Source organism: Microcebus murinus, chromosome 2 (genome assembly GCF_040939455.1).
Source record: "Microcebus murinus isolate Inina chromosome 2, M.murinus_Inina_mat1.0, whole genome shotgun sequence".
Classification (NCBI taxonomy): domain Eukaryota; kingdom Metazoa; phylum Chordata; class Mammalia; order Primates; family Cheirogaleidae; genus Microcebus; species Microcebus murinus.
In genome coordinates this window covers 73,539,368-73,779,166 of record NC_134105.1, presented here as the reverse complement: position 1 = coordinate 73,779,166, position 239,799 = coordinate 73,539,368, and the positions used below count along the sequence as shown (strand labels likewise).

Sequence of the window (239,799 nt, the reverse complement as noted above, 5' to 3'; positions counted from 1 at the left end):
TGACTTGAAAAAATATGTTGGTAGGCAGCTCAACAGTTTTAGTTCAGGTAAATTACAATCATGTAATTATGTTTCTGGTGTTGTTTTCTTCTACTGAATTCAAGAAACAAAATTAATAGATTCAGTAAATATCGATACAAATTGTATAAATTGAAGGGATTGGTTGGAAGTTTCCAAAAATATTTACAAGGTTCATTTCATTGAGTTTACCTTAATACCAGGAGCATAAATGTTAAAAATGATTTTTCCTATGGCCGCTAGGTGGCAGAATATGCACACATACTTCACCATCAGAGGCGTTCCCCTCAGTTTCACTTTTTGGGAGCAATGATACTAATTCCTTGTATTTGAAGAGTACTTTATAGTAGACAAAATATTTTCAAGAACAATATCCCATGATGCCCCTGTCAAGTAGGAAAGACAATGTTTTTATCTGTTTAATTGTTTAAACAGGGAACAGGCTCAGAATTTATGATCTGTGTCAGCAGACAGTTCCAGGGGGTAGCAGGACACCTAGTCATGTGGCAGCATGTACCTGGAAGTTCCTGGAAGTTTCTGCCTCTGAGATGTTTGAGCACTGTTGGGTGTGTTTTCTGTGAAGAACTGGGGTTTGCAATTCACATGAGCATTCGTGAGAACTGCACATGCACTGGATCTAGAAGAACACCAAGGTGGAATAGCAGAAAATCACCTACGTATAAAAACTATGGCTTAAATTCATAAAATATTGCTGTTAGGTTTTCTAAGTTTACCATAAACAACTGACTGATGGTCTTTTTAGCACAGGTTTCTATTGGCAGAACTGTGATTAACAAAGTTCACTTCATTAGTCGTACTTTGCTAGAGGGCCATGCGGCATATGAGAAAAAATATAGGCTTCAGAGGCTAAATTCTTGAGCGTGGTCCTACTTCAGCTACTTACTGGTTGTGTGACCTTTAGTAAGTGATTCAGCCCCTCTGAGCCTCACTTTCCTCATGTGTGAGTGAGTGTAATAATCCCTACTTCATGGAGTTGGTATGAAGATACGGTGAGGTAATGATTATGATAGAGGCTTGGAAATAGAAATCCCTGCATGTGTGGTGGCTGCTGTGAGCACACAGGCAGGGAAAGCATGGAGTTTTTAAGCTGGAGGACCGTGGTTATCATTACTGCCTGTTGACACTGGTTGCTTTATTCATACTGCTGAAGCTCAGTTTGCTTCAGGGGTTGGGGGCAGGAGAGAGGAACAATGAGGAATTGGCAAGTCTTTTATTGAGTTCTTTCTAAGTGCCACTTTTCTAAGTTCCTTATATAATAATTAACTTAATCTTGACACCCATTTCTGAAGTGGATTTGTTGAAATTGATTGATCATTAAAATCTTGGCATTCGAGAGCTAGAAGAGGCTTAAAATGATACGCTCTAATGCCCATTTATTTTACACATGAAGGAAATAACCACGAGAGGTGAGGAGAAAGTGCTTGAGATCACATGGCTAGTCGTGGGCAGACCTGAGATTCTAAAATAGCCAGTGGCCCGTTTCCAGGGCATGTCATTGTCTCAGCTCCTGGGCTGGTCAGTTCAAAGACTTGTAAGACAGAGAGTTACTCTGATGCCTTTTAGCCAGTTGGAGAATAAGTGAGAATCACCTAATCTGTGAATTTGCAGTACACAGCAGCTGAGGGGAGTAGAGAGGTGGAGATGATGACAGACAGCTTCATGGAGGAGGGGGGATTTGAAGTGGCTGCAGAAAAGCAATAAGATGTGCGGGCCCTCCAGCTTCACATTAAGAAGTGGCCAGCGAGACAGGATGGGTGGTAGGCTGGGGCGAGAGGCCGGGCACCCTGAGTGCCTGGTGAGGTTTGTTCTTCATTCTATAATCAATGGGAGCCGTCAATAAATTAACTCAATCACTGCTTGACAACTGCTTGTTGGACAGCTGCCACGTGCTGTGCTCAGCTGGGCACTGACATTATAGTGCTGAGCAAAAGAGGTTTGGTTCCTTCACTCTGGCATGGTTGGGGCTGGGGCTCAATCTAGTGTGGGAAGACGGATAATAAACTGAATAAACTGGTAAATTACACATTGAGACGTGCTATGGAGGTCATGGACAGGGTGCTGTGTTGGGGAGTAGCAGGGAACACCTTTTTACACAGGGCAGCCAGAGACAGCCTCTCTAAGCAATCGGTAGGAGGCATGGGAGGCTAGAGAAAGGGCTGGGAAAATGAGCCAAGGGTGGAGACTGCTGGATTTTGTTTGAAGTCCAAAAGAAGTTCTAAGTGCACTTGAGGTTTCTAATCAGGGAAGTGATATGGTCTGATATACATGAGTGTGTGTGTGTGTGTGTGTGTGTGTGTGTGTGTGTGTGTGTGCATTTTAAAAAAGCCACTCTTGGCTGCTGTATAGAGAATGAATTGCAAGAGTGGTAGTAGGGAGATATTGCTGCTAGGGGCCATGGCAGAAATTCTCAAGAGTGACAGAGGTCCCTTCTCTTGGGTCATAGTGATGAAGAAAGGAGGCATCGCCTTTTCATAGCAATGAAGATCGGTGGACCTGATGGATGTTATGATTTGAAGGTAAGTTCCCCACAACTTATGGGTGAACTGCTTGTGAGGGGCAATAGGGAGAGTGTGGAGGGTTGAATGGTAGCCCCCAAAAAGATATGTCCACATCCTAATCCCTGGAGCCTGTAAATGTGACCTTATTTGGAAAAAAGGGCCTTTGTAGATGTAATTAAGATTTTCTAAATTAGATCTCCCTGGATTATACAGGCCTTAAATCCAATGACAAATGTCTTTTTTTTTTTTGAGACAAGGTCTCACTCTGTCACCCAGGCTAGAGTACAGTAGCCTCATCACAGATCACTACAACCTCAAACTCCTGGGCTCAAGACTCCTGCCTCAGCCTCCTGAGTAGCTGGGACTACAGGCACACACAACCATGCCCAGCTATTTTTTTCTATTCTTTTGTAGAAACAAAGTCTCATTCTTTCTCACGCTGGTCTTGAACTCCTGGCCTCAAGTGATCCTCCTGCCTCGGCCTCCCAGAGTGCTAGGATTACAGGCGACAAGTGTCCTTTTATGAGCCACAGAGAGGAGAGACCTAGACAAAAATTGAGAAGGCCGTGTGAAGATGGAGGCAGAAATTGAGCGATGCAGCCACAAGGATTGCCTGGAGCCTCCAGAAGGCTGGAAGAGACAAGGAAGGGGTCTCCCCCACAGCCTCCAGAGGAAGTGCCACCCTGCTCACACCTTGTTTTCAGACTCCTGGCCTCTAGGACTGTGAGAAAAGAAATTTCTGTAGTTTTAAGCCACCAAGTTTGTGGCAATTTGTTAAGACAGCCACAGGAAGCTAATCCAGAAAGGGAGGTGTCCAGCACGACCCCCAGGTTTCTGGGTGTTTGGTGTCAGTGGTTAGGGGAGTCTGGATTTCTTGGTGAGGGGGTCAGGAGTTCTAGTTTGGACAGATCCAGTTTGAAACGCTGTGAGATGTTTGCACAGAGAAGGTCAGTTGATCGCTGGTTGGAGGAGTCTGGGGTTCAGAGGAGGCACCAGCAGGAAGGTATACACTGGGCGTTGTCAGCGCACAGCTCACAGTCAAACCACAGAAATCGACGAGCTCTCTTTCAAGGAGAACCACAGAAGATTTGTGAACAGCGATATGCACTATTTCAGTCCCTCCATGGGAAACTGGTCAATTTTCTTCCTTTTTTTTTTTTTAACTTTCTCACCTCTGATGTCTGTGTGTTGTAAGAGACCCAAATTATAGGAAGAACATGCCCAACAGGGAGGGTAGTATAATTTCAAGGCAAAACAGTGCCACTCTGCCTTCCCAATAGAAGCCTGGCCTTCCATAATTAGAGACTTATGCCTTGAGATATTAAAGCATAATTATTCTTCGGGAGAAGTCATTCATAACCCTTTTCTTTACATCTTAGTGAGAAGTTGCTTATCAGATACTCTCCTTAGAGCAGGTTATGATGCAGTGGGTGATAGGAGTGTGAGAGAATAAAAGCACGAAGTTTGGGAGGAGAGTTGGGCAGGCCGAGTGGAAAGGGGCCCGTCTCTGCTTTACAGCTTTGCATGGAGAAAAGACATGCCCAGGAGAAGGATTCCTCACCACTCTGCCACAGCCTGAAACTCACTTGTCAAACTTCCTTCCCTCCCCCCTTGGTGTACCACGGACTGAATCTCAGCTGACACACCCTTCTCCGGAACGAGAAGAAAAGTGAAAGAAATGCTGGTGACACACACAGTTGGCTCTGCAATTTTATGAGAGGAAATCTTTTGCAAGGACTTACAGTGTTTTGTTAAGGGCTCTTCTGAAGTTTTTACATTCTCCGAGGTGATGGTTACTTTCTTGCTGGCCTGTCCCTGTTCCCTCCTCTGGACTGCATCACTGACGTCATCAGCCTAGCACCAGCCCCCAGTGACTCTCCTGAGCTACTGCAGCAGACCCCACACCTAGCCAGACCCCCTCCCTCCCCTGCACCTGCCCCCAACCTTTCCAGAGCTCTGCTGTCAGAGACAGGGTTTCAAAATGCAAACCCGCTTCTCAGCCATCTGCATCCCCCTGTTGCTCCTGGGGGCTGGAGGAATTATAAAGCTTTGATCTAACCGTTTGCCTTGTATTTCTGGCTTCATCTCATCCCCTCCTCCCTTTGCACTTTGCTGTCTGAGATCCAGCTGCACTGATGTTCATTCAGTCGCTCCAGCTCCACAAGCCCTCTCTTGGTCTGGAATGTGCTCCCCCTTTTTTAGGGAGCTGCCCTGACCTCTTTCCGTCCCTGCTACATCAAATTCCCCTATTTTCAGCTTTATGATACTGTATAACTTTTCTGTTGCCCAGGCTAGAGTGAGTGCTGTGGCATCAGCCTAGCTCACAGCAACCTCAATCTCCTGGGCTCAAGCAATCCTACTGCCTCAGCCTCCCGAGTAGCTGGGACTACAGGCCTGCGCCACCATGCCTGGCTGATTTTTTGTATATATATTTTTAATTGGTCAATTAATTTCTTTCTATTTTTAGTGGAGACAGGGTCTCGCTCAGGCTGGTTTCGAACTCCTGACCTTGAGCAATCTGCCCACCTCTGCCTCCCAGGGTGCTAGGATTACAGGTGTGAGCCACCACGCCCGGCCATAGTGGGATTATTTGAGTCATGTTTCTCCCCTACCAGATTTCAATTTTCAGGAGGGCAGGTATCTGGTTTATGGCGGCATCCTTAGCATCTAGCTGCCCTTGGAGTGTTACAGGGTTTCATTGGATGAAATAAATGAACATATATTGCCACTAATTATTGAGTTGCCAGATGAATTCTAAGAATGCTCAGGATGGGTCATTTCTATATGAATTTTTAGGGTTAGAAAGTGATTAGTAATAATATTGAGTCTGATTCTCCCCCTCTGGGGAGATTTGAACACCAAGTAAAGGGAGAAAAATTCTTGCAGGCCCCAGGAGGAATGGTGTCTTTTTTGTAATAGCAACCAGTGGGAAGAATTTGTCTGTGACTGTGGTTTATGAATGAAAAGTCAATGAAGGGTGATGTCGACCGCAACAGAGAGAGCTCCCCTCACCCCCAGTTACACACCTTAATGATGTGCACTGGTTATTTGAAAATGTGTTTAGTCTCCCTGTAAGAAGAAGGAACATGATCATTAAACTCAATCACTTTAAATAAAAAGGAAGACTCCGCAGGGCGCGGTAGCTCACGCCTGTAATCCTAGCACTCTGGGAGGCGGAGGCTGGAGGATCACTCAAGGTCAGGAGTTCAAAACCAGCCTGAGCAAGAGTGAGACCCCAGCTCTACTAAAAATAGAAAGAAATTAATTGGCCAACTAAAGATATATGGAAAAAATTAGCTGGGCATGGTGGTGCGTGCCTATAGTCCCAGCTATTCAGGAGGTTGAGGCAGGAGGATCGCTTGAGCCCAGGAGTTTGAGGTTGCTGTGAGCTAGGCTGACGCCACGGCACTCTAGCCCAGGCAACAGAGTGAGAAGACTCTGTCTCAAAAAAAGGAAGACTCAGGACTAAGCTTGGTAAACTTATCCAAAAACATTAATTTAGGAAAAAAGTCAGTAATACACTTCAAATGTAGTTCAAATATTTCTTTCAAATATTAAGTCTCCAATACATGGTTCTAGTCCTCAGAGTGATGAAAATATGGTATACGTCTGCACATTTGTTTTCTCATGGCTTGTGTTTAATTATCCACAAAGAAAAAAAAATCACAAAATGTTTCATGTTCTTCTCTTTTAACTGCCAAAGCAGGAACTTCTGAGGCTTTCACAGAATTGGTTGCAATCCCTTTGAAAGTTTTTATTAACATAGGCAGAGTATGTTTTTAATCTTTTGTATTTTGATCACCCACATTTATGTTCTGTGATTTGTTCATGCTTGATTTTATCATATTTTAAGTAAACAAAGAGTCAGCAGTTTTTATTTCACAAAATATACTAGGCTTTTTTTTTTTAATGCAGTGCAATGATTAATGAACAAACTAAGAGTTAAATCAGAGGATTCTTCTTTCTCTCAGACAGAAAGGAAGTCTTGAGACCCTGTGAGAGATAAGTATCTCCACTGATTTTAATGTAAACATCAGACACATTCCACTGTGAACACAGTTCTTTCCTCTAAAGAAATTCTGTACATGGATCATGTATTTTCTATGTATTTTGAATGTAGAAATATAAATAAATGAAAGTGCTTACTTTTTTATATCAATTGATATTTTGTGTCAGCAGCTGAAACTTAAAATAAGAAGTTTTTTAGTAATCAGAGTACTTTTAAAAATAAAAGTGTGCATGAGAAAACATTCAATGCTTACTACAGCTAATCTATTATAATTGTCTTTGTTATTCATATTTTTTTCAAAGCTTCATTCCAGTTTCACAGATCTCATTGTTTGAGTTCTGTTTAAAGTGTTTGGGTCATAAATAATTGGCTACTTAGTAGTTGCCTGACCTGAAAAGAAAAACATGTCTTGTGCTCTATATGAATATATAAGAAAGGTACATCTCAAATAATAAAATTCTTAACAGTCTCAAACTGGATATAATTAAGATAATTTTCATGTAATGCCCAAATAGGAAGGTACTTCAGTAACAATAAAAGTCAAAGCATTTGATTGAAATAGAAAATACCATTGTTTTTAACTAAAAGTTTATTTTTTAATTAGTTATTTTGACCTTGTAGAGTCCAAACTTCAGATCCTTGTTTCTTTTTATTGTTAAAATTGTACTGTAAGCTATACATAAATAAGTTTATAAAACAAAACCAGTACTTAAACAGATCTCAACTGTGTTTATCAGGTTTTACGGAGATGTAGACTCTAGCCTAACAGATGTTTAGGGATTGAAGAGAATGCCTAGAAATGGAGGGTTAACCAACAACTTGTAGGCATTAGGGGATCTGAAATAAGAGCCCTGATGGTACATCATAATGAACCATTTCTATCAGTCTTTTTCTTCTTCTTCGTTTTTTTTGTTTTTTTTTTTTTTAAGGCAGAGTCTTGCTCTGTTGCCCAGACTGAAGTGTAGTGGTGCAGTCATAGTTCACTGCAACCTCAAGCTCCTGGGCTCTAACAATCTTCCCTCCTTAGCCTCCTGAGTAGCTATGAGTATTGCTCTGTTGCCCAGGCTGGTTTTGAACTCCTGGTTTCAAGTGATCCTCCTACCTCCACCTCCCCAAGTGCGGAAATTACAGGCATGGACCACCATGCCAGGCTCTTCCATCATGCTTTTATTCAGTAATCGAACGTGTGTTTAAGTGCCTGCCATGTACCAGGCACTGTTGAGAACACAGAAGTAAACTAGAAATCACAGTCTCAGCCTCAGGGAGCTTCTATTCTGGAAGGTGGAAGTGCAATGCTTAACATTTAATCACATCTTTTCTTATTCTAAGGGTGACTCGTATGCCATTAAAATAATCTCTAGACCTTATAGCCAGGTATGGTGGCACATGCCTATAGTTGGCCTACTCTGGAGGGTGAGGTGGGAGATGAGTCCAGCCTGGGCAACCTGTCTTGGAACAAAAAGTCTCTAGATCTGCATCACAGATTGAATTCAAGAACACTTATGGAATAAATATTATACCATAATGCATTATTTTTCTGGATTTCAGAAAGTGTGAAAGCTCATTTAATGTTTATCACGTGTATACTTTCTCTGTGATTAAATTTGTATAAATCTCCTTAGAAAATTATGTGTTTCTTTATATTTTACAAAGGAGATCCATGGAGTTTAAGGATACCCTACTAGTTAGTGGTAGAGCTGGTAATCTACACTTTGATCTTATTAGTCACTTTATTTTAAATTTAATTGAGTAGCAGCACAGGCATCATAAGAAAGCACTTAATACAAAGGCAGAACCTTGTTAGAGTGGTCTGTTCTGAATAGAAAAGAAGAAACTGACATTTATTAAATACCTATTATGAGCCAGGTACTTGACATATGTGGACAGCCAGGTATGATCAGACCAAATGCACACTTAAGGAGACTTTTCTGAATGCAAATAGATCATAGGTGACAGGGCTGAAGTTCAGATCTTGGTCTTCAGCTTTCTCCTGCGCCAATCTACAGCTAAGTGAAAACAGTCTGTTTAAATTTAGATTGCCTTTTGAATCCCCAGTAGTAGATTATTATCTAATAATCAAGATTTAAATGAATATCCAACAGCCTCTAATGATAGCTAACATTTATTTTAGTTTATTTTTTTAAATAATCCCCATGTGGAACCAGAAGAATAACTAATATTTAATGAATAGTTACTGTGCCAGGTGCTTTATATGGATTTTATCATTTTATCTTCACAACAACAATTATTAAACCCTATTTTATGAATGAGGAAACTGAGGTTTAGAGAGCTTAAGTGGCCCTTGGTTGCACAGTCTGTTATTAGAATCAGAATTCATACTTGAGATTGTTGCATGCTAGATCCCAGATTTCTAACCCATTTCTTCAAGAAATGTCACCAGGAGGAAACAGTGAGGGGAGCCAACTGCAGGGACACTGCTACTTCTGGGATACAATCACTGATGTTGTAACCTCTTCCCTAGGACATCCTAACACCTGCAGTGGGCTCCCACAGGATGCTGCTCCTCACTTTACAACCCTTGGATTTACTGATCTGATTCAAAGGGACCTAAGGAAAGAAACTTCAACTGGAGGCTTGCTGTTGTCAACTGAGAAGAGTAGGGCGAGGATCTACATTGGGTTTGCACTGAAGGTGACAGAAAGGAGTAGTTCTCTGCTTATATCATGAGCATTTCCTAAATGTTCCAGTGAAAGAACAAAAAATGGTTTCCCTACATCCCCACAGCAAAATGGGGGTTGGCAACAGTATAAATTCTGACTAAAAGTAAAATCTCTTCCTTTTTGCAACTTTTCAGGACTTTTAGTATTCATTTAAGAAACACTTTCTAAACACCGTGTGTGTGTGTGTGTGTGTGTGTGTGTGTGTGTGTGTGTGTGTGTGTGTGTGTGTGTGTTTTGAGACAGATTCTTACTCTGCCACCCTGGGTAGAGTAGCAGCGGCATTATTATAGCTCATGGCAGCCTCAAACCCCTGGGCTCCAGTGATCCTTCTGCCTCAGCCTCCCAAGTAGCTGGGACTACAGGTGAACACTACCATGCCTGCTAATTTTTTTCTATTTTTTTTTGTAGCGATGGGGTCTCACTTTTGCTCAGGCTGGTCTCAAACTCCTGAGCTCAAGCGATCCTTCCGCTTTGGCCTCCCAGAATACTAGGATTATAGGCATGAGCCACCGTGCCCAGCCAACACTTTAGTGTATAATGGCTATGCTAGGCAAAGTAGGGAACATGAAGGCATACTTTGTAGCAAATTGGAAGCAAAAAGAGAAGGCTGCAACATATTGCATCTTAATCCAAATCTAAACAACGAAAGTGAAAGAGGGAGTTTACAATGAAATTAGAATGTTTAGGAAAAAACTTGATCAAGCACAGCTCTGATATTCAATTATCTAGATAGAATAAATAGCTATCTTAATTATATTGACTAAATTTCCTGGTTTGCCTTTCATCTTTGGTTACATAGATATCATCCATAAAAGACACCTTATAAATGGGATGCTACGTTTATATTTTATTTTTATTATTATTATTATTATTATTTTTTGATACAGTGTCTAGCTCTGTTGCCCAGGCGAAAGTGCTGTGGTGTCATCACAGCTCACTGCACCTCAAACTCCTGGGCTCAAGCAATCTTCCTGCCTCAATCTTCCAAGTAGCTGGGGCTACAGGCTCACACCACCATGTCCAGATAATTTTTTTTTTTTTTTGTAGAGATGCAGTCTCCCTCTAGCTCCAGCTGGCCTCGAACTACTGGCCTCAAGCAATCCTCCCACCTCAGCCTCCTAAAGTGCTATGATTACAGGCATGAGCCACCGCGCATAGCCCCTAATACTTTATTTAGTTAAATTGGGACGGTATGGGTAAGATCCTGAAGTTCTTATGATAGAATTTCATAAATATTTTGAGAATATTAGAGAAAAGTTAGATTCTTGTAAAGTGATTTTACTTAATTATCATGCACAGTAGGCATACAAAGTCCATTCTCCTTCAAAAGGACTCTGGAAATACACCAGAAGATGTTTAACTCACTATTTGCAAAACCTGGCAATATTTCATTTGTAGGAATGTCTGTTATATATTAATTGATAAGTTAATATTTGAATCTGATGCCTTCCAGATGAGATGTTTATGCAATATCCTGGTGATTTAGGAAGACACCCTAGTGTTTATTAGCAATAAGGTTTCAAATTTTGGGTGTGTCACTCTTGGGAAGATATCTTAAGATAGTTTATGTCATTTTTTTGTGTGTTTCCATTGCAAAGGGTGAATTCCGTCCCTCAAACGATCCTTCTACCTTGAGTTCTCAAAGTGCTGGGATTATATGTATGAACCACTGCTCCCAGTCTTATTTTTGGTTTTAAAAAAAGTTGTATTATGGAGCTTATGTAAATATTTTCCTTTTTCCTCCCTGATCAGACACTATCCCTCACTCCTGGATTTGGAACATAACCAAGCTGAAAGATGAGATCATGTTTGCAGAGCACAGTGAGGTCTCAGCAAGAAACTTCTAATTTGTGAGGCATCAGTATTCTATGCACTCATATGCCAAAATGCTGAACAATGAAACCAGGAGTTTAAAAGTAATTTTCAGTATTGGGACTAAAGAAAAGGGATAGGATTTCACTTTTTGTGTTTCTTTAATATTCAAAATAACTTACTTTTCTTTGCAAATATGCTTCTGTTTCACTTAGAAAAATTGACTGAACCAACAATAGGCATTTGATAATGCAAATAATACTAATGTCTTCCCTTTTATTTTATTTTTTTACTATTATGGAAATTGGTTCTAGAATGTTAACTCTTTTGTTCTTATTTTGATATTGGTAAAATTTTATGAAGAACTCTTAGAATATTATTTATTAATTGCCCAATTTGCTTTTTTAATATGGAGAGAATTTTTCCTTTGTTATATTTTTATGTAATTGTACATGATCATTATTTATTAATAGCCTGGTGATTTTTCTATGTGGAAAGATAATTTTCCTTTTTTCATATAATTATGTACACACTATACTATTCTGCTTAGGATGCAGAACATATGAGGATAACTTTTTATTTTGGCAGATGTTCACCACATGTGGAGCTTAGTCAGTATGGAGAATAAGCATGAGTCAAGAATGGCCCACCCCAATGCCCCTTTGAAACATTTTTATGTGGTTTCATGAAATAGTTGTATATTTTAATAGATGTCATGATGGCCATGCTGAGATCTTTGTTTTCAGGCAATCCAACCCAAACTATCTGCTGTGGGCATGTATTGTTTTTACCTGCTTACTCTGCCATTCCTCTTTATCTGAAATTAGATCTTGATTTTCTTTTGAGCAATCACCCCTCCTCTAGCCATGGGGTTCTAGTGAGATGATCACAGTGTACCATCTATTCTGAACTAGTAAGAATCTTCTTTAAGGGGCTGGGTGCGGTGGCTCACACCTATAATCCTAGCACTCTGGGACACCTAAGTGGGAGGATCACTTAAGGTCAGAAGTTCGAAACCAGCCTGAGCAAGAGCAAGACCCCAGTCTCTACCAAAAATAGAAAGAAATTAATTGACCAACTAAAAATATATAGAAAAAATTAGCTGGGCATGGTGGCACGTGACTGTAGGCCCAGCTACTTGGGAGGCTGAGGCAGAAGGATTGCTTGAGCCGGGGAATTTGAGGTTGCTGTGAGCTAGGCTGATGCCATGGCACTCTAGCCCGGGCAACAGAGCCAGACTCTGTCTCAAAAACAAACAAAAAAAGAATCTTTTTAAGATTTATTTCTCTAAGATTTCTAGCTTCTTGGAATGAAAGGAGCTCTTTTCCTTTGTGTCCTCAAGCTGAAAGAATGGCATGAGCCTAAAGTTGCCCATGGTCCTAACACCAGGTTTCGTGGAAGAAGCTATTTGCAGAATGGCCAACACACAGAGGGAGCCAGAACTCTGGCAACATTTGCTTCCTTCTGAAGCTACATCAACCCTTAATGTTCCCAGTTACTGGAGCCAATAGATTCCCTTTTGCTTAAGCTAATTTAAGTTGGATTTCTATCACTGGCAACCAAAAGAGCTTTGATATTGCTTTCCATCTAGAGGTGAGAATGATCAAATTGGTGCAAATAAAAGTAAATGATCAACAGTTCTAATTTTGGATCTCTTTTGAATAAGCAGTAAGTTTTTATTGGTTTGGAATCCTAAATTCAGAAAGCTCAAATAACTAATACTTTTCTGTACCCTAGAGACAAGTGTTAAATAAACAAACTGATCTCAAAGATTATTCAAGGATGTAATTCCAGGTTATGTCAGAGTGTCAGTGTAGATTCAACTTAATCACCTACAATTCCAACATTAATGGGATTATTCTTTACAAACTGATGCCAAAAGAAATGTGATCCCAAAGCTCTGCACTAGTAATAGCTATAACATATTGGCATATTCTTTGTGCCAAGAAATGTGCTAAGCCTGTCATTATTTTATATTTAATTCTCACAGAAATCCTAAAAGATGGGTATCGTTTTCCTTTTACAGATAAAGAATCTTAGAGAGGTTCAGCAATGTGCTCAAACATGGCCTTTGAAATTAGAAAGACACACAGCTGACAAGTAGTGGAACCAAAATCCAAACCCAAGTCTTTCTAATTTCAAAGCCCATGCTTTTAACCACTGTGCTCTCTGTAAATCTCCAAAGTGTGTTTCTGAGTTATCATGCCTTTACTATAGTTTCATATGTTAGATTGATTCTTTAAATTTGCTAACCATCTATAACGATTATATCATAAGACTTTACTGCATTATCAATTTTTCAACATATAAGGGTTGCTCAAAAAGTATCCATGTAATATGGAAAATTATGAAAATTATGGCTGGATACTTTCTAGACAGCCCTGGTATATGTATATGCCTATACCTACCTACTATGAGCCAGGTATAAGAATTTCTAATTCACATGGAGATCTTATTTCAAAACTCTTATAGTTAAGTGCTTAAATGTCTTAAGCAAAAAAAACCCAACCGGCCAAACAAAAAGAACCCTAAAACTCTTATGGAAAAATCAGAATTAGGCATCAAAAATTCATTATCTGAATTATAAAACTTTCTCTTATGGGAGAGAAAGAGGCCCAGGTTGGCATTAAAAAAAAAAAAAAGTGAGGGGCTAGCAGACTACAAGGAGGACCTGAGGTTGCTGCTTTTTCAAAAAATGCGCAAACTCTCAGTGGTTTTGTAAGACTTGGAGGGCATCTCTGCCCATCTAATGAGATCCTCAGCATGGCAGGCAGGAAGAAGGGGTGGAGAGCCTGACACTGGCCCCATCCACAACCTTCTCCTTTCTAAGCCAAGTCTCTGGCGTGGACCTGGAGTCCTGACTCCCACCATCTACGCCTGTGACTACGCCTTGTTTTCCTGTTGACTCTTCACAGCTGGGAGCTGTATTGGTACTGCATGTTTGTTTTAATCTCTCACACAGGGACCAAGTCCAGAATGTAATTAATTGAATCCACATTTGAAAAAGATGTGTTTTGTGTGTTTAAAGACCCTAAAAAGATATGAAAAAAATTTTTGAAAACTGCACTAATTCAAATAGACTATGTTCTCTAGGGGAGGAGTGAAAAGTGGCAGTGATTTAGAGAGAGAACACCTAGCTTTGAATTTCAGCTAACCATTTATTAAATATATTATATGCCTTTGGGCAGATTATTTGCATTTCATCTTTATAAAAATAATACTTAACTCATACAGAAAATTAAATCAAATTATGTGCATACTAGTACTTTGTAAGTTTTAAAGGACTAAAGTTATTATAAATGACTAGAGCCTACTAATATTGATAGGAAGATCCTTTAAAAATTCTTTGAGTATCATTGAATACACCATGCATTCTATTTATTTATATAAAATCTCAAGAATAGTTGAAAAAGTGAGCTTAATATCTTTAAACACGCTATAATGTAGTACACAACATTTGTAGTATTCAAATGTACAATGCTGTTATTTAAACAAATAGCTGGGTAAAAACAGATATAAATCCTTGTTATTTAAATCACATTAAGTGATCAGATAATTGCAAAAACAATTGTCCTTTTTCATTCTGAGTTGTGGATGTAGTTTCCCTTAGTTGCGTATTTGTAGATATTAGTTCTTACTGTGCTTTCCTTCTGTTAGAGAACCTACTTATTTTTCTTTGGACATTGCTTATGTGTTCCAGGTAATCAAATATTTGAATTAATGAAGAGTTGCTATATATTTTTCCATGACTGAAAACCAATAAAAATATACCTAATAAAAACTGTATATGACTATTGAAAAATATAGAAAATAAAGTGTTAGCCAGCATGTGGAGAAATTGGAACCCTTGTGCACTGTTGGTAGGAATGTAAAATGGTGCAACTGCTACAGCAAACAGCATACAGATTCCTCAAAAAATTAAAAATAGGCCAGGCTCAGTGGCTCACGCCTGTAATCCTAGCACTCTGGGAGGCTGAGGTGGTCGGATCGTTTGAGCTCAGGAGTTCGAGACCAGCCTGAGCAAGAGTGAGACTCCCATCTCTACCAAAAATAGAAAACATTAGCTGGGCATGGTGGTACATGCCTGTAGTCCCAGCTACTCAGGAGGCTGAGGCAAAAGGATTGCTTGAGCCCAGGAGTTTGAGGTTGCTGTAAGCTAGGTTGATGCCACGGACTTTAGCCGGGGCAACAGAGTGAGACTCTGTCTCAAAAAAAAAAAAATTAAAAATAGAATTACCATATGATACAGCAATCCCACTTCTGGATATGTATTCAAAATAATGGAAAGCAGGATCCCGAAGAGATATTTGCACACCCTTGTTCATTGCAGCATTATTCACAATAGCAAGAAGGTAGAAGTGACTCAAATGTCCATCGATGAATAAATGAATAATCAGTCAACTGTAGTACACACACACACACACACACACACACACTAGGATATTATTCATTCCTTTAAAAAAGGAAATCCTTTCACATGCTACAATGTAGATGCACTTGAGGACATTATGCCAAGAAATAAGTCAGTCACAAAAAGGTAAATACTACACAATTTCATTTATCCAAGGTAGCTTAAAGCAGTCAAAGTCATAGAAACAGAAAATAAGATGGTTTCTAGGGATTAGGGTGTGGAGGGAAAATAGGGAGTTGTTTAATGGGTGTAGAGTTTCAGTTTTGTAAGATGAAAAAGTTCTAGAGATCTGTTGCACAACAGATCTGTGAATATAAATGTGAATATACTTAACTCTTTTAAAGTACATAGCTCAGTAGTGTTATGGTGATAAATTCTATGTTATGTGTGTTGTTCTTTTTTTTTAACCACAGTTAAAAAAAATAACCATGTGTAAACACATTTTAATTTTTTTGTGATGACCCAGAAAGCTCTTTTATTATCTTTTAAGGCTTGGTGGTAATTCATCTTCACACTGGAGCTCAGAAGAAGCCATTCAAATATTTGACTCGGATTACAAGAGACAAATACAGTTTCCTGCAAACCCAGTGCTTAAATCAATGTTTAGGTGCGCGGGGTGGGGTCTCAGGTCAGAGAGTTCCTTTTCAGTTTTAAGGACTAAATCCAAAGTTGTTTGTGAGGGGCAGGGGACAAACAGGGGGAGGATAGGGCCTGAATTTTCCTCCATAATTGTTTTCCTGAAGTCTGTGAGCCAGAGGCAGGATTCTGTAACTTTGTTTTAGTAGGTGTCAGTCACCAGTAAAGGAAATATTTTTGTGGATGAAATGCACTCGTGAATTGTTTAAATCAAATAATAAATCATGTTTGTTATCTTTTATCAGCATTGCCTAAACTGTGTTCTATAGAACATTAGTTCATTTTTAAAAAGTGTTCCAGGGTCAAAAACTTTGGAAATTGTAGGGTTAAAGAGTCAAATGGGGTTTTTACTCCAGAATTTCTCAAAGGCTTTACTATAGTCGGGTAATATTAATGTTATAAATGTTATAGTAGCCTGATATTAAGCATTAGGCATTCATATTTAATATTAACAGTTAATGTTCAATATGTTGATATTAATGTTAATGTATTAACATTCATATTAACATGTTATATATATATATATATATATATATATATATATATTCTATATATGTTTTTCCTAATTCCATTTGACCAAGGAACCAGTCTCCAAAACACCAGTCTGAGAATGGTGCCTTATGTCATAAGAGGCATGATATCTTTGTTTAGTGCTTTCCTTAAGACAGTAACTTGCTTTCTTTTTCTGAGTTTGCTCTTTCACCATGGGCACCACTGGGAAAATATCTAGAGATTGGGGCAGTAGCAGTTTTGGGATTTGTTGTTATGAGACTCTGTAAAGCTATATATATGATGATTCAGCTTTGCTGTCACCTCAACTATTTTCCAAACAGAGAGTATTAATGTTGGACCACCTTTTGGATTATGCAAGGGTGTCAATGGTGCCTTTGGCACTAACAGAAGAGAGTAAGCCAAGAATACATATCAAAAAGTAGAAATCATCACGGTGTAGAATTTCATGTATGTGATACTTTTCTGTGTTGTTTTACTAAAAAAAAAATAGCTATGGCATTAGGAAATTATAGTTTGCATATTTTAGATTCTCATTAATAGAGACTTTCTTTTCCTTCTTTTTTTTTGAGACAGAATCTGCACTGTGTTGCCCTGGGCCAGAGTGCAGTGGTGTGATCATACCTCCCTGCAGCCTCAAACTCCTGGGCTCTAGTGATTCTCCTGCCTTAGCCTCCTGAGTAGCTGAGACTACAGGCATGTGCCATGACACTCAGCTGATTTTTCTATTTTCAGTAGAGATGGTGTCTCGTTCTTACTCAGGCTGCTTTCAAACTCCTGACCTCAAATGATCCTCCTACCTTGGCCTCGAAGAGTACTAGGATTACAGGCCTGAGCCACTTCACCTGGCCTAGAGATTTTTAATATTACTATTATTAAAATGATAAGGCTGGGTGCAGTGACTGATGCCTGTAATCCCAGCATTTGGGAAGTCCAGGTGGGAGGATTGCTTGAGGCCAGGAGTTTTTTGAGACTAGCCTGAGCAACACAGCCAGGTCCCATCTCTACAAAAATAAAAATAAAAAAATTAGCTAGGCGTGATGGCAGCTGCAATCTTAGCTAACAGAGAGGCTGAGACAAGAGGATTGCTTCAGCCCAGGAGTTCAAGTTTACAGTCAGCTATGTTGGCACCACTGAACTTCAGTCTGGGCAACAGAGTAAGACCTTGTCTCTAAAAATATATATGTGTATTTTTAAAATGATAGGCCAGGCACAGTGGCTCACACCTGTAATCCCAGCACCTTGGGAGGCAGAGACAGGAGGATCACTTGAGGCCAGGAGTTCCAGACCAGCCTGAGCAACATAGTAAGACGCTGTTTCTAAAAGAAATAAAAAATCAGCCAGCATGGTGGCACATGACTGTAGTCCCAGCTACCTGTAGGCTGAGACCGGAGAATCGCTTGAGCCCAGGAGTTTGAGGTTGCAGTGAGCAATGATGATGCCACTGCACTCTAACCTGAGCACCAGAGTGATATGTGTCTCAAAAGAAAAAAAAAAAGACAAAGAATTTGTCAAAATGTTAATAATGATCAATTTTGGGTGTTGACCTATGGGTGTTTGTTAACATTCTTTGCATTTGTCTATATTTTGAAGATTTTTTTTATAAGTAAGATCTGTTTTGTCTTTCGAAGATCCACATTCTGCTTTCTGCCTATGATTGGTAAGACCTGCACTTTTCAGTCCTCACAGTAGTAATAAATGAGTCTTGGAACAAAACATGCATAATTCTCTGTTCGCTGCCTGCCACATTCTCACCAAGCCGGACTAAAAATAACTGAAGAGTAAAAGTATTATTGAACAGAGAGCCCCTGGATTGACCTTCAGGCCATTTGGATTGTCCATTCAGTTAATCTTGTCACAATTGTGTGTAACTATGGGGTTGGTTTGCTCTTAAGGAACCGATGTATACAAGGAAAATATGCGCCACCAGAACTGTGCCACATCAGAGCCCTTGGGATATGAAGCTTTTCCAGTGTTTCTACAAGAGATTTCCTAAAGAAACACAACCTTTGGACAAAGTATGCTTTTCAGGCCTAGCATCCCTTCCATCTAATATACCTCTTCCCCAGGTCCAGTTGGCATTCCCAAATGTGTTGATGTCATAACTCTGCCCACATATTAATAAATACCCAAAAGCTGTGTGGTACCACAGCAAGCTACAGGTTAACGGTAAAACACCTACAAAAGCAGTGGAGCTGCGGAGTTCTATGAAAAGAACCTGGGCCCTTTTTGTTGCAACAGAGGGGTCTGTTTGCTGTCTGTGGCGAATGTATCTTGCTCTTGCTCTGTAAACCTATCTTGTCCTTCCTTAATAAATTTCATTTCACACTTGCAAAACAAAAGAAACCATTACATCCTCCTCTGAAAGAGAGTCTCATGAGCTGAAATACCAGTTACTAAAAAATATAGGAAAGAAAAGAGCAAATAGGCAAGTATATAAGTGCACTCAAGCAGCACTCAAAATTCCAGCTGAATGGAACCTAGAGTTATTTAAGAAAAGTCAAATGTCTGAAGAACCAGTTTGGGAGCCTCAGCCTGTCTGTCTTTTTTTATTAAAAACATTTTTTTAAAGATACATACACTTCACTCCCTGAAAAAAAAAAGTTGAAAGGGACCAACAGAATGAAATCTGAGACTATCCCAGGTCAAATGCAGAGGTCAGCATTTCCAGTGAAGTTTTATCCCACCCCAAACTTTGGATTTTGAAAAATGTCAGGCCTAGAGAAAAGTTGAAAGAATACTCAGTGAAGTTTTCAAGACATTTGGTACAAGGAAAGACTGGAAAATATTAATAATTCATAGGAGGGAAAACAATAGCCCAAAGCTGCAATCAACACAGATGTCCCTCAACAGGTAAAATGCCAAACAAACCAAGTACATTTATAACATGCAACACCACTTAGCAATAAAAAAGAGTAGACAGCTGATATATATGGTATCTTGAAAAATATCCAGGGAATTATGCTGGATGAAAAAAGCAATGCCAAGAGAGTATATAATTTATATAACATTTTTGAAATAACAAAATTTAGAAATATCAAATAAATTAGTGCTTTCCTAGGATTAGGAATGGAAGTGAGGGCAGGAGGGAAGAGTATGTCATTATAAAACAGCACTTGGGAGAGTGCGTTGACAAAACTTTTGGTATCTTGACTGCAGTGGTAAACACATAAATTTGCAAATGTGATAAAATTGTGCATAACTAAACACACACACACAAATTAATTAGTACAAGTAAAACTGGGGAAACCTGAATAAGATTAGACTGATAGTTTGTATCAATGTCAATATCCTAGTTGTTATATTGTACTGTAGTTTTGTAAAATGTTATCACTGGGAGAAAATGACTAAAAATACATAGAATTTCTCTTTATTTTTTCCCAATTTTTTACTGTGGTAAATTACATATAAAATTAACCATCTTCACTATTTTTAAGCTACAGTTTAGTGGTATTAAATACTTTATGTTCATTTTTACAAATGTGTATGAGCTCTACAAATACCGTGTTTCCCCGAAAATAAGACCTACCCATAAAATAAGCCCTAGTAGGATTTCTAAGGATTTGTGCAGTATAAGCCCTACCCCAAAAATAAGACCTACTCATAAAATAAGCCCTAGTAGGATTTCTAAGCATTTGTGCAGTATAAGCCCTACCCCGAAAATAAGACCCAGTGATGGGCGTGGCTACGCAGCATATCTGCACAACCCATGCATTTCGTTGCAGAGCGGTAAAGAAGATGAGCAGCCCTTCTCATCTGCCCATGAGAGCTCTATTGCTCCACATGAGAGATTGGGGCCAATGGTTCTAAAGGAAATATAGTCGCAAGAAATTCAGGATGGAATTCAGGGTTTGGAGAGTTATGATGATGTTCCAGAAAAAGATGACTTAACTATATTTGAATACATGTAGACTGTTGTACCGCACTTAAAAAAAAAAATAGCATATCCCTTGAAAATAAACCCTAGGATGTCTTCTTGAGGAAAAATAAATATAAGACCCTGTCTTATTTTCGGGGAAGCACAGTATATATGCTCTGCTTACACATTTAAATTTAACAAACTTACATTTAAGGAAAAACAAGTTGTTATGGACTGAATGTGTGTGTTCCCGTAACATTCATATGTTGAAATCCTAATCTCTAATCTGATGGTATTGGGAGGCGGGGCCTTGGGCGGGTACTTTTGGTCTTGAGGGTGGAGCCCTTATGAATGGGATTAGTGTCCCTATGAAAGAGGCCCCAGAGAGCTCCCTCACCCCTTCGCGATGTGAGGACACAATGAGAAGGTGGCCATCTATGAATTAGGAAGCAGGACCTCAACAAATCTGGCATCTTGACCTTGGACTTCCCGGCCTCCAGAAATGTGCGAAATAAATGTTTTGCTGTTTGAGCCACCCGGTCTATGGTATTTTTGTTACAGTAGCCCAAACTAAGACACAAGAGAAAATTTGGCCAGAGAAAAGAGAAGAAAAAAAAAAGCTTAAGGAGCAAAAAGCCATACACAATGCATAACACCCTATGAAGCTTTCGAAAAAACAATTTTTATTTTTAACACAGGGCCTGAACAGTTAGTTTGCATGATGTTTTAAAACAGAGTTAAAGGTGTGTTAACATTCTGTGGATGAAACTTAAGGCAGGCAGTGCTAATAGGGCTAGTAGTGAAGGGGAGGGCCAGAGGCAAAGGAAGGACACTGTCCTGGTCAAAGGGAAGAGGTAAGTGGGAAGGAAGGGGATGTGTAAGTTAAAGATGCTTCTTTCCTTTCTCCCACTTGGGGAGTAGCCCAACGCCCTGTAGACCTATTGCTTTCTCCTTCGCTAGAGAGAGAGAGCCGGCATGTTCCAGTAATGATAATAGCAGTGTGGATATGATTTCTTAATCTCTACCAATATAGTATTATAAGATAAAATAAGAGCGCTATGGTAAGTCACTACTCATTATTTCCACTCTTAGTGGTACTTGATCCTTTCTCTCGTTTCCGCTAACTTTAGTCGGCAGGCTTATTTGCTCCAGCCTGGGCTTGGTTTATCTCTGCTATGTTAACAGGTTTGACCATGGTTTGAAGCCCCTTCCTCATGACAGAACATCTGACTTCCAACTCAAGCTTTATTCAAGCTGTTTATACTATGTACTTACTTCCTGCCTGGACAATTTAGTCTCAATACCTTCATGTCAGATGTATTCTGCTGCCTCCCAAATCCTGGCCTGCATAACAGTCAAGGCCCTCACATCAGTCTCTTGTGAGCTCTCGGAAGTGCATTTCTCTTCATAGTTGTTGCAAAACTTCACTAATCTCCTCAATCTCTCAACTGTGTGGAACTATCTCTAGAATGAAGCCATCCTTAATTTTATAAAGTTTACTGGATACCTGTCAGATGCTAACATTCTACTAGGGGCTGGGAATATACTGCTGATTAAGACAGCCACATCCCCTGCCCTCACAGTGCTTATAGTATAACTCGGAGCTTACACAGGAGACCTGCTTCAAGGAGGGATCAGGTTTTCTTCACTAACATGACCTGTACACAGAAGGTACTGAAGAAGAATGTGTTTTGGTGGGTGGAAAGCAAGACTGAAAGCAAGGAGAGCAGCACTACCAAACTTGTTCAGGTTGGAGATGATGATATTTTGACTGGGTGGTAGTAGCAGTGGAAATGGTGAGAGGTAGAGCAAAGGTAGAGCAAAGAGGACTAACTGATGGACTGGCTATGGGTGTGAGAGACACAGATGAGTCAGTGACTATATATATATATATATATATATATATTTTTTTTTTTTTTTTTTTTTTTTTTTTTTCCGAGACAGAGTCTCACTCTTTTGCCCGGGCTAGAGTGCCATGGCATCAGCCTGGCTCACAGCAACTTCAAACTCCTGGGCTCAACTGATCCTTCTGCCTCAGCCTCCTGGGTAGCTGGGACTACAGGCACATACCACTGTGCCTGGCTAATTTTTTTCTATTTTTAGTTGTTTGGCTAATTTCTTTCTATTTATATTAGAGATTGGGTCTCGCTCTTGCTCAGGCTGGTCTCAAACTCATGAGCTCAAGCAATCCTCCTGCCTCAGCTTCCCAGAGTGCTAAGATTACAGGTGTGAGCCACTGAGCCCGGCCAACCTATATATTTTTTACCTGAGCCACTGGTTGGAGAGTAGGGCTATTTACTGAGATGAGGAAAAAGGGGATGTGTGTGTGCAGGAATCAGGAGTTCAGTTTTTCCATTGTTACATTTGATTTTCCTATTGAACAAACCAAGTGGAGGTACTGAGAAAGAAACTAAATACATGACACTGAAGTTTGAGGGAGAGGTTCAGGCTAGAGATAAAATTTTGAGAATCATCAATGTATGTTCCATTTAAAGAGATGGGTCTGGATGATAACACCTTGAGAGAGAATCTCAACAGAGAAAAGGACCAAGGACACTGTGCTGGGACAAGCCAACATGTAGATCCTGTATGCAGGAAGAAAAGCCAGCATAGGTGAACAGCCAGTGAGGTAAGAGGGAAACCATTGATGCTTCTTATCCCTGAAGCCAAATGCAATGTCTCAAGGAGGAGGGACTGATCTCCTGGGCCATAAGCTATTGGAAAGTTAAGATGAAAACTGAAACTTGGCTACTGGTCTGGTCACACGGTGACCTTGACAAATCTAGTCTGATTGGATCTGGTTAAGGAGGAAATGGTGGGTGAAGAAGCATGGGCAACAAATGTAGCATCTCTTTTGAAGAGTTTTACTATAAAGGGAGTAGAGAAATGGGGATTAGATGGGTAGGTGTGGTCAAATAAGATTTTTAAAAATTGGAAATATTACAGTATGTTTGTAAGTTGATGAGGATGATCCAAGGAAGAGAGAAATTGGAAGATGCAGTTGAAGGAGGGAATTACTACAGGGTGAAAGTCCTTGAGTAGATAAAGGAATGGAATTCAGTGCGCAGATGGAGGCAGGAGGGCCAGCTCATCCTGGGTAACAAGACAGAGCAAAGAAGAGACACAGATGAACTGTCAGATGTAATGGTGGGAAGAGGAGGATATTTTCATCTGAGGGCTTCACTATTCTCAGTAAAATAAGAAGCAAAGTCATCAGCTGAGTTTGAAGAGAGAGAAAAAGGTATTGAAGATTTGAGGAGAAGTATTATAAAATAAACCTACTGAAACTTGTTGGAGTGAGCGAATAAGGAAAATATAGTAGAATTGCTGTGCAGCACTAAGAGCCCTGTGAGGATTGTGGTCATAAATTTAAAGGGAGATTAGCCATGGTTGTAGATGGTGACAAAGTGGTAGGATCAATGGACTGGAGATCCTGGTGGGTCAAGCTATTGTTGGAACCAAGACACTAGAGGCAACGAGTCGGAAATACAGAGATCAGTGGTCAGAGAGGAATGCTTGAAACTGAGATTAGGGAAGTGGAGCAGTTATTACTAATGAACATGATCTGGACATGGTTGTGCTACTAAGTGGCTGAAATAGGGTGATGAACAGTGTTGGAAGCTAAGACCCTCAACACCCCTATGACTTGTCCTACGCACGGGCTTCGCCCTGGAAAATTCCCAGGACAAAAATAGCACCCCACCCTCCAGCTATAGCTCCAAGAAGAATACGTTCCATGGCGCGATGACCGAGGAATGCTCCAGGGTGTGCTAACTGCAATTGTTCCCGACCACCTGCCAGGTTGGGGTTGAGTAATCAGTCACAAACAGCTTCGATACTGATAAGATGCTGGTTGGGGCTGATTGCCCCAAACCCAAGCCTCATCGTCACCCCACTCTATTTTTCTGTTTCTACTTCCTTGTTTCTGTATGCTTATAAAACCTATAAAGAATCCAAGTAAAGTAGACCTTGACAACCATTTGCTTGGTCTCGTTCCTTTCTCTCGCCCATCTCTTTCAGGCACGGTCCCCCTTGACCCCCATGAGTAACAGAAGGCCCCGAGGGACGGGACAAGTGGCGCCCAACGTGGGGCCCGAGGTACGGACCTTTGTCGGATGACGCCGTGGTGCGCTCTTCTTTTTTTTTTTTTTTTTTTTCCCCACATTACTGCCATGGTGATGTGGTGCGCTCTTCGGCCGAAGAAAACCCTACAGAGACCCTCCTTCTGCCGCTCACAGAATCGACGATCTGGTGAGTAAATTTTTTACATTGTCATCCCATCGAGATGGGCCATTCTTTGTCTAAAGAGGCCGTTTTTATCAAGGATCTCAAGGCCTCACTCAGAGAGAGAGGAATTAGAGTTAAGAAAAAGGACCTAGTAAACTTTTTTGTGTTCATTGACCGTGCTTGTCCCTGGTTTATTGTTGGTGGACCTGAAATTCACCCACGCAAGTGGCAAAAAGTAGGCAGAGATCTAAACAATATACTTCTGAATCAGGGCCCAGATGCCATCCCTGTATCCGATTTCTCGTACTGGGGACTAATTAGAGATATTGTTGAAGGAGCAGATTCAGACCCCAATAAAAAGCAGCTGCTCTCAGTAGCAGAATTCTGCCTCTGACCCGTGTCGCGGTCTGCTTCGAGAATGTCTTTAGAGGCGGCCGAAGGGCCAGCTTCCCCTAATGATCCTGAGGGACCAACATGCCCTTCCCCTTGCCCCTCAGTTTGCATTAATATGCCCCCTCAGGACCTCTCGGCTGAGCTCCAGACATCTAGGGTTGAGCCCCCGATTAGTAAGCCAGACACCAAGACCCTCTACCCTCCCTTACCCGAGGGTACAGCCCCTCATGCATTTAATTACCCGGTATTCAAGAAACAACCCCTCCGAGAGTCCCTCGACCCGCAGAAGAGGCAACCCTCGGAGAGGAAGCGGCCCAATATCACGATCCCGAATGGCCGCCTCCTACTGCAGCCCCCCATAGACCTCCTCCTTACGCACCTCAGATTTGCGCACCTTCCTTAATGCCTCCCCTTACAATGCCCTTGCTTTTGCGTGCCAAAAAAGACTTAAGTCAAAGAGTCACGCAATTAAAGGATGTCTTACAACTTCAAAAAGAATTTGCCCAGCTTTCCAAAGACTTGTCCTCCCTCCAAGAAACGCTTAAAGATTCTGTCTTCATTAGCCACCCACGTCATGAGACCGCCCAATCATACGCCACCTTAAATAAAAAATCCTTAAAGTCCTCCCATAAAGCCCTAGCATTCCCGGTAGTTACCCGGTCTAATAGGCGAGGAGACCTTGCCGCCCCTTCTTCGAGCCAGTCCCCGCCCCAAGATTCAGATAATGAGGATAAGGAAGGGAGGGAAAGAGAAAGCGAAAGTGATGACCTCCTGGAAGAAACAGAATCAGAGCCCACTGAATTTCGCAAACTAAAGTTTAAAACCTTAAAAGAACTGAATTCTGCTGTTAGGACGTATGGGCCCAATGCACCCTTCACCTATTCCCTCCTAGAGGCAGCCTCAGGGAGCGCCTACCTGCTCCCCGGAGAATGGATCAAACTAGTACAGGCGGTCCTTTCTCACGGGCAGTTCCTCTCTTGGAAGGCCGACTTTCTCGACCGCTGTCAGACCACGGCTGCTAATAATTTTAAAAACCCCAATTCTGCATCTTGGACCCTTGAAAAGCTTAGCGGACAGGGGAGATTTGCCACTGAACAGCGCCAAAGGAGACTCCCAATTGGACTTTTTTCTCAGACCGCCGCAGCCGCCTTCGGCACTTGGCGTACACTTCCCTCTAAGGGATCTTTTCTTACTCCCCTGACAAAAATCACCCAGGGAGCTCAAGAGGGTTTTAGTGAATTTGTGGGCAGGCTTTTAGAGTCTGCTGAACGAACCCTCGGACAGGAAGATGAGGATAATAGGCTTATTAAACAGTTAGCTTATGAAAATGCCAACAGCACCTGTAGGGCCATCCTCAGGCGCAAACTCAAAAATAAAGACCTTAATGACATGATTGGAATGTGTAATGATGTTGACCCCTTTGCCCATAAGGTATCGTAGGCCATCCAGCTTGCGGTTGGGTCCGCCATCCAAGGGACCGCGGCACAGAGGGACTGCTTTAAATGCGGTCAACCAGGGCACTTTGCGAGGCAGTGCCCCTTAGCCGCCTCCTTTGCTACCCCTAACCTCAGTGAGCCGCCAGGCAGGCCAGCCCAGCCCCCCTCCCTCTGTCCTCGCTGTAAGAGGGGAAAGCATTGGGCCAATCAATGCCGCTCCAAGACTGATGTCTTTGGAAACCCCTTGCCCCCACTTTCGGGAAATGGCCTGAGGGGCCAGCCCCAGGGCCCCCGTCCTATTCAATTCCAGTCGGCCTCGGGGAACAGCCGACAAGAGAGCCCCCAAACTTTAGACTCCTCCGAGCAACCACAGGGAGCGCAGGAATGGACTTGTGTGCCTCCTCTGACACAATATTAAGACCTGAGGATGGTGTTCAAATTTTGCCCACTGGCTCCTTTTGACACCCCCCCCCCCCGCTAACATGTTCTTTTTTATTCTGGGCCGAGCCTCCTCCACTCTTGCAGGGCTCATAGTCCACCCCTCCATAGTAAGATAATGACTTTACCGGGGAAATTAACATCTTAGCCAGTGCGCTTATCGGCCCTGTGTATGTCTCTAAGGGACAGCGCTTAGCTCAGGCATTACCCTTGCCCCTTAATACATCCTTCCCAGCCATCGCCTCTAACCGAGATCTGATCTCTATAGGGTCCAAGCTATCACCAAAGAATGGCCAACCCTGCGGCTAAAATTAGATGGTAAACTTTTTGAGGGCCTTCTTGATTCAGGCACCGATTCCACGGTTATTGCCCAAGACGCCTGGCCTGATTCATGGCCACCGCAGCCCTCCCTTACGCAGTTACAAGGTATAGGACAGTCTAGAGATACTCTCCAGAGCTCAAAAATTTTAACATGGGAAGACCCTAAGGGAAACAGGGGTACCACTCAACCCTTTGTAGTCCCGAGCCTACCTGTTAACTTATGGGGGCGTGATATCCTTGCACAAATGAATGTCATTATGTGCAGCCCCAATGAAGTTGTAACCAGCCAAATGCTTAAACAGGGATTCCTCCCAGGACAGGGTTTAGGCAAAGAGGGTCAGGGACTAAAAGCACCCTTGACCACCCTCCCTAAGTCAGACAGATCAGGACTAGGGTTCAAAGATCATTTTTCGTAAGGGCCATTGATCCCCCTGCACTTCAGGCAGATAAAATCACTTGGAAAAGTGACTCCCCTGTCTGGATCGATCAGTGGCCCCTCCCGTCTAACAAACTAGCCGCAGCTACGGCGTTAGTGCAGGAACAATTAGCTGCCGGACACATAGAGCCCTCTACTTCACCATGGAACACCCCCATTTTCGTCATCCAAAAAAGGACTGGCAAAGGGCGGCTGCTACAAGATTTACGGGCTGTTAACCAAACAATGGTTCCCATGGGGGCACTCCAGCCTGGTTTGCCTTCGCCTGTAGCTATCCCCAAAGGCTACTATAAAATAGTCATTGACCTAAAAGACTGCTTTTTCTCCATACCATTACACCCCGATGACTGCAAACGCTTCACGTTCAGTCTCCGGTAGTAAACTGTATAGGACCCTCCCTGCGCTTCCAATGGCGAGTATTGCCTCAAAGCATGGCCAACAGCCCTACCCTTTGCCAAAAATATGTGGCCCAGACAATTGATTCCTTTAGAATTCAACATCCTCAGCTATATAAAAATCATTATATGGATGACATTCTTTTCGCCGGAGCCGACGAGGCAACCTTGCATCAAGTTACCATGCAGGTTGTCTCGGCCTTACAAGCTCGTGGCCTCTGCTTGTCCCCTGAAAAGATTCAGGTCTGCCCCCCTCACCTGTTCCTAGGCTTTGAATTGTTCCCCAATAAGGTCCTCTCTCAAAAGGTACAGATCAGAAAAGACTCTCTTCAATGCCTTAATGATTTTCAGCGCCTTCTGGGCGACATTAATTGGCTTCACCCATATTTGAGATTCACCACAGGACAGTTAAAACCCCTATTTGACATCCTGCAGGGAGATGCCGATCCAACCTCTCCACGCTCCCTAACTAAAGAAGGGCAGCAAGCGCTTAATTTAGTCGAGCAGGTCATAAATGCCCAGGCCATTGGCTACTTCTCCCCCGACTCCCCCTTGTACTTTATTATCCTCCCTACCCCCTTTTCGCCCACGGGACTCTTTTGGCAGGACAAGCCTCTCTTTTGGGTTCACCTGTCGGTTTCCCCCTAAAGTCCTTCCCACCTATCCTTACTTAGTAGCTAAGATTATTCGCTTGGGGCGAGAAAACTCCCTTAAGCTCTTTGGAAAGGATCCAGATATTATAATACTCCCTTACAATGCTTCTCAAATTCGGTGGCTAATACAAAATGATGATGACTGGGCAGTTAACTGTACGTCTTTCCAGGGCAAACTAGATAATCATTACTAATTCAGTTCCTCTATCGGACACCAGCGAACTCAGATGGGGCCTAGAGACACATGATGGCCTGACACTCAGCCAGGTCACAGGCCTAGGCCTTTGCCTTCTTGGCCCAAGAATGCTCCCTCCCGCACCCTTAGAGAAAATATGCAATCAGTCAATTACTGTCAACTCCACTTTTCAGTATATTCAGGCATCTAACACCTCTTATTTTGCTTGTTCTTCCGGCCTTACCCCATATATAGTCACTGCAATGTTCCTTGAGCATAGAGAATATTGTGTGTTAGTCATGCTCTTCCCCAGACTCACTATACATCCAGCTGACGAATTGCTCAAATTTTGGGAGCGTGGCACCACAATGCCCCGGGAAAAAAGGGAGCCCATCACGGCCATAACACTCGCAGTTGTTCTAGGCCTTGGTGCCACAGGGGCTGGAACAGGCATAGCCTCTCTAGTCACCTCCAACCAGCAATACCTGCAGCTCTCTGCTGCCATCGATAACGATCTCCGAGAGCTACAGCAGGGCCTAAAATATCTCAAAGAATCCCTTGCTTCGCTTTCTGAGGTAGTGTTACAAAATAGAAGAGGCCTAGACTTAGTGTTCCTCCAAGAGGGAAGTTTGTGTGCAGCACTTAAAGAAGAATGTTGCTTTTATGCAGACAAAACAAGTCTGGTAGAAGATAGCATTGAGAGAGTTAGACAGAGCCTAGAAGATAGAAAAAAACGGAGAGAACAAAGTGAGGCATGGTATCAAAATTGGTTTTCTACATCCCCCTGGCTATCCACATTGCTTCTCAGTGTCTTAGGGCCGCTTGTATGCTTTCTGTTGCTCCTCACCTTTGAGCCTTGGGCATTCAAGAAACTAACTGATTTTGTCAAGTCACAGGTAGACGCAGCCACACAAAAATCAGTCTCCGTGTTTTACCAACGGCTAGAACTAAGAGGCTCCAGAGAAGACCTCCATGAAGAGTCTCCCAACACACCCGCTGAAGGTCTAAATTTCTCAGACCTTGCCGCAGACATGGAACGCAGTTGGTTTCAAAACCTGTGGAGACGCCCATGATGAGATTATCGCGATGCCGTGTACTAGATGCACACCCCGCCAACGGTGAGGTGACTCCATGACGGGAATATTGTAGGTCCATGCCCGGGGGCACACTTCATAATCAGAAGTGCCGGAGCTGGATGCCACCTACATAGCCTAAGACAGAGGCCTCACCTTCACATTAATCGCCCAATCTTATATTTGGGGTGCTGGTTGCGGAAGCCCATCGTGTAGCCTAAGACAGGCTCTCCACCAACCTGTGTAAATCTCCCTCATATTAATAAAGAGAGGGGGAGATGTTAGAAGCTGGGACCCTCAACACCCCTATGACTTGTCCTACGCACGGGCTTTGCCCTGGAAAATTCCTAGGACAAAAACAGCACTCCACCCTCCAGCTGTAGCTCCGAAAAGAATGCGTTCCATGACGTGCTGACCGCGGAATGCTCCAGGGTGTGCTAACTGCAATTGTTCCCGACCACCTGCCAGGTTGAGGTTGGATAGTCAGTCACAAACAACCTCCATACCGATAAGATACTGATTGGGGCTGATTAGCCCAAACCCAAGACTCACCGTCACCCCACTGCATTTTTTGTTTCTACTTCTTTGTTTCTGTATGCTTATAAAACCTACAAAGAATCCAAGTAAAGTAGACCTTGACAACCAAAAATAAAAAACAACCCTGCTTAATCAGGCCCTGTTCATTTTAAATTTTCTCACCTTTGACACTGCCGGTAAAACAGCCGCCGACCGCCTTTGGCACCCATCCACCAGAGATACTTATGCACAGGCCTTGTGGAAAGAGCCGCTTACCGGCAAATGGCTGGGGCCAGACCCCGTCCTCATATGGTGAAAGGGACATGCCTGTATCTATGATACCTAGGCAGGAAACGCCAGATGGCTACCAGAGAGGACAATTAAGTTATATAATCCACCCAGGGAACCCCCTGAGAAGAATTCTTAATTCTGTTCTCTTCCAGAAATACAATGACTCCCCAGAAAAGGGCACTGCCCCTCCTGTGCCTGGTTCTAGTCATGATCAAGAGCACCATCACAACCAACATCCATCAAATTTACAACTATACATGGCAGGTAATTAATGAGGCAGGAGACGCTGTTAATTCCTCCTCACGTCTCTCCGCCGTTATACCAGGGGATCCATTAGAAGTCGACCTATGCGTATTAGCTCTCGGGGCTAAAGACCCTGCGTGGGGCCTTCCCCCACTTTTCGCCCCTCAGCCAGCTCCTCCAACGGCTGACTCCTCCCCAGGCCTTTGCTCCTCGGGAGCTGGACGCTCTACGACGAGATATAAAGACTTTTATGTTTGCCCGGGGCCCATCGACCTCGCGCCAACAACTACCAATGTGGTTACGCCCCTGACTTCTTTTGTGCCTCCTGGGGCTGTAAGACCACCGGTGATGCCTACTGGAACCCCTCCTCTTCCTGGGATTATGTCACTGTCAAAAAGCGGTTTCCCCGCCAAGCTCCTTCGTCCCCTTACGCACCACAAACCCCCACCGACCCTTAGTGTAACAACCAGTGGTGCAACCCCCTGTTAATTTCATTCACTGAAGCCGGAAAAAAGATTTCTTGGGATCAGTCCAGGGGATTTAAATGGGGACTTAGACTTTACATGCCTGGAAGAGACATTGGTCTCACATTTAAAATCAAATTAATTAAAAGCCTCCCCAGAGGTCCTACAGTCGCAATAGGTCCTAACCACAACCTACACCCACCACGACCTCGTGGTCCCTCCAGGGGCCTACCCTCCTCCCCAGCTGTGTCCCCTTCTCCACTTAGCACCTCCCTATACCAACCTACCCTGCCCGAGGGCCCCCTTCCTCTGCAGAACTAATTCTCACCTTAGTCAACGCCTCTGTCAGGACCATCCGAGAGGCCAACAATTTAGAATATCAGGAGTGTTGGGTATACTACTCCCCCCCCCCGCCTCCCTTCTATGAGGGTGTCACTACATTTGGTAAACCATTATTTACTAACAACACCAGCAAACTCAGATGGGGCCTAGAGACCCATGATGGCCTGAAACTTAGCCAAGTCACAGGCCTAGGCCTTTGCCTTCTTGGCCCAAAGATGCTCCCCCCCCCCCCCCCCCGCACCCTTAGAGAAAATATGCAATCAGTCAATTACTGTCAATTCTACCTTTCAGTATATTCAGGCATCTAATACCTCTTATTTTGTTTGTTCTTCCGGCCTTACCCCATATGTAGTCACTGCAACGTTTCTTGAGCATAGAGAATATTGTGTGTTAGTCACGCTCTTCCCCAGACTCACTATACATTCAGCTGACGAATTGCTCAAATTTTGGGAGCGTGGCACCACAATGCCCCGGGAAAAAAGGGAGCCCATCACAGCCATAACACTCGCAGTTGTTCTAGGCCTTGGTGCCACAGGGGCTGGAACAGGCATAGCCTCTCTAGTCACCTCCAACCAGCAATACCTGCAGCTCTCTGCTGCCATCGATAATGATCTCCAAGAGCTACAGCAGGGCCTAAAATATCTCAAAGAATCCCTTGCTTCGCTTTCTGAGGTAGTGTTACAAAATAGAAGAGGCCTAGACTTAGTGTTCCTCCAAGAGGGAAGTTTGTGCGCAGCACTTAAAGAAGAATGTTGCTTCTACGCAGATAAAACAGGCCTAGTAGAAGATAGCATTAAAAGAGTTAGACAAAGTCTAGAAAATAGAAAAAAATGGAGAGAACAGAGTGAAGCATGGTATCAAAATTGGTTTTCTACATCCCCCTGGCTATCCACATTGCTTCTCAGTGTCTTAGGGCCGCTTGTAGGTTTTCTGTTGCTCCTCACCTTTGGGCCTTGGGCATTCAAGAAACTAACTGATTTTGTCAAGTCACAGGTAGACGTAGCCACACAAAAATCAGTCTCCGTGTTTTACCAACGGCTAGAACTAAGAGGCTCCAGAGAAGACCTCCATGAAGAGTCTCCCAACACATCCGCTGAAGGTCTAAATTTCTCAGACCTTGCCGCAGACATGGAACGCAGTTGGTTCCAAAAGCTGTGGAGACGCCCATGACGAGATTATCGCGATGCCGTGTACCAGATGCACACCCCCCCAACGGTGAGGTGACTCCATGACGGGAATATTGTAGGTCCATGCCCGGGGGCACACTTCATAATCAGAAGTGCCGGAGCTGGATGCCACCTACATAGCCTAAGACAGAGGCCTCACCTTCACATTAATCGCCCAATCTTATATTTGGGGTGCTGGTTGCGGAAGCCCATCGTGTAGCCTAAGACAGGCTCTCCACCAACCTGTGTAAATCTCCCTCATATTAATAAAGAGAGGGGGAGATGTTGGAAGCCAGGACCCTCAACACCCCTATGACCTGTCCTACGCACGGGCTTCGCCCTGGAAAATTCCCAGGACAAAAATAGCACCCCACCCTCCAGCTATAGCTCCAAGAAGAATACGTTCCATGGCGTGCTGACTGCGGAATGCTCCAGGGTGTGCTAACTGCAATTGTTCCCGACCACCTGCCAGGTTGGGGTTGAGTAATCAGTCACAAACAGCTTCGATACTGGTAAGATGCTGGTTGGGGCTGATTGCCCCAAACCCAAGCCTCATCATCACCCCACTCTATTTTTCTGTTTCTACTTCCTTGTTTCTGTATGCTTACAAAACCTACAAAGAATCCAAGTAAAGTAGACCTTGACAACCATTTGCTTGGTCTCGTTCTTTTCTCTCACCCATCTCTTTCAGGCACGGTCCCCCTTGACCCCCATGAGTAACAGAAGGTCCCGCGGGATGGGACAGAACAGGGCACTGGAGGTGAGAAGGTCAAGGAACTGAGAGGCCAGGTTTTCCAGAGGTGGAAAGATAAAGACATTTTATCACTGATTTGCCATAAATTTGCCATAAATTCCATAAATTGCCATAAATTGAATGAAGTTAGGGGATGTTCGGAGCCATGTGGCGATAAGAATCCAGGTGATGAGGAATGACTTGGTATGCTTGGGTTCTTCTTTTCCTTCTTCTTGTCTTGCTCTGTTGCCCAGGCTACACTGCTGTGGCATCATCATAGCTCATTGAAACCTCAAACTCCTGGGCTCAAGCAATCTTCCTGCCTTCGCCTCTCCAGTAGCTGGGACTATAGGCAGGCACCACCACACCCAGCTAATTTTTTCTATTTTTGGTAGAAACGGGGTCTCATTCTTGCTCAGGCTGGTCTGTAACTCCTAACCTCAAGTGATCCCCACCCCCTTGGCCTCCCAGAGTGCTAGGATTACAGGTGTGAGCCTCCACGCCCAGCAAGGCTTGGATTTCCTATGGAGACTGGTGTAAACAGGCTTGTGAGGGCCTCCTGGTCTCTTAGGGAGTGGTGAATGATCCATCTATTCTAGCTTCCTTCCTGGGACCAGTCCCTCAGGCACTCCTGCTTTACAGCCATAACATCCTTTTGGGATTGTTCAGAATGTTCTTTTCATTCTCTGCATCCAGTGAATCTTCAGCTCACTTCTTACCTTGCTCTGATAATTTCAAACCAAGGATCATCTCAATTCCTCTAGCACTTATAGCCTCATTTGGTAGTTACTAGTTAATCTTTTTTATTTCTTAGTTATCTTTTTATTATATTTCCTGTTACCCCCACATGTATCTTTCATCATATTTCCTGTTACCCCCACATGTATCTTTCATGTATCTTTCCTGTTACTTCCACATGTATCTTTGCTAACACAGCTTAGCAAATTTCAATGAATACTGGTTGGTGTTTGGAACATGGAATAAGCCAGTATCTTCCAGAAAGCAGCATAAATTATAGGAGTAAACTGGGGAAATTTTATTAAAAAATTTATAACATTTTCCTCAAATGTTAACAACGTATCAACTCCTTTTTTTTTTCTTTTTTTCTTTTTTTTTTGAGACAGAGTCTCGCTTTGTTGCACAGGCTAGAGTGAGTGCCGTAGCATCAGCCTAGCTCACAGCAACCTCAAACTCCTGGGCTCAAGCAATCCTCCTGCCTCAGCCTCCCGAGTAGCTGGGACTACAGGCATGCGCCACCATGCCCAGCTAATTTTCTTCTATATATATTATTTGGCCAATTAATTTCTTTCTATATTTATAGTAGAGACGGGGTCTCACTCTTGCTCAGGCTGGTTTTGAACTCCTGACCTCGAGCAATCCGCCTGCCTCGGCCTCCCAGAGTGCTAGGATTACAGGCGTGAGCCACCGCGCCTGGCCTATATGGAGAAAAATTCTTAAGGGACCTCTAGGAAAATTTTTCCTAATTTTAAAAAACATTGACTTTAAGCAAATAATGTCTTTTATTATGAGAAAGAATGTTTGTTGATTCTTATAATAATTATTCTTGTCAAGAAAACCCAAGGTAAAATATTGCTTTTTAAGGTTATCATTAAAAGAAAAATACATCTTAAGCCAAACCTTTACATAGAAAAAAAAGAAAACAAAAATACAAAATGAAAACAAATTTCTTATTTAACACATTCCTGAATCTTAAAGAATGTGTTACAAGTTGAGAAACTTTCCTTTTCCTCAGATTATGTGTTAGAAGAATTACGGGCGACTTAAAGAAATGTTATAGCAGGTAATTTTATAACAAATACATGGAAATAATCATTTTCAAAATATGTTAGGAAATAAATTTTATAAAGCCAAACTTACCACCAGAGCCTTGCATAGAATAGGTGCTTAATGAAAGGGTAACAGTAGTACTAGTAATAATAGTAATAACAGAGGGCCGATAATAATTTTAAAATTTGGATATTTTTAGAAGTAGGGTTTTGGCATTTCCTGTACTTGTTCAAATGAAGGCAATGAGGTTGTTTTCTTTAGGGGGTTGACTGAGCACCAAGGTTGAAAGGAAGGAAAGGATCAACTAATTGGTTTTTGAAATAAAGCATTTCCCTGAAGCTGCCTTGGTTTACACTTGCAAGTATTGTAAACTATCTGAATGAAAGCTAGCACACAGATGCAACTCAGAATGAATAGTAATACACATTCATAGTTCTTTCAGTTATAAACTGGCATTACTTTCAAGTTATTACTGAAATCAAGGGAATAACCATCTCATGACTTTAGTAAAAATGATACATGTTCATTAAGATAAAATGATAATCCTGGGTTACAAGATGGTCCCCTCCCTCATGTCCGCTCTCTGTGAGCCTTCTTGAATTTAAGTACAATCCTGAACAGACACGGTGCATGGGGATCCTCAGTTGACTAAGGGGCCCTAGAAAATAAAGAAACTTATATTTCTGGCACACTTGAGTTATGTGCTGAGATTTGTAACATTTACAGATATTAATATATGTCCTAGAGAAGGTGTCCCTTCTCTCTTGTGGTCCCCTGAGCACAAATCACCTTTCACAATTCATGATTCTTTTTTTTCTTCTCCAGGCCAAAACCCAATAAACAAAACCCAGAAAAACAAAAGGGGTGGGGCTAGCTCTCTGCAGGGTGCTGTGGAGGTGGAGCAGGGGACAGAGCTCGCCCTCTGGAATCTCAGCTCCTGCTGCTGAGAGTCAAGGCTCCGCCATGTCCCCTGTGGAGCTATGACCACAGCAGTCTAAGGGGGTTTTGCCATCACTTTGAAATGGTGTGAAGTTTCTTGCTTTGTCAGAACCCTAGCTGAGGGGAAATTGAAGGTGTATTGTGGAAACTTCCATTGGAGGCTCTGTGTGGTCACAGGAAATGACAAGTTTGCAGGGACTCTGTGGTTACTTTAAGGAAATTTGCTTTGGATTTTTATTTCTAAATTCTCTGTAGAATTCACCAGGTCTAAAGCAGGTGCCTGTTTTGGACTCTGCTCTGCATACAGGTTCATCTGACAGGATATTTTCCTCATTAATTTGAAATTTGCCAGCTGCAAATTTTATCAGTGAAAACTCAATTCTAATCTTGGATATAGATATAGAAAACGTGGCTTTAAATTATGGCCTTAGATTATGATGACATATAAAATACTAGCGAGTATGAATCAGAATCTTTAAGAGCAAATTTTAGAAATGAAGCAGTAAATCTGTCTGTAATAATAAGTTAACCAACCAGAAAATAAAAGCACATGCTGTAGTTTGTAGACCAGTGTCCTGTCACAACAATTTTGGAACAACATTTGGTTCATGTTCTGTCACATTCTTAAGAGTAGTTGTGCAATTGCCTCCAAGCTGTTGGCTGTATTAGACAAACTTTAAGTTAGTGTCCTTTACTGGGTTAAAGGAATCTATTTTTATGTGGTGGTGGTTGGTGATGAGGTAATATTTTTTCTAAACAAACTTTTGTTTTTGTCTTTTGAAGGTTTTAAAGAATTAAGCTTTAAAACTATGCGACTCTCTCTGAGTGGAAGGGGGCTCACTTTCACCTGTAGCACAAAGTGGAGGTTCAGAGCACAGACTCGGAGCCAGGCTGCCGGGCTCTGCCTCCTGGCTCTGTCACTTGCTGGTTGTGTGATGCTGGCCAAGTTACCTGCCCTCTCTGTGCATCATTTTCTAATCTGTAAAATGAGAATAATAGAGCTGTTCTAAGGATTTAATGAGTTAACATTTTATAAAGTGCGAAGCATGTGCTAAGTACTATATTAGGATTTGTTTAAAAAGAGAAACAAAACAAAATGAGTTTTCTAATGATGTGGTCTTCCAGAAAATTGAGGTGTTTGGTTCTATAAGGAACCCGGGTAAAGTCGGTATATGGCATTAGTGACATAAATGAGTTATTATGAATTTGTTCAGTTTTCTGCTAATCAGCAGAATCTGGAGACATGCCACTAAAATATGAGTCATTGTAAACATGTGGGTCCACACCTATAGGAGGGGCGGTTCCTTTTGAGAAACACAGCCTCACTAAATCACTGAGACTCTCTGCTGTCAAAGGCTTTTTTTTTTTTTTTTTTTTTTTTTTTGAGACAAGGTCGCCCAGGATGGAGTGCAGTGGTGCAACCATAACTCACTGCAGCCTCGAATTCTTGGGCTTAAGTGATGCTCCTGCCTCAGCCTCCCAAAGTGCTAGGATTACAGACACGAGCCACCTTGCCCAGACTGCTGTCAATCATTTTTTATGCAAGTGAGATAAAACACAACTCTTTATTTCACCTTCCTGCTTACAATTCTCTTTGAAAAAATTCAGAAATGTCTAAGACATCACCAAAAGAAAGCTGGTTTCTTACGGTAACAGATACTGTAACTTGAAAGCAGTCCTAGATCATAAGAAACCAATGAAAGGAGAGGATCCATCCCCCTTAGAAATCAGTTAATATTGCTGTTAATATAAGGCAGGGGAACCCGTTTTTAGAGCTTTGCTTGGGAACCAAGAATTTAAGTTTATTTTAAATTCTTGCTCTGGGCTTTGGGTATCTGGGTTTCTGCTAATACTATGACATTGAATAATAGCATGAAGATTTAAAGAAGAGCTGGGTGCCGTGACTCATGCCTGTAATCTTAGAGACTTGGGAAGCTGAGGCAGGAGGATCACTTGAGGCCTGGAGTTGGAGATCAGCCAGGGCAACATAGTGAGACCCTGTCCCCTGTCACTAAAAAAATGTAAAAAATTGTCTGGGCATGGTGGCATTTGTCTATAGTCCTGGTTATGTGAGAGGCTGAGTCAGGAGGATGGCTTGAGCCAAGGAGTTGGAGGTTGCAATGAGCTATGGTCACACCACTGCACTCCAGTCTGAGAGACAGAATGAGACCTTATCTTTAAAAAATAAAAAAAGATTTTAAAGAGGAGATACTTCTATAGACATTGTTATTGTTAGTTTTGTAAAAACTGAATTTGTAAAACTAAATTTGTAAAAACTAAAATTTCGTGTGTTTTTCCAAATCAACTACCAAAACTAAATAGCTCTAAATTAAAACCCCAAAACCCCAAAACCAAACACCCTTTAATCTTGCCTAAAGCTTTTGGGTGACAGATGGTAGAGCCTGGTAGTTGAGGACTTGGGCTTCAAGCTAGGTGGAAAGGTTTGAATCCTGGCCACCTTATTTGCTAGCTATACTAGGTTGGCAAGTTATAAGGCCTCAATTTGTGAATAGGCTTGTATATAGGAATCATTTGTATATGGCCTTAGAGGGCTATGAGAAGTGCTCATATGTGTAGAGTGTTTAGTCCCCTGCCTGGCATGGAGAAATTTTTCAACAGATGTTGATGAACTATTGTGAATCTGGTTCCATGGAGAACAGTTGCTTCATCATCATCATTATTATTTTTTTGAGACAGAGTCTTTCTTTGTCGCCTGGGCTAGAGTGATCATCTTAGCTCACTGCAACCTCAAACTCCTGGGCTCAAGCGATCCTCCTGCCTCAGCCTCCAGGTAGCTGGGATTACAGGTGAGGGCCACCATGCCTGGCTAATTTTTCTATTTTCTGTAGAGTTGGGGTCTCATTTGTGCTCAGGCTGGTCTCAAACTCCTGGGTTCAAGTGATCCTCCAGCCTTGGCCTCCCCAAATGCTAGGATTATAGGCGTGAGCCACCACACCCAACCTTTCATCACTCTTTAAAGACAAGATACTGTCAAACTGGGCATGGTGATGTGTGTCCGTAGTTCTAGTTACTCTAGAGGTTGAGGTGGGGGGACAGGGAATCCCTTGAGCCCAGGAGTTTGAGGCCAGCTAGGACAAAATAGCAAGGCCTCTTCTCAAAAAAAAAAAGACACTCCTAAATTATTTGGTTCCTCTCTTTTTTTCTACCATTCCATTTTATTTAGAAAACTTCCATATGATTGATGCATTTAAATGTGGGATTAAATATTCACACCTAGTTCAAGTGTTCATGTCTGCACTTGAAACTAAAACTTGATAACTCGAGGCATGAGTACTATGTAATTTGAGTCTAGAAGAAATCTTAAGGTCCTAAACTAAGAGACACTGTATAAATGTTGAGGCTAACTCCACCAGACTGTTTATTCCTTCAAAGTATTATGCCTATTTGTATTCTGAATGCCCTGCTCAAGTCTCTCATTCAGTTGGTGGTTAATAAATACTGGGGAAAAAAGGAATGATTCATTAGGTTTTTGCAGTAATTCAAGTGATCAATGACATTTGACCTTTGTGAACAAATCTCCCATTGGATGGATTCTCTATGCATGGGTATAAGAGAAAGGATAAGAAATAGTCCCTGTTCTGTCAAAGTAGGGAACGCTAATAACTTCCCAAATAATAATATAAGTCATACTATAAGAATTCTCCCCATTCTACTCGCCAACATACGAAAAGGCCCAGACTTTTAGAACTGGAAGGCCAACCCCTTCATTTTAAAGAGAAAACCGAGCCTTGAAGAGTTTAAGCAGTTTGTGCAAGATCCCACAGTTAGGTCTGGAAGTCTGGAGTCTGAAACCCCAGTCAGTTCACGGTCATTTCACCTGCCTGCCTGTGAGACAGTGCCCTACTATTTAAGTATATCTTTTAATAGAAAAACGGGATGTAAAGAGGAGTATCAAAGTCATCTGATTTCTGCATTCAACTCTTGCAGGGGACAGTTGGCAGGCACGTGTGCGCAGGACGTTGCACTGCCAACACTGTCATTATATCGCGCCAACCTCCGGGTAACGCCAGTAATGCTGACCTAGCTCCATTACTTGTGTTAATTTATTTAGCTAGCAGGGGAAACGCCTGGGTAATGCACTCTCAGCCGCTAGAAAGGAAGAGGCAAGACTGCCGGCGGCGCCCACCATCAGAGCGTGATAACAAGCGGGCTTGGAGGCTGGGAAAAAAACTAACAGGGACAGAATGAGAGTGCGCGCGGGGGGCTGTGCCGGGGAGTGGGCAAGAAGGTGCGATCGGATTATTTGAGGTTTCAGAATTTTTACAGCGAGACAGAGGACCCAGATAAAAACCCAACCTTGCCAGAGAGCCTTGGAAAGTTTGAAGGACCCACTTTGAAGGAGAGAGTCCCTGCAGCTCGCGCTTCCCCTGGGACAGGGGCCCCCACCCGCCACCCCAACCTGGGCGCGCTGAGCCCGGGCGCGCCCCTTCTCCCCTTGCCTCCTCGGCCCGAAGGGAAACGCAGGCGGGAGCCGCGCTCGGGGCTCATCCATCAGCGGGGGAGGCCGAGGGGGAGGAGAGAGGAGGCGGGAGCGGGAGGAGGAGTTTCTGGGCGGCCGAGAGCCCCCCGGTGGGGACGGCCGAGGAGCGCGCCCTTCCCCCCGCGCGCTGATTGCTGTGGCGCCCTGCCCGACCCCGCCCGCGCGTGTGCGAGCTGGGGCCAGCGCGCCGGGTCGGCCCGATGGGGTAATCGAGGGTTTCGGGGACGCCGAGCGGCACTTTCCTCCTCCCAGCGAGTGAGGGAGGGACGTCTGCGCTCTCCGCCCGGCCGCTTTCTCCGCGCGATCCCCCGAGCTCCCTGCAGGAGGTGAAAGTCCCCGGCGGGTCCGGATGGCGTAGTTGCGCCGCGGCGCAGCAGCTGCCGAGCTCGCGGCCGCCGAGCGCTGGGCGGGGAAACTTTGCTCTGCCGTCCTCCAGCTTGCCGCGAGTGGGTCTCCGCTTGACACGCCGCCTCCGAGGTACGTGCTGGCCGGCCCCGCGGCGCTGCAGCCCGCGCCCGGCCGCTCCGCCCGCTCCGCGCCCGCTCAGCGCCCGCGCGGGCCGCGGGGCTCGTGCAGGCTTCGCGGCGCCCGCAGTGCCGCGCGCTGTCCGCGCCTGCTTCCCGGCCGGGACCGCTCCGGCCGCGCGGCCCTCCGGGCGTGGGAGGGCGGCGCCGGCCGGGCGGTGTTTACGCACGGAGGAGCGGGGACCTGTGGCAGGAGGTGCGCGGGGCGCGGCCGCCCGGGATGGCCAGTGCTCTGGGCGATGCTCTGCGCCCGGGGGGACTTCTCCACGCCCGCCCTTGCTCTTCCTCTCCGCGGTTCCTTCTGACCCCCGCGGGGCGCGCCGGCCACTTCCCTCCGGGCGCGTGACAGCGTCGGTGGGAAAGGTTTGTTGTGGGTTTGCGCCCAATTCCCGCGGCCGAGGCTGCGGCTTCGGGACTGGCGCACCGACGCGAGCCGCGCTCCCCACCGGCCGCGCCCTCGGGTGCGTTGCGGGCGGCGCCGCACGCTGCAGCCCCGAGCCCCCGCGGAGAACGCACCCCCTTTATTTTGAAGGCTCTCTTAGTGTGTTAATTTGATTAAGGCAAATTTAGAAATCTTGGGCTGTTGCTAGAAGAATCTGCTTGCAGGCTTGTTCTTATTGGGGCATTTGCCCCACTTTCCAGAATCGCATAGTGCACGGAGCCAGGTGTCAAGCGTGAGTTACCTTGGCAGGACAGAACTTGATGGATTTGGTGTCCACGCAAAAAAGCTGGGAGAAGAAATGCGCTCCATTTCCCTAGCTGTGAAATGGGGATAAGAGTACTGGCCTCATAAAGTTGCTGTGAGGACTGAATGATTTAATATGTGTGAGGTGCTAGCACAGTGCCTGGCGCCCAGTCGGTACCGCACGGGTGTTAGCGCTGCGTGGCGGGAGAAGAGCGACTGGGGTAGGGGGTAGTAGGAGTGACAGATTGAGATGGGGCACCGGGCGTTTCTGAGTTCCATCTCCTTTCCAAGAAATGAGCGTTTGGGGAGGAGACAAGTCTCCACACGCAGTAAAAACACATGTCAAGACCTTTTAATCTTCCCGAATTGGTACTCAGACTGCAATTACTTTCGTGTGCAGTTGTTCCCTTTGGGTAATAATAATAATGCTTGTTGAGTCTGTAGTTTGTGCCCTTACTCTTCATACTAATTCTGCGGTAAAAACACCATTAATAAATAGCCCTATTTTACTGATAAGACACTAGAGGTCAAGTTACTTGTCCAAGATCTCACACAACTTTGTTAGTTCTGACGCCAGCAGAGAGCAGCAAGTGCAGTCGGATGTGTGTGCACATAGATTTGTGTGCAGTCAGTCCATGCGTCTTCTCCCATCATTTAGATTTGTGTTTGAGTGGAGCACTATCTCTTGAAACACAAGTATCTGTGATTAATTTAGGTGATTATATGTACTTATGAAGGTGCCGAATTACAGCTCCTTTGAAACTGGCCCCAAATAATTATAAATAGAACTCGGACTTGTATTAATATGGATCTTTATTAATTTCTTTTATTAATTTTCCAGACATTGTTGATCACCGTTACTTGGCTTCCTTAGGAAACAGCTTGGGGTTGACAAAGGAGGCAGGGAAATAATTCTTACCCCCTTAAGGGCTATTAAAATGAAATTGATTTCATGCCATTGTGTCAAAGGATGTTGCTATATTTCTTGGTGTTCTCTGCTTTTGGCTTTAATTCTGCATTGTTTAGTGTTTCAAGGCTTCAGCATATTTTTTTTTTGTCCTTTAGTTTGTCTTTGTCAACTTTAATTTTTCCTGTTTTGATGGAATCCGACCATTACATGATGATAGCTTTGCCTAACAACTGTTGATTCAGCTCATGTTTTTAAATACAAAAATCACCAACATGCTTTTGAACCCCAGTACTTCAAAGGCAATCACTGGGGAATTTGTTGTTATTTTGAATATTAGTCAATAGGGGGCGCACAACACACTATTGATATCTATAAGGCCCATGAACCAGTCTAGAGTATTAAACATGCTTTTTGGAAGTGGAAAGTGCTGTGGCTTTATCTAGCAAAATAACCAGGTTGTTTTCTGAGTTGAACTTGATTTAATTTCAACTGATTAAAATAAGAATGACCTCAAGGATAGGGCCTAAAGGTTGGCTGGCTATATGTCAAGAATGCTATGGTGGCTGGACAGCTATTAAATACACACACATGTCGTTTTTTCAATTTGTTTTCCTTAAGAGGTATGTATGTAAAATAATTGAATGTAGTTTGAATAATATTTCAAGTTATCTAGGAGAACTGGCAACCCAGAGAAATCCATTGTGAATCCTTTTGTAATGATCCTCATTTGTCTTTTGTAGAAAACTGGATATAATGACTTTGTTCTCAGGGAGGTTGGTGTGTTCACAATCCTGTCATTTTCATCTTTCATTAACATCTTCCAAGTCTAAGACAATGAGGGATTGTTAATCCTAAATAATAGCTGTTTTATTATTGTGCATTCCTCAGAGGCTTATATTTTATTATAGTAATAGTTCAGAAGTATCATATTTATACTAGGATACAAGTGTCTGTGGACACTCATACTTACAAATATAAACAATATTTAAAAAGTAACATGCTTGGAAAAATCAAACTGATTTTTAAAAAAGGTTTTCAATTTTTATCTTTAGTTTTGAGGCCAGTTTCCTTTCTTATTTCTTATGTATCATGTAGTATTGATTAACTTTATTTCATTTACCAAGTCAGGGTCCAATGGATCCTATTTTGAAATAACTTTCAAACTTAGTTACTTCTTTCTATTTTTTTTTTTTTTTTTTTTTGAGACAAAGTCTCACTCTGTTGCCCGGGCTAGAGTGCCGTGGCATCAACCTAGCGCACGGCAATCTCAAACTCCTGGGCTCAAGCAATCCTCCTGCCTCAGGCTCCAGAGTAGCTGGGACTACTAGTATGTGCCACCACGTCCAGTTAATTTTTTCTGTTTTCAGTAGAGACAAGTCTTGCTCTTGCTTAGGCTGGTCTCCAACTCTTGAGCTCAAGCCATCCTCCCTCCTCAGCCTCCCACAGTGCTAGGATTGCAGGCTTCTTTATAAATCTTAGCATTTCACTCACACTACACAATAGCGTTTTAGGATCTCATTTAATCTTCCATGCTCTGATCTAGTTTACTGATTCAGCAGACATTTATCAATGCCTGCCTCCCTAATAGGTTTACAGTTCCTGGTCTTAAAATTCAGCAAATTAGCTGTCCTCATTTAGTCCTCTGATAGCGGAGAGGCTTAAAGTATCCTAGGGTTTTCTCTTGGAAAGCCTTTAAGGATTGACAACATTGGTTCACTAGAAGGAAACTATTGTCCCATTCTTTTTTAAACTCCAAGGAATTACTCTTTCTCTTTTGCATGCAAACTTGGTTGTAACTTGTAAAAGTCAGGTGACTGCTTGTTTTTCTGAGGGCAGAATCTGAGCCTAAGAGCCCAGGGAACTCAACTGTCCTTTGAGTTCTAAGATGATCACTACTGACTTCTTTGGTGTATAAGTCATGACCAATTTCCTGGGATTATAAATCTGTGAAAGGTTTTGACTTTACATTTTAAGTTTAACAGACAGAACAGTTAGACATTAGAAAACAGCAGTGTAAGTCGTAACATTGCTTTAATATTTTTCCTGGGTAATTCTGCTCTGGTCATTTTGTATAACCCTGCTCTTGATAATTCATTTTGAAATATATTTTTTTCTGTTTTTTCATTGATATTGGATGAAAAATTATAATTGTCAGACTTCTTACTAGAGGACAGTCTTGTTTTTTACTCTTAACAGTTTTTTTAAAGTGATTTTATTGCCGTTTTAGTCAGTCCATTCGAACATTTTTCTTAACTTTTCAAACTTACTTAAGACTTTTTTTTTAATTTAAAAAATGCTAACTACTTTTTGAAATTTGCTTAACCTGAGTAAGATAAATGTTTGTAGGAGTCTTTAACTTGAAAGCAATCTTGCATTGCCATGGGGAATATAGACAATTGGAATATAAGAGTGACTCTAGGTTATATGAAAAGCTAGAGTTTGACAAATAACAGTGAGCCTTTAACATATTGAATGAAGGTGTTTGTGTCATGGAAGAAAATTAAGTGCACCAAGATCCATAGCAGTAATTTCTCTGGTTCCACATCTTCAGAGTAACACTTGGAATGATAGCATTGTTTCTTTTGTGCCATTTCATAAAATACAAGCTGTTGCTAATTTGTTCAATTTCTAGTCAAGCTGAAATAAATCAACACAGCTTGGAAGGGCCTTACACAAAGGATCTAGGTCCATTTCCTGGGCTCTGTCCATTTCTAGATTTCTTGTTTTATATCTTTTGAAATAGCACATTTGTTTGCTGACATTGAGCTTTATTTTCTCTGCTTGCAAAGTTCTAACTTAAGATTTAGCACAGATTTCTAAGCATGCTTCTTCCCCACCTTGGAGAGTAATGATTTTGATCTCTTGCTCTCAACCAAGACGTGTGTTTGAAGCAACAATAATATAAATTCTTCATGAAGCTACTTTCATTTGGACTTTATTCATTTTTTTATTCTTCAATTTTCTAGGCCCAAGATCAAAGCCTAATAGGCTGACAACTACTTATGAGGGGTGGAGACCATATTTAAAAGGGAAGGCCTGGAACTAGAGCCCCAGAACCGTTCCTTCAGGCTATCCTAACATATCCTACTGAAGATAATCATGGGGGTGTTGGGAAGGTTAATGTCTGGGCTTTGTGCTGGTGATTCCTTTATGTTGAAATCTTCTTCCAGGCTGGGAAGAGGACTCAGTGATATGTAGAGCCTGGTAAAGTTCATTTTTAGCATTTACTATTAAATAGTTGCGGGATAATAATTTAGAATTAAGTCTGGAATGTACCTCTATCTCCACTTTAAGAAAAAGGATTATACAAGAAGCGTGTACTCTTCCCACTTCCTGGAGACTGGACTGCAGGTGAAAGGGACTTTTGGAGTTGGGTGCTGTTTGCAGGAGGATGAAACACCTGCTTTTCTGTCCTTCCAAGCACATAATTCATGTCTCTGGCATATACTGAAGGTCAGTTTTTGTGTGTGAAATGGCCGATGGATCATTTCTAAAAACACATTTAAGTTGATTAGTCCCTGAAAAAATGACCTTTAGAAAACAGTCATTACAGATACAGTCCTTGAGCTTCCCTGTTTATCTGATTGCCTTGGGAGCAGGTCTGTAGTTTCGGAGGCCTGATGACTAACCACCACTGGTGGGTGAGAACGCCAAATAGGCCAGGTGCAGGGTCTAGCAGAACTTTGTATTTCTTTTTTAATTTTTATCATACTATTTTGTTAATGGAAACTTGACGAATACTTAATTCCATTTGGTGAGTGAAAAGAGTCCCTTTTGGGAGTATCATTTTGTTAGCATTTTTAGTGATTTATGTGTTTTGACAGTATGCTATTGGTCTTTGGATGCAAAAATACACTGGTGGCTATTTGCAATTTTCATTTTATAATTAGCTAACTGTATGATAATTGCTGGTGTAGAATGTGGCTTTTCTCTTCATACTCAGAAGGTTATTTGAGGTGAAATGCTTAGATTCTAATCACAAAGCCCTTTGTTCATGTGGCACCCTAAGTGCTTTTGTGTGATTCTCACTCACTGTTGAGTGAGAATCCTCTTTTATGGTTTTTTTCTTTAAAACAAAATATACTCAAAGACAAGACTCTTGAGTGTCCATAAAGAATAAATGTCTCATTTTGTTATATTAGACTTTGTGCAGTTGGCTGGCAAATTAAATTCAGCGTTAAGGGAAAGCACCATTGACTCATTATGTATTTTGCATCATTGCAGTGTAAGGTCTTCCCTATGTGTGTGGGAGAAGTTTCTGATCTTCTAAATGGGCATGTTTACTATTGCTGGTCCCTCTCTTTTTGCCAAAGACTTCCTGAGCAGACAATTCCTATTAGTTTTCTAATATTAGAATTAGAATTAGTTTTCTAATTTTAGAATTAGTTTTCTTATATTTGAGATTTAGAGAGATCATTACTTGTCATGTATTTGTAATATACCATATGAAGCATGAAAAAATACTTAGGCTAGCAACCTATTTTGTAAAGCCACCTGTCTTTTTGTTTTTAATCCATCATACTCATTATTCATTACAGTTGCCGCACAGCCATTGGTTGTATCATGTTTTTGACACAGGAGCCAGGGAAAGGATGATCTACTTGTTACAGTTAACATTTTTCCATATTTATGCCTTTTTCAGTTTGTGGCATCTTTATTTCATTTTTAGGGTGGTTGCTTTCTAAGATGTTCTAAGGTTTTAATTTCATTCAGTGTGTAGGCTAAATAGGGAGGTTTCCTGTAGAACCAGTTCTACTAAATTCTTGAAAATATCTCCAGAAAGTATCCCATGTAAATACCATGCTGGGTAGGGCTTTTAGTAATGTTTGAATGGGAGATAGCTGAACACAAAGCAGGATTCCACTTTGTTTAAATGGGTAGGGAGGCAAAGAAAGGGAGGGGAATATTTAATTTGTTAGGAGAAAATCCACTTTTGCATAATAATAAGGGATTTAAATGTTTTCTTTGGAGTTAATATATATTTCAAGTAGGTGTAGAGGTAAGAGGTTTGCAAAAGAAATTTTGCTAGGGTTGAGGTTCTGTAGTTGGCAACTCTTGTAACCCTGAAGATCCTGTTCTTTAAAGCCAGGAAAAAACAGTCTGTTTCCAATTATGTATCACAAAAAATAGTGAAATTAAGCCAAGAAAAATGATCATTTGGGAGTTGGGTTGCTTTTTTGCAGAGGGTAAAGGAGAAAGACTGTAGACACACATTTTAAAGAATCTGCTATTTTTTCTGTTGACTTTCAGACTTTTTTCTTAAGCACTGTGTATTGGAAAATAAGAATAATTTTAGGATTAAAAACTTTCTCCTCCTTTGGCTCTTTTTTATTTCTCAGAGAGCTAATGGAAGAGCATTTAGGCAGCATGTGCTGACTCTGAGGGGTTTGGGCCCAGTGTTCTGGTACCCAGCTGGTGTTTTTGGTGGTGTCTGGTCCTGTCTGAACAGTGCCAGGTTATGGGCTTATGGCATCATATTTGGTAGTAGGTGCTATGGTTTTTTTTGTTACATTTTTAACCATGCTTTGACCTGAAATGTAGTCCCTGCTGTTCAGCATTATTCTGCTGGGGGAGAAAAACTAGGGATGCTAGTGTGAGAAGGGTATGGAGGTGAGAAGTCTAAGTAGTTGGACGATGTGTGGGTGAATATATTGTCCTCAGCACTTGTCAGAAGCGACTAGCCTTTCTGAATGCCTGCTGCTAGTTTCAGGATTAGTGGTCCCGTGAGACCTAGGTGTTAACTAAGAAATCTCCTTTCCACCACCAAAAGATCACCCCCAGCAGGTCTTAGTTCCTGTTTCTCACACCTTACACCTCCACAGAGTGTTGAATAAGACTTTCCTGATGGCACAGAAGCTTTGATAACATGTAGCCTCTTCAGGGCTAGTTTTAGCCATTGCTTCTTTTCTCCTCACCTCCCATTTACTCCCCGGCCTGCTGCAGGCGGGCTCCCACACCCACGGCACCCAGACACAGGCCGTGCTAGAAGAGGTGCTAAGTGCAAAGTTCCCTGCTTGCTTTCGGTCAGCATCTTCATTGTCCTCTCCCTCATGCATTTGCTGCTTTACTTTCCTCTTTTCCCCACATTTTATTTTCTTGGATTTCCTGGAACTAGTTCTCCAGGTTTTCCCCTTATGTTCTTGATCTCTCTTCAATCTTCTTTTTCCATGCTTGATCCCTTTGTGTTGGCACTCTCCAGGGTTCCATTTTCCCTTTCCTTTCTCTCCTCTCTTCTCTTCTCTTCTCTTCTCTTCTCTTCTCTTCTCTTCTCTTCTCTTCTCTTCTCTTCTCTTCTCTTCTCTTCTCTTCTCTTCTCTTCTCTTCTCTTCTCTTCTCTTCTCTTCTCTTCTCTTCTCTTCTCTTCTCCTCTCCTCTCCTCTCCTCTCCTCTCCTCTCCTCTCCCCTCCCCTCCCCTCCCCTCCCCTCCCCTCCCCTCCCCTCCTCTCCTCTCCTCTCCTCAGTTGCTCATATTTCTGTGCTTCATGGCAGTAACTCCCAGTCATATTTCATACCCATATTCCTAGCAGCCACCTGGTTGTTCTGTAGGTCTTTCTGTTAAAATTGAGTCCAAAACACAACATACTATTATTTCTGTGGTATACAGTGCCACCACCCTTACTTTCCACGTCCCTCCATTCCCTTCTCTGTGGGCGTCCCCGATTGTTCTTCCAGGCTCTCTATGTTGTCAGCTCCTCTGGTGACAGCTTCACATGCTCCTCCTGGCAGGTGCTTCTCTTGCTAGCTCATGAGAACGTGCTTTCTTCCTCTGGAAGACTGTGGACTTTCCCAGAGCAGGAGCAAGTTGTACCATCTTTGTATGCTGGGTTGTAGCATGGGCCTGGTTTATAGTATGTGTTTGTCAAACTGACTTCTTCAACTCAGTTCCACTTCAGTTAAAGCTTTGAGGAAAGGTCAGGGTTACAGGCTATATAAATTATAGCTATACAAAAGTGACAGCAAATCAACTCAGAATCACCAAGTTTAGGGTTAGAGTGGGGCTTAGAATAATTGTCTTTAAGCCTTCTAAAGATGAGAACAACCAGAGAGGTTTGGTGGCCTACTCAAGATCACACAGCTAGGGAGTGTGTTTCCCTCCTTGCTCCTCTGCAATTTAGTCTCCACCCAATAGCCGGAATGATTATTCTTATAAACCTAAGTCAAATCACATTATTCCTTTGCTTACAGACTTTTATTCTTGTTTTTCTCAGAGTAAAAGCCAAAATTCTTACAGTGATCTGTAAAGCCCTGCACCAGCAGCCCACCACTCCCTTGCCCATTACCTCTTTGACCTCCCTCCTGTGCTCTCTGGCTGGCTCACTCTGCTCCAGCTGCCTGGCCTGCTTTCTGTCCCCTGAGCATGCCAGACGCACTCTGTTTCAGGGCCTTTGCATGTGCTGTTTCCTTCGTTTGGAGTGTTTTTCTTCCAAATACCTACACAGTTCACTTCCTGTAGGTCCTTTTTCAAAACAAAAACGAACCTACATACATACTTCCTTTCCCTCTTCTCTGTTTTGTTTCCTTAGCATTTATCTTTGTGTAATATATTATACAACTACATATCTTGTTTATGGTCTGTATCCCCTGACTAGAATGTAAGCTCCATCAGGGCAGAGATTTTTATGTTTTGTTTCCTATTGAATCCTCATATCTAGAATAGTCCTGGCATGGAGCAGGCACTGCATAAATATTTATTGAATGAATAAATGAGAAGAAGGAAGATTTTATGGATTTCCACATAGCTCTAGTTATATGTACACTCAGAGCGTTAAAAAGAGAAAATCAGGCCAGGTGCAGTGGTTCATGTCTATGATCCCAGCACTTTGGGAGGCTAAGGTGGGAGGATCTCTTGGGCCCAGGAGTTTGAGGATTGCACCATTGCATTTCAGCCTTGGCAACAGAAGCGAGACCCTGTCTCTAAAATAAAAAGGGGGTGGGGGAACATTAGGTCTGTCTGGAAGAAGGAGAATCTGATTTTTAAAAAGCCTCATTTAAGACTTGAGCACTGGCCTCTCTGACTTGAAGCTGCCACTGTGGGCTCTCCCCAGCGTGACAGTGGTTTGGGATGATTCCCGTTTTACCTCCAGCAGGCATGGGCTTACTGTGGCTTCTCTCGCATGTGGTTTGCTCTCTAACCCGTCAGTCTACAAAGATGAAAAGTAAACTCAGCATTAAGGAAATGAGCTAGGGTATGGGGAAGAGGGACAGAATGTCCTTGGGGGCCTTGACATCTTCCTTGGTTCTGAGCCCATCTCCTTGGCTGCTCATGTACCTTCTATAGTTGCCTTGCTTGGGGGCTGTGCCCTAAGGAACAGTCTGGAGACTGCCACGACAGATGACTCTTGAGTTCTGCTTTGATGTTCTCATTTCTTTGAAAAGAAATGTTAATTTTGGCAAAAAGGACATTGGAGAAAGGAGTTTTAAAAATTAAATTACTGTCTTAATTTTGGAATGAAGTTTAACTCTTCTCAACATAGAGAGGATTGTAATGAAATTACTGCTCGCTCCTGTCGGTGGTACAAGTGAGGAATCAAGACTGGTGGGACCTGGTCTTGTGAAACCAGTGACTGGAATCCAAGGGGCAATACATTCAGTACTGAGGCAGTGTCAGAGTCTTGCAGGTAGGGGTCATGTGGAATGAAGAGCATAATTTCTATTAATGCAACAGTAGAGTTAATTTGTCTCTCGCTCTTTCCCAGATAACATCTGTGTGCTTCCTTCAGGGCCCTCCTCATCAGGACAGGAAGCCCAGCCAAGGAAGTCAAAGGCTTAGGAGGAAGTTATTGGCCATATACAAATCTAACAGTGTAATTTAACCCTGGGATTCAAAGCTATCAAATTGAAAATAAATTGTCTTTAATGGAGCTGAGTTGTCAATAACTAGTTAAAAATGATAGCTATACCATTTCCTGAACCCTAACAACATACTAGGTATTAAGTACCTCATATGTTATTACTTAATCCTCATAACAACCCCATGAGAGAGAGAGAATCATTGTTTTTACTTTACAGATCAGATGTGGAGGTTTGAGCAAGTTGTCCCCAATTATATTGCTTGAAAGAGGCAGGACAGGTATTTGAACTCAGGTGGGACCCCACATTTTCCACTACATGATACTGTACTCTGCTCTTAGACAATACCAAGCATTCTGTCACCTCAGTGCCTTTGCGCTTGCTATCCCCACTGCCTGTGATGTATATTATATATTTGTTGTCTGTCCCTTCCGTTAGAGGGTAAACTCCATGGAAACAGGGATGCCTTTAGTTCATTGCTGTGTGCTCAGCTCCCTGAACAGTGTCCAGCATGTGGTAGGTGCTAATAAATTGTTGAGTGAATGAATGAAGTAAACTCACACTGCTAATCGAGACTTGCCACCCTGGTTTCAGAACACAGTAACCTGTCCCTTGTGTCAGAGCTCATCAGATTGCCCACCACCAGAAGGTGGCTGTCCGTGCAGGGCCTACTTGATGTGCACAGTAGGGCAGTGATCAGGCACAGTCCTGCCTTTTTTTTTTTTTTTTTTTGGAAGTCAGCTGTTTCTGGAAGAACCCTGTTGGTAGTGGTTTAGAGCGTGGGCTGTGACATTAGACAGACCTGGGCTCAAATCCTGGTGCCACGGCTTAGCAACTAGTGCCTGGGGTTGCTTAGCATCTTGAGGTCTCACTTTTTTCACTATAAAATGAAGTAAAGGGCATCTGTCTCCTTGGGTTGTTGAGAGGATTAAATGAGAAATTGTGAAGCACATAGCAGGTGCTCAATAGATGGTAAGTAAGACCATCTGTTTTTGTGGGGTCAGAAGAAAGCAAGGGTGTTAGTCTCTAAAAGGAAGGGGAATGAGGTATGAACACTTGAGCACCACAGAATAAAATAATTACAAAGGAGCATGTAGACAAGTCTTAGCTTTGCTAATAACTATATTAGCTGTGTAACAGTGGGCTAGTTATTGAGCCTTGCTACTTGTTGGTTTGCTAATCTGTAAAATTAAAGAGTTGGAGTAGATACTATCTATTTCTACCATTCTGAGTTGGCTCTGAGTAGAAGATAACATGGAACAAATTATACACGAAATACTAAGGAGACAGTGTTTACAGTGGGATGGGTTTTTGGAATGAGATGAGGAGAGTAGAGTTCTTGGACTTTAAGAATAGCATAAAAATGGCAGATTTTAATAAAATGGGAAGATCTGACAAAATTCAGGTTTTGTGTGTGCTTATATTGCCGTAAAGATACTGCATTTAATTTTTTTGTTTATATAAGTTATACATTAAAAATAGCTAATGTAGTATTCATATTTTATTTATTCTTATGTTGTCAACATAATGATTTTCTTGTGTAATACTTCCCAGTTTTGTTAAGTTATTCCTACTAGCCAATGACCATGCTTTTCAAATTTCCACAAATGTGTCTAAGGTCTCATTTTCTAGGAGGAATTCAGGATTGTTAGTCCGTGTAATGACAATTATAAGTAAGGTATAGTATAAAAGATTTTTTTTTCTGACTACAGAGACCCAGAAGAGATAGAATAAAAGATTTTCTTGTTTAATCACTTCATATTAGAGATTAAGAAAGTAACACCAAGAATGTCTGAGCTTGTAAAACATGTTGCTGGTAGAACTCCTACCTCCTGTTCCTTTGAGGATGCCTGCAGTTTTTTTCTTATTTGTTGGTTTGTCATTTGATATTGAGAAATGTTCTAATAATTTATCATCTTACCATACTATTTTTATTGTAATGTGCACAGTATTATTTCATACTTGCTATCCATTATGGTACCTCCATTGGATGCCCACTGCAAGCCAGGTATAGATAGACTGAGATTCGTCTTGCTGGAGTTAACAGACGAGTGGGAAAGCATACCTGGAGGGAAATAATTGCATATCGATTAACCTGCAGAGTTGAATTGCACTACATTCCAGGTGTCCAAGCTTAACTTCCATCCGAGGGAATCAGAGGACATTTCTTTAAAGAAGTAAGGCTTATGCTGAGACTTAGAGATGTTAGAAAGTGGCTGTCTTAGGGGAATCATGGAGGGATTTTGAGTTCTAGCACAGTGAACATTGCTTCTGGAAGGCATGGACGTGGCCCTTTTGTGGGACTGAATTGACACTGGTGTGGCTGGCGTGAACAGAGGATGAGCTTGGACTACACAGGCAGGTGAAGCCTTTTCGTCTTTATCCTGACAGCAGTGGGCAGCCACTGAAAGGTTTCAATTCTTAATGTTTCACATGCCTGGGCTGCGGAACCCTTTCCTTACCGAATTATATGAGTTAAATAATTGAAATGTATCTTATTGAGGGACTGCCTGCACCCCAGAGGAATAATTTTACACTGGAAGTGAGAAGAAAAAAAAATGCTTAATTGTAATTAGTACAATATCTATTGCTAGAGTGTTTATTCTGAATTCATATATTTGCAGACTCCTTGCAAATATAAATAAACATATGAATCAAACATTTCAGTAAATTACAATGTATTGCTTAGAATGTCTATTAGAAGTTAAGAGATGTAGCTTTCTGAAAGCTTTTTTCAAGAGCTTTGTTTCAATGGCCAGGTACTTGCTAGGGCCAGAGATATGATGACAGTTGTCCTGAATATTCAGATGTGTTGAATTTTGCTAGAATAATTACAGCTTTATGATTTCAAAATGACCTTACAATGACCTCTGATTCCTCGTTTTAGGTAGTTTGGTTGGTTTGATGGCAGTGCCAGGCTAGGTTCTGTAGTCCCCGGCTAAACCCCTGCAGCTAATTAGGAAATCACAAAATAGATTGTGAAGGGTCATAGACACAGATCCTTGTAACTTATACCAGAAATGTTTAGGCAGTGGCTTTACCACCCTTTTGAACAGCTTTGCAACATTATGTATCTTTAGAACTCATATCTAGTATTGTATTTGGAATCATTATTTTTTGGTGATGGAGGGGATTGTTGAAATTCTAGATAAATTCTAATCTTGAAATTATTATAAAACTTGCAATAAACTGCTATTTATCGTGGTACAAGTAGTTTGCTTATGTTTTTTGAAAGGCTAGGTATATTTTAACCATAAAAACACTAATGAGTATTATTTATTTAAAATGATCTGTGTGGGCCAGGTATTGTTTTAGGTACCATGCCCATATTCTGTCTCATATATTACAATCAAAATATTGTTACTGGCTGGATGTGGTGCCTCACACCTGTAATCCTAGCACTTTGGAAGGCTCAGGCACTTTGGGAGGTTCACTTGAGGCCAAGAGTTCAAGACCAGCCTGAGTAATATAGCAAGAACCAGTACTTAACAACAACAACAAAAAAATTAGCTAGGTGTGGTGGCACGTGCTTGTAATCCCAGCTACTCGGGAGGCTAAGGTGGGAGGATCACTTGAGCCCAGGAATTTGAGGCTGTAGTGAGCTGTGATTTCATCATTGCACTCGCCTGGGAGATAGAGTCAGACTCTGTCTCTGAAAAAAAAAATTACTACCATTTATGGATGAGGGAATGGTGGAGGCTAATTGACTTGCCCAATGTAACACAGCTGGGTAAGCTAGGTTTTGAAACCCCAAGTATAGTTCTTTATTATTTCTAGCTTAAAAGCAGATGCCCTTATAAATGATAAGCAACAAAAATCTTTGGATGCAAACATCCTTTTTTTTATACTTGGTTAACAAGGATTTATTTATTAATATTATGACATTATTATGATATGACTTGCTAATTTTTTTATATAATTTTTTAAGCCAAATTTAGCAATGTGGGGGTGTAGTATACCAACTTTAGTGACACTAATGTTAATAAGTTCTGATAACCCACTACCATCAGACTAGCCCACGGATGCACAAATCTTATATGTGAAAAGGTGATTTCTTAGAGTATTGCAAGGGTGGGTGGGAAATCCATCCTAGTTTGTGAATTTGAACAAAACATGGTCTTTTACAACCTTGTGAAATGTACCCATTGCTGCCCCTCTTTAATTTTGCTGTATTTTGCTTGGGAGTGAGGTCTGTTATGCTTTAAGGACCAAGTGAAGTTCAGCCCCAAGGAAATCAAGAATGCTGGGGCCGGTGGGTTGATCTTAGCTAGGAGCGAGGGTGGCCAGGCCCAGGAGGGGCGGCACAGCCAACCTCCGAAGGCGGCCGTGTGGAGCAGGGAGAGTGGAGTCCCGTGCCTCTGCCCACCTCGTGTCTTTGTGCCGCCCGCCTCCCCCATGCCTGCCAGTGCAGCCAGTCAGAGTGCTCTTCCTCCTTTCCTTTCCTGCCACTGGCAGCCACAGCGTGTTGGGAACTTAATTAACCTTAGGCCTCGGGATAATAAACCTCTTTGGTAGAAACAGCCTGCTAATGATAGATAATGATATTAATAGATTTAATCCTGTACATGTGCAATCTCATTGATTCTTGCAATAACCCTGTGATGTAGGTAAGTTTAGTTTGCTAACTCCTTTCTTTCTTTCTTTTTTTTTTTATTTCGGCATATTATGGGGGTACACATTTTAAGGTTTCAAGAAATGCCCATTTCCCCCCTTCCCCCCAAAAGTCTGAGTCTCCATCATGACCATCCCCTAGATGGTGCACATCTCACTCATTATGTATGTATATACCCGTCCCCCTCCCCCTCCCACCTGCCCAATACCCTATTACTGTAGTACCTATGTGTCCACTTAGGTGCTACTCAGTTAATACCAGTTTGCTGGAGAATATATCTGGTGCTTGTTTTTCCATTCTTGGGATACTTCACTTAGTAGTATGGGTTCCAGCTCTAACCAGGAAAATATAAGATGTGCTATATCACCATTGTTTCTTAGAGCTGAATAGTACTCCATGGTATACATATACCACATTTTATTAATCCATTCTTGGATTGATGGGCACTTGGGCTGTTTCCACAGCTTTGCAATTATGAATTGTGCTGCTATAAACATTCGAGTGCAGGTGTCTTTTTTGTAGAGTGTCATTGGATCATTTGGGTAGATGCCCAGCAATGGGATTGCTGGATCAAATGGTAGATTCACTTGTATCGCTTTAAGGTACTCTATATTGCTTTCCACAGAGGTTGAACTAGTTTGCAGTCCCACCAGCAGTGTAGGAGTGTTCCTCTCTCTCCGCAACCACGCCAGCATTTATTGTTTGGAGATTTTTTGATAAAGGCCATTCTCACTGGGGTTAAGTGATATCTCATTGTGGTTTTGATTTGCATTTCCCTGATGATTAAAGATGTTGAGCATTTCTTCATATGTTTGTTGGCCATTCTTCTGTCTTCTTTAGAAAAATTTCTGTTCAAGTCCTTTGCCCACTTTTTAATGGGGTTATTTGATTTTTTTCTTCCTAATTTTCATGAGTTCTAAGTATATTCTAGTTATCAGTCCCTTATCGGATGCATAGGATACAAAAATTTTCTCCCATTCTGTAGGTTGTCTGTTTACTTTCATGACTATTTCTTTGGCTGTGCAGAAGCTTTGTAGTTTGATCATGTCCCATTTATTTATTTTTGTTGCTGCTGTGATTGCCTTTGGGGACTTCTTCATAAACTCTTTGCCCAGGCCGATGTCTAGGAGAGTGTTTCCAACTTTTTCCTCTAGAGTTCTAATAGTTTCATATCTTAGGTTTAAGTCTGTTATCCAGCGTGAGTTGGTTTTTGTGAGAGGTGAAAGGTGTGGGTCCTGTTTTAGCCTTCTACAGGTGGCTATCCAGTTTTCCCAGCACCATTTATTGAAGAGGGATTCTTTTCCCCAGCGTATGTTTTCGTCTGCTTTGTCAAAGATGAGATGGCTATATGAGGATGGTTTTATATCAAGGATTCTCACATCTGTTCCACTGGTCAATATTCCTATTTTTGTGCCAATACCATATTGTTTTAATGACTACAGCTTTGTAGTATAGTTTGATATCTGGCATATTAATGCCTCCCATTTTGTTTTTGTTGCCTAGAATTGCTCTTGATATTCGGGGTCTTCTTTGGTTCCATACGAAGCGTAAAATTATTTTTTCTATATCTGTGAAGAATGGTGATGGGATTTTAATAGGTATTGCATTGAATCTGTAGATCAGTTTGGGTAGTATAGACATTTTGATGATATTGAGTCTGCCGATCCACGAGCATGGTATGGATTTCCATCTGTTTACATCCTCTGCTATTTCCTTCCTCAGTGTTTCATAGTTCTCCCTGTAGAGGTCTTTTACGTCCTTGGTTAAGTATATTCCTAGGTACTTTAATTTCTTTGTTGCTATTGTGAAGGGAATTGAGTCTTTGATTTGGTTCTCAATTAGATTGTTGTTGGCGTCTATGAATGCCTCTGATTTCTGTGTATTGATTTTGTATCCTGAGACTTTACTAAATTCATTGATCAGTTCCAGGAGTTTCTTGGTTGAATCCTTGGGGTTTTCTAGATACAATATCATATCATCAGCAAACAGTGAAAGTTTGATCTCTTCTGCCCCTATTTGGATACCTTTGATTCCATTTTCCTGTCTGATTGCTGTAGCCAAGACTTCCAGCACTATGTTGAACAGAAGTGGAGATAGTGGGCAGCCTTGTCTGGTTCCAGTTCTAAGTGGGAATGATTTCAAATTTTCCCCATTCAGTATGATGTTGGCTATGGGTCTGTCATATATGGCTTGTATCATTTTTAGGTATGTCCCTTATTTAAAGTTTTTAGTTGCTCATTCAAGGAATGTTAACTCCTTACCAAGGAAGAAACTGAGGCTCCATTCTGATCTAAGCCTTTGTCCTTTCTTGTGTGATCTGCTGTAAGAATCTGAACTGATCTTCCAGCACTCTGGCCTCCTTTCAGTCTGTTCTCCATACAGTGTTGAGGGAAATCTTTAAAAACCCAATCATACCATTCCCTGCTTATAGCCTTTCTCGAACCTTATTCCTCCTCTCTCTCCCTTTTGGCTCAGCAACCTTGTTCCTTCCAGTGTCCTGCCTGTGGTGCTTCTTCTACCTGTAGTGTCATTCCTCACCTGACCTTTTAAACCTCTGCTTATCCTCAGGTTGTGGATACTTTTCCTTTAGAGCTCTTATCATACTGTGTGATTGCAAATTTGTGATTATTTGTCTGTTTGTCTCACCAGACTTTAAGCCCGTGAGGGCAAAGAACATGTCTCTTTGTTTGACCATAATATCCCCATTGCCTGGCAGAGTAAGCAACAAAGAAAGATTTGTTGAAAGAAGAAATGAAGCTCAGGAAATTAAATGTCTTGCCTGAAGCAGTAAATGATAAAAGCTAGAATATAAGCTCCATGAGGGAAGGATTTTTGGCTCCTTTTGTCATTGCTGTATCCTTCTCATCTTGAACAGTGCTGGCACATAGCAGTAAATATTTGTTGAATATCGATTGTGCTTGGGTGTGATTCCAAAGATTTCTTATCCATATCCAGGACTTTTCCCTCTGTGCCAAATCTATCTGAAAATGGGGATTTGGAATTATCTGACTTCCCTGTGTAGTAGAGAAATCTGAGAGTTGCTGCTGTGACTCAGGAAGGTGGCTTTGCTTTCTCTGTGTACAGGTTCTTAAAGGGCATCCCAGTGTCATCAGACAAACAACAGTATCTGTCCTACATCCTGTACGTCCCTTTTTTATAGGCTTCCCAGCTAGATATTGGTATCATCTATCTGCCTCTCTTCTAAATGCCCTGATCGGCATGTTTAATAGCCATCAGAACAATTCTTCTACCGGCTTTTTTTTTTTTTTTTTTTTTTTTTTTGAGACAGAGTCTCGCTTTGTTGCCCAGGCTAGAGTGAGTGCTGTGGCGTCAGCCTAGCTCACAGCAACCTCAAACTCCTGGGCTCAAGCAATCCTTCTGCCTCAGCCTCCCGAGTAGCTGGGACTACAAGCATGCGCCACTATGCATGGCTAATTTTTTCTATATATATTAGTTGGCCAATTAATTTCTTTCTATTTACAGTAGAGATGGAGTCTCGCTCTTGCTCAGGCTGATTTTGAACTCCTGACCTTCAGCAATCCGCCCACCTGGGCCTCCCAGAGTGCTAGGATTACAGGTGTGAGCCACCGTGCCTGGCCTTCTACCGGCTTTTGTTTAACCATTTGTAGACTTAGCTGTGTATTTCTCTAAAAAATCCGCTTATATGGCAGACTAGAAACATTTTAATGATCTGTTAGAAAACCATTTCATGTGTAAGGTACCAGAAACTCAGGTGTTATTTACTATTTGAGTTTAGGCAGTGGTCATTTTTAAATTCCACTGAATAAATATATCTTCACATTTATTGAATATTTTCCTGATTTTCTTTTCTTTTCCTGATTGCAGCCAAAACAGCATCAGCATATTAGGATATGATGAGGCACAGGTTTGTGCTTCACCTTGCTATTTGCATTTTCAGAGAACTTTGAGGTTGACATTACCAAGGATTGTTTATTTATTACAGCTGGTACCCACAGGCCTGCAGTTAAGTTCACAGTTGTGATCAGTTAAGGTTTGTGCAGAGCGCATGTCAATAAATACCAGTGTTTGTTGGCAGCTGAGGTAGGCTTCCCCCTTTCTTGGAAAAGAGGCTCTGTTTTTAGAGATTGAATATGGAGGTGGAGAAATGGTTCCCAGTTTGTGGTGACAGACCTAAAGCTGAGAGGTTGAATGGTGCTCATGGAGAGAGACCCAGTTTCTGGCCTTGCCTGTGCTATGTTGTTTTAGGCCAGTGTTGGTCTTGGGGTTTGGGTTTCCTCTTCATCAGTGAAATCTTGTTGATATCTTCCAACTTTAAAAATCATTCAATATACATCTTTAGCATGCTATTTTTTTTAAACTAAAAAATTGAATTTAGTGCTGATTTTGAGTCATGTCATGGATCTAGGCAGACATGTGGGTCATCTAAGGGGAAGTTTGTACTTTTTTCTTACTTAACTATTGCTAGACATCCATTTTGCCAGATTTCCTTTAAGATAGAGGAACATTTGCTCTTTAAAAAAAAATCTCACCCCAGGGACTGTTGTTCCCAACTAGTGCCTTTTGAACATTGGTTCAACCTGTGATGGTTTTAAGGCTTCTTTTGGGTAGGGTTTCCAACTAATCCTGGTGTGTAGCTGTATACTCTGTTGGATCACTAGGGAAGGTGGGCTGGCATGCTTAATTTAATGTCCTCAGAAATAAACACAGGGGAACTCTGAAGTTAGCAGAATTAGTAGTACATTCATCTTTTTTAACCCATGAAACTCTCACTCAGAATTTTCTTCTGTTAATTTGTGCATACAAAGCATTCTCGTACCCTTTGAATGGAACACACTGCTTTGAAATATGGGCAAAATGACTGTTGTACACTAGACCCCAAATTATTCTTTCCCGATCTCAGAGTACTCTATTGGTATTTCTAAAGAAAGCATTTAGTTCATGAAGTCCAGAGATTCAGCAACATAAAAAAGCCAGGGTCAGGAAACCCTGGCCTTTGCAAAGTCAGAATGGTAGAACCTCACAGAAGAAAGAGGAGTTTATATTTCCCTAATTTTATTTCAAAGCTACAACTTTTCAGAAGTCTTCGGTCATCCTGCATTCTTCTGATTAGAGAACCAGTCCCTAAGTTGTGTGTTAAGGCGCTGATGTGTACAAGTTGTGGCCCAAACTGGAGTTCAGCTGAATGGAAATGAGACGCTTCCCTTTTGTTCTCCTCTGCCTTAGGAGCCTGTCACCACACTGGGAAGATTAGACAAAAACTCTCCGCAGTTTATTTTCTTTTCAAACAAGTTACATTATAGAGGGACTTTTAAACTAAAAGAAGAAAAGCTCCCTCTTTGTTACAAACAGCAGTGTGTAGTTTCAACTTGTCTTGGACTTCCTCGGAGATGTTTTAAGATCCGGTGTAAACTTGCTGTGGTTTGCCTTTGGGCATCAAACTGTTTAGCTTGGCTCTATTATATCTGTAATTGCTGCATTTTAATAATTGCCCAATATTCTTGTCAGCAATTTGCAGTTTATATTTTTAATAGAACCATTTGCGTTTCTCTTCCACAGGTTCATTCAGACCTAGTTTAAGCCCCTGGATCAACGCAGCACAATCCCCCAGACCCTCTGCAGCTGTGGGCAGGGGGTGTCGCAAGCTGCTTAAACATTCCCGTAAGCCTCGTGCTGCTTACAGTTCATGTGCTCCGTAACAGTCCTCTGGGAAGCCGTCTTCTTCTTAGATCTCCTTACACGGTTTTTGCTTTACAAAAATTGTCTTTAGCATTTGCTGGGATAGCGTATTCTTTCAGAGAGGTTTTTCCTTATCAGTCCATTCAGGAAATTTAATTTTTTGAAGGGAAAAAATAGGGACAAATTCTCTTTGCTGTTGTTGAATTTTTAAGTTACCAGAGAGGATTAGCGTTTGATCTGAGGTGATGTGGAATTATGGTGACAGAAATGTTGGACTGCAATGGGTGACTGAAGTCATCTTAATGGCTTCCAAATTATCTCTGTAATTTAGTCAGCTTTTGAGACAAGACTATTGTGTCATTCATGGCTTGTGCCTCAACTTGACTGGCAGTTTTGTTCTTTTAGTGATTCCACTCATTAGCTTATCTCTTTTGTTTGGTCTATTGTAATGTTTATTTTGGAATAAACAAAAGTTTGAACTGGTTTTACACTAGCTAAGAATTACATGAATAGCTACACACCAATTTTTGTACTTTATTGGGATAAATTCCTCAGAGAATGGACAAGTAGTGATAACAGTACAGTTATAATGGCTAATATTTATTGATTATGTGCTGGGCACTTCTTTAAGTATTGTATATGTATATTAACTAACTGAATCTTCACAACAGCTTACCATGTCCTACTGTGGGATAGATTCATTCCTGAAGAGTAATTTCCCTTTCCACTCCAAATGACTTCAAAAAAAAGTAATTTCCCTAACATCACCCATTTGAGAGGTGGAAGAGTGGGCTCACATCTAGGCAGATTTATAACTGCCCTCACAACCCATGTTCTATTCATACTAGGCTTTTAATCACTATCCTGTACCAAGATGGAGCCAGAGTGCCTCCTGCCTACGCAATAATTTAGTTTTAAGGTATATCTTAGAAATCCTTTTTGAAATTAGAAACTTATTATTATTCTGGATAGGTAGTACTTGCACATGGTATAAACCCAGAAGGGAATTCAGTGAAAAGGCTCCTGATCCCTCCCACCCCTGTCCTCTAATCACCCTATTTCCCCCTTCTCAAAGGTAGGCAGTGGTGTTACAAATGCAGAGAGACATTTAAATATCTTTCTCTTAACACTTGATGCAATGAACTAAGACCATTTAATTAGAAACTCATTTCGGTTTTGTTTTAATATTTTTATATTATATCTGCAAATGACCAAACTGGCTGGCTTTGTCTCTGGAGCTAATGAGCAGGTTCTACAGATGATATTTCCTGGGTGTGGGTAACAACTCCCCGGGTATTGGATATGCTTCCTGGCAGCTCCACCATCCTGCCTTTCCCAGGGTTTGGATCAGGCAGGTTGTTTGCACTTTTATTCAGTGTTGGATAACTTTTATTGCTGATCAGAAGGAACAATGCTTAGAACATAGTAGGTGCTCAATTAATGTTTGTTGAATTGCACAACCTCTGTGGGTTGTGGCCAGTTTAGGGAATAGAGGGCTGGAAAATATACATAGGAGTGTCTAAGTGAGGAAACAGGGCCATGGGAAAAATATTCAAGTTAAGAAAACTAACACAAAACTCTCAGTCAAGACTCTGGGTAGGAAAAGGTTAGAAAGGACCTTCTGGATCCTCTAGTTCAGTAACCAGATAGTCTCAGATGGGGCTGAGAGGCAGGGAAGACTTTGTCCTGTTAAAATGTTGGCAAACAGTTGAAATAAGAACCTTGCCTTTTTATGTTTCTTTATTTTTTCAGATTAATTCTCGGTGTAATTTAATTTGATCCTTGTGATAACCCTGTCATCATAGCATTAGTTTGAGTCTCTAATCAGAGCTGTTTGTGTTTTCTTGCTGGCACTGGGGAGTACATGTATCAAGTAGCATCGATTACTTTAGTACCACAACATAACTGGGGATAGTACATTTCAGGTGCACCCCGATTTTCCTCTATATTGCTGAAAATGCTGTATAAAACCAAAGATTTAAAGTGTCAAAAATAGGCCGGGTGCGGTCGCTCACACCTATAATTCTAGCACTGTGGGATGCCAAGGTGGGAGGATCGCTTGAGCTCAGGAGTTCGAGACCAGCCTGAGCAAGAGTGAGATCCCATCTCTATAAAACACAGAAAAATTAGCTTGGCATTGTTGCATGTTCCTGTAGTCCCAGCTATTTGGGAGGCTGAGGCAAGAGGATAGCTCCAGCCCAGGAATTTGAGGTTGCAAATTTGAGGTTGCTACGATAATGCTACTGGTGACAGAGCAAGACTCTGTCTCAAAAAAAAGAAAAAAAAAAACCCAAAAAAACCAAACCCAAAAAACAACCAAAAATATAAGCAGGGCATTTGAAACAGTATTTGCTATAGACCTCTCTATTAGATGGTTACCACCCCTACCCTAGTTCTCTTGAGTTTTTCTTGGCATCTTTTAAGATAAAATTCTTAATGCTTTTCAGAAATTCTGTTTAATGTGTGTTTATGAAAAGACGTTTTTGCACTGTTTTCTTATTGAAGTTTGTTTACTTTTACAGGCGATTTGAAAATTGCTAAGAGGACTTATAAGACCACTTTTGATCTGCAAAGATCGTCTGCTTTCTGAAGAACAGCAGGCAGAGGTGACTGGACGAGACACACTGTTGGAGAATAAAAATGACTTCCCATTACGTGGTCGCCATGTTTGCCCTGATGAGCTCCTCTTTAGTCATGGCAGGCAAGTTGCATAATATAAATTGCATGTTTGTTATATTCTTTTGGATAGCTTTGTCCTCAGTCTCTTCAGTTTAGAAGAATTTAGACCATGTGATGTTCATGAAGAACTTGAATTTTTATGTTCTTTAGGGAAATAAAATATTTGACTACTGTACACATATGCAATGCTGTGTTTTACCAGGTGCTAGGCATTGTAATGTCAGTGACGCAGATACCTAACTAAAACTGCGTGGAGGCAGTTAGAGAACAATTATGCTGATGATTAATACCACTTTGTTACATGCATAGATTATATTTACATTCTTGTTCCTATGAACAAGAAATTCCAAGAATTTCTTGAAATAAGAATTTCAAGAAAGCCTTTTTCTTCTTTATTACAAAATAAATAGATAGACCTTCTAGATAGAGATGACTCTCCTGACATGGGCTGTTTGGGAGGTATTTAATTTTGCCTATTTCAGATATTTTAATATGTAACTTTTTAATAAGTAGAGAAATACACTGTACTTCCTGGAGGCCTTCTGGGTATGAGGTTGGAGAAGAGAAGAAGCAAATGACTTGGTCAGAATGTTGTTGCTTAAGTAAGAGTATCAGACACTCTACACCAGTATCTTAGTGTTTGCTGTCAACGTTACTTAATAAATTTGAAGCTTAATTTGTTCTATTTTGTTATAATTTGCTTTGTGTCAATTCTGTAATGAGCTACATAAAACTAATTTGCTGGACCAGTTCTGGAAACTGGCAGGTCTCAACAAGAAAAGCATTGACTTGAAAAGTGATTAGCCTCTTGGTATTGGCTATTGAATTGCACATACAGATGACAGTGATAGTAATTACCATTTATTGAGTGTGCACTACAGCCAGTCCCTGGGCTCAACAATTATGGAATATAAAAATGAATAAATCACTTGAAAGTAAAATCCTGAAGAAAAAAAAAGAAAAAAATGAATAAATGTATTCTTATTTAATGGGCTCACTTAATTACAACTCTTAGGTATAATTATTTCATTATTTTTGCCATTTTATAGATGTTGAAATGAGATATGGAGAGATTAGGTAACTTGCATGGTGTCATGTAGCTGGGAAGTGGGAGAGCCAGATTTTACATCTATATTTTTGTGTTTTTTTTGAGACACAGTCTCGCTCTGTCGCCCAGATAGAGTGCAGTGGTGTCATCATAGTTCATGGCAGCCTCACATGCCTGGGCTCAAGCAATCCTCTTGCCTCAGCCTCCCGAATAGCTGGGACTACAGGCACATGCCATCACACCTGGCTAATTGTTCTGTTTTTTGTAGTGACGGGTGGAGTCTTACTCTTGCTCAGGCTAGTCTCGAACTCCTGAGCTCAAGCGATCCTCTGGCCTCAGCCTCCCAGAGTGCTAGGATTACAGGTGTGAGCCACCCCACCCAGCCTACATCTATATTCTTAACCTCTGGATTATACTGAAGAAACCAGATTGCCTTAAAACTCTAACTGACTCAGGCCAGGGGTCATATGCAAACACAGACTGAGTGAAAGCTAGCTGGGAAAAATCGGTTTATGAAACTGGAAAGCAGAATGCCCTCCTCATGGCAAATATCTTGAAAGAAAGTTGTGAGGTTTTGTTATTTTTTTTTGAATGCCAGTGTGTGAATTTGAACTGCCCATTCTTTCTGTATTATTATCTGTCGGCAGTTTCGTTTTGTCTCATTATCGAAGTGTTATTCGCTTTTTAGCCTGTACATTAAAACAGATCTTAATTGTCATTGAAAAGTAGTAGCAAAAAAAAAAAAAAGAGAGAGAGAGAGAGAGAGAAACGGCTTGATGGAAAATTTGCTGTTTTGATGACAAGATGTCTAATCATACCTGGTGGGGTTGAGGCAGGGCTTTCATTGATGCCTGGGCCAGACTGAAAAACACAACTGAAGAAAGTACTTTATGGGAAAGCATGAGTTTGAGGGCCCTGTACAACCTTGATGTATTTGATAGTGAATTAGTTTTGCTTAAGATCTTCTTTTCCTCTTTCAAGCTATTGGGAAGAAAATATATTTTTTTAGTTGTATAAATGCTCAAAGCTTTGCTGAGGTGGAAAGGACAGTTTAAAATTACAGATTTTATAACAGCTTGAGGCAACTGATAAGCAGCACAGAGGGGAAGGGATGCCTTTTGGTGTAGAAGTTTGTTGGTGGTTTCCACTTTTTACATTCCGGGTCATTCTGGATGAATTGAACTTAATGAAGATATGAATAATAATAGTAAACATTTGGAGTATTAATAATCACTGTATGCTAGGTCCCATTCAGAGTGCTTTACATTTTATAACTACCCTAGGAAGTATAGATACTTTGATTATCCCCATTTTATAAGTGAGGAAACTGAAGCACAGAGAGGTTAAGTAACTTCCTCAAGGTCGCACAGCTAATAAATAGCAAATTGAACTATAAACCTACTTGTTCTAGGTCTAGAGATTGAACCTTTAAGATGCTACACTATGAGGAAGGGTTTGTTTTGAAAGAATAACGGATTTGCTTTAAGCCATCTGTATCCTATTGAAACATTAAGTGAATCACTTAATTCACTGAGTTCCTGCTAAGTGCAAAACACAATACTAGTCACTTAGGGATATGTGTACAAAGAAATATAAGATTCATCCCTTCTTTTGAGCTGCTTGTACTTTAGGCTTAAAAAATATCATCCTGTAACCAAATAACCAATGTATGGTGAATACCAAGAAAAACCCAAAAGATCTCAAAACGGTCAAAAGAGGGACCCTGGTGGGTTAGAGTAGCCAGGGAGGGCATTGTGGGATGCCTTAGTCTCCCGCTTTGTCTTAAAGACTGGGCAGGGCACTGAGTTGACCAGATGGGGCACCATGCCCGGCACAGGATGTGGCACTTAGATGCTGACTTTTTTTGTTTTGTTTTGCTTTAATGAATGGATGACATGGAGAGTTGGCATGGAAATAGGAAGAAGAATGGGAGTAGATTGTGGAGGACATTAAATATCAGACTGAGGCTTGTAGATTTCATTCTGAGGTTTAGATTCTCTATTCCATCCCCTGTAGCCAAAGTCATGCACTGTTTAATCTTAGAATTCAAACTGTGGCCTCTAACAGGCTGAGAATACACTCTCATTAGCTTCAGACACAACAGGGCCCAGCACTTAGGCTGGTGTTTATCAGGGGCTTTCTTTCTGCCAGCTAACTTATTTTGTGTTTGTAAGACAGCCCTAAGAGGTAGGTATTATTGTTAAGTTCGTCACTTCCATTTTACAAACAAGGAAACTGAGACTCAATTTGGTTAATAATTTGTACAAAGTCCCATAAGAAGCAAGTGGCAGAGCTGGGACTTGAACCCAGGCAGTGTGGCTTTGGACTCTAGCCCTTTGATCACTTGACTAGCTTCTCCTCTCAGGAGGAGACCCATGATGTGCAATGAGTAAACCTCTTCTTGACTGATTAAATACCAGGTGAGTAGCCACCAGCGTGACATCCTGAAACCAGGTTAAGCCCCTTTGGCCTCAGAAGAGAAGGACATAGATCATCGGAGCAGAAAGACCTTCAAGTCATGGGCCTTCTCCATGTGTACTCTGATTTCACTGAAATAACCTTAACACTCTAAAATCAGAGGGAAGGTGTAGAGTTCTTGGTAGCAGAGGGGTGAGAGTTATAACAGGCCGTCTTTAGATACGTGGCCAGGGGAGGGGCAGTGCATAAAATGAGCCCAAGTTAGAATAGCAGGGGCCTGCTTGTTCCAGCTCTATGGGTTTGGCTGGGCCTTCTGTGAAAGCCTTTTTTCCTTCTCTGCTTTGGCGGAGGGTGAAGGAGGCAGGGGCAGCAAGCTTCGTCCCAGTGTTAGTGGTTGCTTTGACAGAACTCGTACTTTCCTCCCTCCCTTGTTCCTTGGTATGTTGCATAGTTGTGGGGAGGGCGGACATGCTCTTGCTGAACATGAGCTGGGGAGGACCCTTGTACCTCCTGATTAGAAATTACCTTAGGTTATTTATTGGCATCTTCTCTTAGATCCTATAACCTATCCAACTGTAAGAAAAGTGGGAAGTTTAAAAAATAAACTCTTGCTATTGCAGGCTTAAGCCTCATTAAGTTTTCACTCTAAAAACTGTTCTATACTTGATTGATAACAATAATATTGAGAGTATCTGCTTTCCAGGCTGAAGTGGTCCATTCATTATTTCATCTTTTGTAATTTGTGGTAAGTATGCCTTTCTTTTGAATACAAAAAATATGTATAAAAATAAAAACTTAAAAAGGAAAAAAAAAAACCCAACCCCAAACAAAAAGCTGTTCTACACATCTTTAAAAAATATTAGCTGCCGCTGCCTCTGAGGCTTGCCAGCATCGGGCAGGGCTGTGTTTCCAGGAGCCTTAACGAGAAAAAGAGGCACGCACGGAGAAGTCGGGGAAATCAGTTTGGTTGGAAGGGCTGGCTTTGTCTGCCCTCCACTGGCCCCTGTGCCAGGTCAAAGGGCTGCTGCTGGCACCGATGCCAGAGGGCTGTCGGCGGGACGGCTGTTTCTCTGTTCCACTGTCTCCATCCGGTGCCCAGATGCCTCCTTCTGGAAGCTTGCCCGCAGCCTGAACAATGCACGTTTCTATTGAGAAACATATTTAATTTCACCTCAACTAGGTGTACCTGGAATTCCAGGTAGAGTCCGCAGGAAAACTGAGATATTTTTAGTCTGAGCTATTTTTCTGCTAAGAAGGCTCTGAACTCTATGTGTCCAGGGATCAGCAAGCCAAGATCCCAGCTGGTTAATGCTTGGTCTGGAATGGCACGAGCTGGCAGCCTTGGGGAGAGTCTAAACTAATATTAATATCATATTGTGTTTATACTCTTCCAAATGCTCTTACACCAAGTATTTCATTTGATCCTCACAGCAGTCTCTGGGGCAGACAGTTATTATTTTCTTCATTTCTGGAGTGAGAGTAATGGGGCTTAGAGAAAGCAAGCGACTTATAAAGGTGATTCAATTCTTTGGTTGAACTGGAACTCAAACACACTTTTGCAGACAAACTGCACCAACCAATCTTACACTCTTTTTGCTATAGTGCACCCCTCAGCTCGTCTTGACAAGTAAAAATTGTATATGTTTATGGTGTACATCATGATGTTTGGATACATGTACACATTGTGGAATGACTAAACCAAGCTATTTTATATATGCATTACCTCACATACTTATTTTTTGTGGTGAGAACTCTTAAAATCTATTCTCTTAGCAATTTTCATGTATATACTATATTGGTTTTCTGGGGTTTTATTTTTATTTTTTTTGGTTTTCACATTTTTATAGGGGCCCGCAGTGGGGGACTGGGCCTCCTCCTGTCCAGTGAGGTGCTTATAGCTTCCCAGCCACTCCAGGCTTGGCCCTGGGGTCCTGGGGGTGGCTGGGCACGATTGGCATATTCCTGTCATCCTGTGGGCACTGGGTAGTTGTAGAGAGTGGCCTGGCTGGTCAGGGTGGTGTACTTGGTGTAGGGGCTGAGTGGGGGCAGAAGTATAGTGAGGCCTCCAATGGTGAAGGACACAGCCATGACCGGCTCTGTGGCCCAGCCATTCTTGAGGAAGGCACAAGTCCTTGAGGGGTGGGTCACCCCTGCAGGGGTAAAGGCTGTCTTGGTCTCAGCTGTGGTAGTGGCTGCTACAATTATTTTTTTTGTTTGTTTATTTTTATTTGTTTAGAGACAGGGTCTCTATTGCCAGGCTGGAGTACAGTGGCACGATCATAGCTCACTACAGTCTGGAAACCCTGGGCTCAAGCGATCCTCCTGCCTCAGCCTCCCGAGTAGCTGGGACTACAGGCGTGTGCCTCATGCCTATGATATATTGTTATTAACTGTAATCACCATGATGTACAATGAATCTCTTGAACTTACTCCTCCTGTCTAGCTGAAATTTTGTGTCCTTTGACCAACATGTCCCCATCCCACAGCCTCTGGTAACTACCATTTTACTCTCTGTTTCTATGAGTTTGACTTTTTTAGATTTCACACATAAGTGAGATCATTCAGTGTTTGTCTGTCTGTGCCTGGCTTATTTTACTTAGCATAATGTTCTCCAGGGTCATCCATGTTGTCTCAAATGGCAGGATTTCCTTCCTTTTTAAGGCTGAATAGTATTTCATTGTGTATGTGTTTTCTTTATCCATCTTGGCCTTGAGATAATGGCATGAGAGCCTCAGAGGTGGTTCTGCCACAGTTTTCTCCACTCTGCTAGCTGAATGAGCAGGGTGCCAGTGTGGGCCGCCACCAGGGGATGTAGAGGACAGAGGATGGATGGACTTGCAGGTTCAGAGCAGATTGAAAAAAGGCCTTCTGGTGCCAACCCCTAGGTTTTTGGTCACAGCTAGTTGATTTGGTTTGTGATGAGTATTGTCTTTAGGTGGTCATTATAACCAGTTTTATGTTTAATTCTGCTTTTGGACACACAGGGAAAAGATATTATCAATTGTGACACCAGCTGTCACCAGGGGGCCCAACTTTCTGTCTATTTTAAAGAGCAAAGAACTGTTATTAAAAAAACCCAGAGAGGATAGAGTGGCCTATATTTTAGACTGTATTCCCTTTGGGGATATCATGGTACACGCAAGTGTGAAGTCGTCCCCCCCACCTTTTCCTGTAGGTTTTTCCACAGAAACAACACACACACACACACACACACACACACACACACACACACACACACACACACACACACACACACACACACACACAGAGTTGGGACAGTTAGCAGTAGTCGAGAAGAAGGCAAGCTCATTTCTCAAAGATTTCCTTGCCCTCCATGGACCTAGGTGTGTGTGTGGGTGGAATGTGATATATACTATCTAATACAAGGCCTCTTTCTTTTTTTCTTTTGCAAAGCGAGTTTACCAATAGCTAGTTCGGTAACTGGAGGTGTTATATGGTGTAAGAAAGATGTTTCTCAAGTATGTGAGTAAGATTATCCCTAGGTTTGACGTCAGACAAGTCAAGAGAACCCAGGTTTCTCTCTCCTTTGCATCCTTATCCTAGACTGTGCGATTGCCACCCTGCTTTCTGGATTTCTGATTTATTTGGATTATTTTAGGACATCCGTGATGGTCTGTTTTATAAATAGTGATCAACATGTCCATCGGGACAGAGCTATCTGTGTGTGCCTACACAGCTGTTCAGTTGATAAAAGCTAATAATTTTACCAGTTGTGTATGTAGGGGATGAGTTTTAGCTTTCTTGCTTTGATGACCAATCCCTGGAACACTGGGGGCACCTGAATCTCCCGATAGAGCGCTGAGCGTGCTGACTTTGGAGTGGTGTGGGAGCAGGGAGCGGTCGGGGACGTGTTCCGCGGGGCCCTGCCTCGGGGGCTGGCCCTGCACAGGGCACCGGCGCCCGCCCCTCCCGCGTGATTGGCCCATCCGGCGCCGCGTCCACGTGAGCCACTGACTTTCGTTTTCTTTAAAACGTTCTCTGCCAAAGTGGTCCAAAAACATTTATCCTGAAGTCCAATCTAGACACATTTTTGTTTTGTGAGAGGCCACTGTAAATCAGGTGGAATTCTAGAGGGCTTAAAAATGCTCTCTTGGAATGTTCCTTCCAAGGAACGGGCGGCAGGTGCTCTGGGGACTGAAGCCCAGCTATTCTCCTGCCTCCTGCTCCTTCTGCCAACTCGTAGAAATCTGTAAAAAAAAAAAAAAAATCTAGAGTGGAATGTGGAAAAATTTACTACCTTCAAAGGAAAATAACCATTTAGAAGAAATTTTATTTTAAAGTTATTCTCCTAGGCCGGGCGCTGTGGCTCACGCCTGTAATCCTAGCTCTTGGGAGGCCGAGGCGGGCGGATTGCTCGAGGTCAGGAGTTCAAAACCAGCCTGAGCAAGAGCGAGACCCCGTCTCTACTATAAACAGAAAGAAATTAATTGGCCAACTGATATATATATATAAAAAATTAGCCGGGCATAGTGGCACATGCCTGTAGTCCCAGCTACTCGGGAGGCTGAGGCAGAAGAATCACTTGAGCCCAGGAGTTTGAGGTTGCTGTGAGCTAGGCTGACGCCACGGCACTCACTCTAGCCTGGACAACAAAGTGAGACTCTGTCTCAAAAAAAAAAAAAATAAAAAAAAAAAAATAAAGTTATTCTCCTTTAGCAATAAGGGGAACCATATATGGCAAGAGGAAAAAGGCTCAATAAAACCACTTTAAATTCTTTGTGTCGCTTCCTTTTGTCTTCACATGCCTGAATACCTCAGTCCTAGTCTAGAAGATCCACCAGAGCCATCAGAGATAACACCTCCCTCTTTCCTGCTCTCCTACCCCATGCAAAAGCATGCTCGGGTAGCACAGCGCTCAGGGGAGAGTGGAGAGTCTGCTTCTGGAGTTGGCCTCTGCTCTGTTTTCATCACTGACACCACTAGGCTGCTGCAGCGTTTCCTGCGATAAGTTTTTCCGGTGGGATGCATCTGTGCATGACAATTATGTTTCATTGCTGAAAGTTATATTCATAGTTGCGAATACTGCATGGTGAAGCAAAATGCTGCATAGCTTCCACCTGCCCCATCTTTTCCTTTTGACTTAGAGGAAAGAACCGTTTATCATTTTGCCTTTGCTTTAACCTTTCAAGTAACTGCTATTTTTTATTTTTTATTTATTTATTTTTTTAAGACAGAGTCTTGCTTTGTTGCCCAGGCTAGAGTGAGTGCCATGGCGTCAGCCTAGCTCACAGCAACCTCAAACTCCTGGGCTCAAGCAATCCTGCTGCCTCAGCCTCCTGAGTAGCTGGGACTGCAGGCATGCGCCACCATGCCCGGCTAATTTTCTATATATATTGGTTGGCCAATTAATTTCTTTCTATTTATGGTAGAGATGAGGTCTCGCTCTTGCTCAGGCTGGTTTCAAACTCCTGACCTCGAGCAATCCTCCCGCCTCAGCCTCCCAGAGTGCTAGGATTACAGGCGTGAGCCACCACGCCTGGCCAACTGCTATGTTTTAGATGAGAACTTGCAGTCTAGCCATTAAACTTTCAGTACCTACCAGGTCTCAGGTGCTTTGCTAGCTTCTGATGCACAGAAATGGGAGTACTTTGGAGGGTAGTGCAAAGGATGAGTTTTTCCGTCTTTTTCTAACACAGATTTCCTAAGATATTGATTTATTCAACAGGCATTTATTAATCACCTATTGTATTTCAGACACTATTTCAGGTGTTGGAGATAAAAATTCTTATCCTCATGAAGTATGCCTCTAGTGGAAAGAACCCTCCTGATTTCCAAGTCTTCTTGTTCTTTTCCTTCCTCAAGTGGTCTGTTTTTCAAGATTATGAGTTTTGAGGGTCTTACTACTTTTGCAGAAATGCTTCTTATGGTGTTTTACGTTAGTGTTTCAGAGAAATACGGTTGCACCTAGCTTTATATAGTAAATGAATATTTTTTAATTGTGTATAAACCCATTTTTATAAGTTAAACTACATATTGTGAGCAAGGAGCTCGATATTTGTTAGGTCATTAAATATGAAATGTCCTATTTCAAATAAAAAAATGTAGTTTATTATCTCAAACAAGAAGCAGTAGAATGAATCAAAGTATGTACCTAAACTATCGACACAACGTTGCCATCTTAAGGCAGCTTGTTTATGCTAGCAGTGAAGAGGCTTGGAGAGCAAATGGCAATGAAATTGTGAAAGGCATTTTCCACAGCTTGTTGAGAACAATATTTTTCCTTGCAAGAAGTGGTCCAAAGCCTCAAGGAAATGGTAGTCAGTTGGTGTAAGGTCTGGTGAATACGGTGGATGACAGAGAGTTTCCAAGTCTAGCTTCTGTACTTTGAGCAGCATTGTTTGTGCAACATGTAGTTGAGCATTGTCTTACAAGATGATTGGCCTCTTTTGACCAATCTCTGCTGCTTAATTGTAAGCATCCTCATCATTTCATCCAGTTGGTTGCAGTAGACATCTGCTGTAATTGATTAACCAAGTTTCATGAAGCTGTAGCAGATAATACCAGCGCTGGACCACCAAACAGACACCATTAGCTTTTTTTGGTGAGTATTCAGTTTTGGACTGTGTTTTGGCACTTCATCTTTATCCAACCATTGTGCTGAAAGCTTGCAATTGTCAAGAAGAATATATTTGTCATCACACACAACAATATGATGTAGAAATGGTTTGCCTTTATGTCGTGAGAGCAAAGAAAGGCAAGCTTTGAGATGATTTTTCTTCTGACACTTGTTTAATTCATGCAGTACGCATCTATCCAGCTTCTTTGATGATTTGTTTAAAATGGTCCAGTATGTTGGAATAGTAACATCAAATCTTGTTGCTCATTCACGTGTAGGTTGAGATGGCTTCGCCTCCACTACAGCTTTCAGCTCATCATTATCCACCCTCGTCTCAGGTCACTCACGTGGCTCATTTTCAAGACTAAAATCACCAGAAAAGAACTTCTCAAACTATTGATGTACTGTGTGTTCATTAGCCACATCCTTCCCAAACACTTTGATGATATTTCGAGCTGTCTGCACTGCATTGTTTCCATGATGGAACTCATATTTGAAAATAACACAAATTTTTGACTTATCCATGGTTTCACAAAAATATCTCTAAAAAAAAATGTGAAAGATAATCACAAGCCAAAATGTGCATTTGAAAGACTGAGGATGGACCTTCACGACAGAAATAAGAGTGTCAAAGTGAAATGCCAGAGATATCAATCATCAAACTTAGTACTTAAGGAATTCGGACATTTCATCATAATATCCTAATAGAAATTTTTTTTTTCTGTAAGGAAAATAATTGCTTTAAAATATGTTTGGCCTGGCACAGTGGCTCGCACCTGTAATTCTAGCACTTTGTGTGGCTAAGGCGAGAGGATTGCTTGAGGCCAGGAGTTCAAGTGTGAAACCCTGTCTCTACAAAAAATAGAAAAATTAGCCAGGCATGGTGGCATGTGTCTATAATCCCAGCTACTTGGGAGGCTGAGGCAGGAGATTGGTTGAGCCCTGGAGTGTGAGGTTGCAGTGAGCTGTGATGACAACACTACACTCTAGCAGGTTGACAGAGTGAGATCCTATCTCAAAATATATATATATGTTTTATAATATGGATATTCATTCATATTGGTTTTGCCTGAGGTGGAGTATAATCATCTTGCTTGTGGAGTAGGAAGTTTTATTTTTGGAGTTGGAAGTTATAAACAGATATTAGACCAGTGATTTCTAAACTTTAACATGTATGAGAATTACCCTGGGGATCTTGTTAAAATGCAGATTCTATTTTAGTGGGTCTTGCTAGGCCAAAGATGGTACATTTTTAACAGGCCCACATGATGCTGATGCCACTGGTCCGAGGACCATATTTGACAACACAGATCTGTTTTCTCAATGTACATATTGTAATAGAACAGGCAAACACCTAGAAACTTTCTCAGTGTCATCAAAGGGAGCTTCGTTTTAGCATGACTTTGAAACAGCTTCCTTGAACACCTTTTGGTAAACTCATTTGGGTCAGAGGGATCCATGGGCTGGAGGGGAAATTGTTTGAGTGAGTTCCACAGACACTTTTAACTCTGGTTATAAGTGTGGTGCACCTGCAGAAGCCAGGTGCGTCTTTATTAGCTGGGGCAACACCTTGACACAATCATCTTAGTTGTTAAAGAAGGAATCCCCGTCCCCCCATTTGTTCCTTTTATGTGCCTCTTTTGCCTTTTCCAATTTCTTGTCTTGTGACTTACACCAAGGTAGGAGACTTGTGTTGACTCACTGAGGGTGAGGACATTGGTTCAGGCAGCCACAGCTGAAGGACTCTAGGTAATGACAGATGGTCAGGCTGACTGTGAGGAGTTAAGATGGGTTTGCAAGGGTGGCTCTAGGGGTTAGGGACTTAAAGTTAAAAGTGGGGCATATCCTCATTTCTGCTGAAAGGGCTCTAGTTTTTAACTTGGGTTTTCTTGCTGACTTCTTACTTTATTCCTATAACCTTAGAATCCAGGCTAGAAATCTAAAACCTTAACATTTTTTTTACAAGGAAAAAAAATTCCCTAAGTTTTTGTTGGTATTTATTAAGCACCTTGACACCAATTGGGATGAGACACTAAGAAGATTTAAACCTCTGTGCCTGAAAAGTTGTGTTTTAAAATAACTGGTGTTTATTTGTTTTGCCACTGAGGAGTTTATAATGTTTTCTGATTTGCTTTCTCAGGCCTCATCAGTGTTAGAGGGGCAGTGAACAGCCTAGGTATTGCTCTGCAGATTGCCATAAGCCCCAGGTGGTGGTCATTCTGTTTTTGAAATTGAACCAGAAAAGTCCAGAGGAATGCAACAATATTTTTTCTTTTTGCCCCCTGCTAGCTTTTTTCTAGGCCTCCCAAAAAATGTGTTTATCTTGCTAGCCATGCGTGTGGAGCAGCCTGGAATTCTGTGTGGCATTAGATAGTGAAAAAAATAGATTTCCCACGTGACTGAGGTTATGGGAGTGAGAAACCTTGGATTATGCAAGGCCTCTTTGATTGCAAAAAGGACATTTTGAGATGAGATTTATTTTAAGGTATATATTTTAAAAATGACTATACATTACTATACATTTTTTTTCCCTCTTAAATAATCTTTTTGGGGGTAGAGTGTTGGGAGTGTGGACTAGCAACAATACCAAACTATTAATATTAAGTACCAAATTGGGAGTTTCTACTCAGAAGAAAAAAAATGTCTTTAGAGTGAAAGAATAGCCTGAACATCAAGAGCCTGATAATTATATAATTTGAGAGCAGGATCTGGCATATTATAACGAACCCTAAGGACCTGAACCAGGCAGGCAGCCTACCAACTTCATCACCCTAGGCTTGTCTGTGAGGACAACTTAACTGTCTGTCACCTGCTAGGTCTCAGCCTGGCCCTTGTGGGGGCCCAGGGAGTCTGTGTCCTCTATTTTGCCAAGCTTAATTAGCCCTAGAAATACACTATCAAAGGCTGTCTGGCAATGTTCCATTAATGGTATGGGGTGAATTCAAAAGCACTAATTAATTGTTAGATTATTTGCAAAGCCCTTGCTGAAAAACCTAATGCCTGTAGGAGAAAGTTGGCAGAGAGGCTGTTCAGAGATTAGCCTGGACCTTACCCGGCTCAATTGCCTTTTGGAGTTGGACCAAGAGGGGAGTTGCTTTTCTTTTTGGAGAAGTGCTTGTGGCCATATTGCTCCTTAAATTGCCAGTTTGTTGCTCCAGGCTCTCTGTGAGGGAGCTCATGTGGACCTAGAGAGCTCAAACAGCTTCCATCTTCAAGAGGTTTTGTTTATTTTTGTTTTGTGAGAGAAACACAATTACTTAACATTCATTAACTAAATAAATACTTCCCAAGGGCCTCTTAGAGGAGAAGGAGCCAGAGTTGGTTGTGAAACAATTCAGGTTTTAAGTGTTAAATGTTCAAAGGAATCAGAGTCAGGGCTTTAATTAGTTTTTTTCCTTCGTCTTTAAAATAAAACAAATCAGGTTCCTCATGTCCTCTGTTTAATGGCCCCGATCAGCAAAATGTGAATTTTCCAACTGCTCCAACTGCTACTGCAGTTGGAAAATTGTGTTTAAAAAAAAAAAAAATCTCAATTTGAAATCAAGTGCATGCCAATTTAAGTTCAGGGCGTACTGTATGCATGAAGGGGGAAAAATAGGTTTGCATTGTTTCGCTACATTTGTCATACAGAATAATAATACCTACAATTAGCTCAGCCTACTGAATTGTAGAAAAATAGTAGAAGTCCCTGCCCCTTAAAGATGAGAGAGATTTGAGGCATTTTGAGCCAAGTGCTAGTTTCTGTTGACTCTGAGGGCAGTGCAGAGAGTTGAAGATGAAAGTATTTTAGATTTCTGTAAGAGCCAATCGAGTGTTACATAAGGGAGCTGGGCATCGCTTTGTTTGAAAAGATCCATCTAGAAATCTGCCCATTCCTGGGCCTGGCCCTGCCTCCTCCTGACAGGCTTCAGTGTCTTTTTCTCGTCCTTCTGGGCTTGAGCAGCCTTTGAGCAAGTCATTTTGTACGAATCCCAGAGCAAATCTTATTAACATGATTCAGGAGAAAAGAATTCTAATGAAAAATTTCAGAGGACTGTGCTAAGCCATTTCGTGATATTGTCAGATCTTCCTGAACTCAAGGAAGGCCCAACAAAATCTATTATTTTCTGTTTATTACTCAGCTTGGAATCTGTTGGAAAAGCTTACATGATGCCTTAGGAGAGTATGTGCTGGTTGAGGAATTTATTCCTGAGTGCACAGCAGCCTCTGCGTCTGCTCTGTGTGAGGCTGGCTGTCCCCAGACCTGGGCAACCTGGCATCCTAGCCAGCAGGCCAGGAACAGGAACTTTGAACTTTTAACCCTTTCTGCCCGCTGATCCCCAGCTAACTTAATGGAGTTGATAGGAAGGCAGATCCCAGAGCTGTGAAAGATTATAAAAATTATTATTTTTTTATAATAATATAAGCTTTCAAACTGATAGATGACTATGACTTTTCTTTGCTGCTATATTTCTTTTTTCAGTCTCATGCTTTTATTTTAGAGGAGTAATGCTGTACTACAATGTCAAGACCTACTGGTATATCCCAGTTAAGTTGTGAGATATTATGAATAATTTTATAACTAACAATTAAAGACTTTAAAAAGTGATTTTCTTTAAAATGATAAAATTTAGCATAGTACAAAGCTTATCATAGTATTCGTTTTAGAACTCCTGCCCTCAAGCATTCCTCCCACCTTGGTCTCCCAAAATACTACTAAACTGTTTTTATAATATTGTTAAGATGTTGTCTTTTTCCCTGAGTTAAAATTGCACTGATTGGCCAAGCGTGGTGGGTCACGCCTGTAATCCTAGCACTCTGGGAGGCCAAGGGGGGCGGATTGCTCTAGGTCGGGAGTTCAAAACAAGCCTGAGTGAGACCTCGTCTCTACTAAAAATAGAAAGAAATTAATTGACCAACTAAAAATATATATACAAAAAATTAGCCGGCCATGGTGGCGCATGCCTGTAGTCCCAGCTACTCGGGAGGCTGAGGCAGAAGGATCGCTTGAGCCCAGGAGATTGAGGTTGCTGTGAGCTAGGCTGATGCCATGGCATTCACTCTAGCCTGGGCAACAAAGTGAGACTCTGTCTCAAAACAAACAAACAAACAACAAACAAAATAAATTGCACTGATGGTATAAAAGCAGTATTAGATAAAACTACCGGTGCCTAGCAGGAATCAAGGCTGTGCTTCAGTGTCAGATACTTGCAGTAAAAAACTGCCAGTTTCATTTAAGAATGTTCTTGACTGGGTATGGTGGCTCACGCCTGTAATCCCAGCATTTTTAGGAGGCCAAGGCAGGTGGATTGCTTGAGGAAAGGCGTTTGAGACCAGCCCAGGGAACATAGTGAGACCCTTCTCTACAAAAAATAAGAAAAATTAGCCAGGTATGGATGCCCAGGCTTGCATTCCCAGCTACTTGGAAGGCTGAGGCAGGAGGATCACTTGAGCCCAGCAGTTCAAAGCTGAAGTGAGCTAAGGTTGTGCCATTGCACTCCAGTATGGGTGATGGAGTGAGACTGTCTCTGGGAAAAACCTTGATGAAGCAGTATAAACCTTCACATACATGTCATATTCTGTATGATGAAATGAGAAGTACGTGTGAAGCATTTGTACATTCCAAAGTATGATGGTTGTTTTAAGGAAAAGCAGTTATGCAGTTGTGAACTGAACTTGTTTGTTTTTTGTGGAACACATTTTACTTGAAAGAATGACTGAGAGACAAATGATGGTCCAGACTTCAGTATTTGGCAGACATTTAAAAAAAATGAACAAAATGAGGCTGTCACTTCATGGAAAACAACTGATAGTATTTGTTGGCAATGATAAAATTTTATTTTTTGAACACAAATTAAAATTTTGAAAAACGTATAGTCATCACCATAACTGTGACAGTTTCTCAACAGTTGAGTACTCCTCTGATAATATCGATGGAGATTTGAACAAATGTGATTTTTTGGGGTATCTTATGATGAAAGATGTCTCATTGGGCATATTTGCATAAACCCAGTAAACCATTATTTTCCAGAAGCCCAATGCACGATATTATAAAATCATGCATGGGTGATCCCACATCCTGAGAGTAATATAGAGCAATTGATTTTTAAAAACTTTTTATTTTGAGATAATTTTAAACTTTCAGAAGAGTTGCATAAGTAGTACAGAAAATTTATTTACGTCTACCACTCAACTTTGCCTTATAATATAATAGCATGTTATATAACCATAGCACAATTATCAAAACTAAGGAATTAATCTTGGTACAATATTATTAACTAAGTATAGAATTCATTAGGATTTTACCAGTTTTCTACTAGTGTTCTTTTCTGTTCCATGATCCAGTCCAGGATCTCACATGGCATTTAGTTGTCACATCTCTTTAGTCTCCTCCAATCTGTGGTGATTCCTTGGTCTTTCAATGACCTTGACACTTTGGAAAACTACTGGAGAATGTCCCTCACTTTGGGTTTGTCTAATGTTCTCTCATGATTACATTGAGATTAGGCATTATCTGGAAGAATACCGCAGAGGTAATCTGCCCATTTCAGGGCATCAAACCCGGGGTACATTACGTTAGTAGGACTTATTGCTGGCGATGTTACCTTTATCACTTGGTTAAAGTGTTGTCTGCCAGAATTCTCTGCTGTAAAGTTACTATTTTTCACTTGGAAATTAGTAAGCATTTTGGGGAAAGCAATTGATTTTAATGTTATAGATTATGAAAAATTCATTATGTGATTTCAGATTCTGCATTGCAACTAATCTTAAGAAATAGCCACAAGTATATGAAAAGATTATAAAGATTTGCAACTTACAAATGCATATACTGTATCTACATGAGGACATATTTCTTCATATCCTTCAACCAGAACAATGTATCACAAAAAATTGAATGCAAAAGTAGATCTGAAAATCCAGCTGTCTTTTATTAAGCCAAGCATTAAAGAGACTTGCAAAAATGTTAAATGATGCTGCTCTTCTCACTAAATTATGTTTTGTTTCAGAAAATAGTTATTTTTCATGAAAGATACTGTTTATGTTAATATGCCATGAATTTATTATTGGTTTTGAATGAATGAATATATTTTTAAAATTTCTCCATTTTAATTTCTATTGTGGTAAATGTTGATAGATGTAACTCATATAAACAAAATGTTTTTGGAGTCCTCAGTAATTTTAAAGCATAAAGGGATCCTAAGATCAAAAAGTTTCAGAATTGCTGCTTTCTGAATAGTATAGAAGCGATATCTTAGTGGGGAAAATCTTTTCTTCTGGACCAAATCAAGATTCAGTGAAGGGCTCTACCAAGGAGTCTTAGCCCTGGGGAAAGTCACAAGTCAATCACTTACCAGTTTACTCAACTGGAAGATGAGAGGGATTGGCCTATAGCATCGCCAAGTTTTTTCAGCCCCAAACTCTGCGATTCCAAATCACTGTTGCAGATTCCATCTTGCCGCCTGGGCATTACGGAGAGATACAACAGTCTCTAGAGTGTGATATTTACAAGGTTAAAGATGAAGAAGATCATATCTAAGGATAAGATAGTAATATTTGTGAGGCTGGGACTCGAAGGTCTTGTTCTGAGTTTTTTGGGCTTGTAAATTATTTCTTTCACTGTTCCCTTGAAAAATAGAAGTTTTAATTATTATTGGATTTTACTATAATGAGCAAATAAGAGATTTTTAATTATTGCTGAATGTTTTTGTTAGTTTATATATATCATTAATTTAAAAATGCATGATTCTAAGAATTTCTCTGCTATAATGTTGTGTGTATGTAAACTTTTTATATGAATAGTTATAAATATTTGCATAAATAATTTAAATTTGATAATAGGATCTTAACATACCACTGATGTCTATATTGAAGCAGACTCAGGTTCTGTATTCATTTCATATAGACTTATATTCTTCATAAAGTTAATTAGTTATTTTGGTACTTTGGGTTTTAAAAAAAGTTGGTTATTAAGACTCTTTAAACATCATTAATATTTATAAATATAAACTTTAAAAAAATACCGGCTGGGATGTATTAAGAATCCCAAACTTTGGAACTAACATTTTCTGTTTTCAGTCTATGTCGAAGGAGACTTGATGGCTTAGCTTTTTAAAATGAGCAAACAAAAAGAGAAAAGGAAGCCAATAGTATATTGTCATATTAAGTATCAGTCTAAATCAGTTTTTAAACAGGATCCTGCATTCTTGTAAAGTGGATTTTGTAATGGAAACTGCCACAGTTGAGGGCCAGGCCTGTCATAATCACCGATTTGGGCATCTCTGATATTTAGCAGAAATATAAATATCTAATGCAGTGTGTGTTTGTGTTATACTGTCATAGGAAAATATTATAACTGATTTTGAGCCAGATTCTCCCAATGTTTAAGCTACTACTTGGAAGTCAGATTTGGAGACTGAACTTTGTGAGACTTTCTACAATTTGGTAAATTATAGTAAAGTAAATTTAGTAAATATTTCTAGAATAGAAATTTATGATTATCTTATATCATAAAAAAGATTCATCAAATTTCAAAGGTTCCTTTTCAAGGGTCCTCAAACTTTTTAAACAGGGGGCCAGTTCACTGTCCCTCAGACCGGTGGAGGGCCATTGGAGAGTGCAGCGCACATTTCACACATGCACCCTGGGCCTGGGACGAATCAGCTGCTAAGCAGGACAGGCAGCGGCGACAAAAACTCCTGGCGGGCTGGACGAATGTCCTCGGTGGACCGCATGTGGCCCATAGGCTGTAGTTTGAGGACTGCTGCTTTAAATAGTTACTATTTTAGGATATTTATGTAATATAGTCGAAGAGGAAAATGTTCCCCACCCTCTACAGGACTTCTTAACAGAGCATACGTTGTAGAACACAGATTTGAGAGCCAGCTGCCTGGGTGCAAGTCCTAGGTCTTCCACCGAGTAGCTGAGCAATCTGTGTCTGCTTCAGTGTCCTCATCTGTAAAATGGGTGGTTTTGAAGATCTAGTGAGGTACTGTGCCTCAAGTGCTCAAAACCCTGCCTGGCACTTACAAAGCACTGCTAAGCTGTAGTTATCAGTATTTGTGTGGTGTTATAATTATTGCTTAGTTAACAAATGACATTTTTTAGGTTGTTTATTTCTTCATGACATCTGAATTTTTATCTCATTAACAACATTATTATAAAGTAATGTTTAAGGTAAGTTAAATCTGGGAAGATTTGGTATTCATATAGCCTAATAGAGTTCTGGTGGTATGTTGGCATTTTAAGAATCCTTGGAGATTATCTGTTCTAACTCTGCTTGATACACAAATCACCTTTCTCATATCCTGTTGACTGAGGCCCAGACCTTCGCTTGAATTTAAAACATCTCTGACTCTTGAAAAATCCTTCCTTATGTTGTGCTACAGTTCACCTGACTGTAACCTCCTTTCCTAGCCCCTAGTTCTGCTGGGCAGAGCTACAGAGAATTTTGGCTAATAAATAACCCATCTGAGGGGTGGTAACAACTAAGCAAATTCTGGACAATTAAGTTTTGTATAAAAGTGGCCGGATGGTGGGTGTCCAAGTTGAGGGCGCTTGCCTGTTGGTAAAAGAAGTAAGGCTCTGATTTATGGTTAGAGCTGTCCTGAGTTAGTTGGGAACATTTTTGGCACAGAAATTTGTCCCTGTGAGTTTGTAAAGGGGCTGTGAGCCAGATGGACAGACAGTGCTTAGGTCGCTGGGCCCCACTCTCACAAAACACCCCCATGCCCTGTTTTACTTGTCCTTTTCTGAAGGTGGAGGTTCTTTGTGCTTTAAAAACTTGATACTGTATGTGTGTGCATTGTCTGTTTCTTCTCCTACTTAGAATGGAACCTCCATGAAAGCGGAGAAGAAACTGGTTATGTTGTTCACCGCTGTATCTCTTGCAGCCACGACAACTTGGCATATAAGTGCTCAGTAGTTAAGTGACAGACTTAAAGATAGACTCTGCACTCTCAAATGTAAATGTATTTCCATTTTAGTGCAGGAAAATAAACATTACCTTCACTTGTATGTCATGGCCATTCTTTGGGCCTGAACTGAAGTGGATGGAACCTATTGGAGGATAGGAAATAAGATCTCAGGAGAAGTATCTATTATTATTTGCAACTTTCAGCTACATTCAGAGAAAAGTATCTTTTGTCTTTTGATATGTGAGGATTTTCTAGAAAGGAAAGGTTTCTAATCTTATCAAAGGCAGGAGTTATCAGAGTTGGGTTTTTACAGCAACCAGCTGGATGGTGGTTTCAAACTGCAGCTGGGGTAGTATGTTACATGAGCTTCGCTTTAGTTGAGTGCTAATGAAACAACTTTGCCAAAAACACAAATTGTAAAAAGCCATCAAAACATTACAATGTAGGAGAAAAATGTAGTGAAAATTTCAACATGTAATGTCCAAATAGTTTCCCTTTCTGAAGGCTTTAAACAATATTTTAGGTAATTTGCAAAGACTATCTGACAGTGTAGAAAGTGTGCATAAATTAGAATGACATTAGCTGAGAATTTTGAGCATATAATTAAGGGGACCTGGACTCCTTTTTTCTTTAGTGTTTGTATCTCTATTTAATATTCCAGTAGCTAAGTTTTCCATAGAATAAGGACATATATTTAGGTCAGAGCTCATTGACATATTCCTGAGGATATCTTGATTCAATGTTTTCTCTAGGAAGAAACACGGTTGATTTTGGAACCTGGATGATTGGGCTGCCTACTAGTCCAAGTTCTGACCTTAAATTACCCTGCTGGCTGGCTTGGCTTCATCATTTGATTCAATAACATTATGACTTTGAGTGAGTTAGTTACTACCATTCTACCTCAGTTTTTTCATATGTAAAATTGGGATAAAAATTGGGATAATAAGGTTAGACATAATAATACACATCAAATGCTTAGAAGAGATCCTGGCACATAGTAAACATTCCATAGATGATGTTATTGCTGTCAAATGTGGTTATTTTGAGGATAATATAAAATGGAAAATAGATAAAATAAATTTGCAAATTTAAAATTCCTATCCAAATTCAAAAGAATACTGATTGTCTCTGTATATCAAAGGTGACCTTAGTATTTGCAAAGCTCTCTCTCATTTATGGCTATTTGCTGTGTGTCCATTTACACTTCCCTATACAGGCTATGGAGTTAATTTCTAGGGTGCTCCATCAATCATGAACTAGGAATGTGCTGAGGAAAATAAGTGCTGACTAGTTAGAACATGAAGTAACTTTGAATTTTCTAAGTCTTACTTTTACTTTGAATTTTAACCTTGTTAAATTACTAAGCAAAGGGTTAAAAATCTAGACTGATCTATTATTAGATTCACGGTATTCCTAGACAAAATGGAAAAGAAAAGCAGATAATACAGGAAGAAAAATGACATTTAAGGGAAATGTTTTTGTTTTTAAGTAACTGTTCTGTGTTAATAAATCCCATGGATGTTGTCTTATCATTTTTGTCTGCAGAGAATGGAGCAGATTTGGAACATACCTTTTCCCTCTGCTTAAAATATATTGACCATTATATTTAATGAGACTTAAGTTTTTTAAAAAGTAGAGGTAATTAATTGTGAAGTAGTTTGATGTTCCGCAGGCAAAGGAAACACATTACTTTGTGTAAACAGAGGTTAATATGGAGTCTTTGAAGTTTAAATTATTGAACTATTTGCCTAAGGACAAACTGTTTAGGTTTCCTCTGGCCTGTGTAATAAACTACATTGGTGGAAATAACACAAAAAGTTCTATATGGAAGACATTTGGGTCCTGCTTGCAAAGCATGTTTGATCATGCATGCTTTAGCTTTGAGTTTACCTTTGAATTATGCTGATGAATTAGGGAACTTTAATTCTATTTTCCTCTACTTGTAGTGGTCCAAGTGGCTCATGGTTGATAAAGACAGAAGCATATGTTTCTGGGAATGGTAAAACCTAATTTTGTTTAAGTTTTAAATGATCACTTGTCTCTGGAACTGGCACTAGGGCCAAAGAATGTTTATTACTTCCATGCTGTTAACATGGGAATGAGTCTGAAAGACTAAGTGAAGTTTATGCTTACTTCTGTTCTATAGCTTCCCTGGGCCCCCGCCAAGGTGATTTGGTTTTGTAAGAGTGACTAGGACTTACATAGTCTCATTTTTATTGTTGTTTTTGTCTGAAAGCATCCACCTTGAGGACAGAAGCTGCACTTTGCAGAGAAAAGACACGCTGTTACTGATCTTAGCAAATGGGTAATCCGAGGCAGGTGGGCAGGGCTGTGGGCTGAGCCTCAGCTTGTGTTACAGGTCTCTAGCCTTTGGGCAGCCTTGCCTTGGGAGGGTGGAAACACAATAGTGGTGGATTCTGGCTTGAAGAGACCTTTGGGACTCTAGTCCAGAAGTTTTTACCTGTGTGTGCTGAGTGGGAGGTGTGATGTGCTTCCTGCTGTGGGGGTGGGGAGAGTGGGAAGCATGTGGCACAGAAGTGGCACTGGTCCATCTCCACACTCACTTTTCTGAGATCCTTCCCTTGGCACTGCTCTGGCCCTGTACCCTCTCACTGCTCTGGGCACTGTTGAAGTCACAGGGAGGAAGTTGCCATTGCCATTGCTTCTGTCTTCCTGTGCCCCCAGGCTGAGATCTGTCAGGTGGGGTCTGGGCCCCCTTGAAACCACGTTTTGTGTTTGCAGCTTGCTTGGCAGTTCCTCCCCAGCCCGGACTCTCGTATGCAGCACTAGCTCGCGTGACTGCAGCTCCCAGTGACCCACTGTTCACAAATGCCTAGGAACAGCCCAGAACCCAAAGAAAGCTCTGGGTGACCTCTGCTATTTCGCAGCTGCTCACAGCACCAGTCACTGTGGCAACTGGCTCTGTTTATGAAAATGAATGAGGACCTCAAGCCTGGGGCATCCACACTGTGGACAGAGTTCCTCCTGGAAATAGACTGCCTGCCAGATTGCCAGGGCTAAACCAAAACAAAGACATACCAAACAGAAGTAGCCAGGAAGTGTTCTGCTCTTGGGGGGTGGGGAAGGGGTTACACATACCATGGCCTGCTTCCCTATATCCTCCTTCACCAAGCAGAGCCGTGTCAAAGTGAGCTTATCTTGGATGTGACAGAGAAAGACAGAGGCAAAGACCATGGTACCAGTACGGGCAGTGCGCAGAGCACAACCTTGCATCCTGCAGCCTGCCTCTAGCTCTGGGTTTAGATGGAAACACTGGTTGGGACCAAGGATCTGACTTTTTGAAAATCTTATTTTAGGTCCTGCCTTTATATAAACTCTAAAGCTTTTAGTCTGTACCTTTAGAATGGACCCTTGTCTGGAACAGCTGAGCTTGGAGTTAGTCCTCTTGGAGTCCTTGCTGTCACAGTGATTGTCTTTTGCGTCCAGAGCACCTTTGGTAGCTTTAACCGCCCCCCCATGGGAAAAGCCATAGACATCTTTGAGCACACTTTGAAGCCCAGAGCTTCCTTTGAGGGTAAGTTTATGTTCTGGGTGTTTGTAGCATTCATAGGTTTTCATGCTTCATGGCTGGCCCCTTCCAGCTTATTTGCCCTTTGGCCTCACTTAGATGCACACTGGGACACTTCACGTGGTCTTCTGATGCCATGCCATGGCTCCCTTCCCCACACCATGCCTCGCCGCTGTGTGTGTGCCTGGGTGGTGGCCCAGGTGTCCTGGTGGCGGAGGGAGAGTTGGAGAAGCCAGCGTGCTGGCACTGGTGATTTGCCAACAGAACAGAGGCCCAGGAACATGAGCCAGAGAAAGAGGATTCCTTCACATACGTGTAAGTCAGCCTTAGCTTTAAGGTTTAAAACACCCATTTACTGCATTGAGAAGGCCTTGATGTCCTTCACTTGCTCTTCTTGCTCTGACTAGATGTCCAGGAGTTGAGGGGGAGGGACCTGGGGCTGGGGTGCAGTGACTGGAACGTAGGCTCAACCAGAATTCCCTCCTAGGGGAACTCTGTCTGCCTCTGGCCCAGCAGCCTTTTGCTTCCTCACTCCGGCAGGGTGTGTGGGGCTGGACCAGCCGCTGCCCCTCGTGAGGGTGACCTATCTGGAGGGACCTCTTCACTGTGGGCAGTGGTGAAGCTCAGTTCATTTGCTCCTCCGTTGCCACTGAAGGCAAGTACAGCTATGGGGTGGCTGCCCCAGTTTGCTTATGGTAATTCCTTATGAACTCTCCTGTTGATAAACTAAATCAGCTTTAGTTTTCCTTTAACTAAGGATTTAAGTTAAAGCGTAACCACAAGTGTCCTGTTGGTTTTCATTCATTTCAGTGCTGAGCATTTATATGCTGGGCTATGGATTTGATGTTTCCTTCCTGTCTTGGCTGAGATACCTGTGTGAAATATGAGTTTGCCTTTTGGCAAACTCTTTTTCCTCTGGCTAGTTAATGAAGCCAAAATATTCATGGAGGGCTAGAGGGGGTTGGGGGTGCAGGGGAGAGGAGGCATGATTAGTTATATTTGAGAGTTCTTAGAGGGTGTGAACATTGGTGCAGGTGAATCCATGGCCTTGCTCTTAGTAATTGCGATGCAGGAAGGAAGTAAACTTTTCCAGGTTGATTCTATAGCTATTATGACATGCAAGTTCTCCTGGGGAAGGGACAAGGAAGAGGGCTGTTAGAGGATGTCCTGCCCTGGTGCTGTCAGGGTTTGAAAAGCAGACCTCAGGCTGATTGGAAAAGCTAGTACCTTGGAATAGATGAAGCCTGAACAAGATGATGTTGTGGGCAGTCTGCCGCTGAACTGGTTTCTCCAGTACCTGGTCACAGTTAGCCAGTGAGGTTAATAACAAGTCATTTGGGAGTCATGTCTGTATTGGCCATAACTACCTTGATTTCTGGATGGGGGTCAGACAAACTGAATAGGTTTATTCATTCAGTGGGCAGTGAGTGGCAGCAGCCTTACCAAAACCAGCTCTTTTTCAGCTTTTTAATGACATGCACTATTATTGTTGTTAATAGGTTGGCTGAAACAGTGAAGTTGGGAGAGTCAAGGCTTTGTTCCTCTGTCCAACACTCAGATGTTTTCTCCTAGTTTCCTGTGGTCATTCAGTAAACACCAGGTGCCTACTGTGTGCCAGCGACTGTTATCGTAACCAGTAACTTAATCTTAGATAATGAATTATCGCACGTGGCATGCATGCAAAGAAGTCTTAAGAAGGGGAGGGTAATTGGGTCCTTTGTGTCTCATCCTGCTCATCCTTTGGAGCCCTCACATCAGGGAGAGGAAGTTAGCAGTCAACTTAAGTCAGTTTACTTTGGTAATGGCAGTTTTAGAAAAGGTTTGGAGCAGGAAATTGAAACTGTTGAGAAATAGGAGGTTTGGGGGATTACTGCTGGATTTTTCTTATTTTTGTTGTCCCAGGGACTCTATCCCAGTTACTACGGATAATGAACTTTTTATGTTTAACTGTCTTGTCAGTAAATCAGTGACACGTGCCAAGAATAGAAACCAGTACAATTCCATGTTGTGAGCGCCAGCCCGTGTGTGCCCCACTGGTTCTGTTGTTGTGATTGTTGCTATGATGCTTAACTTCCAATGCCAGCCGTATGCCTGGCACTTTACCTCACACCTACAGGGTCCCCACCCCAAGAAGCTTACCTTCCCTAGGAGCCCAGGGCCTTTTCTACATTGGCACCACAGGAAGTGGTGGAGGGAAAAAGACAGAAACCTTTCCTCAGTAAAATGTATTTTCTGCTTGAATCAATAAAGAGGACTGTATTTATCTGTTTAATAAGGAAGGCCTTTATTTAGGTGAATTTTTTTCCCTGTTAAGTTGTGCTGCTTAAAATATCTTGGGTTGAGTGTAAGGAGAACAGATTAAACACTCTGTTCAGTGTTCTCCTGTTCTTTAAAGATATGTGACTTGCAATGATTGACTAAGTACTAGGCTCCGAGAGGAGGAAATGAAACAGATGTAACTCCTAGTCCCTGCTTTGTTGTAGGTGCTTCCTGACCAGTCAGGGAAGAGAAAACACCAGGTGGCATGGTCAGGAGCTTTTTAAACTTAATGGTAGGCAGGAGAAAATTGAAACTTGACTAATTTCATTCAATACTTAGGTTGTTTTGTCCTTCCGCTTTTCTAGCCATAGGGTCATCTTTAGCTGAAGGTGGATTTGCTTGTGGTTAGGGATGGCTGTCAGGAGCTATCAGTGTGCTTGTTCAAATGGCAAGAGCAGTGCTGGCCTCAGCTTTCGTGAGAGAGCTGCCTTCCCAGAACTCCCGGCATGCCTGTGCATTCATTGGCTGAGTTGACTTAGCAACCCTTGAATCAGTCACTGGCAAAGAGTAAATGGAGTTACAGTGATTCTCAGCTGGAGAGTCACACACTGCTCACCACAGGGACCTCCTACCAAAAATAAATGTGAGGAAGACTTACTTAATTTTTTTAGAGATGGCGTCTTGCTCTGTCACCCAGACTGGAGTGCTGCGGTGTGATCATAGCTCAGTGTAAACTTGAACTTCTGGGCTTCAAGTAATCTTCCTGCCTCGGTCCTCGGTGTCTCCAGTAGCTGGGCCTACAGGTGTGTGCCACCACACCTGGCTAATTTTTTAATTTTTTTTTTTTTTTTTTGGTAGAGATGGGGTCTTGCTATGTTGCTCAGGCTGGTCTCAAACTCCTGGCATCAAGTTATCCTCCTGTCATAGCCTCCCAAAATGCTGGGATTACAGGTGAAAGCCACTACTCCCGGCCATCAGCAGGACTTAAAGCAGAAGAAATGAACACGTAGTAGGAACAACACATGGGGATGAGAGATCAAGGACAAAATAATGGAGAGGAGGTCATGGCCCTTGTTTGTGGGGCTCTTCTATGGGGCCTTCTGATATGGTAGTTCACTCTGTACCTGCCTCTCTCTCCCTACTCCTAGAGTATAGCTTCTTAAGGCTAAGGCACTCTGTCTTACTTAGTATTTGTGGCCACTCTAACTAGCACATTAGTAGGGACTTAATATGGGTTTGAATAGATTGAATGAAAAGAGATGCTTCATATTCCTTTGTGTTTAACTTTTATCAAACATTGCTTGAAATAAGTGGATTGTTGACATCCTTACTCATTACATATTTTATAACAGCTTTATTGAGAGATGATTCACACACCATACAGTTCTCCAATTTAAAGTGTACAATTTAGTGGTTTTTAGTATGTTCTCAGAGTTGTGCAACTGCCACCACAATTTTAGGACATTTTCATCACCCCCAAAAGAAACTCTAAATCCATTAGCAGTCTCTCCCCATTCTCCCCTTCTCCTAGCCCCTGGCAACCACTAATCTACTTTCTGTCTCTGGGGATTTGCCTATTTTGGACATTCCATATAAATGGAATCAAGCAATGTGTGACCTTTTGTGTCTGACTGCTTTCACTTAGCATAAAAATGTTTTCAAGGTTCATCCATGTTGTAGCATGTACTCAGGGTCAGTACTTCATTCCTTTTTTTTCTTTTAATTTAGTTTTTATTTGTATTATATATATTCCTGGGGTACAGGTGCAATTTTGCCACATCAATAGAGTTTATTGTGGTGGAGTCAGGGCCTTCAGTGCATCTGTCACTGGAGCAATGCACATTGTACTCACCGAGCAACCTCCCATCATTCAAACCCCGTTCCTTTTTATAGGCACATATTCCATTGTATGTATATGCCATATTTAAAAAAATCCATTATCAGTTGATGGAAATTTGCATTTTTTTTCCATTTTGAGGCTATTCATAATTTTGCTGTGGCCATTCTCATACGTACAAGGTTTTGTGTGGGCTTGTTTTTATTTCTCTTGGGTATCTAGGAGTACAATTTTCTGACTCACATGGTAACTTTGTGTTTAACCCTTTGAGGAACTGCCAAATTGTTTTTTGAAGTGGTTGCATTATTTTATAGTCCCAGCACGATATAGGAGGGTTATAGTTTCTCCACATCCTTGCCAACCTTGTTATTATCTGTAGTTTTTGACCGTAGCCATCTTAGTGGGTGTGAAGTGGTATCTCATTGTGTGTTCATCAATTTTTTAAAAAAATAAACATTTGATTGGACACCCACTGCATGTCAGAAGCTATTCGCTAAGTGTGGAGACAGATGAGCAACCTTCGGCCTTTCTGTGTCTCTGGATTCATCTCTTTTCACATCTTTCTTCTTAATTTATGTTCCCAAAACACCAAATTGTTTGTAGTCCTTACACTGCCATGTTGTTTCTTACCTCTAGATCTTTGCTTGTGCTCTTTCGTCTTCCTATAATATGAATACTAATGCGATGCTAATACTAATACCATTGGTGGTTAATGCTTTAACAGTCAATAAATCATAGATTTGACAGTCTGGCTCCAAAGTCTGTGTTCTGTGCTGTGTAGTTTTTTGCTTTTAAAATCAGCTTTATTGATGCACACATTTTAAAGATGTATTTTGATGAGTTTTGATGGATGCATATGCCTGTATAATCGCAACTGCAATAAAATATAAAGCATTTTTTTCAATCATCCATCCCTCCCTTGAATTCTCTTGTGCCTCTTTGTAGTCAGCATTCCCAGTCCTAGCTAATCACTGATCTGCTTTCTTTTTTCTAGATTAGATTTGCCTGTTCTGGAATTTCACATACTCTCTCTTGTGTCTGGCTCCGTTTTACTCAGCAAAATGTTTCTGGGAGTCAACAGCCAGGTTGTTGCATGTATCGGTAATTTGTTCCCTTTCCGTACTGAATATATTCCATTGTATAGATATGGCCCAATTTGTTTATTCATGCACCTGTTGATAGACATTTGTTTGGGTTTGTTCTTTGGATATCGTGCAGTTAAGTAGTTACGAGCATTCGCAAACGTCTTTTTGTGGACATAACGTTCTCAGTTTTCTTGAGTAAATACCTAGAGTGTAATTGCTGGGTCACATGGTAAATGTATGCTTAACTTTGTAAGAAACTGCCATTGAGGTGGCTTAGGGGGCATCCTCTTCCGTGCTCCCATAGCATCTTGGCTATTGATTATTCACTTGCCCATCTTTCCCATCAGTCTGTGAGCTCCTTGAAGGTGGAGACTCTTGTTATTTCTGTATCCCCAGGACCTTGTGTGGTACTTATCATCTAGGTAGCTGCTCTATAAATGCTTGTGTATGGGTGACTGTATTGGCCATTATTCAGCTTTATGAGGGAGCTTATGGCCCTGTAAAGGAGATAAAATTAGACACGGAAACAACTGTAATGGAAAGTAGAAATTGATAGAGTTGAAGAACAAAGTCAGTGGGAGTTGAAAGAGTGATGGCCGTTAGTGGGGAGGATTTGGGAAGGTTGATAAAAGGGGGTGGGATTTCAACTGAGCACCAAAAGGTAGTTTTAGATGTGCAGAGATATTGTTACTTATTGGTTCTAAAGGGATTTAACTTGATTTTCTGTCCCAGAAGATTGGTGAGGCTGGAAAATGAAGGCTGTGTTTGGGAAAGTCACACTAAGACTCATCTATTTTTTAATGCTTTGCTGTTCTCAGCCTACAGCAGACACTGGGAGATACTGACACTGGGGTTTAATTCTTTTGAACCGCATCTGATGCTGTCCTGAGATAAGACATCCAGAGCAGAAACCAATTAACCAGCATTGGCTTTGGTCAGAATTATTTGTTTAATAAAGTAGGGCGTGTGTTTTAGTTTTTAATTATACCAGTAATACTCAAATACATTTGCATAGTAAAAGAGTTAAATGGTCTAGAAGGACAGAGAGCAAAGTCAGAGTTCCTCTCATCTACCCAACCCCTCTCTAGCATCACCTTGCTTTAAGTAAGAACTATAATATTTACAGTTAAGAGTTATCCATTCCATCCTTTTTCTTTACATTTATATATATACACACACACACATTTTAGAGGATTAATAAACTGTGTCATTCTTTACATACTCTGCTGCAGTTACAAAATAGAACTTAATATGATATTAAGATATTTCTGTCAGCACAAATAGCACTGTTTTAAATGCAGCATATATATTTCATGGTACAGGTGTACCATTATTGATGAATATTTAGGTTATTTTTAGTATTTCTGTATCATAAATACTGTGGCAGTTAACACCTATGCCTGTAATACTGTAATACCTTCACAGTTATGTTGTAAAATTATGGTATAATACAGCTGGTGTATTTACAATTATCCCAATTACCACACAGTGTAATTGTGGTTATGATGTAATATCTTTACAGAGAGGTTGGACGGTTCAATTACTATCCAGACCTGACCGAGAAGATTGCAAAAGGTTTAAAATGTTCCTACTGGTCTTTATTATTGAAGAACACACCCTCTAAAAAGTATGAATTGAGCATTTAGATTGCTCTATAGGTAAAAGGTTAGTAAGCACTTAATATTTGCTAGGTTCTTTCTAATATATTCTCTTATTTGAATCTTATAGTAATCTTATGAAAAATGTGCTGCCCTCCTCTGTTTATCTGAAGCTAAGGCTGAGAAAGAATGTGACTTGCATGACGTGACACAGCTTCCTAGAGGCCAGCTCAAGATTGGAACCGTTGTCTTCTGATTATCAATTCAGTGTTTCTTTCCCCATTTTTCTGAAGCTGGTTCATTCTCTTAAGAACTTAAGGGACAAAAACTTTAGGAGGTAGAATGTCTTTGAAATAATGGAATCATAGCATGAGCAGAGAAAGGGAGAGAGTGGGCATTCTCTGGATTTGGGGTGGTGGTGGTCAAGCCTCTAGCCCTGTTATGAGGAGGCTGTGGTGGTGGCTACACCGACAGACCTTGGTGTCTGACAGCAGCGTCCTGCTATTGTAAGCTATGGATTTAGTATCATGCTAAGAAATAAATCACCGCCAGGAAAGGCTGTGTGTTTAGATGCTGCCGACTCTGTAGGCCCTCTCCCAACAGAAGAATGGCTCCCAGTGGATGAATTGTCTCAGCTTCCTTTGAGTTTTAATTTCTGTGTAGGTCAAAGGGTTTATTTTTAGCTTGTGGGAAGGTTTAACTCTTTGAGAAGTGGCCTCTCTTACAGGGACAGCGAAGTGGGATGCTTAGGTTTTAAGGGTAGTTTCTGAACTCTTCCTGGACCCTGTATTTGTAGGTCTCTCGAAGTAGGTGTGAGTAGCCTTTAGGAATCTGTTCTATTCTGTAGTAAAAAGATCTGTGTTCATGGGATTGTAGGAGGATCTTGTTGATAAAATAATCTCCAATTTAAAAATGTTGTCAAATGTGTTCGAGGAAGAAAACTAGGAAAATCTGGAAAAACAAAATCCCCAACAACAAAAACAAAACACCCTGACCCATAATAGGGTAAATGATGTTCCTATAGCAAACGTGTCAACATTTTTAACAGATGTGTACTCAAGTGTGTGGTGATGCAGTATGTATATAAAAGTCAAAAGTACAAATATAGTCAATGTTTACATTAAACCTCCCACCTCCAAAACACACACACAAAAGGTCCCACTTGTGTATGTGTAATTACATCTTTGAATATTCCCTTGATCCCGTATTTTTCCTTTTCCCCAAACACATATTTTGGTCACTTCCCCAAAGAAACATGATATATATTAGCCTCACATAGAACCATAGGGAACATACTCAATTGAATCACACCTCTCTGAGTAGTGTATAAAGTATAATGTTTTAAGACACCAGGGACCAGGGACGGCAGGTCCACGGGAATCCTAAACGCTGGTTTCCAGCCACAGCTGCGCTGGAATGAAAATAGAAAACAATGAAGCATGTGCAGAGTCAGCTTTTCTTTGTGTCACAGCTCAGCAGTTTTCCTGCTGTCCTAAACTTTCCTTAAAACAACAACAACAACAACAACAACAATAAACTAGGGGCAAAGGGGAAATGATGCAGTTTAAACATTTTTTTAATAGTAAAGAGTGCAAATATCAAATAGCAGGGCTGTGGGAGAGGGTGTAAAACCAAAACTGAGTTGATGGTGAGAAATCACACTGCTCGTTGCTTGGTCGTGAGGGTGTGTGTGTGCGCGCGCGCGCGCACGTGCGTGCGTGTAGACACATGAGCACAAAGAATACCTCAATAACCCACACAGAAATACAAACACGATCCTGGATTTTCATTGTGGCATGGTACAAGCTGTGCTGCTGTGGTCATTGTGAAGCATGAGTTTTATGTTTGCTTCTGCTGCTCACTCACTATGGAACCCTGGAAATATCACTTTATTCATTAATCAGATACTTTCACTTAACAAATATTTATTGAATGCTTATTATGTGCAAGGCTGTAAGCGCTAGGTATTGGGGAGAATTAATAAGAAAATGCTTTCCCTTAGATGCCTGGGGAGTCATTAAGACACTGCTCAGCTTCGCAGTGGTAGCTCTATGGTGTGTGTCTTTCAAAGAGGAACCAACCTGCTATAGAAATTCACAGGAAAGGGCAAGGTTGTATTGAGCTGACAGAGGCTTCATGGAGATGTTGAAGAACACTGAGCAGGGCATTAGAAGCTGGGTGGGATTTTAGGCAACCTACAGGTGGAGCTGGGGAACCATAAAGCCTTTCTGATGGCCGGGCTCCAGGAGAAGGGGGCCTTAATAGTATGATAGTTACTGACTGCCGAGGTAAACTGCCTTCTAGTTTCTCTGGGACTTACTTTCCTCATCTGTAAAAAAGACAGTTGAGTCTCTCTCCACCATGTGAGGAGTTGGCGAGAAGGATGCCATCTGCAAGCCAGGAAGAGGGCCCTCACCAGGAACTGAATCTGCTGGCACCTTGATCTTGGACTTCCCAGCCTTCAGAATAGTGAGAAGTAAATGTTTGTTAGTTAAGCCACACACACCCACACCCACCCACCCACCCACACACACAGAGACAGTTGAGATTTTTTTTGTTTATTTCAGTGTGCCAAAGAAAGAGAATATTATGTTTGTAATATAGGTATGCAGATTGCCACTAGTCAGATTCCTCAGTGGTTGAAAACAGGCTTTTAGCCTTTTATGAAAAGTAGACATCAAACAGATTTCCCTTTTTTTCTTTTTTAGCTCCATTATCATGAGAAAACTGTTTGCTCTTGGAAGGACTTGTGGACACTTGTTTGGTAAACTAGAAAAAAAAGAAAAACCTAAGTGACCGTCAAGACTTTTCATAAGCAGTGTAGGAATCCAAATTTACATACTCTAGTTTAAGTTTAAAGCTCTATTAGTAACTATTATTTTAAATATCTGTATATGCATCTACAAAAGAAAATAGCCAAGACAGAGGGAGATGTGAATATCAAGTGCATTCATAATTTCCTCCTTTTATCAGTGGCATCCTTCAGAAAGTACTGATTAAAAAGGAAGGCCATTTCTAGGTTTTGGTTTATTGGCCTATTGCTCACCAAGTCAAGGCTGAGCTAGGGGGCCTTGTTCCAGAAAGTACCGACTTCCTTTCTGATTGGAAAAAATCTGTATTTTGTTTGACCTTCAGAATGGCCTTACTGGAATACATGGGCCAACATTTGTCCTGGCAAGGGCCAGGGTACTTTAAGATTGGTGTCCAGGGATTGCTTTGTAGAACAGTGAAAGGCAGTGGGAGGAAGGTAACTATAGAGTAATTCAGATATTTACATCCTTTCTGGCTTAAAAATCAAGGAGATAATTTAAATAGGCAGTGTTTGAAAACAAGCAAACATTTCTCGAAGTTTCTACTTGTCTGAACCTTTGAGAACTTTGCCAAGGTCACAGTGTTCTTTTGCAACTGACCTTGATATGCGAAAAGGGGATTGCAGCTTATTTATTATGCTGTGCTAGTATCTGTAATCCTGTTCTAAAGATTGTCAAATATAGACCTTGGAAAACTCAGTGTCCATGTCTTTTGAACCATATGTTCTTTATGATGCTTTGCTTATAAAAATATTGTTTAGATGATAGGGATGTTCTCTAATGACAACTGGAGTTAGGCCTCATGGTAGCTGTTTATGATCAGGCTGGAGGTGCGTCCAATGCCTAAGGTAAAATTAAAAGTTATTATTCTTTTAAAGTAAATACATAATTAGAGTCTGTATACTGAGTTCTCGAATTCTTAGCTAGGCTAGAAATTCTTGCTACCTAGGGCCACAATTTGGTTCTGTTAAATGTATAATTGTAGAGATGATAAATGACAGGGTACTTAGGGATGAGATGAATTTATATATGGTGACAATTAAGATGTTTTCTTTTTTTTTTTTTTTTTTTGAGACAGAGTCTCACTCTGTTGCCTGGGCTAGAGTGCCGTGGCGTCAGCCTAGCTCACAGCAACCTCAAACTCCTGGGCTCAAGTAATCCTCCTGCCTCAGCCTCCTGAGTAGCTGGGACTACAGGCATGCGCCACCATGCCCAGCTAATTTTTTCTATATATTTTTAGTTGGCCAATTAATTTCTTTCTATTTTTAGTAGAGACAGGGTCTCGCTCTTGCTCAGGCTAGTTTCGAACTCCTGACCTTTAGCGATCCTCCCGCCTCGGCCTCCCAGAGTGCTAGGATTATAGGCGTGAGCCATCGCGCCCGGCCAAGATGTTTTCTTTAATAAGAATGTCATTATATGAGAGTAATTGAAAATGATCATATCTTAATGTAGTCAAAATCCTGTATTAATTTACGGGAAAAATAAGTAATTCATATACTGTTTATGTAAAGTGATATAAAAGAATGTGTATAATTTAATTTCTTAATACTTTATTTCACTTTATTGTGCTCGCACTATAATACTTGAAAGTTAGCACCTATTGCACAAGTCTACAGTTTCAGTTGAGCCCAATATGTGAGAACAACAGTCTCTAGTGGTTTTCCAAATACAGTCCCATAAAGATGGAAGAGACTCCACAACTGCGACAGGTGGTACACTCAGGCAGAATCAGGCGTGGTTCTTACACTAATTGTTAGCTGCATGTATGTTTGCTGTTCACTCATAATTACAAAAGGGCAGTCTCCAATTAACAAGGTAGAATAGTTATAAAAGAATATGTTATATAACTTTGTATGTATTTGCTTACTACAGTTGAGAAAGCAGGAGTGGTAAGTGAATCGCAAGAGTTAGGGAAAAATGAGTAGAAAGAAAGAAAAATAGATGTTTTGATAATCTTCATCGAATGTTTTCTCAAAGGCCAGCCTCAGATTTAAAGTATTATGCAGCTGTAGTCTTTGGCCTCTGGTAGCTTTCTGATAGGAATTCAGCCTTGGGTTGAACTTTGAGATGGGTTATTTTCTTTTCTTTTTTTTTTTTCTTTTTAATTACTGAGTGACCAATCTGTTGTAGTTTGTTGATCTATTTTCTCCTCTTACTGTCCTTCTGTTGCTTTCTCCATGAGCTGCTGTTTATTCTGGAATGTTGGCCATCCAGATTTAGAATTAGGGCTTATGTGCCTCTATCTTTACCAGGAGTGGGGAAAATCTAACCTAGTATTTCAATTCACAAGTTTAAGCGGACTTAGACGGGTTCTAATGCACAGTTATGTGCTCAAAATTCCCATATTGAAAGCCCACGTCTCATTAGGTAGTTAACACACAAGCCGAGCTCTTCTGAGTTCACACTGTGGGAGCTTCTCCGCTCCTCTGTCTTTGGTTAGCTGTCTCCCTCGGGGTGTTTAGGAAGAGTCCGATTATAGCCGGCTTCTTTCCTTGTCTATCCATTTTATAACACAAACCACTGAAGCCCAAACTTTTTTGTTTGGCAGATCTAGCTCATTAGTCTCTTATGTATCTCTTATATCTCACTTTTAAGGTTATAGAATTCTTTGCCGTCCCTTACTTTTGCTCATTTCGGCAAGGTCAGTTGCATTAGCCCCAATTCACAGGTGAGGAAACTAAGACAGGTGCCTACCATGTCCAGCAGCTTGTTAGTAGCAGAGCTGAGTCTGGAACCCAGGCCTTCCAGCTCCGCGTGCAGCCCTCTCTCCTCTGTGCTCCCTGTGCATGTGTTCTCACTGTGTGCTGTGGCCTTTTTTTTTTGGAGGGTGACAGTGGAGTGATGAGGGGTTCTTTTCTATTGATTTTTTTCAATCTATTTATTGGTAACATCTTTACATTTTTATAGAATTTCCTGGTTTAATTAAAAACCTGTCAAATGCACGATCTCATTTGTTTTCATAATGACCCTGGGGATTAGCTAGGGCAGGTATTATCTCTATTTCAAAGATGAGAAAACTGAGGCTCAGGGAAAGTGCTAAGTTATTAGTGGAATTGGAGCCATACCCCAAACAGGGTTGTACTAAGGCTAAAGTGAATGATAATTAAATTTGAGCCTTTCCTTTCCATAACATACATGGAGCTCCTACTGTGTGTCAGTTGCTGTGGGTTCAGAAAAATACCTGTTTTTAAATTGCTCACAGTCTAGTAGAGGTTCTTATAGTTCGGGAGGTGCTGGAGGCTAACTTTGTTCAAAGACATTATTTCTCTCGTATGGAGGAGGTGGTACATTTGGAAGGCTTCATGGTGCAGAACTGCAGCCAGATGTGTGTTTACTTTTGTGAGTGCCTGTTTTATTTGCCAGTTTATTCATTCCTATGCATTTGGATAAGAAAATAAATATAGTTCTGTTTTGGCTCCATGAAATCATTTTTATATTTTCTGGAATTTCCTCACTTATTGTCTTTAATATTCCAAAGTTTTATTATGATTCATTTTGGCCATATAATAAATAGAAGTAGTAGGTGTAGGCCTGTTTGAAGAGGTTCATTAAGTAATTTGGGGAAGTATAGTTTTGAAGCCTATAAATATTAATTTTTTCTTGGTGTTGAGATTTGTTTCATGGTTGTCAGTTGTGCATGTTCTTCTGTGTTTTGGATGGGGAGGGTAAAAAGGAGTTGAAAGAGCATAGTTTATTTTTTTACTTTGGCTCAAATATGTAGTTTTACCATAAACTACTGAAAGTTTCCTGTTCTTGTTTGACAAAAAAGTACACTTCCATTCATTGTTTCCATGCAACTTCCTACACTTTTTACAGTAAAAAAGGTTGAAATCCAGGATAAATTATGAGTTATCTCTAGGGCAAAGAAACTCTATTTCATTTCAGAAAAGACCTTAAAAAGTGAACCTTCTTGAGTGTGTGAAACTGTAATAGCCCTTGGCATATGTGTGTGTGTATGGAGATATACATATATATGCCTTACATAATAATGACTTGCAAAAAGTGCATTTGGACCTCTACTTTTCACTAACATGAGAAGGCAGGGAAGATTCCATGTTCGGACTGGATTGTAGAAAGCTGGGTATCATAGAGGGGCTCTTTGAGTGGCCCCATCATGTGTTTTCTTTGTGAAATGGCTCTTTCCAGCCTGGACCAAATGGCACAGGGTGGATCATTTGTACTGATCTGCACCAGGGAGCACTGGCAGGAGTAACCAATCTCTGTGACTGTGCCTGCTGACATTGACATGAGAGTGAAGACAGAAAAGAATGGTGAATACAACTTCTACTGAGGAACTACAGTGGAAGAATTTGCAAATGATGCTAAAATTGTAGTTAATCTGGGATGTACAGGTTAACTATCTCTTCATCCTGGGGAAAAAAAAACGGGGGGAGGCTACCATGAGAAAATGGGAGGGGGGACTATAAGAACTTTATCAGACCTAGTTACATAGTTATTTGTTTTTTCTCTTCTTAGAATTGTTAAAATGCTTAAAGCCCCAAAAGCAATAGGAGAGAAAGGCTTTTAGCACTGTTTTGGTGTGAACTAAATTCCTAACAGTTCATCCTTAGTGCATCAGCTTCACTTTGTTTGATGGCATGCCACTGGGGCAGTGTCCCTAATATTGTCATTAATATTATCACACAGTATCAGTTTTACAGCAGGTTTGTACATCATGAAGAAAGCTAAAATGTTTTAGTGAGTTACAAGGAAAAGAGCTGTCAAAAGTCCATATAGGTTACTGTGTAGGTGGCATGGGGAGCTACCTTCTGGCCCTCATGCAGAGGTGGTTGACTTAAAATGGAGTATAAAAGATAGTAAGTTATGGGCTTGATGCTGAGCCACAGGCCTGCAGCCAGAGTTGGAAAAAAACAGAAGTATAAAAAATAATAGACAAAACTATAAAGCATACAAATGTGGGACCATTTGGTAGAGATAAAAACTGAAATATCCTATCAAACCATAATAAACTGTGATTAGTATTCATAATGACCCTATATTTTCAAGAAAAAAATGCAATGAGTTTCAGGATGTTCAAAATAGTTAAGATGGACAGGAAGTAATTATGCATGCAGTACATTTTAGGTAGATTTCCCTTAAAAATGACTAAAGTCATTCTTGAAAGGTGTAAAGACTTAGTTATTGGAAAATTTGCTTATGTGGAGTATCTCATTGCCAGTCAGTGTTGAATAAATGAGGCCTTTACCATGTGCTGGGTAGGTGGTTTTTAGGGCCAGATGAAGTCAGGTGGGAAGGTGGGAGTATGATATGAAATACTGAGAGAAGGAATCAATTATCTTAAAAAATGGAGGTAGCTTTAGCATATTTTCTTTGCTGATCTTGAAACAAAGCCCTTTTGTGGGAAGTGGCATGCAAGGATTTTATTTTCAGATTGACCATTTGAAAGTCTGAGAGCTTGTCTCCATGTGGAAGAGGTGAGTGCCTCTGGCAGTGTGGTTTCCTAAGGTTCACTGGGGAGGAAAAGAGAAGAGCTAGTTGATCCAGAGTGGAAAAACACCGAAGAAAAGTCTTCCCTAAAATAACACACACGGATTTCAAAAAAACAGAAATTGTTTTGCCTGAATGTGACAAACTTAAAAAAAAAATTTGAGCTTTGAAAAAAATCAGTATGACACATCTGTTTTGAAAGGTTGCTTTGTCAGATACAGATGTGAGTTTTACAGTATGTTACTGTGTGTGAGGTTTTGTCATGAGCATGCGCAGTAGATGTTTTTCTGAAGAGGTATCTCATTTATCCCAGTTTAAAGTTTGCGGGGAGAGTTTATTACACTTGATCTTAGCCAAAAGGCCAAGAAGCAATGGGGAGAGTTTATTAAACAGCAACACAATAACTTATTTTTGTCTTTAGATTAAACACCATTTGATTGAATCACACCCCTCCTCTTAGCCTTTTATTAAACTGATATCTGTGTTCAGATTTTATCCTTTCAGAAGTTGCTGTTGACTCAACACAGCACAATCCAAACGTTTTGATGTGTCATGGCATGTTTTTGAAAATCAAGATCACAAAGTCCCCCAAATGCTTTTAGCAAACTACCAGTTTGCTTCTTGACTTCGTTCCTACGTTAGTGCAAATTATTGGTTTAAAAAGTTAAAAAACAAAATTCTCCCAATTCTAGAAAAGGAGTTTGTGCATATGAAATAGATTTGCCTGGAACCTTGAATAAAATTCACTGTAGAGAGTATTCTGTTTTTAATAAGATCATATAAATAAAGTGATGTGCCTATACTTTCTGTAAAATGATTCTTGAATTGGCCAATCCTTGCATTATTATAGCTTCTTAAATTGAGACCTTGGAAAAGTATTCTCTTGTCCAGAGGGTTTATTTGTTTACTTTTTATGAGATCTATGTAAGAATCATATTTTCTCTTTATCTTGGCTGTTAGAAAGTTCAGAACTAGGTTTGGCACTCAAATGAAGTAGTTTCCTATAACTACAATCTTTGGTAAGATATCTTTTTTGCATTTTTTCTTTTTTACAAGAACACATCCCATAATTAGGAAGATGGTAATAATTATAGTAATATAAAAAATGAGTTGATCCTATGAACAGTTCTATGGGGCAGATCCTATTATTATCTCCATTGTATAGATAACAGAGAGATGGAACGGTTAAGTAACTGCCCTAGGTTACAAAAAAAAGCTAAAATGTGGCAGGGCTGAGACACAAACTTAGGAGACTGACTCCATAGAGAATTAGCAGCTTGAGAATTTGGTTGTTTGCCTAATGGATTCATCACTCAGCAAATACTTATGGAACACCTACCGCATGCCAGCCGGTGTGTCAAGCACTAGGGAAGAGCATAATCAAAAGAAACATGGTCCTTTCCCTCATGGAGTTTCCAGCTAAGTAGAGGACACTGGAACACATGCCCAAATAAACGAAACAATAGGTTTATAAAAGCTCATATTTGCTCTAAAGGAAAAGTATAATAGGTGTAACAGGTTTAAGGGAAGGTGGGGGGGCAGTATCTGAATTTAATCAGGTACAGTAGAAAAATGGTTCTGGGCCAGGGCTACTTAGCTGGGCACAATCTTCCTGTCTTTCCTAGGGCCCAGGGTTCCCCAGTCTACACTGAATATTTCTGTCGATGGTGCTGTTTAGCCCATACCCGCTACAAACTCTGGAAATACCAGGTCCACAGCTTCTCTGGAGTCTGTTAGCTTCTCTGTGAAAGGAGCAGGAGCATACTGGTGACCAGGTGCTCACAGATTCCTCTACAAGCCGCCAGCTCTCTGTCCTCTCCTAACACAAGCACCTGAGCAGTGAGCTAGCTAGCCTGAAGAGGAAGAAATATAGTTTAGCCTTGTAATTGGATTTGACGTATACATTAAGCTGGGTAATTTGGCATTCATGTTAAGCATTTCCTTCATTCCTTTAACAACTAATTGTTGAGTGCCCTGATTATATATAATACATAAACTCCTTAAAGTAAATGTGTTTCAGTTCATGGCCCAGTTTGTACACATGGCTGTAATTAGTGATATTTTGCATGGCCAAACCAAACCTTTGTAGATTTTCCAATACCTTGTCTCCTATCTGTTATCAGGACCAGTGGTTACAGGCTACCATTCCACCCCCCCCACCCCCCCCCAGCAGTTGTGGTTTCCCCCTTCCCGCCTTCCTGACCGTCAGCTCTCACAGCTTCTGGTCTTGCCACTTACGCCCCGCCCCAGACCCTGCACAGCAGCCCTAACAGAATCTCAGCACGCCCAGCGTGTGCTTCTGTGCACGTTCTTACAACTCCATTTCTCCCATTTTTTCTTTCTTACCAAATACCAGTTTGCTAGAGGTTAAAAATAAATAAAGAAAAGAAAAATAGTTTGTCGTGATTATTTTAGGTGTGAGTCGAGGTCTGAGAGATGAACAGATTTGGTGATGTCAACCCTCAGGATTCATGAGGTGCGGCTCTGCAAGCCTCACTTTGCCATAAGATATTACATTAGTAGGAATTAAGTCACAATTTTATATTACATGGCTAAGATCAGTTTAATATTTCAAATCTCTTAATTAAGAATTTTCCTTTTAATAAAGATATGTACTTTTTTTTTTGGTTATTTTGTGTCTGCCAAACTCACAGGGTAGGCGAAAAAAAGATTCCGTTTTCTTCCATCCTTCAAGTCTTTACATTTGTTCCCATAAATTTGAATTTCCCCATAAATGAATGCTGTAGCCAGTGTTCCCTTCTATCTGAGTTTCCTTTAGCTCTTGTCAGAAGAACAGCACTGTCATAGATCGAAAGTAAACTAGAAGAACATTGGCCAGGCTGGTGCCAAATTATCCTCTTTCTGGATTGCTGGAATTCCCTGGGGGCGGAAACAGGGACTAATCTCACCTTTGGGAGTTGTACTTCCAGAATGTGCTCAGAGAACAGAAATATCTACTCTAATACTGAACATAGTTTTATTTTAAACCTTCCCAGTGCAAGTCTTAGAAATAATTTTGGGGGAGTAATGGCTAGGGAGTAGTATAAGAACATCTTATCTTAGATATTTTATTAATCATTCTAAAAGCCCACAAAGAAAACATTTTTCAATTGGAGGAAACATTTCCATTCATTTATTTCTCCTCCCCTCAAGGGACTTTATGTCTCTGATAGTACTTGAAGTTTGTAAAGCATTGTCACGTATAGTGTCTCAATTGATCTGTAAGTCACGCCTGTCATAGAACAGGAGAGGGATTCCGGGAAGCTTAAAAACGAGGTCACACAACTTGTAAGCAGCAGATCTGGATGTAAACCCAGCTCCCATATCTCCTGGTCCAGCAGTTGGTGCTTCTCTAATACAGGGACTCCTGTCGCTGTGTCCAGTGGTGGTTGCCGAGACATGTCCCCTCTGCTACCACTTCTCTAGGTCAGAAAAAATACAAAACGAAACATCACCTGCTCACAGAGCGGCAGAAATCCCCTCTGTGGACATCTCCAGGGTGTGTAGTGGTATCTTAGATGGGAGAGCGAGTGCCCTTTATAGCTTGATGCTTCCCAACACTTTGAGAATTTAGATTTTTAAAGAAGCTCTGCCCTTTTGAACATTCAGAAACACAATGGAACACAGGAAATTCTTCAACATGGTTCCACCGTGATTTCAACACAACAGTATACAAATATGCACTGGCTTTTAGCCCAACCCATTGGCAGTTGACTTCTTGGAAGAGGGTTGGTTTGTCGAGAGGAAGGTTTGGATTCAGATATTCCCTTAGAGGATGAAAGAAACTATGATAAGATATGCCTAGAGTTGTGCTGTAGAAAGCTCTAGGTTTTTTTCCTCCTGAGAAATCCAAATTATGACTTTTAGGACTCTTCTGCCTTTTCTCCTACCAGGGATAAATTTAAGCCTCAAGCCAAGGTCTATGGTTGAAAAACTCAGGTGGGGGCTGTGGTAGAAGGGTCTCCTTTGGAGTTTAATGGTGGTACATTCCGCAGCTCCATCCCCAAAGGGCTGCAGATCCAATGAGTTGTAATTTGAGATGGTACAAACACTGCGCATGTTAAGTACACACCAGGCGTGCTCTGGGGCTCAGGGCCTTCCAGGTGTTTTTTCTTGGAGCTTTGTTTTTGCATCATATCCTGGTGTTTGTAACATTCTCTCTCATAAAGCTCAATTAAAGCCAGACTGTGCTATTGGCTGAGAAATCATCCTGGGTGCCCTCCTACAGATTCTTGCATCCCAAGGGGGCAGGAGGGATTTTGAGCTCAAGGGCAAAATAGATTCTGCAGTGCCCAGTCCTACAATCTGTGGGAGTTTGTCCCTCTTTGCAGCTGACAGCATTGCAGAATTCCCTGTGGGACAATAACAGAAACCCTTATTAGCCAATGGTGTTGTTGGAATAAAATCTCTCCACTGCGATGTCTTGGTCCCAGGCTATAATGTTACCCCTTAATTCCCTCTGCATCTTTACCATTTTTATTACAACTGAACACACGCTCCTCATTAGTGCCCTGGGTGATATGGGGAATCAGAGCACTGGAAATTATGTGGAATAGGTACCAGATGTTTGTGTCAACTTGGTATGCATTGGTATTTAGAATGCTTGAGGATCACATTTATTGAATGTGAAAATTACTTATTATACCTTCCCCCAAACATAACCCCCTCCTGTAATCTTTTATTTCATGTTGCATGAGGTGTGATATTAATAATTTTGGAATAGGTTAACTTTAAAGTGTGTGCAGCAAATGCATCTGTTCCCAATGCTTTGTCTGCATTCTATCAAGTCTTGGAGCTGGCCCGTGGCCAGCGCGGATGTGGGGGTTCTGTAACTGAGATCGGAATGCTGTGTTGCAGTTAAAGGGCATAATGAAAGGGTCCATTTGCGTTTTTTTTTTTTTCTTCAAGTGGAACTGGGAATTTAGACATTGCTGTTATAGTTGGGTCTTAGGAACGTTTCCCTTGTGTCCAGATAAGCGAGCGTTAGTGAAAAAGATGAAGAGGACGTTTGGTAAAATGAGAAAGGAGCTCGTACTTTCTCATTAAGTTCATGGAGTCTTTAAGTCAACCAAAGGTTACAAGTGTGAACTGAGCAGTTTTTTTTTTGTTTTATTTTTGCAGATGCAAATGAATGTTTACGTTAGGCCTGTAAGTTTGTTCACCTAGTCCTCAGGGGAAGGACTGGAGAGTGCAAGGCGAAAGCAGGTGGTGCCCTGTTGTGGGAAGGGCCTGGGCCTCGAGTCTGAGAGACTCAGGTTCAAATCCCTTGCTGCTATTTACTGGTTGTGTTTTGGCAAGTTACTTAACTACTCTGAGCCCTAGTTTCCACCATTCTAAAATGGGGGTTTTAACACTGTCTTCTCAGTGGTGTTATGAGAATTAGAAACAATAGGTATAAACTATGTGGCCCAGAGCGCATAACTGTACACAGGAAGAGTTAACTTACCACATGAGGTGGAGGCCTAAGCAGTGGTCCCCTACCTTTTTGGCACCAGGGACTGGTTTGACGAAAGACAATTCTTCCAGGGACCTGGTGGGTAGGTGGGGGTAGGGGCAGAGCTCAGGCGGTCATGTGAGTGATGGGGAGCGACTGTAAATACAGATGAAGTCTTGCTTGCTGGCCCACTGTTCACCTCACCTTAAAGTGTGTGCAGCAAATGCATCTGTTCCCAATGCTTTGTCTGCATTCTATCAAGTCTTGGAGCTGGCCCGTGGCCAGCGTGGATGTGGGGGTTCTGTAACCGAGATGGGAATGCTGTGTTGCAGTAAAAGGGCATAATGAAAGGGTCCATTTGCATTTTATTTTTAAGTGGAACTGGGAATTTAGACATTGATGTTATAGCTGGGTCTTAGGAACGTTTCCCATGTGTCCAGATAAGCTAGGCAGCTGACAATTTTTCCATGGAAGGAGGGGCAATGGGGTTGGGGGCAGGTGGAGCTCAGGTGATGAGCCACAGCCCAATTCCTAATAGGCCATGGACTGGTACTTGGCTGTGACTCTGGTGTTGGGGACCACAGCCAAGCCTAGGGTACCACCATATGCTTCACAGTGTGGCCTCGGGCCCAGCTGCTGAACACTTGAGTGGTGGGGGCCCTGCTTTGTGCAGGAGGCTGGTTTGGTGGTGGCCTTGTCAGTGTTGCCCTGGTCTGGGCCACCTGGTGAGTTTCTCACTGCAGGGTTTACTTGAACCTGTGTTGTCATCTGGTGAGTAAATGTTTTTGTCGATGGACGTAGCATCTTGTGGGTGAAGAGGGGCTGTGGCTGTATCCTGGTAGCTGAGGAGGGTGTACCAAACAGGGACCAGAGCCTGTCTTCAGGTCAGGAGGGAGGAGGACAGTTCAAATAAAACACAACCCTCAGTAAGATTTTGAAGAGATCAGATTTCTCAAGTAGCCAGTGGAGAAGGATAAACTCAGCTAACACTTTGAGACCAAGGAAAAGTTAGATTTCTTTGGGAATTACTCCCAAAAAATCCTGGACAGAGCCTGTATTAGGTGACCAGAACAAGCAGAAATGTCTGGACTGGGAGCCACCAGGGAAGAATATCTCTGGAGGTGCGTCTGTACGTGCATCACTGCCAGGAAGCACTTGTCTGAGACGTGCACCCGATCACAACAATTTGCTTATAGTGGGATTAGTAATATTTGTTCTACCCACTTTACAGAGTTTCTGGAAGGCATCAGATAAAGTTTCTATAACATGCCTTTTAGTTACAAAGTACGGTGCAGCGTTAACAGGCGTGTGTGTTTATGAATGTCATTGCGTTCAGCCAGTGTTTCTGTCGTCCTCATCTGTGCCTGGCTGATCCTTACTGTGGACAGCAGCTTTCGCTGTGCTGATTAGGATTGTCACCGGAGCACGTCACTCCCTCATCTCTTGATTGCGGGGAAGAGCATGGCTGTTGGTTTTCATCTGTGGCCACAAGAGCCACTCCTAGCATTCTGAGGCTGCCAGTGAGGGCCTACACCGGCAGCTCCAGAGCTCACGGGCCACCAGAAAAGCGAGCAAATGAGTCAGCTGGGGTCTTGGAGCATGTTTTCCTGGTTTCCAAGTATGTGTGGCTGGGAGGTGCTGCACTCAAGCCCCACGGTGGTCAAGTGAGAACCAGGGACACCTTGTGGCCTCACTTCATGCACATGGGGTAGAGCCTGTGGGGTGGGTCACACTGTCCCCAGGTGGAAGCTTTTCTGAATGGAGCTGGGTCTGGCATTGTGTGGTCAGATTGCAGAAGGAACCACTACGAGGCCAGGAAGGAAGGAGGGGAGGCCAGTTCATGGGCGGGGTGTGGCTGAGGGAGAGGAGCAGGGGGGCTTGGGCCTGGCCCAGAGGCTGCAGGATGAGGTTGGGGCATGGTGTGCCACCCGGAGAGAAGGGCCTGGCCAGAAGGGTGATTGGGAAGAGAGGACAAAAATAAGTGTTGGTTTCCTGCCTTTCGTGACAGTTGAAGGTGGGGGAGCCCCAATTCGGACTTGAATCTTAGCAACCAGAAATGCCACCTCCTTCATTTCGTGGTTGATTCCCTCCGCCCCCCCCCTTTAGTGCAGATTGAAGCTCTGACTCTTAGCTAAAGTGTGAAAGGAAGACCTCTAGGATAGGTGGTCTCTTACCGTTATGAGATCCATCGAGCAGGGTCCACTTCATGGTTCTTTCCCCCTCTTCGCAGTACTTATTGAGTGCCTACTGAGTGCCAGGTACTGTGCTGAGGTAAGGTATACAACAAAAAACGGACCGACTGGGTTCTATTCTTTTGCAGTGTTTGCAGTCTTTGGGAATATGCAGACATTAAACTCAATAATTGCAAAATAATTATATACATCTAATCATAGGAAGTTCTTTGAAGAGAAATAGTAACATGAGAGTAGGAAAAAATAAATGTCTAGCATAGTGGTAGAGGTAAGGAAACTTCCTAGAAAGATCAGAAGAATGAGTAGGATTTTGTCTTGCCAAGGCAGAGGGAAGGACCAGAATGGTAGGGAAAATGTTCCTGGAGGAAGCTGTTATATGGAGGCTCCTGTGGGAAGAAGGTTGGCACTTTTGATGGAGTGAAAGAAGGCAAGTATATTAATTACGGTAGATTATTCAGCAGGTGTCAGAAAACCCAAAAGAACGTTTGCTTGAATAAGAAAAAAGCTTACATGTGTTTCCTATTAAAAGCAGTTCAGAGCTGATCCAGTGGCTCCATGTTCATCAGGTACTCAGGCAACTTATTACTGTTTTGTCCTCCTCAGCACGTTGCTGCTTATGGCCCCAAATGGCTGCTCTAGCACTCGCGTCACATCTGTATTCCAGCTACCAAGAAGAAGGAAATGGCAGAAGAACACATCTTCCCTTTATAAGAAAATTCCCTGGAAGTTGTACGCATCACATTAGCCAGAATTTGGACACATGACTGTACCTCGCTGCAAGTGGGATTGGGAAATGTAGCTTTCATTCTGAGTGGCTATGTGCCTGGCTAACATTTGGAAGGAGGAGCGGAACAATTGATAGTGAGGACAACTAGCAGCAGGTCTGTGCCTCACTAAAATGGCAAAAAACAAAACAAAACAAAAAACAGGGAGAAAGTGCCAAGGTAATGGGAGATGGGGCCACAGTAGAAAGCAGGGCCAGATCTTGAAGGGCCTTATAAGTCACGGTGAGGTTTTTGGGCTTCATCTGTAGAGCATTGGGGACATCAGTACGTCTTTTTAAGCAAAGAGAACCATAATTGGATTTGTGTTTTTCAAAAGATCAATTTGGCTGATCTGTAGAAGACAGTTGGTGGAGCTAAGCATTAGGGGTGTTTTTGCAGCGGTCAGGGCAAGAGAGGTGACAGTTCCAGTGGAGGTGGAGAGAAGGGGGCAGAGTGGAGAGGCTAGAGAGAGAGTCCATCAGATAAGGGGAGGGAAGGGGTGATGCTGGGACAGCTCCCACGTTTCTGCCAGCTGTATGTAGGGGGAGGCCGGTGCCATTTACCGAGGGAGGGAATGAAGCAGGAACAAACAGGTTTGAGGCACGAGGATCCTGAGCTCTGCATGTTGAGGTTGGGTGTCCATGAGACAAACAAACAGATGTTGAAGAAGCTCTTGAGTATTTGGGCCTGGTGCTTAGAAGAAGCAGTCTGAGATGGACCTGTAAATTTGCGAGTTTCTACAAAGAGATGGGGGTTGAACCCAAGCGTGAGAAAATTAGTGAAGAAAAGATAGAGTACTCTAAGAAGGCTGAGGGGCATTTTACCTGAAAGGTATGGGTGGAGCAGCTGCAGCAGAATAGTGTCTCTCAAAGATACTTAAAGGAAAATTTCATAAAATCACATTGTTCCTTTCTGATGTTGGCAAAAGGATCTTTTTCTCCAAGGGAAGCCCTTCCTCTCAGTCCTACACAGCATCTGTTCTCGTAGGAGATGCCTAATCTACATCATATGTGTAGTTACATCCTTAAGGAGCTGGCCATTTGCACTTGAAATTCTTCTTCTTCTCTATGTTTTAATTTTTTTCACTTGCGCATTTTGCACTCTTTACACACTTATCCAATTATGTCTTCAAGATGAATTCCTAGAGGGAAGTTGCCAGATCAAAGCATATAATACTTTTTTTCTTTTTTGTCTTTTGATACGACTGAAAAGCTGTATCAATGTGCTCTCATTGGCAGTCTGAGTGTGGTACAGGTCTTGAGGAAGTTTCCTGAAGGCATTTCTGACCTCAGATTTATATATGCATAGAAATGCATTGCCCTTTCTCCCACAGCATTTTTTTAAATGAAAAATTTCAACATACAGAGATATGAAAGCTATTGTACAGCAAACATCTAGATTCCACAACTAACATTTTGCAATAGTTGCTTTATCGAATATCTCTCCATCAATCCATCTTCATTTTTTGGATGCATTTCAAAGTAGGTTACAAAACTATAAGTCTTACCCCTAAATCTATGTCTGCTTTTTGATTCTCACAGAAAGTGTGGGCACAGTAGCCCAGGCAGTGAGTGTTGACTCTACATTTGAGGATCCTGACTATGAAGCAAGCTCAGGGGCAGGCCAGGTGGGGAACCTGCAGCCTCCAGGCCACATGGGGCCCTCTGGATCCCCAGGTGCGGCTCCTCCACGGAATCCAAATTTCACAGGATAAATCCCTTTATTAAAAGGATTTGTTCTGTAAAAATTAGATTCAGTCAAAAGGCCACACTCAAGGATCCAGAAGGCCACGTGTGACCTGAGGCTTGCAGGCTATCCCCCCTCCCCCCTGCTTGGACTGAGGTGCGTAACCCATGGCGGGACCTACGGCCCTTAACGAGGGGGTCTGCTCTGGTTCCCTCCTCTGCAGGGAGGACCTTATCCTCTGATTTGTCTCCCTTGAGTTTTGCTCCTGCTCTGGTGTAGGGATGAGCAGTATGGTGATTTCAGGAAGAGCCCACGGAGGCATCATGAGGAGGAGGGCAAATCAAGCAGCTTGCAGGCCTTTTTTGCAGATGTGTTTTGGGTCGAACTACAGCCCAGTCAGAGCTTTGCGCACATACCAAAGTAGAACTGAAAAGCGTTTTATTTGTGTTTAGTTTGTGATAATTGCAAATTCACGGCAGAAGGCTCTGAAACCAATTCAGAAGGGTTTCTCAGTGTGTGTCCCCAGAGTTGAGTAGGAGCAGGAGACTGTCTTGGAGCACTGGGGTGTGAAACGCACCAGATGAACCGCTGTGGCAGGGAGGGCCGGGGAGGGCAGCAGGGGAGCACCTGCCCACATCTCGCCCTCTGCCCCGCCGGGGGCTCCAGGGAATGTGTGTTCAGGACCTCTTGTTGCTGCTGCCGGGACATCTTCTTTCACCACCTCATGCTTTCTCAGAAGGCAGCTGGGCACGGGCCAGCAGTCCAGTCCAGAGAGCGGCAGTGATTATTTGAGGAGGCACACACTTCATTACAGACCAGATAGCTATTATCAGCCTCGATAATTTCTGTGAGTCCTGAAATAGACTTGGCCCACCAGGCAGGGCGAGGGTGTCTGCTTATGGTGGAGCAGTGAGGGGCAGGACTGGCTGGTTCTGAACGACGTTTGCATGTAGATCTGGGCTGCAACCCTGGAGAGTACCTTTCTTATTTAGAAGTCAGGAAGGACTAACTACAGTGCAGTCAGGATTTTTACCTGGGTTCCCTTTGGAAGGTTGTAACTTAGTGGATGCTGTGTGTTTAGTCCGGTCTCCTGAGTTATCAAATGGGGACAGTAGCACCAAGCTCACAGAAATGTGTGAGGAGTAAGGGTCCGGTTCCTCCTCCCCCCTGGATATATCTCTCTCCATCACTCCAGCCAGTATGAAATGAGGCTGAAACATACAGGGGCAGCACCTCACATCTAGCAACCTATTTCCTCTATTCCTTATAGTCAAATCCAAGTCCCAGGAAGGATGCCCTGCTCACCAGTCAGAGAGGGGGCAATTTGTGTTTTTTTTTTTTTAAGTGCAATGATTTACTTATTCATTTAACACATACATTTTGAGCATCTCTTATATGCCTGTATGGCACTGCTATATGCCCAGCTATATGGCACTGTAGCTGGGTGCTGAGGATATAAAGATGAGTAAGTAACCCACGGCCCTTAGAAAGGTTACATTTGCCTGACAAAGACAGATGTGTGTAGTGGTGGTTATCGTGTTATAAATGCAACAGTGGAGACAGGCAGAGAAGTTATGGGAGGGCAAAGAAAGAGTGCCCCCTGCAGCTTGAGATGTTTAGAGTGGAAGAGAAATTTGGGTAAAGGAAATAGGCTTGAATAAAGACATGAAGTTGAGAAACATTATGGTATGTCTGGAGACCTGTAAGCAAGTTGCTGTTGCTGGAGTGGGAAGCATTGAGAGATAGGAAGGGGCTAGATTAAGAAAGTCCTCCTGTGCCATATTAAGTAGGCCAGCAGTTCTCAAGGGACAGGAATTGCCTGCAGAGATGGGAGGGGCAGGTGTTTGCGTTTGGAACAGCCATACAGTTAAGTACCTCTTGGTTAGATCAGGCTTGTCTTGTATCGAAGGTGGCTCAGAGAGCTTGAGACCTGAAACTCCTTTCAGGAAGATTTATAATTGTCTAGGGACAGTAAGGAAGTAGAGATGGAAAGGAGTGGCTGGATTTAGAATTTAAGCCTTGGTTGATTAGAGGGAGAGCGAGGAAGCAGAAATCAAATATGACCAGGTTCTACTTTTTTTATTTGAGACTTTGCTCATATCTTAACTCTTTTTGAAGGATTTTTCTGACCTCTGGTGCATACTTTGCTGTACACCTATGGCCCTGATTGCCTCTGCTCATGACATTTTGCTTTGTTTTGTTCTTAAGTTTATTTTGCTTTCACTAATAAAGGGAAGCTCTTAAAAGGTAGGAACTACATCTTATACTTTTTGGGGTTGTAATTTTAGGTATTTAGTATTATTTGTGCATAGTATTATTGAGACTTTAAGCAATTTATTCCATTTATCTCTGATTTTCTCTCAAGAGAGGAAGGAGGAATTAAACACAAACATCAAATGGAGGCATGCACATTCATGACTTACGAGTCCAAAAGGGAATTTTAAAAAATCAAATTTATATCAAAATCATCCAAAAGAAATTTAGGAGATTGGGATTTTTAGAAGAATAGTCTAACTTTTTTGGCATTTAGTTCTGGAAGCAGCTTACCGGGAAAGGCATCTCTGATGGGTTGGCAGTGCCTTGATCTTTCAAAATGCAGAATTGCTGTTTCTGAGTGGTTCATGTTTGCAATTCCCTCGGCAGGTCCAGAGCCCAGCACCCAGTGTGAACTGTCGCCTGTCAATGCCTCCCACCCTGTCCAGGCCCTGATGGAGAGCTTCACCGTGCTGTCGGGCTGCGCCAGCAGAGGCACGACCGGGCTGCCACAGGAGGTTCACGTCCTGAACCTGCGCACCGCGGACCAGGGGCCCGGCCAGCCGCAGGGAGAGGTAGGTGCAGCCATCAGCTTTCAACACTGCTCCTCTGAGTCTGCAAGGATGGTTTTCTGAGCAGAGAGTTCTTTTCTTGTTTTCTGGGGTTCCACAAGGATGCTCATGTGTGAATACGAGAGAGTGGGATTGAAAATAACGGACTGGTCTCCGAGCAGTGTCAGGGCTTCTATCTCCCGAGATTGCTTGGCTCTCCCCTTTCCTGGCCCTCCAGACTGGGAAGAGTGTTGATAAGAATTTCACCTTTTCAGCATGATTGTGAGAAAACAAAATAAGGTGCCAATCCTCTGTAATTGCAACGTGTCTTTCCCATTTCTTCCCGTGCCCCTCTTTCTTCTTCGCTTTGTCTTACTGCTCCTGCAGGATGAGTCAGGGGAAAGGGATGAGGAGGGCAGGGGCTTGTTGCCATCCAGGCAGCTTCTCGAAGATGATGGTGGTCTTGGTGGTGATGAGATGATGACGATGACACAAGCTCACAAGTCCTAAGTGCTCTCTGCTCAGCACCATTTGAAGCACTCAGACACTAACTACAGGTGCAGAGAGAACTCATTTGCTGAATGTCATCACCTTCAGAGAGAAATGGCCTAGATTGCAGGTGAATGGCCATCATTTTAGAGAGTAGATTTCCCCACAAGATAACACACAGTTACCATTCTTTCTGTTTTTAAGCTTCTGTGTGTCAGAAATGTTATCACTCAGGTATTATCTCTCCAGGGAGAGAGAAACCACAATAAAGCCTGACCACAGTGAAGTATAGAAAAACTAATACAGAATGGAATTTATCTTTGAGCTTTCTTCTGGTCAAGAAAGTTAATTTCCAGAATAGCTTGTTTGTGTGCCTCAGCCACCTCATCTTTTTGGGATAGTAGGACTAGGAGAGGCACGAGGCATTTTGAAGGAAAAGCAAACTGATTTTAATCTGGTGAAAGTGTGCAGAGTTGGCTCATTTCAAAGACGGATCATCTAACCTTTCCAGCTACATTGGAAATTATTGTTAATACTCTTGGTTGCTTGCCATTGTTGCTGCAACTCATATTTCAGGTCAGATTTCTTTATCCCAGTAATGCGTCTTTAATTCTTAACTTATGGGGGAGAGTTTGTGGTGGGAGGGAGGGGAGGAGAGGAGGAAATGCAGTTCCTATGAAGCGTTGCTGACTCCAGCAATTCTTTAGCAGCAATAATTACTCATTTTATATATGCTTCTCTCAGAGGAGCTGAGAAGGAAAAGAAAGTCCAAGCTATTACAGAAGCAGCAACAGCAGAAAATTCTTGATGTTAAATTGTGCGGTACTGTTGTTGACTCTGAAAATAGATTCAAATAAGACTACTGCAGCAAAAGAAAAATAGCTCAAGGAGTGACAGCAGAACTCTCCCACATTTGTGTTTACTATGTTGGATCAAAATGGAATTCATTTTAGGACATGGCAGTACTGAGGATGCATAAAATTAGTTGGCATCGGGGATATACCATGTGTAGTGAGGAAGAAAAGAAAGAGGGCCTTCAGAGGATAGTTTCAAACTTTAAAAACCTGAAGATTCTTCTTCTCTAATATTTGTATAATATATGTATCATCTTGGGCTAGTGATTTGAAGACATTTCTGAGAATAGGCAACTGAAGGAAATTGCATGATTTCCTTCTTTGGGGAGCTTTAAGAATTAGACGGTTGTAGTTCAACCCTGTTTGAAAACAAGATGTCGGGATAACTGGTCTTTGGAGATTCCGTCTGGCTCTGGGTTGCTGTCACAGAGCAGACCTAACGGTGTTTTACATAGACAGAGTGAGTGTAGAGGGAGATGTCAGACCATGAGGGCAAAGATAATGAGAGGATTAAAGAGAGTTTGTTTATGGATGGTAAGGTGTCGGGGAAGAAGTATTAAGTATCGCTCACTCTCTTCATAGATGACTGTGGAGATACGCTTACTGAAGTCTGTGCAAACCATTTTTAAAAACCACTGGAACCATGTGACACAGCATTTCCACTTCTGGGTATATAGCTAAGGGAAACAAAAGCTTATGTCCACACAAAAACTGAATGTTCATGGCAGAATTTTTCATAATAGTCAAAAAGTGGAAACAACTCAAATACTCATCGTATGATGAATGGATAAATAAAATATGGTATATCCATACAATGGAATGTTACATGATATGTGCCACGGTGTGGATGAACCTTGAGAATATTATGCTAAGAAGACAAAGACCACGTATTGTATGATTCCATCCGTATGAAATGTCCAGAATACACAAATTTATAGAGACAGAAAGTAGATTAAGTGGTTGCTTAGGGCTAGAGGGCGAAAGAAGGAAATGGAGGTTGACTGCTAATGATTAGGTGGGTTTTTTGGGGGCGGGGAGGGAATGACAAAAATGCTCCAAAGTTGAATTGTGGTGATGGTTGCACAACCCTGTGAAAATACTAAAAATTATTGTAATTTCAATGGGTTAAATTTTATGGTATGTGAATTGCATCTCCAATAAAGCTATTTTTTAAAAAATCATTCACCTGCTGACATTAGCATTAGCCTTGGTTCAGTTCACCTTTTTAAACCAAGATTGCTTCCTCCTCCAACTTAAATTCAGCCAACACTTGTTCCTCTCAATGGATAGCTTGATTTTTATAGGTATGCCATCATATGGTCTATGCTAAGAATAACAGCTGATCTGTTTGGGGGTACTAGCAGGAGGGCCAGAGGCAACCTATGTTCAGTCTCCACCAAATATTGAAGGTAAACATTAATATTTAAGAAAATGAGATGATAAGGGCTGTCACGCATGAACAAAAGAATTACCGTGCTGGCTCCAGGCCATAATTGACTGTGACTATGACGGACCACCGTAGCTGTTTTTCACGATGTCACGCTTAAATGTGAGGGAATCACTAAACCAACCCCTTTCCCATTGACTTGTTTCTGGTGCAGGATCAGCATCAAGATCTATTATAAATCATCCCTTCTCTAAAATTTTACTAAATTTCTACCTCCCAGGGGCCTTAAGGTTCTTCAGCTGAGAAGAGGTGGCTTACTTTCCTGTGTGGAGGACGTGACAGCCTACACCTGGAAGCAATAACCACAGCAGGCCGACAAGATTTGGGGAAACAGTTAACGCTTAAGTGGGATAAACAATTTTATAGGCCAGTGCAGAGTTTGTATCAGAAACACACTTGATACAGTAACCTCAAAAAAGCCCTCTGTACCAAAGCGCTGTTTTGCCATAGGTCCTCCTGCGGGCTTCTCATCAAGACAGAGGAGACCTGTCCTTGTGGTTTTATCTGAGTACACACCTCTCATTTGTGATCTTGGTTTTGGAAACAGCAGACTGAGAAGCCAACAGGAAACTGGAAAAAGACTCTCTGGCCACAAGGAGAGCAGAAGACGGTAAACAGCCCCTAGAGATCAGATTTATTTCAGAATAAATGAGGACTGTCAAGCAGCTCTTAGTGACCTTTGACTTTGAAGTAAAATGCACCCATCCCCTCCCTCAGACTCCCTCAGGGTGTTTCCTGATTCCTGAGGAGAGTTACAGCAGCCACCAGCGATTGTTTACAGTAACATACTTTCATTAGTTGCTGGAATGGCAACAATTTTGTTTCCTCTCATCTAATTTTTACTTGTGACCTGCTTTTATGTGGTGGTGTATCTTTTCTGTTTCCAACTTGCCTAATTGCTTGCTTATTATGAAAAGCCACTGAGGACAAGTCCCTAGTTAGTTGTTACATATGTATATAAAAGATATGGGCGCTTAAATTTATGTATTTGTTTTGACAGTAAAGGAGCGACTGTTCTGGGCATGCCTGTGCCTGGCTGTAGGGGTGGAGTGAGGGTTGGGAGGCTCCATTATCATGGGAGAGGGGCCAGGTTTAATAACTTCACCCATCAGAAAGCTCACAACCCTCCATATTTTTATGTATTTGCTTCTCCACCTCATTCCAAAAGAGGATTTAGGATGGGTTTCCAGCAACAGACATACCAACAATGTAAGCAGAAATACAAAATGAGGACCAAAGGAAAAAGAAGAGTGTAGTTTGTGAGCCGTATGGGTTAATGTGGTTGGTAGGATTGCGTTTGAAATCTGGCTTCAAGCTTTCTGGCAGGCGCAGCCAGATGGGATGTGTGGTTAATCACACATGTGGCTCCACACCACTTTTACTTTGTACCTTCTCTGAGAACTGTGGCATAACATTGTCCCTTTCTTGGTTCTTTTTGAGGTCAAGAAAGACCACAATTGGGGAAAAGAGAAGGAAAGAAACATATCTGAACTGCTCACTGTTCTGCTTGCCTCTTAACAGCTTCCATATCTCCCAAATAACAATAGCAGCAACTATAGAGGTGGAGATGGCTTTCTCCTGGGGGCCAGCCACCTGCCAGGTACTGGCATTGGCTCTGCCAGCCCCTGTCAGCAGCCTCAAAGGGAGGCTTCGTGATCACTGTTTTTACGGAAAAGGACGCTCGGGCTTGGGGAGGTTATACAACCAGATGGCGAGTTGTAGAGCCAGCCTCTGAGCTGTGTCTGTTGGATTCTACAGTGTGGGCTTTTCCCACACTTCCAGACAGCCTCCCTTTTCCTTTTAGCTTTTACTTTGTTCTGGCCTACAAAACCTGTTAGATGAGCCAGCAGGTTTCTCAGTGAGGGTTTGGGTTTTGTGCATAGGTTTGGTATAGTGCTTTCCAGTCCCCAGGAGTCCTTTTTTCATTCCCTCCCTTGCAGCTTTGGGGCAATATTAAGGTTGGTCTGTGTGCGGTGGTGTCTCTCTTTTCCTTTCATGGTTTAGGATTATCACACCAAATGTCAGTAATTATAAAATGCAGGGCTGAGCTAAGGAGCCATCGTGCTCTATGTGGCTGTGCTAATCCCCGTGCTAAATGCCACCGCCAAGAGGCCTTTTGTGTTCTTGTCTGTTTTCATAGTCAAGCCCCCACCGCCAAGGCTTTCAGCTGCCTTCACAAAAGTAGCTCACCTGTCCTCTGCTTATAATCCACTACTTCTTATATCCAAATGCGATTTAACTGTGTGATTAGAGAAAACTAACACATTAAGAGACTCTCCTTGCTAAGAATGAAATGCAAGGGCTTCAGTATTCGGAGTTTGCCATCTGATTTGACATCTTTTTGTTTACTTTGAGGAATTCAGTGGTTCAAGGATTAACCATTTTGTAGATTTCTATGTAACTACCTACTTATCTATATGTAATCTTTCCCTTTTTCTGCAATATTAATAGATAGACAACTCCCCGCTTCCCAGTTATCAAAATACAGACACGGCAGTGTGGGGTGGGGGGGAACGGGTGTGTGTCTTGCTTTTACCCATCACCACTGAAAGAACTGATGCAGAAGTTCAGGGCTGGCTTTTTAGAGAGTACATATGTGAGAGCAAAACCACCAAATGAACACCAGCAAACTAGCTACATTCCTTCTGGGGCACTTTTCCCCCTGCTCTGATTTTATGAATGACCTCCCAACGCTAGTCCTGTGCATGTGCAGAAAAAAAAAAAATAAACCCAGGGCTATTTATATTTGAAATATTTTATATGTAGTATGTACTAAGCAAGTGTCAAAGTAAACTCACACACAGACACTGTATACTGGTGAAATTTTATTTCTAAACAAATATCTTCCACACATTAACAATGCCTAGTGTTTGTTTAAAAGGCGGTTTTTCTGGAAATCACCTCAGCCTGACTGGTAAGCTTACCTTTGAATTGGCCATTTTGTCACAGACCTATAACAGGTATTCAGTCACGTGTCACTTAACAATGGGTATACATTCTTAGAAATGTGTTGTGGGTGATTTTGCTGTTGCATGAATATCAAAGCAGGTACTTACACACACCTAGGTGGGGAAGCCTGCTGCACACCTAGGCTGGATGGGACAGCCTATGGCTCCTAGATTACAAACCTGTCTGGCATATTACTGCACTGTGGGTAATTGTGACACCGTGGTAATTATTTATGTATCTGAACATATATAAACATAGAAAAGGTACAGTAAAAATATAGTATTATCTTATTGAACCACCATCATATACGTGGTCAGTTGTTGACTAGAACTTGTGACATACATTTCTCTACTTCCTTCCCTCCTCCTTTCTCTTTCTCTCTGTCCTCCTCCTTCATTCTCTCTCTCTTTCCTCCCTCTCTCTCCATTCATTTGAATGTTGCTATAGAAATTATTTCATTACCTTGAAGGCAATTGAATCTCTCATGTAAGATTGGAGGGCCTAAATGAATAGGACACTCATATCATTTAAAAAGAATTGTCTCTTCATTTGATGACGCTCAGTGCAGTTTAAATGGTGATACCTTGTGGGGTAGCAGGAAGGTGCCAGCGCAGGCCTGGATAGAAGAGCCGGGACGGGGGCAGCAAGGCAGCATACCCACTGGCTGTCCTGGCTCCGGGTAGGGCCAGCCAGAATTAGATGATTTCTAACACTATAGGACAAGATGTTCAATCTGAAACTTCAGCTCACTCTGAAGTAAGAACTCTCCAAAAAGCCAGTCTTGGAGTTTCAGGAAAAGTGAAAGCAGAAATCAGAGAGATAATAGTAAACACCAGTGTTTAGCAAAGAAACCAGGTCACAAGCTAAGAAGTTACAACATTCCTCCCAAGACTCTGGCTGGCCACATCACTTAAACTCTGTCACTTACCACAGTAATGTCCAGATGCTGTAAAATTGCCCTAGAAAAGCACAGCTCTCTCCCTACCAGAGGGATTGAGCCTAGTTGTATCTTGCCATTTTAGCAAGAGGCAATGCTGGGTTATGTTCTATGCTGGCTGGGCAGTTTGAAAAAACTTCTGTTAGTGCTTCTCCCCCAGGATGGAGAAGAGATTGCCCTGACTCCTTTTAAAATTTGTCCGGCAGTAGCATTTCCAATGGGGCTTTGTCTTTATGGAGGTTAGGATTAGAACCCTGACCTGTACAATTGTTGCTGTGGCAACTGCTCTTGACTTTTAAGAAAAAATTACATAATTTCCTGAAAATGCTCTTAGAAAATGTTTCTACAAGAGTATCCTCCACAGTTGGAAATGTGACTTTGTGCTCTTAAAAGTTTTCAGAAAGTATTAAAAAAGCAATAGAACCAAGAAAGGAGCAGGTCTACAAATCTGAGCCCCAGATGTGCCAATTGGGCAAATGTCCAGTTCGTGTGCGTGCAGATTATCTAACTATCCAATTTGTACCTTCTGGTTTCCATAGCTTATCTCCTATCTTGACATTTTGTTTGAGAATAAAAGGAAATTTGCTGCTGATGTCTCTGATTTAAGTACTCACATTCTGCAGAAGTTACTTGTATTACTTTCAATCATTCCCTCCCCCATTGTGTTTTCCAAATATACCTGTATAAATTAGATACATGTTTAATTATTTTACTTTTTTTTTTTTTGAGACAGGCTTCATTTCCTCATCTGTGAAACGGAGATGGTAATAGCACTTCTTTAGAGGGTTCACGGGGGATTGAGAGATGTCTCTGTGGCACTGAGGGCTGGCCTGTATGCCTGGTACACAGTAGACAATCACATGCTAGCCAGTAATAATTTTTATTATCTCTAAAATTGAATTTAAGAACCTTCCTGACTGAGCCAGTTCTCCTGCCCCTGGTGCTGAATGTTCAGTCCAGCTTCCCTGTCCCATCAATGCCACCGATACCATCCATCTTGGAACTTTTAGGCCATCTTGGATTTACCCTTCCCCTTTAAACCCTATATTTGGCCAACCACCATGTTTTATTGACTTCCTCTGCAATTTCCCTTGAATTCCTCTGTTCCTCTCTGCTTACCCTGCAGCCTCCTTAACCAGTCTCCTGGGACTGGCGCTTTCAGCTTTAGGCTCTGATTCTTTGGTCTAGCTTGGGAACCACTTCATAAAACCAGTCTTCTCAAGATAATACCTCAATAATTCGTTTCTTCATTCACAGACCCATTCCATGAATTCTTTACTAAGAACCTACCGTGTGCTAGGCAGACGCTGCACTAGATGCTTAATCATCTTTATGTCTTCAGCACCTGTTGGGGTTGAGGAGAATACATTTAATGAAACATGACAAATAATATATAATAACATATTAACAAGAAGCCCAATGAAGGGAGTGTTCATTCTACCTGGAAGGGAGGGAAGGATTCCCAGAAGTCAAGTAGATGCTGCTGGACCATGGGATGGGAAGAGCAGAAACCAGGTGTGGAGGAAAGTTCTCTATGTACCTGGTATGGCTGGTATACAGACCAGATCGTGCCTGTTGCCTATGGTTTTTTTGTTTGTTTGTTTTTTGAGACAGAGTCTCATCTCCTTGCCAGCTCTGTCTCACTCTGTCCCCCAGGCTGGAGGGCAGTGGCTTGATCACAGCTCACTGCAGCCTCAAACTCCCAGGCTTAAATGATCATCCTGGCTCTGGGACTACAGGCATGTGCTACCACACCTGGCTAATTTTTGTTATTTTTTTGTGGCAGTAAGGTCTGGCTATGTTGCTCAGGCTGGTCTTGACCTTCTGACCTCAAGCAATCCTCCTGTCTTAGCCTCCCAAAGTGCTGGGAGTATAGATGTGCCTGGCCACTGTCTGTTTTTTAAAGTATAGCTTTATTGAGATACAATTTACATATCGTAAAGTTTACCTTTTTAAAATGTACAAGTCAATGGTTTTTGGTATATTTATAGAGGCATACAACCAGTGCCACCATCTAATTTTAGAACATTTTCATCATTCTAAAAAGAAACCTTGTACCCATTAACAGTCACTCTCCCATTCTTTGTGGGTGCCCCACCTATACCTCTGACCCATCAACCCTAGGCAAGCACTAATCTGCTTTCTAGATTTATCTGTTGTGGACATTCGTATCAGCAGAATTATGCAATATGTGGATCTTTTGTGTCTGGCTTCTTTCACTTAGCTTAATGCATTTGAGGCTCTTCTATGTTGCAGCTTGTAAAAGTTATTTCATTCCTTTTTTTTTCCTGAATAGTATTCCCTTGTATGGCTTTACCATGTTCTGTTTATCCATTCATCAGTCTGATGCCTGCTTCTGTAAATAAAGTTTGTTTAAGTATTGTCTGTGGCTGCTTTCTCACAGCAACAGCAGAGTTAAATACTGTCACAGAGACCCACATGGCCTGCAGAGCCTTAAATGTTTACTGTTTGGCCGTTTGCAGTAAGAGCTTGCCAACCCCTGGAACAGCAGATGGGGATGGTGGGGGTGGGGTGGGGCTGGGAGAAGAAGATGAGCCCCGAAAGGCCACATGCGTGAGGATTTGGACTTGATCCTTCCATCAGTGCTTCTGAAAGTGTGTGTAGTATGTATGTGACGCCCTGCAGCGGAATCCCTGGGTGCAGGTTCCTGGGCCTGCCCTGGCTTATCCGCTGTATTTATGGCCCTACTCCTCTATTCTTAATTCCACCTGGACTTTCTTAAGTCTTTCAGCCCTTGCCATGTTAGAAGCCCATGCTTAGGTCTTAACTCTTCAGCAAACTTTTTTCTGATTCCTTCACCCTCCTCCATTTCCCTCTTTTCTAAATATTGCTTTGAATACTCCTCTTCTCCCAGCCTCTTCTCCCTACACTTCCCAGAGTATGGAATTAATACATTTTCTTGTATTATTTGCTGCTGAATTACACGTGTTAATCCTGCACACCCAGCTGGTGGGTGGACTTCTTAAGGGCAGAAACTAGGTCCTGGCCTCTTGTGCACTATGTAGATTGGGGTTTTGAATGGTGGTGTGCATGTTATTTAAAGCACCACTGTACGTTGTCTTAAATGACACTCCTTTTCCATAGTGCGTCTTTCTTTGGTTTGCATTCTGTCAGAGGACTTGGTGTTTGGTCCCCAGGTCCCTCTTAACCATTAGAGCAAGGCAGGTGTCCTCCATTTTGTATTACTATTTTGATGTATTTTTGCCTAATTAAATATCCTTTAATTAATCTTTAAACTCTGCAGATCTCTGTTTCAGTTTTCCCCTAGCCCATTTCTGAATTTTTGTTACATTCTTCTTTACTCTTAGGGGTTTTAGTCATCTGCTAGTAAACTGGTTAGTCCTTTCCCCAAGCTGGGTAAAAGGCTATAAATGGTTTTTGACTCCAGGCTGCTCCCTTGGGTGGCGCATTAGACCCCGTGCTGGGTTTGAAGCTGGGCCATTGAGAATGATCTGTCCTCATGAAGCAGGGGGCGGCTCCCAGCCGATTCTTCATATTGCTGGAATTAATTAACTCTGATTCCTCCAATTGAACGAGGGCATTTTACTCTACCATGCATTATTAAATACCTTATAACTTAATTTTTTCTATTTTGTTTTCTTGCTCAGTGAGGACTTAAAATATCCCTGCCTGTATAGTAATTTGTTCCCTGTTTAATGTGGCTTTTTCCTTTGTTTACTCTGGACTCAAGTCTTTGTAGCTTGTTTTCTAAGTCAGCTCAAAAGTTGCTGGTCATTGGATTTGGCAGCCTTTAAGCTTTACCCACCAGAACCCTACAGGAAGTGTGTGTCGGCCAGAAGAGTCTGTTTATTTAGAGCGTGGTGTCCAGCAGAAGCAGTCCATTTATGAGGGTCTGGCCTTAAAGACACAGGAATCCGAATCTGTTTGGAAGACCTGCTGCCTTGGCTTCGTTGCAGTTGTGTGCTCTTTCTTTCCTTTCCAGCCCGCCAGGGCACCTCGGCGAGGCAGTTGGCTAAGTGAAATAATCCTTTTCCCTGAGCTCCTTGGCTTTGTCTAAAGGCTAAAATATCAAGGTCCAGGGTGTTAGATAGATAGGGTTTAAGTCCAGGACACCTTACAATAATGCTTTCTATTTATGGCATTTTTTTTTTTTTTTACCTGAACCACAGACTCTTTCAGCTGAATCTAAAATTTTTACTTCTGCTGGAGGGGAGTTGCAAATTGCAGGCATGATTTGGCTGCTCTTGAAGGGAGACCAGATTAGATGTTGCTGGTTCTAACTGTGAGCCAGGGACAGAGCCAGCTTCAGGATCCAGTGTTACTGCTGTAGTCACATCGTGCACGGTAAAGCTTCATTTCTGTCTGTTGACACTCGTGTATGTGCATCTAATTCTCTTCGAATTTGCTGCAGCAAGTTGGTGATGTGGCTGTGAGTTCTCTGTGCTTAGCACTGGGCTTGCTGCAGGGTAGGTACCCGATACGTGTAGGCTGACGTAAATGGGAGCTGTAGTGATGTCTTCTTAAGAGGTGAGCCCCCCGTAAGTGTGTCCTCACTGCCAGTGATGGGAGCACATACCCAGGTGCCTTGCGGGAGAGGAGCAAAGAGGCCTAACGATTGCCAGGAAGGTTGAAAGATGGAAGGTAGGGGGAAAACATGCTATCATACTTCTCAGCTCTGGCCATGCTGCGGGGGTCTTCTAATAGCCTAGAATTGGATTTTTTTTTTTTGCGAGGTAGGAATTATATTGGGATTTCTGCCTTTGAATAGCTAGTAAAGAGCATTGTCTTTCTTGGAGTCTTAGGTAAATTTAACACTTAATGAATTTAAAAACAATACTTTACACATCCCTCTCCTACTCCTCTCAACCTCAAGTAGATAGGCTCGCAAGCTGTGCTTTCCCTGGGAAGCAGCAGTTTCTGGAGGTAGAGGAGAAGGCTGAAGTCCAGGGGAGTCAAAGGCCTGTCAGGACACGCGTGCTTCCGTGTGAGCATACGGACATTCAGCTTGTCCCTTTTGCTTGCCGTGTGCAGTGTTAAATTTGGAGCCTTTCAAAATCAATGACAACTGAAGAGCTTAATGTCCAATCACGATGTGTTTTGCCTCAGTCATCTGGCCCTGGAGGACTTTAGGGGCCCGATCACCCCCTTGTATTCTGAACACCCCCTCGATTTTCATCTGGTGCAGGTGACCGGGGAGCTGTGCCTCTTCTCGGCTGCGAGTTCCCGCTGCGGCCCGTGTCCTCGCGAGGGCTTTCCTGCAGCCCTTTTATTGCTGCTAGTTTGCCGTCAGTGCATGTGTTGCTGTTTATTTTTGTTTCCTTCTCTCATAAGGTTTGAAGATTTCACTCTTTTTTCCCTTCATCACCACCGGTTGTTAAGATAGTGAGAATCTAAATGCAATGGTAATGTTACCATTGTGAACAAGTGTTTTTCTGAAAGAATCTTTCTTGTTCATTTTTAATACTGTTAAGATCTAATTCCCAGTATTTTAGTTGGAAGCCGTTCAAATTTCCCAAATCATAAAATCTTTCAAAGCCTACTCCAAGTTACTTTTTCTTGATTCAGTTCTCATCCTATTTGCATTTAAAAAAAAAAAAAAACCCAACCTATTTCCAAATATGGAAATGACCTCTGTTTATTAGAGGCCAGAGTGCTGTGGACCCTTGACTTGCTGTGATTTTTTCTTAAAATATGCTTTGGAGCAGTGTACAAGGGCAGTTTTTAGTCCTGTTTTGCCATGTGTTCTCATGTACGTTTCCTAAACACTTTCCCTGGCTTGGTGCTAGTACTGGGTATACGTCCTACATGTGTTTCCTATTTTTTATGACTCATACTTACGGTACTCATAAAGATTTATCCTTTATCTTGACTCTGAGTAATGAGCCCACTTGCACATTTCCAGCAGAGTTGTGGGTTGGGGATTTTGCATTTAATGCCGCAGGAGAGGTCTCTGGAAGGCGTAGCGCAGGCAGCGTGACGTATTTGCCTATAGGTACTACTCACGCCTCCTCCCAGAGGGAACAGTCAACCCAGTTTTTGTGCATTTACTAATTTCTGTTTCCAGGTTTGCCTTTGCCCCTTTTAGCCATTTTGCTGCTTGCGAGTGACACCACAAGAGTGTGCACAGATGAAACAAGTGCTCCCCCCTTTCCCCTGCTGGTAACTGTGGTGAAGGGTTTGGTGGAGGAAGCAGTGGAAGTAATTAACTGAAACTGTGTTTGTATTACATGTGGCAACAAACTCATGCGGGTGGGAGGGGTGCCTTGTGGCCATCTACACATCAGTCCGTACAGCCAGCAGTGCTCTCCAGTTGATGGCTCAGTGCCGAACATGAGGGGTGTGTGTGTAATGCCCTAGTTTAAAAGCCTCATATCCTTGTAGGAGCTATGCGCTACACTTGCAGTGGTCCTTAACCTTTTTGGTACCATGGACCAGTTTCATGGAAGACGGTTTTTCCATGGATGGGGGTGGGGTGGGGGTGGCATGGAGGTCAGAGTGACCTGTGGCCTGTTTCCCAACAGACCATGGACTGGTACCGGGCTGCAGCCTGAGAGTTGGGGATTGCAGCTCTATAGAGAAAATTTCCATGGTGCCCACTCTTGTAAACATGCCCGGTTTACAAGAGTCCCTGCTCTCAGGGAAGCCCCCGAATATCACTGCCTATCAGATATTTTTTTAAATTTTTCAAGTCCCACTAACCAAGTTGCCTTGTATTATGATAGTTGACATATTGTCCTACTGGATTACCAGGGTTACAGAAGTGAGGCAGTTAACAGAAGATCAAATTCTCATATAAAAGAAGTTTTTGCTAACTCTTTATCCACATCTGTGGATTTTATTATTCTTATCTGTGGTTTTCCTGGCTGTAATAGGCTGAATAGTGGCCCTCCAAGACATGTCCATATATCCTCACCCTCAAAGCCTGTGAATGTCATCTTACATCGAAAAGGCCTCTGCACGTGTGATTAAATTAAGAATCATGAGATGGGGAGATTATCCTGGGTTATCTAGTGGCCCTGAAATGCAATTGCATGTATCTTAAGAGGGAGATTGGATGGCATAGACACAAAAGGAGAAAACAGTGTGACCATGGGGCAAGAGAAGAGAGGGATGGGGCCACAAACCCAGGGATGCCAGCAGCCATGAGCAGCTGGAAGAGGCCAGGAACGGATTATCTCCCAGAGCCTCTGGAAGGAGTGTGGCTCTCCTGACACCTTTGATTCTGGCCCAGCAATACTGATTTTAGACTTCGGGCCTCCAGAACCGTTGGAGAATATACTTCTGTTGTCTTATGCCGCCCAGTTTTTGGTGATTTTTCACAGCGGCACAGGAAACAGATACACACTCTCTGTCTCATGTTAAGTTCCGTGTAGCCACCCTCCCCCCCCCCCAATCCAGTTTGTGTACCGCTTTCCTCCCTGTCTCTGTAGTGGACACTACCACCCAATTGCTGAGACCAAAATCTTTGGCATTATCTGTGACTTCCTATGTTTGCTCAGATGTCATATCCAACCCTGTGTGTTCTACCCTAAGAATGTATTTGAATCTGCCTACCTTTGACCGTCCCTTTTGGTCTGAGCCACCCTCACACTTTTGCCTGAGATGTAGTGGACCTCAAGCCCACCGCTCTTAGGAGTGCAGGGCCTGGAGTAGAGTGCCTGTGTTGGAAGCCCCGCTCCACTGTTTATGAGCTGTGTGACTTTGGGCAAGTTAGTTAATTTCTCTGTGCCTCTTTTCCCTCATGTGGGTATAATTGTATATACTTCATAAGTGACAATTAAACAGTTTAAATGTGACAGATGCTTAGAACAGTGTGCAGAATAAATCACTCAAAGAATATCAGCTACTATCATTGGTAGCTAATAAGATCTATTCTCTACATAGCAGCCAGCATGATCCTTTAAAAACCTTAGTCCAGTCACGAAGTTCACCGGCTCAGCTTCATGCAGTGGTTTCCCATTACACTTAGAATAAAATCCCCAATCCGTGCCAGAGCCCTAACTGATTTTTCACGCCTCTCCCACCACTCTCACCATTGTTCACTGCAGTAGTTGGCCCTCATGTCCTGCCTCCCATCCTTTGCACGGGCTCTTGGTTTTGCCTGGAGCCCTTCGCCCAGTGATTCATGTGGCACCTTCCCTCCCTTCCGCCAGCCCCTGCTCTGCTCTCACCTCTGCACAGAGGCCTGCATTGACCGTGTGAAATAGCCATAAACTCCCACACACTGTCTGCAGACCTAGTTTTACTTATAAAAATAATTCATATCATCATCTGATATTCATTTATTTTCAAGCATGTTTATTGTCTGTCTCTTCCACTAGAATATCTGTGAGGATAGATGTTTTATTTTGTTCACTGATATCTCCAGCAGTTAGAACAGTGTCCAGCACATAGTAAGCACTCAGTAAATATCCATTAAATAAATGTTCAAATGAACAAATGAATGTATTGGCATAACAGTTGAGCTTTAGCAAGTAGGTTAAATCTAGAAATTTTGTATTTGGAAATTTCTCATATTTTTTGGAAGATCTAATTATTGATATTGGTATGTTCAGGCCAAAGTAACATATCTTAAGCCAAGGTTTCTAGGTGTAGAAGATGGCACTGGATTGGGAGTCTTAATACAGGACTTAGTCCTCCATCTACAATGATCTTTGTTTAGACGTGAGCAAGTGTATAGACCCATGTGGGTTGGCAAGGTTGAACTCTAATATTTCTTTCAGTACTATTGTTTTGAGGCTACACTGAAAATGAAGGATATATTTTTAGTATAGTTTTTCCAGGCCTACATTATGAAAAACAGCATAATTTGCATTTAGTAATAATTTAAAGTTACAGGCTGGACGTGGTGGCTCACACCCGTAATCCCAACACTTTGGGAGACTGAGGTGGGAGGATTGCTTGAGGCCAGGAGGTTGAGACCAGCATGGGCAACTAACTTAGTGAGATCCCATCTCTACAAAAAATAAAGAATTAGCCAGACATGGTGGGGCATGCCTGTAGTCCTGGCTACTCTGGTGGCTTAGGCGGGAAGATCGCTTGAACACGTGAGTTTCAGGCTGTAGTGAGCTATGGTTGCGACACTGCATTCCAGCCTGGGCGACAGAGTGAGACACTGTCTCAAAAAAAAAAAAAGTTGAAAGTGTTTCTGGAATTGTTAAACTAGAAAACATCCATAAGAAACCCTAAGCATACAGTGGGTAAGGAACCTCCTAATAGCCGAAATGTAAACTATGGGTGTCTGATGTCATCTTACGTGTTTTTTTAAAACCTGGATTAAGTAGGATTTACAGATCTGGGGCAAGTCTGGCCTCTAAATGCTTGGGAAATGCTTCTGAGTTTCACTGCTTAGATCTTACTGCCTTGCACAGCTCATGATTTTCCAAAGAGCTCTACTGTTTCATCAGGACAGAATACACACAAGAATCTTTCTCCCTCTCTCTTTTATTTATTGAAATATAGAAGATTAGAGGAACTAATTATTTCAGTTTGTTGAGCAAAGGCCCCTTCCCACATAAATTAGAACCATGCACTTGGACAGACAGCAGCCTTCATGGACTGGGTACCAGCGCAAAGCACTGTGGGAGCGAGGAAAGAAGCAGCCCTCACGCGACCCACCCTGCGTCCAAGGACAAAGAGCAACACCTGTAAACAGAAAGGACAGAGACAGAAACATCTCACTGCCCTAAGCGCACAGGATAGAAACCCAACCAAATAGAGTTAACCAACTGCAGCTGGGCTGAAATAAACACGCAAGTGCTAAGTAATCAGGCATGTTGGGGGGCTGGGGCTGGGGGAGGCGCGTTGCGGAGTAATTGGAGCCAGGTGTGCTAGCTTGGCACTGAGTTTTGGAGGTGAGAATTTGGAGAGGTTTGAAATAGGGATGTGGTTTGGCAGAGGGCTGGAAGGAGAATTCTCCAAGACCAGGGGAGGAGACTGGTAAACAAAATAGAGCCCAGTTGAGTATGAAATATGTTGAAGACAGCAAGTACCTTGGCAGCTGTGAAAGCTTGTGTCTGATGGTTTTGCCTGTTGGTGTTTATGCCGAGAGCCTGGATGTTCAGCTGTGCCGCTGCAGGTCTCCAAAGCCGGATGAATTGTTAAAATCTTTAACAGTGGAAGGGGCAATTTAGGTAGGCCTCTAAAGGTAAATATTTGTCCCCACACTTCTCAGTTACAGATTAGGTGAAACCTCTAGCTTCACCACACAATCCAGTGACTTTAGCTGCCCTGGAAGCAGTTCATTGCTTTAGCATTTCCTGTTTCCGTGGAAGCTCAGGTGACTGAGTTTCTGTTCAGAGATTTTGGGGTCTCCTCAGAGCAGGTGTGGTGTTGGGGTCAGGTGTGGAATGAGTGTGATATTCTCAGGACCTTTCTTTGTTGGATTCCTAAGTACCCAAAATTGCAATGAAGTTTGGAGAGCAAGACCTCAGCTGTCCAGGTTAGCAGTGCCGGCACAGGAATAACGGGGGAAGGTGAAGCCAGTGGCGCGAGAGATGATTACATTTGTGCTGCCCACGCTGTATCTTTCAGGCCTGGTCTTTAATGAGCTCCAAATCCCAAAGGTGAAGGCAAGGCTGACAAATTGTGGAAAAACCATTAGGTCATCGTTAGGAAGCCAAGTGGTCTGAGGGCCATGTATGCAGCTGTCATCAATTTGTCATTCTGTTTCTAAATCCAGGGACCTGTAGGCAGGAGGTAATGGCACCACACTGATCAGAGTCAAAGTCAAACGCTAGTAAGCTGCTTTCCAGAGAGTTGCAAAACCTAGCGTTTTATTCAGTCTTCTCAACACCCCTGCAAGGGAGTTACTCTTAGCTCTGTTTTACAGGTGTGGAAATTGAGGCTGAGAGAGATTAAATATTCTGTCCAAGGTCACGAGCTAGGAAGTAATTGGTAGAGGCCAAACTTGAATTCCCAGCACACTTCTTATAGGTGGAGTTGACATGCAGCGTGAGTGGCTGTGGGCAGGGTGGGCTTTCCCAAGGTTTGGAGATTTATTCAATTATTAAATCATTATTTACTGAGTGTTTTGTTACATTGTCAGGCACAGTGCCAGACATTGGCAGTCCTGACACCACTAACCTTGAGAATGTGCCAAAGGTAACATAGATACAGTGGATAGTGAGTTGCTCCTGCTCCCATTTAGATGATCTCAACCTCTTTTCTTAAATGTGGGCTTAAATATTGCTCCCAGTGTTGCTTGTTGACTTAATCATATTGGAGGTAAGTCTTTGAGCTGCAGTAGAACAACCATCTGGTAAGAATTAAAATGTGAATAGCTGGGTCGTCATCTATAGGTTAAGAGCTTAGAAAGAGGGCAGGTTGGGGCGCCCTGATATTAACACTAGCTCTGTTCTATACAAACAATTCTCTTTACTGGATTATCTGTGCCAAAATATTACTAAATAGCTTGGAAACAGGTTAGTGTTTTGCCCTTTAGTGAAAAAAGACCATGGAGTTGAATTTGGATCTTGGAAAATGTTTCAATAAAACAATGTTATCATTCTCATTCCCGAAAATTCAGCCCTGCAGGGCTCCTACTGGCAGAATCAGGTGAACTTTAAAGATACATTCTGACTTGATCTTGAATTCTTGCATATCTCGAGTAGGCTGAAAGTTGGTTATTTTTGTTTTATTGGCAATGACCTTTTATAAGAAGTGTCCAGGAGATGTGCTTTGGATAGAAGCCAACAGTCTGTCTGTCTTCTTTTCCTTTCAATTTTATAAAAATGTAAGTGAAAGGATTTCCCAGCCACCGCATATGCTGGCTTATTTTTCCTTTGTCTTTCATACGTTCATTCATTTAACCATTCTGAACGTGTGTGCACTACTCTAAGATTGGAGATACAATGCTAAAAGAAGGCAAAGTTTCAGCCCTTCCTTTCAATGCTATATGGTTTTGAACACAGGGTGCTTGGGCATTCAAGTGACAGGAAGAATTGGCTGTTAGGGTGATTAGGATTTTTTTTTTTTTCCTGAAATAGGGTTTTACTTTGTTGCCTAGGCATGAGGGTGGCGGCATGATGATAGCTCCCTGCAACACTGCAACCTCAAACTCCTAGGCTCAAGTGATCCTCTCCTGCCTTAGCCTCCCAAGTTAACTAGGACTACAGGCTCTTGCTATGATGCTCAGGCTGGTCTTGAACTCAAGTGATCCTCCTACCTCAGCTTCCCAAAGTGCTAGGATTACAGGTGTGAGCCACTGCACCTGGCCAGGATGGGCTTCTTTGAGTATGTGGACTTGAATAGAGACCTGCATGATGATAAGGAGTGAACCATGCAGAGATTAGGGGAAAGAGAGGCCAAATAAAGCATCTGCTGATGTTCATGCCCTAAGCGTGGAAGAGGTTGCTGGACGCCAGAGAGGTGGCCAGTGTGGCTGGAGTGGAATTTTAGCAAGAAGGAGGATGGGGGAAGGTGGGAATGGTCAGGCCGGGGTTGGATCGTTTGGGGCTCTGTAGGAGAAGTTGACATTTCTTAGATTTCTCTGTTCTTTTCCAGTGATTGAAAGAGCTGATCCTGAATTCTTAAAACTTGGGGAATCCCTCTTTGCCCAAAACAGAGAATTGGTTATGTAAGAAGAGACATGAATAGTTCCACTAGCAGGATAAGTAGAAGCTAGTTTATTGGAATGGAAATTTAGGTTCCAGTCCCAATGTTGCTACAACTAACTAGCTGTGGAACTTGGGCAGGTCACCTCTTTGGGCTTCATTTTCCTTATCTGTAACAAACATTTGGAGTAGAATGCCTCTAAAGTCTCCTCTGTTACTAAAAGTTGGTGATTTTATTATATACAAATATTATTTTTGGTTTTATCCTCTTCTTTCCACCCTTTATCAGAGTTCTTAAACCAAATTCACTCATTAGTTCTAACTTCACTTTTTTCCTGATTCCTTTGCTTCTGGAGCAGCCAATGAAGTATTTGGGGAAAAAAATATCAACAAGAAGTAAACAATGAGGGGAAAATGAGAAAACTTCGTAACTTTGCACAGTGTGCCTAACAGTGCCCGTTTAGCGCATTGCCTGTCACCCTGAAAGAATTCCCAATCCCCAGGTGAGTCGATTGTGATGACTGGGACTTATTCTCAGGCCAGTGATGTAGGGTTTAACCAAGAGCTGCCACTGTCCTTATTAAGGAGGATTTATTCCATCAAAATGGTGTTTGAAATTCTGACAGTGTGATAATGTTTGCATTTACTCTTTTGTTTTTTAAACCATATTTTGATGTATTGTAAGGTCTATATTCGGTATAAAATAGAAAACTCTGCCAGTCTTCCTGGTAGTATGAATCAAATAACTCATTGAAAAGTACATCTAAAAGAAATTAGCTAAACCAATAAATTAACTCATCTTAAGACTATTATCTTGTCAGCACTACCTATTTCAAAAGACACTGTAAATCATGATCTACCCTTAGGATTAGCTTTGAGTATTTCTTTATTTGTTTTGCCTCTGCCAAACGTAAAAGACTAGAGGGCAAACATTGACCCAGAATTAAAGGAAAGAAAAGAAACTCTCTAAAACATGTTCACACTGGTCTAAAAAATTAAATTTATTTCAGGAATTTTTCACTTGTTGAAAGAAGAAAGGACTTCTATTTTGTTCTTGTGTATTCACTTTGGCAGGTTAAACTAATCTTTTATCAGTCGTTCCTTTTAATTGAGTACACAAATCATTTAGTATGACCCGACATTTATGAGATCAGTGATTCAGTCACATCAGCCCCTTCTTCCTTGTTAGCTACATCTGTTTCTAGGGGTCTGTCCTGGAGATTGTTACTGACTCCATCAGATATTCAAAGAACCACAGGCTTTACAGATGTAGGTGGCTGCAGAGATTTAGTCTAGCTTCTTCGTTTATGGGGAAACTGAAGACCAAAGTAAGATACTTTAGCAAAACGGTTTTTTTTTTTTTTTTTTTAATGAGTGATATGTCAGGAATCTTACACTAGGAGAAGACAAGATGGGTAAGCACCAGTGTTTGTGGTTTACATGAAAGTTAATTTCCTCTGTTTCTTAGGCAAAGATAATTAACTTTTTCTCCCTGAGGGCAAACAAATGATTATTACCTGGAAATCAGACAATCCTATCTTCATTCTAAAATTGCTTACCAATAGTTTACTTACTTTCCCTTTTGAAAAGAATGACCCCAAATGGTTTTCGATATGCGCTAGAAATGCTAATAATGTATTATTAGGTCTTGTTGAGATTTAGGAGGGCATCTCAGGAAGACATTGTAAGGTGGAGAATGGTGACTGTTTTTTACTTTAGGGATGATAAATTAGAAGGATAGATAATAGATAAGAGACTTAATCCAGTTCATTTCTTACACAGTAGAGAACTATGGGTAGGACTTACAGATTTTTGCATGAAATAATATAACCAGGACCAGAATTACCAGGCCTTGTGAGTTGTTACTTGTAAAATTGCTTAAGGCTCCTAGCTCATGTGCTTAATTCATTGATTGTTTATGATTAAAATATACCTAAATTCAACAAGTGTTTATTGGGGGCCTATGACTTGGGAACAAAGCTAGGGAACAAACTCCTCAAGTCTGGGTGATTTGGGGTTGAGGACTAAAGTTTAATTTTCTCACCTTGCAAGATAGTCCTGAGTAATTCAGTAATAATCTAAGAGGACACTGTAGATGTGAAATGGAATCCTAAACAACATGGGATTTATTTATTTATTTATTTTATTTTAGCATATTATGGGGGTACAAGTGTTAAGGTTACATATATTGCCCATGCTCCTCTCCCCCCTTGAGTAAGAGCTTCAAGTGTGTCCATCCCCTAAATGTTGCACCTCTTACTCATTGTGGAACAACATGGGATTTAAATTGCTTTTAGATCTATTAATGATATAAATTCTTTTTGGCATGTCAGTCAGGTGATTGACATGTGTGTGTTTAATGAATTAATACAGTAATGTGAATAACTAAGTGATGCTTAATATGCCAGAAGTTAATGTGCCTATTATTAGGAAGCAAGTCATGGTCCACATCTGTGAACAGTGAATCGTATTATACACTAGTCTTACGATTGTCTTCACTAATTATTAATAATTAAGCTTGGCTTTCAGGGCCCATTGTGTTCTGGCTCCAGTCACCCTTTCAACTTTATTTCTCTTTATTCTTTTTTAATATTTCCTCAGTGCAATCTGAATTAAATATCCCTTAGACCTACCCATGCTATCTCCACTGCCTTCCTCCTTGCTCCATTTCTTAGATTTGCCTGTCCCTGCCCTGTCCACCCTCAGGGACCAGCCTACATGCCCTGATAGTGTATTTGTATCTGTATGTCTTTTTTTTTTTTTTTTTTTAATATAAGTAGAGAGTTTATTTGGGCCAAGTTTAGGGACTATAGTGGCAGTATAGATTCAAGTTGCCCTATATATGTCTTTTTGTTCCATCGAACTATGAACTTTTTGTGTCTGATTCACATTCAAAGCCCTTTCATTACCTAGTGGTGCTCCCCAAATATAAGTTTATATGTGCTGTCTTTATGGTTTGTGCAGTATTCATATACTTATTTATATAGTTATTTAACATCTTTGTTTAAATCTACTCATTAAAAAAAACCTTTCGCTTTATCCTGAACATCCTAAATATGAAATTGTGTTTTTAATACCCATAAAAAATATATATCTATAGAAACTATATTTTTAAAAAGTCTTAGATATTTTCACACTTTGGAAAGATTGAGCCTTACACATAGTAACCATTCAGTATCTGAGGAATGACTAGTAAATGCACCAAACATATAAAATAAGAACCTCTTTTCCCTATTAGCTTAGTAACTTCATGCTTATTAACCTGAAGATAAAACAGGGAGAAGCCATAAAGACTGAGCAAGAAGCCAACCCATTCATTTCTGTCTGTGAAGCATTTAGGTGTTAGACGTTACTAATTACTTCCTTATATATTACAAACAGCAGGGCTAGTGGGGCCCATGGAACAATAAATTCGGTGGGTAGCAGACTCCCCGCTGATTCACTGAACATCTTGCTGAAACTCCAGAAATTGTGCAAGTGGATCCCTTCCCCACAAGAGATTCAGGAAGCAGCACTACACATGGGGCGCATCCCAGAGAAAAGGGGTATAAAAAGCGTGTGTACACGTCACATAGTTCTAGTCGAATTCCCAAATGTTCTTGTTGAGGGTGGTTTACATCACATATTTCTCACTATAGCTAAGTTTTTAATGAATGCATTGTGTATTGCCAATATAATCAAAGTCTGAGGATTTTTAGACAAATTACTGCTAATGGGAATTGTATATTTTTCTTACCTAATTTTTGAGGATGTTATAAGGCTACTCAGGTGGACCACTTTGAGTTCCTTAAAAAAGAAAAAAACAAGTTCTATATATTCAAGCTATAGTTAACATAGTTAATAATTAAATTAATCATACTAATAAAAATCAAGGGCTTTTATAAAGAAATTTCTAGGGTGTTTGTTGTTGTTGTTTCCTTGAGACAATGTTTCACTCTGTTGTTGGGACTGGAGTGCAGTGGCATCATCATAGCTCACTACAGCCTCAAGCTCCTGGGCTCAAGTGATCCTCCTTCCTCAGTCTCCTGAGGAGCTGGGACTATAGGTATGTGCCACCACACCCAGATAATTTTCTTTTTTTAAAATTTTTTGTACTGATAGGGTCTTGCTTATATTGCCCAGGCATGGTCTGGAACTCCTGGACTCAAGAGATCCTCCCACCTTGACCTCCCAAAGTGCTAGGATTATAGGCATAAACTACTGTGCCTGGCCTGAAATTACTGTTTTTAAGTTGCTATACTTCATTGTTGTTGCTTCTATATAGTGCAGAAATAGTAGACTGTACTTTCTTATTTATTATTTAAACTATAGTGTAGATTTAGGGTAGCAGATCAGAGATTCTAGAACAGACATTTTCTAATTTAGTGTTTACTAAGGTTTAGAGAATTCCTTTCTTAAATTTATAGGAATTAATCCATGTAAAGTCAGCATGAATAAAGTCTAGAGTTTTATCAGAAAAATCACTGTCCCTTTTTTTGTTTGTTTTTAAATTAAGGGTTGATACCAACAGCTGCTCTAGCATGGGGCGAGGTAACTTGATATAATGGCATACATTTTTACCCTGGTCTGCTCTTACAGCAGATTCGAAATGGTTGTTTTGGAAAATGTGCTATGAATTTCTCCTCAGACCTTCGCACCAAGGCGGACAGTTCAGCCTGGCAAATCCTTGGCACTTGGTGTGCATCTTCCGTAACAGAACTCTGATGCTGTGCCTTGATGCCTTGAAATCTGCACAACAAAATGGTGCTTGAGGAGCAGTGTTTACTTTGATCATTTTTCAACTCCTGTGCCCTAGCCTTTTCACAGAGCACAGATTGCTTTACCAGAGTTATGGTGCTGAAGCCCATGGACTGTTTTTGTAGTCTGGTTGCTGTGGTGATTCTTAGCCTTCCATGAAACTCCCATCTCCAGGGAAACAGAAACCTTTGCAGCTGTCTCAACCTTTTTGGTGTCGTATCTGGTGGAGGTCTTCGCCGAGCTTGTTCAAGCCGGAGAACGATCGGTTTGTGTCAGGGTAAGCAAATACATGGGAACAGGGCAGCTCATTCAGGATATGTTGCATTTTAAAATAAACAGCTCCCTTTATCCTTCCCCCCAATCATGTGGGGCCTTTGAAGTATCTCCAAGTCTGGCCGAAGCCAGAGTGAAGTGAGCATGGAGATGTTGTTGGTCATGATAATGAGTTGGTCATGCTTATGAGTAAGAGCTCTGGGCGAGGGACCGAGGAAGTTTATGGAGTTGCCAGGTGGGGAAGGAAGAGAGTTGGTGGCAAAGGGGAAACTTAACGGGGCTTGCGTGTGCCCAGAGAGCAGAAGTTGCTTTAGAAAAAGGATGTGGGCCAAGTCCAAGGATGCCAGCAGTTTGGCATTTGGAGGACTGTGAGGAAAGCTGTTTTGACTTTATACCTCAGTGGAGGATAGTATAGACAAGAGCTGCTTTCCATAGGAACCAAGGGAATAGAGAAAAATAGCTGTGGTTTTCGAGGGTAGAAGTAATAGCTAATACTCAGAGAGCACTTACTATGTGCCAGTCACTGTTCTAAGTGCTTTACACAAATGTCAGATTTAACGCCTCGGCATCTGATGGGTTAGGCACAACTGAGATCCTCATGTTACACTGGATGAAACTTGTGCCCTTGAGTCTTAACGTACTCGAGTCCCCAAGGCTACTCAGTGGAGAGCTGAGATTCCAACCCAGGGGCTGGCTCTGCGTCACTGTGCTTAACCACCAGGTCAAGCTGCCTGTGATTTAGAACGGAAGGCACAGTGACCCAAAGGATTGGGTTACAGGAAATGCTGGCCAACTGGGAAGAAAATGTAGATCTTGGAAGAGATTAAATTATGCTTTATAATGTGTGTGTGGATTCATTCATTCATTCATCGTTAAATACTTATATAGTTCTCTCTTAAGTGCCAGATACTGGACTAGGTTCTAAGATGATACAAAGTCAAGTCCCAACCCCTCCTCTGAGATAGTTTGTATGTCCAAAGTTAACCTAATACAAGGCAACAGATGCCGGATGCTCTCAGAGAAGGGTCAACAGGACGTAGGTCAGGAGCATCTGCAAGAAAGAGCTTCCTTCTGGGGGCACTGATGGCACAAAGCAACCCTCCATGGTGAGTGGAAAATTAATAGAAGAGCAAACAAAAATCACAAAAATCATATAGTCTTACTACTTGTTGACTCTGGTTAGAAAGTTTGTTTGCTTAAGGATGTGCAAACTGATGTCTACATTGTGTAGGTAATTTTGAATTTCTCAGATTTCTCTCTCTTTCCAAACTAGGGTATTTTAGAATATTACTAATCTGTAATGGTCTGGACAATGTAACTCTTTATCATGTTTTTGAGAGAATAGTAAAATTTTCCTCATACTGTGGAGTTTACAAAGAATTTTATTTATAGAAATGTAAATTATTTAACCGCAATCCTGTGCAATTGTTTTTTTTTTTTAAGGTTCAGAGAGATTTAATTTAATATTTTATAAAAAAATGATGGCTTGTTTCAAGCTAGTTTTAATTTTGGGATCTGCACTTATAAGCAGGAGGCCACAAGCTCCCAAAGACACACACATTCCCAGACATGGACAGATAGGACCTGAACCTACCAAGATAGTATTTTGAACTCTTTATGAAATAATAAAGAACTGTCATCACTTCCCTAATAGATTCCTGCCATTTTCTTTTGACATAATTGTTGTTCAGAAATAGTCTCAAGAACTTTATTGTAGTGCTTATTACCATGTATATGGATTTTTAAAAACAAATTTAGGGAACTTCTTCAGAGAAGAAATGAAATAGGAAGTAGGTAAAGAGATTCTGAAAAATCTTAAGAAAAATATTCAGTAATGAAGTCATGGACTCGCTAGACTCTAGGATCAGAAGGGGTCTTTGTGGTCATCCTGTCCAGCTTATACTTAGTTTGGGAATTTTTTTTCCAAAGTATCTCTGACAAATGTTCATCCAGCCAATCTAAGCAGTTAGGAAAATTGAGAAGGAGTGGGGAAAACAAGAACATATATCATGGTGACAGATTTTGCCTGTTTCCTAACAGAAGTTTGGGTCTTGTTTTTCCTGCCTGGGAGACCCAGCCCAGCCCAAACTGCTATTGCCTCCCCCCTATTCCTGACATCATCTTCTCTCTACATATACCTGAACATATCTCAGTCATGGTGTTGAATCATCTTTTCATGTACCTGTCCTCCCTTTGATGTGTGAACAAATTGGGAAAAGACAGGCTGCATCTCACTTATCTTTCTGTTGCCAGTAATTGACATGGTGCCTGGTATATATTAGTAGTAGCTACTTAACTAATGCTGTTTGGATAAATGAAAAAAAATGCATAGGAAACACAAGTTATTATCTGAAGCTAGCTTAGTGTGTGGCTTAGCTTTGGCTGCCTTGGATGAAAAGTTCTGAGGATTGATATGACCTTTCAGCTTTCAAGATAAAATGAATCCCTTATAATAATTAATGAATAATAAAATGAATTCCTTATAATATAATAATTTCCTTATAGAAATATCAGAAAATTCCTTATAGTAACACATGAAGGTCTTTTCCAAATGAGATTTTAAACACCAAACTTGGTCTGGTCCATCCCATATGAAAGTTCAAATCACATTTTTGTATGTGTGTTAAAATACACACAGCATAAAATTTACCATTGTGATAGTTAATTTTAGGTGGAAACTTAACTGGATTCAGGGCCAGATAGCTGGTAAAGCATTAGTTCTGGGTGTGTCTGTGAAGGTTTGTCTAAAGGAGATTAGAATTGGAACCAGTGGACCAAGTAAGGAATATTCACCCGCACCCAGTGTGGGTGGGCACCATCCAGTCCATTGAGGGCCCCGTAGAACAAAAGGCAGAGGAAAGGGGAATTTGCTGTCTCTTCTGGAGCTGGAACACCCATCTTCTGCCCTTTTGAACATCAGGACTCCAGATTCTTGGGCCTTCAGACTCTGAGAACTTGCACCAGGAGGCTTCCTTGGTTCTTAGGCCTTGTCCTGGAACTTGTCCTGGGACTAAGAATTATGCCATTGGTGCCTTGGTTTTCAGGCCTTCAAAGTCAGTCTAAGCTATGCCACCAGCTTCCTGGGTTCCCTAGCTTGCAGATGGCCTATTGTGGGACTTCCAGCCTCCCTAATCTCATCAGCCGATTCCCATAATAAATCCCCTTTTATATATCTATATATAAGATAGTTTTCTCTGGAGAACCCTGACTAATACAACCATTCTAGCTATTTTAAGGCATGCAGATCAGTGACATTTGTATACTCACAATCTTGTGCAACCATCACTACTGTCTAGTTCCAGAATATTTTCATTCCCCGGAAAAGAAACTCCATATCAATTAGCAGTAACTTCTAATTCTTCCCTACCCCCAGCCCCTGCAAACTCTGATCTGCTTTCTGTCTCCATGGATTTGCTAGTTCTGGATATTTTGTATAAATGTAATCATACAACATGTAGCCATGTGTATTTGGCTTTTTTCACTTTACATAACATTTTCAAGGTTCATTCCTATTGTATCATGTATCAGTACTTCATTTCTTTTTATGGCCAAATAATATTCCAGTGAATGGATAATGTTATGTTTTATTTATTTATAACACATTTTTGTAAAGAGATTTGTCATATCGTGAGTTAAATTTCCTTTTTTCTGGCTACACATCACAAATTTTAGTTACTTCTGTAAGATCCTGCTAACTTTGCAATACACGTTTAAATTTATAATCAAGGCCTGAATATTTTGTAATGCAATCCACCCCCCATGCCCCCCACACTCCTCTTCTACTTTTCCCATTTTGGCTGTTATTAGTTAGTGGTCTTTTCAAAGCATGAGGTAGAGGGAGAATTGTAGACTATATTAGTTTTGCTGAAAATGAAAAGTAGACTAGTGACTATTGACTTAATAAGCATCTAGGAGTTGACTGAATTATAAAATAGAGCTTAAGCAGTAGATTTTGATATCTTTTAGGACCTTCCAGACTTTGGTTAGAATTAGAAAATTCTTTAGAGATTCTTTTTGAAAGAATAGCTTGGACCTTCTCTATTTGTGTGGGAAACCAAGCCTTCACAATACCTTCAAACTCTTTAGGTACAGGTGGTCCAGCTTTCAGTTAGCAGCTTGGTGAAATATTTGAGAGTCTTCCACGTTCAAGGCACTGAGTGGAATTCAGATATTGGAAACTCATTTTAAGTATAAAAGGTAAGACTATAAAAATAAAAGTTAGGACATAGGATTTCTGTATGTTGAAGCAGAACCTTGTATTTCCCAATGTCAGATATGGGAACCAAAACTTTTAATTACTCCCTTGGAAGATAATTCATATCTTTCTGTTGCTCTATCATGTTCACAAATTACCTTTAATATGACTTGATTTACCAGGGTTTAAATTTGCTGACTATGTATATAGCTTTGACAAGATGACAGTATCTTCATTGCTGAATGGCTGGTCTAGTATTAGTTATGTAACTTGAAAGTGCAGTGGTTTATGTTAGAATTTGCACTTTATTTCCTTTCTCTCTCTCTCTCTCTCTTTTTTTTTGAGACAGAGTCTCATTCTGTTGCCCAGGCTAGAATGCCCTGGTGTCAGCCTAGCTCACAGCAACCTCAAACTCCTGGGTTTAAGTAATCCTTCTGCCTCAGCCTCCTGAGTAGCTGGCACTATAGGCATGCATCACCACACACAGCTAATTTTTTCTATTTTTAGTTGCCCGGCTAATTTTTTTTTTTGTATTTTTAGTAGAGACAAGGTCTTGCTCATGCTCAGGCTTGAACTCCTGAGCTCAAGCAATCCTCACAACTCAGCCTCACAGAGTGCTAGGATTACAGGCATGAGCCACTGTACCTGGCCTGAACTTTATTTCATTCTGAGGTAAAATCCACTCCTAGGTCCTGCTATGACCTTCAGTTTTGATTTACCCATAAATAAATGTCTACAGGGTCACCGTTCAGATTTCCCACAATTTAGGCCTTTTGCTTACTTCTTTCTTTTATTTTTTCTTTTTCCTTCATGTTATTAATAAGTACTTAAAGGATTTTTAAGGTATAGAGTAACTATAACTAACTTTGTTGCCAGCTATCCTAATCTTTATTGTAGCTTTGTCATTTTCCAGTTAGAACAAATGTCTTGAATTGCTTTTAATTCTGGCTCAAGAAAATGATGAAACTTACACCCTTGAATACTGGCTTTAGGAAGATGATATCCCATCTTAGACACTTACCAACTATAACATGCCAAATTCTGTGTGCATATTTTGGCAACTTTCCCTCTGCTTTCTGTGATCATAGGTCTCAGCCTGAAGGCTCGTTGCAGGGCTTTGATGAAAACTGATTCTGCAGAGGAAAACAGGAAAAAGGACTGAACTCTAATGTGAATACTGCAAACTGCCTTTATTCTGTTGTACCTTTGGCTGTTCTAACACTGTTTTTTGTCTGGATTAGAAGCATGTAAAATTCTATGCCTCTAAAAGATAGTGGGACATTTGGTCAAAGGAAAGGTTTTTCAGGAAAAATGCTCCCCAAACATGGACTGATAATAATGTGTCCTCCCACCTTTGACTTTTGGGTTACTTCTCTGCTCTCACTCAAGATAGGCCATGCAACATTGAAACTAAAGTTCCTCTAAAAACATTTCCTTAAAATCATAACCTGGTAGATGAGGCCAGAATACTTTTAGGGGGCTGGTAGGATGAACTTCAGGAGTTTATTTTTGTTACAGCTTTCAAATGAAACCAGATTTCACAGAGTTCTCAATGTTTTCCTACCCTGACTAGAATTAGTTTCCTTAGAGAATAATTTAGTCTAATCCACATATCAACTGGGAGCCCCTGGTGTTCAAGGGATGGATTAGTTTGCACCTCTGCTGATTCCATGGCTTGTGGAAATCCAGAGGAGGGTCTATTTCTGCATATTGCCCGAGCCTCATGCTATTGTGGCTCTCTCTGCTTCCTGGGCTTGTTATTCTACACGTGATGTGTCTGAGACACACTTGAGTCACTTGGATTTGAAAGACAACCAGCATCTTGAGTTCCTTAGCACATTCACTCAAGATAACGGTGAGCATTACTAAAGCTTTTGTGGAGGGGATGAAGGAGAATTTACATCAAAGCTACTCTAGCTGCTTTAGCTGGTGTGTAGACATCACTGTTCATAAAAATATTTGTTGACTCATCCTCATGGACCTGTTCACTGGCCTGTTAGCTTGTGCTAGTTCCTGAGGGCATCTTGCTTAAAACTCAGTCCTCCTCCTCTCTTCCTTATCTTTCCTTCTTTTCCAGTAGTAAAATAGTGCCTGCTGCCCACTCCTGCAGAGCAGCTTCCTATTTTGTAGGACCCAAGGCTGACACCCAAGATTAAAGATGAGGGTGAGAAGGTAGGAGGAGGGAGAGAGACAGAGACAGAGACAGTCATTCTTCTCCCAGCATTGCCACTTTCTAGCATATGAGTGTGGCTAGAACACCAAGTTCTGTCTTTAAAATGGGAACAATTTGACAACTATACAAAGCAGTTCCTTCTGATGAGAGCAGTAAGTCTTAACTCAGTAGAAGGAGCCATAGATCTGCCTATTGTCTTTCCTTAAAAAGACGATGATGGTTATCACTAATGCTGCCACAAATATTTTTATTAATAATCCAAGTGTAGTATCTTTGAATATCCATATCTTAATAATTGCTCCTCTCCAGATTTCCATTTTCTGCTAAAAAGATAACATGGTCCCCCTATTCAGATTTCTTACCAGCTTCAAGGGAATCCAAATGCCATCCTTTGATGCTAGGGGAATCTTAAATCACTACCTGAACACCACTGCATTTTGTGTTTTTGCTATTACAAATGTACTAACTTTAAGATGGTACTTAAACAGAAATAAGATGGTACTTAAACAGAAATCATTATTGAGATCTATGACTGCAATTGGCAGATGGAAATGATTATTCCGGTACCTAAATCTTGAGGGAATTTGGTTCTTGCTATGCCTGTTTTGTAAATCAGTTTCTAATAATCACCCCCAACAGTTCCTTTATTATGCAGCTCAATTTAATGCAGTACTGACACATAGGCCATTCTGACATCCTATTGGTAAAGACATGCATGTCACAATACTGGTTTACTAAACAGGGTAAATAGCAAAAACAAATTTCAAGTCCATTCATTAGTAAAAGTTGGGAGGAAATAAATTTACTGAGTGCATAGTTACACGGGGCTTTGGTTATATATTAGTGTTGGAAAGTAAAATAAAGTGATTGTAATGGGCCTATTTATGAGTTTGACAGGGACTATAGAAAAAGATAAAAGCACACTTTTTTCCCTGCTTTAATCAATATGCAAATACTGAGTTTCTTCAATTTGCATAGAATTTTAATTTCAAACTGTTCTGACACACTTCATTGCCTGAATGAAAACCATTTAAAATTCTATGCATCTAAAAGACACTGGCACATTTGGTCAAAATTTTTTTATCTTTGTTATCTATCCCTGAGGAAGAAAACACCCGCCAAAGGTTTTCTTTTCACATTTTACATATTTGTGTTTGCATAACTATTACAGATACCAAAAAGTTTCCATTTTCTTTTTTTGCCTAGTCTGGTCCCCATGGGTGGCACTGGGCTGCTCTACCCTGTCCTACAGGGGTGATAATCAGGGGGTTGGTGCCCACCGAGCCTGGGTGTGGCCCTGGGATCCTCCCAGCACACCTTCCAGGCAGCCCCTCTCTCTCTCATTCTGGTAGTTGGAATCTGCTTGCTTTTTTTTTTTCCAACTCTGTTTTCACGTTCAACTTGAACTTGACAGTGAAGTTAATGTACTCTTTACTACATGCACACCCCACCCCCACCCAGCCAGGTTTTGGGCCAGAAAACAGGACAGCCTGACTCTGTAACCATTTTTTGGGTGGCATTTCATTAATAACTTTTATTGATTCTTCCTTTCATTCATTCCTTCAGAAGACTTACTGACTGCTTACTAGGTGTACAGCCCTGCAGTAGGCCCAAGGGTGCAGAGATGAATGTGACTCAAGTTTCCACCCTTGAAGAATCCTCAAGGATTTCTCAGTGTGACAGAGGAGACAGGAGTCTAAGCAGACTGTCCTAGTGCCACGCAGAGGTAGAGACACAGGTGTCATCTGTGGGAGCAGAGCTGAGCTCTGGCTCCGCCTGGGGGATGGGAAAAATGCCCTTGGCGGTCGCATCCTGGGCTGGATGCCCGTGTCCATAGGGAGCACTGTGGCATGCTTCAGGCCGGAACCCCGAGAGGCTGTGTTGTGTTAGTGACGTATGCAGTATGCTGTTCACACGGCCTGTGCGTAATACTGGACAATAGAAAAGTGCCTGTTGGTGTCCTCAGACTTGCCATCAACCGTGGCCTGCTGGGCCGCCAGCAGCCTTCGTCACCAGCATGTGCCCACACCCGGGCCCGAGCTCTTCCTGTGTCTCTTCCCCGCAGCACTGGGCTGTGGGCTGCTCTGGGGAGGGGGGCCGGGGTCTCTGGAATCCCCTTGCAGCGCTCCCAGGACCCCTTCAGAGGGCCGTGACCTGTGGTTTCATAAATACTCTTCTGTTTATATGAGCTCTTGCCCCTCAACCCCCAACCCAAATTTAGTTCCCAGTATTTTTCCAGGGCATTCGAAATATGGAGCAGAGAGGGCAGACATTTTTCTGCATCACATTTCAGACTTGCATTTTAGGTTTTCTTTTTTTTCCTCTTTTATGGTTATATTAGATTTATTTTCAGAGGCTCCCAGGGAATCCTGGGATTAGGGGAATCCTCGATCATGTCCTTGTTGGGGGGAGGGGGATTCGTTTAGAAATTGACTGACCATGTCCCTCTCTGCACATTAAGTAGTTTCAAGACAAAACTGCTGGGAAAGAGCCTGATGTCAGTTGCCACAGCAGTGTGAAGTCTTTGACCTCGGTGCTTCTCTAGACCTGAACGAGGAGAACGTTCAGTTGACTGCCCAGAATCAGGGTGGGGACACTATGGGCTCAAGATTTCTTGCATTCAATACCAACTAATTGATATCTCTCTAGAAATTCAGAGAAATACAAAAATTAAAAATAAAGAAATTTTAAAGAGCTCTAAACCCAACCTTCCAAGAATATTTTAAGGGAATCCTTTTATACCAGTTCCCAAATGGTGAAAGACAAGCAATGGCAAATAAAATGTCAGCTGCAGGGCGTCCTCCGGCTGGAATGCACTTCAAACTCGCAGCAGCAACTAAATACTGTTCCTACCCTCAGCAATCCCTTGCACATTTCAGGTCCACCTGGGGGAAGATTGGAGTCCCTAAAAGTCCCTATATTGCCCAAATATAAGTGAAATTCAAGTTCAGCTGTGGAACCCTAGTTTCCTGGAATAGGTTTGTGCCTCTTTGTCCATCTGGGTGAAGTGTGGGTGCTGGGAGACCCAGATTCGGGATGTTTTCAGTTACTGCCAAGGCTGTTGCTAAGTGGATGTCCTTACCTCTGAAGAGGGGACAGATAATGGCTGTATACAGACCAGCATGTGACTTTGTGGGTCTTGATCATAGACACACTGTTGGAGTTCTTATCTATCTTAGTATAAACTGATTATTGAATCATCCATTTCAGAGCATTATTTGGTCTGGTTTTAGATAATAGGAATCTCTCTGGTAGTGTTTTGGATGACTTCACTGCTTCGTGGGTCCACAGGGGGGTGTTCTAAGAATCAGAAGTGTTGAAATAGAACTTCACTGACACGTTAGCAAAATTGGAGAATTGTTAGGCTGCCATATCAGTTGTTTTGCTCACTTTGCTTTTTTGTTTAACAAACCCCAGGAGTAAGGCTTCTAACTCATAAATCTTTGGAGATCTCTGTGTTAGAAATGTCTTGTGTTTATGCTGTGAATCTGGAGAAATTCAAAGGAATTTTCATATGGTGCCTTTCCATGAAGAGAGTAAGGTTTCCCATTTTCATAAAGTGGTTTACAGAGTTTGAGACAATACATAGTTTTTGCCTTGAAGATAATCCTTAGAGAACGGAGAAGCCTTCACCACAACAAGGTTCAGGGAAAACTGTCCTTGTTATTTCCTGGTGGTAATGTGGGCAAGGACATGCCTCCTAAGTGGGAGGTAGCAAGGTTATCTGTCCACTCAGAGGACTCATGCTCCTTAGAGTTGGCCTTGACTTTGGTCAAAATTGTGTTCAGATGTTCCAGAAAAACACTCAGAAAAGATCTGCTCTGAATTTCTTTATAAAATTATATCTAATATGTTTGTTGCAGTTCACAGATAACGTCAGAAGACTTAGTTAGGAATAGACGTGGTATAGAGCAGACCAATTAGTTCACCTCCATGTAGGGGAGGAATCCGTGTTGTATGAGGGCCAGTGTCTACATGCATGTAGGATGCAGCAAATTAGGTTTACCTGGGTTTTCTCACAACATCAGGAAGGCTGAACATTCAGCACGGTGTAAGACAAGCATGATTAGAGTAGGAACTCTTAAACTAGGCTCCATGGACCAGCATGTTGTCAAAGTATGGGTTTCAAGAGGTCACTGACACACCAGAAACTGCAGGTGAAAGTTTTTTAGGTCTGGGTTGTCAGTTTTTTAGGTCTGGTTGTTAAGTTCTTTCCCTGAAAGGATGACATCTTAAGACCAGAGGTGTAATTTCTAGTTTAATTAAATGGAGCCATTTTTGTTTCCATTTCTTCCAGCTCTTTTACTATGAGTTCCTTAACCTGGGTTAAAGGCTGCTTACCCTGGAGTTCATGGGTCCTGCAATGGATGTATTTTCCTGACACTGTATATAAAATTTTGTGTGAGATGGGGGTGTGTGTGTATGTATGTATGTGTGTGTGTGTGTGAGAGAGAGAGAAGAGGAGGAGAGGGAGAGGAGAAGGTTCATACCTACATTAAGTTCTCAAATGCTCTGTGACTCCAAGGACTTACAAAGAAGCCAGTGGATTTAGAGACTGACCATTTTTCCTTCTTTTGGGATGCATCCCCGTTAGCACCAGTAGCCTTCTCAGCTCACGTGTCCCCTACATTCAGTTCCTTATCCCTTATGAAGCCCATACACCAAGCTATTACCTGTATTTTTATGCATACACTTGAAATAGGATTGAGGGTCAACTCTTTAAATTACTCTTTGAGTTTCCAAGTTGGAAATCATTGGATACCATTTGTAGTATTTCTCCATGGGATATTTCTTTGCTAGTCTGCCTCAGTTCTGATTTTTAGACCATGATTGCTGGACAGTCTAATCATGGAAAACTACAGCAGGATGTCCTTAGGTTTGTAACTGTAGTCTATACTGAGCTATAATTGATCCTACAGATGAGTCTTCTTTTCTTTTCTTGTTTCAACCTGGGAGAAATTAGGTAACTTAGCCAGGATTTCTTTGAGGTATTCCGGGTATGTTCTCTCCACATTTCTGGGAGCTTTTATACCTTCATTCTTTGGTTGGTTGTTTTGGTTGTTCTTTATCTTCTCTTCAGCAAGATTTGCTCAAGTGGAGGGAAGGATAGAAGAGGAAGGTTGCTGAGGGATTAGGTGAGCGGGTGCTCACAGGACTCCATGTTCCTGCCAAATGATCTTTTTGAAAAAGTATTGGGTACTTTTAATTTCCCAATTGTAGTGTGAATTCTTTTTTGCCAAATAGCTTTTGGGGCTTTGCCTGGACCCTGTGTGCCAGAGTCAGAGATTCATCTTGGCCAGACACTGCCACATATTGAGGAGGGAGCCGTTTCCAGGAAAGCTCAGAGCTGTGCCTCTTAGAAATCATGCCTTGATTGTGCGAGCCAGGCCTTGACACTTTTGACCATCTGGAAAATTTTGGACATGAGCACCAATATCTGTCTCATACATCTTTTTCTTATTTCATAAGCTTTAAAAAAATTTCTTATTCATTTGAGATATATACTTACTGGATATGCAAAACTTTTGCATATCCATGAGCTCCAACAAGAATTGCATGCCTGAGGGCTGCAAAGAAAATCATCAGAAAATGAGTTGATGTACTTTCTGCAGGCATACGTTGCTATTCTTTGTGCTTTGATGGTGCTCAACAAACAGTTTGGGAATTGAATAAATAGGGAAACCTTTTATTGCCATGTGCTATTAGTGAAAGAGCATTGCTTTGCAGCTTTCAGGTAGTCTTGAACGTGTCATGATTTCATCCTCCTTTCTTCACTCTCCATAGTGTGTGCTCTCCATAGCATGCGTCTCTCTGTCCAGTTAATGCCGCAGTGTGACTCTGTGCCTCTGCACTCTTTCTACAGCCTCTTTTGTTTTTAGTGGCTATCAATCTGTGCACTTCTTGATGCATGCAGCATCTCCAAAGGATGCTGTGATTACAGTCTATACAACCAAGGAACATGTTATTTTGCTGTAGCTATAATTGACATCACTGTTCATTTAGTCCTTTGACTTAGCATGGTGCTGATGCCAAATATAAAAATGATCCTAGCTCTTTGTAGAGATAGCTCATGACAGGTTGAGTATTGCTTATGTTTTTGTTATTTGTCTACTACTTAACTAGCTAAATCCCTTTGATTTAATCTTCAGCCATTTTTACCTTTTAGGTAACATGTAAATTTATGAATTTCCTATGACAAATCAGTCAATATTTATTCGTGTGTGCACTGTTAAGCATAGTATTAAATGTAAGACATATCTTTGTCTACAGTCTATTTTGGCAATTAAGATATGCACACTCAATAGGTAATGAATAAGATGCTATTATATACTACAGCACAAATCATTTATAGAATAAAGTACTTTGGTGGCTTAGAAAAGCAGAGAATTAAAACATTCTGTTAGCACTTACTGAATGCCTACCATGTGCTAAAGCATGGATTTTGAAAGATAACTAAAGGTTAGTGCTTATTTATCAATGACCTGAGAGTATACTGTAATAAGTGACATGGGTCATAAGCAGTCTCTCTACAAAAAAAGGTAGGAATATGTTGAGATCAAAGTGGGCCAGCAGCCACTTGGAAAAGTAAAGTCATCCAGCTTTTAGAGCTATATCCCTGATGAATGTGTAGGCTCAGATCATAGATCTAGACCTGCGGTCCCCAACCCCTGGGCCACAACCGGGTACTGGTCTGTGGCCTGTTAAGAAATGGGCCACACATTACTGCCTGAGCTCCATCCCCATCTCTCATGACCTCCTAATCCCACCCCACCCTGTCTGTGGAAAAACTGTCCTCCATGAAACCAGCCCCTGGTGAGAAAAAGGTTGGGGACCACTGAATCTAGACCATTTGATCCTTTTAAGGATTATGGCTGAGATGTACTATTATTCCCAATGTGTCATTCGGTCTGTATCTTTCTAGCCTAAGTCCTTTTGTCCTTTCCCTCCCTTATTACTTTATGGTGATCTTTGGCAAGTTCACCCTGTTTAAATGTGTGATTCTAGGGTCTTACCTCACCCCCCTGTACAGAAAGCCAGGGTGGGACAGGTTTATAGGAAAGCATCTAGGGAGGGTTTCTTGGTGTGTCCTTTGGCTCTCCTGTGTTCATGTTGACCAACCTTGGCTTGTGTGTTCCAAGAGGATGTTGTTGAGTCCACGTTTTTCCATCTCTGCTCACAGGTGCCTTTTGGTGATGCTAATGACAGCAGTGGTAATCTGCAGTAGTCCTTGATCTGCTGGCAAAAGTGGCCACAGTTTTCCTATCCGGCTCATAGTTTTCTTCCCTGTTTTTTTATTTTTTTATTTTTTGGATGGTTTTTATTCTGTGCATTCTCTATGCTTCATTTCTTTGGAAAAGCCCTTCAAGCAAATAGCTGGGATGATGAAAGCACTGGCAGCTCCCCTTGGCAGCCCCTTTCTCTTAGCTTTCGGCACTTTTCTTTGGCAGAACTTGCTTAACTTTATAGAGGTTGGAGCTTACCTGGAGGAGAAGAAAGTTGTTTCTCCGGAGATTCAGAGGGATGACCCACCCCCAGGGGGTTCTGGTCTCCAATTTTAAGCTTTGTCATTTGGCTTAAAGGAAAAGGCAGTCCTGAGGGAAGGTAACTTTTATTCTAGGCTTGCAAATTTGGGGGGGGGGGGCGTGTTCTGTTTATTTGTGTTCTTTTACTAGGAGCTAAATCATGTTCTGGTTGAGATTAGTGTAGTTTGAACCATAGCCATTTTGTAGAAAATGGTCAAATATTGGCAGAATCTGAACTAGCTTATAGCTTGTTTCTGTTAATAGTTGTGAAAAAGTATTCTAGATGCTTCTCTGAGTGATTTTCATGGAAAGCCAATGCTAAGATTTCTCTCCTCTTTTCGTTGCGTCCTAGGTCACTCTGCACCTGAACCCCATCTCCTCGGTCCACATTCACCACAAGCCTGTCGTGTTCCTTCTCAACTCCCCGCAGCCCCTGCTCTGGCATCTGAAGACGGAGAGACTTGCCACCGGAGTCTCTAGACTTTTCTTGGTAAGCGTTTAAAACCTTCCCAAACTGATCCTGAGCACAAAGGTATAGTGGCCCTAAAACTTTGCAAGGAAAGGCTTGCTTTTGTTGAACTAATAGCAGTGTCCAAAGAGTGTCACATCTGGAGTGTGCACATAGTGATATCTGGATGGCATAGATAAGCATTCACAGAAAACAAACACCACCCACATGTCTTCCTCTGTGGATGGGGAGTCAGGTCTAGCTTGCACGTTAGAGCAGGCCTGTAGTCATACTCTGTGTGGCCTGAGCTTTTGTTTCAGCTCTGAGACTGTCATCAGGAGCACTGTAAATATTGTAAATAGCCACCAAGTGTGTGGTCTCTGACCACAAAATAAATATGCACAAACCCATTCTATTGTATATAACATAGTCCTAATTTCTGATATGAGGATCTGTTTGTTGAGAGAGTGACATAGTGAACTCCAAAATGAAATCATTTGTATTTTATTTTTAAAAAGCTGGAACCCAGCTCTCGTGGAAAGATCCAAATATTACCTACTATTTGTAAATCATGTCCTTTTGAGTTTGCCAGAACATTCAAGTTTGCTAGTTGTGGAGAAATAGATGGGTTGTTTGGATGGAATATTTTTGGTATGATATCATGTCTGATGATGAGCAACACTGCAACTTGGTGGCGATAACTCATATTGTCTATTGCGAGAGCTACATGCTAGTAATGTCCTCCTCGCTGCAGAGCCTGAGGCTTTTAAACTTCTCTTGCCCACAGCATCCAAAACAAGTAGAGTCCTCAATTAATAGTTTTCCTCTTGCCTAATAAATAAACTTTGCCTAATTAATGACTCTTAATCCAGACCTGTAGTTTCTCGTCACCTGTGTTTGAAGAGTCGTTTTAAAAACTCAAATTACCCATTGAATAAAGTAAGAATCTATAGTCTTTATGGTTAATAAGTAGATGAATAAATGAGTAAAAAAGGGATATCTCTTTTTTATAGTAGAATGTCAATAATACAGAAGGAATGAGAGTTAGAAAATCATTTTGTCACCATCATAGTAAAAGTTGATCAGGCAAGAATTATCAACAGATGCTAAATCTAGCGGAGGTGGAAGGAATTCGAGGAACAGTGTATTTAGATATTCTCAAGATAGCTTTTCCACAAATTACTTATTAATTAGAAAAGAAAAAAATAGTAGCTCTATAGAGCAGAGATACCCAACAATACCCAAGTGATCAAAATTCACGTTACCAATATGGGGCAGAGGGACGTTTGGTGCCTGTAAATGAGAAACAGCGTCACTTACGTAGTATTCTAGCTGGAAATGCATGTCACCTGAATCTAATCATAAGGCAACACAGGACAAAACCAAGCGAGTGACAGCCTGTAAAATAACTGGCCCATACTCTTCAAATATGTCAGTGAAGACAGTGAAGGGCTAGAAGCTGTTCCAGATTAAAGGAGACTGAAAAGACACATGAGATCCCGAGCTGCAGCCTGTTTGGTGGGGGTGGGGCAGCTGCTACAAAGGATGTTATGGGGAAAGTGGACGAAAGTAGAATTGAGCCTGTAGATTAAAGTATTGCACCAATGTTATATTTCTTGACTTTGATAATTACACTGTAGTTATCTAAGTGAACATCCTTTTTAGGAAATACAGTAAATACACTTAATGTTAAGGATTAAAGTGTCAAATCAGGAAAAAATATGATGTATGGAGGGAATAAAAGCAAATGTGGTAAGATGTTAAAGACTGATGAGTCTAGTTAAAGGGTGTGCTAGAGTCCTTTTACTGCCAACCTTGCTGCACACTTGAAATAATTTCAAAATAAAACATTTAAAAACTCAAAAGGTACATTTTTATATGGTAGGAGTAACTAATAAATTATAGCCTTTTCTGAGAATTGAAACTCTTACTACCTCTACATTAAAAAGGCCAAAAATTGGTAATTATTTAGTTGTTGTTGTTATTATTACTAACATGTTTATTTAGCCTTAGTACATTCTAGGTGTGCACTAAATGCTCTAATATTTTATCTCCTTTAATTCTCACAATAACCTTAGACAATGGTGTTTACCTCTCCTTATAGGTAGGGAACTAAGACTTAGGTTAAGTAGTGGCCCAAATCACAGGACTAGTTACTGGCAGAGCTGAGACTCAAACCCAGATAGGACTTACTCTGTAACTATTATAGAGACTCAAACCCAGATAGGACTTACTCTATAACTATTATAAACTGGGTCCCTTCATATTCATAATCATTGTCAGTCTCCTCTCATTAAGGTTATTTGTGGTAGTAAGATGAATGGCTGAGATCATAAGGTCATTATGCACATTAGCCCTCATGCTGTAGAGCTGTACTGTCTAATACTGTAAGAACTAGCTATGCCTGGCTATTTAGATTAACCAAAATTTAAAAGTCAGTTTCTCAGTCATGCTGAGCCACATTTCAGGTGCTCAGTAGCTACGTGGAAGTGATGATTATCACAATAGACCAGTTATGGAGTGGTTATGAGTGAAGGCTTTTGCCTATGCTGGTTTTAATCTAAGTAGTAACCTTGGGCAAACACAATTTCTCTAAGCCTGATTTTTCTCACTTGTAATATAGGAATAATAATAGCCCCTACACTGTAGGGTTGTTGTCTTGATTAAATTATATTGCAGGCAGGTGCAGTGGCTTATACCTGCAATCCCAGCTACTCAGGAGGCTGAGGTGGGAGGATCACTTGAGCCCTGGAATTTGATGCTGCAGTGAGCTATGATTGTGCCACCACATCCTAGCCTGGGTAGCAAAGCAAGACCCCTATCTCAAAAACAAACAAAAAATAAATAAGAGTATATATCAAATGTTTTGTTCCATGCCTGGCACTGATAAAATCCTAGACACTATGTTACCATTGCTGCTGTTATTTATTATTAGTCATAATGAAGACCAGTTGGGAAGGATGTTGAATTTACATTAGTAATTATAAAATATCTAGCTTGGTTGGCCCCAGGTTGAAAGGAATTCCAATTTTTCTGGTCCAGATGAAAAGTGGGGCCATATATGTTGCAGTTGTACTTACCACTTTCTGAATCCCTTCTTCAGTCTGCCATTCCACTGCTTTTAAGGGAAGGTATCTTATTCCTAGTTATTATTTGCTTTAATTTTGTGTAAGATCTCTAAGAACTGCTCCTTGGCCATCAGTTTAAGACACACCAACAATGAAAAAAAGGAGACAGCTTTAGTAAACAATTTAACATTGATCCTCTTTGGATTAATCCTGTGTAAGGAGATTGCAGATCAAGTGATGAACCTAAAACTGCAGACATGGGGGAGGCAGCACCAGGAGAAGTCAAGGACTTAAATTCCAGGACACCTGAACTCTGCTTTGCTGTCCAGCAGGCTTCCTTTAGGGAAAATGGTTCCCCCCTCTTGCGCCCTGCACATTTCTTCAGGGCCTGGAAGAGATGGTGGAACATCTGTTGTTCATTCAGGTTCGCACATCAGTAGACAACGAGTGATGCAAGTTTTCTCACCAGCTGGGCAGCTCTCCCCTTCCTCTCTGTGGCCTCAAATGGACTTCAGCGTCTGCTCATCTGCTTGACAGCCTTTGCAACAGAGGGAGCAGAGATGGATGGAAAACCAGTACTGTATTCTGTTTATCTGCTTATTGTTAGGGGTGAAAGTTTGCGGGAGTCAGAGGGGTGTAAAATAACTAAATTATTTTACATAAAGTATTTCATCAAACACTTCAGTGGAATCTCTGGAAGCTCAGGCTTAGCTTGTCTTCTCCAAGGTTACCCAAAGAGCTTAGAGGAGCTGAGGAGAAAGAGTGGGTCTCCTGACGCTTCAGTCCAAGATGCATGTGTCTTGTCTTCTTCCCTGATATGCTGCCGAAGGATTTGCATTGCTGTCTCAAAGCCGTTGTTACTTTCTAGGTAGAACTATAATACTTGTACAGTTTATTATTTTAAAAAATGTATAGAGTGATGAGAAAAATTCACTTAATGGCATTCACTCATTTGTCAGGGTGGCCTTTTAATTTAGATTGACATGTCTGCTTTGTTGTAACTGCCCACATTAAAAAAGGAAAACTTTCACAGTTAGTTAGGAGGGCCTTGTGTTACTCAGAACATCTCTCAGCCACCCATAAGGGTGATTAAAAAGACATGACACTTTAATACTGTCTCATAAAGGTGTCTTGTCTTTTCCTGTCAGATCATTTCAGTGTCCTTCTCATGATTCCATAGCACAGGCAAGAGGGAGCGCGTCAGGCAGGGAGAAAGTGTGATGATTTAGTTTTCTGTGCAGGTGCAGTTCCTTTATCTGGTGGTGGTGGTTACCCAGGAAATGGGAGTGGAATGAAGAGTGATTGTTTCAGGCGGGGTTTCAAGTAGCGGATCTTTGAGTGTGAGTCACACACATACACACACATGATGAAGCTGCCATAGCCTTATCGTTTGCCTTTGGCAGGATGTATGGCCCAGATGATACCAAGTAGGTAAGAGTTGTCTCTCAATGCAATCAGAAATAAAAATATTATAATAGTCCTACCCTCTCAGTGTATGGTGTTGAAACTATAAACAGAAATCTCTTAGAAGGTTCATGTAAGGCTATTTTATTTATGAAATCATTTCTACACTGAAGAAAAAAGTAGAGTAACTCAACTGGGCAATAGATGTCTGAACTTTCTACCTGGGTTTGCAAAAAAGATTGGTAAGAGCCACAACATTAAGTCGTCTTTAAATGAATAGACATTTCTCCAAAGAAAAGACACAAATGGCCAAAAAGAACATGAAAAGATGCTCAATATTATTAATTAGAGAATTGCTAATCAAAACTGCAATGAGATGGCACTTCACACTCATTAGGATGACCATAATATAAAAGGTAGATAACAAGTGTTGACAGGGATGTAGGGAACTTACAACACTCATACATTGCTGATGAGAATGTAAAACAGTTCTTTGGGAAATAATTAGGCGAAACACATCCACAAAAACTTGTCCACAAATGTTCAAAGCAGCATTATTTATAATAGCTAAAATGTGGAAACAACCCAAATGTTCATCACCTAATGATTGGATCAAAAAAAGCATTATATCCCTACAATGGATATTATTTGGCCATAAAAAGGAATGAAGTTCTGATACATAGCACAACATGGATAAGCCTTGAAAACATTATGCTAAATGAAAGAAGCCAGACACTAAAGGCTATATACTGTATGATTCCATTTATATGAAATGACCAGAACAGGCAAATCTATAAAGGTAGATGAGCAATTTCCAGGAGCTGGTGGGAGAGGAGAATAGGAAATGACTACTAATGGTATGGGGGTTTCTTTTGGAGTGGAAGGATAAATATGTTCTGGAATTACATAGTGGTGAGTATACCATACTTTGTGAATACACTAAGAGTAATGAATTGTGTAGTTTAAAGAGTGAATATTATGGTATGTGAATTATATTTCATAAAGCTGTTAGGAAGAAACCTTGCTGCAGCACTCTTTTAAAAAGTAATGATATAAAGTCAGTGAATTAGATTTTAAAATGTATCTTTTTACTTTATTCCACAGATTTATCTAATTTTGTAAAAAAATCTTGCTTTATTTGCATTCCAAATCTGAGCATTCTCTCCTGTAAGGTCTGTATACTTGGAGCCCTGGAAAAGTAGGAGTTTTCAAGATGAGACCCTAATGCCTGGCTTCTGATGTAAAATGTCTAGTCCAGAGGCCATGGACAAACTATTTATGTCAGGCTTAGTTTAGGAAAAAAGGGTATCTAAGATTAAGAAAGTCTCAAGAAATAAACAGCTTCTTCCAACCTCATTCACCCTTGGGATTACTGTGTTGTGATTTATTTTTTTCTAGCCAGTTATCATTAAAATCAGAGAAGAAATATGTGTTTTGTTTGAGTGAGGGATAGGCAGTGGGAAGGGATGTTGGTCTCTGAGGTTCGGTTGCCAGAGCTGGCACGCAAAAATACAGAATGCCCAGCTAAAGCTAAATTTCAGATACACAAAAAATAGTTTTTTAACTATGCCCATGCAATATTATACAAAAAATTATTCATTGTTTGTCTGAAATTCAAATTTAACCGCATGCCCTGTATTTTATCTGGCAACTCAGTGGTAACTCAGGATTTTATTTCTAGTTAGCACCCTGACCTGGGTGTCAGGAGGCCTTGGCTCTACCTCTAACTAGTTACACGTCACTGGACAAAAATCACTTAACTCCTCAGGCCTCAGTTTCCTCATCTCTAAAATGAGGGGGTTGTACTAGCTATAAGTTCCTTCCAGCTTTTAAACTCTTTGATTCTTTGATAATACAACTGCTAGATATTATATCCCAATTTAATTGGAAACAGAAAATGGCAATCTGAGCATTGCCTCTTCAGCAAATCCAAGTAAATATCAAGGCAGGGCAGCTGAAATAAATGAGAGAAGCCAAACTCTATGCTATTGGCTCTGGATTAAGAACAAATCAAAACTTAATCCTAATGAAAAATGTAAATTAATACCAGGAACATGCTTAATATTTAAAACCAGTTTTGCATTTCTAAGAAGGGAAAAGGGGTGGGTGAAGAAGCTAGGCTTGCCAAAATCTGGTTTATTCCTTTTGCTTAAACTGGAGGCAAAAAAAAAAAGAAAAAGGTCAAAATATTTGGGCCTCTGCCACCAAACCACAGGCAGTTCTCTGGTCTGCACTGAAGTTTGGATGACTGACAAGGCTCAGTGAAAAACAAGTGCTATTTGTTTTCCTGTGCCTAGTATTTAACTGGAAATCAGAAGGCTAAATTTCCAATCAGTTGTTAAATAGCCCCAGATGTGTGCTCGGTGCTGCTCTAGGCAGGGACATGCATGGCCCGTACTACAGCGCATGCCCAGTTGCTACCTTTCAGGAAGCCAAGTAATGCGTAACTAAGGGTTGTAGTGTCCAAAACTGCCCTAAGAATAACTCAGACATTCAAGTTTGCTTGTGGAGGAGGGAACTTTAAAAAAAAAAATCCACTTCTGTATGCTATTGTGTTGCATTTAAAAATCTGGAAATAATTCTTTTCTTTTTTAATTTCTTCCTTTCCCTTCTTTGGCAGTTCCCCCTCACCGTGTTTAGAGAAACCACAGCATTAGCATACCTGATATGATGGTTTATGGATCTACTTGTTCATGCATCCGACACTCAGTTTTTCCTGCCCGTGGGATGCTGGGAACAGTGCTAGCTGTGGAGGATTTAGGGAGAAGTGGAGTGAATTGCCTGCCCTTAGGGAGCTTCCCATTATGCAGGAGAGTTGGGTAAAAACTGGGAATTGCAGTTTACTGTAATAAGTACCATGGTTGGATCTGGACATTGGAGAAAATGAGAATTCTCTTCTTCCAAATGCAATTCAGGCAGCTTCCTCCCTGAGGCTGACTCCGAGGAGCAGCATGTGGTGGATGGGTCAGGGTTGCAGATACAACACAGCTTTTGGGTCCACCAGAAGTGTCACCGCTATATTCTAGGGGTCTGGATGCACCATTTTGAGTTTTCCAGTGAGGTCTTTCCCCAAACAAATTCTGTCTTGAAGACAGAGTAAATAACTAAACGTTTTAAGATTGGTGGTGGTTCTTCTTTTTTTAAATGTCTCTTGTGGAATGACTCATTGTGTCCTGTGGGATATTCCAAGTGGTGTGTACCATGCATTTTTATTCCAGAGGCTGCTCATCTGTTGGTTTTGTGGCTTGTCCTTAAGAGCCTTAATTATAAGGGGCTTGATCCTCTCATGAATTGGGGTCAATCAACTACCATATTTCCTAGGAACGAGTTTCTGGCCCCTTTGTGGTGAGAGAGCTCTTCCTAAACATCACTATTGCAATTAGGACATTGGAAAGAGGCCAAATTCAGCTGGTAAACCTGGTCCAGAAAGGGCTTTTGAAAGACTCCCTAGGATTTATTCTGACTCGCTGGGTAAAGGCTGGTGAATGTTAGTGAGTGAGTGGCCTGTGGCCCTTGCGAGCTCTGCCTGGGTGTATTTTTCCTGAGCAAGACATCCTGTCCGGGAGGGTTCACACAAGTGTAGACTTTTCCTGGCTCTAGCTGGACTTGTGTCATGTCTGTGTGCAGGCATGGGCCCCAGCCCTGTGAAGGCTTTGCTTTCATTCAACAAATTAAGGTCAAATAAACTTGCTTTCACTGAGGAGGGAAGGTTGATGTTTCTTCATGTAGAGTCCCATGACGTCCTTTAAGGCTTCATTGTCAGGCTTATCTGGTAATCTGATGCATCTGCCCTTCCCAAGTGTTGGGCAATTGTATCAAATCAACGTTGCCTCCTGGTGCCCTTGGCTGACGTGGTAGACAACCTCCAGAGAGCTATTTGATAAAAAAAAAAAAAAAATGTTTTGTAAAGGGAGGTTGCAGCATATTTTATGTTCATGTAATAGTAGGGTGAAAAATCTGTCTACTGGGAGACTCTGGGAGGCTGACTTGAAAGCCCCTGGCTGTGCCTTAGTCCTCTCAGTAGTTGCAGACAGTGATGTTCTCCATGGGTGTCACACTCCCCGTCTCAGAAAGCGACTGCAGGATGCCCCACTCTTTCCAGGGACAGATTGTTGGGTTTATTTGAGGCAGCCTGGTTCTCGCACCTCAAGTCCCCATTATATGACTCGTTGGCTTGGAAGCTGCTTCTGATTTCTGCAGGGGAGGAAAGAGTCCCTTTAGCCTTTCTTATTTCTGTGTCCAGGGTGGAATTTTGTATCCCAAGATCTGCTTTTGCCCTTGGTTCCTAACATCTTCTTCTTAGAAGGCCTGGGGTCTTTGTTGCAAATGTGGGCTCTTAATGCTGCTGTGAGGAGTCACCACTGGTTCGTCTCTGCCCTGTTGCATTTGGGTGGTGAATGACGAAGTGTGATACTAGGGTCCAGGGTGTACCTGGAAGTCAGGGGCTTATCTATCCCCCTGGCAGAAGCCCACAGAGGTTACCACCCATTTGATCTCCAGTCCTTTCATCTTTATCAAGGAGAGCCTATTCTTGAGATTCTACAGTTCTGGGTGTGATATGGGCTGCAGGGTGGTTTAGAGCTGCTGTTTGGAACCCAAACTGCCCCAACCCTTGAAAACAGAGTTTTCATATCCTTTTCCAGAAGTTTGGACAAGAAGGCTGTGGTCCTGCCACATGAGGAATGAATCATGGCCTGTCAACCTCCAGATCTGTGAGCCAACTCTCATGGCCTATTGTGAGGATACATATACATGTGTGTGCGTATTCAGCTAGCATGTATAGGGTGTGCCAGGCATCCTTCTGAACCCTAACATAAAGGACCTTATTTAATCTTCACAATAAGCCTGTGAAGTAGTTACTATTATTATCTTCATTTTATGAGGAAACTGAGAGAAAGAGGTTAACACATGTATGGTTACACAGTTAGTAAATGGTGGCTATAACCTATATAAAGTGCTTAGTATAATGTCTAGCACATAGTAAGTGTGCAATAAATATTAGCACTAATAATACTTTCCAGAATGGAAAATGGGGACCTCATTGGAGTCACACTGCTGATTCGAGGGCATGAAACTCTGGTCTCTGGTCTGGAGCCACTAATGACTGTCCCAGGTACAGGGCTTCAGAATTGAATCCTTACAGCCAAATCAGGGCATCAGATCAGGTGAGCAAAGGTCTTGGTTCAGCAGTGTGTTATGAATGACTTGTTTCAGTACTGGGATCTAGGTCATGCCAATATTTCACTTGGATAAGGATTTTAAAACTGTTTCTTGATCCGTTTCCCAAGAATGTTTTCCCTCTGGGCTCCTGGTTGAACCATCTCTGGATCAGCTCCACCAGGATGCCTTGCTTAATATCTGCATCTGTCCTTAGCCCTCTGGGCATCATTTCTTCATCAATGCTAGATGTGTTCAGTTCCGCTTTCTTAGCTTTGGCATAGGAGACCACCTGCGTCATCTTCAGAGATTTTTAAATGTAGACTGGAAAATAGGGGAGTGCACAACATTGTAGTCTGCTAAGAGGGCCCTGCCTTTGCTTGAAAGCCAATTTTAGGAAGCTCAAGGGGGTCCAACCAGTCGTTTTGACCTGGAGGCCTCACTCTCCATTCCTGCCTCCCAAGGAAATGTCCTTTAGAACCTCTTTGTTTCCAAACTATTCTTAGATCTGTGGTTGCTGGGCCAGAATACGCAGCTCCATGTCTCCTGGGGCTTGTATCAGCCGTTCACAGGAGCTATATCAGTCAGGGTTTATCCAGAGAAACAGAAACAGCAGGGGATATATATGAAGAGATTCACTACAAGGAGTTGTAATTGGCTTCTGTCATGTGGGGACAGGCACGGCAAGTCAGAAATACACAGGGAGGTCTTCAGGAAGGGTGGCTGGTACCGTCGGACGTGCATGGAAGCTGCTGTCTGCAGGTGGAGTTTCTTCTTACTCTTAAGGGCTCTCAGTTGATTGAATCGGGCCCACCCAAGTTATCTAATACAATCTCCCTTCCTTAGAGCCACCTGATTACGAGCTTTAATTACATCTACAAGATACCTGCACAGCAGCATGTAGACGGGTGTTTGATTGAATAACTGGGGATGATAGCCCCATCAAGTTGACATATGCAACTGACCAGCACGGAAGTATTTGCATCTTAAGTTGATCAGCTTGATATTCTTGCCATACTATGTCCACTATAGTCTCTATTCAACCATTTTAAGCTCCCTGGTCAATTTGTTGTTGTTTACTATAACTTGCCTTCTAGCCAAGCCATTGTGTTGTTTCTGTACTAGTCAATCCTATTTCTGTCTGCCCTTCTATTCACTTTCCCCTTCGCAGCTCCTCAGGCTGCTGGGGAAGAGGGGACAGAGGGGACAGAGAAGAAAACAACTCAGGGAGAATCTCTGCAAAAGGCAGAGAAGGACAGTCTCACCACCGCCTTGCTTTTGCACTCTCTTCAGAGCCTGGGCCTGTTCCTTCACATTTGCCTACTCAGTCTTGGTGGAAAGCTTGGCTCAGGTTACCCAGGTCCTTGCTGACCTGTGAGCTGGTTGGTTCCCTCACCAAAGGGAGGTGACCTTTCCGAGCACATTCAGTGTCTACCCTCCCATAGTGGAACGAGCATAGTTTCAGAGTCCAGCGAACAGTTTGGATCTGCGCTCATCCTCTGCTAAAACTACGTCATCCTGTGCTTTACCTAATTGCTCAGAGCCCCAGTTTTTTTCGTTGTCAGATGTGAGGAGTCAGAATCTATCAAATGTGTGCTTAGTAAGTGTGCAGCTTTTATGATTAACATCTGCCAGCAGGCCGGGCGCTGTGGCTCACGCCTGTAATCCTAGCTCTTGGGAGGCCGAGGCGGGCGGATTGCTCAAGGTCAGGAGTTCAAAACCAGCCTGAGCAAGAGCGAGACCCCGTCTCTACTATAAATAGAAAGAAATTAATTGGCCAACTGATATATATATAAAAAATTAGCCGGGCATGGTGGCGCATGCCTGTAGTCCCAGCTACTCGGGAGGCTGAGGCAGAAGGATCACTCAAGCCCAGGAGTTTGAGGTTGCTGTGAGCTAGGCTGACGCCACGGCACTCACTCTAGCCTGGACAACAAAGCGAGACTCTGTCTCAAAAAAAAAAAAAAAAAAAAAAAAAAAAAAAAAAACATCTGCCAGCGTTCTATTAATGCAGGGCCTGGGGAGGCTCCTATCTCCCCTACACTACTAATTCTGGGTTTGGGGGCTGACTCCCTGGTACAGGACTAAAAAGAGCTCTAGAGTGAGACACAGGTCTGGTTCCGTTGTCAACCCTGCTATCTACCAGCTCTGTGGCTTGGGCAGGTCCTTTAGCTTCTTTGAGCCTCAATTTCCTTATCCATAAAATGGAGCTGAGATTATCAGCTTTGATGAAGAAGAACTCTATAAAGAGAACTCTAGGAACCTATTGGGAGCCAGGCGTATGTAATACTTTACTTTGTCCCCTTGAACCTTGCTTGGCAGATTGGATGTAACTTAAAAGAGAAAAAAATAAAATAAAAAAGTCCTTCCTAGTGAGAGGTTCCCCGGGAACACATATGGAGGGCAAAAATAGAGCAAGGAATGTGGCAAGTAATAGCAATGATGCCAACATTTTATTTTTTCCTAAAAATCACCCTTTAGATGGAAATGCACTTTAGATCAAAATGCACTTTGAATTTTGGAGCAAGCTCCTCTTAACGTCATGCTAACATTGGAAAACAAGAAAGGGTCAAGTTAGGAGTCTGGGGATATTATTTTGTAAAGCTGAGGAGTATCCCTGTGTGGCCTGGGACTCTACTTTGGAAAATTGCATTACAAAGCAGCTCACACTTCATTAATTTGGTAACCTGTGGGGACTGAGTTCATTTTTCAGATGGAGCGAGATCTTTTGCTTCTCTTTGTGTGTATATATACTCACATATACTGTTGTTCTTGTAAAGTTTCCATGGGAGATTAGAGTATTGCTTTTGTCTTAGCTCATGTTCAAGTTCGTGCATGTTTGTATTTGGAGAGCAGCATCTCAAAGCTTTCCTTTTGGACATGTGTAAACATGTAGGGCGTTAAGAACACACGGCTGTTTCAGTCCTTTAGTTTTTTATATTTCAGCAAAAATAAAAATTAAAAACAGGATGATCATCATGAAAGTTTTGAGAAAAATTAATAGTTGAATATGTTTTAAGTCATTTTATTGGAAGAAAGCAATCTGGTTTGGGATACAAAATAAAATCACTCAGGAATTTTTAAATGGTTACACGGATTTGTGTTTCTTCAATGCCTGATTGTCAGATACCATAATCACATGGCTCATGAATATGTAGCTTTGCAAATTATGAATGTAGGTTCATGGGCATGGAAGTTATTATTTCTTTGAAATAAACCTTTTTTTAAAAACAACATTGAGTCATGATATATGTTAATAGAAAACATGTTTCGAATCACATTTCACATCATGTGCCTTCAGAGGAAATAGGCAAGTACAGTCCTCCCAGGAATTGAGTAGAAAGAACGTGTGATTTTCTTCTTTCAGAATGCAGGGTTCAATTCTCATTTGGAAGGTAAATATTTCTGTAATGTTCCAGTAAGTTTGTTTTTGCTGTACTTCGTGTGCACAAAATATATGAAAGCGTAAGCTCCGTAATGCCTTTCTGTGTGGGGGTTGTTATGAGTCCTAGGGCCAATCTGTAGATCCTACTTAAACCTAGACATAGATTCTAGAGAAATACCTATCTTCTTTACTGTGTCTTTTTTTCCCCACCTGGAATTGAGCTATAAAATTCTTAGCATGGCAGGTGTTTCTGCTTCAGGTTTTCTTTGCTTTATTTGTTTTCCTTTTTCTATTTCCTTATTGCCTAAGCAGATAACTCCAAGAAGAGATTTGTTTGTGCAGAAGTCAGGAAAAGGGAAGGTGAAAACTAAAAGTTGGGTGTAGGGCAAGACAGAAGACGGGGAGGAGCTGCTCCTGATTGTGCAAGTGTTGAACTTCCACCGATGCCAAAGCCATGGCCATGTGGGCAGTTGGGTGTGCGAGCTAGAGTAGCCCCCAGGGCCTGTAACCTGAACTGCAGGCACACACCCAACCGATAGCTCAAGTTCCAAATGGACCACAGCTGAGCTCTGGGTGTGTGTGCATGCGTGTGTGTGTGTGTGTGTGTGTGTGTACATGCTCATGTGTGCATGCGTGTGAGATTCCTGGAACAGATTTCCCTCTGAGATCTCAACAGGCTTTTCTTTATCATTGGGGAGCTATGGCTTCTCTTGTTTCACAAGGCCCCTTTTTTTCTTTTCAGATGTGCAAGGAGATGACTCCATCCATGACTTGGCTTTACTCCCTCCCTCGAGGCTTTTCCTCACCAGTGCTGGGAGGAGATTCTTGCTTATTCTTCAAGCAGTCCCATTCAAGCTTTATGAAATTATTTAGAGTTTAAATAATATCGTATCTGTGCCTAGAGCAGTGTTCCTTAAGTATGCATTGGATCACAGGAGGTGGAGGGAGGATTATAATGTAGTTTCTGAGACCTTATGTTCCCCACCCCCCACTGTCCTGGAATCTGCATGTAAAATACCTTCTGTCTGTGATGCACCTGTCTTGAGGATCCCAGTTTGGGAAGATCTTTTCTTTTCTTGAGATCTTTTCTTTTCTTTCTTTCTTTCTTTTTTTTTTCCCCTCAGACCTTACAGGGATGAAGAGATGTTTTCTTGACATTGATTTGTGTTGAGCCCAGACCAAGAAACGGATGGATGGATGGACATTATCAGTTCATGAACATGTTCCTTTCTTAGGGTCATTGAGGGAGGGTGTAGAACAGCCCTGTCTAGTAGAAATATAATGCAAACCACAAATGTACTTTTAAGTCTTCTATTAGTGTATTTTAAAAAGTGAAATAAATAAGTGAAATTAATTTTAATGACATTTTTAACCCAATAGATCCAAAATAATACCACTTTTTTAGGTGACAAAAATATTCTTTTTTTATTTCAATAGATTTAGAGGGTGCAAATGGATTTTTGGTACATGGATGAATTATGTAGTGGTAAAAGCAGGACTCTTAGTGTACCCATCAACCAAATAGTCTACGTTGTACCTGATAGGTAGTTTTGGGTCCCTCCCCACTCCTCTCCCACCCTCCACACTTCTGAGTCTCCAGAGTTCGTATATCACTCTGTTTGACCGTGCATACCCATCATTTAGCTCCCACTTATAAATGAGTACATGTGGTATTTGTTTTTCTGTTCCTGAAATACTTCACTTAGGAGGATGGTTTCCAGTTCCATCCAAGTTGCTACAAAAGACACTATTTCATTCCTTTTTATCACTTTTTATCTTTGGGGTGTGTGTGTTGTATGTATCACATTTTCTTCCTCCACAGGTCAGTTGATGGGCACGTAGGATGATTCCACATCTTTGTAATTATAAATTGTGCTGTGATAGACATACAAGTGCAGGTGTCTTTCTGATATAATGGCTTCTTTTCCTTTGAGTAGACACCCAGCAGTGGGATTGCTAGATCGAGTAGTAGGTCTACTTTTAGTTCTTTGAGGAATCTCCATACTGTTTTCCGTAGAGGTTGTATTAATTTACATTCCCACTAACAGAGTATAAGCATTCCTTTTTGAACACATCCACACCAACATCTGTTGTTTTTTGAATTTTTAATCATGGCCATTCTTTCAGGGGTAAGGTGGTATCTCATTGTGGTTTTAATTTGTATTTCCCTTGTGATTAGTGATGTAGAGCATTTTTTCATATGTTTATTGGCCATTTGTATATCTTCTTTTGAGAAATGTCTGTTCATGTCTTTTGCCCACTTTTTGATGGAGTGGTTTGTTTTTTTCCTTGCTGATTTGTTTGAGTTCCCTGTGTATTTTATTGATCCTTTGTTGGATGTGTAGTTTGTGAATATTTTCTCCCATTCTGTAGGTTGTCTGTTTGCTCTGTTGGTTATTTCTTTTGCTATACAGAAACTTTTTTTTACCTTATGTAAGTCCCATTTATTTACAAAATAATATCACTTAAACATGTAATCAATCAATGAAAACCACGTGGCCAGTGGTTAGGGTACTGGACCGCATGGCTGTAGAGCAAGGATGGCCTTCCCTGGGCTCCTGCTGACACATGATCGGGGCACTCGTTCCCATTTCTCTATTCCTCTGAATATGACCTCAGAGTCCTCCTTTGCACAGAACTTTAGGTGGGCACTGCCTACTAATTGGACTTCAAGAGTCATTGTATTCGTTAAACATATACTCAGTGATTGTCTTTTTTGTACCCAATACCATTCTAAGTGTTTGAGATAGACCCATAGACAAAGTGGACTAAGATCCTAGCCTGAAGGAGCTTACATTCTAGTGGAAGGACATGGGCAATAAGCATAATAAGTAAGCTTATTATATTGCTATTTTAGCAGATAACAGGTGCAGTAGAAATGGGAAGTAGGTTTGGGGGAACCAGGATTGCTAGAGTGGGGGCTGGGTGGTGGGGTTGTAATTGTACATAGGTCCCACTTAGAAGGTAAGATTTGAGTAGACTTGGAGGAGGTACAGTGAAACTTCAGATGAAACTCAGTTGCCACCTGTGATCTCGTGTGCCCTGAATTTTCCTCAGCACCTTTCATCTGGGAGCATTCTTTCTGAGGTGGGAGGATAGGGATGGGACTTAGGGATGAGGCCTTACAGGGTGGCAGTGTCCACAGCAAAGCTCCACTGTTTCTCCCCACTGAAGACTAGACCGACCAGGGGGAGGTGCAGAGAGAGGCTGTGGTGCAGCCCGACAGGCCTCTGGGTCAGCTGATGTGCTGAGATAAGTGCCAAAACGAAGAAGCACAGTTCCAGGAAAATGATGTCTGCACCCATTAGCCGGGGCTCGTGTGCTTCACTCTGGCTGGGGAGACCAACCTTGAGGCTTCCGTGGCTCTGCCTAGGACTTTAAGAGTTAAAGCTTAAGCACAGGTGTGGAAACAAAAGGGCTGGTTGCCTCTTTTGCTTTTTTCATGCACTTTTGGATGAGGTTGTTGAATCTGATCCAGAAAAAATAATAAACTTGGCTCTGGTTGCCTAGCCGTAAGTTCTTGTAATAAAACTCCCAGCATTGGCAGATAGAGTAATGTTCTGCTCTTTAAAAAAGTCTAGTAGCATAACCAGAACTTAAAATAAAAATGTTGTGCAAGGTTCAAGTAGAGAGAAGAGATGAGCCAGTGTGTGTCTGTCTTAGCATCCCAGGATCTGTTAGACCCTAAAGTGCTTCATGGTTGCCCCTTCAACAAACCCTTGCTAAGAATCGGAGCTCTTGGAGCTCTGTTCATTCCCACAGGAAGACATTTGTCATGTCAGCGAATGTCAGAGGATTAGGTTTTAATTAGTCAGCGGGAGGAAAGTTCAGTGGATGGTGGGGGGAGACACGCAATAACTAAATGTGCCTTAATAATTGGTTTTTAGGTGGAGTTATTAGGTGAAAAATCAAGTCATTAGCTTTACAGCCTGGCCAAAAGCTCATTTCCTGGGCAGTGAGGGAAGCAAGGAGTTTAGGTAACGGGAATGAAGAAATTATAGCATATCTTTTCCTGTAAGTAACAACTTTGAGCTTTCATTCAACCAGTAATTATTTTTTTTTTTCACCGCTTGCTTTTGAACTTGGACAATAACCAGCAATTATTGAGTCCTTGTTTTGTGCCCAGCACTGTGCCAGGCCCAAGAGAGTCGGGATGAATGTGTGTCCCCCTGGCCCTCAAGGTGTTGTTCTGTGTCAAGTGAAGGTGCCGGATATGCTGAAAAACAGTCGCAGCTCATGAGAGAGAGGGGACGGACTAGAGGGACGTACGAGACATGAGGGCAACTCATTGTGAGGAGAGAAGGGAGCCTGGGCGGCCTCACAGAGAAGGTGATACTTGCGGGAGGACGGGGCAGCTAGCTCTCCTTGGGAGCCAGGTGGGCAGAGCAGCCCAGGCAGGGGTGCGGGACATAAACGGCCCAGGACTGTGCGGAGGCGCGGTGTGCTCTGCAGCTGCCGGTGGTTGTCGGTGCCTCTGGGAGTAGTGTGGACTGGAGGGCGGGGGAGGGTGGCAGGTGCGTTAAGATGTTGTTGAATGCTGTTCTGCGTCTCTGTGTGTTTACTTTTTAGAAAGATTGCCCAGGGGACAGTATGGAGGAGGGATAGAGGAAACAGGAGGGTAGGAGGTGGCTGTAACAGTTTGGTTAAGACTTAAGGACCAGAAATGGGGTAGTATTGTGGCAAGGACCCATGAATAAGGTGAAGGATGGGGAAGTTTCTACTATTTTATCCAAATATAAAATTTTGCATGTGTGTGCTCACGTTCTCTCTTTCCCTCTCCCTATATATGTACTTTTAATATATATGTAAAATATATGATTTCACATTTACAAATTGGGACATATTGAGAACTATGTGTTTGGTCTGTGCCTCTTCTGGCATACAGCTCCTAAAACCCTGGTAAGGCAACCTCTCAAGTGCTGAGTGCCTTTTTGTGTGCTAATGACATGACTGGTGGCTGGGGGCTCCTGGGTAGCCTCTGGGTGGGGGCTGGTTGCCAGGGCAAGCAACCTTGTGATTAGAGGGTTGGAGCTTTCAGCCCACGCCCCTGGAGAAGGGGAAGAGAGAGAGGCTGGAGATTGATTTAATCAATCAGACTTATGAAATGGAGCTTCTGTCAGAATCCCTGACCTACCTGGCAGGATTTGGAGGGTGCCCAGGTTGGTGAACAGTGGAGGTGCTGGGAGGGTGGTGTTCCTGCAGAGGGCATGGAAGCTCCTTGCCATTCCTCCCATACCATGCCCTGTGCATCTCTTCCACCTGGCTGTTGTTCCCGAGTTGTATCCTTTCTAATAAATGGGTAAATGAGCTGAGTGCATTAGTTCACACCTATAATCCCAGCATTTTGGGAGGCTGAGGTGGGAGGATTACTTGAGCCTAGGGGTTTGAGACCAGCCTGGGCAATGTAGGGAGACCCCCATCTCTCTAAAAAAATGTTTTAAAAAATTAGCTGGGTGTGGTGGAGTGCACCTGTATTCCCAGTTACTTGGGAGGCTGAGGCAGAAGGATCACTTGAGCCCAGATTGAGGCTGCAGTGAACTGTGATGGTGTGTAGCACTGGGCAACAGAGTGAGACTCTGTCTCTAAAAACAAACAAGCAAACAAGAAAGGGTAAATGTAAGTAAAGTATCTCCTTGAATTCTGTGAGCCATTCTAGCAAATAATTGAACCTCAGGGTTTTTTATTTATAGCCAATCAGTAGAAGCACTTGGATTTTCAACTGGTGGGGGCAGGCTTGGGGGACTGAGTCCTAGCCTATGTGATCTGATGCTATCTCCAGGTAGATAGTATCAGAATTTAATTGAAATACATGATACTAGTTGGTATCCAGTGAGTTGGAGAATTGGTTGGTATGGAAAAAAACACCACACATCTGTTCTCAGAAGTGAACTATTAAAAGTGGTGTGAGTATAAAGAAAAATAAGTTGTTTTTTTCTTATACATTCAAGTAGTTATTTTCCTTGCAATAATGATTGCAACTCCTCACATTAGAAAATTATTTTTCCTCTATTACTTATGTGTTTTGCTATTCTCTCTGTATCTTATGTTCTTACATAAATTTTAACCCAAGCCAGACTCTCATAAGGATGCTACATCATGAAGTTAAAGCAGGGTCTGGAACATTGACTGGTAGAATAGAGGAATGACATAGATGTATCATGACTTTCTTGCATCAGGACTCTTGGCAGGTTCTAGCATGATGCCCTTACAAATATGAGGACAGTTCTGTGGGGTCGCTTTGTAGTTGGTTGAGCAACTTGGGACCCCAGCGAAGACTGTTAATATGCTCAGGTTAACGTGGAAGTGTACCTGTGAATCACAGATTTCAGCCTCGTCTTGTTCAATTTCTTAGGGATATAGATGAAAATGTAGAGGCCATGCATATAAAACTTAGTTGTTTAGTCCACACCTGGAGACCCTGAATCTTGTCCCAGCACTATGTTATGGAGACTACGCTGGTGAAGCTCTGACAACCATAGTGTCTGGGAAGGAGTTGAAGAAGGAGTTGAATGTCGCCTTGAAGAAGTGAACAGGTGATCAAGGTCAGATGGCATCATTAAATGAAGTCTCCTCCCATGGAAGAAAGAGAAAGGAATTCTTTGGTCTGGTAGGCATGGCTAAGACTAGTGAATAAAAGGTGAATCTTACAGATAGAAAGAAAGAACTGAAATCATCTGTCTTGGGAGCCAGTGAGGTCTTCTTTCTGGAAGGGTTCACACAGAGGCCAGCTGTGACCAGGAGTCAGAAGTCTCATGTTCTGGTCTGGCCCTGGGGCTGATTCTCTGACCTTGTGGAGGCCATTGTCCTCTCTGGGGTTTCTGCCTCACTCCTGTGGAGATCACAGTAGCCTACCTCAGGGTCCTGAGGATCAGATGGAAATAACATCTGAACAATACCTGCTAGAGGTCCTGGGGATCGGGGGAGGCCTGTGTCAGCTCCAGCTTTGTCACAGCCAGGCGAGCTGGCGGTCGGGAGAGGATGCTAGCTCACCCCTTGCTGAAGCAGGAAATTTCCACTGACCTGCAGTCAGGGACACCTCACTGCCCCTGGCAGCCTTGCTTTCTTCTTCTTGGAATGCGCCTGAGGAGTGGCAGTGAACTCCATTGCCAAATTCCTCAGCCCTGAGTGTATGAAGCTTATTGCTGCTGGCTCGGAAGACGACGGCGGCCGGCCGGTGTGAGAAGGCATCGGCAGGAGTCATTCCTTTTGGAAGAATCAGCTGCATCACGGCATCACTTTTTAATTACTTCAAGATATATTCCAAAGTTGCTCCCGATTGCTTCTCTTATTTACACTCTTTGCTTTCTTGCCTCGGGAATGCACCAGTGTGATATGTCTCAACTTTCCACTCTGAAAAAAAAACTGTGCTCTATGGATAACATATTTAAACCCCAATTGTAGTTTATAGCTGTAACATGACCGAAAAGTAGATATCCAGGGACACTTGCCGAAACGCTCAGGCTGTGCTGGCGGTGGGACAGGGGCCTCTGGACTACTGTGGATTGTTGTGGTTTTGTGCGTGTGTGTGTGTGTGAGACAGGCCTGATAAAAATGCCTTTTTAGTATAAGTGCTTCTCAGTGAAAAGATTTTACTACAGTGCTCAAGTCAGAACGCCGATGAACACTGTTAGGAGTTCAGCGTTGGCGAGTGGCTAAGCCTCAGCGGGTTTCCACACAGGTGGGCAGCTTATCGTTTGGCAGAAAAATACCTCAGGCGCTTTTTCATATGCAGGTGACCTCAAAATGAGGTCAAAGCTAAATGTTCCGCACTGGTTTTGCCCATGACTGGCATCAGGGCATTTGGAAATCACCACACTGGATGGCACCTCACCATGCCTGGTGCGCAGCAGACGCGTGTGCCATAAGCCGTGCCTCTTGCGAGCGGCTGCGGCGTCCGCCCTGCTTATGAGCGACCGATCACCTCAGAGCTTCCCGCGCTGTGCTCGTTCTTTAGTAAGTGCTAGACCACATAATTTCTAGCACAGAAAGGGCTGTCAATTGGGGGATTCAAACTGGGGATCCAGTAGAGGTTTGAGTGGTGGTAACAGTCAGTCAGTCAAAAGGGATGACAGGATTTCTCAGTTTCTGCCCTGTTGACATCGTGAGTGACTGTTGTGGAGCTGTCCTGTGCACTGTAGGCTGTTTAGCGGCATCCCTGGCCTCTACTCAGTAGATGGTAGTAGCACCTCCCTCCCAGCTGTGATAGCCAAAAATGCTTCTAGACTTTGCCACATATCTCCTGGAGAAAAAAAATCACCCAGGTGAAGGGCCCCTGGCGTAGAGGAGGCTGTGGGTGTCCACACTGGGCCTGTCCTGTAACAGTGCTCTTCAGCCTGTGGATCACTCAGTGCCCTTTAAGGTAGCATTTCTCAAATGTGGCTATTGGAATCACCCATGAACTTAAGACAATTCCGATGCCTGGGCCTCACCCTGGAGGTTCTAATTGGTCTGGAGCATGGCCTGGGCAACAGGATATTTGGAAGCTTTTCAGGTGATTCTAGTCTCCAGTCAAGATGGAACTGTAGCAATAGGTACGTCATGGAATCCATTAAGTACTTCTTTGCCAGCATTTGAAAAATTATGTATATATATAATTGAATATAAGATATTAATGCCTGGCACAATAGCTAGGTAAATACTGTTGTGTGTGTGTGTTGAAAACGCTGCTGTAGGCAATAGAACCACTTATAAAACCACCGCCCTCGACTTGCTTCTTGGTCTAGCTGTTTATAAGCTAGACCAAGCTAGCTGTTTCTAGCTTTCAGAAACTGCTCGCTTTTTGCTAAGAATAAGTAGTTAATGTGAAATTTAGTACAAGATGTTTATGGTTCTGTCCACTTGGAAATTTATGGGCCTTTTTGCCCACATTTTGAGGTTTTACCTTGACATTGATAAATATCACTTATTTTATAAATGCTAGACAATAAAGATGGGCATGCATAATTTTACCAGCAACTAAATTTGATCATAGTATAGAACAAGATGATTTTCCTCCTTAGTATGTGTTAATTATATATATATATACCATGATAAGCTAGGTCAGTGATGGTCTAAATACATCCAGCAAAAATACGGTGCTTGCATAAATCATCCTGAAAGTTTTATTAGGATTAGTTTAACAGCCTCTTGACTTCATTATCTGTGGGAATTTGGGGGTCTTACAAAATAAACTTATACACATTCATCTCACTGTCGTGAAATGGAATAATGTGGTAGAAGACCGGCAACCTTTGGCCATTCTTCTTATCTCAGAGCTCAGGAGAATGTCCACTCTCACTGCTGTGGTGAGTTTGTCGGCAGACACTGCAGCTGCGGAAGACCTGGGAGTCATGTTGAGCTGCTGGTAGGACTTTGGGGTTGCTTGTCCTGACCCTGAGTCCATCATAAGCTCCTGGTAATACTCACCAAGGCTTCCCCCTTGACTTGACATGTATTACTTGGAAGGTTGGCTAAAAATTTAGATATCTGGAAAATAGCAGTAATAATTCTTATGATTACTGACAATGCACAATGCAGTAATTCATCACAAAGTTCTTTCAAAGTTCAGAGGACATCCTACATTAGTAGTTTATCTGGGAGGACTAGGCTTGGGATTATTTATTGAATCAGCATTTGAAAAAAGCTGATCTGCCTGTATAACAAATAGGAGAGATTTGATTGACAGATACCTGTTAGTTGTCTGAGAAGCATATTCTCTAGTTATAATTCAGCCCTGGGTGACTGCACCGTGTTGAATGTGCGATTCTGTTTCTTCTAGGTGTCTGAGGGTTCTGTGGTCCAGTTTTCATCAGGAAACTTCTCCTTGACAGCAAAAACAGAAGAAAGGAACTTCCCCCATGGAAATGAACATCTGTTGAATTGGGCCCGAAAGGAATACGGAGCAGTTACCTCATTCACAGAACTCAAGATAGCAAGAAACATATATATTAAAGTGGGGGAAGGTAAATTTTATGTGGCTTCCGTTAATGACCGATTTACAGTGGTCCGTTATCTTCTTCTCTGAGATCAAGTGGTTAGGGCAAGGAATTACAGAATTATGGAATGCTCGAGCCAACAGGGACCAGAGGGATCCCTGGGGCCCACTCTCCCCCATGTCCTCTCCTTCCTTTTTTCCTTCTGAGCAAACAGGCCTGGTGATAGCCAAGCGAGCAGTGGGGGTGGCATGTTGATAAAGGAGGAGGTTGCCGTGTAGGATTCAGGAGACATCCACACACAGAAGTCAGAAGAAGCAAGTGGTGACAAGAAGGTGAGGGTGTGGGAGGGTGGTGACAACTGATGGAATGAAGGAGCTGGCAGGATGGGTCAACTGGTGGGTCTTCCCCTTCCTGTTGTTCTGCAAATATTTGAAGCCAGTATCAGTTTATGAGGTTGAGACATCAGTTACATTTTGGATAATAGCAGAGGAAAAGTGTTTAAAAATATATTTATTTATAGAGATGGAGTCTTCCTATGCTACCCAGGCTGGAGTGCAGTGGCTATTCCCTGGCACTATCATAGCACACTGCAGCCTTGAACTCCTCCTGGCCTCTAGTCATCCTCCTACCTCAGCCTCCTGAGTAGCTGGAACTACAGGCACCTGCCACGGTACCCAGCTTACATATATTTTTTACTATTAATGCCTATTATGTGGAAAAATTATTGGAGAAAGGAACTGTATGGCCTTGATAAGGGATTGACCATTTTAATTTCGTTTCCTTGCAGAAGGTTATAAATATCCAGTGACTCAATTTTGAAAGCCTATTTTTTTTTAAAAAATTTATCATTCTTTTTTGTTGAGCATATTCGGGACTCCCCCCCCCCCCCATAAGTTACTAGGAAATAGCAACTCTTGTGAATGGGTCCTTGTTTTACTCGGGTGAACACGTGAGCACTACATTTCTGGTCTTCAGCATCCAGCTGCTTTCTGTTCAAGTCTGCAGCTGTGGTCTCCTCCCCACAGATAGCATGGCAGGGAAGGGTGGCTCATTGAATGTATGATCCTGACTGTTGTTTGGATCTGGGCTGTTTTAAAGTGTGTGTGAGACAGGCCAGGCATGGTAGCTCATGCGTGTAATCCCAGCACTTTGGGAGGATGAGATAGGAGAACCACTTGGACCCAGAACTTTGAGACCAGACTGGGCAACATAGCAAGACCCCATCTCTACAATAATTTTTAAAGAATTAGCTGGGTGTGGTGGTGTGTGCCTGTAGTTCCAGCTGCCCGGGAGATTGAAGCCACAGTAAGCTATGATTGTACCACTGCACTCTAGCCTGGGTGACAGAGTGAGACTCCATCTCTCAAAACATGAAAGACAAAATCGTATGTGAAACAGAGCAAACGTGGATACCGATGTCAGAGAGAGTGCTATATGCAGAAGGCCTTATCAGGGGCCTTCACACTCACCCACGTAACCCCACAGTAATCCCAGGAGGAAGATGACATTTCTGCCATTTTACAGAGTGCTTCGTGGAGGGCTAAATGAATTTGCTCGAGTTCATGTTGCTACCAAGTGGTGAAGCCAGAACTCAAACCCAGGTTTCCTGACTCTTGAGCCTAATGCCTTTTGCCTAATGTTGTAGTTATATCTTAGCCAAATAAGCAAAACCTAAAAATGAAAGTGGGCCGCCTAGATGAAATGACTTGTTTAGCTGGGGTAGAGAGAAGGGGTTTTGGACGAAAGGTAGGCTCAGGAACTCTAAGTTTGTTACAACACTCTCGTGGTAGTCAGGTGGTTAATAATAGAGGCAAAATCCCGTTGAGACAAAATGAAAAGTCTTTTTTAATAAAGGTTCTAAGCCCTGGCCAGTGGGCTGCATTTTTGAAGCAGATTTCTAGTAGCATGAAAGAATGTTGATTACCCCTTGGAATTTGTTAAAATAAGAAAATTTGTTATAATAACATTAAGAATGTTGAACTCTGTTCTCTTGACAGTGCGTAAGCTTCTGTGCACAGCAGTCACCTGCTCTGAGAGCAAGGGGTTGTCACTTCACTGGAAATGAACTTAAAAGACCTGGTTGTCCATTCCAGTAAAAATTGGTTAATTCCTCGATAACCCCTTTGGAGTTCCCGAAACTTGACTGTAGCCACCAGTTGGGCACAAGTCGCTGGGCCACACCAAGGAGAAAGCAATTGGGGAAAGTAAGGTTCCTTGTTTGGGTCACTGGACCACAAAGTGATATTTTTGTCACCACAGGTGAGGCTCTGCTGAGCAAGCCTCAGCAGCCACTTGGTAGAACCTGACCTGGCTCCATCCTCCTTATCCCCAGGCCCTAAGCCTCCTCTTGCTCTAACGCCAGTGGTTCTCTAAGTATGGTTCCCGCCCCAGCAGCAGCAGCATCACCTGGGGACTTGTTAGAAATGCCTGTTCTCAGGCCCAACCCAGACCAACCGAGCCTCTGGGGTGGGATCCAGCGGTTGGTGGTTTACTGAGCCCTCCAGGTGGTCTCGATGCTTGCTAACATTTGAGAACTGCTCTAACCTATGTACCTAGAGTAGAAGAAGGGAGGAGTTTCATTCTTGTTGCATCTGGCCTCACTAACTGTGAGGCTTCGAGCAACACTGATTTACCGCCGGAGTCTTGGTTTCCATGGCAGGTGTCTGCATTGCTTCCCAGGTTTGTTCCCACTCTCGGAGCATATCATTCCAGGTCTCAAGTCGTTTGTCAACCTTTTCCTGAAATACAAATAAGCATGTGACTTTTTCCCCCAAAACTTGCCAGGTTTCTACCCAGGGATTCCCCTTTGTGGTTTCCTTTCTACTTGGCACTTGGTGTAAGTTTTGGTGCCAGGCATGAGGAAAGTCACGAGGGGGGACTGCACACACAACAGAAAGGGATCGGCTTATCCAACTTAGTGACAATAGCATCTGGGCCTGGAGCCCTTAATAATAGCAATTTTTAAACAATTAAACCTTTCCTAGTGGCTAAACATGGGTGACTGTTTTGTTATTTGTCTCAAATCTCACATCATTGTTTGTTAGTTCAGGAAACGTATACTATGTGCCCACTATATGCCAGATACACGCCAGGCACACCTGTGAACTGAATGTGCAGACCACAGTCCCAGGAGGGTCCTAGTCTCTTGAGTTCCAGACTGGCCTGTCCCCGGCCCATGCACACATCTTCTTAATTAAATTTCAACGCTGCCATTCAGTATCATTTTCCATCCTGTGATCTGGGGGAGGCATCCACAGGCTGCAGCTGCGCGGTGTGCATACCTCATCTGCTCATCTGGCAAAGCCTTCTGCAGATGTGGAAGGAGGCTGCTCTAGCAGCCCGAGTCAGTGGCCTTGGGCTTTTCTCTCGGGGGGATTTTAGAGAAGACTGCAGAGTGCAGAGCCAACACTCTCTTGAAGTGGGCCTAACAAACAGGGACCCTGTGAACTGTTTTGGTCCCCTGTGTTCTAGGGGTGGTGTCGGGGCTGCTGTGGTGGCCAGAGCTGTGATGCCCTGTGTATGCTGCAGACTTCAGCACAAGGGGGGCTGCACAAGTTGGGGTGGGGGCAGGCAGTGCCAACCCTATCTTGGGCCCTCCTGGGCTGATTTCCTTATTCCTGAGCAAGACTTTCATGTGGATTTGAACCCTGGCATCCTGTCCCTAAAATGAAAAAGGCAGAAGTCTGTTGTATTATAGTGCCAGGCCTCTGATTAATTACCCCTTCTGAAAAAAGCTTGCTACACCTAGAACTTCCTTGACACTGGTCCCAGCTGTCACACGGCCAAGCAGTTTCTTTCAAGGTCTGTTTAAGCATTTAAACCACCGTATGGAAATCCCATCAACCACAGTGCCGTGTAAATGGCATGTGCCGGCGGAGGATTGTCCTCAGACTCTTGGTGCTTGCATCACTTTTCTGGGTGGAGGTGGCGAGCGAGCCTCAGCACAATGAGATAATGTTTGTGAAGGCAGCTTGTAAACCGTGAAGTGCCACATAAACAGTGCTTGTCTGTGTCAAGATTGGGAGAAAGAGTGAAAGTCTGCCTTCCTTGTTTTCCCCAAACTCCTGCTTTTAATCCTCAGAGAATAAAGTTCTGTGAGGAATAAATATAAGGGAATGACTAATTCTACATGGTGGGCCAGAGAATTAACGAGGTGGCTGCTTCTCCAGTTAGTTGAAACAGCAAATATCTGAGGAGGAGTGCTCTTGGGAGTAGGCTCCATAGTGGACTCAGTGTTGAGTGTGCAACTGAAATACCTGCCTATTGGGTCTTTAGGTGGGAGATGTTTGGTAGACAGATGACAGTACATGTCTACAGCTCAGAAAAGGAGTCATGATCTAGGTACAAGTCGAAGCTGTGGGAGTGATTGAGATCATCTAGGAAAAATGTGAGACAAAAAGAAGATTGAGGAAAGAGCTGAAGTTCTTAACCTTGGTTTCTATTGGGATTGACTGTGGAGCTTTTTGAAAAGGAAAACTGCCTGGGCCCCGCCTGGGTGTTCTGAATCAGATTCTCCGAGCTGGGGCACAAGCAGGTAGATTCCTACATGCACCTAAGATGAGGACTACTGGTTTTTAAAGGATGAGCAGAGGAGGAGGAACCATGAAAGAGACATGAAAGATGGATCAGGGAAAATGGATGAGGAGAGGAAATATCAGAGAGAACAAGAAAGGAGAGGATTTAGACAAAGAGAGGCCACTAGAGTTGGTCAAGAGGAGGTTACTGGTGACCATAATGCGAGGCATTTCAGGGCAGTGGTTGAGGGGTTTGCAGACTAAGGCCCTTCCCTGGGGCTTGTGGCTCTGTGTCCCGCACTTGCTCAGTGTCGCCATCACCTTCTTTCCTTTGAATCCGGTTATCACGTAGCTCAGTGGTTTGAAAGATTGCCCTGTGCTGCTCTACTTTCAGATCAAGTGTTCCCTCTCACGTGCAAGATAGGGAAGAATTTTCTCTCACTCAATTACCTTGCTGAGTACCTTCAACCCAAAGCAGCAGAAGGGTGTGTGATGTCCAGCCAGCCCCAGGATAAGGAAGTACACATCATCGAGTTACTCATGCCCAACTCTAACCCCTACAGGTAAGCGCATGGGAATGTGTCTTCTAACCCGAGAAGAGATGAAAGTAAAGATCCTCCTTGGCTTGAGGTCAGGAGAGGGAAGGGAGCCATCGATGTCCAGTGTGGCTCACAGAAGCCTTGAAGAAGGGAGAAAAGGCACCAGTAGTGTATTTTATATTCCACATCTGTCTCTAGAGCCCATATATTCCAGATGAGTTCCTGAAGCTGTTCTGAACTTCCGGGTATTAATTATAGGACATAGTCACTCCATCGTTATCCCCCTTGACTAAGGTTATCCCTGATAAGAAAATTACAAAATGTGCCTTATTAAAGTAATTATCATTTTAGTAACATTCTGTTTTTAATGAAGTTCTGTTCATAGTGTCCTTAGAGCACTTGTGCACCCAGAACTGTTTGCTTTAAAGCCATGTGTGTGCATGTCACTGAAGAGGCCCTTTGTGGTGACATACCATATAGCTGTTAGGTGCAGCTTGCCTCTTCCTTGTGTGTGTCTTCTCCCTGTCATTTTCCTAGCCCTGGACTGGAAAGTTGACCCTCTCTGTCAAGAATAATTAGAGAATTTTTAAAAAGAAAGAAAAAGAAGGAAACGTTAGGTCCTTCTCCCAGTTTAGCCTACATTTCAAGTAGACCAGTGGCTTAATTTAAATTTGTATTATAGAGGGATTTAAAAATCAAAATTCGAATCAAGTTTTGATTTTAAAAATGAATAAACTACAGATCAATTTTGGCATAAGATTCTGTCCTGTCTGCGCAAAGAATTTTGTGGAAAGTTAAAAAGAGAACAAGAATAGAAGCAACGTGACAAATGTGCTTAGATATTAAACCTAAGGCCCCATTGGAGTATACCACATATTTTATGCTTTACCAGTATATAAAACCAAGATGGAAATAAAGACTTTTCCCTTAATTCAGAATGACAGAGATGTTATTGTTTAGTAAAAAATTCTCTTTTATACTGAGTTCTTAGAAGTTTGGGTTGTATTCATCAATTTGCCAGTAATCACTTGGTTGACCATCTGTTTTCTTTATTTTAATAACTTTATATCCAGAAGTTTAGAAAAGTAAATGCAGATACGATTCTGTAGCAGTTGTTAATGGCTTAAGCAAACCTTATATAAATCAAGAAATTCTTCAGCCTGTTGTCTCTTATTTTATTCTGAAGTTTCCTTTTTTTTTTTTTTTTAAGCACCAGGCTTCCCTTCTCCCTGCCATCCCCCACTCACCAAACTGCCACCCCCTTCTGTTTTGAAGGAATTTGAGCATATACAGTCTAGTTGGGAAGGTATGCATCGAAGGTGTTGAAGGTTAAAAAAGCAACAACCATCCTCCTTGAAAAAGTAAACTCTCCTGGTTTGTTCAGGTCCATCTCAAACAGTGGCTGCATTAAAGTAACCACCTTTTTTTCTTCCCCAAAGAAGAGAAAAACTTTAGTGGCTAATTATCAGCAGGCATATGTTTCTATTGTTATGTAAAACTATTTTGTTATGTGAGCAATAACAATCTGTTTTGCACATGTCATTGGCCTGGGATCAACTCCAGCTTTTTAATCAACTGGCCAGACACTGGAAACATGAAGACTTGGAAGAGGGGAGATAGTTGCAACTCTCTGGCATTTAGGTCTTAACTTTGCCTTTGTTTTCCATTCGCAGTGCTTTCCAGGTGGATATAATAATTGATATAAGACCTTCTCGAGAGGATCCTGAGGTGGTCAAAAATCTCATCCTGATCTTGAAGTGCAAAAAATCTGTCAACTGGGTGATCAAATCTTTTGATGTTAAAGGAAACCTGAAAGTTATTGTAAGTTGGTCAAGCATTTCTTTGTTTTGATGACTAGCAATGATATAAGCTGTGCTTGTATGTGTTATTTTGTAAACTTTCTGCCTCTTTGGACTTTCGAAGCTCTCTCCATGATGTTTCCCTTTGCTGAACAGGCTGCTTCTGTGTAGGCCACACCTATAAAATAGGTCTGGTGGTTAAAACATGGCCTCTCAGGGCAGGACAGACCCAGGTTTAAGTCCAGGCTCTTCCATTGCAAGTCCCTTCACCCGTCTGAACCCCAGCTGTCTCATTTGTGAAATTCCTAAATGTATTAGTGAGCTGTCCAATCAGTTGAGGAGTGGTTGAGGAGTTTGCAGACTAAGGCCTCAGTGTCACGGTCCTGAATATCAGCTCTTACCTTTAGGATTACGTACTTAGGGAAGGTGTGGGAAATTAGGGTGACCCCAGCTCCCGTCATAGCTTTTTCATTTTGAGTTAAATATATGATATCAGCATATCTTTTTGCTTGCTTCTAACTTCTAAAGGTGAAACACTGATAGAGAAACTACAGGGATTGCAAGATTAGTGAGATGATAGTGGAAAAGTGTAGTCCAGCCTATTCCTTAAGCCTTCTCTTTAATGAAGGCAATGTGCTAATGAGGCTTAGCTGGTTGGCATGATAGGGGAACGGCAGCTGGTTTCCTGAAAAGTTGAATGTTGAAATTTGGTGAAATAAATCTTATCTCAAATATGTTTCGGGAATAACTATTTGGCAGAATATTGGAGTGAATTATGTTGAAAGTTAAAATAAATCCTCTTCCCACCCCCACCCCCACTTTTTTTTTTTTTTTTTTTTGAGACAGAGTCTCACTCTGTTGCCCAGGCTAGAGTGCTGTGGCGTCAGCCTAGCTCACAGCAACCTCAAACTCCTGGGCTCAGGCGATCCTACTGCCTCAGTCTCCTGAGTAGCTGGGACTACAGGCATGTGCCACCATGCCCAGCTAATTTTTTCTATATATTTTTAGTTGTTCAGCTAATTTCTTCCTATTTTTTTTAGTAGAGACAGGATCTAGCTCTTGCGCAGGCTGGTCTCGAACTCCTGAGCTCAAATGATCCACCTCGCCCTCCCAGAGTGCTGGGATTACAGGCGTGAGCCTCTGGGCCCAACCCTCCTCCCCATTTTTAGAGAAGATAATTATATATTTAGCATCTCGTGTAGGTTCAAATTTTTATGCATTGTCTTAAAAAAAAATGTCCAATTTCTCTTTTAGTACCTGAATTGAATCAATCGGAGTGGATTTTATGTTTTCACTATTTTGGGACAGGGATGCTTTTGGTTTTGGTATTCATTCCTTCATTCAGGGCACCTTCCATGTGATACCACAGTGAGCAAAGCCAACAGTTCCCTAGGCAACCTCATGTAAAAGCGCTCACCAGAGGCTGCAGGCAAAGCCACGAGCACACACATCTTAATTTTAAAGTAATCATTTCTAGTTCCTGTGGGTTTTTTTTTTTCTTCAAACTTTGAGAGGATCCCAATGTGCCATCACACGTAACAGTGATAAATTAATTTTGTGTCCAGCCCAAAACCCAGCCGTGATTGTCTAAAGTCAGAGATGTTTTGATTGCCTTCCCTGGCATGGCATGGGGCGTGTTGGTGACCTGGGATGTCTGCTGCCTTTGCTGCCTGGCACACTGTCCAAATGTTTTTAATTTCAGAATAACAAAAACAGGAAAGGGAATCATGCTTTGAAAGGCAAAAACATACGGTGCGTTTGAATTCCCTGCTGGAGTTCTTGTATAAATATTCTTTCGCCCTGACCCTTCAGTGGCTCGCTCCCTCCCTGTGTGTGTGTGCCTGGTCTGTGGCAGTCCTGGCGTTTGCTCTGGATGTCCCCATCTCTCATATGAATCAGAATGGCTAGAAGTGAAATTGCTCATCCCAGTGCAAGGTCTGTTTATATTCCTCTCCTTGGCTGTACTCCTGTTCCAGCCCAATTTTGGACAATGCATGACAGCATTACTTAACAATTAGGTAATGTTTCACGATGTTCTTTTTTATTCTCCCAATCAGTTTTACGCTTTGCAATTTCTCAACTCCCTGTTTCAGATGTGAGTTCTGACTGTGCTGTGAGGGAGAGGTGCCTGCTACTACAAAGGTATAAATTAGTGCTTAGAAAGGGGGAAACAGTTTTTATAGAGACCTTGCTTCTAGTATTTCCTTTAGAGACAGCATGGTGGAGTGGAAAGAATCTTGGCTTCATGCCAAATTAGGACTAAATTTAAATCCAATCTCCAATTGTCATTACTCCCAGTAGATATTGGCATAACTCACCTTCAGACAATGACTCACCTTGAGAGTTATTGTGAGGTTTAGCTGAATTCATTCACTCATTCATTCATTCATTCATTCATTCAACAACTCTCTGTTAAGGGCTTAGAGAGTATTTCACCTAAAGCACTGGACGATATGGCCACATGGCCTACACGTGGTGAACTCTCAGTTATATGTGCTACTTCTGTGAGTCTCAGGTTCTCCTTCTCTAAAAAAGGAATAGTAATGTTTTTCTCCCTATATTCTGGGGGACAATTAACTAAGATAATATACGTAAAGCTGCTAGCACAGTGCCTGGCATAAGAAGAGAACATAGGCAGCCTTCCATAGGCAACCTGTTAAGAGTGTCTGTAAGAACAATAAAGTACTTCTCTAAACAAGGCGAACACAAAAATGTCTGCTAAAGGAATTGCAAGGAATTTGATGGAATAAATTTGAAAAAGAGCACCATTAAACATGGGTGGCCTGTGCATGTGTATGAGGGGTAGAGATGTCCGCATCGCCATGTCCGGCTCTGGCTCGTTCCTCAGGTCTGCTGTGGACCATGCATAATCACTTTTATGGTAGGAGGAACCTCCAAAACATAAAAGAATTGATGGAGTAAACTTGTTAAAGGTTTCCTCTTACATTATTTCATGTGGCTTCAGTACTTCAAGGTTGGTGCTGGTCAGTTGTTAGGAAAGAACATTTTTAAATCTCTGTGGGAATATGCATTGCACCCTCTGGCCAGCCCCTTCCCCAAACACCCCCTCCCCTATGCCATCAGTGCTGATGCAGATATTTGGAGTGGGGCAGTATAGGCATTTGGACTCCTTACCTAGCTCATCACCTTTCATGAAGCTATGGCTGGAAAGATAGTGGTACTATTTGGAGACCTCCTTGAATACCCTCATTTGGAGTAGCTCCACTAAAGTTGGAAAAAGCTTGAAGACTCCTAGAAAAACAGGGTGAGAGTTTGTTCAACCTAGGAACCACCTTGCTTGCTATTGTCCCAAACCTTGCCACTTTACAAATGTAAAGAGGGATGTCTAGCCTTTTAAGTTCTGAGGCATAATCAATATGAGATGTATAGCACCTAGATTTAATGTGGAAAGGTATAAACAGATCATTCCATATTGGTACAAAAGGACAGGTGGCAGTTATGATGATAGTATTCTGGAAATAAGATATTTTCTCAGCTGTAGAGCAACATGAAAAACTAGGGCAGATGAGGCCAAGCAGTATTGTTTAGGCCAGTGGTGTGATTCCAGCCAATCCAAACGACAGGCTGCTTTGAAAGTCTGGAAGAAGCTGTGCCTAAGAAACTGCTGTTGACTAAATGAATAAAAAGCTCTCAACCAGGTTTTTCTTAGCTTCAAAAAAAAAAAAAAAGTTCTAAGAACAAATTGGATCCTTCTTTACCTCATTTTACTTTCCTTTCTTCCCTCACTTCCTCCTTTCTTTTAACCCTTCCTTCCCCTAAGGAATTTTCTTTGAATTGGAGTTAGAACTAAAGTATTCTGAATCTGTTGAGCTGAGTTTACACATGGCTGCAGAGCCTGGGCAGAGCTCTGTCTGGCTCCTTTGTGCGCAGTTGTCGTGACTGGTGAGCCTGGCAGTTTTCCCACAGATAAGCACTTTGGGTAATAGGAAAACGCACGAGGTGAGATCCTTTAAGCTTTGAATTGAAATATGTGTCCTCAGCCAATATCCCACAACCAAACAGGCCAAGAGAACTTAGAGCCTGTGAATCTTTTATGGTTTTACAGTGGGAAAGGATTAATATTTAGTCATGTTAGGGGCAAAGAGAATGGGAAACAAATGAGGAATTTAGGAAAAATGCTGCATGTATGCAGGAGAAAATCATTGGGCATGGAAATTAAAGTGATTTTCATACAGCATGAAAATGGCATAATCTGCATGCTGGAAGGGCTTTCCAGCCCTGCTGGAGCAGTTGTTGAAAATCTGGTGCTTTCCCTTTGGGGTCCCCTCCGCAGCATTCAGCTCCCTCACCTTCCGCCAGGATCCTGCCGCAGGAGTCCTGAGGTGGTGTGGAAATTTACCTTCCATGTCCTGGTTACTCAGGGTCCACTTACATACTTTGCCAAAAATATTTCTATCATTTTGATTTTGTAACTAGTTATCTAGTGCAAGCTAATCTTATTGAGTGACTTGTATTATCGGACAAAATATTGATATTTAGAGGAACAGTAACCTAAATTAATTCATTTTTAATTTTGAACTCCTGACCTCAAGCAATCCTCCTGCCTCGGCCTCCCAGAGTCCTAGGATTACAGGCGTGAGCCACCGCGCCCGGCCTAATTCATTTTTAGAGCATAGAATGTAAGCATATTCAGTAATACAATTGGCAAATGAATACAATTACAGGATTGCTAAATTGATCATAAATTATAGATGAAATATAAACATTGGTTGTTTAAGCACATAGAATTTAATAGTTTATAAAAACGGCATAATCTCCACACTGGAGTACGGTCACGTGCCACATAACGTTTTGGTGAATGGTCATGTATGACAGTGGTCCCAAAAGATTATTCTACTGTATATTTATCATACCTTTTTTGTGCTTAGATATGTTTGGGTATGCAAATATTTACCATTGTGTTACAGTTGCTGATAGTAGTCCGTACAGTGACATGCTGTACAGGTTTGTAGCTTGGGAGCAACAGGCTGTACCATATAGGTGTGTGGCAGGCTATACCACCTATGTTTGTGTAAGTACACTTTGTGATGTTCACGTGATGAAATCACCTGAAGACGCATTTCTCAGAACATATCCCTGTCCTTAGGTGATGCATGACTCATAACTAGATTGTGTCATCTTTCATATAAATCTAGGGGTACTGGAAGTAGAAGTATGAGCATTTTTAAGCAATATAACATGTACTTTGGATATTATACTTTATACATAATTTTAAATAAAAATAAGGGAAAGTGTGTTATACATACTTGGTGTGTGTGTTAATAATTTAAACATTAGATTATAGAGTTACGAACTAGGTATACTTAGAGTATAGCTACTTACATGTTATTTGATTTTTTTTTTATCAACATAAGATCCAAATGATATGATCAAACAGCATGCATCAATGTCTGTTAATCTGCTGTTAAAGGTTTGCACCTCAGTTTTCTTATCCCAAGGAAAATAGGGATCAAAAGAATAAATAATTCCCCCACATACATTATAGAATCTATTTTTGTTTCAGATATTAATTATTATTTAAAACACTTTAATTTTAGACTCATGAGTGAAATTTTGCTATTGTCTTCAGGCTCCTAACAGTATTGGCTTTGGGAAAGAGAGTGAAAGATCCATGACAATGACCAAATCAATAAGAGAAGACATTCCTTCAACCCAAGGGAATCTGATGAAATGGGCTTTGAACAATGGCTACAGTCCAATAACATCATACACCATGGCTCCTGTGGCTAACAGATTTCACCTTCGGCTTGAAAACAATGGTAAGTACGAATTTAAAAAATGTCCCCCAAATGAGGCTTTCCGGTGGGAAACTCTCAGTTTATATGGTGCTATTTTTCTGTTGCACATTTTAATAATTTGTTTAACTACATTTTACCAGAAGACTTAAAATTATCTAGAATGATGATAGATTATTTTAGGGAAACTGTCTTTAATACGGGTTTTTCAGTAACATAGAGTTGGCTGCACAGCAGAGAACTTTGTTACAGATCGTCTCCAGCATGATTAGGTTCTTCTCCTAGAAGCACCCAACCACCACTTATGGCTGAGAATACAGATGGGTGAAGGCCACAGTCAGAGGCTGAATCTTACAGGATAATAGTCATGGGGACTCATACTTGGGCTTTCTTACCCAGAATGCAGGCAGGAGTTACTACCCCAGTTTGATGGAGCTGGAACCAGAGGCTCAACAAGTTCTTGAGGTTTTCCAGAGTTTTACTGCTCGTATGACTCAAACCCCAGGTTTTCTGATCTCCATACCTGTTCCTCACTCCACGGTACCACTACTGAGTGTAATGCCAATAGAATGATGATTGGGAGTTACAGGTTCAAGTCCCTGCTCTGCCATTTATTCACTATTTGGGGAGAAGTCAATAAACCACTGAGCCTCAGGTTCTTCTCCAGTAATAGGGGAGAAAATAATAAGACCTACCTTAACAGGGTTGTTGTGAAGGTTTTTGTTAAAATACAAATTAAAAGTCCTCCAAAGGTCTGACTTCTTTTGGATCCATACTTTTGTAGCATCTTTTTCAAAATAATAATATTGAAAGAGAGAGAATGTCCACCTGTCATCTTCGCTTCCAGCTTCCACTGAGATGGACTTGACCTCGGGTGTACATCTGTTGGCTTTAGATAGTGGATTTAAAGAATACTGGGGAAATTATTATTTCTTTTAAATTATTGAAACTATGATAAAATACTGAGTATTAATTGTATGGAAATATGTCTCTCCCTTTGAAGGAGTAAGTGTGCCTAAGTAGCTCTTTCCTTTCCCCTTAGGGACTAGGTTCTAAAAGGCCAGGTTGCCCAGATACCTGTTAGAATTTAGAAGTCAAGAAAGGAGGTAGCAAAATAATAATTTTAAAATAACTATATTGTTTCAAGACATCTTTAGAGAAACTAAAAGAATCTCTAGATTCAAGAAAAGTATTTCAATGGCATTTGAATGGAATTATATTGCCCCATATAACTTACTTGAATCACAGATTTTTGTAGCTTGTAGAGCCCTAGAAATCCCATTGGTTCTCAATCTTGGCTACACATTATAATTATACAGGGAGTTTAAAACATAGTAATGATTGGGTCCTTCTCTAGAAAGTCTGAGTTTTAATTGGCTTGAGGTACAACCTAGCATAGGGATATTTTTTAAGCTCCCAAAGTGATTTTTAAAATTTTTTAATTATTATGGGTATATAATAATTGTGTGTGTCTTTATAGGGTAAATGTGATGTTTTGATACAGGCATGCAGTGTGAATTAATCAAATCAGGGTAATTTCAGTATCCATCACCTAAGGCATTTATCATTTCTTTGTGTTAACATTCCAATTTCACTCTTTTAGTTATTTTAAAGTATATTGTTGATTATAGTCACATTGTTGTGCTATCAAATATTGTTCATTCTATCTATCTAACTATATTTTTGCACCCATTAACCATCCCCACCATACCTCCCTTTCCCCAATATCCCTCCCAGCCTCTGGTAACTGTCATTCTACTCCCTGTCTCCATGAGGTCAATTGTTTTTAATAATTAGCTCCCATATATGAGTGAGAAAATGCAAGATTTGTCTTTCTGTGCTTAGCTTATTTCACTGAACATGATGTTCTCCAGTTCCATCCATGTTGTTGCAAATGGCAGGATTTCATTCATTTTCGTGACCATATATAATACTCCTTTGTATATACCAAAATGATTTTAATGTACAACCAAAGTTGAGAACCTCTGATCAATTCCAGCCCCTTCATTTTTAAAATTGTGAAACTGTGGCACAGAGAAGTAAGCCACTTGCTCAAAGCCACTCAGCTAGTTAGGACATCAGGCCTAGAATTCAGCCTTCCAGACTCCTAATCACTTTTATGCATTGCTTGTTAAAAGTAATTTTATACCTGTGCAGAGTGTGCTAATTCCTCCTGTTCCATCTCTAATGATGATGGTCGTGGCCTGGCACCAAACACTGATGCAGTTTGCCTTCTTTGTCACTGCCAGAGGAGATGAGAGATGAGGAAGTCCACACTATCCCTCCTGAGCTACGGATCCTGCTGGACCCTGGCATCCTGCCCGCACTGCAGAACCCTCCCGTCCGGGGTGGGGGAGGCCGAAGTGGAGGCCTCCCCTTTCCTTTCTCAGATATCTCTAGGAGAGGCTGGAGGGAAGGGGGAGAAGATGGGATCTCCCGGCCGAGGGACCCTGCCATCCCCAGCATACAGCTGTTTCCTGGCCCCAGAGAGCCAGAAGAGGTGCACGGAAGCATGGATGTTGCCCTGTCAGTCAAATGTGACAACGAGAAGATGATCGTGGCTGTAGAAAAAGATTCTTTTCAGGTCAGTACAATCACTTACAGGGGAGAGAAGAGGCCGCCTCGTTTGCCACCTCACCCCAGTCCCAGTCCATGTCCATTATTTCCTCTTATCTCTTTCACTTTTGAACTCCAGAGACTTAATACTGTTTGCTCAGTTGGATGGTTCTGCTTCCCTTTGGCTGCGATTCTCACCAGTTCCTGTTGTTCTCAGTGAGGGGAGGTTCCAGATCCGTGTGTGTCAATATTTTGCCATTGCATTTCCAAGGCTAACAAACATAGTACTTGGGCTGTTAGAGGTGGGCGGCTGGGAGGAGAGGAGTGGGGGAGGGGTGTGCTGCGGGCCTCTAGCGGCCTTGACTTGGGAGACCCAGGGCAGCAGACCCACCTCCTTTATGTCTTTGGTGGTTGTTGTTTCAGGCCAGCGGCTACTCGGGGATGGAGCTCACCTTGCTGGATCCTGCCTGCAAGGCCAGGATGAACGGCACCCACTTCGTGCTGGAGTCTCCCCTAAATGGCTGCGGTACTCGGCACCGGCGGTCGGCCCCCGATGGTGTGGTTTACTATAACTCTGTGAGTGTTCTCTAGAACAAAGCTTTTTGCCCTTCGCCAGAGCCTTGCTGCTAGTTACCTTAGAATTAGTCTTAACATTTCTATGAAAATGAGGAGAGGGCATGTACCCCAGGCCTGAACAAAGCCAAGTGTCACTTCTGAACAAATAGGGTGTACTTTGACCTGGAACCCTTTTGTTCTATTTGCTTTATTGGTGAGTCTTTGAAAGGAGTTGGAAGGCCCTGTTTTCTCAGCTGGAGTTGGGGTGATCTCACCCACCCCTTCCTTTCATCCCCTGGATGGCAAAAGGCTCACTGGCAAGGTGATTACAACTTCTCTCTGTAGCCAAACTGCCCTGGTCCTTATGCGGATAAGGGCCAAGGCCTTGAGCTATGTGAGTAAGCGCCTCTCCACAGCCGCCCCAACCAGATGTGTGGTCTCTCTGGCCTTATTTGAGTCTTGCCCAGAAGTAGGAGGACTTCTCTCTCACTCATGAATAAAGATCCAAAATGAGAATTTAAAATCTGGAAGGGGCATTTAAGAAACTATTAAGTCTCTCCACCTCTCACAAAGACCCTAAATTGAAGAAAATCTCCTACTTCTGAGGTTACCTGGAGAAAGATCCACAGAGTTCGCTCAATGATAATCCATTGCAATAGCTAACCCTCACTTTCCAGAAACCCTCCTCGTCAGTTCATCTGCATCTTTTCAGATTAAATCCATTCTCTTAGAAATGGAAACCAGGCAGTGAGTATTAAAAGAATTTGAAACATTAAATCTCAAAAAGAACTTTAAAGTGCTAATTTTGAAGTTTGGGTTGTACTTTTGATGGTAAAAACAAGGCTGAGAGATCCCTGTGTCCACCATTGACACAAGGTGGTGGTGTGTGTTCTTAGGGTTCACCCCAGCTGGGACATGGGGTGGGGTGGGCTGTGGCTACAAGTTCTCTCTACAGCCATTCACCCTCTGTGTTTGGCGGTCAGAGCAGAGAGGCTGGCAAGCAGGGGCTCTGGTCAGTGTGGTTCACGAGCAGTGGCTCTCCTGGGAGCCCAAGTTTATTGTTCCTCGGAGAATCTTAGAATGTTGAAGCTGGAAAGAACCCCAAGATGAGCTCATTCAACTTCCTCATTTCGCAGGTGAGGAGATTGAACTCCGGGGAGTTGAAAGACTTGCTTAGATTTGAGGTGAGGGTCTAGTTAATGGCAGAGCCAGGATTGAAGCCAGCTTCCTGACCTCTCATCCACTAACCTTTCCCTGACGCCAGACTAGCCCAGCTAATCTCCCTTTGTTACTCGAATAATTAATTTATTAACCTGTGGTTTAACCTGTAACTTCCCACTGATTACAACACTAATTTTCTTACATGTATCCAGTTTTTCTATAGATAATGAATGTCATATATTACTGATAAACTTGATTTTGGCATTTTAAAACTGATATCTAAGTTAATACTAATAAGAGGCTAGAGTAATATATCTGTTGAGTAAAACGTGTTGGTTGCTTCAGGAGAGAAGGGCATATATCATGACCCCTGAAAGTCCCTTTTTTTCTTATTTCTCATATATTTTTGTTTTCTTTCTTTCTTTTTCTTTTTTTAAAGAGATAAGGTCTTGCTACATTGCCCAGGCTGGTCTTGAACTCCTGGGCTTAAGTGATCCTCCTGCCTCAGCCTCTCAAGTAGCTGAGACTACAGGCTCTCACCATTCAGCTCTTTATTATGATGTTCAGGCTTAGCAATATCCTAGATACTTGCTTCAGTTGCATCAGTACTTTCATTCATTCATTTATTTATTATGACCCTACAATTCTGGTATTAATACTGTCTTTTGAGGACCTGGCAAAGAAGAGACAAGTGGTTTTCCTTCGTTTTCAAGAAATTAGGGTTTTATTTAGGGGGTCATCATCTTTGGGCGAGTTTTTCCATTTTATTTTGAACTAATCAAGGAATAATAATTTCAACCAATGTTAAGATAGATTGTCCTGGAATAAAACATATTGTTCTTTCCTGCATCCATACACCATACAGAAAGATATTGGGGAAGAAATGAGCAAAAGATAGAGTGTAAGAGCAAAGATGAGAAGATTGGCTTCATAGTAAAGGTCCTTTACTTGAATTAGGTCCTTTGCTACTAACATAAGCCAAATTTCTTTTTCTTTGTTCTTTCTTTTCTTTTATATCTATCTATCTATCTATCTATCTATCTATCTATCTATCTATCTATCTATCTATCTATCAATCATCTATATTTTTAGAGACAGAGTCTCAGTCTCTTGCCCAGCCTAAAGTGCTATGGTATCATCATAACTCACTGCAGCCTTGAACTCCTGGGCTCAAGTGATCCTCCTGCCTCAGCCTCCCAAGTAGCTGGGACTACAGGCGTTGCCATCATGCCTGGCTAATTTTTTTTTAATTTTCTGTAGAGATGGAGTCTGGCTATGTTGCCCAGGCTGGTCTCCCAACTCCTGTTCTCAAGCAATGCTCCTGTTTCGGCCTCCCAAAGTGCTGGGATTAGATGCCTAACCCTCAAACCAAATTTTCTACAAATCTTAAGGGATGCAAATAACAAAAGCTCTTGGCAATAGCCAACTCTTAGTATTTCTTAGAGCTTTTAATATAAAGACCCTTAAGGAGAACCCTCTTCTCGCAGGTTATAGGTATCCCCATTGACAAGTCCATTCAACTCCATTTCAGCGTCCAGTGTTTTCCCACGATTTAAATAATTTGTAATTATTCAATATAGTTATAAAATAAATCAATATTGTTTTGTAAGGGAAAATATGAATTTTAGTTCAGACTTTAACTGGAACCTGCATCGAACTTTTCCTTATTCTTTATTGCTTTGAGGGTAAAATCCTAAAAAGCTTGGAGGTTTTTTTGTTTTAAAGTCAGATTTTCAATTTGTATCTGAATTTATTACATGGGTGTTCATATGAGAGAGAACCAAATGCTTATGGTTCGGTGTTTTTATAACATTGGCTGTTCTTTCTTTGCTTTTTAGATTGTCATACAGGTTCCATTCCCTGGGGATAGTAGTGGTTGGCCAGATGGTTATGAAGATTTGGAATCAGGTGATAATGGATTTCCAGGAGATATGGATGAAGGAGATGCTTCCTTACTCAGCTGGCCTGAAATTGTGGTGGTAAGTGTTTGTTATCAGTGGGTAGTTTGTAGAGAACATTGTCTATTTTGTTGACTTTAATTAAGGACAATCAAAAAATGAAATCAGATGTTAAAGGCCAAAGCTCATAAAGCTACAGGGCCTTCATACTTCTTGTGACTATGATTTATCTTCATTTGTTTGGGTTTTTTCCCAGTTTAATTGCAGCCTGCGGCAGGTGAGGAATCCCACTAGCTTCCAGGACCAGCTCCACGGAAACATCACCTTCAACATGGAGCTCTACAACACTGACCTCTTTCTGGTGCCCTCCCAGGGGGTCTTCTCTGTGGCAGAGAACGGACACGTTTATGTTGAGGTGAGACCCAAGTTGGCCTTGGGCTTTTAGGTTAGTGCTGAGTTACAGTTCCCTGGCAGTAGCTAAAGCACCCCCTGCAGACCTCTTCCTGCCCCTTCTCACAGACCTTGACCAGATGTGCTGAGGGCTTGGCTCAGAGAACGTTTCCAGGTTGATTTCCAATCAAAACAGGAAATTTCAGGATTTAATGCATTATGCTAAATGGAGAGTATATTTTGTTGATGAATGTTTAAAAAAATCAATAAGAATGTAAATTCTACTGATAGAGCCCTGTCCTTGCCTTGTGCTTAGCATTTTTGAAATAGTATTAATAGTTCAGTAGTTGCAATGCCAGGGTTAACCATGAAATATTGCAAACCACCTCATAGGTTGTCTTTTAAATTATACTCACTTTTAAGTTAATGCTGCATGCTACCCTATCTCATAAAAATTGTTTTTTCTAGATCATCTAAATATCTGTATAAATTATTAAAACTATTTCTGATATATATAATAATAATAATTTAAGCATAGCATAAATCTGGAATGACTGCAAAATATTAGGTAGTGGTGGCAATAATGAAATGACAGCTAACATTACAGCAGATTTATGTGCCAAACGCAGTTATAAGTATTGTAGCAATTAATCAACCCCCCAGAGCAATCTTATATGACAGACAGGACTAATACTATCTCCATTTTATGAATGAGAAAATTGAGACACTAGCTTGTCTGAGGTCACACCGCTAGTGCCTAGCAGGGTTCAGATTCAGGGCTCTTACTCAGGCCTTCTGTCTGCAGAGCTCACCCTGTTCTCCACTGGATGCTACTATCATTTATCCTCAAAGTGCCATTTGAAAGGGGAGAAAACATAACCTCTTATCAGTGCAGATATCCAGGTTCACAGATTGGATTCTAGAGAAGATAAATCTTATGGCACCAGGAGATCTGTTGTTTTTTGTGCCCTGGTACAACATGTAGTGTTTCCACTGGGTATATTGTCTGCTGGGCTTATGGGAAAGTCGTTACCTTTCTGAGCAGGTGTTTGGTGCTGAGCTGCAAGCTGGTGTGCTCCTTTACGGTGGGAGGGGTGAGAAGCTTATGAGGTGGAAATGGGGTATTTCCACAGTTAAAGGGACTTCAATGCACATATTTCTATTTGGGAAAGACAAGGAACTCTCACATTTGTGTTAACTCTAGGATGGAGCTTGCTGGCTCTAGGTATTATTTTCCTTGATCATATGGATTCTGCCCCTCCTCTTTTTGACTCCCTGTTCTGAGAGTTCTTCTGTTTCTTTGAGTACAACTTTTTTCTCCACTGTGAAAAATGTATTGCTTTCTACATGCTGTTCCTAATCATAGATCACTCCTAATCCAAGACTGCTGTTTTCCTTTGCTTTTTTGGCTGCGCCGTCCACATGTGCAGTTGGTCAGTGACTCTCTCTTGTGCTGTGGATTTTAGGGGTGCTGCTTAAGTGCAATTTGTGCTTCTCCAAATGTGTGCCTGGCTTTGCTAATTCATGGCTTTGCTGGTTTATGCTAATCAGTGGCCAATCTTCCTTGTGCATCTTACCCTGGATAGTTTGAGTTTCCCCTCCCCACCCCATGCCTACAGTGCTGGCTTACTTGAAATATGTTTTTGGTAGGGTTTTTTTTTTTTTTCATTCTTGTTTTCCCATTTATATCTTCATATTTCATCTATATTTTTTGTAGTTAAATTTAGTAATTATGAAAAAGACATTGTCAAGTGATTAAAAAGAAATGAACCGAATCTTTTTGCTACCACTTTAAATATCAAGCATATTAAGGAGACTTTGGGGAGAGGGAAAATGTTATAAATTACTCTCTTTTAAAGTTGTTTTAAACTACAAGATAGAATCTGTAAATGTTTTGCTAATTAGGATAGCAGCCATGCCTTAATCTTTGTTTCCCAGTTTGGACTCCACTGCTGATAGGAAAATGTTTTACTCAGGTTAAGTAAAACTTACATAAACAACTATAACAACTATAAACAACCGTTAATTGCCATAAAAATTGTAAATCTAGAACAGTACTACTATAATAGGTGGCATTCGTTGATTGTCTGGAAACTGTGTTGTTTGCATAGAACTTTTCCTTTACCAATTCTCACCATAACTGTGTCTCATAAATATACTAGTGTCCTCGTCTTGCAGGTGAGGAAACTGAGTCTCAGAGTACACAGCACGTGAGTGGCAAAACATGTGATTTCATTGAACTTGTCTCTCTCCAAAGCCCGTGATCCTTCTATTCATTTCCAGTCTATTTTAGAGTAAAAGATATTGCTGGTGATATTTTCTCCCCTCCGATACAACTTTTTGGGATACCCTAGACATTTTGCCATTACATAATTTGAGATTAGAGAAAAGACTTGAAGTCACTCTGTTACACATTTTTGTAATGTGGGTTCTGAATTCACATTAAAGGATACTTTTTAGTAATAGCATGTAAGTAGCCTGCCGTCTTTCCTAGATAGAATATCTTGTTTTTCAAAAATATTGCAAAAATAACGAAGTGTCAGTATTTATAAAAGGCGACCACAAGGTGACATTATCATAATCATCTTCATCTGCATCCTTCGGCTTCTCGTCATCTCCATTGTTGCGTGTCTTGTAGTTAACCACAGAGGTATCTATATGGGGCGCTTTGAACCCGTGGTGCCGTGATTCTAAACCCCTCATGATGTCAGGGATTTCCCCTGGGTATCTCAGCATGGAAATTCTGTTTCTATCTCCATGCCTTTCGAAATGATTCTGAGGCTTTTTGCCTATGAGTAACCAGACTAACTTTATTTCTAAAGTGTTAAAGTTTGTTTTGATCCTAAGTTTAGTCAAGGAGTGAGGCAAGGGGGGAGGAGCAGTTCACACAGTGATCCCTGTGTCACCAAATGGAGAATCCAAGCTGGTCTGGGGGTTTTAGCTGAGTTCAGGATAGTTGAGGTTTGAATTCTGTTTATACTTGGCTAAACACTACTTCTCGTTTCTAAAGAAAAGAACCTTAACAACATTTGGACATAGCCCATACAAATGTTTTGTAAGAGGGACGTGTAAATGAGTTGGAATCATTTCCAGATTAGATTTCCCTTAAACTACTCCTGGTCTTAAAGACTGAAGGGAAAGTACTTGGCAAGGCTGGTTTGGACCTATGAGCAGCTGGGACACTTTGCCAGGCCTGTGATGGCCACCAAATTGCACTGTCCCTGACATCCAGTACCAGGCCAGCTCTGCCTTCTTGTTGATGAAGCAGGACCTAGATGAATGGGTAAGCTTTACTGCCATGTTCCAGGCTTACTCTGACCTGTTACAATTTAAAAGCTCAGTCTTTCTGCCTAGGTTAAATAGATTTCTGCCTCTGTACTCTATTTTATGAGCAATTTTTAAAAAGAGCTTGGCTTTCACGTATTACATTGTTATGACGTGAGGGGCTTTGCCTATTGGTGTTTTATTTATTTTGGAAAATTCACTTTAAGTGCCTGGTGTGCTTCTTGCTTTTATCTCTCAGAGAACTTATGGGAGACTGAAGAGACTTACTCATCTTGTATTTGAATTTGCCAGACTGGTATTGGAACGAAATAATTGACTATCATCATCCATATCAGGTTTAAATGGAAAATAATCTTTCTTCAAAGAATGAATGTTAATTTTGTAATTAGAAAGGCAGCTATATATAAATGTTATGAAAATAAAGCAATGTCTCCTCTGAAGGGCTATGTTGGTATAGTGCCCTTGTGCATAAAGTTAAAGTTAGATGCTATTAATAACTCATTTCCGAATTCATCTTTCTGTTCTGTTGTAGGTATCTGTTACTAAGGCTGACCAGGAACTGGGATTCGCTATCCAAACATGCTTTATATCTCCGTATTCGGACCCTGATAAGATGTCTGATTATACCATCATTGAGAACATTTGTCCTAAAGATGAATCTGTGAAATTCTATAGTCCCAAGAGAGTGCACTTTCCTATCCCACAAGCTGAGATGGATAAGAAGCGATTCAGCTTCATCTTCAAGCCCATCTTCAACACCTCACTGCTCTTTCTACAGTGTGAGCTGACGCTCTGTACCAAGAAGAAGGACCCCCAGAAGTTGCCTAAGGTTAGTGGGCCTTCCTCCATTTGGACCGTTAATTTGTCATTTTCAGATAAGGCAGTGATCTACTGGACAAGCTTAATTCTAAGCTTGTACACGTTAAAGTTTTTGGTTTTGCAACTGCCCAATTGAAGTAATAAAGTCAGTGTTAGCAGGGAACAGTGAGTTTTATAGAGTCTTAGAGAATAAATCCTGACAGTATGATTTTTTTTTTTCCATGCGTTTCACTTAGCGTAATACCTTACAAGTGATAAATCAAGACTGTTTTCCATTGAGGGGGAGGTCTGGCTTTATCTTTGCTTTTCAGATAGTGTGGGGTGCCAAAAGTACAACGAGCTGAAAGGACAAGTTCAGTGTGAGGATTAATTTTTCCAGGTCCCGCTGAGACTTGTATTGTAATTGTTTTTTAGCCTTCTCTGTGTGAGTTACAAGGTTCATTTGTCTCAGGAGGACTTCTAAGGGAAACTAACAAATATTTAAGTTTTTCTCAGCTTCATATCAGTTCATCGTGTTTGCCTTCTGTCACTCGCCATATTCTGTTGCCATAACAAAAATCAGAACCATTTGACCTTGGAGAAGTGGCTACGATAGGGGAGACCTGCAAGGTTAATTATGATACCGTGTAGGCTAGCCTTATGTGTGAAAGGTATCTTCTGCTATAGTTGTGTCCCTGTGATCTGCCATAATTTTGTATAATTTCATGTGTGCATTTATTCTGTAGCTATCTCACACAGTGTAAACTGACTTCTCATCCTTCTGTAGTCACATTTCAATCGATGCCTAAAAGGCTAAGAATCAAGTTGTACAATTAATAATGTATGTATGGAATATTCTCTTTTAATACACAGCTGTTAGTTTTTAGTGTCTCTATTATAGGACAGATTACCATTGGTCTGAGTCCCTCTCACCATTATATTCCTCTGGACATCCATTTCTCTGATAAGGCCAAAGAGAATTTTGTTTATATATGCAAATTCAGCAAATAGAGTTCACCGTTATTAGGGAGCACATACCAGGTGATTTAGACTGTATTCATTGGCTTATTTCTGGAAATACTGTTGCCTTAGCTTTGTGGGCATTCACCTTCCAGTGGCCCTCAAGGTTGGGGTTTAGTGTACAGCGGTAGAGAGAACTTAATGAATGCTTGGCTGTGGGACCCAGCTGCTGCCTGTAGGCAGAAGGATGTCTTTTAGGAGTGAAGAGCCTGGGAGGGGAAGTTACTAGGGCTCTTTGCTGGTGGCTTTGTCTGTTAACCTCTCTCCAAGCCTGGCCTGGAACAGCCCAGCTTCACAGTGTATTAATCTATAAAAATTAATCCTAACATTTCCTTCCAGAACACTCTTAAGGAGAGTTCTAAGTCCCAGGGGATGACATGATGGGATATGCATGACCCCAAACCCCAAGTCACCATTCATCCCCAAGGTAGGATACAGTGGGGAGAGCCTGGGACTGAGAAGGAAGGCCTGCTGCCTCCTAATGGGGATTTAAGTCAGTCCCTGGCCCCTCAGAGCCTGTATTTGCTCATCTGTAAAACTGAAATAGTGATACCTGGCTTCCCTCCTGGGTAGAGGAGCAAATGAGACAGTAGATAGAACTACTTTCCATTTTTCAGCAGAGGTTTAGGATGAGCTGTTACTAACACACTGTCTTCCTGTTTGCCGGCTATATGTGGTGTTTCCATATTTCTAGTCACTTCTAAGTGCTTTCTATGACGATAAAGGAGCCAAAGCATTTTCTAGGAAGAGGCTTCTCAAAGATCGTTGAGTCCAACCCTGCCCTTTGCTGATGAAACTGAGGCCCAAAGAGTGAAGTGTCTCACCCAGGGTCACCCACTGAGTTAGACATGGAATCTTAGACTCTTACTTAACTGAGGAACTATTAGGAAAGTAAGAGTAAAATAAAATAGAAAAGTAAATGTAAATCTTTCCAATAATCATGCCTCTCCACAGAAAATCCATTGTTTCCCTCTACAAGAGGGCTGTTGTAAAAGCTTTTCTTTTGGAGAGTGGAGGAGTCTTCTCATATTGTGTATCTGACTGGCTTGCTGCTCAGAGTAGCAATGACAGGACTAAACGTTTTGCTGTTTTGTGATTGGAAGAGTGGAACTTACCTAGTTTTTGGGATACCCACTATAATCTTTTTAAGTGATTGATATATTTCTTCTTAACAACAAAAGCGAATGGGTGTCATTTACATTAGAATTTCATCTGTTGATGAGTATAGACAAAAACCCAACGCTATTTTAAAGGAAAAGACACTGGAGTATAATCATACATTTTCAAAACAAATATAGTGGGCACAGGCAGGCTTGTTAATAAGTTTGAGGCCTTACAATAGCTAGAAGCAGCTGATCTCATGGCCTCTATGCATGGCACTACTCCCCAGGACTTGCATTTTGGAACATTAAAAGCAGATGACCCCAGAAAGTTTAATTTCGCATGAGCCTGTGCCAGGATTAAAAATTAGACAAACTCAACAACATGATCATCTTTTTGGACAGTACATATAGAATCTGTCACGTTCATAATGCAATACAGATGGTCCCTGACTTATGATGGCTCAATTTGGGATTTTTTGAATTTACAATCGTGCAGAAGTGATACACATTCAGTAGAAACTGTACACTTTGAGTTACCCATACAACCATTCTGTTTTTCACTTGTAGTATTCAATAAAGTACATGAGACATTCAACACTTTATTATTATTTATTTTTATTATGAAGTAGGCTTTGTGTTAGATGATTTTGTCCAACTGTAGGCTGCTAGAGGTGTCTGAGCACATTTAAAAGCAGCTAGATTAAGCTACGATTTTCTGTAGGTCAGATGTGTGAAATGCATTTTCATCTTATGCTATTTTGAACTTACAATGGGTTTATCAGGCCGTAACTCAGCACCTGTACATGAAGTTTCCCGTGATCACAAATCACAAACATGAACCATTTATGTGAAGCCAGCCTGGTGAAGGGGCAACATTAGTCATATAATTTCTCTGTTTTTCAAACTAAATAACACTAAGACCTCTAGTTGTTTTGTGGTGAACAAAGGGGGGACGGGGAAGGACACTATCTTAATGCCATCCGGTGATATTTACATCTTCAGGTACAGCTGAAAAATACACTGGGCCTGCCACAAAATCGCCCAGATTTGGGGTTCTTTGAAAAACACCCAAATCTGTTTTCCTGTGGTGAACAGCTGTGAGCTGTGTGAGAAAAGGCCAGGGGACAGCTGTGCAGGCCGAGTGACCCCAGACCCTGCTTTGCTCTGCCCCCCCCCTGCAGTGCGTGCCGCCCGATGAAGCCTGCACCACGCTGGATGCCTCGATGATCTGGGCCATGATGCAGAATAAGAAGACGGTCACCAAGCCCCTGGCTGTGGTCCACCACGAAGTTGAATCAAAAGGTGCGCTTTGGGAGCTCAGACAGTAGGGGCCTGGGGGGCTGCTCATTAAGAAGATCCAGTACCATGAATCAAAGTCCAGTGTTGTTCAAAAGATAACTTAAGGGCCAATTAGTAACTTTGGAAGAGCGTTGTTTTGCCTGGAGAGTCTTTTCTGTCACTGGTTCTCTGCCATTGTGGCTGAGTTGTGATACATACACATCAAGTCCTCTGCAAAAAATCAGATCAGGGTCAGAGTTGTCCCTATCATAATGTCACTCTCCCTTGCATTCAAGTATGTTTCCCTGAGTCTGCCAGAAAGGGTTAGAGTTATTCCCGGCATGCTGGGCATTGGAAACGATCCACAGCTCAGCTTTCTGTGACCTACTGGTAATGGTTGTGCTGGCTACAGGCTATTATATTGCTTTGTCAAAGTTGCACGTGCCTTTGAGAGAGAGGGTGTTATATACGTGAACATGATTTATCTTAGATGTCATAGCAGAAGGAAGATTGAGAACCACTGCCCAAATGCATTTTATAATTCATTTTTCAGGAGTTTGCACAAGCACATTTGTTGCTTGAAGCCAAGGGTGCAGACACATGTGCAGACACATCCAACAAGCCACATCTTCCTACATGTGCAGACACATCCAACAAGAAGGATGTGCCCTAAGAAGTGTGGCATCAGTACCCTGGAGGATAGGCAGGCAGTGCCAGGCCTGGCATGGGCCAGGCCAGCCAAAACCAGCAGGGAAGCAGAGCTGGGCCCTGTGGACCATGTGGAGAGCATCTGCCAGGGACCCGCATCACAGCCCCAAGGACATAAGCAAGAACACACTAGGCAGCTGTCAACATCTAAGGAATGAAGCTAAATGTCACATGGACTGTCTAGGCAATTACAGTTGTCACTGTCTAGAAACATTGGTGTCTAAGGGTATCAAACTGAGAGAGAAGGCTGGGAGAGTGAAAGTGGATTCCAAGCCTCCAGGGTTAGATATTTTAGGGCTTGAGCTGCAGGCTGCCTCCTACCACACCGAGGGGCAAAGAGTTGCCTGGGCATTAAGGGCCTTAATAGCAGCCAGCGAGCTGCCTGGCTGTAGTTGCTGGGCATTAGCTGGGAGACCTGCTGGGTGGTGTTGATACCAGATCTAGGGTTTGAGATGGCCTTGGGATGGCATTTCTGATCTGAGTGTTGTTGGATTGGGATTTGGCAAGGCTAGGTAGCAGGGGTGGCCCTGGAGCAGGCAGAAGCTACCAGAACAGAGGCATGTGGGTGCTGTCCAGTTTCTTATTTGGTTGAGCGACCTTTATGAAAATAGCAGTGCCATCCTAATTGTCATATCTGGTGGTGGAATTTGCCCCTTCCTAGGAGCATGCTCCTTTCTGAAGGGCAGGAGAACGGAGGGGGAGGGCACTGAGACCCAGAGGCACTCTCAGCTTTCTCCCCCAGCTGGCTGTGGGGCCTCAGAGAACTCCCCCCACCTCTTTGGGTTTCATTTTATCTGGAAAGAAGAGGTTTGGCCCAGATGACTTCCAGAGGCCCTTTCAACTGTAATACTAAACTATGCTGCTGGAAGAAGCAAAATAATCTTTAATTCATTTCCCGGCCATCCTACAGTTGGTGTGAAATGTACATGTTAGATGTTTATTGGTTCCTCAGCAACGTTTTTGTTGTTGTTTTTAATTGGTTGGTTTTCAACCATTTGAAAGTTATAACAGCCATAGTCTTTGTTTAAAGGGATTGCTCAAATAGTTCCTTTTTATTGGGTTCAGGGGAAAGAAATAATAAATTAATTGTGTTGCAAAGTAATCACAATTGGACAACAGCTGGCTCTGTTTTGCGCTATGAGACTGAGTGGTTTAACAATAGCAGCGGCTCCTTGGCCTCCATCTGTTACTCTTACCTATTTTGCAAGAGGTAGTTCTGCTGGTAATTGAAGGCAGCAGTTTGCTTTTTCCCATGCCAGACAATAATTAGGCATTAATACTGCAGCAGTATAACTTCCAGCAATTCATTCATTCTTCTTTTGAGTCTGGTGGTATTTTTATAAGTAATTTCTCTTGTAAATTAGGTAATTACTTTTATTTAAACTTAGCGTAATTATATTGGAAGTTCAATGTTTTCTTACATAAAAGTTCAAGAGGAAAATTTTACCAAATATCAAAGTAGTTTTATGAGATTTGCTAATTGAGACTAGATTTTAGTGGAGAAGCATGTGGGTGAAGAAAGTGTATTACTTAGGTTTGTTAAACAAATTGAGGAGGTTAAACTGCACGCCAGCTTCCCAGGGGCTATATGTAAATTTGCTTTCTAAGATTTCAGCTGTGTGTGTGACTCCTCTCACCTTTTATATTTATTTTCCTTTGACTCTGAAATAATTTCTCCTCAATGCATTGGAGTCTGTGCTTTCTCTCTGCCTCACAGTGAATTGGAAGAGTCATTTGAAAAGGGAATATATGACTGTTTGCTTAATATCGTGGGTTTATTTGAATAATAACAGGGTCATGAATGTCTTCCTGCCAGACAGCTTTGTGTCCATTTATTGTAGTATCTGTGGGAGCAGGCAGATCACTTACCATGGGATTAACTTTTGGGGTAAAATATTCCCAACCAATGGGATACTTCACTGTCCTTTCACTACACAGGTGCTCTTTGAAGGCCATGCCAAAGTTCCAGCTCATTTGATTCATCTTATTTTCGACAGTTGGGTCTTCTAGGGCAGCACATAAAGGCTCTAGTTGGCAATTTCACAGCCAGGCCCAGAGCTGCTCTGCGACGGCTGCTGCCAGCAGCACTGACATCTCCCAGCAGTGTTGCTTCCTTCTGCAGACAGCGAAATTCGGCCATCGAGACTAAATAAATAATTTTGGGTTCCTCCGCTGGGTCACTGTTTTTAATGGAACCTTCATGAGCACATCTTTGCCACCTTTGATCTCTCAGTCCCCTGGGAACTCGCATTGGGTTAGGATTCTTTTACTACATAAACTCTCAACAATAGATGATGGTGCTGGTGGTGGTGACGATGGAGATGCAGATGATGATCTAATAACATTTATTGGACATTTACTTTGTACAAGGCTCTGTGTAAAATGCTTTAGTGGATTATCATATTTAATTTCATATATTAATGATAGATCTGGGATTCAAGTGCAGGCATTTTGATTCCAGAGCCTGTGCTCTTAAACACTATACCTTATCCCAGAGAGAGGTTGATTATAGTTTTTAATAAACCCTACAAGCAACATGGGCAGTAATCTCTTCCCACCCCTCTTCATACCATATCACATTGGTATTCAAGGTAACCAACACTCCAATACACTAATGATTATGAACTGAAAGGAAGATGAAGAATTTTAGGGAAAAAGTCTGTTCTTCCAAAGGGTTATGATGTTGGGAAATACATAAACTGTTTGGGAGAGTATTAAGGTTCAGGAGTTGTTCTATGATTTTGGTTTGTAACTCACAAAATAGCCCAGAAAACATGAATAGTTTATGTATATTATGGTTTATGGCAAAACAATTAAAATAGTTGAGATGGTTTTTTGAAATATTTTGAAGTATAGGCATGTTAGTGCTATTTGCTTTGGATTCTGTGACCACTTTTTACAGCATCTAAGAACACTTGTGCTTACACAGTAAAAATGGTTACAACACGACAGTGATGACTTTTTCAAAATGGTGTAAGGGAGGAGTAACTTACATAAAAGTTCAAGAGGAAACTTAGTGCATGTACAAAGAAAAGTGTGAGCATGAGAGAGCAATAAATGTCATTCCCAAATTTGCTATGATTTATATACATACATATTTATCTAATTCTTAGCAAGTTAAATGTTTGAAATGCTGAATTTTTCTCCATATTTCTACCACAAATTAAAGAAAAAAAAGAGTGCCTGCATATCCTGGACACTCAGTAAATGTTAATTTCCTCTCTTTCCTCTCAATTTCTCAGCCAAACTGAGGGTGTTTTGGGGGGCAGGGAGGAGTGAAAGGGGAAGTTATGAACGTCAACTGGAAGTTAATTGAAGAGAGGCATTACTTTTTTGAAACACATTTTGATCTTTCCAGAATGAAAATACTCTAAAAGAACAGCCAGGTTTTGTCCTCCAGCTGAGGTAGAGATGAGGAGAGACTGAGCAGGAAGATGGTAGAAATGCTTACGTGACAGACTAAGGCGTTCAGTTTCCATCCGATAAGGGACAGGGATGTCACAGGGATTTTTTTAATTCCATGTGCTTCACATTTTTAAAACTTTTGTTTTAGGCCGGGCGCGGTGGCTCACGCCTGTAATCCTAGCACTTTGGAGGCCGAGGCGGGCGGATTGCTCAAGGTCAGGAGTTCGAAACCAGCCTGAGCGAGACCCCGTCTCTACCAAAAATAGAAATAAATTAATTGACCAACTAAAAATATATATACAAAAAATTAGCCGGGCATGGTGGCGCATGCCTGTAGTCCCAGCTACTCGGGAGGCTGAGGCAGTAGGATCGCTGAGCCCCGGAGATTGAGGTTGCTGTGAGCCAGGCTGACGCCACGGCACTCACTCTAGCCTGGGCAACAAAGTGAGACTCTGTCTCAAAAAAAAAAAAAAAAAAAACTTTTGTTTTAGAAAATTTCAAATAAATGCAAAAGTAAAATAGGTTTCAATAATTACCAATTCATAGTGAATCTTGTTTTACCACTTTCTGTTATCCACTGGATTGTTTTGAAAGAAAATCAGTCATTTAATTTCATCCATAAATATTCCAGTGTGTACCTCTAAAAGTTAAGAGCCACGAAAAGATTTTGAGTGGGGAACTAGTGATTAGATCATTTAGGAAGACTACTCTGAAAAAAGTGTGAAGATTAGGTTGTTACAGAAGTACCAATAATAAGATATACGTGGTATTTATGGTTATTTATTCCCAAAAAATGTTTATTGAGTAACTACCATATGCTAAGCATGCGGGAGGCAAATTATCCTGTCTTTAATGTCTTTACAGACTAGTGCAGGGTTTCTCACTCAGCACTGTTGACATTTTGGGCTAAGGTTGGGTGAGGTAGCTCACACCTATAATCCTAGTGCTTTGGGAGGCAGGAGGATCACTTGAGTTCAGGAGATCAAGACCAGCCTGGGCAACATAGTGAGACTTCATCTCTACAAAAAATAAAAAAAGGTAGCTGGGTATGGTGGCATGCACCTGTAGACCCTGTGAGGCTGAGGCAGGAGGATTACTGGAACCCAGGAGTTTGAGGTTACAGTGATCTGTGATGATGCCACTGCACTTTAGCCTGGGTGGTAGAGCAAGACCCTGTTTCAGCAAAAAACAAAACTGGGGTTGGATAACTCTTTGTTGTGGGGGTGCTGTCCAGTGCATTGTAGGAAGTTTAGCAGCATCCCTGATCTCTAGCCACTAGATACCAGTAGCAATACTCCTCTCCCCCAATTGTGACAATCCAAAATGCCTCATGTCTCTAGACATTTCCAAATGTCTCCTGGGGTCAGAAGTCACCCCCAGGTGAGAAGCACTGGTCTAGTGGCAGGATAAGTGAACAGGTAGTTGCAATGAGTTTCATAAATATTGAAGGAACCCAGAGAAAGGGGTTCAGTTACAGTGAAGTAAAGTTTAGTAAAAACCTCTGTCTTCAGTGGGGCCTGCATGAAGGCCTCCTGAGTGTCTAGGAGGAGACTTCCTCTCCCCATCCTTCCTTCCCTCTTTGCGAAACACCAGTAGATGTGGGTATCAGTTTGACGCCTTGTTTCCCTGTGGGCCTGCTCAGGCCTACGGTGTTGAGGAGAACTGGATTGAAAACTGAAGGCCAAATGCTGCGGTCAGTTACTCATGCATAACCCCAGAAATATCCTGTTCCTGAAAAACATGCCTGACAGTCTGAGGAGGGAAATTTTGGTTCTAGAGGTAGACCAAAATTTGCTCAGAGTATATGAAAAGATTTAATTCAGAATGTTGATTATAGTTTGTTCTTTCTGTAAAGAAATCTTTATTGTTAAAATTCTCTTTACAGCAATAGCTAGGATTCCTTTCTTACAATCTTATCCTTAAACCAAAAGTAAATATTGTTACGTCCACTCTTTTCCTCTTAGCATGCCAACTCGATTATAGGGTTCCGGTAGAGATCAAACTATTTTAGTTATACTCGGGTTATTGGGGATTTGGGAACAAAAAAGTTAGAGGACAGAATTCTTTAACCTCAGTTCTGCAGCCTGTGCTTATTATTGTTTGTGCACAGAAACCATGAAGGAACTTCACCCCAGGGGAAATGAGCAACAACTGTTTCTGTTTAGCTCTGTGCGAAGGCTCCTATTTGGGGTGGGGGTAGAAGATTAGATCATAACGTAAGTGCATTAACAATTTTAAAACAATGCCATCAATCATAAGGCCTTACTTTATAAAACTTACATTTTACATGTGAGGTCTCCTTAGGAGAGAATCATCATTTTTAAACCACTTGGGGATTCTGAGTGACAATATTTAACCACAGACAGTTGATTGGATGGAACTCTTCCCAGAAGTGTGTATATTTCTCACATGATGCACACTATAGTGACCTTTAAATGCCTTTGGATTTAGTTCAGTGAATCAAGTTATTACTTCTTGAAAGTAGGAGAATTTTGTGGTTAGATACCCCTACTTCATGGGGTTCTTTGGTGTTTAAAATAAGATAATATAAGTGAAAGCTATACAAATGTACACATGTAAAGCGTCACTGTTGCTATTGCTGCCAGTAAGGCTGATGGAACCAAACTCTCAGGGGAGTGAATTTTATACTTAGTGTGTGTTCTGCATACTGAATCATATTTTCTTAAAAACATAAAATCATTTACATTTTCTTAATAATTTTATTGAAGTGTAACTTTTGCATATGTCTTCTTCCTGGGGCCACCAGGTTGCACAATTCAAAGAGACACCATTCAATTGTGGTGGCTCTGATTCACCCAGTAGCATTCCTTCCCCCAGAGCTGGGCCACTGATAACTCATGCCACAAGAATGGGGATCAACGCAGCTGAGGTGGTTAACACAGAGAATTCATGATCCTGTTGTCTTTACCCTGTCTGGCTTCTTTATTTTTATAAACATCAACTCAAATGCTGCTTGTTTGGGTAAAATTTTCGCAAGTTCTTTCTGCTTCCCTGTAGATTGAAATACAAGGTTGTTGTGTTCCTTCTTTATGAATGAAAATGGAGCTGAAAAGAGAGGTGCTAAACACATATCACTTTTAAACTCTAAAGGGTAAGGGCAGAGTCTGTGCCAGGGCTCAGCACACGTTTTCTAAAGGGCCAGGTGTCGAATATGTGTCCGTGACCCACACAGTCCTGTGTCAACTGCTCAGTGCCGCTGCTGCAGCGTGAAAGCAGCCCTGGACGAGATGATACGTAAATGAATGAGCATCGCTGTGTTCACGTAAAACTTCATTTATGGAGTAAATTTGAATTTCATATAATTTTCACTTGTCATGAAATGTTACTCTTGTTTTGATTTTTTAAAAAAAATCATTTCAAAATGTGGAACCCGTTCTTAGCTCACGGTCCATACAAAAGTAAGTGGGCTGTAGTACCCTAACTCCTGGCCTCTGCAGGTCTCGCCGTGGAAGGTAGCGGGTAGCTGTGCACAAGTAGTGACTGCGTCAGTGCTCCCCCCGCTGGGACAGAGTCAAGCTCTCCAGTCATTTGTCCTGCTAGGAATCTGGAATTCTGGTTCAACCCCTGCCCTGATGCTTTCCAGCTGTGACCTTGCATTAGTCACATGGTATCAGAGTCTCGGGCTGCTCATTTCTAAAATAGTGACAGAAATTCTTTTTCTGCCTCCCTCATAGCACTGGTGCAAACCTCAAATGAGATCTTGCCTGTGGAGCACTTCATGGACATAAAAGCATTATAGAAATATCAAAGCATATGAGCATTTTAATGATCTTATTCCTAGTTTCCCCTGTTGCCTCCATTTTCAAAGAGTACACCAACATTTTAATCCCCCTTCACCAAACATTTCTGGAAGGGCTACTCTATTGCCAGTCTGAGCCCTAAGGATATACAAAATAATAGGAACTAGACCTTGCCCTCAGGGCAGGGGGGGAAATAGGAAATTACAACGCAGTGTGGCACAAGCTAACAGAAGACGGATGGGATGAGCAAAGGTGGGAGAGGCCAGCCCTATGGGCTGGAGATGGAGCCATGGGAGAGCCAGGGGAGGCCTCCCAGGGGAAATGCCAACAAGCAGGTATAGGGGAGGAGGGTGTTTCAGGGGATGGCTTGTAAAGCATGATGACACGGAGCAGCATGGAGGATATGAGGGCTTAAATAACTATGTTTGAGAAGCCCAGCATGGGTGAAGGACCCCATCCAGGAAAGGAGGCTGGAGAGAGGTGGGAAGAGAGGGAGGGAGAACTTTGTGTACCATGCTAAAGAGTTTGGATTTTTTCCCTATAATGGGAAAATTGTATAATGGGAAATAATTAAGGTGTTTAGTCAGGGCAACAATATGATCAGCTCTGGAATATTCACAGTGGGGACGGATGTGGAGGAGGGAATATTTGTAGGGGAGGTGGTGTTGGAGACAGGACTCCGATAGCACAGACGGGTGATGAAGAGGAGCTGAGCTATCGGATAATGGGAGGATAAGGATGCTCTCACAACATGCATACCTTAAAGTAAAAGGGTATTTTGAAAGTGGAATAATATGGATACACTGGAAGATCATGGTATTGAAAGGTATTGAATCCTTTTGTAATTAAATATAAAGGTGTGCACACATAGGTACATGAATTGTCAGACTCAAATTCTCTAAGGTTAGGTGTTTCCCTTCAAATTGGAGAGCCTATATACACTTGATCGATAAAATACAATGCTTAAAGTTCCTGGGTAACCCATGTTATAGTTTTGATATCTAAAGAGGATGACAGAGCTTTCACAAAGTAAGTATTTATTAACAAATAGAGAAGTGTCAGCTTTTGCTGAGATTTTGATGACCCTTTACTTAAATCTTGGTTTCTCTGTGGAATGCATTGTGATTTATGTTTTTGTTTCAGGAAAAGGTCCAACCAATAAGGAACCAAATCCAATTCCTCCACGTAAGTCTTTATGCAACTATTTCGAAATAAAGCCTCCTGGGCTTTTATAAGAATGAGTTGGTTAGTGAACATTTGCCAAACTTTGAGTTTTGATAAGGAGACTTCTGCTCTCATTCTCCCTTCCCCTTTCCCCTTTTTTCTCATACTTTTTTGTTTTTCTCTGTCCTTCCTTTGTCCTCCTCTTTCTTTTTTCTTCCCTACCTTTGCCATTTAAAAATATTAATTTGTTGGCCCATGGGCATGTATGGCCTGAATAGGAAGGTAGTAATTTAACTTAGTTTTAGGGAGATAAATTAATTATTTGCATGCTTATATCTGATGTGATCTGAAAGCATTAGCATCCAGCTGTGGGAGTGATTTGTTTTAAGTCTTATGGATAGTATTTATCTGCTCAGAGAAGTAGGGCTAAGGGACCTCATTGCCATACCTTCAAGATGATCTCTAGTCCAAGGGGTGGGGGGCTATGGAGGGCATGTGAGGAAAAAAAGAGACAGCAACACCAGTTACTACAGAATGATGAGTTGGAAATTGCCTAGGCCAGTTTTCTATGGAAGAAAACTCTGACGCAGAAAGATTCCTGGGCTTCCTGGCTGGCCACCCAGAGCTCTTCTAGGTGACGACGTCTTGTGAGGAGAATCTGTGCTTTTTTTCTTCCCTAAGGCTCCCAGGATTGGTCTCCATGACTGACTCCATCATATACACATAACCGTCAGTCTGGAGAGTTTTTTTTATACAAAGCAGTGCATAAACTGTTAAGTGGATTATTTTTAAAAGATGATGGAACAATATTATGAACTCAGAGACACACACACAAAGAAAGAAAATAAGAGAGACACATATGGACACATTCTCTCATACTTACCTGGTCTGATTTTTATAATCAACATCTCTGTCTTTGGAATTTTAGAACATTTTCACTAAAAACTAGTAATCGTGTTCCATGTTTGCATCTGTAGGCATAAAGAGGCAAGTCATCTTTAAATGTCTGCCCCACAGACTAGAGTAAACTAAATAGTCTGAAGGCCTGGTTCATCTTAACCTCTGGAGAGCTCTTCCCAGTTCTTACTGCTTCCAGTGGGTTCCCTTTGCTAAACTCATTTGTTTACAACCCTGCTTTTGGCGGGGGAAATGGTGTTATCTTAGTTTTTCAGAAGTTGAATGAACCCACCAAAGGGCACAGGGCTGGAAGAGTGGGGACCAGAACTTGGGACTTTGTCTCCTTCCAGACTCTTTCCCACCAGGATGTGCTTTTCCCAAGCGCTCTGGAGCACTGGGGCTTCGAGGGTCACATGTGTACAGCAGTCTGTTACGCTGGAGGGAGCTGAAAGGCAAAGAGGTGAAGAGATGTCACTTACAGAAGAGACCAGCTGGAGTTTCTTCTAGAGCAGAAAGAAGTAGCATTGAAATAGTGGGGAGATCCTACATCTTCCATTTATACCTAAAAAACACAGACCTCAGAAATTTTATTCTACCAAAAATCCCTCTCCCTTGGAAACCAATTTTAACTTTTTATAAGTGACTCAAGGAAGGCAGTTCTCTTAAATGAAAGGAAATGTTCTATTTCTGTGGCCTGGAATTAATTTCAAATATAAAAATATTTGCCAAATGGAGGAACAATTGATTCTATTTATATGTTTTGCTGACCATAAAACTGACATCACTCCCCACTGGGAAGTATTTCCGTTCCCCTTGTAGAAAGATCACGGTTGGAAAAGTGTTAAAAAGTAGGTTGTTTTAAATGACATAATACATAGTTGTTAAGATTGAGAGTTTAAGACCGAGCAGATCAGTGAAATGTTATCCACAGGAATGGTGTATTCTTATTCTATGTTTTCCTCTCACTCTTTTGTCCTGTTATCTTTCACACTTTTAAATGTTCATGAAATGTTATTTCTGTGTAGTGTTTTATTGTTGGAGGTGTTTAATCACTAAGGAGCAATGAGTCAGATTTTGATAATGGAAGTTCACCTTATTCTCCAAAGCATCTTAACCTGTAAATTTTCAAGACACTCTATTTAAATAGTAGGTCCTCAGATTGAGACAGTGAGACCATAGACTTAACATTTTAGAATTTAGAAAGCTGATTTTTTAGTTTGTTGCTGAAAATAGATAGCAAACTAAGAGTATCTTGGAAACCTGATAATTTCATTTCTCCTTTGACAAAAAATTTGCAGTTTACAAAATACAGTATGTTTTATTTGGATCTTCATTACATTCTCAGATTCTATTAGTCAGTGCTTAGCTTTAATGACAGTGCTTGTGAAACAAATACAAAGCAGCAATAAATGGTGCAGACTAACTTAAAAGTTGTATGTATTGGTTTCCCTCCTTTACAGCGATTTTCCATGGTTTGGACACCCTAACCGTGATGGGCATTGCGTTTGCAGCATTTGTGATCGGAGCACTCCTGACAGGGGCCTTGTGGTACATCTATTCTCACACAGGTTAGTGTGACTGTTGAATGCTGATTGGTGCACGTCTTATGTGCCTGCCACATAATAGATACTCAGTGTTTCATTGGATGATTGAATGGATGAAATAATGAAGGAGAGAAAGTTCATTCCTATTATTTTCACGTTTTACGTATTTGGCATAAATTGGGTTTTGAAAAAAAAATTTACTTCTAGCAGTGGTAGAAGGGGAATGTTAAACTATTTATGTTAATTGCAATTGTGATGTTGGTGAAGTTTTGTTTCTAATAAAGGTAGTCTGTTGTTAGAGTTTAGTTGAAGATAGTTAATGTAGATTATCTGTAAATATAAACCATTCCCCCCAAAGCTAAAGACTTAAGAATAGACATATACATAGGCAGCAAGTGAAAAAGGAAGCCAAGAGTCTATTACTATGTCTGCCAAGGTATTGAACACTGTCCACCAGAGTCCCCAATCAGTGGCTTAAACTAGAGTTTCTTGGCTTTGTTTTCACCCATGCCATGTTTTCTTTGATAAACATAAAATTCTCATGTCTTTCTGTAAAGTTTTCAAAATACATTTTCATGAATTGAAAAGAAAACCGGTGAAGAAAAGCACTCATTTTTAAGCTGTTATCCCTCAATTTCCAAAATTTCGACGTGCCCCTTTCTACCTGCCAATTCCAAGGTCAAAACATTACTAGTCTGAATAGAGCGTCTGTTCTGACCCCACTGTAGATTGGCAGCCCAGCAATGGGAGACTGTAGTACAGGGGGAAAGAACAAATGGATTGCCCGTTTCTGTTGCTTTTGTTTGTTTGTTTCCTTGCAAATATGTGAATGCATTCCTTTTGAGGTGTTTCTAGTGAGCTAGTTGGTCTTTTTCTTTCTTGGGTGCTTGCAGTTTACACTGTGAACCTAGGTAAACTGTGCTAGTTTGGTCAGAGACAAGTGGCCTCTCTGTTTAGAATTTCATTAATTCTCCATTGAGGCAATGAATCCTGTGATCTTTGGCCTCACCTCGACTATTCAACTAGCCAAGCTGAAAGGATGATTGATCTAAAGAGGAGAGAAGTACCAAAGGAGTCTTATCTTAACCCTCTTAATTGCTAGACAAAACCTCAAACTGTTGAGAATAAAAACATGACACAGTGATCCTCTGGGAGTTAAAATTGCAGCCTCTTTTTCATCTGAATTTTCACTTCAAATACTGCATCAGCCAAGTGAAGTGTTTTAGATTTTGGCAGGAGAGGAACGAACCCTTTTGTGCCTAGCATGGCTTGTTCACCTAATCCAAAGCTGACCTCTTGGCAAAAGTTTAGGGGACTTTAATAGTGGGGCTTTGAGTCCTCAAATTCGTGTTCTTAATCAGCATACGTTGAGTGAACTATGTTTAAGAGAGAGAGAGAGAGAATGAGAATGAATAAGAGTCTTCAGTGTAATGATTCTGAGTATCACATAAGCATCTGTAAATTGGTTTAGGAGCTTTCTTCCTCATGAACAGTTTATAAAAGGACCAGAAGGACAGCATTTAGTAGAGTAGCATTTTAGAGTAAATCATTTTGTCACAGGGATACTGACATATTCAGATCTCAAAACTAATAGTTCTTTGCAACTTTTCCCAACCTCCTGCATGGCTGAGAGGTTCTAGGACTGCTGGGACCTTATGTTGTCTGTTGGGAATGAACTTGAAAGTACGCCATGAAGACTGTGTAGCCCACAGGCACTTAACATGTGCCTGCTCAGCCACTGACTGGCTGTGGTCACAGAGCTGCACCCTCAAAGCTAATCTTGGGCCAGGAATCCAGGTCCAGGTAGAATATAGGGCAACCAGAGGGCACCCACTGGTGGAACATACCCTACTGAAGTCCCCTCGGTAATCCCAGACTCTTATCCACAGCCAAGTGCACAAACCTGACAAAAAGCAAAGTTTAGCTGTATATTTTGCTGCTCATTGAATTTGGAGTTGTGTTTCTCCCCCGGCCAGATACTTCAGGAGGGGTTTTTCAGTATTGTTAATGTAGAAATAGGTTTGTAAGTAGATTTAAGGAAAATGAAACGAACAACTCTTCCTGTGATGCTTTCTAGCATAACAAACTATGCTGATTCAGAAGCTAAAAGGTTTATAGTAGACACTGTCATTCAGACTTAAAATCTGTTAGCATCACTTACAATATAGTTGCAAAATTACTTTTCATTAAAAATGGTAGCCTCTGGTTCACTTTACAAACTGCTCATAAGGAAAACCAGTGCCATACAAATTTGAAGGCTCACTTCAGGACCAAAGGATAGTTTCTTGTCCAGACCCCTCTGTTTTATACCTGGCTGAGCTAGCAGCAAGTTTAGATCAGTAAGAAAGATCATGATGCAGTGTCCAGTGGGGAGAGAGGGGCATACAAACCCTGACTTGGTCCATTCAGTCTTTACAATAATCTAAGCTGTGGAACTCAGACCTTTTATGGTATATTTGGGGGTTCAGACATCATCTGCCTTTGTGTCAGAAACAATCCTTATTTTGGATGACTTTCCCTTTGATTAATCTTTCCATTCCATCTGTAAGACAAGAGCACAAACCAGGCCATATATTTGGATTGTGGATATCTACTTACATACCTGGAATGTGTGTTAGTCTAAAAAGTCTGGGTTCCCACTTTATCATGTGACAACTCTGGGCACAATAAGAGATACTCCCTTAAGGATATATTAATCCTGTTTGGAAAACTCCATTTGTAGAACTTACATTCTCTCCTAAGATGGTGCAGAGAGGAGTGGTTAGGAGTGGAAATGATGCTGGAATGGAACCATAGAATCTTCATGCTCTGGGAGCCTAGCTAGTTCAGGGGTCCATGAAGGTCCCTAAAGCCATATGCAAAATCATGTCTTACTTTTCTTAAGGAGAGGGACAAAAACTTTTATTTCTATTTTTTAGTAAAACTTTTTAGTTTTGTCATAGTAGTACCTGCATATAGTTTAAAGGCTGAAATAGTTTTACAAGACATGTTATGAAAAAAATCAAGCCCCTGCCCCCACCCACATACATACTCTATCTTTTCATTCCCAAGAGCACCATTTTAGACTCTCAGCTAACTCTTTTGGATGTTAATCCATACCTCTAAATAACATGAGTAGATCGCTGCTCTTGACTTTTTAGTTTTAGACCTTTTCTGCTAACCTTCTCCTATGGAAAATGAGGATTTAGCTCTCTTTCACCTCTGTGCCCCAGTTGTACATTCATTCTCTTCTTGTCCCCTTCCCCCACCATCCTCCACCAACATAGAATAATGAAGGTTTGGTTAAATCAGTATTTACTGTTTGCATTATTATGACTACCTAAATGCTAATCATGATTTAGTCATGTAGTGTATTATTATTCATGTAGCATATTATAAGTCCTGTATGACTTTTAATTTTCCCTAGAATTAATAATTATCTTTCCTCATTAGCCTTTTTTTTTTTTGAAGACAGAGTCTCACTCTGTTGCCCTGGTGCAGTGGTGTCATTATAGCTCACTGCAACCTCCAATTCCTGGGCTCAAGTGATCCTCCTGCCTCAGCCTACTGAGTAGCTGGGACTACAGGCACACACCACCATGCCTAGCTAGTTTTTCTTTTTTTTTTTTGTAGAGATGAGGTCTCTAGCTCAATCTAGTCTTGAACTCCTGGCCTCAAGCAGTCCTCCCACCTCAGCCTCCCAAAGAGTTGGGATTAGAGGCGTGAGCCACTGTGCCCAGCATGAAAGACCTTTTTCATGGGCATTGATTAAAATAAACTGACATGGCAACAAATTATATTTGGCAAGTGGATATCAGAAAGCAAATATTCAGACTTCCTGGGCAGGCATAGTACTGGCCATTTTCCCTGAATGGGAATAATGAAGCTCATGTCAGATTCCGGGGGAGACAAACTTGCTCACTGTCGCTACATGAGGCAGGGCCATCTTGCTTTAGGTGCTGTCAGGCCGAGCACATGAAGCCCACGTCAGCCAAAACACGTTCACTGAACTACCCTTTTGGAGTGCAGTTCTCTTGCCCTCAACTGTGCCTGGTATTCGTCATTCCTGGAGCCTTCAGTTTCACCCTCTTGAGAGAGTAAACTTCCTGTCGTCTTCCTGGATGAGGAAGGGCAGGGTCCTAGTAGGGTGGAGTGAGGCAGGAGATTGAGAGAAGTCTCGCTGCTATACAGAAGGTCAGCCAACCCCTCTGCTTATATCCCCATGGTCACCATCTTCCAGAGGTGCCTGATGCCACTATTTCCTGAGTTGAGGGTTCTGGAACATAAATGTGTTGTTTCTCAGCCTTTTCCCCACTGTTAGCGTGGGTTTTGGCTCTCTTGAGTCTGTTAAGTCAGTTACCATTCACCCGTTTCCTCACCAGCTTCCAGTATTTTATTGCTGTTGTCTTCACGTTTGTTATTTTTGTTCTTGTGGGTTTATGCCTTTTTAAAAATCCATTGACTGCCATTCTGATGAGATTAGGGAAGGAACGCAAGTCAGTGCCTTAAAATGCACCAACTCTGTGCAAATTCTTGTCCTTGCTTTTTAAATCCATTTCTTAAAGAGGGATCTTTTGAAAATTACTGGTCTGTTTCAGCATCTCCTTTTTATATATGGGGAAACTGAGGCCCAGAGAACTACATAGTTAATAGTGGTCAGGACTCAAACCCTACTTTCTTGATTCAGAGTTCACCCTTCTCTTCCCATTCAGTTATTACAAATTTAAAGGGCATGTCACATGATACTTTTATCTTCTTTTTGCTTATGAGATAGTAAACTTATTAATTAACATCTATTTTGGTTATTTTTGCATCTGTTTAGTATATGCCAGATTTTGTTTGTTTACTCATTCATTCTTTCACTCATTTGATAAACTTTTTTTAGCTATTATTAAATAATAATATGCCAAAAATTGTTCTGGGCCCTGGTAAATTAGCCATGAACAACACAGAGTCCTTGCTTTCATGGAGCTTACATATATTCGGAGGAAGAAAGTAACCAGACGGACAATGCAATAGATTGGTTTAGGTGGAGACCCAACTACACGCCAAGTCAACCACTGGGAAGGCAACAACTGAGTGAATAGTGTCAGAAAAATGGAGAACTGGCAAGATAAGTCTCACTGGAGAAGGAAGAAATGTTGTTTCTTATTTGAAGAATTAAGTTTCCTGTAAAACTCTCATGGTAACCAAGGAAAGGTTGAGAAGGAGGAAGGAAGGATATGGAAGATGCTATGGAAGGAGCTTTGTTTCTTGAGAGAGAAAGACATGCTGACAGACACCAGGAAAGCGAAGGCATTCATCTTAACCCTCTGTGCTTAACTATTTTATAAAACAGTGATACGGGCATTTGAATGTGAGGAGAGTGGATCCTGCCTTCTTTACAATCACACTGGGGTTCCCATCTGTTCTAGCTGCTCTTTCTGATTCCTGGGACTCGTTGTCTTGCGTCCTGTATTATCACACCTTAGTCTGTCTTCTTGCTCTTTTCACCTGGGCTAGGCTTGGGAACTTGGAGAAACCTCAGACCTCTAAAAACACCGGAGCCTCCAGAGATGCTCCTAATTAAATGCTGTTACCTGACTCAGGTGGACTTCTGGGTATGTGCTTGACTCTGTTTTAAGAACACCTGGTGTGTTCCGCTGAGGATTGCTGAGTAGAAGCCCCAGGGATTAAGACAGACACGCCTCATTCAAAACCTCAGCGTTTTGTTTTGCTGTGTGAAACAGAGTGTTCATGCCACTCTTAGATTTTTTTGGTCCTACTTACACATCAGAGCAGCCTTGAATATCTTACATTTTTGTAGAACTTTGAAAGAGTTCAAAAAGCTTTTCATGTGCATTTCTTATTTTAAGCACTCTCACCCCTAATAATCCTGTGAAGTAGGGATGGTCTCTGTTTACTAGAAGGAAATGTGGTTAATATACCTACTCAGGTAACAAGACTAGCAGTTGAACAAACTAGAGCTTCCAGTCCAATTTCTGACTGCAGTCCACACCTAGGGGTTGTAAAGATATATGTGGACGATGGCTCTCCTCCCCCAGCTGTCTTCTTTTTCCCTCCTCCACCCCTTTTAATTATTATCAGACTTTGTATGCTCTTCAGGGACCACAAAGTAAGATTATCTGCAGAAAACCAAAGTGCAGGTGCAAGCAGGCTGGCCATACTACGGGGATATAGAAAGAAAGTAGTAGGCGGGATGTTTTGAAAGAGCCCTGCCTTGGAACATTGTTCCTTTTCCCCATAACTTACAACACCTAACCCTGGAAAGTTTTTCTTGCAAAAGGAAGATCCTTCAGTTTGGAAAGTAGGGATGAATGGCTTTTGAAAAAAGTAATTGAAGCCTTTCCTAAACTAAAGGTAGTCTAGTTCAATCTCCTTAAGGAGTATGTGAATTAATTACAATTAATCAAGACAGTGATTGGTACAAAATCACAAATAACACAGGTCTGAGGAAAATATATTTGTTTTCTTTTCAGCATCAAAGATTATTAAATCTAAATAGCCCCCAGGCATATGGTTTTCCATCCTACGCCTAAATATCTCCTGAGATATTCCATAAATTCCCTCTGTAACTAACCAGTCCTCGTAATCAGCAAGTTCTTGTTTCTATGGACTTAAATCCATATTCCTGCCATTTAAACTCATTTCCTCATGTTCTGCCCTCCAGGGAGGTAGAGAACAGCTGTCTGCCACCCTCTGTAGTAATCCTCAAGGGCAGTGTTTGCAAATAGTCTCCTTTGGGCTAAATATCAAGATTCCTCTCACCTTTCCTTTAAATTCTTCTGTTTAAAGCCTTTCCATGTTATTCACTTCTGCCTTAGACATTCTCTTCCCCGGGACCTGTCATGGTGAAAGATTTAGGATAAGAATCCAGTTGTAAAGTAGATGCCAAAGAGGTGGCAGAAAAATGCGATCTCGACAATTCTACGCTAACCTAAAGAAATAAAAGAGATTCTCTCCTTTTTTTTTTTTTTTTTTGAGGCAGGATCTCACTATGTTGCCCAGCCTGGAGTGTGCAGTGGCTAGTCACAGTTGTGACAATAGCTCACTATAGCCTCAAGCTCCTGAGCTCAAGCAATCCTCCTGCCTAGGCCTCCCCAGTAGCTAGGACTACAGGCAACCACACCTGGCTTTGTTTTTCTGTTTCTTATAGCATTTCTGGCAAAATCTAGGCTCAACTATAGCTCACATAGGAGATAGGTGAAATTAATCCTTCGTGTCCTTATCCTCCACATACCCTTCTGCTCTAGAGTACTCTGGGCTCCAAATGCCTCTTTCCCTGCCCACTCTCCCTCCTCCCCAACTCCCTCACCACTCAATGTGGTTTGAGATTTTAGGAGCAGAGCATGAAGACTGAACGCATTTCCTCTGATGGCCAAGTTTGATATTGATGAGCAAGGAGCCTTCCTTGAACTTGTTACATTTGTTGACTGGGCCTTCTCTGCTTAGCCAAGAGGTCCTCCCTGCCATCTCCTCCAGAAGGAGCCTGGTTCTATTTGTCACCCAAGGGATATTTTAGAGAAAGCTGGTGCTCCAAGAAATCAGAGGTCACTGTGACAGAGAGCAGAAAGCTGAAGGACCTATTTCAGAAAACCCAGGGGACTGTTGGCCCTTTAAGCAGAAGCATCTTCACATTAAACTTTCTTCCTTATGGTGAATTTTTCAATAGTGTCACTTCTATCTGACAACAAAAAAAATTTTTGCTTAATTTTGTCAAAAGGTAGAAGTTTTTAAAATTTTTATTATATTGAGAAGTCTTGTGTCTTACATGTGAAAATAGCCACAGAGGTAGAAGGGATACTCTAAAGAGGAGATTTTCAGTATTTCCCAGCAGATTCTCTTTGGCACGTTATTGGATCAAAGTCAGTAGAACATTAGGTTAGCTTGACTTGTCCATGTTGGAGAAATGTATCCTGAAGTCTAGAGTGTAAGGGGCTTTTTTGCTTTGTTTTATTTTGGGTTTTATTTTGAACAGTGTTTTGTATTACCAGGACAAGAGTTTCCAAAACTCAGGAAGTTGAAAGTCCTTTATAATGGGCACTGATTGAAATAAACTGACATGGCAACAAATTATATTTGGCAAATAGACATCGGAAAGCAAATATTCAGACTTCCTGGGCAGGGCAGAGTACTGGGCAGTTTTCCTGAATATGAACAATCAAGCACGTGTCAAATTCTGGAGAAGACAGACTTGCTCACTGTCGCTAGATGAGGCACGGCCATCTTGCTCTAGGTGCTATCAGGCCGAGCATGTGAAGCCCAGGCCAGCCAAATAACAGAGAGGGGATTGAGTTACTGCCTGCTTTTCTGCCTCCCTTACTGCTGACTACCTGCCTGCTGATATATCCTTTATTTAAATGGGAGAAGATATTTCTTAATTGTTGGCCATATATAGCCACATCAGTCTGTCTGATCGACAACACAAGCACCCAGCTGGGTGTGTATCAAGGTATGGGTTGCCAGGGGACTGAATTCTTAAAGTACATCTAGAGTCAGTCGTTTCAGGTGTCTGGAGGTGTTTTTGTTTTGTTTGGGTTTTTTTGTTTGTTTGTTTCCTTGTTTGTTTTTTTACATCAAAACAGTTTAGAGATTTGATTGCCTTCTTGAAATAAAGTTACTGACATTGTGGCACATTCTCTATTCTTAATAACATACACACATGAAGGGGGAGGGTCCAAAATACAGATTTCCAAAAGGAAAGAGGATAAATACAGTATTTTTCTGCTTCTCAGGAATATTGACCTTTCCTTCCCACCAATCCCAGAAGAAAAGATAATTAGAGGAAATACAGCATGGGCCAAATATACAAGCATATACATGTTCCAAGGTTGATGCAAAGTGTGTGTAGCTGTGCGGTTCATGAAATGGGTGGCAGGCAGAGCCGTAACCAGACCTGGGGGCATGAGCCAGCTCTACATTTTGCAGAACTGTTTTTTTGGCAGAGGCTTTTGAGGGCCCCAGAAAGGACTGTTAGTAACGGGGTGAGTTCCTGTACTTGGAGGCAGAGCCTTTGCTCCAGTGTTTTGTTTTAATGAAGCAGCCGGGAGGTTGCTTATCTCAGGCTGATAGATGTGTATTTCAGCATGACAGGAAAGAGGAGGCTCGTTCGTAAACAGACCTGGCCCTCTGGGGCTTCCCACATTGGAGGGGGGAGACTGCTTACAAGAAGTGTATGAAGTTTGTGCTCTGATTTTTCAAAGAAAATGCAGAAAATGAAATGTTTTGCATCCGAGAGCCCTGATCACTTTTCACTACCTAGAGCAGTTTTGTGAGGGTTGCACTGAGGCCGGTTTTGCTGAAGAGAAGACTAACTCTAGGGCTTTTTGAACTGCTAAATGCAAACCATGTGTGTGACCCGAGGTTTCCTCCCTCTCCAAAGCACTGCACATTTGGCACGAAGAATGAGTTTAGTAAAATGCAGTGGGGTGTGTAATGAAAAGTGGGATGCTGAAAGTGTCAGGAGATACTCACGCTGCTCCACAGTGAGCCTCGCCTGGAAGCGGGGGCTGTTCGCTGGCGACTGCAGTCCCCGTGTGCAAACAGCCAGACCCCTTCCCCAGAAGGTTTTTCTTAGGGTAGCCTCCTCCCGCCCCCATTTCTCAGGTAGGTTATTTACTTGGCACACAAGGCTCTCTCTGCTATAGCTAGGACAAAAAGCTAGACTTCACCCCAGTTTTTACCAAGTGTGTTCAGAAAAAGGCCCCCAAACTGCCACGGTTCTCTTACTGCGTTGTGAAAGTCTTACCCTCCAAACCCGATGGTATCCTCGAGAAAGAAGACGGACAGTGCTTCCTGAATACAGGTGCTGTTCAGTTGGCTCACACAGCCCAGATGGTGGTTTCTTCAAACATGGTAGGCCCTGAAATCCAGGGACTCTTGTCATCAACTGTCAGGGGTCTTAGCCACTCACTCTAACTGCCTGTCAGTCACCTGGAAGGCTGTTCTCATTTTCCCATGCAGGATGTTTTAAAAACAGCAGAAAAACCTTACAGTATAAGGTCTTCCAGCCATCCAGGACCAGGGCTAGCTGCTTCTGCCTGCGGTTGAGAAAAACATTAGATAAAAAGGCAAAGGCAGGAGAAATGTTCTTCTGGGGAATGCACATGTGTAACAGGAGTCTTTCTTTGCCCCTCCTTTTCATTATTAACTGCAGGGGAGACAGCAGGAAGGCAGCAAGTCCCCACGTCCCCGCCGGCCTCGGAAAACAGCAGCGCGGCCCACAGCATCGGCAGCACGCAGAGCACGCCCTGCTCCAGCAGCAGCACGGCCTAGCCCGGCCCTGCCCGCCGCTGCCACGGCGGGGCCTGCCCCGAGCCCCCAACCCGGGAGGCTGGATTTCGGTCCCCTTGTAAAGAGTGAGTGAATTTCAGTGTAAAGATCACCCGTTGTATTCACCTCCCACCCAGGGCTAATGTAGAATCCAGGTGAGAAGCTAAGGGGGTGGCCTTCTCCACCAGCCCTCACAGGCCTGGGGGTTTTCAATGTGAAACATGTTGCCAGTTCTTAAAATGCTGCTTTGTCCAGTCAAGAACATCCATAATTTGGGGCCCTGAGTTTTACCCAGACTCAAGGAGTTTGTAAAAGGATAATAGCCAGATAGTAGAACGAACCAGTGAGGAGATGTGGCCAAAGATACTTTTATACCTGAACCAAGATGTAAAACAAAAGAAATGCTTCAAGGCTTTGTAAGCGTTCCTCCATGTCTAACGCGCACCTTCGTGGCATGCGCACTTCTGACCTTGATGCCACACCCCGTGGGGCCTGGCCCATCCCCGTGGATGGTGCCTGCGGGGACCGCATCCTGACCCCATCAAGGCAACATTCCTTTCTTGTGCCCTGGGCCAAAACCAGTGCTGATTACCTTATCAGCTTCCTGTTTATTCCCACACTCCATACACCAACTGCAAAAATGTCTTCATGCAAATGTTATATTTCTTATAGGCATATGGAAATAGAAAATGGCCAAAATCTAGAACCACAGATATGTGCCCATTTCTGACATTTTGTTCTGATAAATTAATGTATAAATTGAGGCAAAATTCTGTCATCAAGTCAAGGAGAAATTTGCACAGTGGTATATTTGTATGTGTATGTAAATACAAATATGTAATATGTCATCCGGCACATTCAAATTTTCCTAGTTGAAGAAGAGAAAATTCATTCCCCTTTGAAAATGTCCTATGTTTTCAGAGTTGCAACTTATTCTTAAGTATATTTGGTAAGGTAAATGTTTCTACACAAAACATGTCAATATTTTTAAAATAGGCCCTTTTGTAAAAACCAAACTCTTGTGAGATGCAAATGCACGGCAGGTCATGTTGGATTCCAGCTGGTTTTGAATAGTGTTACCAGTTCTGCCAAGACAGTGCTGAGCTATGGAAAAGGGGACTCATTTGGATTGCTTTAGTTCTCTTGCCTTAAATATATCCCAAACTCAAAAAAGATTTGAGGTGAATTTCATTAAATGGAATAATATGATGCCACTTTGCAGCTAAAATAAGCTCAGTGATACCTCTACGTTAAAAAAGAATGTGAGGGAAACTTCCATGCCAAATCATTTATTGCCGAACATAGCTTCATTGTAAGTTATTTAGTTTTCTTTTCCCAAAAATTCCCCTTAAATTACTTAGAATTTCATAAGTAGAACAAATTAGATTTTGCTCTAAAATATTCATAAGCAAATCTCAACTCCCCTTAAAATAATACCTATTCTCTGTGAATGGAGCCTCAAGTAGGAAATGTTGACGAAACTCAAAACCTTAAGGCAGCGTCTACACCGCAAACACGTAGGTGGAGAATGACAGTCATTATTTCCCAATCTGATTGATTTGATAGATATAGACATTTAATGGGGATAATTTTAACCAAAAAAGATTACTGTAGAGCTGAAATTTTTGATCTATCCAAATTGATATATTGAAAATTTTTCAGATATCCACATATGAGTAAAGAAGACATGAGGTTAGAAAATTTTTTTCCTTTAATTTTTCTTTAATGTAAGGGTATCAGAGTGGAGGACATAGATTACGCTACCTGTGTTTAAAAATAATGCGCTTTGCCTAACCTTCAGCAGAATGTATTGTTTTAGCATATTCTATGTATAAAAAAGTTTAAAGATGTCTTCAAAGAAGACTAGAGTCTTTAAGTCACTTATAGCTATATTTTACTACAAAAATTTGTGTATAAAGATATATTTAAATGTTTTAGATAAATTTAAGTTACTCCATAAGAAATGTTTAATTTCAGCTACTGTGAATTCTTTTGATCAGTCCTTTGCTTTTTAAAAAACCCTTTCCATGTTGTTAAAAAGAAAATTAGCTATCAGGTATTAAAAGATCCATTTCTTAAATGGGCAAAGTTAAAACCTTCTGTAATATATTTAAATGTATATTTTTAAGAGAGATGCTACATTACCAATGATTTTATAAATAATTTAAAATTTACACATTTATAGATGCAAACCAAAAGATTTTTTTTGAAAGAGAGAAAAAAATTACCTTTTATTTGTTTGGATCTCATCGTCAGAAGTATTATTTAGATTAAGAAACCCAAGTTAATGAAACCTGATCCCATATTGAAGAGTGAATGTATTCCTGAAATATTTCTTAAAACAGAATATTAAAAAATAAGGTGTTTTCTCCCTAGCTTCTTGTTGCAGTATTTCTGATTGCTTCATATTTCACAGTTTTAATGTAAAGTACAAGCTCTACTTTTATAACATGTTCTGTAAGTTTCTTTAAAACTATTGTTATATTTCAGTTGAACTCATCTATCTGCATAGTCTTTTGTTATTTTTGCAGGCTACACCCTTAACTTGCAGAGGCCATTTTGTTTTATTTGTTTGGTGATAAAGCTGTGTTTGAAATGCTTTAAACTCCAAGGCAGATTGTCTGTGTAATAAGCTATAGCCTTTCACCATGTGGTGTTTACCAGCTGTTACTCTATATTTTAAAAAGCCAGAGATTTCTTCTGTATAAACCGTTTCTATAGCATTTTCTAAACAAAAAAAAAAAGGGTCTTTTCCTTGTCTCATAATAAGATTGTAAACCCATTTCCTGCACGTGTTCTTAGCAGGCATGATTGTGAGCGTGTGTGGGGTGCGCACATGCGTGCCAGTCTTTGTACCATAACTACCTCATGGTTTGAGTGATGATCGTACTGCTGGTTCTGTTAACAGAGCACATTTTGTTGGGTGAGTCCTGTATGTGGTATTTTTTCCTGTTTGTTTTATCTGGGGATTGTTCATGAAATTGACAGATGTTTTTCTAAAAAAGGACTATTATCAGTTTCCGAGTACAATACTTCTCTCTTCTGGGTTTTCCTGAATGAGCCTGATTTTGTTGCTGTTTTTCATCATCAATGAGGGTAAAAAGAGTACCCTTAAAATTCCTGTGGCCAGTTTGAACACCCCTGTTGTATTCTTTTCTCTGTTCAATGTGTCCGCTGTTTTGTGAACGTGCTTAGATGTATAGTTTTGATAACCACAATTTTAAGTCCTTTATCTGTGCATAATAAAAAGATATATATCCATTATTAATATGTGTCTTGTTTGGTCATTATTAAATTCTACCCTCAGGCTGATAACCTTTTTCACTGTGGCTTTCTACATGTATTGTCTGCTCCAGCTGTGCTGATGAGGAAGAAGGAGGGAAGGCTAAGAGGTTCTCAGAAGCTGAGGGGAGGGTGGACAGGCCAGAGGGACAGTGCAGCAGGAGCAGTCCCTCTTTTCAGAAAGACAGGAGATGTGGAAGTGGGTGTCCAGCCCTGGAATCCATTCCTGGGCCTTCTGTCAGTCTCCAGGAGTCAAGGATAGAAAAATAGTATGTATATACGATGACTTTTCATCCCTTCCTCATTCCCCAGTGAGCTTCCAGCATTCCGTATCTCAGTATGGTACCTCTTCCAGTTGCCCAAGCCAGAAACCAGGGAATCTAACTGGAGCATCTTTGGCTTCCCCACCCTAGAATGGAGTCCAAGAGTTATTCTACCTCTAAAATATCTCTTTCTCCTAAACCACTGACACATTCCTCCTCCAACTGCTGTTACCCATTGCTCAAGAACCATTATCTCTTGAGCTGAGTTACTGCAACCGACTCTTAACTAGGATGCCAGCTTCCTGTCTGGTTCCCCTTAATCCCTTCTCCACCATGCATCCAAAGTAGTCCTAAAAAGACTCAAATGATGTTTCTTCCCAACTTGATGCCTTTATGTAATTCTCCATTTGCCTTCGGGATGAAGTTGAAATTCCTAAGCATGTCTCCAAGGAGGGTAATCTGCCTGCCTTCCCAGCTACTTCTCTCACCTCTCTGGAGCTCAGTTCTGTTTGGCATACACCCCTCCCCCACCCCCAGACAAACCTGTATTATGAAAACAGTTCTTGTTGACCATCAAGATTACGTTATAACGTTGAGTGTGCGTTTACAAACCATACTCCCAACCCCTATCTCTTCCTCCCTTTTAAACTTGATGACTTAGATGGTTTGGTATCAAAGCCAGCAACCCGCACCTCACACCCTACACAGGTAGATGCCCATAGAACAGGAACAGTTTAAGTTGCGCCTCACGTGGGCAAGGTTGGAGTGCTCAGTACAGATGAGAGTCCAGCCATTCTTCAGTGCCGTGATTGCCCCCTGCAATCTCAGAGGATATGTAGGAGAATTTGGCAGGTCAACTAATTTTTCCACCATTAAACTCTACTGGTAGCTATGGGAGCAGAAACCTAGGTGATCCATAAGGGGCTTGAGAGAGTCTATCAACTGCCTGGAATTGTATGGAACATTTTTGAGCAGATATGTCTGGGCTTTTGTTGTTTTTGGTGAAAGCGTCTGTAGCTTTTTTGTAGTTACATCCTCTAATTCTTTACAAAAAAAATATCTTTCTTGCTCACATAATATGTGCATAAAATGAATACAAACATATAGCAGTAAAAAAGCTTCATAATCCTCCCCCTTGGATCTAAGAATACTGCTTTAGTGTATGTATTCCCAGATGCTACCTTATATTCATATCAATATGTACATGCCACTATAATAAGATTGGATGATAACATTTGTGACTTTTTCACATGGCATATCTATCAGGCCACCTAAGATGAGTGCTAATCATCACTTTCTTACTAGGCTTAGCTTAAATTGCCCAAGTAAAACATGGTTATTGTAGGAGGTGAAATAAAACAAAAGATAATTTGTTTATGCTATCCTTCCCCCTCCCCCATCACTTCTCTAGAGGAATTGATATTAGCCTTTTTCCAAACTCAAATGTATTGAAACATGTTTACGAAGAGAAGAGTTTTTGTTTTGTTGACTACAAGTGGGATAGCAATGTACATACTCTGCAACTTGCCTTTTTCACTTAACATAGACCTTCTTCTGGATTACTAGATACCAAACAAGTTCATGTTTTTTGATGGCTACGTAAGTTATATAATGAATTCAGCCAATTTTACTAATGACATTTGGAAGTGTTATTTTTAGGTTTTTCCAGTATACTCTGCTGCAGTTAATATCCTTATATGTATGTCCTTGCATTCTAGTGTTTCAAAGCAAAAAAAAAAAAAAAAAAAAGTCACAGAATCACAAAGAGAAACAGACAAATTCGTCATCATAGCAGGATATTTTAACTTATCACTCAGAAGTTGATGTCAAAAAAATTTGGTTATGGAAAATTTGAACAATGCTATTAAGCTTGATCTAGTGGGTGTACATAGTGTCCTGTGCACCCAGATTTGAGAATTTTGTACACACCACTACTAGAGCCACACGGAATTCTCAGCAAACATAAGGGAACTCAATCATATTGATCAGGTTATTTAACCACAATGCAAATTAGTTTAGGAATTAATATGAAAAGAACAACTTAAAAACACTTGTGTAAAAGAAGAACTCAAAGGAAAGTAAAAGGTGAGACTTGAAGAATAAAAATACTACACTCAAACATGTAGCAAACAGTTATCTAATAGAAACTTAGAGCTATAAAGTGCTTATATTGGAAAAAAGATTGAAAATGAAAGAGTATTCAATGTAGGATGTTTATTATTACTTAAAAAGACGACTGGTGATAGACAAAAATAAAGTAAAAATAAACTCATGCATTAGGAATGAAAAAACATACAACAGATATTGCAGAGATTTTAATAAGGGATTACCATCAACAACTTTATTCAAATAAGAAAACTTAGAATATGTGAGTGATATGTCAGGGTCAGTTGGAGTTCTGGTGGGGAAACAAACCACACTGGGTATTTCCACACAGAGAAATTAATACAGACATACCATGGAGATATGGGAGTTAGGTTCCAGACCACTGCAATAAAGCAAATATCATAATAAAGCGAGTTGTACAAATTTTTTGGTTTCCCAGGGCATAGAAAAAAGTTATGTTTACAGGCAGGGCGTGATAGCTCACGCCTGTAATCCCAGCACTGTGGGAGGCCAAGGCATGAGGATGACTTAAGGATGGGAATTTGAGGCTAGCCTGGGTAACAAAGCAAGACGCCAGTCTCTACAAAAAAATAAACAAAAGAGCAAGCATAATGATGTGCCTGTAGTCCTAGCTACTTGGGAGGCTGAGGTGGGAGGATTGCTTGAGCCCAGGAGTTTGAAGATACAGTGAGCTATGATTGCACCACTGCACTACAGCCTGTGCAACAGAGTTAGATCCTGTCTCAAAAAAAAAAAAAAAAAGTTTATACTATAGTCTATTAAATGCATTATGTCTAAAAAACAATGCACATACCTTAATTTAAAAATACTTTATTGCTAAAAAATGTTAATCATCTGAGCCTTCAGTGGGTCATAATCTTTTTTCTGGTGAAGGGTTTGCTTCGAGGTTGATGGCTGCTGATTACTTAGGGTAGTACAGTAGTTGCAAAAGCTTGGGGTGGCTGTGGCATTTTCTAAAATTAAAACAACAATGAAGTTTGCCACATCAATTAACTCTTCCTGTCAAGAAAGCCTTCTCTGTAGCACGCCATGCTCTTTGATGGCATTTTACCCTTAGTAGAACTGCTTTCAAAATTGGAATTAACCCTCTCAAGCCCTGCTGCTGCTTTATCAACTAATTTTATGGAATTTCCTAGATCCTTTGTTGTCATTTCAACAATGTTCACAGCATCTTCATCAGGAATAGATTCTGTCTCAAGAAACTATTTTCTTGTCTAATTTATAAGAAGCAATTCCAGGCTGGGTGCAGTGGCTCATGCCTGTAATTCTAGCATTCTGGGAGGCCGAGGCAGGAGGATTGCTTGAGCTCAGGAGTTCGAAACCAGCCTGAGCAAGAGTGAGACCCCCATCTCTACTATAAATAGAAATTGGCCAAACAACTTTAAAAAATAGAAAAAATTAGCCAGGCACGGTGGTACATGCCTATAGTCCCAGGTACTCGGGAGGCTGAGGCAGGAGGATCATTTGAGCCCAGGAGTTAGAGGTTGCTGTGAGGTAGGCTGACACCATGGCACTCTAGCCCTGGCAAGAGAGACTCTCAAAGAAAAAGAAAGAAAGAAAGAAGGAAAGAAGGAAGGGAGGGAGGGAGGGAGGGAGGGAGGGAGGAAGGAAGGAAGGAAGGAAGGAAGGAAGGAAGGAAGGAAGGAAGGAAGGAAGGAAGGAAGGAAGGAAGGAAGGAAGGAGAGAAAGAAAGAGAGAGAGAGAGAGAGAAAGAAAGAAAGAAAGAAAGAAAGAAAGAAAGAAAGAAAGAAAGAAAGAAAGAAAGAAAGGAAAGAAAGAAAGAAAGAAAGAAAGAAAGAAAGAAAGAAAGAAAGAAAGAAAGAAAGAAAGAAAGAAGAAAGAAAAGAAAGAAAAAAGAAGCAATTCCTCATCCATTAAAGTTTTATCATGAGATTGCACCAATTGAGTTATATCTTCAGGCTCCACTTCTAATTCTAGTGCTCTTGCTATTTCCACCGTATCTGCAGTGACTGCCTCCACTGAAGTCTTGAACCCCTCAAAGTCATCCATGATGGTTGGAATCAACTTCTTCCAAACTCCTGTTAATGTTGGTATTTTGACCTCTTCTCATGAATCACAAATGTTCTTAATGGCATGAATCCTTTCTGGAAGGTTTTCAATTTATTTTGCCCAAATCCGTCAGAGGATCACTCTATCTATGACAGCTCTAGCATTATGAAATATATTTCTTAAAGAATAAAGCTTTAAAGTCAAAATTACTTCTCGATCTGGGGGCTACAGAATGGATGTTGTGCTACCAGGCACGAAAACAACATTAACCTCCTTGTACATCTCCATCAGAGCTCTTGGGTGACCGGGTGCATTGTCAATGAGCAGTAGTGTTTTGAAAAGAATCTTTTTTTGTGAGCAATAGATCTCAATGGAAGGTTTAAAATTTTCAGTAAACCCTATAAACAGATGTGCCGTCACATCTTTGTTGTTCCATTTACAGAGCTCAGGCAAAGTAGGTTTAGCATAGTTCTTAAGGACTATAGGATTTTTGGAGTGGTAAATGAGCATTGGCTTCAACTGAAAGTCACAAGCTGAATTAGCATCGAACAAGAGAGTCTTCCTGTCTTAAGAGGCTTTGGATCCAGGCATTGACTTCTCCTCTCTAGCTATGAAAGTCCTAAGTAGCACCTCTTCCAATAGAAGGCTATTTTATCTACATTGTAAATCTGTGGTTTAGTGTAGCCACCTTCATCAATGAGCTTAGCTAGATCTTCTGGATCACTTGCTGCAGCTTCTACATCAGCACTTGCTGCTTCACCTTGAATTTTTTTTCTTTTCTTTTTTTTAAGAGATGAGGTGTCCTCTGTCACCAAGGCTGGAGTGCAGTGGCACAGTCATAGCTCACTGTAACCTCAAACACCTGGGCTCAGGTGCTTGGATTACTGGCATGAGCCACCACACCTAGCTTGTACTTTTATATTATGGAGATGGCTTCTTTCCTTAAACTTCATGAACCAATCCCTGCTAGCTTCCAAATTTTATTTTGCAGCTTCCTCACCTCTCTCAGCTTTCATAGTATTGAAGAGAGCTAGAACCTTGCTCTGGATTAGGCTGTGGTTTAAGGGAATGTTGTGGCTGGTTTGATCTTCTATCCAGACCACTACAACTCTCTCCATATCAGCAATAAGGCTGTTTCACTTTATCTTTTGTGTGTTCACTTGAGTAGCACTTTTAATTTCCTTCAAGAATTTTTCCTTTGCATTCACTACTTGGCTAACTGATGCTAGAGGGCTAGCATCAGTTTGGCCTATCTTGGTTTTTGACCTGTCTTCCTCACCAAGCTAAATCATTTCTAGCTTTTGATTTAAAGTGAGAGATGTGGGACTCGTCCTTTCACTTGAACACTTAGAGTCCATTGTAGGGTTATTGATTGGCCCAATTTCAATCTGTTCCTTTTGTCTCAAGCATCAGGGAGATCCTAGGAAAAAGAGAGAGATGGTCGGTGGAGCAGGTTGGTGGAGCAATCAGAACACGCACATTTCTCAGTTAATTTTGCCACCTTACATGGGTGAGGTTCATGGTGCCCCAAAACAATTATAATAGTAACATCAAAGATCACTGATCACAGATCAACATACATATATAAGAATAATAAACAATTCTGAAATATTGTGAAAATTACCAAAATGTCACACAGAGACACAACGTGAGCATATGCAGTTGGAAAAATGGTGCCGAGATAGACTTGCTCAACGCAGTGTTTCCACAAACCTTCAAACCATGAAAAAAAATATACCTGCGAAACACAATAAAGTGAAACACAACAGAACACAGTATGCCTGTATAAGGACTTGGTTAACCACTTCGGTATGGCGGTCACCGGCGCGAGACCTCGGCCACAGCCGGCGCTCACAGTCCGCACGATGGTCTGTGCTGTGCATTGGCGAGGAGTCCGTTTTGCTCTTGTGTGGTGAGGAAAGCTTTAAGGCACTGAAAGCTTGTTTTACTTTACAGGCAGCTTTACTTGTAATGTAAATCAGAACAGGTAACATATACATGTATGTTTTCATTGTTACTTTTAAATGTTCACAATTTTATTTTGATAAATGAAAAATTAGAAAAGTCATATCACGGCTGTCGGCTAAAGTCGCTGTGAGCGCTCATCTGTGGCTGCGGCTGTAGTCGGTGCTGGTACCGAAGTGGTTAAGCAGCTGTTGAAGGGCTGAACAGGTGAGCAGAGGACACTGAGAGCCTGGGGATTTGGGTGAGGTTTGCAGAGTCCCAGTCTGTCCCAGGTGGACAGAAAGGGTGGATGGGGAATTGGGAGACAAGAACTTGGTAAATGGCTCAGATGCATTTCTGGGGGAAAAAATGTAATTTACCAAGACGAATTCAAGGAGCCAACAGAAACTGAAAAAAAATTTTTAACCATTAAGAAAATTAAAATGTGTTCACAACAAAACAGAACACAAAATATAATAAAAATATCAAAACAGAAAAACAAGTACTCAAAGAATAGACAATGCCAAGATTCTAGTGATTCTTTAATTTCTGGGATGAGAGGTCAAAGGGAATGAGTTTTTAATGTTAACATTGGTATTTATCGCCACATTACTTTCTTTTTCGAAAATCACACTGCCACAGGCCAGGTAGAGAATGCCCGTTGTCTGGTTTCCTCATCAACAGGAGACGTGTTGAAACAGAGCGTGGGCTCCAGGCATCTGATTGTGTGGATTTGAATCTGGGCTCTACCACTTGCTAGCTGAGCGATTTCCTTATTTTTAAAAAATCTACTTCTTAGCATTGTTGTGACTATTAGATGACATAATCCACATAGTTGTTAGAATATACTAATCACTTAATAAATATCTTCCATTATCATTGTTACCAGTATGACATGTTTTAAGTTTTGCCAATCTGGTGGTTGAAAAATTGTATTTCATTATTTAAATTTGTATTGTCTTCATCAACAGATAGTTTTAAATTGTTATGTAATTATTGGTCATTCCAGGTTCTTCTGTACATTTCCATTTCCCTTGCCTGTTTTTCTAATGAGTTGTCTTTTTTCTTAATAAGTTGCACATTAGTGAAATTATGTGTCACATGCCATGTATGAGAAATATTTTCCTAGTCTATTATTGTCTTTTCATCCTGTTTATAATGGATATTGCCAAGACAAAATTTTTCTCTTTTTTAAATAATTTTCTTTTCTTTTTTTTTTTTTGAGACACGCTTTATCCCCCAGGCTAGAGTGCACTGGCATCAGCCTAGCTTACTGCAGCCTCAAACTCCTGGGTTCAAGTGATCCTCCTGCCCCAGCCCCCTGAGTAGCTGGACAGGGGAGCACCACCACGCCCAGCTAATTTTTTCTATTTTTAGTAGAGATGGGTCCTTGCTCTTGCTCAGCCTGGTCTCAAACTCCTGATCTCAAAAGATCCTACCACCTCAGCCTCCCAGAGTGCTAGGATTACAAGACATGTGCCACTGTGCCTGACCAAAATTTTTTATTTTTATGTAGTTGAATATGCCTATCTTTTCCTTTTGGCCTATGGGTTTCTTGTCATGCTTAGGGTCTCTTTAACTCTAGATATATGCTAATACTTATATTTTTAAAATTTAGATTTTTAATCTATACTTTCATGTATGATATGAGGATAAAGGTCTATTTTTATTTTCTTCTAGGTGATTATTTAATTCTACTAGAAGCATATATTTAAAAGTTCATCTGTTTCCCATTGAATTAAGATTTAAAAAAATAATAGTGAGGGTGGTCTGGCCTTAGCAGATATTAAAATTTAGTATAAAATCATGTAATAAAAATAGTATAGCATTAGCATGGGAATAGTTAAATAGATTAGTCAAACAGATAAGTAGAGCAACCAGAAATAAATCTAATTCACTGGGACCTTAACATATGACAGCAAGTCATAGTTTTCATTAGATTCTTAAAAGATTCCATGACCCATAAAAGGTTACAATTTCATGACCTATAAAGAGTTGTGAGTTGTCTAATTTTCACTGTAAAAACATAGATCTGATTTTTTTCCCTATTATTCAAAAAAAAAAATAGAGAAAATGTTGTCTGGTAAATAAAAAGCAGATCAATGCTAGGTCTATCCCAAACTTTTAATGGTTCAACATAGTATTCTTGATAATTGGCTGCTGTTCCTCCTTTTCCTCCCTCCCCATAAATGTTTATGGAAAAATTAATATTAGCTAATCAAACATCATTCATAAAGTATAGCTTCTTCTAGCCACTTGTGAATGGTATAATAATTCCATAGAGTGAAGAAATATTACCAAACACCATTTTCAAAGAAAATATAGATATCTTTTTGGTTTCAAAGAAAGCCAAACCTACAACATTGCTCTCCTCTAATGCAACATGCTTGAAAATGGGCAAACGGATGGGTTAATTTTTATAGATGTAATTGATAACCTAAAGTTTGAGCTTTGGCATGTTTTCTACCTTTGTGTCTAAATTTCCATCTCCGTTTTCTTTTTCCAGAGGAACTGAACATTGTACTTTAATATATTCAATTTCACACTTAAAATAAAGGTCCTATGACATCACCTCTCTTTCCTCAGAAGGTCACATCTTGAATTAATTTTTAATGACTTAATCCATTTACTGCCTCTGAGAATTTATTAAAAGACAAAAATGTTTAAAGGCAGAACCACATGACTGAAGTGAACCCTATTTAGACTTAAAAAGAAATGAGCGTTGGGAGTGTGTGAGTGTTTACGAACTGCCCCAGCTATAACACACACACACACACACACACACACACACACACACACACACACACACACACACTCAGCCATTCTCCTCTTTCTTTTTTATTAACATGTTCTCAATATTTTCGTTCTGCTCAGAGGCCCCGGAACTGAGCAGTTCTGGGCTAGAGTGCGGCATACCACCTGGACAAGAAAAGAGGGAAGGGGCACAGAGAACAAGAATTTCTCAGCTTTAAAACTCAACTTGTTTCCTTCCACTTGACCAATCAAAGACCCAAAGCCTGAATTCTTCATAAGCGATTTGGGTGGAGCCGCTTTTGCTAGTCTGTTACTCGTCCCAGTTCATAAACTGCCTGTGACGCAGTTTCTGCAAAGAACACAATGTACTTGACAACAGTGTTGAAATAATGCTGAATTTTAAAGGGGGAAAGCCACATGGATTCTGTTTGGTGGAGGGGTGGTATAGTAAGAGAGAAAAAAAATGTTTTGTTGTTATTTAAACTCAATGCAGATAATAATAACCTACTCCCAAAGTGGAAACCAGAGCTTCAAGAATCCTCATGAGAAACACAAACTTCTGGGGCACCACTTTTTCGAGGTAAGTACAGCATCTGCAGAAGAGACTTTCCACTGAGGAGTCTAGTTATCAAATCTTTCTCCTAAGGGTAGAGGAGGGGTGAAAAATCAAAAGCTTCTCACCCCACCGATTATCCTTACAAGTAGAAGCATCTGCAGGAGCATCCAGCCTGGACTCCGGGCAGATCCACCATTCTTCACTGTTCCATTATGGTGAGTGATCCAAGAGAAGGTAATTAAAGTACTGTACCAGCAAAGGAAAAAGCGACAAATCTTATCACAGACAGTACTTATTTTGACTGATTGATTTTTTTCCCTTTTATTTCTCAGAATGCCAATGCATGTGATAGAAACTCTTTAGTTACTGCAAAAAAACAGTCACAGGAAGTGTGGGAAGCACTTAAAAGAAGCATGTAATGGGAAGTGGAGGATTTGGTTTCGGGCCACTTCATGCCGGTGGGTCTGAGCTGAGCCGCAAGAGAGAAGAACTGAAGCAACTGCTAGGAGAGACACCCAAGCAGTCCACGGGGCAGAGCCTGGCTGCAGCCTGCCCCATCCCTTCCTCCCCATCTGCAAGGCCTTCTCTCCGCCTCCTCAGATCCTAGCGTCCTTCATGGCGCTGTTGACGGGTGACCTTTTCCACAAAGCTTCTTGAACTGCCCCAGCTATCAGTTATTCTAACACTTTCCAGGCTCCGGGAGCACCATCATCCACCTCGGGGCTCACGACACAAAGCTTCTTTTTCTCTCACCTCTCGCAGCCAAT

The 239,799-nt window shown here is 41.6% G+C and overlaps 1 protein-coding gene across 1 annotated transcript; it reads left to right on the top strand.

Annotated features, from left to right (window-relative positions):
- Nucleotides 1–41,149: 41,149 nt before the first annotated feature.
- TGFBR3 (transforming growth factor beta receptor 3) lies at nt 41,150–229,360 on the top strand. Its single transcript, XM_012790895.2, has 17 exons — nt 41,150–41,462; nt 64,687–64,865; nt 116,065–116,249; nt 154,691–154,828; nt 177,558–177,741; nt 182,623–182,791; nt 184,441–184,588; nt 190,157–190,346; nt 192,572–192,906; nt 193,302–193,454; nt 196,433–196,573; nt 196,749–196,907; nt 200,700–200,996; nt 204,270–204,390; nt 213,384–213,425; nt 215,762–215,869; nt 225,981–229,360. Exons 2-17 carry the CDS (start codon nt 64,805–64,807, stop codon nt 226,097–226,099), a joined length of 2,550 nt encoding a protein of 849 aa, XP_012646349.2. The 5' UTR covers nt 41,150–41,462; nt 64,687–64,804; the 3' UTR covers nt 226,100–229,360.
- The last annotated feature ends 10,439 nt before the right edge of the window (nt 229,361–239,799 follow it).

Coding starts and splice junctions, on each gene's coding strand:
- TGFBR3 (XM_012790895.2), top strand. CDS start 64,805: ATGACTTCCCATTACGTGGTCGCCATGTTTGCCCTGATGAGCTCCTCT. Junction 184,589..190,156: donor AAGGAAACCTGAAAGTTATT/GTAAGTTGGTCA, acceptor TATTGTCTTCAG/GCTCCTAACAGTATTGGCTT. Junction 213,426..215,761: donor ACCAAATCCAATTCCTCCAC/GTAAGTCTTTAT, acceptor CCTCCTTTACAG/CGATTTTCCATGGTTTGGAC.